The 287,044-nt window shown below is 39.0% G+C and overlaps 17 protein-coding genes, 1 long non-coding RNA gene and 1 other non-coding gene across 31 annotated transcripts; 13 read left to right on the top strand and 6 right to left on the bottom strand.

Moving 5' to 3' along the window:
- Positions 1-59,046: 59,046 nt before the first annotated feature.
- Positions 59,047-67,917, top strand: LOC108433586 (endoribonuclease ZC3H12A). Its single transcript, XM_017708252.2, has 6 exons — positions 59,047-59,201; positions 60,242-60,668; positions 62,190-62,329; positions 64,678-64,912; positions 65,093-65,199; positions 65,912-67,917. The coding sequence occupies exons 2-6, from the start codon at positions 60,319-60,321 to the stop codon at positions 66,895-66,897; spliced, it is 1,818 nt and encodes a 605-aa protein (XP_017563741.1). The 5' UTR covers positions 59,047-59,201; positions 60,242-60,318; the 3' UTR covers positions 66,898-67,917.
- Positions 67,918-71,336: 3,419 nt separating this feature from the next.
- Positions 71,337-76,366, bottom strand: LOC108433585 (centrosome-associated protein 350). The gene is made up of 8 exons (XM_017708251.2): positions 76,006-76,366; positions 75,353-75,456; positions 75,115-75,187; positions 74,037-74,218; positions 72,505-72,637; positions 72,229-72,376; positions 71,785-72,024; positions 71,337-71,611 (listed from the first exon to the last, which is right to left on the bottom strand). Exons 2-8 carry the CDS (start codon positions 75,425-75,427, stop codon positions 71,554-71,556), a joined length of 909 nt encoding a protein of 302 aa, XP_017563740.1. The 5' UTR covers positions 75,428-75,456; positions 76,006-76,366; the 3' UTR covers positions 71,337-71,553.
- A 10,607-nt stretch (positions 76,367-86,973) lies between these two features.
- LOC119263037 (salivary glue protein Sgs-3) lies at positions 86,974-91,226 on the top strand. The gene is made up of 8 exons (XM_037536696.1): positions 86,974-87,024; positions 88,609-88,878; positions 89,045-89,070; positions 89,167-89,265; positions 89,402-89,564; positions 89,753-89,826; positions 90,034-90,129; positions 90,923-91,226. Exons 1-8 carry the CDS (start codon positions 87,000-87,002, stop codon positions 91,178-91,180), a joined length of 1,011 nt encoding a protein of 336 aa, XP_037392593.1. The 5' UTR covers positions 86,974-86,999; the 3' UTR covers positions 91,181-91,226.
- Positions 91,227-94,650: 3,424 nt separating this feature from the next.
- On the top strand, positions 94,651-126,066 carry inpp5b (inositol polyphosphate-5-phosphatase B). Of its 5 annotated transcripts, none has more exons than XM_017708248.2 (24): positions 94,651-94,957; positions 95,909-95,988; positions 97,031-97,128; positions 97,597-97,626; positions 97,784-97,894; positions 99,729-99,851; positions 106,051-106,144; positions 107,169-107,219; positions 107,395-107,568; positions 110,405-110,506; positions 110,688-110,802; positions 112,616-112,732; positions 113,045-113,232; positions 113,340-113,451; positions 114,084-114,193; positions 114,843-114,978; positions 115,065-115,175; positions 117,354-117,519; positions 117,882-118,117; positions 118,644-118,754; positions 120,877-120,961; positions 122,075-122,202; positions 122,479-122,590; positions 125,637-126,066. In XM_017708248.2, the coding sequence occupies exons 1-24, from the start codon at positions 94,901-94,903 to the stop codon at positions 125,744-125,746; spliced, it is 2,757 nt and encodes a 918-aa protein (XP_017563737.1). In that variant the 5' UTR covers positions 94,651-94,900; the 3' UTR covers positions 125,747-126,066. The 5 variants fall into 5 exon arrangements, with proteins under 5 accessions (XP_017563737.1, XP_017563738.1, XP_037393137.1 ...); XM_037537240.1 differs by having other exon boundaries at positions 94,939-94,957; positions 95,905-95,988; XM_017708249.2 differs by lacking the exon at positions 107,169-107,219.
- Positions 126,067-126,255: 189 nt separating this feature from the next.
- mtf1 (metal-regulatory transcription factor 1) lies at positions 126,256-142,151 on the top strand. Its single transcript, XM_017708240.2, has 11 exons — positions 126,256-126,369; positions 127,862-128,381; positions 131,445-131,683; positions 133,009-133,140; positions 133,597-133,670; positions 134,024-134,157; positions 134,971-135,048; positions 136,118-136,220; positions 136,316-136,890; positions 137,970-138,027; positions 138,183-142,151. The coding sequence occupies exons 2-11, from the start codon at positions 127,914-127,916 to the stop codon at positions 138,644-138,646; spliced, it is 2,325 nt and encodes a 774-aa protein (XP_017563729.2). The 5' UTR covers positions 126,256-126,369; positions 127,862-127,913; the 3' UTR covers positions 138,647-142,151.
- Positions 142,152-142,170: 19 nt separating this feature from the next.
- On the bottom strand, positions 142,171-143,162 carry LOC108433583. The gene is made up of 4 exons (XR_001858301.2): positions 142,734-143,162; positions 142,600-142,646; positions 142,410-142,520; positions 142,171-142,317 (listed from the first exon to the last, which is right to left on the bottom strand). It is a non-coding gene; the product is annotated as an uncharacterized LOC108433583 (long non-coding RNA).
- On the top strand, positions 142,948-147,433 carry yrdc (yrdC N(6)-threonylcarbamoyltransferase domain containing). 2 transcript variants are annotated; one of them, XM_017708244.2, is made up of 7 exons: positions 142,948-143,023; positions 143,568-143,671; positions 145,606-145,801; positions 145,883-145,997; positions 146,107-146,226; positions 146,327-146,457; positions 146,753-147,433. In XM_017708244.2, exons 2-7 carry the CDS (start codon positions 143,599-143,601, stop codon positions 146,817-146,819), a joined length of 702 nt encoding a protein of 233 aa, XP_017563733.1. In that variant the 5' UTR covers positions 142,948-143,023; positions 143,568-143,598; the 3' UTR covers positions 146,820-147,433. The 2 variants fall into 2 exon arrangements, with proteins under 2 accessions (XP_017563733.1, XP_037392997.1); XM_037537100.1 differs by lacking the exon at positions 142,948-143,023 and having other exon boundaries at positions 143,436-143,671.
- A 1,245-nt stretch (positions 147,434-148,678) lies between these two features.
- Positions 148,679-158,366, bottom strand: LOC108433564 (glycoprotein endo-alpha-1,2-mannosidase-like protein). The gene is made up of 4 exons (XM_017708215.2): positions 157,156-158,366; positions 154,910-155,019; positions 150,110-150,186; positions 148,679-149,690 (listed from the first exon to the last, which is right to left on the bottom strand). Exons 1-4 carry the CDS (start codon positions 157,652-157,654, stop codon positions 149,054-149,056), a joined length of 1,323 nt encoding a protein of 440 aa, XP_017563704.2. The 5' UTR covers positions 157,655-158,366; the 3' UTR covers positions 148,679-149,053.
- A 13,415-nt stretch (positions 158,367-171,781) lies between these two features.
- Positions 171,782-180,966, top strand: si:ch1073-284b18.2 (protein lin-28 homolog A). Its single transcript, XM_017708214.2, has 4 exons — positions 171,782-171,791; positions 172,818-172,993; positions 177,713-177,897; positions 180,747-180,966. The coding sequence occupies exons 1-4, from the start codon at positions 171,782-171,784 to the stop codon at positions 180,964-180,966; spliced, it is 591 nt and encodes a 196-aa protein (XP_017563703.2).
- Positions 180,967-185,179: 4,213 nt separating this feature from the next.
- mecr (mitochondrial trans-2-enoyl-CoA reductase) lies at positions 185,180-188,738 on the top strand. Its single transcript, XM_017708238.2, has 10 exons — positions 185,180-185,442; positions 185,529-185,626; positions 186,398-186,529; positions 186,615-186,758; positions 187,074-187,176; positions 187,317-187,419; positions 187,574-187,647; positions 187,792-187,852; positions 187,945-188,017; positions 188,148-188,738. The coding sequence occupies exons 1-10, from the start codon at positions 185,273-185,275 to the stop codon at positions 188,309-188,311; spliced, it is 1,122 nt and encodes a 373-aa protein (XP_017563727.2). The 5' UTR covers positions 185,180-185,272; the 3' UTR covers positions 188,312-188,738.
- On the bottom strand, positions 188,489-193,037 carry smpdl3b (sphingomyelin phosphodiesterase acid like 3B). The gene is made up of 8 exons (XM_017708237.2): positions 192,553-193,037; positions 191,518-191,734; positions 190,881-190,978; positions 190,638-190,781; positions 190,316-190,485; positions 190,009-190,189; positions 189,709-189,842; positions 188,489-189,445 (listed from the first exon to the last, which is right to left on the bottom strand). Exons 1-8 carry the CDS (start codon positions 192,620-192,622, stop codon positions 189,083-189,085), a joined length of 1,377 nt encoding a protein of 458 aa, XP_017563726.2. The 5' UTR covers positions 192,623-193,037; the 3' UTR covers positions 188,489-189,082.
- Positions 193,038-194,188: 1,151 nt separating this feature from the next.
- On the top strand, positions 194,189-201,067 carry rpa2 (replication protein A2). Its single transcript, XM_017708239.2, has 9 exons — positions 194,189-194,346; positions 195,315-195,409; positions 195,667-195,768; positions 195,992-196,105; positions 196,279-196,353; positions 198,634-198,750; positions 199,068-199,202; positions 199,466-199,560; positions 200,590-201,067. The coding sequence occupies exons 1-9, from the start codon at positions 194,334-194,336 to the stop codon at positions 200,675-200,677; spliced, it is 834 nt and encodes a 277-aa protein (XP_017563728.1). The 5' UTR covers positions 194,189-194,333; the 3' UTR covers positions 200,678-201,067.
- Positions 200,835-215,896, bottom strand: themis2 (thymocyte selection associated family member 2). The gene is made up of 7 exons (XM_017708235.2): positions 215,759-215,896; positions 209,910-210,093; positions 206,644-206,784; positions 203,999-204,424; positions 202,695-203,893; positions 201,402-201,516; positions 200,835-201,285 (listed from the first exon to the last, which is right to left on the bottom strand). Exons 2-7 carry the CDS (start codon positions 210,013-210,015, stop codon positions 201,203-201,205), a joined length of 2,070 nt encoding a protein of 689 aa, XP_017563724.1. The 5' UTR covers positions 210,016-210,093; positions 215,759-215,896; the 3' UTR covers positions 200,835-201,202.
- ppp1r8b (protein phosphatase 1, regulatory subunit 8b) lies at positions 215,815-221,326 on the top strand. Its single transcript, XM_017708213.2, has 7 exons — positions 215,815-215,968; positions 217,385-217,445; positions 217,967-218,120; positions 219,651-219,865; positions 220,028-220,172; positions 220,280-220,344; positions 220,437-221,326. The coding sequence occupies exons 1-7, from the start codon at positions 215,880-215,882 to the stop codon at positions 220,782-220,784; spliced, it is 1,077 nt and encodes a 358-aa protein (XP_017563702.1). The 5' UTR covers positions 215,815-215,879; the 3' UTR covers positions 220,785-221,326.
- On the top strand, positions 217,565-217,726 carry LOC119263150. Its single transcript, XR_005130156.1, has one exon.
- A 400-nt stretch (positions 221,327-221,726) lies between the features above and the next one.
- Positions 221,727-230,520, bottom strand: LOC108433575 (cytochrome P450 4A25). The gene is made up of 12 exons (XM_017708233.2): positions 230,210-230,520; positions 229,357-229,501; positions 229,200-229,244; positions 228,770-228,897; positions 228,529-228,653; positions 228,290-228,444; positions 227,831-227,937; positions 227,259-227,449; positions 225,883-226,016; positions 224,097-224,161; positions 223,639-223,721; positions 221,727-222,467 (listed from the first exon to the last, which is right to left on the bottom strand). Exons 1-12 carry the CDS (start codon positions 230,408-230,410, stop codon positions 222,290-222,292), a joined length of 1,557 nt encoding a protein of 518 aa, XP_017563722.1. The 5' UTR covers positions 230,411-230,520; the 3' UTR covers positions 221,727-222,289.
- Positions 230,521-230,567: 47 nt separating this feature from the next.
- Positions 230,568-240,484, top strand: LOC108415057. Of its 8 annotated transcripts, none has more exons than XM_037537021.1 (10): positions 232,853-233,452; positions 235,357-235,364; positions 235,489-235,685; positions 235,873-235,975; positions 236,819-237,121; positions 237,201-237,473; positions 238,568-238,789; positions 238,940-239,074; positions 239,165-239,211; positions 239,327-240,484. In XM_037537021.1, exons 4-10 carry the CDS (start codon positions 235,885-235,887, stop codon positions 239,435-239,437), a joined length of 1,182 nt encoding a protein of 393 aa, XP_037392918.1. In that variant the 5' UTR covers positions 232,853-233,452; positions 235,357-235,364; positions 235,489-235,685; positions 235,873-235,884; the 3' UTR covers positions 239,438-240,484. The 8 variants fall into 8 exon arrangements, 6 of the variants coding, with proteins under 6 accessions (XP_037392919.1, XP_037392918.1, XP_037392917.1 ...); XM_037537020.1 differs by having other exon boundaries at positions 235,301-235,364; XM_037537022.1 differs by lacking the exons at positions 232,853-233,452; positions 235,357-235,364 and adding an exon at positions 230,568-232,032.
- A 5,428-nt stretch (positions 240,485-245,912) lies between these two features.
- Positions 245,913-247,663, top strand: med18 (mediator of RNA polymerase II transcription, subunit 18 homolog (yeast)). The gene is made up of 3 exons (XM_017688014.2): positions 245,913-246,013; positions 246,446-246,561; positions 246,662-247,663. The coding sequence occupies exons 2-3, from the start codon at positions 246,489-246,491 to the stop codon at positions 247,213-247,215; spliced, it is 627 nt and encodes a 208-aa protein (XP_017543503.1). The 5' UTR covers positions 245,913-246,013; positions 246,446-246,488; the 3' UTR covers positions 247,216-247,663.
- A 5,615-nt stretch (positions 247,664-253,278) lies between these two features.
- On the top strand, positions 253,279-285,000 carry foxo6a (forkhead box O6 a). Its single transcript, XM_037537247.1, has 2 exons — positions 253,279-254,532; positions 282,928-285,000. The coding sequence occupies exons 1-2, from the start codon at positions 254,131-254,133 to the stop codon at positions 284,491-284,493; spliced, it is 1,968 nt and encodes a 655-aa protein (XP_037393144.1). The 5' UTR covers positions 253,279-254,130; the 3' UTR covers positions 284,494-285,000.
- Positions 285,001-287,044: the final 2,044 nt, after the last annotated feature.

Raw genomic sequence — 287,044 nt, 5'->3', positions numbered from 1 at the left:
CAAAACTATATAAAAGCTGACTGAGTGGAAACGGACATACAAAAAAATCTATTTTCTCAGAAAATAATTGCTTGAAGTTGCTCAATTTTGAACAATTTTCCTTTCTTTACCTTTGAATGTGTCTGACCGCAATTATGACCGCAATTATCTGTGCAATGGGAGAGGAGGTGTGTCTATAGCTAACAGCTAGTACCAATCTTATAATTCAATTTCTTGTTTACAGTTTCAAAAGAAATGTACATTTCTAGAGAACTATCTACTTTCTTTTTTTTTTGCAAAGATAAACTGGAGCACTATATATGAGGGCATATGCTTGCAGTGTAGGTACAAATACAGATGTACACTGAACAAAACACAAAACAGAAAATGCATTTCATGGTTGTATAGTGCAGCACAAATCCTTCTGCATGTAAGGAAAGCCTGTTTATAGGATATTTGTTGGTCCAGATTGAGGCTTTCATTTGAAACTGCAGCAAGGGCCTTATTACATTATGAAACGTATGCATTTAGCATGCTCTCTTCTAGGAAACTCTGTATATGTATTGAATGGCTGTATTGATGTTTTAGCTATTACCTTTTAAATCTTTAAAGACATAGAGAAGAATCATTTGAAAAATGATTTTTTTCTTGTTTTTTTTTTTTCACTTGCTTTTTTAGTTCTTCTGTTTTATTTGTGATTTATCTGTTTGAATGGGGAAAAAAATTCTCCTTTTTTCCCTTTCTTTCTTGGTTGCCCTTGGTTGCCATCATGTGAGATTGTCCTTTCGCTGTGCATTTTAATAGGAGTGTTTTTTACCATAAGTGGTAGTAAATGGGCGTGTGAGTATGGTAATTCATCATCGTGCTCATGCCCTTGCCACATTCAGCTCAGGTGAAATTTATCAACCAACGAGACGATTTACACTCTGATGAGTGGTTTACATGGCACTGATAAATCCCATTTGAGATGGCTGTATGACGCTCTTTTGCGGTCACTTATATGCCACATTTCATCATACTTGATAAATGAGGCCTACTGAGTTGTAGAGCCACTGCTAAAGCCTCTAGTTTGTGACTATTGAATTTATGAAATGTATAGTCCATAATAGATGAGAGAAACTCAGTTACCTGTGCTGAAATGCTTTAAAGCTTGGGGATATATTTCTTGAGGAACGCTTCTTCAAACAGAGTGTAGCTTGGTGCAAAGAATTAGTTGCTCCAATTGAGCATCTTCTCTTGATTAAGTCACTTTCTTGTTTTCCCTTCCTCCTTCATCTCTCTGCTTCAGTGCCTTTCTCTGTTCACTCCTTTGCTTTTTTTTCCAGAGGCATGTCTTTAATTTATCACTCCTCCACAGTCTCTCTCTCAGTCTCCTTGATGGACTTAGCCGCTTCAAACTAGCGTTTGTCATTCAGAGGACAAGCCTGCTCTGTTACTTGGAGACTGTCTGCCCTCAGCATAGAAAGACAGAGATGGGGAAGGAAGAGAATGAGACTAAGAAAGAGAGAGGCTGAAAGGGAAGCTAAGTGTTATGGTTTCATTGCATCTGCAACTTTTCTCCAGATGTATTTTAGTAAGATATTCATAATGTATGCTTTCAGTTTATTTTCAGTGACCTTAAGAAGTGTTCAGTTATGGTCTCAAAGATGATGTTAGCTGTCAGGAAATTCATAACAGATATGAAAACAAAATAATGCCACTGAAAGTTTGAATTCGGTGCACAGTTTAATGTTTTCCCTGCTTCAGCAAACCCATTTTAATGTGGCTACAGCTCAATAAAGAGCTCACTCTGAAGGTTGTATCAGGTAGAGAAAAGATTATGCAGCTGTGTGGAGATCCAGACCCGGATTTGAGGAACTTTAACTTAACAAACATATTGAAGATGGAAAGACAGCAAGATAATATTCATTCATATGTAGATTGTCACACAAACAAAGGTACATTTCATATTAATCCCCTAAATGGCCCTTATGTTGGCCCACACATCAATTCCTTACTTTTATTAATATACAATACAGTTATTGAGTCATAAGTCCTAAAATAACTATTTAAATAATAATGATTGAAAAGTCACAAACACAAATACCACCACAGTTACACAAAGCTGAAATTGCGAAATTCCATTCCAGATTAAATTGACAGCAGTGGCATTCTGCCACCTGTACAATGAAAAATTAAAATAAAGAGCTGGTGCTGAAGAAGCTAACTTTAGCTTCGTTGAGGTTACCACAGTTTCTCCAGAGAATATGTAGAGAGAATTACCACTGTAATGTTTTCTGGGTTTCTCAAATGCTAGAAGATGCTCCTGAGCAAGTCCAGGATAAATGGGTTAAGATGGAGCATTTGGTTTAATATATAGTTTAGTATATTTCATACATTCTTAAACATTTTAATGTAAAAGAATGCTGTCATTTCCTGAACACAGAACAGCATAAAACATTGTTATATTTTAAGAGCTTTTGAACTCGAATAATAGAAGTTTAAAACAGTTCCACCTGTACATGCCAGTGAGCACAAATGGCCATTGAGCTACTCTGCTGACCAACCAGTCAGTACTTAGTAGTAGTAATATTAGCATCCTGCTGCCTAAAACCCATTTACTGTAAAAAAAAAAAAAAAAAAAAAAAAAAAAGAAAGTTAAAATAAAAATTAAATTAAATTAATGGGCAAGTCATTTGAAACTGTTTTAACTTTTTGTTTTAGCCATTTACCTTTGATCACCCCTATTTGTTGAGGACTTGCTCACTGGGCATTTTGGGCAATTTGGTCTTTTTTTTTTTGATATAATGGAAGAAATGTGAAGATGCCAGGATCCTCATAAACTGGTTTTGGTTTCTTCCAGGTGAATTAATTACTACTATAATCCAAAATCTTATATTAATTCAAAGTCCAACCCCTGCTAGAAAATAAAAGCTGTTGCTGTGGTTACGGTAACCATGCAGTCTTTGGTTAATGATGGTCAAGTCTCATATCTTTAGGTATATTGAGATTTTGATGTTTACAGTCAAGTTGCTGGCCCTTTTAAAATGCTGGCTTCAAAAGCAACAACAACAACAACAACAGCAACAAACAGATGGAAAATACAAAGGTGCAAGTGCACAGTTTTCTGCTTTTGGATCTGGATAATAATAATAATAATAATAATAAACTGGTGCTGTTTAGCTAAATATGATTATCATTTGTTGTATAAAGAATTTGAACAATATTAGATTGTCACTGTAATTATTTCATAGAGCATTTCTTAGGATTAGGTCTTTGTTATTGATTCTTGCAACAAAATAGACTTCAATATGCATTACATTCATGTAATTTTAAATGAGATCTGCATACAGAATGCCAATGCTACAGTAACTAAGTCTATAATGGTGTTGTCATATACTGATAAAAACTGATATTAATGCTTCCAGAACTGCCTTTCACAAAATTACCCTTTGAAACACCTCAGCTCCTGCCCTCACTAAGGTCTGTGCACACCAATGTCTCACAGTAACCTAAAGTCATAACATGATGACACGTTATATTTACTATATGATTAAAAAAATCAATGAAATCACCTTTCATCAAAAACCATTCAGGCGTCTTCTAATCATGTTTGTAGCCAACATTCTAGCAGTTCTAACCTCTGTAACTAAAATGCTGTAAACCAAGCTTCTCAAGCTCAATTTCACTCGGCTGCCACCCTCCTTACGCCTTTACAGCATGTTAATTAAATCAGATCTGCTCGCTAATTATTCTAATTGATAATATATAAGTTGATCATGTCACATTGCAGCCATGTAAATGCAAGACACTCATTTACTTCACAATCGTAATGTTCTCTCGTGTGTATTTAAGTGAGGGGCAGTGGCTGCCATCCCACTCAAAGGCATGAATGTGGAGGTCGTTCATTTATTTGCAGTTGTTATAATTGCATACATGATTTGTCTGTCCTAATCACCATAAGCTCAGTCAATTAAAGATAATTTAATTTCATCTAAGCAACTAATCAGGGAATTGGGGTCTGTGCAGTTTAAAATAAGAAAAAAAAGAAAGAAAGAGAAAGGAAGGCTCACACTGTAATTATTCCTGAAGTGTATTATCTTTCTCTCCTGTTTTTGGGGAAACACTGGAGAATGACTTTCAAGGGACCTCATACAATTAGCACTCAAGTTTGTTTAAAATATGCTGGAATCCACTCACACATTCAATTCAAAATAAGTTCAGACTCATGGGGTGGCCTATTTTGATCTTGAAGTCATTTTTCAGTTTAAATGTGTTGGTTGAACACACATACATATGTACACAGACCATCAAAGGTTTGACTTACGAGACTAAATGCAGCTCAACCATGATGCCATTTTCAAGTGACATGAAAGTTATTGGAAAAACGAGGTATGCTCAGCTTAATGTTTGTAACTTTGTTCATGATCCATAAGATTGCATGAAATTATTCTCTAGCACTTGATGAACTAATGAACTGCATAGTGGCAAGACTATATTGCTAAGATTAGCCTGATATCAATGAAAAGAATTTGCAATAAAAACTTGAAAGATTAAAAAGACTAAAAAAGCTAAATACAACAGACAGTGAATGAGCAAACACACAAACATGCACTGGCCAGTTGTATCTTTGAGTAAAGATTTTGAAGTTCAACTTCTAGATTTTAAGGCTCTAAATGACCTTGAGGCACCTGTTTACATCACAGAATGTCTGTCTTTATGCTGCAGCATATGATCTTAGATCTGCAGATACTGGCTCTCTGCAAATACCTACCATAAAAAAAATAAATAAATAACTCTTTCAGTTTTTTATTTTGCTTCTAAACTGTGAAATTTAATTCCACCTTTTATGACACAGTCATGCTCAGTGCACACCTTGAGAAAGTATTTGGGAACGTATCTGTCACGCTTGGCTCCATCCACTCCCCCATGTGCTTGTGTTGTGTTTTCTTCCCGGTAGTCCATGTGCTTTTTGTTTTGGTTTTCACAATCCTGCCCCCTTGTTTCGTGACTCCGCCCCTGATTGTTTACACCTGTTTCCCACCTGTCCCTCGTTATCCTGGTTTGTATTTAAACCCTGTGTTTGCCCCATGTGTTTGCCTGTCTTTGTTTGTAAGCCTGTTTGATCGTGCTCATTGATGTTTGTTGTTTGATGTGTTTGTTTTGCTTGTTCGGTTCAGCATTTTTCCATGTTCTTTGTCATGTCTGTCTCTCCTGCTCTCTGCATTGGCCATTTGAACCTGGACTGTTTTGACCCTGGATTTCCCGTAAATAAAAGTCGCTTATCTCATCGTATGCGTCCATGTTACAAAATCTCTTTAACTTAGTGTTTAATTAACATTTTACATCTCTTAGATATTTTGTTTTTTCCACTGTCTTTTATGATTTTAAACGAATACTCATATTTCTATTACTGTTAAGCTTTATAACTTACCTGTAAAGCTTTTTGAGCTGCCATCAGTATGAAAATTGTTCTGTAGGTAAAGAAACTATTATTATTACTATTAGTAATATTATCAATGTAACCCATAGAAAAAAGGGTCTGGGTACGAGTCAAGGGTGCCCGGCTTCCTTTCTTAGTGGAGTTTGCATTTCTCTCTGTGTGTGTGAATGTGCACACCTGTGTGTCTGCCCTGAGATGAACTGGCGACGTATACAGGGTGTTTTCTGCCTTCCTCACTGTGAACTCTGGGATATGTTCCAGCACCCCCCCCCCCCCACCCCCCCCCCCCCCCGCTGCTTTCAGTGCGATAGGTGGAAATACAACCATCAAATTTAGTATGGCATCCTAGTGTTAATGTGTAAAAAAAAAAAAGTTTGGTTGTAACCAGATAATTTAATTGACATATGACTTATTTGAACTGATCTGAATTATATGTCAAACTATTTTATTCACAGGCTTTTGATCACCTGGCCTTCATTCAGACTCACTATGTATAGATGTATATATAATATGTATATATGTATGTATAAATATATGTATATATAAACTTTGTGTCCCATCTTGGCCACCCCAGCTGTTTAAAACCACTGTTTAAAATGCAATCCTTGACATGTCAACTGCAACTCTTTTTACAAAGGATGTAGAGCATGAATTTGAATATGAGCTTGCTCCCAATGCTGGATCAAAACCATGTGCTCTGTGCTTTTTAGGTCAAGCCTCTGGACTAAGATCAGTTTTCTACTTCAGACTTCCTCTGAAGATGAACTTTCATTACATATCTCCCTCTTGTGATGCCCTAAGCTCTTTGATGTGTCAGGTGTTTGTTGATTCTTTGCTGCTAAAGGTTTGTTTTTGCTCAAAAAAGGTGCCTGATCTCTCTAGTCAAAACTGTCAGCTAAAAAAGAGAACAGAATCACACAGGCTCGAATTACTGTCACGCGAGTGTTTACAAATATACATTTTTACATGTCACTAAGTTTGAGGTAGCTTAGGGCGCTTACTGCTATCGCTATGAGTGATGTGTGTTGTTTGTATACATGGTAAGGAATGTAAGGTGAAGTATCCAAGCAAAGAAGCATGAAAAACTCATGATGGTCTTCCAAAAACTAGAAGAGAGGAATTCCTAGTGTGGTCAGAAGTGGCCTGAGCACAGAAATAATTAATAGTTGTTGAACTAAATTGAGAATATGTGGTTTGTGTAGTGTTCAGGGCTGAGATGTAACAAAATACTAGTAATAATAATAAAATAAAAAAAATAAAAAAATAATAATAATAGTAATAATCGTCATCATTTGTATTATTTAATATTATTATTTTAGTATTTAAGTGATTTATAGACAAGTGATAAAACATAGTTGTACAAGAAATCATTAGTATTTATTTAGAAGAAAATGAAACAGATCAAATTAGAAGAAAAATACCATGACACGTTAAAGATACATGTTTTAGGTGCTTCTTTTTCTGTGTTTTAAAGAGTATATTTGTCGAAGGCCACTATCGGCATGTCTTAGATCACGTGCCGGAACATAAACAGACAGACACTCTGTAATGTAAACAGGTGACAGGTCATTTTGAGTTTTAAAAACTAGTAGCAGAACTTTAAAATCTATCCTGAATGATACAGGGAGCCAGTGCATTTCTTTTAAAACAGGAGCAATATTATCCCTCTTCTTTTTCTTTTTTTTTTGTTAGGATGCGCACCGCCCCATTGTGAGGGATGTATAGTTTTCTTAGGAAGTCCAGTAAGAAGAGCATTACAGTGGTCAAGTCTGTTTGTAACAAAACGCTCTGAGATAAAAAGGCCAAACTTTAGTGATATTTCTTAGATGATAAAAAGCTATTTTTGTGATTGTGTTATTGTGTATAACTGGGTGTTGTAAGCATAGCTATGAAAATGTATACTATGCTTCCGAATGAAATCCAAATGTATACTATGTTTCCGAATGACACACACACACACACACACACACACACACACACACACACACACACACACACACATAAGGCATTGGAACACTATCCAAATAGAGTGTTCATAACACATGCATAAGCATTGAATAAAGCAATACATGAGTATTTGTGTTGAAAGTATCAAAAATGGCAATATATCAAGACCAAGACATTAAGTAGTCATTATCCCCTTGCTAGGCAAACAATATACTATAGTGTATACTACTAAAGTGCTATACTATTAAGCTGCCTAATATACTCTGTTACATGATTCTTTTTTGATGAGAGTGTTTTCTAAATGCCACCAATGTGTTGACCAGCATTTCTTGCCCAATCAAAAAGGTGAACTGGTATAAAAGTCAAGATAGGGCTAATTATGAACACTTGTGTAACAGACTGAGTGCTCAGTAGTAATTGTTGCACTGAGATTCAGAATTATCCTGTGTGGCTGCTTTAGGCGGTGTCACCTTTAACCTGCAGGAGCTCATTCCACACCACCTCTCATATAATGCCTCACCTTCAGCCTCATACGTGGGTGTGTGGGCAACACCACTGGGAAGGTGAACAAATAAGGAAGCCAGAATGGGCAAGTGAGTGTGGATGTTTTTGAGAGAGAGAAAGAGAGAAGAAACGTGAAGGAGAGAGAGAGAGAGAGAGAGAGAGAGAGAGAGAGAGAGAGAGAGAGATATGAAGATAGAGAGTCAGAAACAGAGAGGAAGAGAGGATCTCACTGTATGAGATAGGAGACAGGGCTAAGGGGGCACCAGCCTTTGGAGACCTCATTAACTGTTAAGCCTCCACCAGCAGATGCTGTCTGTTGTAGCAATTCCTGTCCGGCAGAGCAGAGGGAGAGGAAGAGGAGACCACGCTGGAGCTGACGGAAGGTCTGAGCTTAGCAAAGAGGGTGCAGGGTTGAGAGAGCACAGCTGCAACTGACTCAGATGGCCAGTTTAGGGAGATTAAAGTGCTCCACACAGGCCTGACCACCATCTTCCACTTACCAGTCCACTTGCACATGTTATTTCATTTGATTAATTTCTCTTAAAGCAATGGCTTTGAACTCTTTTTCAGGGAAAATGCTAATGAGAGGGCTTACACACTATTACCAAAATATCACATCAGGCCTGGACAGGTCAGTAAGTAGAACCTTGGCTCTTCCTGCACGCCATCAGCCAAAAAAAAAGAAAAAAAAGTGGCTTAGCAATAGCAAGGTGGCCCCTGATTCTGTATATGTCACAGTTGGATTTGAGCTGCTCTCATGAAAAGTATCTGGACTAGATAGCAGTGTGTTCAAGTATACTTCAGCATTGAAAGACACTAATTACACGTTAATGTTTCTGCTTGTCCTTGTTTCAAAAAGTTATTGTTCAAGAGGTTTTTAGGAACTGATAATTAATTGAAGATTAATTTTATATGCTGTATGTTCAACACTTGAACCAAACTTCAATAAAAAAATCAGTCTAGAGAATTTGCTGTCTTTTTATAAAAAAAACAGGATGCTGTTGGCTGGCAATTTTGGTTGGTGGACAATTATGTGTCCAGCAGTAACACTGAGGTGTTTAAAACTCCAGCAGCACTGCAGTGTCTGATTCACTCATAGCACCACAACACATATTAACATGTTACCACCACGTCATGTCACAGCAGTATTGAGAATGATCCACTATCCAGATAATACCTGCTCTGTAGTGGTCCTGTGGGGGTCCTGACCACTGAAGAACAAAGTGAAAGGGAGCTAACAGTATGCAGAGAAACAGACGGACCACAATCTGTAATTGTACAACTATGAAGTGCTTCTGTATGGTAAGTGGAACTGATAAAATGGACAATCAGTGTGGAAACAAGAAGGTGTACTTAATGAAGTGGCCAGTCAGTGTAGATATTACTTTAGTGTAGTTGGACTCGTGCTAAATTAATGGTCAGTACATTCCAACTGGCATTTTTTGTGTTTTGAACTAATTGTGAGGTACAAAGCAGTGCAATCTACATTGCACACATTTCACAGTCTACCCAGGTCTTAATTAGTCAGGCTGGGTGTGTGAAACCAAAAACACAGTAACTTCAGCCAATGCAAATAGGATCACACTCAGAAAAGTTCCAGAGTCTAAAGTTTTAATAATAATGCTGTTATTTATTCCTTTGCTAGGGCTCTTTTGTGCCAAAAAATGAAGATGAATTTAGAAAATAAGTGTGTTGATACTGATAAGGAGGATTTTCATTGTTCTAAGATTCTGCAAGGTAGGTTTGCCTTGGAATGTTGACTTGATGTGTAAGCCAAGAGAACAAAAAAACCTTTCATGCTCTTTGTGAGAAATAAGGAACTTTATTTTAAAAAAAAAAGCATAATTACAATTTTAACAGGTGTTGATGGTAAAAGAACAAATTATATTTTTTTGTTACATTAAATAAATACAGTGACAGTGTATAGAGTGCCAGGATGTCTGGTGTAGCCACATGGTGTGCTGTAAGATGTGAAGGTGCAATACTTTTATATAACAACAAACAAAATCAAGCTAAAATCAGGTCTTAATATATTTTTATTTCTACACCCAGCATAGCTGACAATTTTCTGGTAAAAGAATATTGTATTATATAAGGAACAACTGTTCATGTTTTCATTGTGTTCATAATTGTAATAACCAACATAGCTAAATGTTAAAAGGACATTCTGATGACTTCCATGGTTCAGAAATATACTCTTCCAAAGAGACTGAAAAGAAAGCCATTATCAAATGCAAGTTCACTTCAGTACTAGTGTAATAAAACTGCTGACCGGCCTAAACGACATATAGCCTTTACAATGAGTGAGCTGTAAGCTCATTCCAACACTTGTCTTGTCTGTTTCTTCCGTTACAAGGGCATGTCCTTCTATTGTTCTTTGATATAGGTAAATTAGTAGAGGAGTTTGTTACAAACTGGTAACGTGACGTTCTGCTGAGATTAAAAATGCAATCTCATTGTATCTAATATATTACATTGCGTTAATCTGAATGTAAAATGTCTTCCAAAGCAGGCTTTGTCATGCTGTCTTATTTGTGGGTATTTAACTGTTAAGACGGTCATAATGTTTTAAATTGTGGTTGTAAATATTTATAAGCTGTACTGAGTTGCTTTGATGGTTCCAGCTTAGGTATTCAGCCAGCTAATAAAGTGTACAGGAATCTGTCCCAGTGTGGTGCTTTAATAATTTGGATTAATATGACATGTTGACCTCACGACCCTAAGGGAGAAGCAGCTTAGAAGAATATGACTTTTTGCTTTTGGTCATTTACTGCATTTCCAGGGGATTTTACTACTGCTTAAATCAAGGGTACCTGAGTGCTCAGTCTGTACTTTTGCATTGAATTCTGTGAGTGTGTGTTTGGGTACAATAAAGTAGTGTGTCACTGTAAGGTAGTGGTCACCAACCCTGTTCCTAGAGATCTACCTTCCTGTAGCTCCAATCCTAAACCATCCCCACTTGATCTGTTTTCAGAAGTCCTTGATTAGCTGAATGAGGTGCTTTAAAAATGGGTTGGAGGTGAAACCTGGAGGAAGGTAGATTTACAGGAGGTGGGTCAGTGATCACTGCTGTAAGGTAACCAAATGGGTTCTGATTGAGCCAATAGTGTGGCATTATTATTGGGTTCTTTGTTTGTTTGTTTTTTAATATTCTCTGTAGGACACTACATGTTCTCCAAGGGCTTGTAACTTCCTGTATAGGAGGTGAGACATCTTGAGTACAGTATTTATGTACAAGAACCGTTTTAATAACTTTTTTTATTTCTGACCAGTACTTTGTATTTAGTTTTATTCCAAAATTATTGGAGGTAGTGTAGCTTCAGCCATGGGCACTCCAAACATAAGTAAAATTTGCCTGACAAAAAGGCTATTTGACTTGAATACGAAAGAATGCTGGAACACGAAACATAACCTTTAACCTAGCAAATTCAAGAACCTCAGAAGTGTGAATGTAGATGGAAATGTAAGACTTCATAATGGCAAGGTTTAAAACAAGGACAATACAACAAACTGAAACAAACAAGGCGCTAACAAGGAGGAGGAGCTAGTGAGAAAACATGGTTTGATGATACACATATGATACACAGGAGACACAAAGGGCAGCAGCAGAAGTCTCCAGAGCAGATCTGGTCCCATGACAGAGCTTCAGGGATGACAGGGACTTTGTAATGGTCATGCTTATTTATATATATATATACATATATATATATATATATATATATATATATATATATATATATATATATATATATATATATATATATATATATGTATATATATATCACTGCTGTTGGAACAAAAGCTAACTTTACAGGACAAGAAAAAATGTTTCTTTTCAAGTAATACATTTTGGCAGAGATCAGATCTAATGTATGAAAATTTGTCAAATTGACCAATAAGATCGGTTGGGGGGAGGGAGTTGGGGGTATTGTTATAAAAATTTCAACATTTTATGTGTTCTCTCCTTTTTTTATCACAGCATACATTCTCTTCAGGAGACTTGCTTTCAGTTTTTCAAAGAAATCTGCAGGAATAATTTTAACACCTCAAAAATGCAACCAAATTCAGTCTTAGAAGCTGGTTGAATTTCCATTTTCATTGATCCTAGTAATCCCAAACACATTTGGTGTGATTGAGGTCTGGAATCTGGGGTGGTCAGTCAATTGTTCTGAAAACACCAGCTAGCTGCTATTTTTTTTATTTGCATTTTTTCTTCATATTTGTCTGTTGCCTTTATCACAAAAACAGCTTCTAGAAAATTGCGCATCCTTTCAGACTTAGAGTGTTAAGTTTTCTTCTCACAGTGGAAGGATGGACAGAAACACCTGTGGATCTTTTCAGATCTGTAGCAACAGTGGAGCTTTATTTACTCCCCTCTCTCTCTCTCTCTCTCTCTCTCTCTCTCTCCCTTCTCTCTCTCCCTTCTCTCTCTCTCTCAGAGATGAAACCTTTAAGCTTTGCTTCTCTAAATGTGACAGTTTTGGAGGTCTATCAGGTTTTGCACAGTTATTAGGGGTCACAGTTTGTATACACTTTTTAATAAATTTTATAGCTCCAGTTTTGGACATTCCTGTCTTTCACTTATTTTCCTTTGAGTTTCCCTTCCTTATGTATGTGTTTTTTCTTTTCTTTAGAATTATCAATTTTCAAACTTATTCAGTCTTATATGTCTGAGCATTTGCTGGCTTCTTTAACCCTCTTTACTTTATTTACTTTTTCAATGGTGCTTTTGCAGTGTTATAGCAGCAAAGCAGACCACACAGCATGCATTGCGTACAGTGTGAATACATATGTTTTTAGCTTTAAAGCTAAGTGTGTTGTTATCTTTGAGAAACCTGGTTACCTGCTAGGCTACCTTTAGAAAGTAGCAAAAACATTATATACACACAAATACAAAACAGAAAACCTCTTCAGCTTCAGTTCTTATGGTTTCATACAGAATGCATTTGGTTTAGGAAAAAACAGACATCCCCCTGTACCTTTTCTCTACTTACTTCAATGTAGAATTCTTATTTTAAAATTATACCTCATGTGAAATACCGCCCACTTATAACATTTAGTATTCACTAGGTTTCTTGAAAATTGGTTTGAAGGAACAGTGAAAAAAACACCATGTGGTTTATGTGCCATAATTTTCCTAGTCCTCCTCCAGGCTGCACAATATGCGCTTCTCCTGTCTGACTCAGACAAGCAGTTTGGCCTTGGGTGCCAGTCATACACAGCGTAATCCTTGAGGATTAAGAGAGAGAGAGCCTCTTCACCATTTGATTGTATGGTATTAAAAATAGAATGCTTCACTGAACATGGGCCATAAACAAAACGCTCCTGTCCCCACTTCAGTAAAACAAACAAGAGTACACTCCTGCTCCAGGCTCCATGAAGAGAGAGAGCTCTCTCTACTGCTGCGGAACGTTCACAATGGCAAATGGAGAAGGCCCTGGGTGAATAATGCTAACAACATACTGAACGTACAGTACGCAGCATGAACCTTACCTGAAACCTGACAGTTTAGCATCCAATTTTGCTTTAGACTATAATTAGCATTTTTGTGTCTATAGAAGTTAATTACACTATTCCAAGTAGAGTTTTTATTATTGACACATAGTGAATGTCTCATATATCCTCTCTGTTTGCTGATTATCTTAAAATCTTAGAAAGAAACCTAAGATTAGATAATAGAATCTCCAAACAACCTAATAAACGCAGCCGTTTTTCTTGAGTCCTAGTGGAATCTTGAGCACAACAAATGAATTATTAGAGATATTACACTTATTTTCTCAAATGACAGAAGAAGACTCTTACCCAATTAGTGTGCACCACTATTTCATTATTTCACTCTTTAAACTTCTGTAAATTGACAAAGTTCTGTAGGCAATAGAATCTATTTAGCACTACTTGCATTCCTCATAATTCTACTCAACAGCCGTCAAACTACTGTATTTGATGTATTTTAGCATTTGTTTGTTGATAAAAGGAATTAACTCCTACCTAGGATGTGCGTGTCAGGTTTATTCGTCTTTTTCCAGCATGAGTGGCAGCACTGCCCCCCACCCCCACCTCCCACTCCCAAGCACATGCTCACCAGCTACACAGGAATCCGATAGTAGATTGATTGGGATCCCGAAAGAGCAGCAAAACAAGTGGGTTTCAAACGAAATAAAGAATCTGTTCTGAGAGCAGTCAGCTCCCTCAGATCCCATTTCACCAGGCATCAGCACAAACCTTAGACCATGTCAAGGTCAGCAGAGATGCCTCTACTTAAATTAATCATGAAAGGAGTCATCGCTAGACAACCTCAAATATGCTTCCACATCACAACTGTATGCACTTTTTGTGTCTTTCTCTCAACCTCCATCACCAAAACACATGCATTTGTATACACACATGCCTAACATTCATGTGAATTTTGCAGGGTTTCTGTTTTACTAGATTCATCTACATCTACCCTAGTGGAGCTAGTCTTGGTTTCATGGTTAAAAATTCCTCTCTGCTCAGTGTTTATTTATGAATGGTAAGAAGGCATGATCAGCTTGCTTGAGGTGAACTATAGATTCACAGTGCCGGAGCGCTGAAGATGGAATATTCTCACTTGATAACTCCTACATTTGGGCCATATTTCAAATCCCTTTCATATTCTCACGTTTGGCTGTGATCGCCCCAGTGTTGTTTGCTCTTTTCTGAAATTTGGGAGTGGCACAGCAAACACCTGGAGAAATGTTCAGAGCTGAAGCGCCCAGTACAGACAGAGCATGTAAGATGTTGCTGCTGCTGTTGCTCTTCTCATTAAAGTGAGCAGCCTCCTCTCAGCTTTCCCCTCTGAAGGGAGGCACTTAGAGAGGCAGGTACTCTTTGGTTTGTCCAACACTGTTAAAGAAGACAAGCTGATTGTGTGAAAAAAGACTCAGCAGTGGGCATTGTGCAGCTGGGAAAATGCTCTCCTGCAGTCTGTGCTGCCTTAACTGCAATTAAACTCCTCATTAAATACAACTCACACCCACGCGGGTCTCTCTCCACCACCGAGCTTTCAGCAGCCTTTAATGGGGTATTGCCACTTACCGAGTCAGTTACCCCCAAGGATAATGGCAGTGTCAAACATTCTTTGAGATCACATGAGTAATTTATGATGAAAAACACTAATAAAAGTGATGTACATCGTGTGGAGACTTAGTCATCATTAAAACTGTAAACATGTTAAATGTCTTTAAGCTGGGTTTTTGTTCATTTGGCACAACTCAAATGGAGCCGACTGCTACGGATGCCCCACTGTGACTTTTCGATGCGAGCATATGACTGACCTAATTAAATAGCCCATGCTTTTTGGGGTTGCTAGAAATTTGCTTATCATTGATCCGTCTCCCACCTCCCCTGTCGGAATCCAAAATCACAGCCTTCTATTGATCCAGGTTTGGCATGCGCAGCCTAGCAGCACTGTATTCTTTCACTCCAGTCATTAGGCATTGATCTAACTAAACTTTTCATTTTCCAGTCAGATGAATTCAGTAGGGTGGATAGCAGCCTTAATTCCTACTGTCAAAAGGGAGTTCACTTTTTCAGATATACAGCAAGAAGCCATGCATTTTTTGGTGCAATTAAACAATTCAGCCCTTGTAATCTTGAAATCGATAACTCATATGCTGCAAACCAAGCGTGCATCTTCTTTGTTTGATTTGTTTGTTTGTGTGGAAGACTTAAACAAGTCTTTACTGGGAGTCTGTCTTCCAAATGTCATTAACAGGGCAACTTAAGATGCATTCCAGTCAAAAACATGTTTATAAAACAAAAAGCAAAAAAAAAACATCTTTATAATTTTTCTAAATGTGGAATCAACTTCAAGGTAGAGCCTTTGTGGTTTTGATTTGCAAGCCCTTTGTTGTTGCGTCGAAGAAGAAAGAAAGAAAGAAAACAGTGCGTCTATTTTTGTATAGCGACAACTCTCTGCAGTCTTGCTGTAAGATGTTGAATTTACAAGACAAAGCCAGCCTGCACTGTGGAGGCATGCTGAGACTCTCTCTTGACAGATGGGTGAGAAATGAAGGATGGCAAGTCGAAAAGGAAAGCACAAAGCCCCTACAAGCTGAGGTAACACTTTGGACAAGATGTCCGCCACAAGAAGATGTAAGTCAGTCAGAACTCTGTCACTTATTGTCTTTGTTGAGGGAGTCTTTAGAGTCTGTTTTTCAGTGCCTGTTTGATGTGTTGTTTCCCTGGAACTCAGATGCACCATGTATTTCGCTTTTCACACCAAACCTGCAAAAATTAGGATAACTACTTTCATTCCAGTACATGGCTTTTGTGAGCTAAACTGAGCTAAATCCATTACCTCCATCTCCGTCATTATCAAAACACAAGGAAAAGCCACATAATCTTCTAAAATGACAGTTCTTGGTGCATAATTGTAAGAGTTGCAAATATATACCTTTCACTGATAAAGCATCTCCAGCATTACCTCTCCAGTGACCTTGATTACACTCTCTTAGTCGGTTTCATTTTAAAGTACTGTTTTATTCCAAGGTCTGTGAGCTTTGGCCAAGATACCGTAGCCTAAGGATTTGTTTCCATGTGGGTGCAGAAATTGATTTTTACACTTTGATCTCATATGAATCAACATCGCAATAGATTTTGGAGGGAAATTGAGTTTAATATTTAGACGATATCTTTAAGCTGTTATTAACATGTAGTATTACTATTTGTTAATGGGGTTATTCTGAGAAGGTCTGCACTCTGACAGAATTTAGTCTCTTTTGCTGCAGAACAAAGAGCAGCTGTTGTCACTGAGCATTTCATCATTTCTGACATTACTGTCTGAAACTCCAACTATTCCCATATGTATTTTGGGGAGATAGCCACCACCTGGACTCATTTCTGTTATGTCCTTTCCTGTTTATTCACATTTATTATCATTTTACTTCTCACAATGTAAAAAGGAGCCATAATGTTGCAACAGAGATTATACTGCATCAAGATATTTATCCTCACCAGCCCTGATTTATTCAGAGAACCATAACAGCCTCAGTTGCTCTACTGCTGTTTAACTTTTCTTTGTGCAGGCACGGTCCCTTGGTGTGAATAAGTAATACTGTTTTCCTCCCTCATTTCATCTTAGATAAATATGTAGCTATGCAAGAACCGAGAGGACTTGGGATAAGTTTGAGTCTTTAGAATTAATTTCATAATGATAGAATGTGGAATTGATCCATGTAGGACTATGAATTCTAGGAAAGTGATTTATGGTCCTCCAGAATTTTGCACATATGTGTGTATATGTATTTGTGTCTGTCATTGAGTGCCTGTGTCTGTGTGATTGAGTGTGTTTTCACCTCTAAGAACGTGTGTGTGTGTCTTTCTTTGTGCATGCACATGTTTCATTGTACAAACCTAAATTCCAAAAACATTGAGACAGCATATAAAATGCTAAAACATAGAAAAGTGATTAGTACATTTTGTTTGGCCTGTATTAAACTGAAAACACAATATCTTATTTTACTATTTGAACTTTGTTTTGTTTGTTTATATGTTTTTGTAAATATATGCTAATTCTAAATCAGATGTCCCAAAAAAATTGGGAGAGGAGCATGTGTTGAAATAAGTATTGGCAACCCATGTTGCTCCAACTTATGTATATATCTTTCATCTTTAATGATGTCTTCAAACTTGCAATTTTTGATATATGGCAAATTATTCCAGAGCCCATGCAGAGCTCTCTGAGGGATCAAAGGTCCTTGGCATTCAGCCGTGGTTTTCGACCCTGCCATTTATGCACAGAGATTTTTCAAGATATCCTGCATTTTTTATTATGTTATTATGCATAAACTTTGCAGTGGCTCATTGAGAAATGTTGTCCTTAAACTGTAGAATTATTTGGCATTTATAACTGCATCACATTGTGTCTTTTTTTTTTTTTTGCATTTCACACACTGTCTCAACTTTTTGGGAATTAAGGTTTGAATGTTATGTATGTCTTTGAATTTCTCTCTGTGTGTCTCTGGGCATATGTCTATTTGTCTGTCTCTCTCTCTCTCTAAGTGTATGTCTGCCTTTGTGAGTGTGTTTGCCTGTCTGTCTTTAAGTATGTGGTGTGTTTTCAGCCTGTCTGTCTCTAGGAATGTGTCTGTGTGTGCACGTTTCTTTGTCTGTGTGCCTGCCTGTCTGTGTTCATGCTGCATAAATGCTTGTGATTGAAAAGTCAGGCTTATTATGAAGCTTTCAAAATTGTAAATAACCACCGTTTTGTGAAATCTTGATTGTCAGTGCAGACAGATACTCTATAGACTGCTCAGTGTGTTTTATTGAATTGGAGAGCTGAGGAAATTCTTTGTTAAACCCCTCTGTTGGAAGGGTCATATAATTCCTTAGCCACGTACAAAGTCTTTTGGCATGGCAGAGCTAATGTGTTCTGTGGTGTGGCGGTTAATATTCATCCATTCTCTGGCTCCCAGGGGCAAGAGAGAGAGAGTAGTGTGTGGCTGGGACTCAAATACAGGGCTGTGTCTCAGTGTGCCTGCTGCTGCCTGAGCCTAATTAATGCCTCCTCCATCAGCACTGCTGGCACTCCCCCTCTGTCTGAGAGAACCTCTGGCATGGCAAATTAGGAAAATTTCCGTGCCTCTGCTAGTGTGATGGAGCAATGGAACAGCTTCTGCTCTCATCCACCGTGCAGACTTAGACGATGATGAGACCAAATCAATAGCATTGCCACATTCTCAGTTCCAGCCTATTCCAGCTCTGTGATCAATGATTTAAATACAAACTCTTCACATACTGCCAGAAACATGGTAGCAAACTTATACAGAAGTTAAGATAGTTCTATTCAGTTAAAAAGATGTGAATAACTATTGCTGTGACTCCAAAAAAATGAGGATTTCATGATAAATGGACCAATAGGAATGACCAACAATTGGAAAAATAGTTACATTAACATTCACTGCAGTAATGAACATTTTTCCCTCACCTATAAACATTTTTGTTACAACAGCGACAATAAATAGCCTGGAGTGCACACAGTCATTGTAAGAGATGAAACATGCATACAAATAATAGTAAGTAGCACAGTACCTTGTGTAAGTTATGGTGATTTCAACTGGTAGTCATATTCAAGTCCCGAAGGGCTACAACCCTGCAGAGATCAGGGCTTACCCTTTTCTAACACTCTGAATTCAATTAATTAGCTGAGTAGCTAAATTGGTCACTTTATATGAGCCCCCTCCTGTTTACACTGCTCACATATGACTGCTCAGCCGTCCACCCAGGCTGTCATATTGTAAAGTTTGCGGACGATACGGCAGTGGTTGGATGCATCACAAATAGTGATGAGTCTGGCTATAGGTGGAACACCTGGAAGTTGGTGCAGTGAGAACAATTTCTGCACCAACGTGAAGAAGACAAAGGAGATGATTGTGGATTTCAGAAGGGGTAACACCATCCCTCCCCTCCCCCTACATGTCAGCAGATCTGCAGTGGAAGTGGTCTCCAGCTATAGGTACTTGGGTGTACACCTAAGTAACAATCTTACCTGGAGTAATAACACTTCCAGCCTGATCAGGAAGGCACATCAGTGCCTCTACTTCATTCTCACTCACCTCATTCTACAGATGTGTGGTGGAGAGCGTTCTGTCCTCCAGCATCACCGTGTGGCACGGAAGCTGCTCTGTGGCAGAAAGGAAAGCTCTGCAGAGGGTGGTGAAGGCTGCACAGAGGACTTTTGGAGTCAGCCTTCCCACCACCATTGACATTTACACCTCCAGATGCAGGAAAACGGCCACTGGCATCATGAAGGACCCCACCCATCTTTATCTTATCTAAATGAACTGAGGCCAACTTGGTATATGGAATTTCCAAACGCACTGTCCCACATTGTCATTACATCAGGCTATAGCCTATTCCTAAAAGGCTTGCAGTCATCATTCTACCTATTCCAACACTTCTGTCCTATGGTGATACAAAACAATAGCAATCAATCCGAATGTTGGATTCACATATATCCAACTAACACTGGAGCACCCTTCACTATTAAGTAGGCATCTACATGTGCCCAGTGAAGATGATATAAGTTAAAAGCTTAAATTCAAACCCTAATATAAGACAATATGACTGAGATTAACTGTGAGACAGATAGCTGAGATATGCAATGACAAGAGGAGAAACATCACAGCAAACAGCGCTAAAGCAAACAGAGGGCTGTGAAAAGAAGGAGGAGCATGGTGGAGAGCATAATGATTTGACTGGCCATAATGCAGCACTCACAGAAAATAAATAATAAAAATTTGATTAATAAATATTATTTTCCCTTTCAATTGGGAAGGCTTGTGATCAATCAGGCCTACCCTTAGCTATGCTCTGATGGAAACGAAGCTGAAAAACACAGTCTGTTTTGTTTCACTGCAAAAAACTGGCATCTTGGGAAGTTAAACAAACTTAAATCTAGTGAATATTCCTAATATTTCTCATGTTATGACAGCTGTATCATAAGAATATTGACCTTATTTCTAGAGATTTTAAACTTGTTTTAATTCTATCAAGGTAAATTATCTTACCATATTGGCAGACAATTTTACTTATTTAAAAATGTGCTAGAAACAAGCACTGTCATCTGCCAATATAGTAAGTTCATATTAATAATGAAATTGCTTAAAACAAGTAAAATAAATAATTGATAAATAACTAGTATCTCTGTGTTTGTGCCATATTGGGTCAGTGTGTCATGGTGTCATATGGAAAAATTAGCAAAAGAGCTACACCGTGAAGCCTTTAAAATGATTTAAATTTTACTGGTGAACCAAAATGTACATCCTTTGCAAATTGCAGATAAAGCCATACTGAGTGGTTGCAGAGTCGATCAGTGTTCCCCATCCATCATATGGACTGAAATAGTAGATTATATCCATCTGCTGGAAGAGATGAGAGAAGCATTTCATACCAGGGATTTAGAGAAACCCTAGAGCTGGAGTTGCATTGCTTGTGATCAGCTGGGAGCTCAGCAAGCTGAAGTTGCATTAGGTTTTTAATCTGCTGACAGATTTTTTTCATGGGTCATCTTCTTGGTCAGCAAGAAAAAACTACCAACTGCTCTCAGTCTACAGATGGTCTTCTCTGAACGTTCTTAAGACTGGTTATGTTGTGCTGAATATGTGTATATGCTAGAGATAGTCTATCAGCCTAGTCCAGTGGATGTTAAGCTAGTCAATCATCTATATTAGATCAGCATGAACCTAGCCAATGACCATCAAAACCAGCTTTAAACATCCCTGTTAAGACCAGCTAAGATAAGACCAATATAATTGTTTAACTGGTAAAATTATAGTAATTTGAAATTAATACAAAAGGTAGCAGCTGATCATGTTACTAAAGGTGGACTATTAAGCTGAGGAGCACTGATATTAGACTGTGGACTCTCCCACCATTTTTGCCAAGTCCTGAGATTGCATGGACCAGTGACCAGGGTGCGATCTCACAGCAGGTTTTAATAGAGAGCCAGAGGCACTAAAATTGTTCCAAGACCTCCATGAACGCACTTCAGTCTCAGAGTTATCTGAGATTACTTTTGTAAGTGCATGTCTTTCTGTTTGTAATAATATAGATTTTCAGTTGAACTACACACAACTCAAAACAGGTTGTGATCAATCTCACATTTAACACTCTTTTTATTTATAATACAGTCCAAATTTCTTTATTCTTGAGTGTGGATTATCTAATTAAATCCCACACTAGCAATGAAAGCTCTTTACCTTTTATTGTTTATTTTCATCACAGGTGTTTGGAATATTAGAATAACAACAATCCACAACTGTAGTTTATTTTTATCTACTAACTAGGTATTACATTTTTAAGATAATATTTCAGTTTATTTTTATTAGTGCCATGGATGCTGTCTGGTAATAATATTAAAGCACAAGAATGAATAATGTCTTTAGATGAATTTGAAAAAAGAATTGTATTTGGTTTCCTGACACAATATGGACCATTACTTCCATTCATTTGCTCAGCAAGATGTAAAGCATGTAGTCAATACACTTAGTGAACATCTATATCAGTAGCATCTATATGATATGGCATAGTATGGTAGTACAATGCTCTAGTAATCAGTTTCTTTCTGCAGATGTGTGAAGTAGAGTTTTCTACATGGAGTCAATCAATAATACAAGAAATATGTTTAGAAATTATTCTTCAGCACGTTGAGAAAAGTGCTCAGTGATACATTTGGAAACACCCATCATATCCCTCTGGTTTAAAGTGTTTTGTGCACAGTAATTATTATTTGTGCATAATTAATTATGCTCTACTGTTTCATTTTGCTTCAAGGAAGGTCAATCACACTACAGTGGAAATAACACTGCAGGTTTGTCAGTTAATCACTTTACTTTTTAAGTTCAAACTTCTTGAGAAAGAAATAAGCAGTTCATTCGCTGAGGTACTTTAACAAGTCAATACTGCAGTTTACAAAAGGAAAAGATTTATTGTGGATCAACATAGTGTCACAAATTGTTTTGACATATGAAAAAGTAATAAATTAATTCATTAATAAGTTATATTAAATTACTGTGTATACTATTATGTTCAACACAATATGCTTTGATAATCCTCTCAGGGCAATTGCAAGACATAAAACGTTGATTCGGCAACACACAAAGAGTTAAACAAAGAGCCAGTCCACAAGATCCACTTCTGGAGGACGAAGGCTGAACCACATTTCCAAATATGCAAAACAAAGTAGCAAAATACACAGACCTAAAATGTACAATAAGCTAAAATAGTCCAATAGTCCACAGGAAAGAGAATATACACAACCAAATGTCAATACCACACTGTGGTTTATGAGGAGAATCACCTCAGGTCCATACATGGTACTCTTATGAAATGTAATGCAGCAAAGACACCAAAGATGTATGTATATGTTTATATATATATATATATATATATGTTTGTAGTTGTTCAAATGCAATTTGTAGGACATGGACAGTTTTATTTAAAATGGCATTTGCTGGCATAAGATGCCATTGAAACATTGCTGTTCATGATAAGAGGTCAGAGAAAGGATTTGTTTGACAACTATTTCGGAGCAAGTGTTTACTGTATGCTGAAGAGTAGTTCTTGTCCTTGACATTAAGAGAACAACTAAACCTACCTGTGTTTTCTCTCTGCAGTGAATACTTTACTTGAACTTTGCTACATGATACTGACATAATCCTGCCATAAACATGACATGGCAGATGTCATATGGTGCCCTAAGTTGTCATGACATTTTATGTCCAGAGCTATTACAATATTATGTGACCATTACCGTTAAAGGCCGTTACTTTTGTCATTATGTATGATGCCATTAAGGTTAACTGGAGTACACAGCAAAAAACAGCATGTGATACTTGAACAATGGAACATGAGAGAGAGTGTGTTAACACAAAAAAGCATCACCATGATGTTATTTGTGATAACACACAATCTTGTTCTATTGCTTTTACACAACAGTTAATAAATAAATAAAGTAAGAAATAAATACATTTGGCATTTAATATATTTTAATATTCGCAATTCCACCCAATTATAGTTCCTTAACAAGCAGCTTGTTGTTACATCAGAGTATCAAACGCCGCTCACTCGCTGCACAGTATGCTGTAACTTTTGAAGTACAGACTGAGCCATAAAACTCGGTACTCGGTATTGTGACTTTTTTGCTAGATCAGTATTAATGTTGTTTTTTTGTGCCAGCCAGGCTGTAAAGCATCTTACAGCCCATTTTGTTTAGCGAATGATATTCGATTCATGTCACAGTGGCCGACTGAAATGCTGCTCAGTGGTATTGACAACTTCAGAATTTAGTGTAGTCTCAGCTTCAGAATCTGACCAAATCAGCCGTAGGTCAAATGTGATCTTAAAAGCATCCATTTTTTGTTTGTGCACAAAGTAAGTGCACAAGTGAAAACGTTTCTAACATCTAAACCATCAGTGCCATTGATAAACTAGATAGGTCTGGTTCATCACCTTGAAATGTAGCAAAAAGCAAAGTTAGAATGGCAGTATCATCTGTAAACCTCTTTATGTGACGTTTATGATGAGAACTTAAAAAAATAAACAGCAGTAGAAAAGGAACAACACCTTGAGGTCCCCTGTTTATATATATTAGACCAGAAGGTTTGCCATTTACCATTACACTCTGTGACTGGCATGTAAAAAAAGTGCACAATCCATAGGATTAACTGATAATCTATATGGAAATTACAGTGCAGTTTGCTAGCTGGAGTGTGTGGCTGCAGAATGCTAAAGAATGAGGAGAAATCCAGAGCAATCTAGCAGGTGCTCCTTCCAGGTGTTTATGCATGTGTAAGAGGAACTGTTGGACATTGTCCAGAACAGAACGATGGGCTTTATTAATCCTCTCAAACACCTTCATTAGAGACTGATCGCCAATGGCAGCACGGACTGTTAGGGGACAGAAGAGAAAACTGCTAATATGCGCATAAGAGAATTTGACTGTTTGCCTCCTGCTGCCATAGCCTGCTGCTCCACTATTGCAGAAACATCAGTTTGCCATAGTTGCTAAAATGTGAGATTCAAGTGAGCTAATTTAAAGATTAACTCAGGTATCAAATTACGAAAGATGGTGACTGTGTGTCTGTGTGCAGGGACATAAAGAATGGATATAAACCAAAATTTTACCCCGTTTAAGCCATGGTGGTTTAAAAAACATATGATTAAAAAATACAGATTTTTTTGGACCATCAAAATATATCACACTACACTGTTAAAAAGCAAAGTCCAGATGCGTTGAGAGCAAATTACTCAGTGGGACAATTCATTCCCCTCTAAAAATTAAAGGAGAAATGCCACATATCCTAGAATTGGCATCAAATGTGATCATAAAACACTGCTACCTTGGCATTAGCAAATTTCTACAGTGGAAATTAATAATATGCTAGCAGGTAACTTGGCAAGGCTACTTATATAAAGCAAATATAAAGGTTTCTGCATTAAACATTTCTATGTTATGACATATTCAGCTGGTTGATTTTTAGGCTTTTACAGTCAAACAAAACAACAAAAATCTTGAAATGGCTGGAATAGCCTATGTGTTATTGTTACTGGTGGTGGTAGTGGAATAGGCCTCAAATCGTTAAAGGTGTTTAAAGTCCATTTTCTTAGTAGCAGCAAATTTGTGTAAAGGTTCTATGCTTATTTTTCCCATGAACAGAAAAGACTGAAAGAATGAGTGAAAATCACTGAAAAACACATTATTTTGTGTGCCACAGTGTGTTCCACCAGTGCTCTGAACTAGTTAAAAGAATGAAATGAAAGCCAGAAATAAATGATTGCTAGGGAAAAAAACTGAAACAAAAGCATAATAATCCTTAACTATTGTAGAATAGTGCAGTGACATTTCTGTTACCAGTTAAGTAATGCTATTGGTAATATAAAAGTAAAACTAGCTTATTCCCTCTAAACTCCCAAATGTCTTTGGCTCAACATAATATCTATCATTGTATAATTTACATGCACTGTAGAGTTTATGCTATCACAGCTTCTCCATCTCCATAATATCTTGTTTTGACCTTTTACATAGTTCATGGATGAAGAACCAAAGTAAATTGAGCTTACAATAAACAATTTCTCAACATAAAACCTCATTACGTTTAAGTCTGTTAGACAGACAACCAAGTCTATTTATTTTTGTGCTGCATTCACTCCCTCTGAGCCCTGGTGCCCACATGTGCCCTCTGTGCCAGAGGTTTAAGTGACCTGTGTTTTCTAAGGGCTTTTTGTAACCCAGGTAGAGTAAGAATTCAGCATCTGAAAATTTGCCTAGAATTGGTTGAGGTTGTTAAAGAGAAATTCCTCACTCACTCACTTTGGTTATACGGATCACCTCTAGGTCTCTTGCTATATTCATAACTGCCATGATCTCTTGCCAAGCAAAATGAAGTTTTGTCTGCTTGAATTTATATTCCATCTTGTTTGTATACATTATTTTCACTTTTCCCATGGTCTGTTTGACCTCTATGTTCATTTATTTGTTTGCAGACTCAGAATGCATGAAAAGTCCTGCTTGTCCTTGTTCAGAAAAGCATCCATGGCTTACTATGTGAGGATAATGCTTTCTTCATAGATTGCTATGAATGGGGAAATAAGGTCAACTTGGTGATCCAATGAGTAGCAAAGTCTAAGAAACAAGTACTGTATGTTACAGTCAAAGCATCCTTTCATGCCTTTATAGCTCTTTTAGTTTTCCATTTTGGCTTGATTAAAGTCAGGTTGTGGTCAGCCATCGCTGTGGGAGGTAACTGTACAGATATTGGGACCCCATGCAGGGTCTTTATACTATATTCAGTGGCAGTCTTTACATTTGCTTGAAGGTGAACATAAATCAGAAGTAAAAATGAATATGAATTTGTGTTGTAGTTGAATAAATTCTACTATCCACAAATATAGCTCATAGCTGTACAAGGATTGACTCTCTCTCTCTTTTTCTGTGTTTTAAAGCATGACCGCCAGCATGCCCAGGTGATAAATGGCCAAGAGTGAATAAAGTACACAGCAATAACCTCCAGGCAACCCCCAACACAACGAGGCATAAGACCACAGATTTATCATTCAATTGTCAGAGGATTTAATCAACTATGCCTTCCGCTGCATCTTTTGATTTATTTTAAAATGTATTACCAATGTTCTGAGTCAGCATTTGCTAGTGTCATTGTTTCTGTCTGGAGAAAAAGACAAAACAAATATTGTAAAAATATTTAAAAAAAAACTGTTTCCTCTCAATTGCTTGAATGAAAATATATTCCACCCAAAGAAAATAGCACACTTGCCATAAAATGTGTAACAACTACAGTTGTATGCAAAAGTTTGTATGCTCCTGGTCAAATTACATGTTTTGCTGACTTTGCTAAGAGAAAATACATTAATACATTCTGTTCAGGGAACAAATTTCTCTGCAAACTCTCGCAAGTTTAACAAAAAATATTCAAACAAAACATTATGCTATATATATACTATATATTTGCACTGGTCACATGTTTGTTTGTTTTTTTTATATGTTGAATTCAACAAATGAACAATATTTGGGCATGAAAATGCAGCAGTGTACTCTCTGTAGAACATAAATGTAAAATAAAGAACAGAAAATAAACAAAACATGTCATTTGAGCAGGGGCACGCAAACTTTTACATACGAGTGCATGAAAAATTCATCCATCTATCCAAACCAGCAATATATTTTCTTGCATCATTTGTCTTCTTAGCAACAAAAGCCAAAATAATGGAAATGTTACAAAATAAATGAGGACTATAAATCACATGGAGCTTCATGAAAGGGTGTTCCTGAGCCTCATACATTAAAACCCCACGTTAAAGCAATTCTGTTTCAACATTTATGTATGGATGCCAATGCCCCAAATCCACAAGGCACAAGTGATCACTGAATGAGTTGTCAGGCATCAAAATGAAGTAAGCCATGTATCATTGCCCTCTCTCAAACCCCACTGAAGACGTCATAGGAGAACTCCTGTGCACTAACTGAGACAATGTTTTCTATCAACATTAGCAAAACAACAAATGAAAAAAAGGTTATTAAAAAGGTTGACACAAGGAAAGCACACTCACATGTAACAGATCCTTAATGTGTTTTTGAAATAATAAATCATAAACTTAAAAAAATGCTAAACTGTACTATTTGCTGTGGAGCTCTACCTTGCATTAACCCTTTAACTGTTGTTACATCCTGAGGCTATTAGTCAGTAGTTACATGGAAAGCAATGCAAATTGGCTGAGATACTCTTAGATACATAGGAGTAAGGAATGGAAGCTGGAGGTTCCTGAACATTTAAGGGGTTAACATTATAAGTTACATTGTCCTCCTACTCATAAAAGTGGGTATGTTTCTTCTCCTTACAATTGTAATACAAGGATTGAAGAAGGGATTCATGAATTAACATGTAATTGCTTACCAATTACTGGCACCTGCTTTCAGGACAGGACAGGAGTACGCTGCCATTGTCACTGACAAGCCTCATAAACACTGAAGTGGCTCCTACCAATTGGATGCTTCTCCACTTCTCCCTGCCTGGTGCCGAAGAGTGGGTGGGCATGAGTGGGAGGCAGAAATCATGGGAAAAAAAACCAACTCCTGTAGGCTAAGAACACATCCACAGCCCATTGAGTGCTCTCTTTGCATGCTCAACACTCTTAATACAGTCGAGATAAACTACAGCCATGTTTCCACATTTTCAATAATTACAGAAGAGGGGTGACCCATGAATACAAGGGGTTTGTTCACCATTTGTTGCCATTTATTGTTGTGTGTTAATGACATGCAATGATAAGAATTGTTCCAGCACTGATTATAAGGGCTTTTCATGGGTTCCAATTTATATTTTCCAATGTTCTACTCCTTTGCATCCTACAATGCGCTTCTTTCAGGCATCCTTACTTAACGTGAAACAATTAAATGATCAAATGTTGATTGTGTCCACTCTTCAAAGGAACACTGTGGACTCTTATCAAGGTTTTCTTTTTCAGAAGTGTTTGAATTCTAAACAAAAAAAAAGTTTGTCATTTGAAGATTTGTTTAAATGTGTAAGAGAAAGAATAGAGAAACTTATTTATGATTTAGATTTATGACAGCACGCAGTTGAACATGTCTTATTGATATGACTCACAAAATGATATATTTTCTTCAACCATTAACTGTAAACCATTAACTGGCCAAAGTGTAATATAAACAAAGCTGCATTAATTTCATAGGTGAGTGATTACAACATATGCAAACCAAGTGTTTATAATGCACTAAGGGAGCTTAAAAATAAAAAACTAATTTTGGACCACAAACCTTTTGAGAACTGATTAAGTGTATTTAGTATTTATGTGTGCTTGACGTGGTTTAAAAGCTCTTTAGAACATTGAAGATGCAATATTGCATAGGTTTTAAATACCAAAACATAAACAGATGTGAATATAGTTGTTTATTTCCAGAAGTGTCTTTAAAACAGCTTTCAGCTGCCAAACCCTATATACATGGGACTATATACAAGAAATGTAAAGAGAAGATATGTACTGTTTTACCTTTTGAACTTTATTCTTGGTAAATATATGCTAATTTTGAAACTGTGAAACATCAACTTAAACAGGTGATGCAGATTATTATCAGTAAAAGTTCAAAAGCCAGAATCTGTCAGGGTAGGGGGAATGTTAGCGCCAATGGCATAACCTGCACATCTGTAAAGGCACCATTAATGCTAAGGAGTACATATGCATTGAAACACATGTGCCACTATATAGACGATGTCTCTTTCAGTGACATCCCTGCTTGTTTCAGCAAGACAGCAAGTCAAGCCACATTCAGCACGTATTACAACAGCATGACTTTGCAGTAAGACAGTGTAGGTTCTAGAGTGGCCTGTCTGCAGTTCAGACCTGTCTCCCATAAATAAAAAAAGTGATGCATTACAAAGCGCAAAATGAGTTAGCTGAAACATTAAAAATGTTGTTTTAATGCTGTATTTTTCCTTGCATTTGACCTACTATGCTGAATAGTACATTTGACCTGCTATGCTGAACTATGTTGAATGGGCCGATATCTCTCTTAATCATTCTCATAACTACACCTTACAGATTAGTTTCAAAGTAGTTATTGAATAATTTAAAATAGTAAATGGATAATAAAGCATAAGATTAATACCTGAAATGCCTAATACCTAGAGTTAATACCTGGTTAAGTCTGACCATTAAAAAAGGTCCACTAGAGACATACTGAAAAACTCAAATTGCTTGTAACTGGAGCTTACATAGTTACTGTGGCTGTATGTGGGTGTGAATATGTTTGGCAGTTTTACGCTGTGTTAATATGCTGTTCACTCTCACATAAGGTCTGAATGCCCTGGCGGCTGTGACCAGCCACTGAGCACAGCAGGGAAGACACTCTGCAGAGCCAGTGTGGGGTTGTTCTCTCGGGGTGAAATGTGCATATGGCTCCTCCTCTGAGGAGGAGTTCCTGTCCCCCCTCCCCCAAATCTGCCATGGCTCCAGAGCACTGGCAGCACCCAGTGTGAGAGCAGGGGGAAGGAGGCTGTTGATGGATGACAGGCTTGTGTTCTCCATGCTCAAAAAGCACAGTAGCATCCACGGGCCAGAGCAGCTGCATCCATGGAGACAAAAAGCATCAGGGCCATACACAGAAGCGTGCCAGCTGAGCTTTTTCAAAGTAAATCCAATATGTGAAATAAACATGAGGCTTAAAGTCTACAGCAGTGTGTTGAATAGCATTCCTTTCTGCATCATGAGTGCAGAATAGTGATGGATAGTGACGACAATCATGAGGATGTCACATCTTTTTCTCTGCCTTTTTTGTTTTACAGCGTAATGCGATCATTTTGGGGGGCATTTTACCATTCAGCAGGCAGCATAGTGTGCAGCAGAGCAGCATCAGGCTGTGGCCAATGGCGCATTACAGCCCTACGAGGGTCTGCTCTGCGGAGTTCCCTCAGCAGCTCAGGCTCGCTTGTGCTGCTCCCCCACAAACCTGGAAAGCAGCAATTTGCTCCATTTGAAAACACAAATGTGATATTATGAGACAGCATGCGTGAGTGTCAGAATGAATGACTTAAGTGTGCCAAAGTTCTTTTGATGTTGCGGGAAGAACATGAGTAGAGGAAGTTCTTCAGTGCACCGCTGAAGTGGGAGGAAGTTTCATATAATTGGATTTTGATGCTTCCTGTTGTCATGGCACCCAGATCCTGTCCTTTCATGTAAGGACATTTTTTCCATCAGATTTGAGGGAGGGGGGATGTGGAGAAATCAGAAATCTCATGCAAAAGGGAAATGATGTTCACAGAGGAACAGGCAGTAATAGGACAGCCAGCAATATTGATCGCGATAAATTAATGTGTTTGGGCTTTTGTCACAATGAGCCCAAGTAGCAGCTGTTGAAGTGGCCACAGATAGGTCTCACTGGCAGCAAATGAAATAAGACACAAGTGGCCTCAATTCAGCACCAAATGAGAAATCCTGAAGTCCATCTGCATCCTTCTGTTTGGTCATGTGAGATTTCATCTGTTTTTCATCTGTCTTCTGAGGGAGATCTGTCAATGTTGAACTTTTGATGCTCCTAAACATGGATATACTAAACTCATCATGCTGCTGATAAGGGCAATGCAGAAAGGATCACAATGCATCATTTGACATTACAGTATTTTCTTATTTGAAATTCAACTTTGTTTTTTTTTTTGCTACCACACTAAAATGGTTCTTTACACATTTGCATGATTCAAATATGTCATTCTGTTACACATTAACAAATGCCATAAGCATACACACCCATATGCCATAAGCGTGTTACAGCATGTATTATATGGTCAATGCATTGTCTTAGCAGATTATATTCACTTTCATAACAGTGTCATTTTACCATTACCCATAATTGTCATGACTTATGTCATAACGTTTGATGTCATTACAACTAACTAGAGTACACAAAAAAGCTTACTATTTATTCATTTTCTTATTTTAGTTATTTTGTTAAGTGAAATGTTGTCACTGTGATGGCAGATGTTTTTCTTGCTTCAAGTGTTTTTTTTTTTTGCTTGTTTTTTTTAAACAAGTCAAATTATCAGCCAGCATAATTAGAATATTACACTTCATAAAATTACTCAAAACAAATAAATGTCTAGAAATACATTAAAGGGCATGCATCATGGAAAACCAAATTTGTCTTGATTTTATCTTAAATTAATGCAGTATGTAAACATTATTAAAGTTACAGTCCATTTATGGAAACTAAACTGAAAAAAATAAAACTCCAGCAGCACTACTGTGTCTGATCCACTTGTACAAGCACAACACATACTAACACCCCACCAACACATCAGTGTCACTGCAGTGCTAAGAATGATCCACCATGCAAATAGTATCTGCTCTGTGGTGGTCCTGACCATTGAAGAACAGGGTAAAAAGGGACTAACAAAGTATGTGGAGAAACAGATGGACTATGGTCTGTAATCGTAGATCTACAAAGTGCACCTGCATGGTAAGTGGAGCTGATAAAATGAACATTGAGTGTAGAAACAAGTAGGTGGTTTTAATGTTACGGTTGATCAGTCTACATCTGCCGTTTTAGCCTACAGCTGTTTTGCTTTGCTCATTCATACTAAAATGATAAGACGTGTTAGAGCCTGAAATGCTTTTTGAATGAAGCATCAACCAGGGCCATCAATCAGAAGAGAATTTTAGTTAAATATATTAGTCTCAAAGACACAGTAACAAAATCAGTCTATTGACTTATAATGGATTAAGAAAAGTTGGAAATGGTCATGTATTATGACTGTTTTGGTCTCTAAACCCCCTCACAAATGTTTTAAATGGATCGCTGGGACAAAATATAAAACACAAGAAAAGTGTAGGATATGTGTCATTTAAATAATCTAAAATATAAATATAATATTAAATATAATATTCTTCACTCTCAAGAAATATTAAATATCAGCTATATTTCAGATGATTTCACTTGCCATATTTGCCTAGACAGAATCCTAAAATATGCCCCTACATGTGTTACATCAACACAGTTCTTCAAATGAAGCAAACTGAAAATCATCAATTGTGTTGGTGTATCATCCATCCATCCATCCAGCCATCCATCGTCATCCGCTTATCCAAGTCTGGGTCACGAGGGCAGCAGCCTAAGCAAAGAGGCCCAGGCCTCCTTCTCCCCCGCCACCTCCTTTAGCTCTTCCGGAGGGATACCAAGGTGTTCCCAAGACAGTTGAGAGATATAATACCTCCAACGTGTCCTGGGTCTTCCCTGGGGTCTCCTCCCCGTCAGACATGTGTGGAACACCTCCCTAGGGAGGCGTCCAGAGGCCGTCCTTACCAGATGCCCGAACCACCTCAACTGGCTTCTCTCAACTCTCCTGAATTGCCGAGCTTCTCACCCTATCTCTAAGGGAGAGTCAGGCGACCCTGCACAGAAAGCTCATTTCAGCCGCTTGTATCCGCGATCCCGTTCTTTTGGTCACTACCCAAAGCTTGTGACCATAGGTGAAAGTCGGAACGTAGATTGACCGGTAAATTGACAGCTTCGCCTTCTGGCTCAGCTCTCTCTTCACCATGACGGAGTGGTATAGGCTCCGCATTACGGCAGACGCCACACCAATCCACCTGTCAACCTCTCGCTCCATCCTTCCTTCACTCGTGAACAAAATCCCGACATATTTAAACTCCTCCACTTGGGGCAAGAATTCACTCCCAACCTGGACAGAGCATATACTTTATTCAGTTGGCCCATCACTTCATTCTGCAGCATCTACACTTCAATTGAGTCTCACCTCAGTAGAGCAGTCCTTTCATAACCTTCATCTCCGCCTTAATACTAATAAGACCAAATGCATTATCTTTAGTCGAAAAAAAGATGCTGCTAACCCCCCCAAGATCAGCTGTGCTAATGGCATTACTTTGGAATTTGTTCAATCTTACAAATATTTAGGCATCTGGTTGGACTCGTCTCTGTCTTTCTCCACACATATCAATAACCTCCAGAAGAAAGTCAAAGCTAGACTAGCTTTTCTTTTTCGTAATAAAGCCTCTTTTACTTATGCAGCCAAGCTTACTCTTGTTAAAATGACAATACTTCCAATTTTGGACTATGGTGACATCATCTATAAAATGGCATCATGCACTGTTCTTCGAAAACTAGACACACTTTATCATTCTGCCATCCGCTTTGCCACTAATGCACCTTTCAATACTCATCACTGTGATCTCTATAAACTGGTGGGCTTGCCTTCACTTCATACTCGGCGGCTCCATCATTGGTTTCACTTCATCTACAAGACGATCTTGGCCATAACACCACCATATCTGTCGTCTCTTCTTCACGTAGCCAATAATAAATATCGCACAAGGTCAAGTGAATACATCAAGCTCACCATTCCCAAAACTTGCAGTACCTTTGGCTGCAATTCCTTTCATTTTTCAGCAGCAAATGATTGGAATACTTTACAAACCACCCTTAAACTTGGAATTTTAACACCTCTTTCCACTTTCAAGCATACAATTAAACATACAATAGTAGACTGCTGCTCTTGTTAATAATCATGGATAAAAATAATGCACATACTCATACATACTCATTTTTCTCTATCCTTACTCCTGCTTTTTTCATATTTTTTGGTTTGTTTTATGTAAATCTGTATTTTTTTGTTTGTTTTGTTATGTTTTACTTTTGGTATGTATACTTGTTTTTGTATGTATCTGTTTTTATGTGCCGTGGACCTATTTTTATTGGGACCTTTTGGCCAGGTCATGTTTGTAAATGAGAACTGGTTCTCAAACATTTTACCTGGTAAAATAAAGGTTTAAAAAAAAAAAATTCCACCCTTTTTGGACTGGTGTATCATATTTTATTCAAATTAAAATTAAATTCAATACACCATTTTTAAGAGAATTAAACTAAAGCAAGCAACTATTTCATTGAGCAGCCTTGGTTTCTCATGAGAAGGCCTAAATGAGAGCTAGACCATTAAGCATTAAACCTTGATCTTCGTTAAGTGCTCTGGTGTGTGAAATTTCTTTACTGGTCCATGGTTTTGCTCCACCAGTTCAACCCTCCAGAGAGAGCAGCTGCTGTTGCTGCTCTGGTAACACTGCTGGCACAAGCCAGAGCAGGTAACAGGAGGCGTCTGGGATTAGTTCTCACCTACAGCAACCTAATCCTGAAAAATCCTTGCTGTGGCAAAGACCATTAGCTAATCATTTTCATTATTAATAAATACTTAAGTCATCTAATGTAGCAGTTTGTCAATAAGGCTGGTAATATTGAAGAATATTAAGAAGGATAGACAGCAGGATTAACAGTCAATCCTCTCAGCATAAACAAACTGAGCCACTGGCTGTGAATGAGTGTGAACTGTGATATCAGCACAGGCACGACTGAGCACAGTCCTGTCCACTCTCAGCTAAGCTCTCTATTTATGAGTTTTGACATACAAGAAGTGTCCCACTGCCAGCGTGTTTGTTTGTTTTCAAATATTTTCAGGCCAAAAATATTTTGGTAGGCCCTGTTTTGCTCCATACATAACCATATTAGGACCACATTTCATTTCTACATTTTTTTTCCATTTTTAAACCTCTTGTTACAGAGGTTAAGGCTTGGGTTAGATGTTGGGAGTGTTACAGTAGGTTTACACATTATCTGGATATATACAGTGGGGCAAAAAAGCATTTAGTCAGCCAATGATTGTGCAAGTTATCCTACTCAGAAAGATGAGAGAGGTCTGTAATTTTCATCATAGGTAAACTTCAACTATGAAAGACAATATGAGAAAAAAAATCCAGCAAATCACATTGTAGGATTTTTAAAGAATTTATTTGTAAATTATGGTGGAAAATAAGTATTTGGTCAATAAAAAAGTTCAACTCAATACTCTGTAACATAACCTTTGTTGGCAATGACAGAGGTCAAACGTTTCCGGCAAGTCTTCACCAGGTTTGCACACACTGTAGCTGGTATTTTGGCCCATTCCTCCTGCAGATCTCCTCTAGAGCAGTGATGTTTTGGGGCTGTCGCTTGGCAACACAGACTTTCAATTCCCTCCACAAATTTTCTACGGGGTTGAGGTCTGGAGACTGGCTAGGCCACTCCAGGACCTTGAAATTCTTGTTACGCAGCCACTCCTTCATTGCCCGAGTGGTGTGTTTGGGATCATTGTCATGCTGGAAGACCCAGCCACGTTCCATCTTCAATGCTCTCACTGATGGAAGGAGGTTTTAGCTTAAAATCTTACGATACAGGGCCCCGTTCATTCTTCACTTAACACGGATCAGTCGTCCTGTCCCTTTTGCAGAAAAACAACTACAAAGCATGATGTTTCCACCCCCATGCTTCACAGCATATATGATGTTCTTGGGATGCAACTCAGCATTCTTCTTCCTCCAAAAACGAGTTGAGTTTTTACCAAAAAGTTCTATTTTGATTTCATCTGACCACATGATATTCTCCCAATCCTCTTCTGGATCATCCATCTGCTCTCTGGCAAACTTCAGACAGGCCTGGACATGTACTGGCTTAAGCAGGGGGACACGCCTGACACTGCAGGATTTGAGTCCCTCTCGGGGTAGTGTGTTACTGAGGGTAGCCTTTGTTACTTTGGTCCCAGCTCTCTGCAGGTCATTCATCAGGTCCCTCCGTGTAGTTCTGGGATTTTTGCTCACCGTTCTCATGATCATTTTGACCCCACAGGATGAGATCTTGCGTGGACCCCAGATCGAGGGAGATTATCAATGGTCTTCTAGGTCTTCCATTTTCTTACAATTGCTCTCACAGTAGATTTATTCACACCAACCTGCTTGTCTATTGTAGATTCACTCTTCCCAGCCTGGTGCAGGTCTACAATTTTCTTCCTGGTGTCCTTCGACAGCTCTTTGGTCTTGGACATGGTTGAGTTTGGAGTCTGACTGTTTGAGGTAGTGGATAGGTGTCTTTTATACAGATAACAAGGTCAAACAGGTGCCATTAATACAGGTAATGAGTGGAGGACAGAAGAGCTTCTTAAAGAAGAAGTTACAGGTCTGTGAGAGCCAGAAATCTTGCTCGTTTGTGGGTGACCAAATAATTATTTTCCACCATAATTTACAAATAAATTCTTTAAAAATCCTACAATGTGATTTCCTGGATTTTTTTTCTCATATTGTCTCTCATAGTTGAAGTGTACCTATGATGAAAATTACAGACCTCTCTCATCTTTCTAAGTAGGAGAACTTGCACAATCAGTGGCTGACTAAATACTTTTTTACCCCACTGTATGTATATATAATGTATATAAAATACATTATGGAAAATAGGTATGACCCCACACCCTGACATGATATAAAACAAGTGTGTGTATGTTTATGTGTGTGTGTGTGTGTGTGTGTGTGTGTGTGTGTGTGTGTGTGTGTGTGTGTCATTGTAATGACTCACTCAGAAGTGCACTTTAATTGAAGGCTATCGACAAAGGAACTTCATATTTATGAACAGATTTTATTGCACTACAAAACATTTCACTGTAAAAAGAGTAAATTACTGTGTACTAATTGCAGTAATTTCATAGTATTTTCACAGTAATTTACATATTAACAGTAAATAAGAGAAAATATCAGTAAAAACAGATATTTTATACTGTGGTTACCAGGACCACAAGATGACCGTATTCAGCTGTATACTTACAATAAAAAGCTATAATTAAAATACAGCAATGTCCTGTACTTTATTAATTTTCTGTTAATTTACATAGGCACAAAATATGTAAAACTTGAAGAGTTTTTAAAACTCCAAAATATGAACTGATAGAATAAAAATATGTCAAATGTGTATTCACTTTAAAATGATGAACACAGTATTTTGTGAAATCCTGATAATAATCAATAGTGCAAAAGTACAATAGCGTTTTGTGAAGTAAACTCTGAATTCCTTGCACAATACAACTATACTTCACGTGCAAGCACATCACACATGCTTGTGGACAATAGTTTAGATTTTGTTGTTTTTAGAAACACGTCTTTAACATCACTATGACAATATATAAGTTTTATACAAACTGAATATTACTAGTTTTCTACAAAAAACAGCATATTCTGTGTCATTCATATGCCTGCACTGTGTTCTCAACACATCAAACACACTGAGTGTGGTTTGAGTAGGTTAAGAGAACTTTGGAATTGTATTCACAGAAAATATGTGGATGATTGTAGACTCTTAGTGTTAACAATATTAGCCTCATAGCTCCAGCACAAAACTAAAGAAGCTAAATTCGGACACCAAACATGTTTCAGATGAACAGCAACATTTGTGGTAATTGGAAAATTTAGCAAATTAGATTTTTGCCAAACTGTTTAGAATGCGGAGTAAATTAGTATATCTACAGCCATGCATATCTCTTTAATACAAATTGTACTTCTGTATAGTATTTTTTGTAGTATTTTTGTCAGTAGTAAATGAGCAGCCACAGTCTCATCTTGGTCTTGGCCTTATCTGGACTCATCTTGTCTCAGTCTGAAGGTTATGTGGCTTCTGTCTGAGGTAACAGGAAGCTGAGTTATTACAGCATATCAGCACAGACAAAACAAACAAAATAAAATGGCCCTTTCTCTGCTTCCGTGGATTTAAGCAATCAGATTGTCTTTTTCTGACTCATCTAATGAGAAGGCTGATTTGGTCGCTACTGAGTGCTGATTGTGAGGCTAAAGGGAGGAAAACTGAAAACCGTGTTCTGACTCAATTCGGCAGGTAAAGATAATCTATTTTCTATGTTCAGTCTTCAAGTGATGGAGTAAATTGTTGGCCTTCAAAGCACAAGGTTGTAGTTACTCATTTTCAGTTATCACACAGGCGAAGCCCAGTCCTACATATTCACTGCTGTATTTCATTTGTTTCGGTTATGCTTGCACTGAACTAGCTAACATTTAACATTTATAAACTAGCTAACATTTGCCAGAACAATTAACAAGTTCTATGCATATATACTGTTGTTTTGCAAATAATCCACAATATTTGTTATTTTTAAAATTACATTTGGTTAAATGTTTGTAATGTTGTATTGTAAGGCCACAGGTTGGAAAACACTGTTTTACATGTTTAAACTTCTTGTTCTTTTGTTGATGTTAATTAGTCCTAAAATTCAGCTCCTGAAGGCAGAATGACCAGAATGTCATTATTACTATGTTTTCATTTCCTAATATAGATGCATGTAGTTCAGTTAATGTTCATTTGACTTTAGCTGGTGATTCTGAATAAAGGTCAGAGAATGAAGGAACAGTGAATAAACTTACCACTGCATCCAGTTAAATAAAAAATGTTCAAAAAAATCTTAATCTGGTCTTTGTCTTCTCTCAGTCTCGGCCACTTCTGACTACTTAATGTCTTGGTCCTGATATATTGCCATTTTTGATACTTTCAATACAAATACTCATGTATTGCTTTATTCAATGCTTATGCATGTGTTATGAACACTCTATTTGGATAGTGTTCCAATGCCATATGTGTTTGTGTGTGTGTGTGTGTGTGTGTGTGTGTGTGTGTGTGTGTGTGTGTGAGTGTGTGTGTGTGTGTGTGTGTGTGTGTGATGGAGTGTGTGGGGTCAAACAGAAGACACTGTGTGTCATCCCATGTCAGTAGAGCCAATATCACTCTCAGAGCTCTGCGGCAATAAAGATGATGGTTTTAGAGGTTAGTTCACTGAGACAACAAACAAATCTGCTCCAACATGAAAGCATTCATCTAAGCCTGACTAATCTTTAAGGTAAGATGAAAAAGATGCTTTTTTCACAAATAGAGCTGTCAAAGAATGAGATCTTTGCTTTTTACTTGATGTTCTTTCTTAAAAATGTTTTTAAAAAGTTGGTGCTAAATTTGGAGTAAAAGCATCCAAATTTAGTAACAGGTCGCTGGGGTCAAGTACTCACCTTAGAGTTCACACAGAGTGACGTGTGCTAAAAGACTGAGCTTCCATAAAGCATGTACTAAACAAGATAAACACTTTTATTTAAAATACAGGGTGAGTCAAAAGTCACAGGACAGGTTTTATTTTATTTTGTTTTTTATTTTATTATCGACCATTATCTAGCATAAAAAATAAAATAAAACGGTGTCCTATGACTTTTGACTCACCCTGTACACAGAAACATAAACACAGTCTTCAACCGTATACACCATATTTTTAGTTCTGACTTTGGATGGCAAATATAAAAAGTGATAAATGTGTTTGCCAAAGTCTCATTCAGTTGAAAAATAGATCATGGATGTCATGAATAAGTGTTTTATACAGCACTGTTCAGCTTGTTCTGAGACATCACACCAACCTGCTGAAAATAACATATGCGTTGTTCCACAGGAAATGATAATATGTACTTCTAATTTGTCCCGTGATCATTTGGAAAGCAGAGCAGCCATGTTTGGCACTCCATTTCAGGCTGGAAAACAGCACGCCTCATCAGTGCTGAATTTCATCACTGAGCAGCCAGACACACTGAATCTGTGAGATCAAAACCCCCTTTGTGCTGTTTGGGGATATTTGAGGCAGAGATTATCTCTAACGTTGTCGGGTAAACCGAGAAGATGCGTATCTCCTGAAAGATACTGATGGAAGTTTAGACTGTGAGCACACTTCAAATGTCTAAATATGGCTTTGAATACTGATTTCCATGACTCACTCAGAAGTTTGGAAAGTCAAGTGGAAATATTGACTGTAGTGCAGGAGTCTGCTGCAGATTTGAAAAGGCGATAGAAGTCCATCAAGTAACCAGAGGGAAAGAGGATACACCAAAAAGGGCTGGATCTGTAAGGAAAAGGTGGTCCGAAGAGCGAGGAAGTGGAAATAAGTTCACAAAGTCTTCAAAAACTTGATAACATTGGGTGGGCAAGAATTCTCTCTTTCATTAACACATCTCAGTCTTTTCACTTTACTGGACGGGGACTGGAGATGTGAATGGGGAAAGTGAGAAGAGGAGGATCCAGGCTTGAGCAGCGGTGAGAAGAGCAGGGCATCAGTTGCCGTGGGAATATGGAGGAATTCTGAAAGATTGATGAGGAGAGGAGGCGGATGGTGGGTTTGCCAGTCTAGATAATTGGACTAATCCATCCAGCGGATCCCAGTGAAGCAGATCACTGCCTCCTCCAAGTCCAGCAACTTTTTCCTCCAACTCAACAACCTGTTACAGTAAATGGCACAACATCTCTGAAGACTTAAACAAGCATATGGTGGTCAATCTCGTTGGCTCAGGACCCTTCACCTCTCCTTTAACAGTTTGAAAATACTCTTAGCAGAAAGGGTTATATGTAGTACCAGAAAATATTCTGTGATGTCTGTAATAATAGTGAAACCCTTTTTGGTGCCGTATACAAAAACAAAAAAAAATCCCCCAAAGAATCATAAACAATAGATTTTCCATCATATAATAGAAAGATTTTACCATCCAAAAAGAAAATAATAATAATAATTATTATTATTATTATTATTATTATTATTATTATTAAACATTGTTGTTAAAATGAGTTTTCACATTTCTACTTATAACAATTGCTTTTCCTGGATAAAAAAAATAATAATAAAAATAAGAATCACTTAGTAAGAGTGTACACTCTTAGCAAAAAAGGTTCTATATAGTACCAAAAAAAATCTCTGACTTCTTACAATTGTAGAACACTTCTTGGTGATAAATATTTTTCTTAAAGGTTCTTTAAAGAACCACTTAACTGTGTATGTACATTATACTGGAATATGTGCAATACTTAGCAATGTGCAATATTTAGTGTACATACAATACAGCTGTAAATATCTCCATATTTATATCTTGTAAAAACATAGTTTTTTATTTTGTTTCTATATTTATTTCATATACATATATATACAAAACGCATAGAACTGTGCACAACCCCTCCCCATTCTATTCCGTGTCATTTGTTTACATTGTGTGTTTGCACTGAGATGGAGTTGCTCTTAATCTCATTGTACTGTGTATAGTGACAATAAAGGCATTCTATTCTATTCTATTCTATTCAAAGAAACATTTAACCTCTTAAATGGCCACTGGCAGGCCCAATGGTTTATAACACACACTTATAGATAGCTTTGCCAGTTTGCACTGAAGTCCCTGCACTTACTGAGTAATAAGCCTTAGTATGCAATAAGCCTGGGATTTTCAGGGGTGTTTTTACATTGTTAATCATTGTTTTTGCTACAGAACCTATGAAGAACTGCTTTTTAAAGGTGTAGTGTAGGCTATAGTTATTTATAGTTTTATATATGTGTGTCTATCTATCTATCTATCTATCTATCTATCTATCTATCTATCTATCTATCTATCTATCTGTCCCAGACTCTCTCTTAGTTCATTTACTACAACCCATTCATATGTAGTATTTGTATAGTGTTATGTATTTCCAGTATATTTTACATATATTTCTATATATATTCATGTATTACATTTTTGTATAGGCTTTCACACAAATACACACAAACACACTTTTTTCAAATACACACAAATATACAATTTCTTCCTTTGTCTAGCCCAGTCCTTACTGTGTTCTATCTATAAACATATTTCTGAACTCAGAGTGCCCCCTGCTGGTCTGGAGCATAGCAGCAGTGAACACGCGCCACTGCTGTGTGTGAAACCAGCCATGAAATCAGCCTGGCACTGGTCCTGGCACACTCAGCCAGCAGCCCTCTTATTTCCCCCAGCTCCATCTGAAGCCTCCAGGGGGATGAGCACTGGACAGCAGGCCCGACTGGGCAGCGTTTCCAAGGGGACCGGACACAAGCACACAACGCACTCCTCAAAGACGTTACACACTTTACCAGCACACACTCCTCTCTGCATTCCTGCAGTCAGAGACAGCACAAACCCCCTTGTCCTGATTCAGTGGTCCTGATGACCTTCATCATGTATTCCCTTTTACAGCACTGTTTTTCACATAAAACACATGCATGTATGTGCTGTTTCTGTGGCTTTTCACTCAACTCTGTTTCTGCTCCTTGCATCATCCCATGTATACTCCTTGTCCTCCCCCACAATTGTAGAAAGTTGTGGTAAATCTGTCGACAGCAGGCTTACTGCGTTATTTCGCTCATCTTCTTTTCTAATGTTTTTCTAAAGCATTTCTTTTACCAAGACACATCTTGAATGACTGACAATCCTGTAAAACTCTGCCTGACAAAAGAATTTATGGTAATATTTGCGACCCAGCACCTCATTTGTAACAATAATTTAGCACTAAAAAGAGCTCTTTTCATTGTTGAAACTCCAAACAATGAAGCATATTAAACTGTTTAGATTGGTAATTGTACTACACAAAGATAATGAATACAGTTAATAACATTGTTCACATGTAGTGTGCTTTGATTTAAATGACAATCAAAAAGTTTACATAAAAAAGGGTTTGGGTGTGTGGGCATGTATTTAGGCCTTTGTGTGACTGATTGTCTCCAAGGATGATGGAAGCATGGAAATGTTAGTACTATGGAACCATTTGTTCTGATGTCCACAATGGAAAATGTTTTATTTTATTTATTTTTCTCTTTGCAGCTTCCATTTGAAAGTAAAAGAGGAAAACAAAAAAATTATTTTGGTTCCTGAGGTAAAGGTCAGGGTGGGGTAATAGAAGCATGTAGCTACAGTAAAACCAGCATCAGAGGAAATACCAGTACCAGTATCTCCATTTTTGTTATTTTTATTCTTCTATACTATTTAAATATGGAAGTTGTCTTTACATTGTGTGGAAATTTAGATGAATGGTTTTGGTCTTCTATTGTAAAGTTGATATTTAGGAGATGTTCTTTGAACAATGACAATATATAATTGATCCTTTATTTCAGCACAGAACAGAAAAATAACATTTGGAACAGTGCACATTTTAACCACATCGGCGATATGCCCCAATGGCCTTTTCCAAAGGTCTCTCAGTTGCTGTTTTTCATGGAAACTAGCATCAGTGATCAAAACTAAGCATCTGGTCCATCCTATGTAGCTGTACAGAGCCAAATCACTCTGTGTAGTATATAATTCCATTTGGGATTTGTGAATTAAGACATTTTTGACAATAAACATTAATAATTCAATTTAATCCTGATCTCAGAATCTGAAATCATATTGAAAATATATGTTGATGTGTGTGTGCATGCTTATACTAATCCTTAGAATACAAACAGGGCATGATGTGTCACACTGCAGCATAAATCAGATCAAACGTGCTGAAAAATGTAAGTGCCAGGAAGAATGAAAGCATAAACCCCAATATTCCTGATAGAGGAGCATTCAATGATACATCCACGGACAGTGATACACCCTGCTGAAATTTGGAAATCAGTCAAAATAACCAAGAGCAGTTGCACTCAGACAGACCTAAGAGACGGTAACAGGCAGCAGCACCCTGCAGCGAGCTTTTGCTCGAAATGCATATTTAAGTATCACTAGTTTTAAATCCAGCAAACTACTGTGTGTTTGTGATGAAGTGGAATGATGGACGAGTTTAGAGATGGTCACTGAGGTTCCCATTTGCAGTCTGTTACCTAATTTGATTCATTACAGGTTGACTTTAATGAGAAGGACCTCTGCCTAACCCCTGGAGTGGACGGAGCCATAAAAAGCAGCCATAAAAAGTGATTAATGAAGATACAGTGATTAACAGTCAATTGCTGCAGTTTGTTAAACATTCTGGTAGAGGGAATAATTGCATCAGTTTTGGAATGTCACCTACAACACTTTCATCATTTACAGAGGGGACTGCTAAATGGTCTGAAGGTCATTGCAAAGATGGGAAATGGGGCTGTTTTGGGAAATGAAGAAATTGTGTACCCTATTTTAGCCTTGGCTTAGTGAGATGGATGGTATAATGCCAACACAGGCAAGATTTTAAAAGCACTGCTCCCAATTTTTAACACAGAGAGAGCATGTGAGAGAGAGAGAGAGAGGCAGAGAGAGACAGAGAGAGAGAGAGAGAGAGACAGAGAGGCTCTTAGCACTCTTCAATACGGTTCCACCCTAATTAGGCACACACTAAATACTGTGCAGAAAAAGTTGGTGGGTGGTTATTCAATCAGTATGCATGTTTGACATATAGTTAAGCTCTTGAGGCCTCTCAGCAGCAGCTGCTGAATAGGTTAAATGAAGATATGCCCATTTTTTATTTGTTACTGCACATTTTCATTTCCATTGATTTGTCAGTTAGGTCAGAGAGCCCTTCATTTGTATTAATGTATTCCACCATTACTCTCTGTTTTGAGAAGTCTCTGTCGGTGTAGAGGGTGCTCACCTACCACAAGGATTTAACTGGGTCATGGCAACAGCCCCCCAGGCCATGTTTTATATAACTCTTCATTTAGACTCAGTTTCAAAGCAGCAGTGATAGCAAAGTTCAATTTCACACAGGCCTATAAAAAGCATGTGTTGTTCCAAGCAATAATACTTGCTCAGACACCCACAGCCATTCAAACACAAGTTCGGAATGCATTTGGGGGAAAATTTGGGGAATCAGTTTGGGGGATAAATGTATAATGCTGTAGAGATAACAGGAGAAAAAAAGCAGTGCTTACAATCTCATGTTTTTCTCCACATACTGTATGTTGAACACATTATTTGCCTTACTGTTATGCTGTGTTTGCAACTGGAAAATATGCAACCTTGCTGTATCATAAAGAACACCAATAGAAGGGTCATATATTACGCATTGTCTTATCACATTTTGAGATGAAAAAAAAAATATCACAGGATAATTGCCAAACAAAATTATTCAGACCACAGGGAAATATGAATTATATGTGCGCTGTACTCATTTCACGCCTGATGGAGTACCACCTTTAACCAGGGAGGGGCTTGTATTCTCCACAGTTTTCGGGTGCCGCCATTCTAATAAAGCAATAACAGAAGCATTCTCCCTTTTAATTGGACATTGTTAGACTGACATATCAATCTCTCTGCTGAAATGCCTCTTTCATGTAAATTGTAATTGAAACATCCAGGGCTGTCATATGGGACAATAAGACTGCTTATGCATGGGAAATCCACACGTACCCCTGGAACCTCCATGCTTATTTATATTTCATTGCTATATCAATGTTTGCTCAATTAATCATTCACTCTCAAGATGCAGGCTGCTGTGATGCCCTAAGAGGTTGCCATCACAATGACTGTAGAAAAGTCCATCATCACATAACCATACCTGCTGAAAAAATACACAGCTTACTCAGTTTGAAAAAAAAAGCACTGTGAAAAAATCCCATATTTCAATTCATGATGAATTAGTTCATCTTCAGTAGTGATCTTTCTCTGAAAAGTGAGATGCGACAAACCATGTTTTCTCCCACGGAGACAAAAATATCTCTTTACAGAGTAAGAACGCCAGACTGTTCTTTGATCATCTAAAACAGTTGCCATTTGTAAGACATCCACTGGCACTAAATGGGGGGAGAACTGAGACATCACAAATAGTAGGTGGCAGACGAGAGATGTACGGCTGCATGTTTGCAGTAAGACGATAAGCGAGAGTCATTGTTTCTGTAGAGGCTCTTTAGATCAAGAGAGAGGAAAGCACACCCCGGAGTGAAGTTTAAGGCCCAATAAATCGAGAGAATTGCCAGGAAAAGGGGGAGCGACAGCACTCCCTTGGCGGCTGGAAGCGTTTTCATTAGCTGAGAGGTCTTCAGTACCAATAAATGATTTACAGCCAAACATAATGATGCGATTTTACCTGAAACTACACAGAGAATCCAGATAACACTGTGTGCTCTGAATCAATTATCAATCTTTTATTCTTTGTATCCTCATACTGCAGGAGAAAGGTTGTCATTTCTAAAGACTGTCATCAATCAAAAAGGTTATGCCTCTCTCTTTTCTCTCTCTCTCTCTCTCTCGCTCTCTCTCTCTCACACACACACACACACACACCCACACACACACACACTCCCCAACAGCATACACCAGCTCTTGCCTCTGTGGGGAGCTATAACAGTAATTTCATGTTCAGTGTCAGGGGAAGTCCCAGTGTATGTGTGATCTGAGACTTGGAGAGAGATTTTTCAGCAGTGCCCCTTATCACTCATATGTTCGAGCTGGGATGGCTGTGCTGGTTGCCAGTTTCTTGACCTAACAAAACCTCCCATCTCTGAAATGAAGAAAAACAATCTTGTCTTTAAAAGAACTTTCCTGCCTATGACGAGCATTTAATGTTACTTGTAATGTCATGCTGTAGTTAGTAGTGTAGCACGATATCTCAGTCTCACTGGTTTGACAGAATTCACAATTTAAGCCCAAACTATAAGCCCAAATTAATTTACATTACTTCAAATAATATTAAAATTAGTTAAGCATTTGTAAACAAATAAAGCTAAATGTACTTAAATTACCAAACACTGCACTTTTCATGTTAGAGTAACTGAATTTGACCTTTTAATTTAATTGTTTAATTCTTTTATGTTTTTAACTTTTAATTGACTTTTCTGAGTTAACCAAATATAACATCTCAATTTGCCTATATAATGTAACAGCTAATTGTGCAACTATTTCTAATTAAGTAAAATTGGTTTTCTTGACAAAAGCTGCTGGTTTAACCCTTACAGTGAGTGTGACTACTGTAGTACCCAGCCAGTATGACCAAACTCAGCAACAAGGAAAACGTTAACATACTTTCAGCCAATACAAAGCACACCAGCTAAGCAAAGCAGGAAAAAGTGTACATATAAGGGGAAAATATCCCAGAGGGAAAGACAACACATAGTAAATAAAACAATCAAAACATCAAGTATCTACCTTACAGCACTTGCAAAATTTTCATTCACCTTAAAGATACAGTGTGTGTATGTGTGTGTGTGTGTAATTGTTTAATAATGCTAATTAGACATTTATGTATGCTCTTAAAGGTCCCAACAGGGATTCTTTGGCTGATAGATGTGAGATGTGTGAGTGTGAAGAATATTTTCCACATAATGCAAAGGTTTTTCCTAGAACCTCGTGTTCAAGATAAGAAACATTTATGAACCAATATTGTGTCTACAAGGTTTTGTTATGATTGAGACATTATTCATTGTCAACATGTGCTCTATATAAACATATTTCTATAAACATGTTCTATCTTTTTCTTTATTAAGTAAATTGGAAATATTGTTTGGATGCTTCAATATTATCTGAACTAATTCCTCAACCTCTTATCACAACACCATGTTTCAGTCTGCATAACTGTAAGAAGTGATTCACATTAATACGAGAATTGTTTTTAATGTCAGGATATTAATACTGGCAACACAAAGCAGCTCCCCTCACTACCAATGAGAAATAGCAGCACTTCTGTTTCATGCTGACAGGAAGTAGAGGCTTAGAGAGCCCAAGGACTAATAGGGAAAAGCTGCAATGAGGTTGGCCAGGCCTGAGGGCCATCAGCACCTCCACTCCACCAGCATCTGGCACCACAGATACTGCATGTATATGGCTGGCATTCATGTAGCTGAGAAAACATTCCTGCAGGGAGCTGGCAGAATAGGCAAAGGTGAAGGGAATCAACATATGCAAGCATGCACAAAGTTCAGTCCAGTAATGTCATTATATTTCACCTGTTCTAAACTTTCTTTTACTCAGACAGGACTGGCTTTGCATTGTTGAAGTCACATTTATGTAAATGCCATACGACTTCTGTGCACAGATACTCAAGAACTTTACCCTTTTAGGCATTTTGATTTCTGATTTCCCAGAGGCCCACTTATGACATTTGTGGGCTTTTTTTGTATAAGCTATAGTTCAGTTTTACATGATCTTTTTCTCCATTAGATTTACACAGACTATTTTAGTTACTGTGTTTTTAAGACTGGTCCAAGCAAATCAATTTTGTTATGATTGGCTGCCCTGTATAGCGCCTCATTCAAAAAGCGGTCTAGGCTGAAACATTCTTTATAACTTCTTATAACTCAATGGACAGAGCTAAATATGTAAACAAGTTGGACCTTATGACATCACAGAAAAAACAGGTATTTTTTGAAACTTTAACAGCGTTTACATCCATCCATCCATCCATCTTCAAAGCCGCTTCTCCGTCAGGGTCGCGGCAGCGTTTACATACTATAATTAAATTATTTTTTTTCATGATCTAAGCCCTTTGGAGGGAATACAATTGTGCAACCATACTTACTCACCCTTACAATCCCTAGTTTGACATGTTACAATTTGATTATCATATGCACTTTTTTCTACTTGAATGCTCAAATATAAGGAAAATGGCATCATTCACAAGCTCTTTCACTCTCCACAAGAAAAAGTGCTGAATTACAGTTTAGTGCTGAAAGCTGAATGAGAAAATGTCAGCACTTTTGAAAGCTTTCATTTCAAGCCTGAACATGTCATGCCATTCCTGCTTAGGTGCTATATGATTCTTTTAAGTGTGAGATTTGCATATTCAGTGACTAGATGAGGTGCCAGACTAGTCTTTTCTCATGCTGTTCTCATCACTGTTTCCAGATGAAGGAGCGTGCCAGCTCCGGGTGAAACAACTGAGCTCAATGCTGCTAGTGTAGAAGAGCCTTGGCTCTCTCACAATGATCCCTAAAAAACAGAGAATATGAATCACTATACAGCTTCAAAAGAAGCAGCCGAGCAGCCGCTGTGTTCTTGCTCTGCGATAAACAGCACAGCATGAGGGACGTTCAGCCAGTTTTTCTCCACTTCTCTGATATCAGCCATAATGAACACCTTGGAGCGCTGCCTGCTCAACTAAGCATGGGCTGCTGTCATATAGAGATGATGTTTGGTGTATGTGTGTATGTTGGTGGCCACTGTGCTTAGGTGACATACAGAGAATACAAGCAGGCTGCTATGACCTCCAGTCCACATGGATAGGTTTGATTAATTAGAACTCAAGCTAGAGCCCTCACTGGCCACTGTTCATGCTGTGCCATACACCTGCTGAGGCTTAGGAAACATCTGCAAGGCAGTCACTTGGCCCAGAACACACCTAATGCCAACTGCAAAGCTGTCAGATCCAGTTTGGCTAAAGGGGTAGAGTGAGGGGTTTGCTTGTGTGTGGGTCAGTGTGAGCTATGGATTCATTCTTTTAAAATTTTGAATGTTAGGATATGGTATAGTGCCATCACAGCATGGATGTCAGTGTTATGCGATACAGGAGGCAAGGCAATGTTTTCTTGTCTCTTTTTTCCTTGATCATTCCATGAATATTTACATATTCTGTCATTAACTGGTCCCAGGATAACCTTCAGACTATTAATAAATATCCTCTCAAGTGATGTGACATTTGGTCAACTTGGAGGGCAGAGCCATTTTTCATCACTCTAATACACTGGTCCAATCTCATACTGGACTCTGCTGCCTCGCCCTCTCCACACAGTGTCACTCACAATAAGTACTGCTCTTCCATAGCACCCCTGATGCGTTTTTGCCTGAGCTCACTCACAACCTAGTTGATCAAGTGAACTTTTCTCATATCATAATCATAATCAGCCCCTAACAGTTGTTCTCTCAACATTGCACACGTCTTTTCCTTGTGGAAAAGCACCATTAAGTGGTTCATATATAAAATAAAACAGCATCTTTATTTTGATGTACATTATTCTATCTAAATTATGCATTTAAAATTACAGAAAAACAGCAGATAGAATGCAAAATGTGACAATATAACAAAACAGCTATATAGCATATTATTGGAGTCAAGCACATTAATGTAGAGATAGACAGCATAAGACCTAATGAACCCTGTTCAAAAACGCAATCAGTGGAGCATTTAAGGAATTTAATAATTATATTAAATATATGTAATATATCTGAATGGTCATAAAATTAGAATAATTAAAATAACGTATTAATAAATAAACTAATAAAGTAATTCATGCTCAGTGTAAATTATTGGTATATGAAATAGCATGCATTTTTGAAAAAACACTTTGGGGATATTCTCCAAAACTCTGTCTCTTTTATTTACAAATTCTGTCCACCTAACATTTAATTTTCTCATGTAGTTTTCTCATATAGATTTCAGAAATCTTATCTAAACTGTATTAGCACTTTGCTAAATGTTTGCTGGCATCAGAAACTCTTCATCGGAGAACATATGGTCAATCATTTTAAAGCACTGCCTAAATTATTACAGTATTAACTAATCGTCGCATATTGCTCAAAATAAATGATAAATGACAGGCTTTCAGTAGCTATTCTTTCTCTCATCAGATCCTTGAAACACATTTGGAAAGGACTCTAATCAGCCGACATAGCAATGTAAGTATCAGTATGGCAATCCACAACCTTTGCTTTGCTTGGAGTGAGACATGTTTAACTATACCTCTTCCTCTATAATCAGTGAAAGAAGTATTATTAACTTCCTTTGTGAAAAGTGTAAATTAGTTTCTTGCTTGATGGAGAAGATTATACAGTTAGAGTAGTGCATCCGGAAACTAGAAAAGAATATGGCTAGTAAGCAAGGCTTGGACTTACTGTTAGAAGCTCTGGGTGCTTCAGGGAAAGAAGACATCTGTTGAAAAAGCTCTGGTTATAGGTGGTTCTATTTTACAGCACATAAAACGAGCTTCATCTTTACAGGCACCAGTAGCAGTTGTATAACTCAGTTATCTAATCATTTCTTATTCATAAAGGCACTAATTATGTTTGTCTGTAGCAGCCAGAAATAACTAAAAATAACTTTCAAGAAATGTGTAAAGTAGCCCAGATGATTTCCAATGTTCGAATTGCTCTAGCTCCATCCCAGTTCGATGTGACAATGAAATCTACAGCAGCTTATGGTTGCTAAATTGCTGGTTGTCCAAGTGGTCCTCAGAAAACCAAGTGGACTTAGACAATCAGTTCTGACAATGGTTGTAGACCATTGGTTTTAAGGGTGAGCCTGGTCATTTGAGTCAGGACAGTATCCACCCCTTGCAGGAGAAGGCTGCTCTCATTTCTTGTAGCATAGCGTATAGTCTCTAAGACCTCATTTATACCTGGTCACTTCATGTAACTAGTATCTGGATAAGATACCCTGATAATATTTTAGCCACATGCATTTTCACTTGGTAGTCAAATGCATCTCTGGTTAGTTGGATTGAAATGCTGAGTGGCATTGAATGCGCTTATTACATGGCAAAAAATTACCAATTGTTTATCATTTCACAGATCAGTCTCAAAGCATTTTGTCCAATTCCTTGTGATAGGGACAAACAACTCTTGCCTGGCTACTTTTACTTTTGTTGTCCTTAGCTTTTGTATATTAGCTTCAGGCTTTTTACCATCTGTTGGCACTGCAGTCATGTTCTTTGGAAGCCGTTCTCTGAGAACTGTTTCGATATGTGTTTGAATCGTGCCTGGTTCCTGTAAGTCATCTGCAGTTTGTTTTTGCACAGTAGTGTCTGTCCATATCACTGCATTTCATTTCATGTTGGCCCCCCCATGTGGTTTATCCATGATTATCTTCCTCACAGACACAGATCATGTGCCCAGTTACGGGGAGGAGTTTCAGTTGTACTGGGAGGGGTTTGGTTGTTGATTGTGTCTTAAGATAATACTTTATAAGTCCCACAGTGGGGAAATTCTCAGTGCTATAGCAGCATAGGGACAGCAAGGCAGTCAAGAAAATAAAAGAAGTAACAAGTAATGTCTTGAAGAGACGGATGTCTTTACACTGCTATATTATGGCTCAAATGTGTCTCAGACCTGAAGTGGTCTGAGTGATTGGATTTGTATCTGTTTAAAATGCATCTTGGCTGTGTTTACATTTTTATGTGGCTTGGCCTGATCCAGATATAATCATGATACTCAAGATGCAGGAATTGACCAGGTGTAAACAGGGATAGCCAACTGTGTAGGACAGTCAGTTCACTGACAAACCACGATGAGGCAGCAAACATATTGGTGACACTGTTACAACTTGCATAGGAATCACATACTTGGAAAACGTCTGGATTTAAGTGTCATCATAGTACAAAGACAGCAGTAGTGAAATTTGCACACATCTCTTATTATTTTACCAAAGTTATTTTTTTCCTATGATATTTTTGCTGGTTCTACTTGATCTTGGTGCAGCATTTGATACAATACGCTACTGTGTCAAAAAACCTTTGTAGAAGTAACAAGAAAAGCTCTTTCCTGGTTCAGATCTTACATGACTGATTGCTATCAGTTTGTGATACAGTGGATCATGTGTTTGAACAGAAGTAGGTTCTCTATATGCTACCACGGGGTGCTGTTATCAGTAAACATAGCATAAGTTAAAGATAAAGTTCATAAGATAAAACATAAAAGATCTCAAATCAAACATCCTCCTTCTCAACTTGGGCAAAACAGAGGTTCTTCTTGGTCCAAAAGCTGCTAGAAACAAACTCTCTTGTTTAATGCTAAATATTAAACTAGAATGATATTACTGGAATTGCTTTAATTCATCTTTAAAATATTGACAAATTACAAAATGCACTGTCCCAATTGGATCAGAATCAGAATCAGAATCCTTTATTGTTCCCAGAGGGAAATTGCAGTTGTTACTGTTGCAACCATTTATGTAAAAGAATAAACACTTTAATAATTTAGAACAAAAGAGAAAGAGAATTTTGCAATATGTACATATTTCAGTTCTTATGAATATAGTAAAGTGGCGGTGACTGTGATAATAAATATTAAACATCTAGTATAAAGCAGTTCAAATTATTGCGCAATACTCAATACCTACCTGTACTGTTCATATGTGTAATTATAATAATTACGTGTGCAATAACTTAGAGAGGAACCACACTATGTGAATCACACACTGAGGGAGGAGTTATAGAGTTTGAAGGCCACAGGTAAGAATGTCTTCCTGTGCATTTCGGTAGAATGAGTCTTGCACTGAATGTGCTCTTGCGTCTCATCACCGTGACGTAGAGTGGGTAGGAGCCATTGTCCATAATGGCCTGCAGCTTAGACAGCGTCCTCCTCTCCAATGCTGCCGTCAGCGAGTCCAGCTCCACACCCACAACATCACCGGCCTTGCGGATCAGTTTGTTGAGTCTGTTGGCATCTGCCACCCTCAGCCTGCTTCCCTAGCATGCAACAGCAAAGAGGATAGCACTCACTACCACAGACTCATCGAAAATCCTGAGCATAGTTCAGCAGATGTTGAAGGACCTCAGGCACCTCAGAAAATAGAGAAGACTTTGGCCCTTCCTGTAGAGGGCGTCAGTGTTCTTAGCCCAGTCCAGTTTATTTTCAATATACGCACCCAGATATTTGTAATCCTCCACAGTGTCCACATTAACCACCCTGATGGACACAGGGGTCACCAGGGCCTTGTCCCTTCTCAGGTCCACCATCAGTTCCTTTGTCTTTGGCACATTGAGCTGCAGGTGGTTCCGCTCGCACCATGCGACGAAGTTCTTCACCGTCGCCTGTACTCTTCCTCATCTACCTTGCTGATACATCCAACTTTTGCAGAGTCATCAGAAAACTTCTGAAGGTGGCAAGTCTCTGTGCAGCAGCTGAAGTCCGTGGTGTAGAGGGTGAAGAGGAAAGGAGAGAAGACATTTCCTTGTGGAACTCCAAATGTTGCTGACCAGTCTGTCTGACACACAGTGCTGCAGGCGTACATACTGTGGTCTGCCAGTCAGGATGTGAAATAATATTAGATAAGGCTTGGATAAGCTTCTGCTAGTCCAGAATGCTGCAGCCAGAGTCCTCACAAGAACTAGAAAGTTTGACCACATAAGCCCAGTTTTAGTACAACTGACATAGAAAGCTCTAAATGGCCTCACCATTCAGTACCTGAACTTCTCATCATGCCTACTTAGGTCACATGTTGCTGGCTCACAACTGAAACCTAAAATTGTTTCAAAAATGTTACATCAGGGGGTAGAGCTTCTTCCTACAAAACTTACTTTGGAATAACCTTCCAGTCGGTGTTCAGGACTCACAGTTTTTAAGTCTAGGCTAAAAATTAGCATGTCTGTGTTACCTTCCAGTTCTCCATTTTAGTTAGGCTGTAATAGCTAGCCCTGCCCTGACTTACTGCTCCCCAAACATAATGAACTGCCTACGTGTTTCTTTACAGAGATGAACAAATGTCCATCCTGTGCATTCTGATGCCAGTGCTTAATCTGATTTGTTTGGGTGTACCTGCCTGCTCACATTCTAGACCAATCTGACCACCATGGAACTTCCTGCTGTCCAATGCTTTATACAAAGCCTCACCTGCCACACTCAGTCTCCTGATACTGAAGCCTGCACAGATGCAAAATATTTAATCATAGACATTGTTTCACCTGCCTCACAATGTACTGAGCCCTTCTCATATACATATTAATATCACAGTGATGGGATTCTCATAGTAGTCATTGATGTTCATGGATTTAACTCTCATTTTCATTGTGACACACACCTAATAGTGGTCACTGGTTTTCATTAGTACAGTAACTGATTTTTATAGATCTATTTCTCATTGTTACTTTGATAAGCCTCTAACAGTAGTCAACAGTTATCACTGGTAAATCTAAATTGTGTCCAATGGCAGGCTGGTTTGTCTTTTCCTTTTTTCTCTATATTTAATATTGTATACTAATTATAAAATCTTATTATGTGTTCATATTGCTCTTGTTTTGTTGTTGTTTTGCTTTCTGGTGTCAGCCAAAAAAGGATGGGTTCCCCTTTTAAATCTTGGTTCCTCTTAAAGTTTCTTCCTGTGGCTCTTATGGAGTTTTTCCTTGCCACTGTTGCCATTGGTTTGCTCACTGGGACTTGAACCTAGATCTTCTGTAAAGTTGCTTTATGACAACACCTATTGTAAAGCATTGTATAAATAAACATTGACGGGACTTGATAATTACCACTTGATAGGTCAAGGCCGTTCTCTCCAGCAGGTAGAAGCAGTGTTTTTTGTGCTGTTGTTTGGCTAATGTGACAGTCCTTTGACTCTGAGTTTGGAATCCCTTCCCCCTTACAGGCTTTTGATCTTTTGTGTAGATATCAATGAAAACTATTTGGGAAGATGCTCTTAGTTTCAAATGCCTCTAGCAAGCACCTTGTGTCCAACAAACACCTTTTAACATACATTTTGAGTGGTAGTCTATTGGCATTAACATAAAAATAACTTTAGCTAATTATCAAAAACATCTACCTTAGTAATGACACCAGTCCTTTTACACTGCAGAACCACTGTTCATGTAAATTGGCTGAACTGTGAATAAACTTACATAGTTAACATCATTTTGACAGACCCCTGCTCCATTATGGTATAAAATAATAATGAAATAAATAAAGAACCTAAAAATAGCACAAACATAACCAATATCTCAAAAGCTTGATGGGAAGCTGTTTCAGGTTTTCAAAGAACCTGTCTAAACTGCTCGGTCACACTTTAAATGTCACATTCATTTACTTTCATTCCACAAGCACAGTAGCTCCTAAAAAAAATCCATCCCAACTCTAAAATTGGTTCCTGCTAAACACTCGTTATCAGAGACAAACAGTGCAGAGAACTGTTTGAATTTTAATAGACAACCTGACCAAATTCAATGCTACTGTATTAGCAGTCATCAACAGGTGCTGTCATCATTGTCTGAATCCATTATTATCATGTCCTTTAATTGCAAAGCCACGAAACGTTTACTGTTTCCACACTGACACTACCCAAAACATGTGCTGTATTAACTCAGTTTATCCTGGTACCCCCACCAAAAAAAAAGAAAAGAAAAAGAAAAAAAGCAAAGTGAAACATGATTTAAATCATCAGAGCATGAACATATTTTCAACTGGGTTATGATGTATCTGCTTTCTCATTCATTACATAAGACCAAATACTTTCAGCTGAAGGGTGTGGATTTCCTACATTTCGCCACAGTACAGAAAAAATAACATATACAGTCTTACAAACAGAATGAGAGGTCTATAGCGTGACAAAATAAGTAAAAAAGGATGAAGATTAATGCAAGGGATGCGTTCATTTGAAAGTTCTGTCAGCGTTGGTTTGAATCATACTGTAGCATAATGAACAGAGCTGTCCTAACTGATCTCTTTTGAATTCAAACTGTGGCTAAATTGGAAACAATGAATCACTTTGACAGTGGCAGCACAAAGACAAACAGTTTGAGTTAAAAGGCTCTCATTTTTTACTTTTGGAAAAGTACACATGGACATGGGGAAGCGTAAATGCACTCTTCTGTGTACAAGAACACCCAAGAATGACATTTTAACAATGTAACATCTGACAACTTCTATAGTTGAGGCCATCTCCATTTAGATTTTACATTGCTTACATTGATCATCTTGCTAAACATGTTCCCAATCCAGACTGCTAGACAGAAGTAAAGACAATTAGATATGTTTTTTTTTACTTTGTGAACTTTGTAAAACCAACAGTAACTTTGACAAAAGAAATTTTACTGCAGATGAGTGAAAAGCAAAAGTTGTTACACTATATGTCAAAAATTATTCTTTCTGACTAATAAATTCAGCTACTTTTAGGTCCAACCATGAAGTAGGGGAACTGTGTTCTCTTAAGTGATGTAGCACTCTCCTTTAGAATGAGATGGAGTGGTGTTTGTGATCCAGATCTAATCATCCAACATCAGTAATGCTCTTGCGGTTAGATGCAATCAAATCCTCACAGCAATGTTCCAACATCTAAAGTCTTCTGATAAGAGAAGAGGCTGCTACTGCTGCAGAGGAGGACAGCCTCCCTAGTAACACCCTTGACTTCGGGGAAAAAATGGATGAGCAGGAGTCTACAAACTTTTGGACATATAGTGTATGTGGGACAGGTCACAGAAATATTATACTTAGAAGGTGACTGTTTCTACATGTCCCACTCAGCTTTCAAGAATCTCTCAGGGCCTGGAGTAGGGTTACCATGGTAGCTGAACATGGCAGAACTGGTGGGGGGGTCAGCGAGGGAACTCATCTCTGTTTGCTTTAGCTCATTGCCCTGCAGCAATATCAGTCCAAGAGACACCTGGGACCAACGACACTAGACCTCAGAGGGGGCAGTGGACTGGCAACCTGCACTGATTAGTTTCTCCAACATCCGGAACTTCACTCAGTACACGCCATTAACCTGGGACCCAGAGAGCAGGGCACATTAGCAACCTCACATGCAGCCTGTTCACCTCTGCAGAACAGCCGCACAACCAGGCCAATTACTGAGCACAAGGTGACGCCAACAGAAACTTAGTGGCTTAAAATGGGCAAACTGATCAGTTTCATCTGCAAAAACTTTTTTTTTTACAAATTGGCCACCATAGTCATCTACTGTATGATCAGAATCAGCCAATACTGGAGCAGGTTTCCCAACACCCAATGAGCAGTTATCCAATGTATTAAGTCTATTTTGTGTTGCAATTTTATCAAGTTAATGATGTGAGCCAGGTAACTGCACTCATGCTGTATTTGAATGCTGCTGCTACACTATACCAACATGCTGTTGTATAATTACACATGACGCACTGATCTAAATCGCCAGTTGCCTCTTACTTTCAATATAACAGTGAGTTACAGCTTAAAAAAAGGCTAATAAAAATCTAACAATAGCCTCTCTGACATAAATCTACCATCTATGTATTCCTGTAATTTATTTTATTTTACTTTTTAAAAACTAAATTATTTTTGGTAATATTTTTACCATCAAAACTGACCAGAAAATGCAATGTCAATAAATAAATAAATGGTAATAGATTGCTTTTAAGTATACTAGAACATCTCACATGCAAAGGAAATATATTTGCAAATGTATATATTTTTTAAATATGTCAGTATAGTTCTGAAATATACTTATATACATTCCTGATACACGATATATGTATACATTACAATGTGAAACCATTACACATATTTAGTTTACATATATGTGCATATTTATGTATAGGTGCAAATATATGCTGGCATACATTACACTGTTGTCAGACAAAAACCTTGTATCTCCAAAATGGTAACTTTACAGGATAAGAAAAAAAAACATACTCTACTTTTAATGTAAGTCATGTCTTTTTGGGTCATTTTTTGGGTACATTCATCATAAACTTCACACACAACGTAAACAACAACAGGTATTTTCAAATTATGTGAAAAACTGAAAAATGATAAGTTTTGTTTGTGAAGAAATATTTATACATTTATTTTTATTTCCTCTTTTTATTAGGCATTTTAGCCCTAATAAAATGTCTGTATATGAACATGGCTGAAAAGCAGCCTGAACATTTATTTGGCAAAGACTTTTGGCATCTCAGCCTTTTGTGTTAAGCAAACATCTCAAGCTAACGTTGGTTAAAAGCTAGCATTAGTTCATGTAAACAGGAATAAATTTTTGCTTCAAGCCAATGAGGTTTACTCTACTTTCAGGGTCAACATTTTTTCTGGAAAGGAAAAGTGTGTTTTAGACATCTAGATACAGAGTGACACCTTGTGGAGTGATATGTCAGAACAAACCTGCTTTTCTTACCAATGCTGAGTTTGAATTCAGAGCGTTTCATGATTTACTGTTCATTACTGTAATGCGGGTTCATTATTAACATGGATACAGTTACAATACGGCTCTTTCTCGTGCAGCCTAAACATGAGCTCTTTAGGGGCTCAGAAGATTTACTGGTTATTGTTAATCGTTACCATACGGCTGTGTGATCACCCTGACTTGAATGACAAGGAAACTCTCTGCTTTTGCTATATTTAGCCTTTTCTTCCACCTAGAGGTGTCAGGTAACACAGGTAAATCCCAGCCTCTTGCGTTAAACATGCCTTAACCAGGAAGCGGATGAGAGTGAATAAGCAAAGCTGCCAGAGGTGAGAGAGTCGTGAGTCCTGCCTTTGGATTTCTCTTGAAGACACTGTTGAACTTTAGCAGTACACAGTTTATAACACTAACCTTCAAGAAGCTCACGGAAAATGGTGGATTCCTCAACTCGACCACACGGTAGGGTTTACTTCAAATACCGCTTCGGCTTCTCCTCGCTTTAGGCGCTGATTCACTTTACCTCACACCTCACAGCGAAACCTTTTCCCTTTGTACACGTTCCTTCGTCGTAGTTCAACTTTTTTTCCGATCCTTATGCTAGGTTAACACACTTTAGCTAGCTCTGCTCTTCGTGCTGTAGGTTGAGATGATCCATACACCCACATTGTTTGTGATTGCCGTCTACGGTAGCAGGCCTGTGAATTCTGGAAAGTGGTTACCAGAAACCTGTACAATACGTGTTGATCATTTTTGGGTTGTTGCTTTGGAATTATCTTCACCAGTGGCAGTTGAATTATGCTGCCATATAGTACTTTTATCTGCGTTTTTTTGCAGGGGACATACACAAATCCCCTACATGCTATCCTGTTTGGATAGACAGGTCTCAGCTCTAGTCATTTACATTTACATTTACAGCATTTAGCAGACGCTCTTATCCAGAGCAACTTACAAGAAGTGCTTTGTCAATCTAGAGAAAGTATCTTTGCTAGTTACCAATAGCTTAGAGAAAAAGACAGTCCTGAGCTCAGATACTGCTAGGAACAAATGTCACTGCAGACACCAAGAGAAAAAGAAACAGAGTTGAACGCAGAACTCTGTGCCATTCAATGCAATTCAATAACAATAAGATACAATACAGAGTCCTGGAGTACCCATTGTCCTGGCCGTTTCTGTGCTTTCCCTGCTCCCAACACACCTGACGCATCTAATCAGCTAACTAACAAAAGCTTTCCGAGTTGTTAGAGCAGGGAAAACATTAAAATGTGCTGAGCAGGGTGTACTCCATGACCAGAGCTGGGATCCTGTCCCAGGACAGATAAAGATTACTGTGGAGGAGTCATTGATCAATCAATGTTTCAGAATGTCAGGCAGTTGCTTTGCTTTTAAAAGACCTACTAAAAGCATCATTGTCCCATTATATGTTATTTTCTCTCATTTTATTATTATTATTATTATTACTAACTTTGATTACCTTATATGCTCCTGCCTTTTCCTGACAGAAACACAAGCTAATGAAAACTGTTAGAATATGGAGTTGAAGTTGGAACTGTTTTGATGTGCCACTTCAGCTCACTCCATGTGGCACTACACAATGCATCATCCCACCATAGAGTACCAGATGAAACTGGAGTTCTTCCGTAAGCTGGGCTACTCTCTGCAGGAGGTGCAAGCAGCTCTGCAGAAGCTGGGCTTGGGAACAGACACAAACGCTGTGTTGGGAGAGCTGGTCCGTGTTGGAGCCAGGACCTCACCTACAGTCAGTCAGGACAGTGATGAGGGGTGCTCTAGCATGACCCAGTTGGGAGGAGGTTCTTCCAGGAAGAAGGAGAGTCATCAGGAACCTTGGCACTCAGCACAGGAGGACATGGCTGAACCGGACAATGACCTGAAACCCATTGTCATCGATGGAAGCAATGTGGCCATGAGGTGAGCTGACTAATGCATTTAACCATCAAGTATTTGAAAGTCAGCACTGACTTTGCAGGTATGACCTCAATCAATTATAATAGATTCTAGTAATAGTCAACAAAGTAAGCACTCATCTTTTGTCCAAGGTAAAATTGTAAGACTACTTTCAAATGTAAAAATAAATATAGTTCACTACTATAATCCACTACTATAAAAACACTCTCCAGTCACACTTATAATCACACACACACACATATACACATATATACTTATATATACTTACAATATATGTTTGAAAATAATTACATTTTTTTCTGTGAAACTTAAGATTTAATGATGGATAAAATCATTTCCTAAAGAATCATAAATAAATCATTCAGGTCAGAAAATTGTACCCTATGCTGTATTCTCATTCACTCATTCACTATTCACTACATAGCATTTACTAGTGAACTGGCAGAAGAATGACTGTAGTATCCATAAAATATTTATCATTGAGAATTCAAATACCTCTACAACATTGCCTCACTTTTTTTGTAATAGGCAGCGATTATGAATTTAACTCTACTGGCCTTCAAAATAGACAAATAAAAATACAAAAAATGTAGTGCTCACTGTGGATCATCCACATTCATATGTTTTTATCATGTGTTTTGTAATCCTATAGACCAATGTGAATTCTTTCACTATTCCTCATTTATCGTTTTACTGCCCTCTGTAGAATGACACTGTCTGAACCCAGTAGGAATATGACAGTGTTGCACAACTTTCAAACATAATTACTGTGAAACTCATTTTCATTAGGGGATCGCTTCTCATTTATGCATGTCTACTTTGAAATCTTATCTGTAATATGTAAATTATCTGGACATAATCTGTTTTTCTGCAACCATCTCTGATTCTTGTGATGTGTGATTATACACATGACAAACCAAGAAACAGTGGCGCTTATACATACAAATACATGTGAACAATGTATTCTTTTGACAAGTGGAAGAATAAGTAGTTCATCATTTTTACTTTGTAGCTAATGTCTGATTCTGATGCACTCAGACAGTGCATTATACCAATGCACCAGTGTGTTATATAAACCATTAAATCATTAAAGTTGTGTTCCTTCATATTTTACATCATGAGTAATGCGTTATTGATCTTTGGTGATCTTGTGTACACACGTGTGTGTGTGTGTGTGTGTATATATGTTTCATAGTTACTACTAGAAAATTCTTTAACACTGTTAAAGAACATTTTTTCGGTGAAATTTAAGATTTAATGATAGATAAAATCATTTCCTAAGGACACTGTTAAAGAACACTTATTGCATTCTCTACATTCCATGTTGTGTGGCGTTTAGGAGCTATGCAAATCGTGTCGTGTTCTAGCTTGCTTTCCAGAAAAGTGCTGCCAGACAACTGAATGGACACGTGTTTGGCAGCACACTGAAACAGTGAAATTAGCTTCATGCAAATATTTCCCTTGAATGCATTTCCCCCTCAAACACTCATCCACCTCTCTCTGTCTGTTCTCTCTGTCATTAAGTCATGGGAACAAGGAAACTTTTTCATGCCGTGGAATCCAGCTGGCAGTCAACTTCTTCCTTGAGAGAGGACATAGGAACATCACTGTGTTTGTGCCCTTGTGGCGAAAAGAGCAGCCCAGACCTGATGTCCCTATTTCAGGTAAAGACACACCCCTGTCCTGCTCAGAAATGTGACTCATCTTAGAACCATGTATCTGAATATGAAAGCCTTACACACCACGATGGAAAAACACAGACTTTTTTTTCCAAAATTGTTTTGGATAAGAAGGTTTGATAAGAAAGTAACAACAGCTATAGTAGAACAGTGCATGTGAATGTCTTCCAGTGATTTGTGCTGATATACAAAATGTGCCTAACATAGTTTTGATTCATCCATACTTATTCATTCACTGTATTTACTGCAAGCAAAAAGTTTACCACATTAGTACTTAAAGTCAGTCTGATTCATCCATTGGGTTGAGGCAAGATAATGTAAATAAAAGAAAGCAGAAAACATTTTTAACTTTTTCTAACACGTTTAGAGGGCAGTCATAAGTAATGTTTGTTTATTTGAACATGAGCTGTTTTATGTCCTCAGTTGGAAGGTACTAAGGATCAACAAGCAGCAGATAAGATAGCTTACCAACTGGTTTGGCCATTTTAGCCGTGTGCTTGAATACAACCGAATCTGTTAATCACAACTTTTTGTATGATAATTAATCACCAGCTAAAATCTTATGACTGTGACTGGCTTATTCAGGGCATCATATGTCTTAGTTTCACTGTGTTTTTAAAGGGCATATATGAAACACATAGCACTGTTTTTGGGTGGCTTTGGGCATGAATGCTTCATGAGACCAACCATTTCTGCAGTTATCTGCTCAGTGTTGTTATTCTGACAGCACTGTGGTTTGTCTGTAACGTTAAATGCTCAAAGCACATGTCAGCCTTTTAGCACATATTGGATACTCTGTTTTTGATTTATATAAACCTTTGGCCCAGATGTCATCTGTGTGTCTTTGGTTCAGGTGCCTTTTTTGGTTCTGTGTACAACACATTTATTTCCTTTCCAGAATTACTCTGATTTATCAGGAAGAATAAGCCTTCTTTGAGGCCACTCTGGGAATTCCCCACCAGGAAGTTCAAGAGCCTTTTTTTTCTGTGTCACTCTCAACCGGTTTCATTGTGAATCTTTAGTCGGCTTCCAGGCAAGAATTAGTTGAGGCTACTTCCTTGTTGTGCAGAATGTACTATGGTACCTCAGAGATGTTTACTGTTTGTCTTCATTTTAAATGGTCCATGTTTTATTGTGTAGATGACACATCCTGTCTGGAGTAAATAGAATAGCAACATTTATTGTTTTGTATTCTTTTGTCATGGTTGAGGAAAAAAGGAACTGTTTAGACAGGCATGTTGGTTAAACTGGCCCCTGGTAGATAAAACTGTCAAAGTTGTGTGCATGTAATTGACAAGTTGGAACCCTCAGAATGCTTTGTATATAGTGTATTTGATTAAGTGTTTCATTAGGGGAAGTTGGACTGCGTTTAAACAGGCAGTCAAATCAGATGTTCTTTTTTTTTTTTTTACCTACATACCTTATACTAATATAATCAAATGAATAGTCGTTTTGGTTTTGATTCAGTGATATAGTTGTCAAGAGGACAGTGACTTGGTAAAAAAAGACTTGTGCATTGGCTTTCTTTCCCAAGAAAGACAGTTGACTGATCACACAATGATTGATTTCCTAAATAGACACAATTTTCGAAAATTGACAGTTTTAGAAAAACTGAAGACGATGAAAACTAAATCTGGTTTGTGCATTACAGTTTACTTACAGCTTACTTTCAGACAGCTAATCTGATATGTGAAAGTAGTTTTAATGTTAACACCAAACAGCCAGGAAACGGTCAAGTTCATTCCTATTCTCTGATATGTGCACTGTACTAATTAAAGTTCAGTTGAATAGTCTGTAGGGTTGTCTGCATAGTGCCATCTGTGCAGCATCGACTAAGCCACACAACATTTGCCAAGTGTCATTGTGTATGTAATTTAGACAACTTTATTGGGGCTTCACATTAATAAACAATGAAAGCTACAAATGCTGCCTGCAAGCTAGCCATGAAACGGGTGCCAGAACTGGGCAAATGAAGTGATCCAAAGAAGTTTTTTCATAGTTCATATTACAGTATGTCAAATGTTCTTGTCACAACTTTTTGTTAAATTGCAGTGTTTTATTTTGTCCTATGGTCCTGGCTATTGTATAAAGCTCTGCATACTTCTGTCTTACTTTGCGTGTATGAAATAATTTTTAGTTGCCTTCTACCATCATTTTTCTTTAGATGCTATCATTATTCAAATTCTTGCAGCAAACATGCCAACAGGAAGCAAACACAACAAAACAACAGTGATATTATTCCCCTTATAAATATTGTGAATACAGAATAAGGCACTGAATTATAATTATTCAGTATAGCTGACAGCTGATCATATGTATATGTTTAATTCCAGATCAGCATATTCTAGGAGAGCTGGAGAGGAAGAAGATAGTTGTGTTCACTCCTTCACGGCGAGTAGGAGGCAAGCGTGTGGTCTGCTATGATGATCGCTTCATTGTTAAACTTGCTCATGAAGTGGATGGAATCATTGTGTCCAATGACACGTACCGCGATCTTCAGAGTGAACGGCCTGAATGGAAGCGCTGCATTGAGGAGCGGCTGCTCATGTACTCTTTTGTCAATGACAAGTATGTGTTACAGCTTCTTGAAACTGCTTTTGTTCTGATTTAGTATTGTTGGCCATTGAATTTAGTATTTTTTCTGTGGTTTGGTGTATTCATGTCCAACCATTCTGTGTCATCACCAGTGTTTGTTCCATATGATGATGATCATGAAATGTCTGAATGTTATTATTCTTCTTCTCACAGGTTCATGCCACCAGATGACCCGCTTGGTCGTCATGGCCCAAACTTAGATGATTTCCTCAGAAAGAAACCTCCATTACCAGATCCCAAACGCCAGCTCTGCCCTTATGGTACGCTTGTTTCTCCAATTCCTTTTGTTTTAAAGTCACAGACAGTAAAGCTGGTAGTACACTTCAAATGAAAATGCTATGTTGACATAAAATTACATCTTTTTGGCCAAATTGACAGTGACTTGAGAGTTTGTACAGTGTGGTGTGCACTACTTGCTCAGCCCACATTACTACATAATTTGTTCTGAGACCTCCTGCTGCAACATCCTAATCACTGTTTGTTTTGACCTCCCCCTGATTGAGTCCTCCACCCAATTGCAACAAAATAAGCTTATAGCCTTGTGAGACACACACTGAGTTTTTTTCAAGTATGCATAGGATGTTAGGTGATAATTCAGTTCCATTCAATTTTTTCATAATTTGAAATTTACTGCTGGCTTAAAAGTACTCATTCTTGGGTATTTTATAGCCAGGCATCAGCCTAGTTAGAATTACTAATAATTATTTTCCTATGTTATTTGATGATCCTCTAATATGTTTTGTATTTTAGTTATTAGTGTCTTATTGTATGGGTGCCTTGAGTGTCTTGAAATGTGCTTATAAATAACTTATTATTATTATTATTATTATTATTATTATTTATTGGTGGTGGTGGTGGAATTAATAGGAGTGTTAGAAATAATAGTGTTTGCAGCGGTAGTAGTAGAAGTAGTAATGGTGGTGGTAATGAGAGAATTTATGATCATTCAATTCTACATGCTTTTCTTTGCAGGAAAAAAATGCACATATGGAATCAAATGTAAGTTCTACCACCCTGAACGCACCAACCAGTCCCAGCGTTCTCTAGCAGATGAGCTGAGGGACAATGCTCGACTATCCAGTTCTGTCCATTCTTGTCCAGAGAATGGGCAAGGAGTAGAGGCTTCTCTCAGAGGGTCTTACCATTGTGAACCTGGCTCTTGCTTTCCTTCTCTGGAGCAGGAGCTGGAAAATAAGCTGACCCTGGACCCCAAGGGCTCTCTTCTCCAGAGCCAGTTCAGTGATGGCATGCTGCCTTACTATGATGACCTAAACTCTTGCAAGAACCATGCCTCTAACCCAGTTAGCCACACCCCCCTGAACTGGCATAATTTGCAGTGTCCATTCCTTCCTAACCCTTCTCTTTCTGGGTTTAGCTCAGACTCTGGTCTTGGCTCCTATGAAAGTCAGTTATCAGAGGTATCACGAGGCCTGGAAGACTCGCTCAGAGTCAGTTCCAGACACCCTGGACCTTCTTATGACCAGCAGGACTCTTCTCGTCCATGTAGTTCAGCTGGACAAGGAGGGCACCACCAATTTTGCCCTCTTGCCCAGGATCCAGCTAACTTCTTTGGCTATGTCACATCACCTTACCCAAGGCCCAGCCCTGTCCACCACTACAGCCTGCCCACCTATATCCAGCCAGACAGGCTCCAGCCCAGCCACCCATTGCAGAAGAGATGGTCTGATCAGGTTACCAGACCCACTATGAGCTTACCAAACCCTCTCCACACTGCTGGCCTCCATGGACCTGCTGAGATGTACGGAAGTAACCAGACTGCAGTCAGCCCTCAGACTGTCTCCTTCAAGGCTGAGCGAGAGGAAGTCAGGAAGAGACTGTATGCCATTTTCAACCCATATCATGTGGACAAAGTCATGGGAATGTTTCCAAAGCTGAAAGATGCCCAGCAACTCGCAGCGAAAATTGTCAAGCTCAAGTCCAAAGGAGACTTGTTGTAATTGTTCATGCCAGAAATTAAACAATTCCATGGACCATAGTGAATATAAATTTTTCTGAGATGAACATGAGTTCTGGCCTAAATATATGGATCGTCATTCTAGCAAATATTCTTTTAATGCTGTAGTAGTTCTCGTTGCATTTTTTTTTTTTTTTTTCTCCTGGACCAGACTTTGTTGTTAATTGTGCTCATCACATCACATGGTAAATGTGACTACTATGTATGACAAGTAAGTCAAGTTGTATATTTCCGTACTTTCTATATCATCCATGCTTGTTGATGCACATTGCATCTTTTGAATATTTCTAATATTCTGTATGCTATGGTACCATTGTCCTCAGAGGTCTGTTATTGCTGAGTGTATCTGTCTGTTGTTTAAATGACTTTGAAAATAATAACTACAGTAATAACTTTATGCAACCATTGTGTTTGTAGAGCAGTTGCAGTTTTAACACATGACACTGCTTCTTGTTATATGAAAATGTCATTAGGAACAAGCATCAAACACCAATGTTTTAATTCAGTAAATAAACACTAATGTTGTTCATTATTTTAATATTGACATGATGCTGTTAACATGTTTACAAGGTTGCAGGACATTGTATGGAGATTTATAGAGATTAATTCTTGACTGGACACTAAATATGAATTGACTTAGTGCCACATAAATAAGTGTCGACTTAGTGCCGAAACATATTGCTTATGCAAAGCTTAAAGTGAATATTTTGAATACACTGGTGGATCAGTAATGAAGCACTTTACTGCATCTTCACTCATTATGTGAATATGTCCTTGTGTACCCTTGTTTGTTTGTTTTTTTTCCTCATTTGAAAAAAAAAACATTTACTTGAAAATCATCTGTGCTGTGTGTTTTTTCAGCCAATGGTGAGCTATTATGATTTGGATGAATGTGAACAATGGAGAAGAGTTCTCAGTTTTGCAGCTGACTGTCATAGAATTGCAATGGAGATAATTTCTTTTACAGTTTGCTCTCTACATTAATAAAAGATTGAGAAATGCAGTGTTTAATGCTGGTGCTTCATGCATAAACTGACACATGTATTTGAGATTAGAGCATTGGTTTACAGCTGGTTAAAGGGAACTTCCACAGATTTTTCAAAAATTTTGTTTAATTTTTTGTTGAAATGTAAAAAAAAAATGGTTCAAATCAGTTTATGTGAAATGCTGTCTTGTAGAAAGACTTAATGACTTTATAATAGTGGTGATCGGAACCAGGGGCCTCATTTGTCAAAGCATTGAATTTGTTTGGATTTGTACATGAAAATTGGAAGCACTAGAAAATTGGTATTTATCAAACATGCATATGCACAGCTTTATGAATAAAATGTATGTACAGACACATTTCCATTCTAAAATTTTTGAACACTTAAAAAGAGTTTAAACATGCAATCAGGATTGCTGTTTATACTGAATTCATGCTACTTAGAAGTGCTCCATCATTAAAAAGATATGAAAAGTCAGTTCATATTAGTGCTAACTGAAATTGAAGAATTGAAATTTTCCAATTTTCCTATTTCAAATTTCATTACTGCATATAATTGTTAAAAGCTGCATTATGTAAGATTGTTTTGTTTAAACTGTAGTAGCATTACTGATTATGATGACTACATTATGAGTCATTAGAAAAAAGAACTGAAATAGCGCATATGTGATGCAAGGCACCTTTCAAAGCCTGAAATGCTCCTTGAACTAGTGTGTGTTTAAATGGTTAAAATCACACAGTATGTTGCTGGTGGGAATTTGCAGGGCAGAATGTTTAAAGTGACTGAAAACTTGGCGGCCCACAGCCACTGTGTTGGTAACACCCTCCTTCACTGCCAGCTTGAGTTGTTTGTTCATTAGTATGGCCTTGTACGCTAACTAGGCTTACGTCACATGGTATCAGGTGGTATCAGTGACTTTTTATGAGTACAAATGTGCGCCGTATGGGCTCGATGCCCAATGCCAATGTAGGGATTCATCCCTTTAAAATGAACAATTAATAATAATTACCATAGGCTTAGAAGACATGTGTTTTTTTAATATTCATTTATATTCATATATTTAGGCCAGAGCTTAATACCTTGAAACAATTTTGTGTTGAGCACACAATATGCAAATTATAAAATTTTAGATCAAGTATACTGTATGCAAATTCTGTACTTTTCTGTATGCATGTGTTTAGATTTTACGTCACATGGTGTCAGGTGGTATCGGATGTAAGTATTAGTAAATTTTTATAAGCATGACTAAATGAGCACAGTATTGGCCCGTTACCTGAAACTAGTATTGGTACCAATTCATCCCTAATAAGTAGCAATTAATATTTATGTTATTTACACACGTAGCAGAATGTGGATGTGAGGTGTTGTCCTTTGCAAGCATGCAATATGCAAATTTTACACCAAGTATAGTGTATGCAAATTCTGTACTTAACTTTATGCATGTGTCTAAACATGGTGTCAGGTGGTATTGGATGTTGGTATCAGTGAATTTTTATGAATATGACTAAATGAGCACAATATCGACTGGACACCTGAAACCGGTATTGGCATTAATGCATCCCTAAGAAGTAGCAATTAATATTCAACTTCAAGAAAATGTTCATAGCAGATGAAGTGGAATGTGACTTAGTGAGATATTTGCAACAACTTGGCCCCTTTCAACAGTTTTGCGTTGAGCTTACAGGCACACAATATGCAAATAATACAATTTTAGACCAAGTATACAGTATGCAAATTCTGTAGTTTGCCTTATTCTTGTGTAGATTTATGTCACATGATATTTTTATGTGTATGACTATGACTAAATGAGCACAGCATCGGCCAGGTATCTAAAATCAGTATCGGTGTCAATGCATCCCTAATAAGTAGCAATTCATTTTTAACTTCAAGAAAATATGAATACATGTAGTAGAATGTGGCTTAGTGAGATATTTGCAATAGCTTGACACCTTGCCACAGTTTTGTGTTGACCTTACAAGCACACAATATGCAAATTACATGATTTAAGTGCAAGTATACTGTATGCAAATTCTGCACTTTGCCTTATGCCTGTGTCTTGACTCATGCACACTGCTACACAGTAAAAATGCCACTGCTATCTCAAACTATGTTTGCTCTCACATTTTACCTCTAAGAGGCTTTTTAGTAGTTTTACTGAAGAAGCACAGTGATAGCAATATGGCATGAATAGTTGACCTTTTGTGACTGAATCAGTGTGTTTATAGTTCTTTGTTTTTCTTCATGCTTTCTTGAATACAACTTGCATGAATGTCACCGAATGTAAAAATGGTGGTATATTACATAAGCAAAGCGACCTTGCAACCTAAGTTAAACTGCTACTGCATGACAATTAGCATGATAATAGCACAGTGCTAGTGAACAGACCTTAGTTTCAACCTCTTTAAAAACAAAAAACATTCTTTGCATCATAACATGTTCCTGAAGCTTCTGAAACAGGAAGCAAGCTCCTGCAGTCAAGCATTAAAGTATGCACTGTGCATGTGTACCTGTTTGTTTCTTTCTCTCCCCCTCTGTGGAAATTACACAGGAAGTACACCTGAGCAGTTACAGGGAAATTCACTGGGGAAAGATTACAGCTTTCTGAGAAGGAAGTTTATAAATTTAAGCTGTCCACTCCCAGCAAAAAGGCATGCTCAGGAAAATGCAAAGCAGCTGCGATGTAAATGATCTACTCCCAATTTGTTTATCTCACTGTTCGTCACTGGAATGCACCCTTTTCCTTTTCTTTTTTTTTCAAGGCAGGTAGAGTAGGTTGACTGGTATGATTGAATTCATACAAGAAAAACGAATTCATACAAAAGAAAAAGGATTTTTTTTCATAAATGACTTTGTACAATACACATAATTAGTCTCTTACATAACAATATACGCCTCTTTCTTAGTAAAAGGCAAAGCTACAACTGTTTAGTAGCTCCCATTAGAAGATGTAGTTTTACCAGTCCTGCTGGTGCACACCAGTCTCAAACTTGTTTTTAAAAAATGAATTGTAATGGAGTCCCATCTCAGGGGTTTTTATTGGGCTCTGGGTCTCTCATCATTATCTTGTCAACTATGAGTAGCATGTTGGTTGGAACACTGCAGTTTTTATATACAGTTACACAGATAGAATTATGTTTAAAATCTGTGCATCATATCTGCATAACCTAAAGAAAATAATGTATCGTGGCAGCTAATATAAAATACTCACATTTCAAAAATGGACATGTACAATTAAGTACAATTATGAAACAAAATATATTTCACATTTACTCAGTAAATGTGTTTCTAAAGGCATTCACACAATAATGTTAATGAATGTTTCTAATGCAGTGTTTCAGCAAAGCTCAACATACAACTCCATTTCTTTCACTAGAAACAAAAAGAGATGAAAAAAAAACCTATGCATTTGAGCAATAACAGCTTTGTGAGTCTTGTATCACATTGGCTATGTCATGTTTTATTGATGTTATATGTGGTTTATTGACCAAACAGCAATTATTCAGTAGGCCTTTACTTACTAATCACATTTGAAGACAGGGCAGAATGCAGCAAACCCCAGTACTTTAAGACCAGAAAAAAAATGTAACATATACCAAGTTGGTATATATGTCCATAGGTTGTATTCTAACACCTCTGTGCTTTAATTGGTAAGTCTACTCCCAGGCCATTAGTAGCTTGCTGAATGCAACGAACACACCATGTCCAGGCTTGCTACAGAAAGAGAGCGAGAGAGAGGAAGAGGGAGAGAGAAAGGGATGAAAAAATAAACACCGGTGGAAGATTCTTTCCATTATTATATGTTTATCATATTTCTGGAGATAAACCACACTGATTATCTCAGACTCTTTTTGTCAGAGTTTTCCATGTGCAGCAAGAAGTTTTACCAGTCAAAGTAGAATTGGCCCTCATAGGTGCCTGTTTGCTGTCCATTCTCAGCCAACTCCAGCTCCACACCCAAGTGAATGTCCGGTGAGCCTTGCAGATGACCCAGGTAGCGTAGCGTTCCAGTGCTGATTCGACCAGAGGGCAGCAGAACTCGTACCCTGTGGCCAGTCTGTAAGTCCATTGGGGAATGGGGCACAAAGACACGGTGGGGGCCAGTCCCACTTCTCCATGAGCCGACACTGAAGAAAAAAAAAAAAAACAATTTAAGAAAAGGATGAGAGTAATGCACTCTAATATGTATTTTAGAATATAATGAATGTTTGTGAACAACCATAAGGCAATCTTTGAGTTATATCAGTTGGCCTTTGCTTACAGTTTTGTGGATTTGCTTGTAGTGGTAGGCTAGAGGCCTATACTAAGATATAGAGAGAAGTATGTTCTACCTAGTGCTGACAGACATGGCAGAGGTGGATCTGGAGTCGACAGCAGTGGAAAAGGTGGCCTGACTGCAGGTCAGACTGTTTGAGTAAACACCATCTTGCAGTAATCTCATATCCGGCCCTCTGAGCTGGTGAATTTGGTTCAAGCCACCTGATAGAAACCAGGAAGCAGCAGGAATCAAATGCTTCCTGTTAAGCCTATCGGCATGAGTGAGTGTTAAAACTTGCCCAAAGGATGTCATGTCACAGAAAATCATTTTGGAGGTTGAAATGACTTACTGGAATAGTCGTGTGCTTTCTCCTCAATATGCTGTCCATTCTCTAGGCCAGCCTCTGAGAAGACTTCACTCATTTCTTCAGAATCAGTGACTTTGTGCAAGGCACTCGACCTAACCACAATCTCAGAGTGCAGCTAAAAAGGACATTTACATGACAAATATCTCATCTTCAAAGCAAGGTGTGCACCAGTCTACTGTAAGTGTGTAATTGCTCAGAGAGTAATTAAGAACTAAACCTAGCCTTAGACTAAGCAGCAGTGCCAGTGGTGAATTACCAGTGTAAATCCTTTTTATTCTAATCTTAGGCTTAATCTGGCAGTGAGAAACTGGCCCATATACTTTGTTTATGTCTAACAAGGCGCAAAAGAACATTTAAAAGAAACTTTTTTTTGAGGAACACATATTTGGGGTTTACTAATATCTGCTTCTTTGTTCATTCAGGCTTAAAATTAGACCCTTCTGAATGGTTTATTAACTATGGATTAAGGTTTATACATTATGACTAGTATGTGTACAAAATGACAAGTCTGGTATGTGTAAATCACTAATTATTGCATTATTAGCTGTAATAATGCACAACAAGTAAGACATATCATAAGACATACAAGTATGAAATATCACCTAAATTCACATTATATTTGTGTATAATGGGAGCATTTGATGCCTACAGGTTCAATCATCAAGTTTTTTTTAAATTATTTATCTTTTTATTATTTTTTCTTTAGATTAGTTTAATATTTAAAAGTTGATAAGAACTCCATTAGTCACATATACTTCAAGATATGGTCCCTGTTCTAAAGTGTGGTTTTAGTCATTATCTGTTTAGAATATAGGATACAAACTGACTTACAAAAAAATTTAGTGCTTTTTAACTAATTAATCCTCTTCAAATAAATAACATTATAATAACCATTCCACCCTTTTTGGATTGTCAGTTATTTTGTTTTCTATTTAATTTTGTACAAACATTTGTATTGAAAAGCCAAACTGTGCTTTATTTATGTTTATTTATTTATGTTATGGTGACCCCTTAATTTTAAATACAGGGCATCAAACAATGCCATACCATACTAAGAAATGTCATAAATATTGTTTTTAATAGGAAAAGCTCATTCAGTGATGATTAAAACTCCACTAAAGAATATGGAACATGTTTTTATGTATTAGTGACTTAAGAAAGCCTTATAAGCTGTATATAGAATCAAATGCTGCCATAATATACTAATAAAATGTGAATTTAGATGGTAATTCATGCTGAATACATGCATGCATGCATAACAAGATAGTGTTTATTGTGCATTGTTATAACATTGTTATAATATTGTTATATATAAATCATTTAGGAGTATCTAATTTGCACTTTACTGAACAAAGACCAAGACCTTAATAAACCCCCAAAATGTATGCCTTAAAATAAAATGTTACCCATTTAAGGGCTCATTCAACACTGATGGACAGATACTCTGTGAGAATTATGTGGCAATATCATCTACACACAGCATTTCATTCCCTTCTGACCAAATGTCCACTAACCTGATCTCTCAGGTCATGCTGTCTTCTCTGCAGGTCTGTGAACCGCATCTCCCATGATGCTCTTTGACTGGTAATTTGAGCCTTCAGATCCTGAATCTCCCCCTCAGCCTTTAGTAACCTCTTGTGTAGAGCACTGCTGCGCTCGTGCTGAATCCTCACCTGCTTGTGCTGCTTCTCAGGTTCTGCAAGTAATGTGTTTTAAAAGGATGCTTTAGAAAGTGCAGTGTGGTACTTCAAGTGAGAAAAAAATTGTAGTGTAGCCATCCTGACACCTGCTGGGCAGGTAGTAGCAAAACATAATTTATACATTATGAAGTGACTGTAAGCTGTCACAACAAGTAATTTACTGTAACACCTTTTAATGGCATTACAAGAATATTTCTCTAATATATCTAATCATAATCATTCAATGTTTTATATTTGATAGTCATAACACAGTCAAATTACTAATAAATTATTAAGAAACTATAGCTAATGATTTGATTTCTACAATTGAATTGAATTATGGTTTGCTAGTGTAATTGTTCAAAATTTAAACAGTACCTTTTATTAATGTTCATTTAACTAATATGTACTTATTAAAAATCATTACTAAACTATTACATTATGATTAAGTTCATGTTTATTAGGTTCTGTTGTCACAAGAAAAAGTCTATATGAAATTATTCCACTCAAAAATGTTGGCCTTGTATCACATAGGGCAATTTAGACTCCGCCCTCCCAGGTCACAACACAACTGATTGGTTGAAATATATTAACGGAAACAGATATTCCACCAATTATTTTCAGTGAAAAGCTCATGATAATTAGGATCATTACATTATTGTGATACCAACTAAAATGACATTTTTGTTTTTGGGCATCATTTCACGCATAGGCATCTAAGACAATCATTTAAAATCAAAATATCCTTAAAAAAAAACTGAAAAAAGCCAAAATTGTACAAACTTTGGATTGGTAGTCTACATCTCTTACTGACATCTAGCTCATCTTTTACTGTGGATGTTTGCTGTGTGTTGTAAACACAAGCAAGGTTAATTAATCTTGCACTGTCACTAAGGGGACCTGTTACAATCACCTGCAATATGTGCCTCACTTGTAGATTCATGTGGTATCCATGGTGTAGATTTTATGGCACAGTAAGGGTTTACCTATAACACAAACCACATGGTCTGACATGTAGCGCACCACTAGAGTTATTTATGCCAAAAGGAATCAACAATGACTAAACAAACACAAAAACAACAGAAAAACAAGATGATAGAAGTTAAGGTATTAGAACTGATAATTAAACAAAGAAAGCTGGTTTGGCTCACCCAGAAATACCTCCAAGTGTATAGCAAGCCCTTCAGAGTCCAAACAATCGCTGACCATAGGACATATGCAACCATTTTGGGTCATTTTTATTGCCACATGATTGCTAGTGAGATGCAAAATCATTGTCAGAACAGAGATCAATCAACAACACTCTTAAAAGTAAAGGAACCAGTTTTGTCAATGAAATATGGAAGTGCGAGAAATCTACTTGGACAGGGATTAGCCTAGTCCTGGACTGTATATTCCTTTCAATGGAGAATCTCCATTAAGACTGCTGTGTAGTCCAGGACTAGGATTAATCCCTACTTAGGAAACTAACCCTTAAAGCTTAAAGAACCTCCACATAAGGTGGTGGCCAACTAAAGGTTTCCCATAGAACCATATAACCAAACCAAGAATCATTTAGGAATCTATCTTTTAAGAAAAAAAAAGGATTTCGCAAATATTCATAATTGACAGCAAGTGACAACATATCACATTACACACTTCAGTGGAATGAAAACAAGAACTAAATTCCTTTGTAGTATTTCCACCTTCTAAGTACAGCATTTCTAATCTCACTTAATTTAAGCATGTACACAGGTTTTACTCCGCCACAACAATCACACCTGTCTCAGGCCAAATCACTAAACCAGACACAATGAATAAATACCTTGATTGAAGAATGTTGTAACATATGGCTTAAGTCCTGGTGTTGTAAGCTTTTGAAGATTCCTACCAAGGACAGATAACTTTCTCCATTCAGCTTTTGGTCACACTGGTCTGCGCAGGACAACCTGTTGCTACGACTGAGGCTGCTGCTGACGAGACAAGCGTGACAGTAAATCCTATCTAATCTGCTTAACCACTGAGCTGCATGGTCCAGTTGTATCCAACCACACATACTAATTTTGGTCTCTGATCCTATTTATCCAAGTCTAAATAACTGTGCATTGTGAGGAAGTGAGGCCTTGTGCTGTACGTTAAATCCTCAATCCGCCACAAACTAGAATTAGACATGCATGTTACATAGAATCTCAGTGGAAAAGCAGCACAAAAGCAGTCAGAATACATGCATGAATGGTGATTTGTTAGACACAAAATACAGTGATGTCATGAGGCCAGTAATACAAAAGGTCTTCTCATTCAGAGGCTTGTGTTGTTCTGCAAAGTTGCCACGAGATGGCAGAAGCATTCCTTTCTAAATTCTCATAGCTGAAAAACAACATTATGGGTGACTATGCCTAATCTTCCATTAGTGCACTCATGTGGGTTCAGCATAAGTGTTTGTTGTTACTCATGGAAGATCTGCTGCTAATTCTGTGTCATAAAGCTAGAGAGTTTGATTTTTTTAAACTAATGAGCTCATATTTTTGTTTGTACTACTTCTAACATCACACATTCACAGCTTACGCTGTGATGTGCCCTGAATTGATGTAATTTCAGCTGTAATATTTGAAACAGCAGTAATTACGTGTCGAGCAAATACAAACAATACTTGCCTGAGTGATGTCAGCATTCATTTAAATTTGTGATGTGTTTGTCTAACACAATGGCAAATACCAGATGTAAGTCTATTGTTTGAACACACATATTGTTTGAGCCCCTAGTGAAACATGGTTTCACTAAAAAAGATTATTATTGTCATATTAGGTCCTCAAGTGAAACGTGAGTCCTCAGACAGCACTACTGGGTTTAACCGTAGAGTTTAAATGACGATGTGCTGTTTGCCATCAGCAGGGTAAAACAGACAATGGTCAACATTAGCAGAAAAATTTTACCATAGCATTCTTCTTCCAATGTGCTGTCATTTATTTTCTGTTTATTTTATATTCATTTACAGTTTATTTAATTGTTAATTGTATAAATACTTAAAAATGTCCAACTGGTCTTGGATTATCTGTGGTTACAAATAAATAAAAAATTAAGTATCCTGCTTGTACAGTGTTTCTGTGGTGTTCAGAATGGGCATGGTCTAACGTCATCTTACAAGTAAACACACTGAGCTGAGGGTTCTTTCTCAGGGGCTTCATTAAGCTCATACAGCCAAAGCCAGATGCTGTTGTTTCGTTGTATTGAATCTTCCAGGAGAAGCCCCAGAGAAACCCAGGAGAAACACAGAGCATGCCTCTTTCTCCACCCACTCTGTATTGTTTGCCTACAGGGACAGAGCAGGCCATAAACCATTCACTGTATTCAAATAATACCTTCATAGATAGGCATTTGTTCTCTTCGGTCACCTGTTTCATCTTGATCACAAGGCTCTGCTTTTCCTGTAATTCTGAATGAATAATATTCAGTCTGTGTTTATCTTATGTTCTGAGTGACAAATGGTGATCACTGTTCTTAAGTACATGATATATGCTTGCATAATATTGAAAATATATCTCAATAAGGTAACACTGTAGATCAATTGTAAGTACTTTTTTTAAAAAGCCTTTGTTTTTTACATTTCCTCTTAAGGCAATTGAGTGAATGGCCAAACGCCCAATACTTATGTGGAAGTGTACAGTATGTTGAGGTAAACCAGGTCTGGTGTGAAAATCATATTGAGAGATGGTAAGGTGTCCAGTACAGATAAACAGACATTAGCAGCTTAATGCTCAATGTTCAAGTATAGTGAGTTCCAGTTAAAGTACACATAACATACTGACCTTACATTCTGAGCATTTTTTCCAGATTTTTTTAGGTGGCAACAGATTCACAACCTTTTCATGAACGCTACACTATTCAGGTTTTGGGGAATTGGGGACCCCCCTGGTGGAAATATGTTATTGTATGCATGTTATTGTACTGTATGTAGAAGAACACTTTGTAACATTGTTTGTGCTTCAGGCCCTTTTCCAGAGCAGATTATTTTCATGATTTCAAGTTCAAAAGGATTCAAAGAGAACTCGGTCAAAACTTAGTGAAGGAGATGTCTTCTAAGGATCTGAGTGACTTGTCTGCTATTGTCATCATATCTTCTTCAGTATGTTTGTATGTAATGTTTTGAGATCTAAACATCAAGCTAGAGCTTTTTTGAGCCTGTGTGTGTAACATCAGTCAGTAAAGATGTATGACTTGGTCCAAAAACGTCCTTAAAATCTGACTTGATGCCTCTTAATGTAAATGATAATCTCAGGCTATACAGGGTGACTCTCAGCAGTGCATGCACATCATATTTTTTTTCTCCTGTCTCAGCAATGCTATATTGTTCAGTTTTTAAAAACTAACACAGTGAAGCTGTAAGTGATTTCAATTTGTTGATACACTTAAGTATTGTTTTGGACAATGGTGGATGAAGTACACAAATCCTGTACTTAAGTTAAAGTAGAGATACCCAAGGTAAAATATTACTTCAGTAAAATTAAAAGTTCCTCTCTTTAGACCTTCACTTGAGTAAAAGTACAAAAGTATTTGCCTTCAAATGTACTTAAGTATTGAAAGAAAAGGACTAAGCAATTAATTATGACTCTAATGTCCTATTACCATTTTTGTAACAAGACTTTAAGATTTTAAGGTAACAAGATAACAAGACTTTAAGATAACAAGATTTTAGGTGAAAATACTCTAGTCTCACTCTTGGTAAACCAGTCTTTTATTAGAATGTCATTAATTAGTCTGAACACTGAAGTCTATTAAAATGATCAAAAACACTGAAGGCAAACGATTTACATTAGGTAGAACTGAGTGGCTTTGAAATAACTTTTTTGTAAACAAGCAAAGTTTCGGTTTAAGATTTATTTGTTCTTAGTTACAAGTTTAAGTTTAATAAAAACGTAATTTAAACACAGGTTCACAAATGAGTTTTCATTTACTATATTGCATCTGCAGGTCTCTGTTCATAAACATAAACCAGCAAAAACAAATTTACTATAAAATGAAAGTGTCTGTATGAATTCAGAAAAAAGACACATGCCACTCACAACTGCATCTGTGTACATATTTTAATATTGTTGTCTATTTACAAAAAGTTAGGTTGCAGCCAGTGATTGCTTCCATCATTTATGTTGGAAAAGGCACTACCAAAATATTACGCTGTTGCATTGACGTTAAACTGTACGCTTGCTATGGGTTGGTATGTCCAACAGGTCCAACATGCTCAAAACAAAGTGCGCGCTGTGCCCTGATTGGTGCACTTACTTCACACTTATTTTGTTTTGCCATGTTATGTTTTGTGTGGTCTAGGGATCTTCAAAGCTAAGTCGTTGGAAGCGATATGCTCCTGGTAGGGTCTTCCAGGGTGAACAGGTCTGGAGTGAAGACCCAGACTAACACAATCCAAAGTTCCCCATGCATATCGTGTACAAAAAATCGTGTACCCTGCCCGGGAAAGGGTCACTGGGACCTACCCCTGGAGCCAGGCCTGGGGGTAGTGTTCCACGGCGAGTGCCTGGTGGCCAGGCAGCCCATGTAACCTGGCCGGGCTCAACCCGAAGAGACAACGTGGGGAGGCCATGTGGGCCCACCACCCGCAAGGCCCAGCATGGGGGAGCAGTGCAGTGCCATATTGGCAGTGGGAGATTGCGGGGAGGCCCTAGGTGGCCTAGGCCCCTGCAGCAGAAACTAGCTCTTGGTACATGGAATGTAACCTCACTGGGGGGGAAGGAGCCGGAACTTGTGCAGGAGGTTGAGAGGTACCAACTAGATATAGTTGGGCTCACCTCCACCCACAGAGTCTGCTCTGGAACCAAACTCCTGGATAGAGGTTGGTCTCTCTCCAACACAGGGTTGCACAGGGTGAGAGGCGCCGGGCGGGAGTGGGGATACTCACAAGTCCCCAGCTAGTGACCATGCAGTTGGAGTTTGTCCCGGTGGACGAGAGAGTTGCCTCAATGCGAATTAAAATCGCAGAGAGGAAAACTTTGACTGTTGTCTGTGCTTATGCACCAAACAACAGGTCAGAGTATTCAGCCTTCTTGGAGCAAGTGGTTCTGGTAAGGGTTCTGCCTACAGACTCCATAGTCCTACTGGGGGACTTCAATGCTCACATTGGCAATGACTGGGAGACCTGGAGAGGCTTGACTGGGAAGAATGGCCTGCCCGATCTAAACCCGAATGGTGAATTGTTATTGGACTTCTGTGCCAGGCATGGATTGTCCATAATGAACACCAAGTTCGAACACAAGGATGTTCATAAGTGTACATGGTACCAGAGCTCCTTGGGTCAAAGGTCAATGATCGACTTTGTTGTCATTTCATCTGACTTGGGACCATATGTTCTGGACACTAGGGTGAAGAGAGGTGCTGAGCTGTCAACTGATCACCATCTGGTGGTGAGTTGGATCAGATGGCAGGGAAGACTGATGGTCAGATCTGGTAGGCCCAAGCGAATAGTGAGGGTGTGGTGGGAACGAATGTCAGAGGCCCCTGTTCGGAATGATTTCAACTCCCACCTCCGGGAGAGCTTTTCTCATGTCCCGGAGGAGGTAGGGGACATGGAGTCTGAATGAACCCTGTTCAAAACCTCCATTGTGGAAGCTTCCAGGCGTAGCTGTGGCCAAAAGCTTGTGGGTGCCTGTCGGGGCGGTAACCCACGAACCTCCTGGTGGACATCGGTGGTGAGAGAGGCCGTCAAGCTGAAGAAAGAGGCCTTTAGGGACTGGTTGGCCCAAAAGACTCCCGATTCAGCTGATATGTACCGACAGGCTAAAAAGGTGGCAGCTGCAATGGTGGCAGAAGCAAAATCCAGGGCATGGGAGGAGTTTGGTGAGGCCTTGGAAAAAAACTTTTGTTCGGCCTCAAAGAGGATCTGGACAACTGTCAGGCGACTCAGGAGTGGTCAGGGTGGCTGCGCCCAAGCTGTATTCGGCAAGGGTGGAGAAACTCTGACTTCGAATAAGGATATTGTCGGTCGGTGGAAGGAGCACTTTGAGGAACTTCTTAATCCGGGAGATGTGCCTCCCTCACAGGAGTCAGGGCCAGAGGCTTCTGGGGTGTCAAGTTCCATTTCCATGGTGGAGGTCACTGAGGTAGTTGGTAAGCTCCTCAGTGGCAAGGCACTGGGGGTGAATGAGATTCGTCCAGAAATGCTTAAGGCTCTGGATATTGTGGGGCTGTCATGGCTAACACGCCTCTGCAATATTGCATGGACCTTGGGAACAGTACCCTTGGACTGGCAGACTGGGGTGGGGGTCCCTATTTTTAAAAAGGGGGCCGGAGTGTGTGTGCCAATTATCGGGGTATCACACTGCTCAGCCTCCCAGCAAAAGTCTATGCAAAGGTGCTGGAAAGGAGACTCCGACCGATAGTTGAACTTCAGATTGAGGAGGAACAATGTGGATTCCGTCCCGGCCATGGAACAATGAATCAGCTTTTCACCCTCTCACAGATTGTTGAGGGGGCATGGGAGTTTGCCAACTTATTACCGTGTTCCTCGAGATATCTTGTGGGAGGTCCTCTGGGAGTATGGGGTGCCGGGGCTACTACTCTGGGCTATCCAATCTCTGTACTCCCGGAGTGAGAGCTGTGTCGTATACTCGGCATTAAGTCAGACTCCTTCACTGTTAGCATTGGACTCCGCCAGGGTTGTGCTCTGTCTCCACTCTTGTTCGTGATATTCATGGACAGAGTGTCAGGGCGCAGCCGGGATCAGGAGGGCATTATGTGTGGAGGCCAGAGGGTGGCATCTCTGCTATTTGCAGATGATGTTGTTCTTTTGGCGGAATCACATGGATGCCTCCAGCGCTCGCTGGAGTGGTTTGCAGCTGAGTGTGAAGCGGTTGGTATGCGGATCAGCACCTCCAAGTCTGAGTCCATGATCTTGGCCCAGAAAAGGATGGCATGCCCACTCCAGGTAAGGGGATGGAGGAGTTTAAGTATCTTGGGGTCTTGTTCACGAGTGACGGGAAGAGGGCAGCAGTAATGCGGTTGAGTTGAGCCAAAAGGTGAAGCTCTCTGTTTACCAGTCGATCTACATCCCAACCCTCACCTATGGTCATGAGCTGTGGGTAATGACTGAAAGAATGAGATCGCGAATACAAGCGGCGGAAATGAGGTTTCTTCGTCGGGTGGCGGGCTACATGCTATGCGATAGAGTGAGGAGCTCGGTCCGGGAGGAGTTCAGAGTAGAGCCGCTACTCCTCCGCATTGAGAGGAGCCAGCTGAGGTGGTTCGGGCATCTGATCCGGATGCCGCCTGGAAGCCTCCCGGTGGGGGTGTTCCAGGCATGGCCTACCGGGACAAGACCCCAGTTGTCCTAGGGGTTGTCCTAGGACCCACTGGAGGGATTATGTCTCCAAGTTGGCCTGGGAGTGGCTTGGGGTCCCCGGGAATGAGCTGGAGGAAGTTGCGGGGGACAGGATCATCTGGGATTCTCTGCTCTCCCAACTGCTACCGCAACCCTGTCTGGCCTAGCGGTCAACGATGATGGATGGATGGATGCATGTTAGGTTTTTATACACACATGAGCCAAAAGGAACAACAGATTTTGCATAATGTAGAGGAGGAAAAAGTAAGATATTTTACTTTGAAATGTAGTAAATGTAAAAAGTCACCCAAAATGGAAATACTTGTACAGAACAGTAATGTACAGATACACAAAAAACTATTTAAGTACAGTAACCGATTACATTTACTTCATTACTGATCACCACTCGTTTTGGAAGATGTTATTAAAATTTAATCATTGTTCTTTCACTTAATGACATTACCAAGTAAAAAAAATGATGACCACAAGTAATTTGTTTTTCTGTGAGGACCAGTACTGCTGATTAGTCATCAAAACATGCAACCATGCATCACACACCACTAAACAAAGAAACTTTTAATTTAGCGGTTAATTTTTTCAGTTTGTCAGTAAATCAGAAAAGATGAGTCCGCTTTTTTTCCGAAGTCGTATAGTTTACCTTCAGTCAGAGGTACATAAAGGCATATGAATAAACATCTCTGAATTTGCCTAGGGCCATTGTACAGCTGATTTGATTTTGGTTTTAATGCAATCCAGTACCACAGAGATTATGGAAATGAGAGATATGGAGCAAACAATTGCAGGAGTACAGCATGTAAATTCATAACCAAATTTTTGGAAACAAAACATTTTCCACAGCGCTGGATTATTTGTTTTTGCTTTTGATATATGTCCCCCATTCCCCCCTTCAATTTATTTATATAATCTATATTCCTGACTGAGTAAGGTACTAAAATAAAGCCCAAAAAGAATGTACAGTTTCTCATAGTTTCTCAAGTTTTTCTTACAAAATCTCATCTTCATGGATGTGTTATACATTGTTCAGGACACAGAGCTTTCATGTTTGCCTTATCAAAGGTGAACCTAAAATGCAGAGAACCCTATAGAACTAGAAAAAGGTTATAAGCAATGTAGCAAATTAATTTTAGACAGTATTAAAACATGATAATTTGTCTTCCTTTTTGAATGGTGGGATTGCAAAACAAGTGCATACAACTGTTGTTTCACCAGCACTTGAGCTACAAATGCAACAACAGTTCCAATGACTGTACTGGCTCCATATATAAACATTATATTCACTCTTACTTTAATTTTACTCTTACACTCTGAACCAACCTGGTCTGCTTTTGCATCTCACAGCCTTACATAAATTAAGCCACTCATGTCCATATCCCTTTTTTCACCCTTGTTTGGCATGCCTCCATTACCCACTGCAAAATAATTTGCATTCTTCTGTAGACAAACTTCAGAGGAGCAGAATTGTCTTCATGATCCATAGCCTTCACAGTGCATAGTTTAGAAAAATGTTTTCCTGTTTGTGTCATTGAGTTCTGCAGCATTAAAATCTCACACTGCAAAATTATAATTTAAAAAGATTAATTTCACAGCATGCTTGCTAGGCCTCTCATACCTCTTTTTTCCTTTGATCAGAAACTACTCTAAGTTCAATCAGTAATCATAGTGGGCTCTGGATGTGAACTGTGATGCGAGATATGCATGGTAATGAGTTTCCAGAAAACACTATATATATATATATATATATATATATATATATATATATATATATATATATATACAACATAGTCCAAAGGAAAACATGCATGTTCATTTTTATTATTTTTACTCTTCTTTGGGATGATAGGACCATTAAACCACATAGACTAGTAGATGAGTTAGGCCCCAAGAGTAATGTGAACATATTTTAATTGAATATTAGAGACATAATTTTGATTTATTAAACACTATGTCACTTTTGTTTTAGTTGTACAACTTTGAAATTCTTGCTTTGCTTAAAAAATGACAAATTAAATAAAATAATACAATAATCTTGACCAACCATGTTATTTGAGGGTGGAGGGGGAGGCTGTTTGTTGTCCCTTCAGCTCCAGCTGACATGTGCTCTCCTCTTCAAGGCCTCACTGAGGTAGATTAAGTGCATATATTGGTACATTTTAAAGATGTTCTCAGTACAGTATGATTCTATTAAAAAAATTTAACATTTATACTGCAAAGTCATGAAAGAAGCACAGATAGAGCCATCAGAGTCAATTAGGATGATTACAATATTGTCCTGTCTAACAGTACAAAGTAATCCAGTAACACTAATAATATGGTAATTAGTCACACTAATCCAGTACTAGGATAATTTGCAATGTTAATCATATTTAAATGGTCCAGAAGCTCTTTAAAAAACATATCAAGAAGCCTTTTAATCACATGACGTGAATAGCTGCATGACAGTGGACTCACGTGGCTCATAATGGAAACATGTTTTAATTAAAGCATTTGTGATTTGGTCACTGTAGAACAGTGCTGTCTCTTCATCTGAGTGGGCCAGTTGCTCTAGCCATCCAAATTTTGTCCCTCCCCTCCCGGCAAGGCGTGCAATCAGGGTGGCAAGCTGCTCAAAGTTTCCACTAATTAGACCACCTCTGTTGTGGTGTCAGCAGGGAGACAGCAGCAGGATTGGAGAGAGGGCAGAGGAGAGAAGAGAGTGAGGAGAGAGAGAGAAGGGCATTGCGCCAGACGCTCTTCACTTCAGCTGCAGCTGTCATTCTCAGGCAAAACATCACTTTCCTTCATTCTGGATAAAAGTAAGTACAACTTTGCTGTATTCATTTTATTCATAGAAATTACAGTACTGTAACTTTGTGCTGTGTTGGATGTGAGTAAGTGCTTAGAGATTTCCATCTTGATGCTGCCAAATAGCTGCTAACAGGTGCTACAGTAGAAGTAGGAATAATCAACACACCAGACAATCTAAACTGATGATGAGAGACATATTTATTCTCAGTCAAATTGTTGAGGATCATACAATAAAATAATAAAATCACTCATCTTAAAAAGTCCACAGGGAGTTCAGCTTTTTATAATGAGATTTAACTGTATGTTGCATGTACAGTGCATTTGTCCATATACATTGTAATTATTTTCCATAATTTTACCATGTTTGCCTAAAAGGCAGTTGTGTGAAACTATATAAGTGAAGTGTTTTGTTCCAAAAGGCTGTATATCTGTTTGTAACAAATTTGAGTATAACACATTTTTGCAAAGAAAAGTAACTGATGTAAAAAGGAAAGCATATTTGTATTTTTCTAATTTTTTCTCTGATATTTCTTGTATGTATAAAGCTCACTGCCAACAACATATATATCATGAAAAGTTTTGAAAGTGGGCTGTAATGCACTTTGAAATGAAATCCTTCAATTACACCCTTTAATTGACCTTAAATATTCAATATATATTTTTCTCTTCCTTAACTGAAGCTAAATAATCATGAAATGCTGAATATGAACAAGATGCTTTTCAAATACGAAGCCGAGAGAGCGGCAGAGAGAGAAACAGAAAGACAGAGAGTGTATTTCAGAGGACCTGTTGATCGATGGTAGTTTCCAGTATAGTTTCCTGAAGGGGTTATGCATGTTCCTCTGGAGAGTAGGTGTAACGAGCTGTGCTTCGCACTTTTACCCAAGAGATTCTCTGAGAACAAACAAGTTGTTAATTGTGTGTGAGCAACAGGTCCCACTGAAAGCTAGCCATTATGGTAGCTATGGATATGAAATATCGTCCAGTAGCTTTCTGTGTATGAATTCATGATTTGTTGTATCAGATCTGCTTTTTAATTATTAATGACAACAGCATAGGTTGGATCCTAAGTCCCCAAACAAATACACCCATAGACTTGGGAGCACAGTTACTTTCATGTGTATTCAGAGCTCACTGAAGCTGCACGTTTTACTCAACCAACATGAGACCTGTTCATTGCAACAGTACATGGTGATACATGACCTTTAATAGCATCCCTCTTTGTAGACCAAAGGAACAACAAATAAGCATATTGTCATGCAACAGCAATAAAAAATACTGAAATCTAACTTTAACATTAACGTGGTGATGAAACTAGAAGAAAAATGAGAATTTTCAGAAGTCATTTTTCTATTGAGACTTGTGAAACAAGTTGCTTATTAATAAAAATGGAAAATTTTCTAGATGGATTGATGGATTGTGTTGCTTGTCTGTTTTGAATATGCAAAGGTGATGTGATTCCACTTTCACAGCAACCTTCTCCTGACACGGAGTTTATATTTACAGCCAATTGAAATGCTTTGTTTATTGTTTTCATTTTTTTCCTTTATATAATAACTAACAAAGATATGTGCAGTCACTGAGAGAGCAAATTTTAGAATGAACATGACAGTTTTCTGAACTAACTGTAATTTGGCTGTGTATTTGCAGACAGCCACAGAAAACATTACAGTCTACATCCAAAGAAAAGTATGGGCTCAAGCTCCTGCTCAAAAGGTAACCTTCTGAAACTGCTATTAACATCTATTACAAAAAAAAAAAACACAAAAGATGTTTACACAAAAGAATGCATATAAATTATTCCTTCTATTATATGTGTGTATAAAAATTCAGCAAGTATGAGTGACAGTGTGCTTTTATAAATTAAACAATAGGATATTTGATACATGGCAATTTTATGAGCTTATTCCTGAGGAGAATCCTGGGTTGGATTACATGTGACAGAACACATTCATAGCACTCTCTACTCTGGCAACATTTCACTATGAGAATGGTGGTTGTGAAGCAATAAATAAATTCAAACAATTAGTTCTCTTATAATACTTTATCAAAGGTTCTTCAGTATGTATAAATACATACACACACACACACACATATATGTGTGTATCTGTGTATATATATATATATATATATGTATATATATATATATGTATGTATGTCTATATATATATATATATATATATATATATATATTCCAGGCAAAATTCATTTAGTTAATAGTCACTCAAATTGACCACTAATTTGACATTTCTACACTTGCAAGAAAACAAATTTCCAAAACAAGATAAAAAAATTATTAAAGGATGTGGATCTGCAGTCCTAAATAAATAAATAAATAATTAAATACTCAGATTGTAAACATTTACAAGGTATTACATTGGTATGATCTGTTTAAGCCTAAGGCATCATCTTCATTAAATCCTAGGCTTATTATTCAGTAAATATAAGGACCTCAGTGCAAACTGGCTGAGCTATGCTTAGGTTATAGAAGTGTATAATAAAACTTTGGCCATTTAAGGGGTTATCACTTACCCCAAACTCTGAAAATCAGTGTATAACATTAAGCATTGTCACTATCTAAACACACATGTTCAGTGGTTAAGAAAACTTTTTGTGTTTTAATGAAAAAGATTATGATTTTAGGTGTGCCCAACTATTCAAAGCCGTGTTTTCTAGTCATGGCTGGTGTTTTTGAGTTATGCTCAAATAGAGCTAAAAATTTCACTAACAAAACAGTCACTACTGAAATGTTGGGTAACATTTCAGTGGTGTTTTTGTTGTTTTAATTGTTTCATACTGACAAAATGTAATGTTTAATTGTTTATTGTAATAAATTAAAGATAATTAAGGTATAGTGTCACTCAACACAAAAAATATTTTAGTCCAAATTCCAAGTCAGTTAAGTGTGAAAAAAGTATGTTTTGAATTTTGACTTTGAACCAATTTGGTAGAATGATTCAGATAGAATACTGTTTGCACAAACATCATTTAAAGCTTTTATTGTTGAGAGGTAGTACAAAATAAGGCTCCACTCTTTCTTCAGATCTGAAAAAATCATCAGTTTTTCTATCTATTCTTCCATTTTGAGGATATGTAGCTGTCAAGAAACTGTTACAGAAAAAAGAAAACAAGACAAAAGAAAATCTGGAAACTGCTGGTGGTCTTAGGACACTGGGCTGAAAACCCCAGAGCCCAGATCTCAATAACTTGTACTCGTACCTAACGGCCAGTTGAACCGAAATAAAATATAAAGAAGGAAGGCGCATATACATTTTGACCATCTCTTTCTTTTCCCAGCAGGCTTCCTACTTTTTCTATTATTGCAAATGAGTTTGCCCTCATGTGTAAGGGGAGAGACTTCCACGGTCTCCTCTGACCCAACATCTTCAGTCATGACAGAGATTAACACAGCAACTGATGTACCCACTTCTATAACCACACTCTCTACTCAGACTTCAACCTTCACTTCACCAAATACTGTTAGCACAATGTCCATGACCAACACAACCCTCAATGTCACCATGACCAACAATGTCACCATCACTACAAATGGGACAGCTCTAAGCACAGGTAATGGATTACAGAAAGGAAACAGTACAGTGGGAATCTGATTATTCACAAGTTTAAAACAAAGGTGTAAATGTATAAAAAACACTATTGGACAAAAGTATATAAAGATATAAAGTAAATAAATAAAGTTGATATTTACCCAATTAAATTTTCTTCTGGTTTGCAGATTCAAACAGTACAAACACGTCAAATGTGAGTATTAGCAACCTGTTGGCTTTGGGCCTGAACAATCAGCAGTATGTTCAGAAATGTGGGTGTTGATTTGGTTTTTCATCTGAATTTTCACAGCTTTATTGTCGAATTTTCACCTGTAACCATACAACATGCCACCATACATTCAAGAATACCAACGCCACCCTCTGCCCAGCAAGTGACAAATACTGTGAGGTATATGAATGTATCTGTATTTTAATTAAGTATTAACTTTTACACATTTATTATGACTTTCATGGCAATTTCATACTGTACCATAAACTGTGGATTTATTTTGAAATGTACTGACTAATATTCTTTGATGTTTAAGTTGAGGATATATGACACCATGAGATATTCGACGAACTGCGCTGCAAACTGCTCCACTTTCTGTACCAATGCATCTCAGATCAACTGCTCTGTTGACTGTTGTAGCTCGGAGACCTGCCTTTATGCTACCATCACTAACCTGCTGAACGTCACCATGATGTCAAGTACTGCTAATCCCACTTTTTTCTTGTTCTGCTCTTGCCAGGATGTTTCATAAATATGTATCTGATGTCACAGAGGTTTATTTTTGAATATTCCTTTAGTGCATGGTGGTTGTGTACTGAAGACCTGCTCTAAACTATCAACTATAAACTATAAACTATCAGTTCTTGTCTCTTTTTCCTTTAATCAGTGACTTCTACAACACAGTCCACCACCACTACTACTAAGGCTACCACAACTGTAACCACCACTGCTCCAACCAATGTAAGAATGAACAAAGAGTGGTTTAGCTCACTAGCTCACTAAAACAGGAAAAAGGACATTTTAATGTTTGAAGGAAGCATTATACTCAAAGTGATACGACTAAAATAAGGCTTAAAAGTATAGCAAGATGCTACAGAATACGGGTACTCATTCAATATATGGGCTACATTCACTACTTTTTTATGTTTGTATCTTTACTCTCAACAGGGCAAGAAGTGTCATAAGATCAGCTGCAACGGGGACACCTGCTATCAAGGCAATACAAATGTGGTGCTGTGTTCTCCTACCCAGAACTACTGTATGGTAAGAAATCACACTTCTATGTAAATTCTATTACAGTAGTAATGAAGAAAAGATTTGAGGTAACTAGAATGATAATTGGGGGTGGGGAACCGAGGGCATTGGTGAATTGCCTACTGTAGAACACCCATTAAACCTGGTAACTAGCTGAGTTGTATCAGGTTCTCTTGAATAGGAAAATCACCAAACAGGTATCTGTCCTTCCAGGATTTCCCTACCCCTGATCTACTGTGACATATTGCTTGCCAGCAGTGGGTAGTAGCAAGTCCCATTTATTCAGTTATATGCACTTAAAGGTCATATAGATGTATAAAAAGATTGTTCTTTTATTTAACTGACAAAAAACAGTCACAATTAATTTTACATGACTATCTCCAGCATCAATTTATCCCTTAGAATAAACAGACTGTTTTTTCCCCATATACTTAAGACTGAGACATTTAAATGAGCTCTGTTCTAATTTGCTGCCCAATATTGTGTCTCATTCAAAAAGTAACTCAGAGCTGAAATATACCTAAGAAGTTCAGTGTTCCAATTTAGTCTTTCAAATTTCATTCCATACTGTTATGTTGGTTCAACAACTGGATTGCTTTGCTGTTGCTCACACTTCTCATTTTGAACATAACAGAGAAGATTAGTGCCTAATAAACTTCTGTTCCTATGCTGCATATCTATAGTGGACTCGATACTCAAGTAGTTTTACTGACTGGATACTTTCTCATTCTATTTCTCATCCACTGTAGAAGTACAGCAACATTTACATATGAAAATCTACCCTGTTTTTTCCTTCTCTCAGCTAAAAAAGGCGACAAGTGGAACAGTGGTGACCTGGACAGGAGGATGCAGTGAGGACTGCAGCAAAGAGACTGCTTGCTCGTCTGCAACGTCTACCTGCTTCTTAGAGTGCTGTAATGCTACTACTACGGCCTCTTGCCTGAAGCTAACCGGTGCAGTGAACATGCCCAGCTCTGCCACCAGAGGGCTGTTCTCTCCAATGCTGCTAATGGCCTGTTCATTGTTCCTTTGGATAATAAGCATGGATAGTTCAGCATAACAGGCCTCATGTACCCAACAAACGTCAGCATCAGCTGTAGAACACTGCAGGAAGACTTTATAAAACTACGTATGCATGTATGTGTGTATGGATGTGTATGTGAGTATGTGTGCATTGAATAATGTGATTACATTAGCACAAAGTAACTACAACACACACACACACACACACACATATGGATGTGTGTGTATATACATCTATAACATATAACATATAGATCACCGTTGTCGGAACAAAACCTCATATCTCCAAAATGGCAAATACTTTACTTTTAATGTATGTCAATGGAACCAGACTTTTTTCCAAGTGATTTTAGGCCATTTCTGTTGGTCCATCCATTCATCCATTTTCTAAGCTGCTTCTCCCTCAGGGCCGAGGGTCTGTTGGTCCATTCATCATGAAATTTACACACAATATAAAGGCCAAAAGGCCAACAGGCAAAAAATGACTAAATATGATGTTTTGTCCCTGCAGCAGTGGTGTGTGTGTGTGTGTGTGTGTCTGTGGAAATTATGTATACATGTGAATCAAGTAAATTCAGTGCATCACTTTTTCTGTTTTTGTGAGTATGTGACATGTATGTAAGTGCATGTCAAATAAAGCTTGTTTGCACTCTGTCTATAGAAATCTATATAAAGAGAGAATATACAGAAAATGAGAAAATGCTATGATTTAACTACATACAGTTTAACATATATATTCCGTACATTAAGCTATAACCAGCGCAGCGTGAGCCATGGCCTAGCCTGGCAAATCTCCTCCTGTTACATACAGATACATGCTGAATGATTTAGTTTTCACATGCTTACTGTTTGACATGGCCATATTGCAGTGAAGCAGTGATGCTTGTTTTTGTAGCAAATGGTTTACTTCCATTTGAACTTCCTTTTTCATATCTTGTCTGCTGTTGTGGAGTTGTGGAGACAATTAGTTTCATGAAATCCTGGAGGACAGCCTTTCTTATTTTTTCAAAGGCAGACAATCAAAACCTAAAGAATAATCAGAAGACACCTGGCTTCCAATCAGGTGTTAATACCCATGCGCTCATATGGGTTATGGCTGCCTGACAGTATAGTGAAAATGGCATTTCTACGCAGGACTGACAACCAAACAAAAAGGGAACATGCACTTTAAAGCTATAATACTAGTCACATGTCATCAAAACAATATTTGAAACAAAGTCAAAGAATGTAGCAATGGATTTTTAGCTTAAACTCAAAAACCAAAAAGCTTTATTTTTGTGCATTTTCTGCACTGTAAGCTTGTACAAACAATGTCTACAGTTCATTGTACAAATTAAACAATCATTGATAACATTTGTACTTGTTTGTATGTTTAGTTTTATATGTGTATTTATGTTTATATAATGCTAAAACTCCTTTTTCCTACAGCATTATCACTGATTACTAAGTGTGTATATAGATGCATAGTGCCTAGGCTGTATGCTGCAATACATCATTCAGTCTTTACCAGTACCATTTATTGAGTACCTTTCACAATATTGTGTATGTACTCTAATTCTGTCAGAGCAGAAATATTTATTGTATTGTATCATTTCAGACAGGCTCAGTGGGCTCTTAAATGCAACACAATCAAACTTTTTGTCAATAAAAAATTCAACAAGTAACTCATTTATTTTCACTTATTTTTTTTAATAGAAAGTGCAATTGAATACTGCATTTAATTTGATTAAAGACAGGATAAAACTCTTTAAATGGGGCACTACTGTTATGCTGTAATATTATATTTGCTCCAAATGGTTTGCTAAAAACCTAAAAATCATGATACTTATTGTTAAATATCTTGTATAGGCTTAATGATCTTATATTTATCAGTATCTCACAAAAATAAATTTGGTATTTAATACATTTTGTTAAATGTTGATTACAGTGAGAGAAATGCCCTCACTATGGCGAATTCTAAACACTTTAGCATTCAGAAGGCTCTGCATGGCCATGAGGAGATTAGGGGATGTGGCCATGCAAGTGGTTTAAAAAGGTCAGTTTGTTATGACTACTGTTGTTTTATTCCCCGAGTTTAGTTTGTTTTTAATAAGAGTAATCGTCACCAAAGAAGGTGGGTTACAATGTGTTGGAAGTGTCTATCATTCACAGATGTTGGGTCCTCCCACATTACCCCGTCCTTGTCGTTTGTTACAGGTTAGGGCTGGCCTGGGCATTTCTTGCTGCTGTTGAAGTGCCTGCTCAAAATAAAAGAGCATTGCACATACGCGGAATGTTTTCTGTGTCTTGTACTACGCCTATGCTAAGGTGGTGTCAGGAGTGGGAGATGGAAAAAGTCGAAACAACAGGCAGATGGCGAAGAGGCCTTAGGCAGGGTGTACTGAGAGCTTCGCCTGCACCCTCCCTGATGGGTCCAGCCAGTCGAGAGCGAGGCAGCTGGGTGGGGAAGATGATGAAGTCAACAGGGCTTGGACTTCCTCATGCCGGCTGGGGCTGGCAAGGGTTGTGGTGGCTAGTGGCAGAGCTGTGGCAGAGAGTCAGGACGCCCTGGAAGTGTAGGCTTTATTCCCCATGAGAGAACCAGCCAGCATGGGAGAAGCTGAACACGTGGCATCAAAGCTGGTTCGTGGATCTCCAGGGGTGCACTGTTGGGTTGAGGGCACCATGGCTTTTTGTGAGTGAAGCCGCCAGCGTAATATGTAGCGGCAGTACTGGTGGATGCATTCTCAAAGGCGGCACAAATGAGCAGCACCTTCGCTAGCATCAGTGACACACTGGACAACAGAAAAAGCAAAAGGCGGCTGAGAGGAGTGTTGTTGCTGATGTCATTGCTCCCAGTAGCCCTTGACTTGATGTTGTGAGCTGTGAGAAGTTATGTATCCAACCCAGTAGGAGGATGCAGCACTCAGTCTCTCCACTCCAGCACACCGATGGAGAGGGTAGTCATGGAGCTGGTGGTCGAGTGCCCGCTAGATGACAGGGATGTGTGGCGACCACTACAGGCTCCGGTGCTTAGGGGGTGTGGCCATGCAAAGCGGCTCTCGGAGCATGGCAGACTCCTGGTTAAAGAGGTCTGTTTTTGTGACTGCTGTTGTCAATGGGTGGTTTAGCTTGTAGTTAATTAGAGTAGCTGTAACCGAGGAGGGTTAGTTACAGTGTGGACGTGTCTACCCTCCTGGCATGCCGTGTCCTCCCGCGTTACCCCTACGCTGGATTTTTATTTTTTGTAATTTTTTTTGCTACTGCTGAAGTGCTAAATAAATAAATAAATAAATAACACGCACATGCACACTCCTACCCCACGGAGCAACAAACACCCACCGATTAAGCATTGCATGTTTTCATCTACTCCTACGCTTCCACACTTTTTAAAAACCATCACAAATTCATTAAATAATAATTCATTATAAAACATTCATTAATTTACACATGACCCTGTGAGCAGGTCACAAATCAGTGCCATTAAAGGGAAAAACACTCCCAGTTTGCGTGACGTAGGCAGCCAGTGCCACGGAGGAGCACCCAGAGCACAGCTGGAAAATGGGAGTCGTGTTTGACTGCGGAGCGAGACTAAATGTAGCACGTTTTATTCTTGCCCTGCGCAGGCGGAATGTGTAAAGTTACTGAAGGCTTCGGAGATGAGAATGTGTCGTCTTCCCGTGGGTTTCTAGCCAAGTTTTGTTTCCTCTTCTTCTTGACACGCTAGTCACGTTAAGCTAAGTTAACTAACGGTCCCGTCTGGGAGTGCTCGCCCGAAATGGATCAGTCTGTGGCGATTCAAGAGACTTTGGACGACGGAGAAAACTGCCTCATAGTATCCTACTTCTAATGTAGTCGGTTATCTGCGGCATTGAAACTTACTTTCGTGCCGTATATTTCTCTGTGTCTGTCGTTAGCTAACTAGCTAACTGTTAACAACTCTTGAAGCGACTTCAGCAGAAATGTTCCACATCAGCAGCAACTCGCAGGCCGAGGACCTGACTGCCTCAGAGGTTAAAGAGGAACTCCACTGATTTTTTATTTATTTAATTACATAATTAAATGGTTTGTAAACAAAGTCATGCAATGTTTTGGTGTAAAATGCTCCGTTTTAGAGAAACTTGCCGAGTCAGTATTATTATTCACAGAGGTGGTGATAGGAGCCAGACGTATGAAGAGTTTAATGCCTCTGAAAGTTCCCACACAGATAGCTGTGTATTACATGGCCATGGTTTTGAACTGATGTCTGGTGTCTTACACATTGTAATATGACAGCTTTTGGTAAAGTTTTGGCTTCAAATGTATTTGAATCCATATATTGTAATCTGTCCATAGCAGATGGGTACATGCAGAGTGTTGTAAGGCAAAATAGTCCCAAAAAATTAATTGTTATTTTTTATTCACTATTTTATCTTTATTAACATCTTAACCTCAAGAGGCATGTGTAGATTCACTGGTCGTTTTGGATAGAAAATAAAATATATTTGCTATATTGGCTGTATTTGCGTTGAAGACATTGTTGCCCCTGGTTCCCATCTCCATCGCTGTAGAGGAATGTGAGCCTTTAAGTTTCTCGGGAATTAACATTTTCACATCAAGCCGCTGCCAAAGGCAGACAATGTCTTGCAAGATTTCTCCACATGAGGTCTCTCTTATACAACATTTAAAATAACATTTTAGTTCAGTGTCAGCATATAAGAGCTCGCTGACATCTAGAAATACTTTCTTCTGTAAGCACATTGCCATTATAAACGTGTAGACCTCTTTAACTGACTACCTTACACATGCTGTTCAGTGTCTCCTGCTGCTGGATAATGGGACTGAGAGCAGACTCTTGGGTCTGGTGGAGCATATCAAGGAACACGCGTAAGGCATTTACAGTTATAAACTGCACTTTCTCATTATGGGAAGTTAATAAGGAGTTTTAAAAGGCTTAAATGTTAATACCAGATGCATATGTAAATTATTGAATGTGGTACAAGCGAATGGCAAGTTATGACCCTGAAAAATATATGGCTGTGATGTATTGAGCATTGATTAAATAAGACCGTTGTTCTCTATTATTATGTCTTTAAAGATTAAGACCACATTTTAGGAGCCATGAATACAGAGATCTAGACAAAAGATTCACAGACTTTCTCACAGACAGTGTATTCTCCAGGGTCACAGTGCATCATAACAGGGGAGTAATTATACATTCAGCTAACAGGTTGATTTGATCTACAATACTGGGTGCAGTCTGGTTATTCCCATGATATTTGTATGAGCAACATTTGAATGATGCAAAATGATGACTGTTGCACACTTAACTAATGAGATCAGGGCAAGGCGGTGTGAGGTGAACATGCTGTAGTGCGATTGGTGCTGATTATTTGCAGACTTTGGCATTCAAACAGTGCCGTTACATTAGATTAATAAGTAATAGAAAATCCATCCTCCATGGTGCACAGTTTTGCACAGTGGGCTCACAATGTCATGATGAATTGTTACACCCCCATATGAAATAATGTGCTACATAACATCCAGAGCACCAGTTCTTTGATTTGTCTGACAATCATGTTTAGCTGCTCATTTATTCTTCATCTCTGCTTCTTGCCTGGGATGAATTAGGTAGACACACTGAGTGGTTATTTGTGAGTTTTCAGTGCATTATTTATAGGTTTATAGCTCAGTACCAACACTGATGTCAGTAATGCATCCCTTGTTTGGGATAAACATATGCTTTAGTATGCTTGTAATGAACTCCCCAGGTCTAGTTCATTTTAATGTTTGAAGAAGGGAGGCACACTACATCAGTATGATACAGACCATCACTGAAGCTCACAAGCATCGATGGCTTCTCCCATAATAAATACTTCTGGTGTTTAGTGTCCGCTAGATATAATGTATTCCCTCCTTTATGTTTCAGGTTATTCATGTTTATGCACAGAAGAATGGCAATCACTGGTAGTGATGTAACACTGCAAAAAATAATTCCCATTTCATACGACTTTTCTGTTGTTGAAGGTAAGCCAGACCAATATGTTAAAAGTTCTCTTATATGGTTGTTGGCTTTTTATTATCTTGTAATTTAGTAGTGTAGTTTCTTTTTTTTTTTTTGTAACTGAACAGCTTCTGTCTCTTATTATGTGAATATTTAACCATTTGAAATATTTTGGAAAATGTTAAAATGGGACAAAGTGTGCTTGGGTGGCTGTCAGTATACATGGGTCGGGAGGATTGCGGGTGGGGGGGGGGGTCACCTAAATGTGTGGGAAACACTGCATACATAGGGTCATGTGCAAGAGTTTGCACACCCCCGGTCAAATTGCATTTTCAAGTAAGCACATATCCTCTATACTTCTGCACACATTAATGGACAGTTACTGTTCATCCCCCCCCCCCCAAAAAAAAAACCAAAACAACGTTATAAAGTTATAGCACGTTTTTTTATAGCACAACACAGTCTAGTGTTTTGCTCTGTTTTCCTTCCAGTGTCCTCCCCAGAGGAGCTTGCTGTAGTTGGTGAGTACGTTATTGTATTTTAGAAAAAAAAAATGTTTTTATACATTGTGTTTTTTGAGGTTTTTTTTTTTTTTTGCTTTATTGGAACAAAACCCAAACCAGTCAGATCACTTCTAAAGGACATAACAGGTCATTGTATTTCTTTTTCCTATTTTAGGTGCAGACACTCGATTGAGGGTGACATTCCTAAATGAGGAGATAGAGTTCAAATTACCTTTTGGGTCCCACACACGTCTTTTCCTCAGTGAGGTCAACAGAGCATGGTGCGGTAAGCCTTCGACCTCTTCTGTTTATCAGTGATCAGTGTGTTTTATATGTCTCCTTGGATACACTGCTCAGCTTTTTAAGGTTAAACTATTCTCAGCTGCTTAGTAGAGCCAGCTGTGGTGTTTGCTAGACTTTGAGCAGTTATTTTTAAATCAAAATATATAATTTGCAAACCTTAATAGGCCTAATATTTACTTCACAGTTATATTCTTAACTTTGTTTAAGTTTAAATCTGTGGTGCCCAAAACAAATCCAGGAGGACCACATAATAAAGTGCATTGATTCTGCTGTGTAAAGATGCAGATTGACACATTTGACACATTTTGTATGTTTTTTACTGTTCTTTTTTTCTACACATACAAATGCACAACACTGAAAGATGGAGGAAATGTCCTCTTTCGTAGTCACCTATCTGTAAGGACGTGGTTGAAATATTAGTTTTGTATGTGGGCTACAATACATAAACTCATGTGTAGTGACATTTTGGTTAGTTACATTTTGGCTTGGTTAATATAGCTTTGTGGTCTCTTTATGAAACTGCAAGAGACTCAAAGAGAAAAGACCACTCACTCTCTCAGTGAACAGGCCTCTCAGAAGGAAGCCAAATGTGGCAATGATGTGCTAAGACCAAAAAGAAGAGAAGGAGTCAGACACTAAGTGGGGGGCGAGAGAATAAGGAATGAGGGGGTGAAGGTTGGTCAACTGAGTTGTCAAAATTAAGTTTCTTGTCTGTAATGGACATGGAGATGTTCTTTTTTACTTGTTTTGAGTTAGCTGATTGTTTACATTAAATGCTACACACATAGCAAGTTCTTTTTAGTCAAAGAGGATATCCTGTATTTTCTAATTAGTGCTTCGTAAGACTTGTAGGGGGTTTTGTGGTATGGTATGATAAATGTATAATTACAAACTCACAGTGACAGTAATGGAGAGTCTTGAGTGACTGTGCAGACATTTTTGTTGCCAGAAGGAATATGAAAAACTTGCAAGGTAAGTAGTAGCAATCAAGTTTGTGTTAGAGTCTTGTGGTTGAATTGAACCACCATCTTTCTAGAACAGGATGTCCATCTCTTGCTGTGTGGGAGAGAAGGCCTGAAAAAGAGAGTTTCTTTATGTGCTTAAATTTCTAACATCCGAATACTGAAAAAGAAACTGTGATGTTTACAAAAATGGATTTCTGATTGATTTCTCTTTCTTTCCTGAATTATTACTTGACGTGCTTGCTATAGTAGCAGTGTTTTTTTTTTTCCTTCTTACCCAGATGTGGCATTAATATTAACACCAGACAGTTCCTGTTCCAGGATTCTCATTTAAAGGAGCTATTTGTTTTATTTATCTTTAAAAACAACTTCTTGTCAATAAGCAGATAATTGATTTTGATGCATTAATTATTTGTCAGAGTCTGTGCATAGTTACAATGCTCATTTTGTGGCTATAAAATTAGGTTGGAATAATAATTATCTATATATTATATATATACATAGATAAGTCAGATTGTGTTGAGTTTAGGTGCATGTTTGAAATCAGGAAACATTTTTTGAAAATCAGTTTTTTTTTTTGTGACTAAAAACCTTTAGACTTCAGTACTCTCATGATATTGCCTTTAAGTTCTCATTTTAGAAAAGTGGAATGCAGCTGTATGCTTGTTTAGTTGAACTGGCCCTTTATGATCATATGTCCTCCAATTGAAATGATAATTTCTTTCCAAAAGCTCAAGCAAAGGGTGTAACAATGTCACTGCTAGTAAATCCTTGTTTTGAATTTAAAATCTGAATGCAAGTCCCCTTTGATTTGCCCTTTGATTGCTTTTTTTTCTATTTCCACTTTGTTTTTAGATGTCTGTGAGCAGTACCCAAAGTCTCCAAAGTTTGACTGGCTTACCAAATACCAGAAAAGTGCCAAAGAGCCTGGATCATTACCTTCCATTGCTGCATCAACTGGCAAGATTGCAAAAAGAGGCAAGTGTTTTCCCTTTCCTGAAAATAATCTTTTAATGCTTACAAATTAGATTTTATAGAAAACTAAATTGTCTGTATCTTCAAGTAATCCACCAACACATTTTTGAACTGTTGCTTAAATATGGCTAAAATTATAACTGTCAAATACAACCCAGATTCCAAAAAAGTTGGGATGCTGTGTAAAATGTAAATAAATGTAAATAAAAACAGAAGGCAATGATTTGCAAATCTCATAGACCCATATTTTATTCACAGTAGAACATAAAACACATATCACATGTTAAAAGTGAGACATTTTACCATTTACCATCCTACCATAGTGTGCATACTTTACTCCATTTGACTGAGTAGAATGTGAGGGATAAACTAGGGTTCAGCAGTGACTGCCTAACAGGGATATGATAATGTCTGCAGAGAAACATTGCGATGTGGGTCGAGGCATGGTGGGGGTTGACTTTGCAGCTTGCACATGATGGCCACTCCTACATCCTGGAAATCTAAAGCTGTACAGAGATCACAGAGTTAGTCTTGTGTCGTCCATTTGCTAGAAGAATGATAAAGAAAGGTGTGTTAAAAGCACATGCATTTGTTTATTCTTGGCTGATTTCTAGGGCTGTTGCTTCAAGCCCAAACCTTACAAAAAAAGACCACGTATCACAGTTTGTTTCAGAAATTTTTCAATAAATAGTGGTGAGTGTGGCATCACAATGTTGAGCCAGCATCGTCTGTCAGACTGACGATGGACACTGATGTTATTTCCTGGCTGAACCCTAGCATACGTGTGCATTTTTAAATTTAAACTGTCTTTGTAAAATAAACTGTAGAGAGACCATTTTGTCCTACTGTGTATATACTGTTATTGCACGTTGTTGTTAGCTGAGCTGCAGTAGCTCAGTTTCTCAGTGTTTCTGCTTGGAACTCGTATGTGCAGCATGTTGCTTTGAAACAGCTTTATTCAAAATTGTTAATTCTAAGTTGGTATTTTATTATGGGATCGGACTCTGTATCCGCAAGTACTAAAGAACATTTACTCGTACTTGACTTCTTGATGGATCCCTATTGTGAAGATATGTTCTCATGGGGCTGGAGATCAAATAACTTCCAGTAGCAGGGTGAATAGGGTGCTAGGAACACTGACATTTAACATTCTGACCTCACTAATTAATTCCTCATTAATTTCTGATCAGATTCCTTCTACTTTCAAATCTGCCTACCTTAGAACCTATGAATGTTGAGAACTATTGACACAATAAGCAGTTTTTGGGGGTTTTTTTTGTTTGTTTTTTTTTTTTTTTTGCGGTTCTGGTGCATCATCTATCTTCCCATCTTAAGGGGAACAATCTTGAAATCTTGACACCACAATCTAGAAACAAACCAGGGAAATCAACAGAAACTGCTCTCTTGTCACTCACTAAACCTCTCCATCTGCGTGTCTTCAGTCCTCATCCTCTTTGACTTGTCAGCTGCCTTTGACACCATGAACTGCAAGATACTTACTTGAACAGTTTCAACAGAAGTGCTCTTGTTGTTACTTTTACAGTCAGTCCTAATAGGTAACTTTGAATGGTTCTTACTCTGTATTGCATAGCCTCACTACTGGGGTTCCCCAGGAGTCCTTGTACATCAATGCTGATGAAACAAAGCTATACTTCCTGGTTTTACAATCCACCTCAGACATCTCACAAGATATGTGACTGACTTTCTCTTAATGCGTGAAGTTGAATTTGGACAAGACAAAACAAGTCTCAGGACTTCACTATTGCAATTTCCTCTTTCTTAGCCTTCCATCATTTGCCATTTCTCTTTTATAGAGCATTCAGAATGCTGTAGTCTGTGTAGTCAATAGTTCTCTCATGTCACGCCTCTGCTGAGTACATAGTTCTTTGAGCAATGCCGTAGAAGAATCACTCATGATTGTCTAAAGGGTCAGTTTTGTAAATGACATGTCTAAGTGTGAAGAACCTTTTCAGGGTTTAAAGAACCTTCATATAATGTAAAGGTTCTTTAGGGGTTCTTCCTTAAACATTCACATTATGTGGAGGTTATTTAAACTTTAAAAAGACTTTAAAACACTTGCACTCAGTTGTACTTCATTTCTGAATCACTGTGTCATTTCTCTCCTTTGAGAACTTCAGTATGTACACTTGTATTTCTTTATTTAACTAGATGTGTTATGGCTCTTGTCTCTCATGTTACATATTATTGCAGTATCTGTTAGTAATGTGCATTGCTTTAGCTTCTACTGTCTACACGTTTTGTAAGTCGCTCTGAAACAGTGTGTCTGTTAATTGACTAAACATATTTGAATGTAAATTTACATACAGGATTACAATGCTGTAATATGCAGTACCACGTAACCTGTAGATCTATGCTTTCATCTTTAAACATCTGTATTATTGTTGCACACAGAAGACTGGTTGGCATGATGATGCACCTGTTGACTTAACCGTACTTATGATAGAGACTAGTATTTATTGGTGATAAGTACAAAAGTGCTTATGTGGCAACATGCATATTTTGAGTGTTTTTTTTTTTTTGTTTGTTTTTTTTCAGCTTTAATAAAATAAAAAAAGGAGAGATGTGTGGAGAACAGTGAAAGGAGGGCAAGGACTTGAAGACAGAAAAGAGAAGTGTGAAAGAATAGAGTTGCAGAAAATTTAAGAGTTGAAGGAGTTTTTAGAAGTTGGATTTGAAGTGTCAAGTTAAAATTAAGAACAAGCCATAAAGCTGTAAGTTCTTAATTCTACATAATTATTTTAATGTAGGAAATGCAATAGATTTGTCACATTTACTGGTTTATTAAATATCTATGAATTTATAAACATTTATGAATATTCAAGGTATATTCAAACAGGCACTTCTCAAGAAAAAGACAATCAAGTGGGATTCCCCCAGTAAAATCTGTGCGTGTCCACTTCTGACTATAGTGACTCAGCAGATAACTGGATCAGCATGATTGCTCAAAGGAAGCTGTGTAAAGCAGACTGTAGCTAAGTGACATAAGACATTTTTATTTGCTGTGTTGATGTCAGAGGTGTGGTATGTCTCTCCACTTTGTTAACTGATAACACTGTCCTGAGGTAGTGACAGAGTGAAAATTACTTGGCATATTTGGTTTTAATTTGCGTTATGGTAACGGTTTTAGTGTTTCCTGGCGGCCTCAATAAAATGCAGTTCTGTTTCTTCACTGGCTGACTGTCTTATGAAAGAAAATGATGGTATTTCCTTCACCATTTGCTCAACCTCCTGTAAGGAACCAGACCGGTATGTCTGCATACCACTTTGCACTGCTGTGTCAAGTCTCTCTACTGCTCAGAATGAGCAATGGCCTGCACTTTTCACTCAAGGCTGATCTCAGTGGCCTTGGTATAAAAAAATCAGTGCATGAACCATCTAAACTTTGAGCAAAGCTGTTTGGAACTTCAATCCATAAAAGAAGATTGGTGGATAAAAGCAGATAATATGAATGCTGTTTAGCAGTTTCAGTATCTGATTGTCTGCTTCAATTGTGTGTGTGAAGTAACACTATGATTTTTCAGCTTTTCTAACAATGAGTATTTTTGAAAGCTAGAGTGTTTGACATTGTCTGGTCAGATGTAGTTGTACAGTATTTAGATGTGTATGTCATGTGTGCATCATTTGTTGTAAACCAAATAGTTTATCGAAAAATCATGTTTACACAGTTTTTCCCTTTACCACAGACGTAGTTGATTGGCCAAAGCAGTTTTTGTGTCTGAAGTTGCTTCTTTGGTTTTGAAGTGGTGCTATGAGTCTAATATATTGGAGGCAAAAAGCCTACATGTCTACATTTTGGTTGGTCAGCATGAAAAATGTAACCACCTGTTCTAAATTGAGATTTCCTAGCTTGAGCACTAGAAAACCCCCACCCAGTAGTGTATCTAGAACATAAAAGTAAATTTTGAATGGATTTGGATAGTTGGGGGAGGGTTGTCTGAAATTTGTTTTGCTCGCAGTCAAATTCTTCAAGTCAATTCTTTAACAAAGCAAAACATTGGATGACCATTGGAGGGTGGTGCTGTATTAGTAATGCTAGCAAACACCACAGATGTGTTCAGTAGCCTCTGGATCAGTCGGAATGTGTTGATGCGTTTGTGTAGCGTGCTGGGTATTATAGTGAGAGGTGTGGATGAAAACACAACTACAAAATCATACCGAAAATAACATTAAATGCTACCTTTAGGTTGGAATGTCCCTTAAAGGGGAGAGTTTTGTAAATGCAGTTTCTCAGCGAACCGTTTCTTTAAGGTGGTTATCATTTTGAAAAGTACTGCTCAGACTATAGATAAAGCTAAAGTGCCTTTCTAAAATTCGAGTTTATCGGAGTTTTGAAGAAAACATCAGGTCTGGTGGGAAACGGCTGGCTGCCGATCGACTGATCTGCTGCTCGATTGCGCGGGTCTGTGCACTTTGCTCGTGTCAGCGGTGAAGGAGAGCCGTGCCGCCTGTCAGTGGGTGGTGCGGCAGCTCATGGTCACACAGCCTGCGGCTCTCTGGATTTATTCTCTCCACAATGCCAGCGGGGTTTGAAGGAAATGTCTGATGCTGGAGGATTAATTGGTGAGGATTATATGTGTTATATATGTTGATAAATGTTTTGCAGCCTCGTTTTATGAGGTTATCTAGCGAGTTGGTCGTGTTGCCTGTTTGTGCTAAATTTAGCGTGAACTGTCGTTACGTCCGAGTGAAGTCCGAGAAACTCTTCTTTGTAACAGAAGATTAGCCTCGTTGCTACAGTAGAGCTAACTTACAGTCGGAGCCCACCGAGCTCTAGCTTTCTTGCAAGCTAGCTGACCCAGGTAGCTAATTAAATACACCGCGGATTTACAGACTTGGCAAACTTACTTGGATATAAATAAATGCGTCGGTTTAGCAGGGAGGAGCTTGAAGAGCGCAAACTGTAGCTGTAGTTAATGTACTAGCTAATGTGTGTTGCAACATTCCAGGAAAAGCCTGACCGTGTGTTCGCCTCAACGGTTGACTGACAGTTAAACCCCTGTTAAGCAGCTAGGTTACATAGTAAGGTATGAATAGTTGTGTTAGTTTTTGTTTAATCCCCTTCAAATTGTTCAGATCCACTGTGAGGGTAATGTTATGGCCGTGGGTGCTTGCTACTGTTTTTGTTTGTTTCCCCTGAACCTTTGAGCCTCGCTAAATTATGTGTAGAATCTGTTTGCGAGGCGTTACACATGGTAATAGTGTGTCATTGTCCTGCGTTGTCCTGGCTTGTTTTGAAGTGTTTTCCAAGCTCAGACGTACACTGGAGTCTGCACTGTAACGCCTCTTTTTCTGTGGTCAGTGCGGAGTAGACCGGTTTGGTTGTTGAAAGTGCTGGTTCAGTGTCACGGTAGCATAATCTCAAACATACTCGCAGCATAATCTCAAAAATGTCGCACTCTTGTTACATGGATACTAGTGTGATGTTGATTCCCAACTTGATTGGTTATTGAGCAGGCTTTATTTTGAGTTATTTACCTCATAAATGTTTTTGATGTTGGTTATTGAGCAGGCTTTATTTTGAGTTATTTACCTCATAAATGTTTTTGATGTAGGTCATTCTCTAGCATGTTTATGGCTTCCTGGAAGTGTCTCTGCTTTCCTGGGCAATGTAATGTTTTCCATTCCCATTTCCAAAAATGCTGTTGGAATTACCAAAAAACAAAGCTCTGCTCACAATGAGTGCCATTCTTACATTTTTAATACATACATATGTGTGTGTGTGTGTGTGTGTGTGTGTGTGTGTGTATGCATATATGTATGTATGTATGTATATGTATATTTAATTAGGCCATTATGCTAAACACTCTTTTTAAGATTGGCTGCCAAGTCTACATATCTTGCATTATGGACATTTTCAACCAAGTAAATGTAGTGCAGGCACTGAAAACATTATCATTGAGCTTGCTAACCATAACGTTGCTTGATATTAAAGAAGAAGATTCAGCATTTTCTTACAGTTTGGATCAGTGGTATGTGTTGTCAGTCTGAGCTCAACAAGGTTTTCTGTTCCCAGCCTCAAGCTCCTAGACATTATGCCAGCCCCATTTAAGTGTTGCTGCTGAGTACTCATTAGCCTACCTGTCACCTTAATATGCAGATGACATAATGTTGGGTAGACCAAATGCTGTGTCTGATCTACAGTCAGGGTTTTTCTTTGAGTTGTTTCCTCTCCTTCTTACAGAGAGATCCCATTCTGCCGACACCAGAGGACACAAAGAGGACAAACATACAAATTCCAGCACAGACAAGGCCAGAGGAGAGGGTGCTCATGAGAAGTGGGTGAAGTCAAACATGTCCCAATTATGTTGTTGTTCATTATGTTGTTGCATGATATTCAGATTTTGTTTGTACAGACAGTGATGTTTAAATCATATTCACTAATTGGCATGTGTTATAATTATAACACATAATTATAATATATTATCTAACTTTTCATGCACTAGTAGCCAGAAAAGGGAGACTAGAAAGCATTCAGAGACACCCAGGAGCGAGAGTTTAGTTCAGTTCTTGACATCTAAACGAAAACCGCAAATGTCTGTTTAAAGTCAAGGCTACTAAAACCGCACATCGGAAAGGGCTTTTTGAGCAACTGTAGCCCAAAAAATCTTGTGATCTATGATGCAGATCACAACTTAGCAGGTCTGAATGGAAACAAGAAGTAGGCAAACATAAAATTAATCTGTGGTCAGATGAGCTAACTTTGCTCAGCTGAATGAGCTTTACCTGAGCTCATCGTTGCTGAAAAGGCTGCTCCACCCTTCAGCATGCCACAATACTATCTCATATTGTGTAGCCCTAGATCAAATGTCTGATATTTGCACAGTGATTGTTTTTAAAGTGCCTGTAGTGCAGAGCTCATGATTTCTCAAAATTTTGATGGTATCACAGAGTTTTAAGACTAAAATTTTATTACAAGGATTTTACTACAATGTGACTCTTATGACCTATGTAAAATCCGAAAGGGCTTTTTCTTTAGCAGCAAAGAAACCTCTAAAATGTGCAGTGAAGATGTACTTAAAGATAAATAAAATAGACCTTTAGCTTCTTGAAATGATTCACATCAAACATGCACTTTTATTTAAATGAAATGAGCCTTCCTTTTGACATTACCATCTTCATAGTAAAGGCATCCAGGGCCCTATATTTTTACTCATTGTATTTAGTCTAGAGCGACTAATTGTGTGATTGTTGATTTGTTTAGCTCCAGAAGCTGCAATATAAGTTGAATTTTCTTGAGTGTTTGTAAAATATACCTAAAATGTATCCAGTTGAGCATATGATTTCTTCTGTTGGGCGAAGGAAGGAGAGTCTTATCTGGCCTACACCCTGGATTGATAACCGTGAAACTAGGTATTGACTCATAGATCTGACAAGTCCGTGACTTGTTCTACAGCCATATACACTTTTGCTTGTTATCTCTGTCTGAGTGAAACTGGTAGGATATTATTTTTTTGTTGGTCATATTTTTTTGGAAGAAAAAAAATTAGAATTGGTGTTAATGTAAGCATATTTTCAAAATTTGCAGCAGCCAGGAGAGGGTGAAAGGTGAGGGGAGGAATGAGCTGGTTCGCTTGTCCACACACACAGTATCTAATAAAGCCCAGATGCTTACCATGCCCCAGTTTGGTCTGCGAGACACCCTCATCAAGTGTGAACTTCTCAAGAATGAGGATGCTTACACATATATCGAGAACTTTAGGTAAGACATTCTTGTGCTTTGGTGCACAGTTGACATTTTCTTTAGGTTATTGGTGGTAATTTGAATTTCCTCAGAATGATTTGAAATGTAAATGCAGAATGAGGCACAAAGAAGACCTAAACTGAAAAAGGTACTTAGTATAAAAAAAAAAAGTATCTGGAAAAAAATGAAGAATATTTGAGCCTCAACTGAGTATCTTAGTTTCTTTTTGTATGATCAAATAACTTAATTGTGTTTATTATTCTATTTTTCATGCAATTCATCTGCCATACACAACCAGGGCTTAGTAGTTGGCTACACTGCCCCCTTTAGGATGATTTTCTCACAAGTGAAACTAGTTTTTGCAGACATACATGCAAAAAATACACAAAGAGAAAAAAGAAAAGTTTACCTTGTATTTAAAATAATCTTTTTATCAGTATTGCTGATTGTGCACCTCTCATCAGGCCAGAGAGTTTATATACACTGCTCAAAAAAATAAAGAGAACACTCAAATAACACATCCTAGATCTGAATGAATGAAATATTCTCATTGAATACTTTGTTCTGTACAAAGTTGAATGTGCTGACAACAAAATCACACAAAAATCATCAATGGAAATCAAATTTATTAACCAATGGAGGCCTGGATTTGGAGTCACACACAAAATTAAAGTGGAAAAACACTACAGGCTGATCCAACTTTGATGTAATGTCCTTAAAATAAGTCAAAATGAGGCTCAGTATTGTGTGTGGCCTCCACGTGCCTGTATGACCTCCCTACAACGCCTGGGCATGCTCCTGATGAGGTGGCGGATGGTCTCCTGAGCGATCTCCTCCCAGACCTGGACTAAAGCATCCGCCAACTCCTGGACAGTCTGTGGTGCAACGTGGCATTGGTGGATGGAGCGAGACATGATATCCCAGATGTGCTCAATCGGATTCAGGTCTGGGGAACGGGCGGGCCAGTCCATAGCTTCAATGCCTTCATCTTGCAGGAACTGCTGACACACTCCAGCCACATGAGGTCTAGCATTGTCCTGAATTAGGAGGAACCCAGGGCCAACTGCACCAGCATATGGTCTCACAAGGGGTCTGAGGATCTCATCTCGGTACCTAATGGCAGTCAGGCTACCTCTGGCGAGCACATGGAGGGCTGTGCGGCCCTCCAAAGAAATGCCACCCCACATCATTACTGACCCACTGCCAAACCATGCTGAAGGATGTTGCAGGCAGCAGATCGCTCTCCACGGCGTCTCCACACTCTGTCACGTCTGCTCAGTGTGAACCTGCTTTCATCTGTGAAGAGCACAGGGCGCCAGTGGCGAATTTCCCAATCCTGGTGTTCTCTGGCAAATGCCAAGCGTCCTGCACGGTGCTGGGCTGTGAGCACAACCCACATCTGTGGACGTCGGGCCGTCATACCATCCTCATGGAGTCGGTTTCTAACCGTTTGTGCAGACACATGCACATTTGTGGCCTGCTGGAGGTCATTTTGCAGGGCTCTGGCAGTGCTCCTCCTGTTCCTCCTTGCACAAAGGCGGAGGTAGCGGTCCTGCTGCTGGGTTGTTGCCCTCTTACGGCCTCCTCCACGTCTCCTGGTGTACTGGCCTGTCTCCTGGTAGCACCTCCAGCCTCTGGACACTATGCTGACAGACACAGCAAACCTTCTTGCCACAGCTCGCATTGATGTGCCATCCTGGATGAGCTGCACTACCTGAGCCACTTGTGTGGGTTGTAGAGTCCGTCTCATGCTACCACGAGTGTGAAAGCACCACCAACATTCAAAAGTGACCAAAACATCAGCCAGAAAGCAGAAAGGTACTGAGAAGTGGTCTGTGGTCCCCACCTGCAGAACCACTCCTTTATTGAGTGTGTCTTGCTAATTGCCAATAAATTCCACCTGTTGTCTATTCCATTTGCACAACAGCATGTGAAACTGATTGTCAATCAGTGTTGCCTTCTAAGTGGACAGTTTGATTTCACAGAAGTTTGATTTACTAGGAGTTATATTGTGTTGTTTAAGTGTTCCCTTTATTTTTTTGAGCAGTGTATGTATGCAGGTAGTTCCACCTTTTTCAAAATTTCTGCATAAGGAAATCATTAAGAGGTTAACAAAGTCTTTCAGAGTAGTTTGATGTGAAATGCTTTGTTCTAGCGAAACCTACCAAATTTGCCACTAAAATAGTTTGTCACACAATGTTGTGGACTAAAGCATTTTTTAAAATGCGTTCCAAGCAGAGAGGTACATGCAAGGCGCTGTAAAGCAAAATAAATTTATTTTCTGGCTTATAGCTGATTTATCACATTATGTAAAAAAATCACTGAAGACGTTTGGGTTCACTGGTCATTTTAGGCATAGATAAAAAGCTATATTTGTGTTGATGTTACTGCAATCAACCTTATCGTGACTGTAAAGAAATCCAAGGCAGTGAATTTCCCTACATTTAACCATTTTACATCACACTGATCTGAATGACTTTGTTTGCAACTCTTTCATTGAATTTTGCAGAATATTTGAAAAATCCTTGAAATTCCCTTTACTAACAGCTTCAGTCATGTAATGTAAGGATTACTGCAGTTTCTGTACATTCTAGGTCACTCTTTCACAAACAGGACGCACATTTCAGCTAGAGTTCATGTTGGTGTAAATCAACATTTCAACTGCTTTTCCAGACTGAGAATTGGAATTAAGGTCTGGTGATTTTGCTAGTCAGTCAGACTTTTACAGTGTTTTATCATTTGTGTTGCACCAGTCACATACAGACCTTGTAGGCGTCATCCCTGGAATATGTAAATGTCTGTGTTGATCTGCTTATGTATGTACTTAGAGCTTTAATTTTTGCTTTTTTCTCAGTTTTTTCCTGGGCACATACAATGTAAATGGGCAGACACCGAAGGAGAGTCTTCGTTCATGGCTGGGCTGCACGCCTCAGCCCCCTGATCTCTACTGCATAGGGTAGGGCTTGCACAAGCTGCTGTTTTTAGTTCTTCTGCACCTTTTGCTGCGGGTTGTTGAATGTCTCAACATAGACAAAACAAGAAATCCTTCTGAGAAAGATAAGAACCTAGCGTACATGCCCTATAACAAAGATATGGGCTTCTTTCATAAGAGTAAAATATTTACATTTTCTCATTAGATTCCAAGAGCTGGACCTGAGTAAAGAGGTATTTTTCTTTAATGACACACCCAAGGAGCAGGAATGGATGAAGGCTGTGTCTGAGGGACTCCACTCTGATGCCAAGTATGCCTTAGTAAGGGCTTCCTCTCGTCTTACTGTAACTTTGACATTTTATGTTAACACACATGTTCTGGATGCAGTGGATAAAAATTGAGCTTTACTTTTTTTTCATAGTAGAAAATCAGATTTTTGCAGTAGATACAGTCAATATAGAATCATTGTGTTAAGCCATAATTTATGACTGTGCACTTGTCACAAAGCACCGGTTGATTAAAAAAAAAAAAAAAAAATTTACCCAACTTCCCTTAAATGGCATGTTGTAAGGTTTTGTTAATGTCACAGTTTAGCAAATCCACTTCAGTAACATTTTCTGCCTCAATTAGTCAATGAATTTAAAATGTTATTTTCGAATACCTTCAGCATTGAAAGTCATGAGTAGGGCTCAATAAGACATGGTTATGGCATCTTTTTTAAAATTCAGAGTAGAGCTGGGTGATATGGCAAAAAATGTTATAACGATAAACAAAATTCAATTGCTGTTTTAAACTATCCTTTATGGTCAGAACATGACAAACACTTACCAAACAGTGGAACATTTCACAAATCTGTCATGGGACAGTGGGATGAAATTTCTTTTTTACCAGCTGGAAAAGCCCTTTTTTGTAGTAGTAGTAGTAGTAGTAGTAGTAGTAGTAGTAGTAGTAGTAGTAGTCTTAATTTAAGAAGGACAACTGATTAATTTTAGCTGGTGACGAATGCTTGGCCATCCCGTAACAATTGCTAAACAACTGGCCAACAACAGTGATAAACTGTTTAGTTTCTCAACAACGTAAACTTGGTAGGAACAGCGAACATTTACTGGCTCAGTACGTTAGTGATGGATTACACAGCCACCTAGCCAGCCTCACTCCTACATACGGTATGTCAGAGCATATCACAGTATTCAAACACCAGCTAGTGATGTCTGAATTTCTCTCATCAGTAGTAGTGTTAGAGGGGTGTATCAAACACCAGACAAACAGAGTCCTCCTTTTAGCTATTTCTAAACCGAAAGCAGTGCTTTGGTGTCATGTTTGAGCTACAGTAGCATTAATTGCTGTGTTGTGTGAGTGACTGAGTACTGCTTCAAGTTAGTCAGGTGCTAAAAACAGCTAGCCTGGAAAGATAGTCCTCTTTCACTTTCCAATGCCCCACAGCTTCTTCAATTTCGTTTTCATTTAAATCAGCGCTGTAACTTGCATGAACTCACTTCATTTTTTCACTTTCGTTGCTCGGGAATGCACTAATACTAAAATATGACGGTTTGGAGCTGTAACACAGCTTTGTAGATGTGATATAACGCTACTAAAACTTGTTATGATGTGTGGAAAGAGTAGAGTTCAAAGTAAGACAGTACAGTTACACCACTTATCTTGTCACTTGCACTTGGTCACAGAACAGATTGCTGGTTGCTCCACTCAAATGGAATGTATAACTCCATATTTCAGACGTTGCTAAAGTATATTTAGCGACTCATTTTATTCATCGCCCACCTCTCTAATCATGTCGACAAACTTGGAAGTGCGCCATCTCCTGGCGACAGGAGAGTAGTGTCACTTTCCTTGCAGTAGAAAATGCCACCAGGGCCGTCGCTGAATGTGGAAATGTGAGTGGTCTATTGTATTATAAATTTATCTAACCTTTTTTTTTCTTATCGCTCTATTGAGGAAAGGTTATATTGCTGTCTTACTTATCATTATCGTTTTATCGCCCAGCCCTAATTCAGAGTCAAATCTAGATTTAATGTGTTGCATTCTTCATCTGTTATTTTGTGCTGCACAGCATTGTGGTTGGTGTAGGAGGCTGTGTGAGAGAGCAGCTGTTAAGCCTTTTGCTGTGTGTGGTAGGTGAAGCTGGTCCGGCTGGTGGGGATTATGCTACTTTTTTATGTGAAGAAGGAGCACGCTGAGCACATCTCTGATATGGAGGCAGAAACTGTAGGAACAGGCATCATGGGAAGAATGGTGAGATCATGTGGGCATGCCATTCGCTCTCAACAGTATGTGAGCTTACTCCAATACGGAAGCTTCTGACGTATATTGAACTTGGCATTACTTCATTGCTGTTGTTAAAGAAGGTATCCATCCTGATTACTACTCAGAAAGTCCCTGATGGCTTGGTTGTTTTTCCATTTATTTTATTGTTTAGAAGACCTTCAGTTTTAGTCCTGGAGGACTTGTAGCACTACACTGTGTAGTGTAGTTTACATCAACTAGCTTTTATTGTTTCACTTATGACGAATGTTTCAGTTGACCCCTGTTAATCCTGTTAACCAGGGTAATAAAGGTGCGGTAGCAGTTCGCTTCCGATTCCACAATTCGGACGTCTGTGTAGTGAACGCACATCTGGCAGCTCATGTAGAGGAGTATGAGAGACGGAACCAGGACTACAGAGACATCTGTAGCAGAATGCTCTTCAGGCAACTAGACCCAACACTTTCACCTCTTACCATCATGAAGCATAGGTAATGTTTTTCCCTCAAACATGATTCAGCCTAAAGCGATAAATAAGCAAACACATTGCTCGTATGAAAATTTTTAGCTGCTACTGACTTTACCATTTTGTCTGCAGCATTGTCCTGTGGCTTGGTGATTTAAATTATAGAATAAGTGACTTGGAAGTTGATCATGTGAAGGACCTTATAATGAAAAAGGATTTTGAAACGCTACACAATCATGATCAGGTGAGGCTTTAGATGACTAGAATTTTTGTATCCTGAAAAAGGGATGTGCTTATACTTTTTTGTGCTGTATTAATAATAATAATAATAATAATAATAATAATGTTGTTGTTGTTGTTAATAATAATAATAATATTATTATTATTATTATTATTATTATTAAGTTGAACTTATATAGCGCCTTTACACAAAACCCAAGGTCGCTTTACAAAATGCATATCACATTACACAAGGCCCGAGGAAGATGCAGGAGAAAAATGAAGGAGAAAAAGATGAGATTTCAATAAAGATTTGAAGTGAGAAAGAGAAGAGGTAGAGCGAAGAGAGAGAGGAAGAGTTCCAGAGCAAGGGGGCCGCAACACTGAAGGAACGACCACCCATAGAGCTGAGCCTGAACCTAGGGACCACTAGAAGGCCTGCTTCCGAAGACCTGAGGTTACGAGTGGGCTTGTAGGGTATTAGAAGGTCGAGTAAGTATGCAGGAGCCAGGCCATGAAGTGCCTTGAATGTGAGAAGTAGAATTTTATAGTGAATACGTAAAGTAAAGGGCAGCCAATGAAGTCTCTGAAGAACAGGAGTAATGTGCTAATGTGTGTTGCATTGTGTTCATCTAGATCTGTTTTTTTTTTTTTTAGTTAAAGAGGCAAATGGATGAAGAAGCTGTGTTTGTAGACTTCTTGGAGGGAGAGATTGAATTCCAACCAACGTACAAGTATGACATGGGTTCAGACAAGTGGGACACCAGGTCAGAATTCGCCTTCTAATAATGTTGTCACTCTGTTCTGTGTTAATGGTATTCAGCATTCATGAGAGTCAACAAATATTTTCTTCTTGCCTGCAATTGGAATCAGCAGTTTTATTCTTATTTTGGCCAAAAAAAAAAATTATTTGACAAATATTTTGGTAACAAAAAAAAATTACCAAAATAATGTTAGCCACTCAAGTACTTATGTGGTTCATTTGAATGCTGAGTATGCATGTCTGTGGTTGTTTTGGCCTACCAACCAGCCATCCATGTTTTATATTAGTGCAATATTATTATTAGTATTAGTATTATTATTACTATTAGCATGCAAAGTGTGAGCTTTGAATAAATAGCAAAAAAGGCATAATTCACCAATATCTTCCTAAGTATTTTTCTTAAATGTGTTCTTGAGAATGGTCCTAAGAAAAAGGTCTGATTTATGATGTATTCTTAAACTGCAGAATTGTTAGCACTTTTTAGAATTTTTTGTTATTTTCATGTGCACAGATTGTTCATCCCTCAGAACAAATAAGAAAATATTGGTGAATGTCAGAATATTTATGAAAATTGCGTAAGTGAGGAACATAGGCTAATAAAAACTCTGCCTAGTATAAATGTTTTGTTTATGCTTGTGTGTTTGTGTGTGCAGTGAAAAGTGTCGTGTTCCAGCCTGGTGTGATCGCATCCTTTGGAAAGGGAAGAACATTACTCAGCGGCATTACAGGAGTCACATGACCCTGAGAACCAGTGACCACAAGCCTGTCAGTTCTCTTCTGGAGATAGGGGTGAGAAAGCCAGCGGTGCTTGATTGTGTCTTCTCTGAACTCTGTGGGTTATGGCTTTGCTTATCATTACCCACTGTTCTTTCTAGATCAAAGTGGTGAATGAGGAGTCTTATAAAAGAACATTGGAAGATATAGTGCGATCTTTGGACAAGCTAGAAAATGAATGCATTCCATCAGTGTGTCTGTCGAAGAGTGAGGTGAGTGTAAATATAAGTCTCCAACAGTGACCATAAGTAAATAAATGAAGTCAGTTATTCAAAGTCCTCAGCCTGAAGAACCCCTGCTATGTGCGTTTTAGTGTTAACCCTGCTTGAACACACCCAACTCAAGAAAGAAATATTTTATTGGCTGATAAGTTGAATCAGGTATGCTAGAGCATAGAAAAACATTAAAATATGCAGGCAATTCTTGTAGGCCTGGTTGATACCTTTTAAATACTTGGCACAATATTTTCTTTTTCTTTTTTTTTTCTTTTTTTTAATTTACTAGAAAAAGATATTTTCAAAGCAGTGTTCATGTACTATACATCCTTAAACAAACAAGGTGTCATTACAATGAAGTTTTCATAGCTCAGCTAACCACTGGCAAACTTTTACTCAGTAAATCATGTGCAGCAGAGACAGTGGAGAATTTACTCTACCATAGCCTTTCAAAGGCCCCTTTATAACTGTGTTGTAACAGTTATAAAAGTAAAAGTACATAAAACATTGTATGTACTCGGGATACATTGATACCATTATTCAGACTGTCCCAAGTACAAGAACATATTTTTAGTACTTGCCGATACTGTGTCTAATACCAAAACAAACTATCTACTTAATATTAAGTAATTATTAGTGTAAATTAGTGCAGTGTACCTTATTATTTAAATCATTAAACTCTAGCGGATTAAAAATGAAGTGCATTAGATAGCTATGTAACATTACCTACCTTGGATTAGCATTGCAATTGAGAGCCATATCAGAGAGCATGTCTGTGCATCTTAAGTAAAGTACGTTCTGATGTTCCTCACCGGTCTCTTACAACATCAGTCTCTAGCACAGTGACAGTAGGAATCACATCCGAAGCTAAAGCAGCCGAGGAGCTCACTTGTGGAGGTTTACAGCTGAAGTATTTTGTTTGGCTGGTTGAGCTGTAGTTAAATGTCCTCTAAAGCCAGACATACACTGTGCAGTTTAAGAAACCATGTTATTTGGGGACATGCACTGTAAGTTTGAATGGTTTCTTATGTACAGAGAAAGTCTACAATTTATGTATTCACACTGCACTGAACTACTCTATCCACGCTATGTGAAACACAGCCTCCACAGACAACCATGAATAATTTCAAATCCCAGAGCAATCCCACTGAAACACTGCAGCTGGGCCAACCAGATTGATTACTGAAATGTACACAATAGGATTACATATATATTAGATCATAGTTATTTACATGTAATTAGTTACATAGTAATTATACTGAATAGAGTTAATGAAAAAACCCTTAAAAAAATAGCAAGTTGTGCTGAAAGACCATATTTAGCAACAGTTTTTGGCATGCCATGCTGGCTCTGAACAGCAGTGTACAGTGCAGGAGAGACGAGGACAGTCTTTTTAAGCATCCTCTTAAAAATGAAAACTTCTTGGTCAACTCTTGTCAGTGAACGGGGGAGTGAGCAGGGTTTTTTATATGCCACTCAAAACCACTTTATGCAAAAGCTTGTGCTAAAACTCCACCACATTGGCTTTATTGCCTTTTATTGTAGTCTGAATAATTTTCCTGTAACTCTGGTAGCAAGCTAGCCAGCATGCTGTCATTCATTTTGTGCAGTAAGTGCTGTTGCAAACATGCAGGGAAATTTGTTTGTGCTGTACTTGGATTTCAAACTGATATTTTCTTAAATTGTGAGAGTCTGATTTTATGCAGTGATGTTTACTCTGAATTCCCCAAGGTAATGGCAATGCTAATGACACAGTACATTCACAAATAGTGCCAAAAGAGAACTGTCGAAACTTTGTGAAGGCTATGACTTTCGAGAATGCTAGTGAATTTACTGCTATTGTCAATGTCTTCATCAGTGTTATGTTGATTTTGCATTTGCTGAGCCTTATTTTTTTATACTGCACTTGTGACATTAATATCTGAAGACATATAAAGTGGTCAGAAAAAGTCCTGCCACCTCTGGCTTTTAGATTACTTTTGAAGGCTTTACAGAGTGACTGGGAGCAGTACACAAGCTTGCTTTTTTCCTCCTAACTCATAATGCTGCTACTTTTAATTGCAGCAAAAAAAATCATAGTACAGCTTTAGTGAATCCAGCATCTACCTGATTGTTTGTTAGCTGTTCATGCCATTTATTCTGATCAGTGTGAGCTTTTCTTAAATTTCTCTTCAGTTTCACTTCAAGGATGTGAAGTTTATGCAACATCGAGCCGAGACTCTGACCCTTCACAATGATGGCCAGGTGCCGTGCAAGTTTGAGTTTATCAAGAAGCTGGATGAGCCAGCTTACTGCAAGCCTTGGCTCACTGCCAACCCATCCAGGGGCTTTCTTGCCCAAGGTAAACACTGCAACTCAGTGTCACAGCTCAGTTGTGCTTGTATTTAAGCTTTTCCTGAAAGCCTCAGTGTGCAATTTCAAACACTCATTAGAAATTATATGAAGTGCAAATCATTTGAGAGATTTAGTATAGGGCTTCATGGCTTCCCATAAAATATGAATTCAGCTCATTGAATCATTAGTTTAAAATATTTACAGAGCAGGCCCTACCGTAACATCTTGTGTAGATGAGGATAGGCTGAATATTGCTTTAGGAATGTGTTGTATGTACTAATGCTACAGAATCATCAAACGTATTGTAATCACTTGGGTATATATAGAGTGATGTGCAGTAGGAATTTATTGCTTCTGTTCTGTCTCTAGGAGATAGTGTGGACATTGACTTGGAACTGTTTGTGAACCGCTCCACGGCTCCAGAGTTGAACTCGGGCCAACAGCAGCTTGAGGACATTTTGATTCTGCACCTAGAGAGGGGAAAGGACTTCTTCATCTCGATCTCTGGCTCCTACCTGTCAAGCTGCTTTGGTTCTTCCATTCATACCCTCTGCCAGCTGAAGGAGCCCATTCAGGATATGCCCCTAGAGACCATACGTGAACTAGTGAGTACAAGTCATTTTTTTAAGCAGTCATATAAATTCGGCCCCCACCACTCCTCCCACATGCAAAATTGCATCGTTTCTCAGCGTGAGGCTTTTACTTTCAATTTGGGTCTTTTTTCCAGTTGCAAAAATAATGAAATAAAAAAATAAAGAGCAAATGGTCACCTGCTTTGAAGGAACATGGTATTGCTAAGAAAGTTCACAATTCACAAGATTTGTTACTGGGTACTGGTCTAAATAGGCCTTCATAGTTGTGCTAGTAGGGATGTTGTTCTCTGGCACACTGTGCTCAAAGTAGAAAGTCTATTAGCATTGCAAAACAGTAGGGTACCATCTAATTTGCACCAGAATTTTTGTTTGCCATTGTGTGGTAGTAAGCATGGGTTATTTTGGCTCACACCCCTGTGAATGTAGCACTCATACCCTGTATGTTTCTTGTCTAGGTATATATGTATATAAGGTTCATCAGTGTGCTCATGTTTATATAATATTGGAGTTCTTTGTCTCCTTTTACTTTCTATGAAAGAGTCTGATGGCAACCAGTGAGACGAATAGCCCAGATACTGAGAAGGCTTTAGACATTCCAAAAGAATTATGGATGATGGTGGATCATCTGTACCGCAATGCCAGCAAACAGGTCAGAATGATAACCCCTGTTCTGTTTCTTCTTTTTTTTTTTTTTTTTTAAAATAAATTGTCTTTTTTGTTTTTGTGTGTGTTTTCTCTATTGCATATCACTTTCCAGTACACTGCAGTACACTGTGTACACAATTATTAGGCAAGTCTTATTTTTGAGGATTAGTTTTATTAATGACCAACTACAGTGCTCTCAGTTAATCCAAAATGTTAATAAACCTCAAACATGAATGTTTAAGAAAGTAAAAGTGAGGTTTTGGCTTTCTAAGGAGAATGAATATATGTGCACAATTATTGGGCAACTATTATTGCGCAGAATTATTACGCAGTTAAATGAAAAACACACATTATCCCATCTCACTTTTTTATTTTCATCTGTTCAAGTGAGAATAAACAAACAACTCAAAACTTTCCAATAAACATTTCTGACATATTAAAAAAATCAGTGACCAATATAGCCACCCTTCTGTATAGCCACAATATAGCCATTGTTTTCCTTCACTGTGAATCTCCCATTTAAGAATTGCCTACAAGTTCTCAGTTGGGATCAGGTCAGGTGATGAAGGGGGCCATGTCATAAGTTTTTCATCTTTAACGCCTTTACTGACAAGCCATGCAGAGGAGTACTTGGATGCATGTGATGGAGCAAAGTCCTGCATAAAAATCATTGTCCTTTTGAGAGATGCAGACTTCTTCCTGTACCACTGCTTAAAGAAAGTGTCTTCTAAAAACTGGCTGTAGGCTTGGAAGTTGATTTTGAGCCCATCTTCAACACGCAAAGGTCCAACCAGCTTATCTTTAATAATACCAGCCCATACCAGTACCCCACCTCCACCTTGCTGGCGTCTGACTCGAAGTGGAGCTCTGTGCCCGTTACTGATCCAGCCACGGGCCCATCCTTCTGGTCCGTCAAGAGTCACTCTCATTTCATCAGTCCATAAAACATTTGAAAAATCTGTCTTCAGATATTTCTTGGACCAGTCTAGACGCTTCAGCTTATGTGTCTTGTTCAGTGGTGGTCAGGTTTTAGCCTTCCTTACCTTGGCCATGTCTCTGAGCGCTGAACATCTTGTACTTCTTGGTACTCCAGGTAGGTTGCAGTTCTGTAATATGACAGAACTGGAAGATAATGGGTTCCTGGTAGATTCATGCTTGATTCTTCTCAAATCCTTGGCAGTTAATTTGCATCTTTTTTTCTCAACACGTTTCTTGTGACCCTGTTGACTATTTGCAACAAAACTTTTGATGGTTCTGTGATCACTCCCCAATATCTTAGCAATTTCAAGAGTGCTGCATCCCTCTGAGAGACTTTTGGTCATTTTTTACTTTTCAGAGTCAGTTCAATCTCTTTTTTTGGCCCATTTTGCCTAAAGAAAAAAGCTGCCTAATAATTATGCACACATTGATATAGGGTGTTGACCTCCTTAGGCCACACCCTCCGTCATTACACAGATACACATCACCTGCTATGCTTAAATCCATTAAGCAATCAAGTTTATCCAGCTTGGAGTTAGAAAATATGCCTAAAAATAATATTATGGTCAAAATACTCACTTGCCTAATAATTGTGCACACAGTGTAGTTCTAAAGCCCTGAAACTGGACCACCCTTATTATTGACCACTCATTGATGTTTTGTACCAGTGTGATGCTAGAACTAAAGAAATCTGAAGTCTTGAAATTAAAAATTGTGTTTCTATTTCAAGAAGACACCTTTCAGCAGCCAGGTCTTGGTAATGAGTTTAAGGCTTTCAGGAATTGTTGAGGCACCAAGCTAGCAAATTTTAGTATAGCCCACAGTACAGTACTCTTAATTTTGAGGCCAAATCAAAATCCTGAAGAACATTAGCCTGCTATTTAATCATTGCGCTATTAATAAAAGCAGTTGTTTAAATCTTGCTGTTTTTCTTTTGTAAGAAAATCTCAGGCCTGTGCAATGAGATTGTCATAAGGGATTGTATAGAAGCTATGGTGGCAATTTTTAGTACAACTCACAGTACAGTGCTCTTAAATATGAGGCCAAATCAAAGTTTTAAACCCCATTAGTGTGCTCACTCAGTAAATTATTCGTTAAAGCAGGTCTTGTTTAAAATCATGCTGTCATGATTCATGTGTCTACTGCAGGAAGACCTCTTTCAGCAGCCAGGCCTACGCAGTGAATTCGAGGAGATCAGGGATTGTTTGGACACAGGCATGCCTGACACCCTGCGTATCCTTTCACTCTTTTGTGTTGTATTGCTTGTAATGGATTGTGTGTTAAAGCATTGTTCTGTGTTTTGTGCAGTGGTGGCTGAAGTACACAAATCATGAGCTTAAATTGAAGTAAAGACACCCAAGGTAACATATTAATCCAGTAAAAGTAGAAGTCCTCCCTTTAGACCTCCACTTGACTAAAAATACAACAGTATTTACCTTCAAATGTACTGAAGTATCAAAAGTAAAAGTACTAAAAGATGAATTATGACTAATGTCCTATTAACATTTCTGTAACAAGACTCTTGCTTTATTCACACATTTTAGGTGAAAATACTCCAGTATCACTCTTGGTAAACCAGTCTTTTTAATAGAATGTCATTAATTACTCTGTCACTGAAGTCTATTAAAATTATCATAAGCACAAAACACTGAAGGCAAACAATTTCCATTAGGTAGAACATAGTGGCTCAGAAATAACTTTTTAACAAGCACAAGTTTCCCTTTAAGATATATTTACAACTTAGTTACAAGTTTGTTTAATAAAAAATTAAACACAGGCTCACAAATGAGTTTTCTTTTACTATATTGCATCTGTAGGTCTCTATTCATAAAAATAAATTATTTAAAGAAATTCTATAAAATGGAATACTGTTTGTATAAATTCAGAAAAAAGACATATACCAGTCACAACTGCATCTATGTACATATTTCTATATTGTTGTCTATTTACACAAAGTTAGGTTAGTTCCTTTATGCTGCTGCACTGATGTTGAACCATTATACTTGGACTGGGTTAGTGTGTCTAACAGGTCAAAACAAGATCAAAACAAAGTGCATACTGTGCCCTGATTAGTGTTCTTGCTTCACATTTCTTTGGCTTTGACATGTTACGTTTTTATACACACAAAAGCAAAAAGGAATGACAGATTTCGCATAATGTAGAGGAGTAAAAGGTAAGATACTTGACTCAGAAATGTAATGGAGTGAAAGTAAAAAGTCGCCCAAAATGAAAATACTTTTAGTACAGACACATGAAAAAAACTATGAAGTACACTAACAAATTACATTTACTTAGTTGCTGTCCACCACTGGTTTTGGGTACATCCTTGACTAAGTTGCCTACTAGCTGGAAGTAACCACTCAGTGGCTGAGGCTCTACTTCTCTTCCTTGATGCCCTCCCTGAACCAGTGATCCCGTTTTCATTTTACCAGCAGTGCCTGGAGTGCTACTTCACCAGCGGCCAGTGTAAAATGGTTTGTGCCTTTGAAGTTGTAATTGTTGTCACAGACTGTTCTTCGTGTGGATATTTTTGTTGTTATAACTGCAGCTTATAATGCAGATAGGTGTCCAAGTATTTCTGGAAGCAATTCTATATAGCAGTTTAGTTGTTGATATGAGATTATGTGCACCAGAATAGTGTAGTAAATGTGGAACTAAGTGATATGTTTAGGCTATTAACATAATGTACTAATAACCTAATATCAATAATGTTTTAATGTTAATCTTTTTTTTTTTTTTTACTTCTGCAGATTATATCTATGCTACCTCAGTGCCACAAAAATGTTTTTAACTATGTAACGGCATTTCTCCGAGAGTTGTTGAAGAACTCTGCACACAACCGCCTGGACGTCAATATTTTAGGTAGGTCTTGAAGAGACTTTCACTTCTAGTTTTTTTTTTGTATATTCTTAGACACTTGGATTTTGTAAACACATACATTTGTTTGACAAAAGCAGAACTTGAAAGCGTCTTCTTGATGAAGGCGCAATTCCTCTTTTCTGTTTGGTTATGCCGTCTGACTAGAAAATTGAAATTCTGTAAATAAGCTGTTTTAATATGACTCATAAGTAGCATACAGTACTATCTGTTTCATCTGCACCACTGACAAGTATGTTTGTGTGCATAAAGAAACAATTTAACTTTAGAACAAAGCTATGAAACACTGTTGTGGATTCCTTACAATTTTCTGAATCTGGGGCCGTTATAAACAAAATGGTTTAATGACAAAACCAGGTAAAAAAAATTAGTTGAGTTGATTTTAAAGGTGAGACTCACCCCTTCAATATGAAAAGAAAACCTAGTAATAAAAATCTACTCCGAGCTCTCGGTTCAGGTCTGAAGGGAAATGGAAACTGAAAGTGTAAAATGTATTCCAATTGTAGTGTTGAAAATACATAAAAATGATATATCTAGAAATAAAGAACAGAAAAATTTAACTGACTGCAACCACTACTGAAGTTCTTCACCATTATTTCCTAGCGATGAGTATGTCAATACAAAAAATACTAATCATTAGTCAAAGCTTCCCTGTATGAATGAAATTAAACTGAAGACAGAAGTAAGAGATATCAAAAAGTAAGTAAGTAAGAGATAACTAGCATTTATACAAAAGAGTAGTAAGCACATATAAATTATTTTTCGACTCTGAATGACACTCGGCGTAAGCGGCATCCTCACTTGTCTGGTCAGTGTAGAGGAACTGAGACTAACTTAAAAGTGACCAACAGATATCAGGTTAGCTAACTAGTTTAGCTAATTCATGAAGTCTATGAAATGTCCCTATAAATCGAAACTTATTTATTATATATATTTTTTTTGCTATGGACTGATTGAACGGCAACCAGCCATTCACAATAAAGCAGTGTGGGACGAACCAGACCAAAAGCATTGCATGAAGTCAGTGGGAGTTTGAGAGAGTTTATTAAATTGACTAGCAGATTTGTCTTGACAAAAAGGTAAGAACATGTAAAAATGGACTAACTAAAGAACATAAAACTGAAATATGAAAGGTTACATATGATAAGGAATCTTGAAGGATTTGAGGCAGCATAATTTATGTAAAAATAACAGCAACAGTATAAAAATCCTGTCGAAAATACTATTGAGTCCAGAAAAAACATGCTAGTAGAAGTAGCTACTATTATAGCATTCATCAGCTAGTGGATATACTAAGTACTACTAAGTACTATTATTACTAAGTAATAATATCAGTGTTTAGATCTAAGGATAATATACAATCCAGCAGTGAAGCAGCAATCATTATTAAAGAAATGCACTATTTTGCCAGAAATATTTGCTTGTCTGCCTTCACACGCAAATGAACTTGATTGACATCCCATTCTTAATCCATAAGGTTTAATATTCTGTCGTCCCACCCTTTGCAGCTAGAACAGCTTCAACTCTTCTGGGAAGGCTTTCCACACGGTTTAGGAGTGTTTGTGGGAATTTTTTACCATTCTTCCAGAAGCACATGTGTGAGGTCAGACACTGATGTTAGACGAGAATGCCTGGCTCGCAGTCTCCGCTCTAATTCATCCCAAAGGTGTTCTGTCGGGTTGAGGGCAGGACTCTGTGCAAGCCAGTCAAGTTCTTCCACACCAAACTCGCTCATCCATGTCTTTATGGACCTTGCTTTGTGCACTGGTGTGCAGTCATGTTGGAACAGGAAGATCCCCAAACTATTCCCACAAAGTTGGGAGCAAGAAATTGTCCAAAATCTCTTGGTCTGCTGAAGCATTAAGAGTTCCTTTCACTGGAACTAAGGGGCCGAGCCCAACTCCTGAAAAACAACCCCACACCGTAATCCCCACTCTACCAAACTTTACACTTGGCACAATGCAGTCAAACAAGTACTGTTCTCCTGGCAACCGCTAAACCCAGACTCGTCTGTTGGGTTGCCAGACAGAGAAGCGTAATTCATCACTTCAGAAAACACGTCTCCACTTCTCTGGAGTCCAGTGGCGGCACTTTACACCATTGCATTAGACACATTGCTGTTGGTGATGTAAGGTTTGCTCAGGCATGAAACCCTTGCATGAAGCTCTCTATGCACTGTTCTTGAGCTAATCTGAAGGCCACATGAAGTTTGGAGGTCTGTAGCAATTGACTCTGCAGAAAGTTGGTGACCTCTGTGCACTATGCGCCTCAACACTCTGTCATTTTACGTGGTCTACCACTTCTTGGCTGAGTTGCTGTCATTCCCAATCGCTTCCACTTCATAATACGACTGAAAGTTGACTGGAATATTTAGTAGCCAGGAAATTTCACGACTGTGAAATGTCATGTACGTTTCATGTCATGTACACACGGTACGATAGATAAACATGAATATGCAGCTTAGGACATTTAGATGAGACTCTGTATTAGCAAGAGTGAAAAAATTAGTTTGCAGAGTGACACATCTGTTGTCTACCTCACACCATGTGGGGTCCAAGCCTGGTGCAGAATCCAAGGTCAAAAGTCACTTTCATTTGCAGTCATTTCATTTAAGCTGCATTCTGTTTTAATAGTCATGTGTGCTTTGTGGTGTGGTGTTTTAACATTTCAAACGTTAAATGTTACGCAGAGAGATGGTGAGTTGATCCCTAGCGTTTCCTTTCCCCATCACTTGGCACAATGCTGAACAATACAGTACTGCAAAACTGAGTAGTACAGTACAGTACTGAATTAAATACACTACAGTAGTGAAACAAACTGAATACTATTGAACCTTAAAATGTGCATCATTCCACTGTTTCTTGTGGACATTTAATTTTATATCTTGGGAAAAATCTTGTAAGTCTGCTGATTAATAAGTCTGCAAAACCTGTTCTAGGGAGAAATTCACAGTGTATTTGTTTTATATTTCATAAATGTCATTGTGTAAAAATAAATGTTGTGCTAAATGCTGTTTCTCTCTTGCTTACAGCCACAGTATTTGCTGCCTTATTGATAAGGTCCCCCACAAAGCAAGACATTATGGAGAAGAGGAAAACACAAGAGTTTTTCCAGCATTTTCTGGTCCAGGAAACCCACTAACATAGATCACTGTCAACTTCATGTCTTATTTTACTGCAGTATTTGCTTAACGAAATTAGTAATAATTGGTTCATGCATCTAGTGTTTTTTTTTTTAGTTTTTTTTTAATATAAATCATCACATTTGTGCTGAACAGCTGCCATATTTTTAATTCTAAACCTTTTTAAATAGCAGATGAAACAGCATATTATTGGAAGGCAGCAGAAACACTGACTTTTGTCGCTCTACTGTAAAGGAAAATATGTATAATTTAAAGATCAGTTGTATTTGTATTTTAAAGTTTGTAAATACAAAACATTTTTAGAATAAAATATATAATCCTGGAAACTAAACCTGCTGTTCTTGTCACTTAGTGCTGGCATTTTCATTGTGTGTGTGTGTGTGTGTTGTGTTATTATTATTGTTATTATCATTATTATTATTATTATTGTTTTGTTTATTTTAAAAATACTGTGAAGATGTGCCAGCAGCTCGGCGCATTTACTTGTTCGCTTCCCAGCACGCTTCAGGAAGAGGAACTGGAATTGGCCGTTGTTGTTCAATCATGGTAGCGCTGGGGAGGGGAAGGGAGGAAAGTGCCAGTAAGCAGAATTATACAAGCACTGGGCGGCTACTTAACACAGGTAACTTCATTTAGCGGTTTAACGTCGGGGGCACGGTGGTGTAATATTGTATTATGTACTGGTATTTTTAATGGTTGTCTTGCTCTCGCAGCCCCATGAGTTCACTGTGTCCATCCGTCTGTGCTACAGCCCGTCACTCAGCTGGCTAGCTCAACTGAAGCAGCACAATTTTAGAGTTGCTTAGCTAACCTCCTATCGCGCTGACTTTAAAATGATTCTCGTGTTTAATTTCCTGTTATCTCGGGGCGTTTTAGTGACGATTGCCTCGTCCTTCTGAAAACTTGACGTGTCATATGTCCACTGTTATCGTACATGTGATTAAATAATATTAATTTAGCCAAAGCTCTCACTGCACTGTCAAAAAACAAGCTAGCTATCTGGCTAATACAGTCCTAATTCTGAATGAGCCTGACTGCTAGCCTGTCTGCTTAGCTTGCTGTCGCTTAAGCTATCATTTCTCGTCGAAGGTTTCTCTTAACAGTTGCTTGATGAAACACAAAATACTGAGTGGCTGTCATATTTTGTCACCGTGTTTAAGCGACGGCTCAGCGTCTTATTTCTAGACTTTTTGCACGTTTGCTTCTGTAATATCGCACACTGTGGGAAGACAGCAGCGTCTCACACAGTTAGCTGTGTTACCCGTCTTTAGCTGGAGCTAACCTAGCTGAGCTAACCAGCTGCCTGGAGACCGACTTTGGTTTGCCAGCGTGACTGAACAGTTGCGGCTGTTCTCTGACAAGCATACAACTTGCTATGAAGTATTAACGTTTAAACAACCTCTTTAAACTTTTTTCGGAATAGTTGACGGCCGTAGCACCTCCATCTTTGAGGGCAGTTTTGTATAACTCTAAGTTAAATCCGTAACGCTAAGTTGGTGATAAATGTCACGTCGTTGTCAATGTCCGGACGAGCTGAGAAACTTCCAGAATCCACTGGACGCGGCTCGGACACGGCTGTCCACAAGTGCCCAGACCTTGTGAAAGTTGTTGCTTTGCTGTCACTTATACTGGATGAAATGGTCGTAAAGCGTTAGTTGTCCATCTACGGAGTGAATTGTAAAACATAACTGAATAAATAAAACGTTATTCCTAAAACAGGAGACTTCATTCGGTATTCATACGTTTATGCTTACACTGAGGAAATACTGCATATTTCTTTAACTGTTCAGTTCAACTGTAGTTAACATACTGAGATGTCCAGTGTGTCCTGCAGCTGGTTTCCAATTTCGCGAACACCTTCACCCTGTTTGTTGTGGAACAGTTTGTTGCTGCTCAACAATAACGGGCCGAGATATTTTCTCTGCATTGTCCCAGTTTCATATAAAAATAACAAGTGTGGTGTTAATCTTGAGTAGCGTCTGAGCCTTTTCCCCCCTCTTTACAGGCAATACGTACTGGCAAGTTTCTTGCCAACAATATTTGACAGTTCCCAAAGACAGGTCTCTTTGTTCACTTCTGACCCTCCTGTGAACCTCTGTCTGTCTTTGTTTTAGGGAACGCAAGTACGTGGACAGGCGCATAGGACTGAGTGGCGCTATTGGGATCATGGGCGAGAATGGCCCTCTCACTGAGACAGCCATGTTCTTTGACGAAGATGAAGAAGAGGTCGACAAGCTTGGCCGAGATGAGGATGACGAGGACAAAATGGCTGATTCGGACAAAGAGGGCGACCTGATACCTGAACCCTCTTCCTCCTCAGGAAGGGTGTATGACCGCACCACGGTTCTCATAGAGCAGGACCCTATCCGTCTGGATGAGGAGGGAGAGGAGGATGGCCACTGTGGGCCAGATGATGATGGCATGGCGTTTCTGGCCGATGGGGATGGAGACGAGGATGGGTCCCTGGCCTTCATGGCTGACCCAGACGGCATGTCACAGGGCTACGTGCATCACACCATCTCTCCGGACCAGATCCAGTTCATCATTAACCCTGGTTCCACCCCCATGCCCCGTAACATTGAAGGAGCCACGCTCACTCTGCACTCAGAATGCCCCGAGACCAAGCAGAGAGAGGTAAGGCCGTCAGTTTGGCAGACTACAAGAATTATGCAAAATATGTTTTTGAAGATGTTGAAGTTGTGGTACACTGACTCAGAAATGAAATAACTGGACATGAGTGCTGAAGAGAGGGAGTCTTAAAAACAAAAGAAGGGAAAATTATATAGGAAATATTTTTGTTGTAAGTCATCAGTACTTGAAAATCAGCCAGTCAATCTGAAAAATGTTCTGCTTCCACAGCTGCCTTTTATTTTATGGTTTATAAAGACTAAGGGTATGAATAGTTCACTGAACAAATCAAGCAGGCATAGGTTAATCACTACATTTCTGCTGGGTCTTAGAAAACATTTAACATTTGGTATTCTGTTGTTTTACTTTGTCTAATACTTATTCCTGTGTTATGATATATCAGCTATCATAATGGAAGTTTTGAGTGAGAAACATTTGTTTGCTGGGAGAACATCATTCCCCCTGGGCCCCTGTTTCCACGTGGTTGCATATGATAGATTTTTATCCTTACTCCTCTTGCTCTCACAGCTTGTGGTGCAATTAAACCTTTTGTCTTTGAGTCAGCGAAAATATAAAGAAGCAAAATTGCAGCTCTGTCTAGGTCTTTTTTATTAGCTACTTCTTCCTTAACAGGACCCTTTCCATTTTGAAAAAGCTCTAGCTTAATGTTTTTAGTGGTATGATAATAATCTGTCGTTTCTCTGCCTAATCATGGCTTGGCCCGGCCCTCTTGTCTTGTGGTCAACAAAAGTAATCTCTTCTTGTAATGTGATCAAAGCTTATTCTAGTCTTTGCCTGTAATATACTGGGATGAAAGACTGAAAGATTAGCATGCTTTCAAAAAATAAAAGGATGCCAAGATTTTTGCATAGGCAGGGGTAAAGAATAATAATGGTGATGTTGGTGATTATGATAAAGTAAGTAGTTAGGTCAGTGTGGTACTCACATGGTGTTCACTGTAAGAATTTTGCTAGAAGAGCATACCTTAAAGTGTATGCTTTGGGTCTCAAAGCTAACTATTATGTTGAGATTTTAGCGTATCTAATGCTATAAATGTTGCCAGGACACATCTTTATTTGCATTACAGGTACATGCAAATGAAATGCTGCATTGTGTAATGCAGCCCAGTTTTGCTCGGCCTGTCACTGTGTGGGAGGAGATGGGGTAGTGAGGTGCAACCTATTTAGAAACAAAACAAAGGTTGATACAGACAGGTTAAAACATAAAGCTGCTTTCTGAATCTCTGAAGATTGTAAGTGTTCACAGCTACAGGATTTAATTTACCAAGAAAAAAGGAGCTAAGAACACTATCTTGAGGCTATTTGAGTTATGTCTTGTAGAGAAATCTGTTTGAAGGAGCCAGTGATTGTTGACAAAATGAACTATACTTTGAGGCTTTGATTGCTTTATCTTCATTGTAAACAGTGGGGTTCTTAAGTCCTGTGGTCATGATGAAAGACATTTGCATGGAAATCAAGATGTCGCGCATAGTTTTAACTTTAACAGGAGGATACTTTGTCCTTCAAGATTTCAGTAGAAATTTTTATATGTTTTATTGTCTTCAGTGAAGGAGGTTAGCCAGGTCAGTGTAACTGTCTTTGAATGACTCTATCAGAGCAGTGTTTGGGGGCAGATGAAGATCTAAAAATAACCACCATGCTGTGTGCTTTTGTTCTCCATTTTTCATAGAGAGCTCATGGCCTGGTGTATGACACACATATACAGTTATCCCATCAAACAAGAGGATTTTCTCCATTCAAATACAAAAGGGGATTATGAAAAGTTTCTGAAAAGCTCTCTTTTTCCCACCCTTTATTGCATACTTAATAGCAGTGTAGCTTGGTGTGTGTTTGTGTGTGTGAGAAGATGGCTTTATCTAGCAACCCTGAAAGCTTTTACTGGGAGAGAGAGTCTGCTTTCTGAATGCTGAGCGTAGCAGGACGAGTGGGGCAGTGCAAAAGTGAGGCCATTTGCCACCTACTTGGCAGAGATCATGTGTGCATTCTGTTCCCCTTTAGTGACTACCTTATAGTAAAGGCACACGCAATTGTAAAAGCTTTGTTTTGTTTGGCTTCACATAATTTTCTCACTGCAGCCCAGTACCAATACCAGTGTGGCATAAACCAAAAAATAGTATAAAGCGCTGAAAGTTGGTGTATTTATTGACATGACAGATCACAAACTTATCAAGAAGTTCTGACAATAAGATAATAATTTGAGAAAACAAATATTTTGATATTTTATTATGTGTGTGTGTGTAAATTGAAGACATTTTGGTCATGTAAAAACTGCATTTACAGAAGATCAATTTCATGCTAATTAACAAATATGTAACACTGTGACAGAAAAAGCTGCTGAATGTTTAACTTTTTGAAATGGCTAAATTCTATACAGAAATTAATCATCTAAAAATACTCGTGACTAATGTTAATAGTGTAATACTGATGGCTTTCAAAGATTTTTGTAAAAGTAGTGTTGGCTTAATCTCACAAATCACTTACAGTGCAAACTGCACGTCGCAGGAAGTAATTTGGTTTGTCATTTAACTGGAATGAAGTGAAAGCGAGTGGTTACTGTCGTACCACCTTAGAATCAACATCAGCATGTTTTCTTTGCCAGTAGTCAAAGGAAACATTGTGCTTCCATGGAAAACTGGAAAATTAGAGTTGTATGTGATGTTAATGTTGTATGTGACTTTTTTTTTTTTTAATCATTCATTAAAAAAAATGCTTCCAGACGTTACTTCTTTCAACGAACCTTCAACAAAAACTTCTTTTTCATTCTCTGCTCACATAGCTATGGCACTGTAATCGAATTACAGCCCTCTTTAGTTACTCGACTCTAGTTTAGACATCACTTTAAAAATGTAAATGATAAAAGGACATTTGTAGACATTTTTTGGATGTCAAAATATCAAAAATGTTGGATAATTGTTTCAGCCTTACGACATTACACATAACATGTAATGTACAACAGCAAAGCAGAAGTCTACGTTTGGAAAACAAGCATGCTCATTGGCTCACATCAGCACACGAAAACATTCCTTAATGGTATCTGTGTGTCTTACAGGTAAAGAGGTATCAGTGCATGTTTGAAGGCTGCACGCGCACCTACAGCACGGCAGGAAACCTGCGGACTCATCAGAAAACGCACCGTGGTGAATACACCTTTGTGTGCAACCAGCAGGGCTGTGGCAAAGCCTTCCTCACTTCCTACAGCCTAAAGATCCATGTTCGAGTCCACACTAAAGAGAAGCCCTTCGAGTGTGACGTGCAGGGCTGTGAAAAGGCCTTCAACACGCTCTACAGGTGAGGCACGCTTCACGCCAGCTGCTGTTGGAGTAGGTCTACTTTAGTTGAAGATTCTCAGAGACGTTGCTTTGCAACTAACCAAAGAATAAACTATTAGTTTTACTGTTTAAAGTTTTTTCTTTCTTCAAAGTTACAATGATTTTCAACAAATGTATGGTGTGCCTTTAGTCCTTTGGAGCATACATGAGCATGGAGCATACATGAAAAGCTTCTTTTTTTGAACACCTATGCAAACCCATTGTATTTTGAATAAATTAGCTGTTGTTAAGCTCACATTTTATCCAGTTTGATTTGTTTAGAGTCTTTTAAAATAATCAATGCATTCTACCATTCCAGTTTATGCAGGCATCATTTTGTGCTTATTATCCATTGAGCAGTAGTTCAAGTGTCCTTCCACTGTTCCCTAGATAGATGATTTGCTGTGCAACAGCTGTGTGTCAAGGCTGTACATACTCCAATTAGACAGGACAGAAGAAATGACTCTCATTCTGGTGACCTCATACTGTCAGAGAGGCTCCTCATATGACATGGAGCTGAAAGCCACAGCCAGGGCTGGTGGGAGATGTGCCACCATCGACTCTGTTGGACTCTACACTGCAGCACGCTATTCTCCATTAATCTCATTGCTGTTGCCCCAGCCCAATCCTGTGTGCCCTGTCCTCTCCCTTCAAGGGATAGCCAGTAATGCAAAGCTCTGTCTTCGGAAACTTTTACCTGGTTGATCTGCCCAAAATAAGCCGAGTGACAGAACTACAAATGTATGTGTTGTAGATCATGATCATGCCTTAAAGTGCATATATCAAGAAACACATACATATTATAGATGTTCACTGAAAATGATATAAAATTTGCAGTGTGTTGTATTGCTTTATGCCTAAAAAGCTGACATTTGACTTTTTAATGCATGTGTTAATGTGGTAGAGGTGTTAATGTGGTACAGTGCATAACAGAACTATGAGCTCATTAGCTGGAGCATCCTCATACTAATTCATGGAGATGTTTCATATTGGAACACTGCACATGAAAAAGGGCCCTGGTTTATTAGAGGAACATTTTAATGTTGTAAAATAGACTTAAGTAAGGGTTCTTAAGAACTTTACATAATTAAGAAAATCTATTGCCTTACATCTGTAAATGAATTTTTATAATATAAATCATATTTTATGTCGGACATACAATAAAGAATGAATTATTTAGATGTTATCTTCATCTTCGTCATTTGGGATCATATGATCAATAAGTATTTATTTTTCAACTATTTAAGCATTTAATTTTGATATTTAAATTTTTAAAAACTAAATTTTAAAATTCTCTTGTCTCAGGCTGAAAGCACATCAGCGACTTCACACGGGGAAGACGTTTAACTGTGAATCAGAAGGATGCACAAAGTACTTTACCACACTAAGTGATTTGAGGAAGCACATTCGTACTCACACCGGGGAGAAGCCATTTCGGTGAGTTCCTTTATTTCTTTGGATTTACAGACTGGGGATCCGAGGAAGCTCTTTGAAGAGATTGACACTTCGCTCCTCTGCTGTTTGTAATTGGCTCATATCGATTTTCTTAGTTCCTTCATTGTAGTCTATTCTCTTACAACATGTCACTTACATGTTGTAAGTAAACATAGGCACATGTGTTTCTTTCCTTGACTGCTTAAGCACATTATACTAGCTGATTCTGATTCTCCTTTTCTCTCTACTTTTCCTGTACTTTCTCCCTTTATACTATATTTATTGTCTTTTGCCTTTTTACTCTCTTTAGAAAGAGAATCTTTACCTATAGTGAAATTTAAATATTTACTCATTTTTGTGTACCAGTTTGATGTTTATCTTAAGAAATGTGTTTTCTTCATCGTGTATACAACCAGTCAGCTGTGTTCCAGGAATCTTACATTTTCATCTTTTCTTCAGGTGTGATCATGATGGCTGTGGTAAGGCGTTCGCTGCTAGTCACCATCTGAAAACACATGTGCGGACACACACTGGTAAGATAGGGTTTTATCACATGCTCTTGCACTGCAAGAAGATGGAGCTACTAAGCAAATAATCAGTTTATTATTTTTTTTTTTTTAATGTATTTTTTTTTTTTTATTATTATTTATTTACCATCAGTTTGTGGCCTGTCAGCTTGTTACAGTCCTAAAATGAAGCAAAGTGTAATGTGTTATGTAGAGCATAAATGTAGAAAAATAGACTGATATGTTCACTGGTTCCCTATAATACATGCTAACACAGTAAACAATAAAAGTCTTTTTTAGTTGCATGAATGTTCATAAAAATAATGAATGTTTAATAAGTTCAGTGCCTTATATTATCTTTGTCCCTTATTTCTGACCAGGAGAGAAGCCTTTTTTCTGCCCTAGTGATGGCTGTGAGAAGACATTCAGTTCACAGTACAGTCTGAAGAGTCACATTCGGGGTCATGATAAAGGCCCACCACACACAGTTAACCTCAGCCATCCTCTGTCAGAGGTAAGTGACTTTTCTGTTCTCTTTCCTGTCTTTTAGGGATGATCTATATAATTAAAAGTCTTCAGTTAGGATTTTTAGTTTGTCTCAATCTGATGACCCTATTGTTTCAGAAGCTTGGCAACGAAAACTACATATTCCATTGCGCTGCCCTTGACACATTTTGAAACCGTTTTGGAGGGGGAAAAGTGAATATGGTGAATAAAAACTCAAAGTAATTGTCAGCCGTGCACATAGTGAAAGTACAGTTTGAGTAATTTGTAAAGTGATGGTATGCAAACATTATGGCATCCCTGGACAAGTGATGTTTTATTTATATATTTATTTATTTTTATTTTTTAATATGTACAAATTCACTACAGAACACACACTTCTGTACATTTCGTGCACATTTATTGGTCATTTGCTGAATTTTTCGTACTATCAGGAAAAAAATGTGGCATGTGCAATAGTTACTTCATGTTTTATGTTTTGTTTCTTCCACAATATCCAACACAGAAAATAAATATAAATATCCAGAAAATAAATATAAACTACCCCCTAACATTAGCAGCCTTATTTAAGTCTCTTCTATGTAGAGGATATGACTTCGTTTCACTTAGAAAATCAACACAACTTGTAATTTGATCAGAGGTAATCAAACTTATGCATACAACTGTGTGTTTGTGTATATTGCAATAAATATATCAAATCAAAGGCTGCTTCATTTTTGGATAAATATATGCATATGATGAAAAGTTTGCTGTTCCTATGTTGAATGTATCAACAGCAGTACTGGTGTGTTTCATGGATTAACTCTTTTGTTGTTAATTACAGGATGCGAATCACTCACTGTGCCTCAGTGATTTGAGCCTCATTTCCACAGATTCTGAGCTAAGGGAGAATGTCAACAATGTGAGTCATTGTAATTTATGGTACATTGTTCGTTTATAACGTAAAGACTTCAAATGAACATCGAGCAAAATAGAAGAAAAAAAGGCTCTTGGGAGTTGAGCATTTTATCAGTCATGTTGGTAAGAGCAAACAGTATAAAGCCATTTGTAATGTGGTTGAAAAATATATTTGCAAATAACTATGTCCCTCTTTTAGGGATTAACAGATCAAAATATTAGATAAATGTACTCTAGTCTTACATCTTAGAAAATATGTGAAGTTATATATAATAAATAGAACATGTGATTTTTATGTCATTGCATTAGCTTAACCATTTCCAAACATCTCTTTGAGGAAGCCCAGTATTTACAGTATCAGATTCAGCTATTCAATCCTTAATTACATGAAATTTGGTTTGCTGTTGATAAAATTTAACAGATTCATGCAATGCAATGACTGGAGTGCAGCGAGAAGTCAAACCAGTGACCTTGCTCCACATGTATTGCAAGGTCACTGTATTCTTTTAACTGAGATAATAACCTTTTTAAAACAAAACTCTTGTGCACATTTAATGTACATGTGTTTATTTGTATTAGTTCTATTATATTGCGTTTTAACTGACCAAAACAAATATGTAATGCCAAGATGAATAGTTTTAAATACTTTTATGGCTGCCTAAGACCTTGTACAGTACTACATATACATATAATTAAAAAGTATTCTCAAACTCTGGTCATTTAAATTACTTAAGACAAGCTGCTTGCTCCAGACAGCAGCATCTCTCCCAGAAACCTTTGCTTTGTGTGAACTTTTAAGTTTACCAAAATGTGTTTTGTTTATGCTGAATACCTGATTCTATTTCCCTTGGTGCTTTGTAAAATGTAAGATTTAGTCAAGGCAGATGTGCACAAATTTTGGCCATAATGTCATTGAACTGCACATTTTGTTGTTCTCCATTACTTAACACTCCTTATAATAAAAAGATTGACTTATCTATGAAAGCTGGAAGAGTAATGTTCTTTCAGTATGATAGTGTTTGATGGTGTTTATTTTCATATCATAAGTGTCACCAGTTCATTTCCCTGTTCAGTCACAGAGCTTGGAACTGAATAACGTCACTCCTGCGAGGATATTTGAGCTGATGTTCCAGAGCCCTGAAAACAGTGTCAGTCAAGATGATGCACATCCCTCCGGCAAGTACCACCCATGACTTGGTGAATAAAGTATGTTTTGCACAGCTTCCATGCGTGGCAACACTCAATCTCACCTAATTTTTCTGCACCTCCAGATAACCTAGTGGAGGCTTTTGGCTTGGAGACACCACCACAGCCAGCTGTGGCAGACACATCTGCTCTGCTTTCATACTCTCAGCTGCCTTCATCCTCCTCTTCTACTAACTCTCTCAACACCCCGGTCCTAGAGAACTCCGCTCAGGCTGGCGCATCCTCCTCTCAGGCAGGCTCTGCCAGCAACTCCACGCATACTCCTCCACAGTCGGCCACCTTTCCCTCGGTTCTCCATACCTCACTACAGACACCAGAAGTGCCCGCTCCCCCTGTACCCGGTGTTACCCAACACTTTGCGCCTGTTATGCCCCCAGCCACGGCTAACTCCCTGCTGACCTCCGCCTCTTCTGTGGTCAGCATCCCCAATCCTGCTTCAGCGACGGCCATCACCACAGCGGCAGCGGCAGGTGTAACGCAAACAGTGCCTTTAGCAGGCAACGCCAGCCTGGCACCCACATCTACCATCACCATTGCCCCCACGCAGGGTCTCCTGCAGCCCAGCCTCGTCATGTCTGACCAGAACCTGCAGTGGATCCTCAGCAGTGCTGCCAATGCACAGCAGAACCCTGAACAGCAGGTCAGATCCCACATATTATACAAAACACTCTTTCAACTTCATACCTCGAGTTGCAGTATATGTCTTATTTGAGTTTTTGGAGCATGCATAACCTACAGGCCCAAAAAGCTCTGCGGAAAAGAAGTGGGCTAGTTTATTTTTGTTTAATATGTAGAACTTTACCACTGCTGAAAAAAACCTGTGCAGTAATGCATGATATGTCCTAGTTCAGAAAGATGTACTGCTTGCACTTGTCACCTTTCAGTTTTAGCCTTTGTCATTTTGCCCTGTTGAATGACGAATGTGCCAATTTTGTGAAGCGTGTACATTTAATTAGCTTTTAGTTTTAGGAAGGGAAGTGGTGGGGATAATTCAGCAGAGAATCCCTCTATTCCCCCAAACACAGCACAGCAGAAGTTCATAGTCATTCAGCTAAGCCAATGATATTTAATTTATCATTTCTGAGCCACTCAGAGCTAAGATAATGTTAACAAAATGTGAAAGGTGAAGTTGATTTCATTTTCACGTATATGACTTCTTTCTCCAATTTACATAAGTGGTGATTGTCAAGTCCAAGCATAATGTGCCATTATGGAGCCAATAGAACACAAATGAGCAAAATTCTTAGTATGACTTTCATTTATAATAGATGAGGGATCTGAAAATAAAGATGGCTGCCAAAATTTGTACACTGTGGCCTTTTGACTTTAGTATGGTAAATAATTGTTAACAACCTGGTCAAAATGTCTAGAATACAGTGAAATTTTAGACATGACATTGCATAGTTGCTCAATGGCCTAAATAATTCAACAGTAAATACCCCCTTTAATTTAGACTCTGTTGCAGAAAGCATCAGAATTTTCATGTTTAAAAAAAAAAAAACTCCAGGGAACAATTCCATCAGACCCCACTGGAGAAGATTGGTTTCTGAATGTCATGTTTTTAGTTTTAATGTCGTGCAGTGGCAGTTTTCATATGTCTAAAAGATGAGCAGTGCACTGGCATAAGGAATATAAAAATGGGAACTGAAAGTTTCAGTCATGATAAATGAACTGCTTTGCTCATGTGTTCTATATACTTTTTTTTTTTTTTTAACTTAGGGCCCAAAAGTGGAAAAGGTCTTCTTTACAACAGCCATACCTGTAGGTGGACATTCAGGTATGATCTTTTTTTTAATCTTTGCATAGTATTATTACATTATGCTAAAAACTATTTGCATAGTTTGTCTTCGGTATGTGATGATGAAAATGTGTGCTTGAGATAGGCTGAAAGCCTCACTGTATGTGACAAGTGAGTTATTTGTTCTGCTTTAGGGAACCCTGTGCAGCAGATAGGCCTTAGTCTCCCAGTCATTATAATTAAGCAGGAGGAAGCTTGCCAGTGTCACTGTGCCTGCAGAGACTCAGCTAAAGAAAGGAGCTCCAGCCACAGTGCTGCCTCCTCACAGCAGGAGCCTACAGACACCTCTCCTCCTCCTCCTCCTCCTCCACCACCACCACCCCCACCACCATCACCACCACCTCCAGAAACATCACAGTGCTGTTCCTCCAAGATGAACCCTACTCTTCCCCAGGCACAGATCCAGCCTGGAAATCCCTCTGCCTCGACTCAGACATTCCACAGTGAGGCTATAACTTCCAACACTCCCACAGACAGCCTGGCCAATGTGGATGTGGTAGACCTCCTCAGTCCTGAAACCACAGCCAAGATTGAGGCTCTACTCATGGTCGCTGATGACTTCTCCATTGGTGAAGGTAGCAGTGATGCCACTACCTAAAGAAAGTTAAGGATCACCACTTCTCTCCCTGATTTGAGTTTTAACTATCTCTTTATACCTTATGCAGTTTTGATCTGATGCATAAGAACATGCTCTATAAACCAGGGGATCAGACTTCTCAGAGTAAGAATCTATCTAGGATCAGCTTGGCTCTTGCATATTCTTTTAGATCAAACATTGGGAGTTAATCCTAGATGCTTAATACATGTGAGCCTTCAGCTAGGATTTTAGTCACGGTGCATTCTGATTAATTTCAGTATGTGCTTTGTGCATACTCTGACAATGAAATTTCCCCACTGAAAACAATACATTTGTAGGTAGTCATTTGTTTGGAGTTATTTCACCTTTTGCACTGTATCACAACAGTCCTTCCTGGCACCCTTATGATGTGTTAATGGTCTGTTCAGATCACCTTAACAATCCTAATGACCTGGCAGTCAAATGGCCGATATCAGGGAAAGTGAGATGCGACTAAACAAACATGGACCGTAAAACATGCAAAGCATAGTAAAACAGACATGTACTAACTCAGCTTTTACAAAAAAGCAATATTGTAAATCTTAAATATTCAAAAGAATAAAACATTTTGTCAGTGTGAATCAGACTATTTAGTACTGAGCAGAGTAGGAGGTTTTAAAAGGTACAGGACTTAAAGCACTGAGGGCTTTTGAACAGAACAAAATATTATAGACCTTAACCAAGCTTAATGAGATTTGTCAGCCACTCACACTAAAGTGAAAATTTTAGGTTGTGAAAGTGTGAGCAAACTTAATTGGCATATGCAGCACTTTGAATGGAAAAATTAAGTCCTTTTGGTTAATAGTCATTCAAGCCCAGCACATGCTGTAAGTTATGAATAGTATATTATTTTACGTAATTTATTAGAAAAGACTACAGTAGCCCAAGAAATGTGATGCTAATGTAATCTTGAAGCAGTTTCTGTCAGCAGAAAGAAATGACAAATTGCTTGCCTTTAAAATGTAACTGATAGGTATGTTTGGTTGGCTGCCTGTAACTAGTATTTAATTTTTTATGTATTAATTTATTGAAATACTTAATTTCTCTTATTAGATCAATGCAGTACACATTTTCCATAACCTAGTCTTTTTTCACCTAAACATGGTGGACCAATATATTTTCTTTTTCTTTGTATATTTTCAGTGGAGTCAAATTGTATAACATTATACTTTTCTTGCCTTTGGGGTACACGTCAGGCGTGTTAATGGTTTTGGAGTTACCCAGCCTGTCCCTGCTTTTATTGTTACTGAGTTGATTTGAGCCTTTATTTTTCTTTTTCTTTTTTCTTTAGACCCATGTAAGTCTCACTGTTGTGGCTTGCTCAGGGATATAGAAAATCAAAGCGGAGGTATACATGTCTGTGCTGTCCCTGAAATGACATAAAAATGAACATCAGTACTGTAGAAGTGTGGTCTCTTGCATCAAACCTGCCTGTGCATCAACCAAGCCAAGGTTTAGAAAACATAACTGGTTAACTTGCCTGCACCCATAAGCCCCACCACCATGTTTATACACCACTGCTGTACGGAGACGTTTTAAGGAATGGATTATAATGTAAATATAATGTAGTACATTTGAAATTAGAAGTGTTTAAGCCCTTAGATTGTATTTGTATTTTTGTATAGAACTATGGGGGGCGATCACACTTTGGGTTTGAAATGGAGGACATGACCACTGCACTGCCCTTTTTCTTTGCAACCCATTTGTCAGCAAATTGCAATGCAGTATTCTTTTTTTTTTTCCTTTTTTAGACCTTAGTCTACATGTGTTGTGCACTATGACATGCAAGAGTTTACTGTAATCTCCCCAGTATCACCTGCAGAACAAAACAGCCTTACAGTTTTGAGGTGGAGTGCTTCATTTTCATTGAAGGTTTTTCCATGTTTGAGTCACCACAAAACTTCATGGTCCTCACTAACATTTGATGAAATGCTTATTATAACATGACATACAGGAAGAGTAAATTGCAGATTTTTTTCTGCTTTTCTAGCCAGTGCCAAGAAATGTTATTTTTTCATAGAAAAAAAGTCACATTGGTCGTAATGCTAGTTCTGATATGTCTGCCCATTCTCACGTTTGCAGTCTGTTATTGTTAAGCTACAGTTCACAGTGTGTATGTTGAACACATTTGGGCGCATTCTAGGTAAACTAATTAAGATTTCTGTAGTACACTGAAAATCCACAGCTGTTGACACCAGCTAAACATTCTGCATGTTGTGCCATGTCCATTGCCTTTTTAGGAAAGATGTGGTATTTGGGGAAAAATTACTTAAGACAAGCTGCTTGCTCCAGACAGCAGCATCTCTCCCAGAAACCTTTGCTTTGTGTGAACTCTGTTTACAAAAAATGTGTTTTGTTTATGCTGAATACCCCATTCTGTTTCCCTTGGTGCTTTGTAAAATGCAGGATTTAGTCAAGGCAGATGCGCACTAATTTTGGCCATAATATCAGTTTATAGAATGATCTATGCAAAAAGAAAACTCCCCCCCCCCCCCCCCCCCCACATATTTCAGACCACAACACTCAATCTTTAGCTCCCTTTGTGAACCCTTTGCTTCAGTATTTAGTCACTGTTATGCAAGTTACCACTTGTTCAAAGAAACTGATTAAGAGTCTAATTGCAATGAATATTCAGCATGGACTACAAAAGGTAGTTTCTAAAGGAGGCTTAAAGTAGACAGTCACTAGTTGTTATTTTTATGGTTTAGTTTTGTTGATTTAATAATGACTGACTGTGTTGTATTTTATTATGCAGATGGGCATTGTAATCTTTTAATATTTGTCTTTCCGCAAATGGTGTGTGGTACCCCAGACATCACTATTAATGCATGTCAACCAACAAGCAGATCTCAAGTTTCTAAGTTGACATAATTCTGTTGTAAGAATTGTCACTGAGTTTTTTGGATTAAGTTTACCTTTTGGTTTAAGATTAGTTTGTACATACAATATCACTTTTCCACAATAGAGTGCAATGAAATGATGAATCACAAAAATAGCTTGTCATTTATCCTAAATTGTGATTTAACTGCATTTGTGAGATCAGTTTAAGAAGTTGTCTCAGATGAGTATGAATTGGTCCTTCTGGGCTGCATTTAAAATAAACTGCTGAGTTTATCTTTCATTTGTCAAGTCAACCAACTGAATCATCCACTGGTTCTTCCTTTTTTTTTTTTTTAATAAATAAGTCCAGCTTTCTCAGACAGATAACTCAGTGGGACATTTATTCAGAAGTTCTCGCTGAAGCAGAACACAGTAGCATGCTATGGGTTGTGCAAATCAGAGCAAAAGTGCAAAGGGTTATCAGATGGGGAAATGCTTCCAAAAGAGTGCTTTTGATACCCAAAGTGTGAGGACAAAATATAAAGGATCTGTATTTTTAAGGAATGTATAATGTGAATTCTCATATGCTTGTTTTGTATAAAGTATTATGTATTATGGCAAAGTAATAACTTTTTGAATTGAATTAAGCAATATAATATCAGCGAAATCAGACCGACTCGTCTCCATTATTTGTATTGGTTGTTTTACGGCTTTAGTTTTATTAGTTGCTCGTGTACAGCTGTAAAGCTTTTTAAGAGCTTAAATATTCTGAAAATTAAGAAGTTTACTCATTTATTCTGTTCTTGAGGTGCTGCATCACGAACGCCTTTTTCCTGTAAAGAACACAGTGTTGAGTCAATATATGCAGTTACATTCTGTCTGATGGCACAAAGTTCAGTTTTAAACCAGGAGCAGCCTAACATACCTGGACAATTTTCTGAATTACTATCAGATCATTCAGGACCATGTCACATAAGGCAATCTTGTCTTCCATCACAGCCACGGTTGCACCCAGAGCTTCAACATCCTGTTGGCACTGAAAAGACGCAGAGTTGATCCAATATATCTGGGTGATCAGGATGTGTGGATGCAAAAGAATAAAAAATAAAATTAACCTGATTTTCAGGAGGCTCTGTCAGCCCATCGAAGCCTTTTGGTTTATCTGTAGCAAATAGTAAATATGTGCAAATCAATATTAGGACTTATATAAAATATACGTGTATGTTTAAAAACACCCCGTGTTTCTGACCTGCCTGCGATGCCATCACTCAGTGTAGCTGCGACCTGCTGCTGAGCTTTGTTAACCGAGTTAATGAGCAACACATGGTGCTGCCTGTATTTCACTGATTGGCGCCAGATTTGTGTAGAGTAGCCTGAACCAGTACTCAGGTAAAAGTGTTCTTACTTTGGTGAAATACCTTCCAGAAAACAGCTCGAGCAGAAGTACAACACAGGGCTAAAAATACTAAAGCACTTCAACTGCAGCGGAACCACTTAGCTTAGGACATCCAGGACCAGTCAGCAAAGGAACTTTATTCAGTGAGAGATGTGACCTAATGTAATGAAATTGTAACTGAGTGAAATAGTTAAATTCCTCAAGAATATGTAAAAAAAAAAATTAGTATAAACGGTCGTGCGCTCCTCTGCTCTCTCGAGATAAAACAGCTCCAAGTCAACGTGACCGCTTGTGTTGCTGGCCAGTTTGTACATATTTCATCATCAGTAAGATGGTGTGAAGCCAGGTACTGTGCGCAACTCTGTCGTTGCGTTTATGTTCAAATATTTATCGTAAAATATTTATCTGTACACCGAGAACATACATCGGCATTATATATTTCAATTACATTATATAATAGTTACACTCTAATAATCACAAATCAACATCCATTTTATAGCATTTAACGTCCTGAACTGGGTGGAGATGAGACTTTTAGTTTGGATTTTTTTCGACTTGCTGGACAAAACTTCACGTGTCTGGTTTCCAGGCGGAACCATGCTGTACGTTGACTGAGCGGTGCGGTTCTATGAGTCTGATCGCGGTTGTTCGTACATTAACCTTCGCTTCACGCTTCTGTACTGACAGCACCGTGGGAGTCAGAGCTGTGTGTAAAGAGATGAAGACCACCGTGCTGCGTTTAATCCCGCAGCCTTCAAACGGGCCTATTTCACAGCCGGCAGACAGACAAGGTGCGTTCAGCTAAACTATCCTTCAGCTTGCTAGGTTAGCTATCATAGCAGTTTAGACCAGCGAGGGAGAGAAACACAAAGAAAGCAGAAATCTCTGCTTTATAGGTCCGTGTACATTACTCCGGCAGTTAGGATGAACTTCATGTATTTGGCTTACGTTGAATCTCACTTGGCTCCCTGCCCCCTAAGTAGTGCACTGTGTGGCTAGGCTATAACAAATTCTACACCTAAATATAGCTTTAGGTTATATGTTCAGTGTAAAGCTATTCATATTCATCTGCAAGACTCCTTATCCAATATTTAGCGTACTATTTCGGTGTAGAAGCCATAGTTTCATTACCTATGCAGTAGAGTATTTAGGGAGTAGGGAGCGAATTGAGATTCAGCCGTAGTTTCTAAGACAGCTGTCATTAGTACCGGTGGGCGGATTAATACTGGAGTATCGTTCGGTTACTTTAGATCCTGCCGTTTAGTTTTTTTTTTTGGAATCGATTCTCATATAAAAAGCTCCATTTAATTTTTTTAAGCAGCTCACTGGATGTATACAGATTTCTCAAACTTAATGTGTCATTGATGATTAAAAGGGAATATGCTGATTAGAGAAAATGTTGGTTGGTTGATTGAATTTGTCAAATGAATGTGTGAGATAGAAACTATATTTCCTTCCACACTTTATACACACACAAGCTTCGGCTGGCTGAATCTTAAATGGCTCTGTACTTCTTATATAGTGCCCTGTGTGCGTTATGACAGTCTGGCTTCTAAACCCAAATAGTGCACTATTTGTCCAGTAAGTAATGTGTCTGAAGCCCAGATGATGTCTGTCTATCTATCTGTCTATCTATCCATCCATCCATCCATCCATTAGACACATGCACTGTTTGGGGGCAGGAGCCATTATTTTAACTCCTAGGTAGCGCACAATGTAGGGAACAGGGAGTCGTTTATAATTCAGGCTGCTGTATAATTGGGAATTATACGGTGTTTGTTTCACTGTGTTACACAGTTCATTTATGTGCCACTGAATCGTAGCTAACAAAGGCTGTGATGTGCACATTTACTGGTTTTCACTGTAGAAAAACAAAGAATCCCCCTTTTGCATGTTCAAGAAAGAGTAAAGGTGTCAGACTGCTTTAGGATGATATTAGTGTTCAGGGGTGAAAAATACTGGTGTTATTTTGAAGCTTTGTCGTTAGCTCAAGTATTATTGAAATTGAACACTTGTAGTTTTACTCAGTTACATTTCTAATAATAAAAACAGACTTTTTACTCCTTATTTCTTCCTTCTTATTTCATTTAGATCTGATTAGAGCTGATTACAAATCTCACAGGCCGAGAGTTTTTTTCTCTTACCATTTAGTTGACTTTTTGTTGACTTCATTTTGATGTTTTTATCAAGATATCCAGTGAAATTTAAAATATAAAAAGGGGCTCACAATTATGGCAATTTGTGTCCGTGCAAGAAATAGTTCCACTGCACCACCACTATTACCATACACCACCAAACAAATAAACCTGAATTCATTTGTTAAAACAGGTACTTTTTACTTTTATAGATTGGGGCTTCACTTTAAATTGAAAAAAAAACTATACTTGACTTTTTCCACCTTGTTATTGGCATTACTTGGTATAGAATTTGAATAATGTAGTGGTATTGCTCATCCCAAGTAGTCATCAGGTCTGCTTGAGTTTACCATCTCAAATTACATTAGTTGTGTTACTTGAGTTATTACAGTATCAGCCAGGATTGTCTTTTGTGTAGTAAAATATTCTGCTTGACTATTTCCTTTATCTGCTGTATTTTGTAAATATAAGTATTTATGTTTGTGTAAGTAACTAGGTCCTGCTTCTCTGGCATGCTGTGAAGTGCATGTGCATCATTATATGAGCTATCCTTGTTATAAAGGGTTTTTCTCTTTCTCTCTTAAATACAGACAGAGGACAAATTCTAAACTCAACAGTGACGGCTTTGAAAGATGGACAAGTTGTGGCTGTTCCTACTGACACAATATATGGTGTGGCCTGCCTGGCTCAGAATTCAGAAGCAATCAAGAAGGTTTATGATATCAAAGGGAGAAATGGCAATAAGCCTTTGGCCATTTGTGTCGGGGAAATCCAAGATATATATAAGTGAGTTTTCTACCATTTCATAACACCATCATGTAATATCGAAGCTGGTGCTACATCATGAACACACATTTTTGTCCACAGGTATTGCAGAGTGGTTGTAAAAGAAGAGCTGCTTGAAGATCTTCTTCCTGGTCCAGTAACTCTAGTACTTGAAAGGTCTGAGGCACTGAACATAGACCTCAATCCATTCACTAAGGTGAAAATCGGACTTAATTATACTAGTTTTATAACAGCTGCCAAGCAATGTGTAATCTGTTTCCTTGAAGTATCTCTTACATGTGTCTTTGTGTCATACTGACTTCTAGCTTGTAGGAGTCCGCATCCCTGACCACCCCTTCATGAGACACTTGTGTCAGATGTGTGGTGAGCCACTTGCTCTAACTAGCGCTAATGTTAGTACACAAGCGAGCACTGTTGCTGTTCACGTGAGTACTGAAGTTATAGATATTTGTAATCTTGTCATATAGCAAGAGAAATACACATGGTATGCTTTATTGACTTTTCTCTTATGTGCTGTGAAACTAGGAGTTTGAGGATCTGTGGCCAAAACTGGCTGTTGTTGTGGATGGTGGCCCAATTGGAGACCAAAGTCGTCTGGGCTCTACAGTCATAGACCTCTCTGTACCCGGCAGATATCGTATCATTAGACCTGGCTGGTGAGTATCATCCCCAAAAGATATCAGTAAACACTGGAGTAAATTTCAGTAATATAAAACAAGTTTGTTACACATACATGTACAACATCTGAAAAAGCTGAACAAAATCTGAAAAAGCTGAAAAAAAAAATGAGACTATGGATATGTCTAGAATGATGATATGAGCTTTAGATGATTTCTAAATATCTGAGAAAGCTATAAAACATTGCGAATGACCATTCTTAATATGATTTAATGTTAATAATATGTGATGGTTTTTGGTTGTTTAGAAACTCTTTGTCTCTTTTTCTCACAGTGCTTATTCAGCTACTGTTGCCATACTCGAGAACAAATATGGATTATTGGAGGATTCTGTTAGTTAATGAGTTTATAGCTCACTACTCCCTTCCAGCTAAAGCATTCAGTTTGACAGGCCAGCTGGATTCTAAATAATTGGACTAAAACGCTAATGGAAAGTAACCACGGATATCTCAGCACATGGGATTGTGCTGTTCCATGAGAATATTTGTTTTAGATCTGGGTATATCATCATGTGGTTGTGGGACTATCAGACAACGTCTTTTTATACCTCTTACAGTAAATAAACCTTGGGAGTCATATGATGTAGAATGCTTTAGACACAGAACATTTAACATTGGAAATGAACAATCTTGGCAGTTCAGTGCTTTGTCTAATAATGGAAAGTGCTCTATTTTTCATATTCGTTTTCGTGTCTTCTTTTTTATTTATATTTATTTGAAATTGTGATATACTGTATTCTGCAGGAGAGCTGTTTTATTTGGAGAATGGACTTAATGTTGATAGTGCAATTACTGATGTACTAATTTGCATTGAGGACCAAAAATATTTTCTTTCATATGAATACGCACAGCAAACATTTAAGATGGTTCTTCAGTATTGCAATATCAGTGCCCTTTCACCTAGATGAATGTATGTAAATAAATGCAAAATAAAAAGTGGCTTTTATTCAAATTTACATTGTACTCTTATTATTTTCTTTCTAATTATGTGGTGGTTATGTGGGTTTTTTTTTGTTGTTGTTTTTTTGGATATTTCATTTGCTAGATGAAAATAACTGGCTTATAACTTGAATCTCTTCCCCAGATGGGCTAATTTTTACAACGTCTGACAGTTGGTGATTGTTCCCCGCAGGTACACTTAGGTGGAGTTAATGTAATTTCAGAAAGAATGCCTTTAATTCGTTATCTGGATGAACAGGTTCACTTAGGTGGTGTTGTGTTTGTTGAGAAAATAGTGTTGGGAGGTGCACCGAAAAAGTGCCTTTAATGAATTTTAAAGTGCAAGCCATAATGTGAGTAGTTTCTTCCAGGTCTTTCCATAATTTCCATTATGTGGTTAGTATAGTGTAGTGAGTAACACCTCTGCCCTCCATGCTGCAGACTGGGGTTTGATTCCCTGCCTAGGCAAGCACTGTACATCAGTAAAGGTCTTTTGACACTTCTAGTCTCCTAACACTGCCTTCACCTAACTCTGTGAAATGATCAAACTAAGTCATTCTGGATAAGAGCACCTGCCAAATGCTGTAAATGTAAATGCCTATAGTGCAGCTTTAACAATACGTTATGTAAGTTATGGGGATTTGGAGACCTCACTGATGGAAATGTGTAACTATGCAGTGTGCAGAAGAGCATTTTGAATATTCTGATGAAGCTGATGATTTATGAATGTGTTAAAAGAATTCTGAAAGAGACCTCACAACTTTGTGAAGGATGAGTCTTCTGAGGATGTAATGGTATTATCTACTATTGTCATCATATCTTCATCAGTGTAATATTAATTTTGAATTTGAGACCTAAAGAGTGAGCCGGTCCTTATTTTGAGAGTGTGTATGATGCTGGCTCTTTTAAATTATTATTTCAGGTTTTACAGGGTGACTCACCGCAGCATATGGATATTTTAGTGTTTTGTTGTCTACTTCTGACTGAGTAATGCAAAATTTCAATTTTAACAGAATAAATCTTACGTAGTGGAGCTTTACTGTACTTTGCTCTATAAGAGTATAATCTAACTTGCTAAAATGTAAACATACTTACCTCACTGATGTTTTAGCTTCTTAGACAGCAAATACATTTATACTGAGCACTATTTAATTAACATTGAAAAATTGTTTAATTTTGTTAGATCCAATAAGGTTTAGTTTAATTATTTATTCATGCATTCTGCAGGAAAGTTGTACCTTTGAACTTTGAAATTTCTGAAAGGAAATCAATCCATTATTTTAATGGAGGGGAGTCAATATCTGCACAGTTACATTAAGTACAGCATCATGTAAAATCTGGAGAAAGACCTATGTCATTGAAAGATCTCCTGGCCTCCAAGACACTGCGTCTTTCCTTAGTGTACTGAAGTGAGTCTCTGTCCATGCATTTTATGTAACATATGATTATTTCAAAAGATGAGGAGGAGGAGGTCTGGTCACTCAACAGACTTTTTTGAAGACATCTGTTGTAGCACATACTCCATTTAAAAAGTCCTTGAGTTTGGAGTCGGACTGCTCATTTAATAACCTAATCTCTCAAACAAACGAAAGCACACCCCCCACAGTTCCGTGAGCAGCCTCAAACGAATGCACCCTTTACATAAGCCATTGTTCTTTCTCTCTACTGAACTGTTCAACCCATCTTCTAGTCAGCTCTAAATAGAGATCAGGTTCATGAGGCTGGTAGTCCAAGTACAAACGCGTGACAGTCTTTTTAGGAACTGCTCTCTCAATCTGCGTGCCCTCGTGCCACTCATTGAAAGAGGTTATGGTGACGATCTCCGGCCGCACATTCAGTGCCGCCTGTAGGGCGGTTTCATAATATCGACCGTTCACCCTGTTGCGAGTGTTGTGGTTGTTCCAGGGCCGGATGCTGGTGTCGATGTAACCAGGCCCCACGCTAGGCACAAACAACAGATTGTTGCCATCACAAAAGGTCTTGATGCCCTTCCAGTTTTGATGCGAGGAGCCATAGGAGAAGCCATTGGATGCAAAGTAAGTATACATCCCATCAAAACCCCCTGCAAGGATGTCATTTTTGTGCCGCTCTTCAACGATGAGGGCAATGAAGATCCCATCGTAAGGGGTCCCACGCAGACTGTGCGAGCCCGTGGAAGTCAGCATCTCCGCCCAGGCCTCTGGAGGTGTGAGGTATGAGTCGTAGATGTAAAAAAGAGGCAGTGCTTTTCCATTACTGGTGGTGAAGCGGTAAAAAGCCCCATGATCGCCATACCTGAATGCACATGAAAGAAAGCTTTTAATTTTTTACAACCTTCTTCTCCACATAACAGCAAAAAAGTAGAAGGCCAACAATGTGCAGCTGCATATTTATGAGAGCTGCAGTTGTGCCACAGCTTGGAAAGAAGCATTAGTGGAGAATTCCTACATCTCTCTAAATGTTTTAGAGCATCTGATCTGACACAGGTTTCACTTATCGCAGGGACTCGCACAAGAGTAAAGCATGAAGATATTTCCTGGACTGCGGTTTCGCTGCAAAGTGTATGCAAACTGTAGATAGGTAGATGTCAACAGTTTACTGTGTATAACATCAGACCTCTCTTTGTGTACCATTTCTGCATCAGGAACGACCAGGGCTATGACAAGCAAGGTAGCTGTACCAGTTGGGGTGTCGGGTTAGAATTTCAGACCAACCTGTCAGTGAGGTATTTGATGTTTTCATGAACACTATGGTCAGTTCTTCCTTTGTAGGGCTGGATATGGAACGCCACCTAGAAAGGTACAAAGCAAACCATGTCAAGCTTTTACCCTATTTTCCATCTTCCTCTGATTTACCGTTCAGTACATATTAATGTACCTTCCTTTTTTCCTTTCACTCAAGCTACATAAAAAGTTTCTAACACAGATAACTGCATTCTTGAGCCTGTCCTTGGTGGATTCAGTCACCTCTTAATGGAATGAGCTAAAAAGAATTTCACTCACCAAAACAAAAAATGGCTGAAAATAATGACTGTAAAACATTCAGAGCTTTGCAAGCCGCATTAAAGAATTCTTCCTGCCTTCTGATGTTGTATAGAAAGTGAGCGAGGCAGATTGTGTCCTAGCTGACCATTATCTCTTTCAAACCTCAACTGTGCTTGAAAGCTTTCTTTGCCATTGGCAGCAACAGCAACAGCAACACAACCTACTTTCACAGGTGTCCTATTAGCCATGTTTGGCTTGAGTTATTGAGTGCACTGCATGCTGTATGAAAAAAATTAATTGCATCAGTTCATTCCTTAACTTGAGGAATGAGATGAGGAAAATGGCAGAATTTCATCTGTATTATTCTGTTTACACAGTTATGTTTTCTTTGCTAAATGTTTTCAATATAAGGGATTTCTCAGCTGTAGCCTATAGGATTGAAGCAACTGTTCTTCATGAGAACTTTCATTTAAGATAAACTGGCTCTGTGTTTGCAGCTGTAATTGTGTTATTGTAGATTTGGACTATAGCCCCATCAGACCTTTTGTCATTGATGAGAGTGCCTCACCCACTGCAATAGGATCAGCAGAACACTTTAAATTACATGTCATCAGTGTGAGAGACTTGTTCATAGGGTCGATGCTAGGATGGGAGCGTGAGGCAAAATGGCTCTGTGAAGCATTGAGTGTAGCCATTAGAGAGATGGATGTCAACACCTCACAGCACGCTAACACAATCAGCATAATATCAGTGTAGTGAAGGCATGTTGCCTCTGACAGCCTCCTAATTCAATTACTCTCAGAAGCCCATCTTGGCTGTGTTTGTCCTCTGTCTGCCAAAACGATTCTATCTAAATTGGCCATATTAGGATTAATAATAGGTTTTAGATAAGATATTGGACAGAAGCTAAACTAAAGAATGTCTCAGTGCACTGAAGAGAGCAGCCATCTGAATGTTTATTATGTATCTACTGCATTGTATCAGTACAAGGCATTTATTTTAGTTTTAATGCATTCGAGGCTAATGCAGTTAGATGTTATGGGGCTGTGCTGAAGAAGGAATATTGAGCCCTAATTTACAGTAACTGGTGCATTACAGCTCTCTTCATAAGATGCAGCCTCATGTCACACTGACACTGAGATAGAAAGGCTCTAATGGATGGAAAAGGCACAAGCCACTTTATGGAAGCACAAGCATTTTCCGTCTGACACTTTGAATAAATGAGTGCAGATCAGAGTGGGGTGGAGTGGGGTCAGATGCATTTGGGTGCTTTTATATTTATGTAGGTAGTGGCAAATAAGTACATAGTAATGGGTTTTGATGTAAAACCCACCATAATCATATCCCGACCTTTTTTCCCCCTCAACATTGAAGCCAAAGTCCTCATGGAGGATATATTCCAGGCAGGAAAGGAATAGTTTGTTCAGATTTTTTCCTCAGGTAATTAAGTACATTTCTGCTCACTGAGATATATCCATCTTTTTGCTGAGGGTAGCCTTTGCTGAGGTTAGTGAAGCAGCTGCTTTTGTTCAGGAAAAGCTAGCATCACTTCCACTCTGATAATTGAAGCGACTGAACGATCCAGCTCTTGTTCCAGTAAGAAAAGCTAATGCTGAGTACTAGACAGAGCACGACAGTTCTGTTTAAATACAGCATGCGAGATTACAGACACTGTCACCCAAAGGTAAGAGCATTGTTAGATGTGGCAAGGCTATTGCAGAGCTGTCCTCATAAAATACATGCCTTGAGCTATGAAGAAAAATGTGAATTGCATCCCATTTTATTCTGATGTTTTACTGAAGCATGATGAATAATTCTACTATTCAAACAAGATAACTGAAGTAGACAAACTAGCTTGATTTACATTAGTATATATATCAACGCTGTAAGGTTGACCTCCGATAACATGGCCCTGTTGTGGCGCTCATGTTTGGAACGGTAAATAACTAAATTGTGAGTTGAGCATTATGGCATCGTTCACCCACCCCAAAACCCCTCTGCGACATGCCCTAGTTACTGGCTGGAACGCTTTGAACCCCTCTGGGCCTGAAATGTTCAGGGAGGCAAAGTAAATCATGGGTGCAACAACACGTGCACACGCGCAAGGTCACATTGTGAACCATTTTACTGGCGTCCATAAGCGCTTCAGAACTGTTTCAAATGAGTTTTCTCTATTAGAAGTGTCATTGAACTCAGTTATGGATTTAAGCATGGTGTCACTCATCAGGGGCCATTCTCAGGCTATGTATATTTGATTGCACAACAGCCACTTTTGAAAATGATTCCAAATATTCTTACTTTGCAAAACACAGTAGATGTAGTAAATGTAAAATATTACATGTAAACATATTAGGTTTGCAGCTGAGCTGTGCACTTATGTTATCATGCTGTAAGTCAAAACCTTTTGTAATGTCCAGTAGTCAGAGATCACCTTTCATTAAAAAAATATATAAATAAAAAGCAGAAAACATATGAACTTCATTCCAAAATGTTACATATCCATTTGTAACTATTCTGGAAATAAGAATAAGAGCTCATATATATTGGAAAACACATTTTTATTTCTCTAAAAAGCCTACTCCCAACATATACCATGAAAAAAAATCCTTTCTTTTCTGGAGACTTGCTTTTTCAACGATAGCCAGTGAACTTCTTTCTAACACCACCTTTTTTCTATTCTGTCTATTTTCTTGTAATGGCTTCTTGATAGCCTCACATCCTTTCAGACTCATAGTGCTGAGTTGTCCTCTCCCAGTGAAAGGGATAGACAGAAAAAGCTATGGATTTTCTTCAGATCTAAAGCAATAACAGAGCTTGATTTTTTTCTCTCTCTCACACAAAGACTTTCTAATTGTTATTCAAAAATATCTTCTGGAAAATGAATAACTTGTATCTCATGGCCATTTTGGAAATTAAATGAATGAAGGATGATTTTTTGCATAGTTGAATCAACAAAGGAATCACACGCACTCTTTCTGTTCTTCTAGATGCGAACGAGATGTGTCATTTCTTACCCCTAAGTTTAAAACAGTGCAGGTAAGAATACAACATCTCTGTGACAGTCATAGTACATAAAAATTACATGGGCCAAATGGGTTGTTTGGAGCGATGCTATGAAAAAACAACCTTTGGCTGTGAGTGATCCAGCATGTTTCAGCCAAGTCTCTGTCTGCCACATCTGTAAGTGACCTAAACAGTCACTAAACACAAACAATAATTTTGATGCCTTTCTTGTACTTAGTAAAAGAACATGAATCCAATTAATCCAATTTATAATGGAAGCCAATTGGCTGTGTATTTTGAGTCAACAGGTTTTTCATTTCTTTTAAGTACAGGCAAAAGTGTATACATTAATACCCATGGTAAGTGACCATATACTACAAATGCAACAGAGGTTAGGCTGAAAAATACTTTTGAGTACTCCATCAAAGAGCCATACATTGAAAGTTTCCTCAGAAATCCAAGTGCTTTTTGTAACATCATTTCAAGTATCCTTTTAGTACCTTTGTTTTTGAGAGTGGATGTGTCTCACATCTTGAGTTGAACTTAACTATGAATTTTCATCAAGGTCTGCTGCACTGCATTCACCACTGAACTACAGCCAAGGCTCATAAAATAACTTAATGTATGAATCAAATAACTTTTCCATAAAATAGAAAGGTTGGCTTCACAATGAAAGGCCTTTGTGCAGAATGCATGCAGGTATTGTGCCGCAACGCATCTTAACAAGCCAACCGGGCATGCTGAAATGCGGTGTGCATTATTAATGGGGCACAGCTGGGGAGGGCTGCCCTTACACGCCTTTCTGTCGTCATGGTCATACACACACACGCCCCACTCAGTCCAACTGCTCAGCCCCAGCACACACTTGCACACCACTGCTGCACAGCTGTTTAAACACACTAACAACTGCCCTGGGGTTTCTCTTCTTTGCTAACATGATCATACACTCAACTACAACATCAGAAGAGCTGCCGACTAACACGCTTACAGTCCTTACAGTGCTACAGACAGAGAACTGTAGGCAGCTGCCTTCGTTTGTATGTTCATACATGCTCAATTTGAAGATTTCAGTGAACATGTGAACACTGAGTTCAGTGTGAATACTTGAATGTGCCTGGGCCAAATAACATCTGCTTTCTCTTAGGGCCTCTAGTCCATCCGCTCCGTACCTTAATGAGAAGTTCTGATGTTACATGGATTGGATTACGAAGCAGTGTAATCCAACCCATGGATTATGGAGGGTAAAAGTTTGATGAGGACTTTTGTAAAGTAGCAGAAGGGAAACACTAGCTCCTGAATTCTCTCAGATGCTCAGTCTAAATAATTATCAGTCAAGTGCTTCCTGCTATATTTTCTCCCTTAGTTTCACTGAAGGAGTGCACTATTAGAGTCCACCCCAGTTCACCTCAGCTCATATACACACTCCAGGCCATATGTCACTAGTAAGAATATATGAAGTTGTCAGTCTTCAGTAGCAGTTTCTTGATCCTGAAGAAGTCTTGCTGATGCAGGATGACACATGCTTACCTTTAAACCATGCCGGATGGCTGCATCCAGGATTGATGGTACCAGGTCTTCAGTGGGCTCTCCATGGTCATCAGCCAAGCCCGGAGGATACCACGACAGCACCAGCACACCTTCACTCACACAGGAAAGAGCACTTACAGCACTGGACATTATAAGGTTGATATACACATTGAACATCTCCTCGGATCTTTTATTTGAATTAATCTGAGAAATTCTCTTGTGCACTGCAATCAGATCTAACATTTGTAAGTGTTCTTTGGAGCAATGCCACAGAAAAACCACTTGTGACTCGCCAAAGAGCCTTTCAATGTGTAGTTCTTTAAAAAACTACTACTCGACTGAAAGCCTTGTTCTATGGCATCACTCCAAAGAACTCTTTTTGGCGCCTATATTTTTAGGAGTGTAGGAGTTTCTCTAGTACTGGCATGAGATAGGAGTAGATTGTTGGAGATCTTGCAGCCTCATCCAAAACTTCCTTATAATACTTTGCTCAGCTTCTTTAACAAAATTTTTAGTATCCATAAGATGTGTGTTGCCAGTGACACACTACCCACAGGCCCCATTAATTAAAGACAAGGCACCTGACCACAGTCCTGGCCAAGCAGGCTGTTCTCAGGTTCTCATTGTGTGGTTAGAGATCACTCTGTCAGTGTGGTGCAATTTGCTTGCTTCAAAAGGCTCTAATATTTAACAAAGAGTGCTTATTTGTGCTTTTAAATATTTGTAGATATTTAGATTATTTACATTTTGGTGGCGTAAAGAGAGAACACTGTATGATCCTCAATATATATCAGACTATGGTTGAAACCAACCGTTCCACAAATATAGTGCTTTGTATTGTATTGTATTACTAGACCTGGAGCTGTCCGCCTACTCGGTGCTGAATCTTCACATAAACTCTAATCTTATAATTCAGTTATAAGGAGTTCAGGCATGTGGGGAAACAATATTGATTTTGTTGGAATTTTAAGACTTGCTATTCAGTAACAACTACAGATTATCACCACTACAGCTATTATATTGTGCTACTGTTACAATCATTACTACTACTACTGCTGAGTGATATTGATACAATTCAATATCATATTTTCCGAAAATATTATGGTATAAGATAATGTTTGTTTTAACATTTATAAAGTTGATGGAAACTTACTATTCATTTAATGTTTACAGATTTAACCATTATTTCTAAATATTTTGAAATACCCAGTGTATTGCATTCATTATAGTTAACTGCTAGGGTCTGAATATCACAGCTAAAGTGCACTAAGTATAATTAAAGAGTTTTATTAGAGGTCTTTTCAATTTATATTTATCCATTTGTAAATTATGTTTTTATAGTATAGCTACAGAATAGTGGGCAGTGGGTAGTGCTGCCACCTCACAAGAAGGACCTTGATTCGATTCCCTGGCCGTGTGACCAGGGTCCTTTCTATGCAGAGTTTGCGTGTTCTCCCTGTGACTGTGTGGGTTTTCTACCACAGTCCAAAGACATGCAGCCAGACAACCTGGAGATACTAAATTGCCCCTACGTTTGAATGTGTTTGTCTGTGTGTCTGCCCTGTGATGAACTGGGTGGCTGTCCAGGGTGTTTCCCGCCTTTCACACAATAACCGCTGGGATAGGCTCAAGCACCCCTTGCGACCCAGGAAGATTAAGCAGCTTTAATAATGTGTGTGTATGTGTGTGATTGTGTGTGTGTGTGTGTGTGTGTGTGTGTGTGTGTGTGTGTGTGTGTGTGAAACCTGCTCCCAGTAACATATGCATAACTACAATGTATTTTACAATAAAACCCTTCAATTTAAAAACTAAAAACAAGCTACTCGGCAAAAAGGTCACCGTGGGAATTATACCAGGGATTTAATGCTCATTCTTTTCCAAACATATTGCTAACAATATCAAATATATTGCCTTTAAAATATACTCAAAATAAAAAGCAACATTGCAGTATGTCAATATCACAGTATACTGGTGGACGATTTATCACCCAACACTAACTACTATGAAAGGAATATGTATGTTTTGTAATTATGAAAGTATGTGACTTTACCCACTAACCTGTCCAGCATCTTATATACACACTCCTATAACTTAAGAAGAAAACAGTTTACATTGTTTTCCATGCAATTACTAAATAATAAGCACTAGAATGTAGTAGGCCTGGGGTTTTAAGGGCTTAAGATGATTTGGATTTAAAGGAGCTCCATGTTCATATGGGACAGTACTGAGTGCACCTTAAACTGTACCTGCACCCGCTGCTCCAATTTGTTCCATGTGCGACTCCAGCACCTCGGGGTCCCTCGAGCTGTATGGCCCCAGTTCAGGATAGAAACTGGACGCGATGTCCTCCGGGGGCATGTGCCTTCCTCTCGGATAACTGGCGGCAATTTTGGGGTCCCAGTGTGGCACCAGGATGTGGTCCCAATGCAAATATCTCTCGTCCATCTGCGGGTTTCCGTACCACATGTAGTAAAATATGTGGACATCGTAGGACATGCCTTTGTCCGGACTAGAGTTTGAGGCCACTAGCTTGGGGTTGCGTGCCTGGGCAGGTGAGGGCTGGACGTCGCTGGACACGGAGCGCCGGTCAACTTTCTCCCCAATCACTGGCATCACGTCTGCGCCTGGAGCCAGAGCCGAGAACCCGTCAGTGGGCTTCAGAGTCCTTAAACCCATCAGAGTGGCGAGCACGAAGAGCGTGAAGAGGAAAAGAGCCACACAAGCTCTCCTGCGCAGTCGAGCCATTGCCTGAAAAGTCCGTTCTTGCCACAAGATGTGAGGAAAGGAAGAGCCAACCAGAATGTGCAGCTTACAAGATCATCTAGAATAACTGTGCCGCTATGTGCCTCACACAGATGCCCACATCAACCTCACAAAGTACCAAACTTGTTCTCCCAGAACTGAACGCACTTTAACAGCGTCACTTATGCTGACACAGCAATGCCGGACACAGGAGACCTCTCACATTATTGCAGATTATACTGTATCACTGCACTGTCGCTGGTCCACACTGCGCAAACGTGTTCTCTCCGCATACAGTTCATTCAGGTACATTGTTTACTGCCAATAGTTTAAACTACAGTCGACATAGACTCAACTCCAGATCGGTATTGCTCTCCGTGGATTCATCAGATTATCCCACTTTTATACGCACATGAAAATATAGCAACGGAAGGTCGCTGTACACGAAACATCTGAGCTTGTGTTAGAGCGTGCTAGCCAGGGCTGTTATCCCTCCGCACTTTATTCCTCAATCCGTTTAAGCCTGCAGTCCAAGGACGCCTGCTGGTGCTGTATGGAGGAGACCACGCGGTTGTTTCGGTCTCTGGTGGTCTGGCTGTTGATGCAGAGTGCTGTGAAGTGGCAGTGTTGCAGGAAACTGCAGCACGGAGGAAGAACAGCGGAGGATCAGATATGTCACCGTCGCACCACCTTCTTCGTGGTCTCTCTCTCTCTCTCTCTCTCTCTCTCTCTCTCTCTCTCTCTCTCTCTCTCTCTCTCTCTCTCTCTCGTCTTAACTTCCGAGGCGACGCTGATGTGTTTTCCTCTGTTCTGTGGGGTGGACAGTGTATAAATTTGCATGCTCATTTGCATGCTGTTTTCTGATTGGTTGTTACGCAAAAGAATACTGTTGAGAAATACATTGAGGTCATTATCAAGTCAGTCTTTATCAGAAAGACTAAAACAACGCCTGACAGTTTCAAATCAGAGGCTGCGGTAAGACTGAATGAGCCAAGTGAGCCTTAGGCCGCACATACCATGTCTGTGGTTTGAGACAGGGTTTCTCAACCTGTGGGCCACAGACAGCCAGTGGGCCGTAAAGCAGCTTCTAGTGGTCTGCGGACCTGTCCTCAGGGGGAGGCAGTAGTTCGTAGTGGGCCGGTTAAGTCATAAAAAAGATTCACTTAGGCCTAATAATTTAAAAACCAAAGAATCAGTCCTTTCCAAAATATAGCCAGTGTGAATATTTTTAGAGACATATAAATAAAAACGTCAGTTTTATTCACAGTCGCAGACTAATGAAACATCATCGGTCTGATATATTCTACCCGGTCTGAATGCTGGTCTCGGTCTGATTCCAAACAAACCCTGTTCATTTTACTGCTAGTGGGATGCATTTCATGATGAAATGAGGGAATTCATCAGTACCTTCTTCTAGCAGCACGTCAACACTGTACTGTGGGCTAGAAAAGGTTGATAACCTTCTTAAATCTGGTTTAAGAAGACCAGCCGTGTGAGAGATTAAGGGGCAGAGGGTAAAAGGGTAAAAGTGGTGTTTTTAATATGTTGCACTCCAGCTCATCTTTGGCAGAACTGGTCTTTATGGTCTAACTAACTCCTGATGAGCAGTCTGAGGCTGGAAGGGCCCATTAAAAAAGGGCTAGTCACTGTAAACCGCCCTGTACTGTGGGCCCCAGTTTGACTGCTGCCCCTGTCCCACGCAACTGTTCACATAGCAAAATGCTAATTTGACCTTTTCCACCCTGCACACACAAGGACAGACTCTCCTCTGATTTGACAGTTCACAAAATAGACAGCAGCACAGTTAGGTGGCTTAGTGCAATACAGTTCAGTTTTCCAAATCATCCTCACAAATATTCCCTACTCCCTGTTCAAGACTTGAAAACAGGTTTAGTTGAATGTGCAAAACATGTACATCAGAGGTAAGATTGGAAACTCAGTCTAGTTATAAATTCTGCTCTAATTCAGACTTGGTTAAATGGTAAAACTTTTCTGGGAGCTACATACTGCTTATGTAAACCAGTAACAACATATCATTGGCCTATTTGGATGTACATTGTTAAAAATAGAAGTGCCGAATAGGGTTCTTGGGAGGGTTACCACTGAAGAACCAATTTTGGTTCTATTAGGAAACCTTTCCACTGAGTTTTTCTTTCTTAAAGGAACTATTAAACTAAAAGCTTCTTTAAGGAGCCAAGAGTGGCTTTTCATAAAGCATTTCTCCAAATAACCTTTTTGCACTTACTCTTAATTCTGTTTTAAAGAGTGTACATTCCAATAGGATCCAACATTCAAGTTTTGTGTCTTTTATTACTGGACAATTCAAGCAGCTGTTGCCACTGCTGTCATTCTCCTTAAGATTATGCTATGTTGGAAATTTCAGCTGAAGCTCTTCTCATACTCACTTGAGCAGATGAAGGAGAAGCCTCCAGGGTCTGTCATCTCGATTCAGCATCCTCATCAGGGCCTGCAAAATTTGTTCGCCTGATCAGCAGGAGAAGTGTCAAGGGTCGCACTAGGACACGGGAACTGGTCAAGCATGTAACAAGTGTAAAGTGTAACCTTTAACCATAGAGTGCTTGGAAAGAAACTGATGAGGAATAGACTTACATGTCACAGATGAAGTCTTCCATTAATTACATTCCAGTTTTCTTAGAGGACAGAGCAGCTATATGAGAGAATGAAGGTCAGTGGTACAACTGATCTGAGTGCTGAATATCTTAACATACAGTGCCTTTCAAATTTATTCAACCCCTTGAAAGTCATCAGATTAGTCTGGATTGCAAATGATGCTTACACTGATTGTTCTAGGCAATTTTACCTCTTAATGTAAATTTTCAATCATTATGTGTGACCTTTAAAAATAAATAAATAAATAAAAACCAAAAAGTGCAGCTGGCATAAGTATTCAACCCCTACTGACTTTTACTTGATAGAACAACTTATTGCTGCAATACCAGCTGTACGTCCTTCTGGGGAGGTTTCTACCGGCTTTGCCAACTGTTTGGGAGAGATATTTACCAATACTTATCAATTCTTCATGGCAGATTTGCTCCAGGTTGTTCACGTTGGTTGAATGACGCTTGTGGACCACAATTTTAAAATAGTGTCACAGATTCTCTAATGGATTGAGTGGACTGTTTGCTTTGGCATTGTGCTTGGGATCATTATCCTGCTGAAAGGAGAAGTTCCTCTCAAGCTGTTTTTAAGCAGACTGAAGCAGGTCGTCTTGCAGTATATATATTTTGTGCCTTCCAAACACTTGTATATTATTTTGTAGCTTTCTCTTAACTAGTGCATGTCAATAACTTTATCTTTCTTTCCTTAGAATGCTCTCTGGTCTTTATTTTCACAGTTTTCATTCAGATTCACAGCCTGACCAAAGGTATACAAATTAAGGAGGCCTTTTATCCTGAAAAAGTGAACTTTTTTAATGATGCACAGTTTGCAGCCTATTGTGAGCCAATTGTGTCCTTGGTAGGGCAGTGTCTTTCATCTGCATAAACTTGACTTCCACAACATAGGGGTTGAATACTTATGGAAACTGCATTTTTCAATGAGTAATATTTGTCTTACATAAAACAATTTCACTTAAATTTATCAATTTTGAAGGCCAGTCTGTTACAGTAAAACATGACATAGCTCAAGAGAGCAAAGTGCCGTTTTTGATTTGTAAGGCTAATGTCTTTTAAGGGGGTCAGATACTTTTGCTAAATGAACTACACAGGTGAGCAGTAACTAGTTACATTTATTCAGTTACATGTACTCAAGTAACATTTTGATAGAAATGTACTTTGTTTGTGAGAAGCCACACCACTGACTTTTAGGGTTTATCAAGAGTGAATGAGAAAGAGAAGAGCAGATTTAGTTTCTGTCCTGACTGAGGACGAGTGGACTAAGACATTTCATTGCACTTCTAGAAGTTACTAGCAACACTGGAAAAAATATTATTGTGCTTGAGTCATTAGTTTACAGAATTAACAATACTGATTCAATCACCATGCCAGTTCAGCTCTATGTAGCATTGCCTGTATGTTTATCTCATCACTGGAAGACTTGATATCATAACATGAAGCATGGTTCACTATTTCACTCCAGAATGCTTCTGAGTTTGTCATATGCTTTGTTATTGCACATTAGGGAAAATAAAGAAAGAAAAATAAGCCTGCAAATTAGACTGAGGAGGTAGTTACTGCATCTGAAGTGGTGCTTAAGGTTTCTTCAAAGCTCTGTTTAACCTTTAGGTTAATGAATACTCCATCCTTGGTAAAAGTCTATTGCATATGGAAGGTTTTTGTTAATTTTAGTAGTGTTGGTCCTTTTACAGTATAGACATAGTCAGCTGTCTCCAGTGCAGTCTAAAATAAGGTGCAAACCGGTGACAAATTATAGGAAAATCCTGAATAATTCAGTGTAGAAACATAACACATGCAGATGCTTCAAACAGATGTACTGCATGATATAATTACGTTATCTTCATGCTAATGGGGTCTGTGGCAAAAGTGCTGAGCAGGCCCAGCTGACCTTGGATCAAGACGACAAAGGGAAAAATAAGGACAAACAGAATAACTGTTACCTAGGTAACTGTGAACATAGGACATGATCAGACTGTCAGCAGTAACAGTCCATCCACAACTACATAGAGAGGGATATTACAGTAGGGCTGCAGTGCACAAATCCCTCATTATGAAGATAAATGCACATTTGAGAGTTCAGTAGTGCAGAAACCACTAACACTAGCCTGTAAATATGTGAAGTAAGTGATATAGTTGAGTTATCCTTCACTATATTCTCCAGTGGGTGAGCACATGTTCAGCGTACACCAAGAGAATAGTACAGACCTGATTGCACCCTTACAGTAAAGGGGTGAGGAGGTTCTATTATGGTAGGGGCAGTGTTTAAATCAACCTCTCTCCTTAGAGAGAAAGGGCACTACAAAGTTATTCCTTTATGCTATGATGAACCATTGCTTTCCTGATATGGGTGGTATTTTCGATGGTGTCAAAGCTCCCAACCACAGGGGTCAATGAATGATTTGATGAGTGTGAAAATGATGTAAATCATATGTGAGGCGTGTGCAATCATCAGATCTCAACCCACCTGAACACCTGTGGGAGATTCTGGACTGACATTTTAAACAGGTGTTGCGCCACCATCATCAAAACACCTACAGAGAGAGTCTTTTGGAAGAATGTTGTTCTTTACCTTCAGTACTGTTCAAGAGATTTGTAGAACATATGCCAAAGTGATTTGAAGCTGTTCTGTCAGCTCAAGGTGGCGCAACACCTTACTAAAACACTTTATGCTTGTTTTTATATTGTATGTCACCCACCTGTATATAACACTGGTGAATGGAGTGTGTGTAAACAAGCTGGTGCCAGCTTGTTTACATCACACACAAAACTTGTCCTTCAAGCATTCAGGTTAATTTTAAAAAACACTTGCATTTTCATTTTCACAAATACGTTTTACCTTTCTAAGCTTATAAAAAGTGTAAACATCTCACATTTTAATCTTGCAGCATATTTCATTAGTTTTATTTTAAATACACCCTCATTGTGGAATAAAGGTACAGCACTATAGAATTAAAAACATTCTTCCATATACAGTTTACACTTTAATTAATAACCTAAAATTTTTTTCTACACTTTGTTTCAACCCCAAACTGTGGTTTGTAAGATAGACAGCAATTTTCATGCAGTGCAGAAAATAATATGACCACTAGAGTGCAGTGCTCAATGAAAAATTGATACTTAACTCATACTAACGCTCATGGTAAAGCTGCATGTTTGTACTAAAAACATTTAGCTCTTTTTTGCTCTAAATGCTGTGAACCAAGAATCATAACAAACATGTCAACACCCAATGCTGTACACACTTTTCCACACTGGCAAAAAAATGTGAAAACTCTCCCTCCCAGAATTCACACTTGCGGTTTTCTGTGTGTTCAGATCCTGGTGAGACTTCATGTAATGCACTGTAAAAAGTATTTTGTTAGTTCAACCTAAAAAGAAATACTTTATGTGGAAACAAGCAATTTAACTACTTTTATTCAACTAAAACATGCCTTTGATCCAAAGAATCATTAATTCAAAGTATTTCTTTAAACTGAATAAAACTAATGTGATTTCTTGTTACCACATGAAGTATCTTTTTAGATTGAACTGACAAGCCATTTTTTACAGTAAATGCACTAAACACTAAATGCATCTTTTTCTCTAAGTATTTGTCTTGTCACTGTGGTGGTACCCTCAAAGGTACATTTCAGGACCTTTAGTCAGGGAACATAACTGTACCATAACCCACTGAAATGATATTTTCTAAGTTGTATTGACTCCATGCACCCACATATGGACCTTAAAACCACTGTAGCACCTTTGAGGATACATTTACGTTGTTTGTACCTCGATGAATGAAAAATGCACCTGCGCAGAACCTTTATTACTAGCAGAGTAAAGTCCACACTTACAGTTTGTGTTTTGCTTAAGTGTACACTCATATGACAAAGTGTGCAAGACCTTGTTCAGATCATGTGCTGAATCGTGTCTTGCCTTTGTGGAGCAACTACTCATGGATGTTCTCACATCTCAAAAACAATGTAGAATGTCACCAACGTTAAGCTATTGAACTGCGGGATATATATAGGGAAAAAGCCCATTTAAGAACAAGGTCCATTATTGATTGAAAGGTTATTGTGGATACACTGACTGCAAAATTATGTTTTATATATAGCCATTTAGTGGTGTTATTATGATGATCATTGTTGTTTTTCTGAGTTGTAGTCTTAGTGGGATGGCATCAGTAATAGCAATAACTATTTAGACAAAACAATAGCATTCAAAACAACTAGACATTTAAGGCTAATGTCAGACAGCCAGTCTTCTGCTTACATTCAGCACAGAATTCCTATTGAAAATCTAACTAAATAACATTTTGCGGCAGCTTTGTAAAGGGGGCTTTGCCCAAAATGTTTAGTTTTACTCTTTCACCTCAAAAGAAAAAAAATGAAGTTCCAAATATACTGCTCTCTGCACCAGTATGTACTTGGCTACTGTTGACAACCTAATACAAATGCATAGATTACTATTGTCCAAGGACACAAAAAATAAAATAATAAAAAAAACAGACCCCAGACACAAGATAATAAATATCAAGAATTCAGTGGATCCAGGTGAATTTTTAATTTTTTACTGAATTAATTAGATAACAACAGACAGCAGTTCAGTAAAATGGGTTAAGATTAGATTTGGCCCTACTGTTTGATCAGGAGAAAAAAAATCTTACCCTTTGGGGGGCTTCTTCTTCCTTCATGTTACCCTACTTAATTCATTACTGATTTGATGTGACAGTGGCAAAGGTGTGTTTAGTGTGCATTTAGTTTTGTTCTGCACACTATGTTTTTGCATGGTTGGGAATGGGGCACACTTGGAGACTGGAAGGCACATGGACAGTCTTTAGGACAGTCAAGGTGTGGACTTGGTCCCAGGCCCCATCTACCTTCCCACAAAGACCTGACACATATCTGCTCACTGAAGGTCTGAATGAGTGGTTGTGCACTTTTGCTTAATATGTCACATTAGCTTTTAATTCAGTAAATCTCAAACCACAAATGTGGACTTTAGTGCAGGCCACCCATCTCACTGATCACCATCGTAATTGGAAAATGATTCTAAACATGTTGTAGCTCACTGAAAACCAACACCATATTACTAAACTGTTGTTCAGCATTTGTGTCGCTCTCTTTGTGTGTGTGTGTGTGTGTGTGTGTGTGTGTGTGTGTGTGTGTGTGTGTGTGTGTTTGGGATCGTTGGAGCTTATTGACTGGGTTCTGCCTTGTTGCATCACCTTGGAAACAATGACTTGATCAATTGGCATGCAGATTTAACATTGATTGTTTGCCTGAGTTTGGAGGGGGAAGGGCAGTGGCTGCTTTCCTGCTTTACCTGTAGTTCAACATAAAATTCAAACAAGTAGCTTTCCTTAGATACACTGCTCTGTCTAAATCTCTACTGACTGAATTTGTAAACAGTGATAGTATCCAATGTAAAGTGTTCAAATCATATAAAAAATTATGGTCTGGACACTTAAAATATGTGTTTTGATAAATCCTTGACTCAGAAATACACTCTGATATGATGTAGGCTTAACCACTCAGTTTACTGACTTTATTCTGTAAATGCCTTTAGCAAATGTCTTTTAAACTCTTACTATCATGAGACACATACAATATAATCATATTTAGACAATATAAATTAATTTAGATAGATTTTTAAAGACTACTTAGAAAAACACCTTTAATACAAAAAAGTTTTGTGGTCATTAGACATTCCTTAATTTAGTGCTTTACACACACACTCCAACACGTCATATCCTATGATATTTGTGAACACATAGAGAGAGACATGAGACTATTCTACCATGTGAAATATCTCCAGGTATCAAGTCTATTACACTGTAAAATGATTCAGTATTTTAACTTAAAAAAGGAACACAGTTGCCTTAAACTTTGGAGTTCGTTGAACTTCTAACAGTAAGTTAACAGAACAATAATCTGTGTTTTACATTCTTTTAACTTACATTTTGAACTTGAATTAACTTTATTAACTGAATTTTAAGGAAACTTGGTTACTTACTATTTTAAGTTAAAAGACACTGAATCATTTTTACAGTGAGCTTCCTTTACTGAAGTGTTCTTTCCTCTCAGGTTTGCACTGGGAGAAGGTCATTGCCAATGTTTGCTTTTGCTCAGGAGGTATGTTTATCTTTATTTCTTCATTTTAGTCACTTCAAATGCTGCCTGGTTTTAAAATGTCTTACAAACTTTTCATGATGCCTTCACACTGCAGTGAAAAGTATTTTTTCTGAATGTCCACCTCTGTCAATACCAAATGAGCCTGGCCTTTTGTTTGTTTGTTTTTGCACCTTACACCACATTCTCTTACTGTGAAGCCCTGATGGTGACATACTGTATAAATAAGAATAATGCGGGGCTTAGTAAGGTGTGGGAATGAGATCACAGCTTTCTAAGTTGTGGCCATGCATTAGGATCCCGTTCCCTTGCTTTACTAAGTCGTGGCCAGACTTAATCATCTCATTCCCATGCCTTACTAAGTCGTGGCCACACATTATTTTTATTGTCACCAGCGGGGCTAATAAGAGGAATATTAATACATTTTTAGAGCTTTACATTTTTGAGTGGAAAATGAAATAGAAAAGGCCTGGACTCAAGATGAGGTGTTTGGAGTCAATACAACATTAAAAGTTTACATTAATAAAAGATAAGATAAGATAAGATAAGATAAGATAAGATAATCTTTTATTAGTCCCACAGCGGGGAAATTCACAGTATTACAGCAGCAGCAGAGTAACAGGAGGAAGGCACTCAGTAATAGAAATGGGAAACAGTATAAACATTATCAACATTATAAATAATAAAAATTAAAGCTGAATCTCTAGACTATTTACAGGAAAATAAGGATAATAATAAAATAAAATAAAATAAGAGTTGCATAGTAATCTGTATTGCACTTAGGAACATAGGAACATATTGCACAATGAAGAATGTTCGCATTCTGTATGTGTGTATATTGCATGTTTGTATGGTCTACTGGGAGCAGTGCTGGTTGAACAGTCTCACAGCAGGAGGAAGGAAGGACCTGCGATAGCGCTCCTTCACACACTTGGGGTGAAGGAGGCGGTCACTGAAGGAACTGCCCAGTGCTGCCAGAGTCTCATGCATGGGGTGGGAGTAGTTCTCCAGCATGAATGCTTCCTCCTTTCTCCCACCTCTTGCACTGGGTCTAGAGGAGTCCCTAGGACCGAGCCGGCCCTCCTGATCAGTTTGTCTAAAAGGGACTTAGCATGGCAATTTATACATATATATATATATATATATATATATATATATATATATATAGAGAGAGAGAGAGAGAGAGAGAGAGAGTTTACAACTACTGTGTGGTCCATAGTCCATGGTCCGTAGTCCATAGTCCATAGTCCAAAGAACTACAGGTTAATTATGTTTGTTTCATCAACATTTTAAACTTTTTCCTTAAAAACAAAAAACCGTATTTTTATATAAAAAATACGACGTTCATTTTTCACCACAGAACCTCAAGGACTATGATGAGATTTTGAGCCAAAACTAGAACAGAGTGTGAAAACGACCCGATTCACACGTCCACACCAGCTCAGTCTCTAATTCAGGGCTTCATTGATAATAACCCTGCGTCTTTTTTTCGTGTCTGAAAACGGAACAAACCCCTCCGGATTCCAGGGTGTAAATGTGCTTCCACCCTTCACTTTTAACGCTGTGCTTCATCACACACTCACTGCAGAAGATCAGGTGGTCTCGTGTATATCTGTCCTGCAGCCCCAACTTTGGTAACCTGGGGTCAGCAGGGCTAACAGTCACTGTTTGCCTCCCGCAGTGTTGGAGAGGAGCTGGTCTGAGGACAGAAAGTGGTCTCCTCTTTTCCGCTCACGCGATTTCCACACGTGATCAAGTTTTCGTTTTTAATTTAGAAATTAACTTTAATCGACCCTAATTAATAACGTGTACGGGTTGAAGGAGACGGACGGTTACACGCTGCTCAGAAAGCTGACTCAGCATGAGATGAGCTCGCGGACGGACAGCGCTATTGTTCCCTTCCCTTCGCATTTGCTTTGGCTGATGGCCTTTCAGACGTCAGCCTCGTGTGTGATGGTATGAGAACCGGAGCGTGTTTTAACCCAGCAGAGGGAACTGCAGCCGCTCTGACTGCGAGGGTCCCTCAGTGTCCACGCTGAAGAACAGAAAAAAAAACAAACAACAAACAAACAAGCAAGACAGGACGGCCGGGCTTCCTGTTGAGCTTATTTTGTGTGTTTGTTTAATGTGGTTGTTTATTTATTTATTCGTTTATTTCTATGTTTTCTTCGTCTGCAGATAAAGTTCTGAAGTGTAAAGTTAACACTGTACTTTCTTTTGCTCGTGTTGTAGCGTCAGTGGCGAAGAAGACGCGGGAAACATTTCGCGCCATGACATTATAATCATAAATAACAATGTTATGCGCACTAATTGTCAGGATTTCACGATATGTATCACTGATCGTTCACTGTCAACATGTGAAATTAATTTTCTTTACAAACACAGCAAATACTGTGAGGCTGAGCAGTACCGCGCAGCACTATGGGATACGACAGTTAATTAAAATAGAAGCACTTTGTATTTAAATTAAAATAAAATTTAAAAAAGTATTTCTGCTCCGCTGATTCAGATACATTCACACTGATTGATCTTTTTTTAATACTGGAATGCGGGAATTTTTGATGACAAAAAAATCTTATTGTTTATTAATTTTGCCAGACGTCATAAGCAAGAACATGTCTATAAAGTGTGTATTCGCATTTTGAAACATATTTTGAAACAGAAATCACAGTGCACAACATGCAAATTAAATTCATCCTATGAAACTCGTTATTTACATATTTCCCAGTCATTCAAAATTAAAAGTCGTTTTTTAAATATGTAAAAAAAACATATTGCTGTAAATTACCGGAGGCTGAGATGTATTACGTTTACTGTTGTTATGTAAAAATACAGGAGGTTACTGTATTTTAAATACAGATTATTACTGTTTGTGTTGATTTTTTAGCTCGTGCAGTCGTTCTGTTTCCCAAATAGCCCCAATAAATTATACACAATAATGTGCACATAGAGAATCTGTGCGTTACAGCAGCGACGGCGCCAGACTGAAATGTTTCAAGGCGTTTCTGAGTCTGAAAACTCTGAAGGAGCTCTACTGGCGGTGGACAGGAGTGTGTGTTCGTTTACAGGTACCAGACCCTCTGAGCAGAGGGCGGGGTCACATCCCAGCGGAAGAATCCCGCCACAAAAACATCCCAGCGTCCTTCTGCGCTTTCATAGCATTTTCTACGAGCGAGAGTCTGAACTTCTCATTAATGAGCTACTGCAAACCTATAGGACTGAACTGAGGGGCACGTTTCTCCAACTTCTATACAACAAACCGTCCGCTCATCTTTAATGTGCCTCTTCTTGTTCACCCCTCCATAGTTTACATGCCTGGGAAGCTCACATAGTACTTGTGCGTCTTTTGTCAGAAAGGAGCCCAAAGACAGAACTAGAGCTACAATCACAGTGCAGGGCCTAGTCTACTGTTAGAGTCTTTACTGTTACAGCACTGCAGGAATAATGAATGCGTGTAATATAGATTATAACAATGTATTACCTAGCACTACAGATCGTATTCCTACAGTCATTTTTCTAAGGGTATAATTATGTCTCTGAAGGGAAGACTTTCCCTTTGCACACCTACATACAGAAAAACTTACCTTTCAGGGCACACACGCTGTCATGGGGTGCATCTTCTTCTTTAGGGAACACCTTGACTCTAAAACAGTCGGACTCAATGCGTTTTATTTTATTATTCTAGTTAAACACAGTTAAGTTGTGAAATGATATAAACTGTCCCATTACAAGTTCGGAAAAACGGTATGAAACTGGGGCAGTACCCCTTTTGCGCTGGGGTGGTTCCCTCAAAGGTACATCTCAGTAGCATTTATGCATAATTGTACCATAATCCTTCCTTTTGAATCCATAACGTTGATATTGAAGTTGTATTGGCTTCACACACCCCGTCTCATCCGCAGGCTTTTATTTTATGCTTCTGTTTTGAAATATCAGGTTATGAAGAGATATAAGTATGTACTTTTCCCACTAGAGAAAAGCTTATTTAAGGTCCACAATTGAACCTCAAAACCACTGCTGTACCGTTGAGGGTATATTTACACTGTTTGTACCCTGATGAACAAAAACCTACACAGAACCTTTATTTTTAGCAGAGTACCCCTAGGAAAGTGAATGCATGGTGTGTTTTAAAACTCGTTTAAGGTTGGACTAGACCTTTGATGGGACGTTTACATTGATTGTGCTATGGGGGAATTACATTTATCTGGATAGTACCTTTTTTTCTGACTGTGTGATCCGTCGTTTATGATCAAAAACAGGGGGTACAAACACAGCACACACAGTCCTGTTGCTGTACTGTTGGCGCTCTCAGCAGCTCTGCGCACTGCGACAGCAGCAGAATTACATGACTGATCACCTCCAGGTCATTGATCGGTTTCTGTAACACTCAGTCAATAATTTAACCCCCCAGATTCAGTCAAAACATCGCAGCATATGTACATATTCACAGTATTTAGAGACAAACAGCCTTAGCGAGGCTAACGGTTGGACAGATGTTCACTCCGAGTTTATTCATTCGCACAATTCACTCCTCAAAATAACCATCTTTGCATCTGCATTCAGTTCAAGCATTATATCTGGGGGGGGAAATACATACATTCTTTGTGTTCACGGTGGTAAGAAATGTATTGCAATGGGCGACGCAATAAAACAGTCAATAAAAGAAAAGGTGAATCATTTTAAACCGGTTTGTTCAATACAATGTGAAGGGAAGTGGCGTGTGATGGTTGTGATTAAAGTAAATTACAGAATAAGCTCGTTTAAACAGAGAGCAGGAGCATTTCTGGGCTCTTAAAAATATCCCTGCACATACAAAACATTACACGTAAATAATGGTTTCGTTCCTAAACTCATTTTAGACCGCTTTAACATGTTTTATTTTTATGATATATATTGTCGGTAGTGAGATTTACACATACAACAAACACCCATGCTGATTAATAACATTCATTAGACAAATACAAATGTAACCTTATTAAAGCTTTTCCGAAATTCCGATTTTTTTTGATAAAGCTACGTGATAAACTAACGTCACTACATCTTCGGGATGGTGGTATCAGGGAGGGGGTCCCACATGTGGTGGGTGCCTGAGAGAGAGGGAGAGAGGGGTGGTGGGGGGTTGGGGGTTCATTCCCCTGCGGAATGTGCTGTTTACAGGGAGCGCAGAGGAAGGGGCCAATCACGTGGACTTGACCCGAAACACACACACGTGGGGGGTCGGAGATGCAGAGCGGCAGCTCAGAGTGACCACAGACCCTCAGAGGAATCACCTGGAGAGCACAGGCACACGAGCTTTGCGAGGCAGCCCCCAAACCGTGCTGCAGTGCGAGGACCCCGGAGAGAAAAGCAGCTACACCTCCAGCTCAGAGCGGAGAAGAGCCATGGCAGAGGGTAAGTGTTCTGAAGGAGGTGGTGGGGGGTGTTAAGATGGGGAGGAGGGTCACAGAGGTAGCCTTTCTCAAGGTGTTAGTCCGTGGGGGGAGGATGGCTGGGGGGGTGGTTGTGGCAGGTTTTAAGGTTCCTTCTCCAAATCTTTCCCTCTGACCCTCCCACTTTTTACTGCTGGGGTCGAATAGCGTCGAGCCTCCCTTTGTTTTCTTCAGGATCGGGTCTGAGAGTGAGTGTGTAGAAGGGCCACGTTTGGTCAAGAGAGGATTCGCGCAAAATCACAGGCTTTTGTTTCGCTGAAGATGGGCTCCATTTCACACCAGGACTTTCAAGGTGAAGTAGCAAAAAAGATCATAATGTGAGTCATGCGTCCACCTTTGATTAGCTTAAAGGGGGAAACGTGTGAAGGCAGGGGCCAAAAAGCCCTAGTTCAGGGTTGGAGAGCGAGTTTGCTCTGAAGAGCAACAATGTGCGATTTAACGACCCGAAACATTTGCGGTATTATAGTACTTGAATGTGAAGTTACCTCAATGCAAGCGATGTTTAACGTCCAAAACCTGCCCCCCGACTGTGTGGCGGCTCGTGATCAGTGTAACTCAACGGATGAAGCTGTTTTTCCTTTCTACGGTTAAAACCCTCGGAACTATTGGGAAAACTTTGCCGTCGCAATACATCGAAATTACACTTAGATTTGATTAAAATCGATCTTTTTTGATTGTTCAATCAGTAAAATTTGAGCTCAAACAGGATTGATAATCCCTCATATGTTGGGTCCAGGCCTCCACTTTTACAAACAGCTCATGTTTCCTTAACCTTTTTCAGTCATAAACAATTTGTTCTATATAGATTTACTGGACAGATCATTCCTTAGACCTTCACAGAGGAATATATACCATTTGTTGGGCTAATGGTTGTGCTGTTTTTTGATTGTTGGCAATGGACTCAATGGGCTCGTGATGAACTGTAGTAGACTGGGTGTTCTTACTTTGCCATGGACAGACTTGTTAAAAGCTCCCGCCTGTTTTCCAGGAGGCTGCACGAAAACAGAGGAGGAGGAGGAACAGAGCACCGAGGAAGACTCACAGTCCTACCATGGCACTGGTATATGCAAGTGGTTCAATGTGCGGATGGGGTTTGGGTTCCTCTCCATGAACACCCGGGAGGGCGAGCCTCTGGATGCTCCCGTCGATGTGTTTGTCCATCAGGTGTGTTTCCACCTAAAACTCACACTTCTCAACCACACGTTTCAGCTCCATACTTCACATTTTCTTCCATATTTTCATTTTTAGGCTTTTAGGTGTGTATTTCCCATCTAATTAGACAGCACTGATAGTTGGAATGATTAGGAGAGTGTGACAAGATGAAATGAGGCCAGAGAAACCAGCTTGTCCTGGAATGGCAAACCCATAGTAATGCAGTGGGGTGGCTATCTTTTCTTTCCCATTTCCCATGTGAGCGTGAGACTCCACTGTCTTCACCTCTGAGAAAATACAATGGTTTGGTTTCATGTTTAGTGTACCTTTTCATCCTGGCCTCATCTGTCCAGGTTCCAGTAATAAAGTCATTGAGGACTATCTGTGGTCTTTACAAGGCCCATCCCCCTGCCCCTGGTGCTACAATATGCTAATTGCTAATAGACAGCAAGGAGACAGTGGTTTTATTTCTATCAATCCCTCTAAGATCCCCTGATGTGAAGCCATTTTTCCTTAGAGAGCCAACATGACTGCTGAAGGCATTGATTTACTAAACATCTGAAGTATTTGCAATTTGAAAAACATCTACTTTTCTGTAGTCTACATAATCGGTATATGTGTTTTTAGGGTTCTAACAAGACAATACTCTCACATTAGAAAGAAAGACTTAAAGCCTCCAGAGGCAGAGAAGGCACACTACTTGTTTAGTGTTTGTGTTTATTGTATTAATTGTTTTTGCATTTTTAAGGTTAATAATACTGGAAAAATAAGTACCTAAACATGTAGTTGTGAAGAATATTTGCTGAAAAAATTCTGAAAAGTGCATTTGGTCATAATTTTCAAAAGAAAGCTTCATAATTTTATAAATTTATTATTGCGAGAATGCAAAAACAATTGTGTTGTGCATCAAATAAAAGATTAAAGAGTACTGGAAAACATCTAAAGCACAGAAAAAAGCATCTTAAGTACCATAAATATGTACTCAGTTACTCTCTACCACTGACTGGAGGTCACTTGCTTTGGTGGCAAGTCCAATGCTCTGGTCATCACCAGCAAAAGGGTGGTCCGCATGCAGGACCTGCGGGAGCCGTAGTAGCAGGCCTCAGCCCTAAATTAGGGAGCCGCATGTCAGAGAACATTCACTGCTGGGGTCTGCTGGCCTTTGTGCAGGCGGACAAAGGAAGACGCATCCTAATAAAGCGCTCCCCTCGGCCGTGACCAACCCCCGCTTTATCTGAGGAGCCATCCCTCCCATTGTCCTCCAAGCTTCTCATCTTCTGATGTCTTCCTCTACTTCCCCTCCTGTTTCTCAAAGTGTCTGTTTGTGCAGACCACACAACCCATGCAGACCGAGATGCATTATTACACTCTTTACAAAAGTGCTTTGAATGTTTCTCCATATTCCCTCAAAACCTTTTCAAGTTGACGTGCCCTGTCATTTTCAAGGTTCCTCATAGTTTTTCTTTTACATGTTTCACAAAGTCAAAAGGAAAAGACAAAAGTTATTAGTGATCCTATATCCCATTAAACAAGTTTAAACAAGACACTTGATAGACAGGTCTGTGCTGATCATTCAAAGAGCATAACAAGTGAATTTGAAGGCTAAAGATTGATCTGAGCATGGTGTTAAATCTAAGACGTGGACTTCTTTTTGTCGTTAGCTAGTTATGTAAGTTCTTACGGACTAAGAGGAAGTAACAATGTAGTTAGCTAATGGTAAAAGTGCACTTTTAAAAATAAATTTTCTGGTTCTTGTCTTGGCTGAACAGTTCTAAGTTTTCTTACAGTTCTGAAACCTTTAATTGATTTAGAACCTTAACATTATGTGAGCATTCTTCAGACTTTCAGAAGATTCTTCAGAATCTTATTTGCAAAAGCAAGTCCTTAAAGAACCGTCCACTGAAAGGTTCTTAAAGGACTCAAAAGTGGTTCTCTTTTTTGTACCTTTATTGTTGAGAGTGTAGTGTCTTGAGGTGTCAGACAGTCCATGAAAGAAAAAGAGCTTAACAAAGAGGACTGATTTGGGACTTTTCACAAAGTTTGATGATTGTGAGAATTGCTGCCCTATTTAGATGTAATCGTTTTTTTCTGTTGGCCATGAGAAGAGGATAATGGATTGATATCTTTGCTAATTCCCAGTGTTTCTAAATATACTCCAAATACTTCCAATGTGACAGGGATTTTTAATAACTGGGTGTTTTTAAGACATTTTAAAGGACTCAATATCCTAATTTTTTTTTATTTTATTCTCAGAGGTCCACTTCTGATATTTATGTGGTTAAAGCAGCAGAATCAAAGCTCATTTTACATGACCATTTTCCAACCACTTTCATTATATTGAAGCAGGCTGTTTTTGTTACTGTGTCTTTAAGATTTATATATGAAATTGATCTTTGTTCTGAATGGCTACCCTCATTTGGACTGAGTAGGGAACAGTACATTTTGAAAAAACGTTTTAACATACTACATTAAACTCATTAACAAAAACAAGGAAATGAATCTTTAATGTAATGGACATTGAGGCTTTTACCTAGAGAACTATAACTCCTAATAGTGTGGGTTCCCTGGACAAAGCTATGGCTTTGGACTTGAGGCTTTAGTAAAAATCTTTACTTGGTATAGAACCTTTACATCTTGTAGAGAGTCTTCTCCTAATCTAAGTAGCCATCAATTGACATGTTCTGTAGGTAACCTAAAGTGGTTCTTCTGTAATTTAACAGCTGTATGAAAACACAGTAATAACGGGGATGTGTTGGAGAGAGTGTGAGGGCTAGGATTTGGAACTGCTCTGGAAATATTCTTTGATGATTTCATACAGGTGCTTTTAATGGAAGTGTACACATACTGAAACAACTGCTGCAATGTTTTACCTGAAGAGCTCAGAAAAGTATACATCCACATTTTGTGACTTGTGGCAAGGGCGGGAAGTGAGGCTTTGTTGGTAGTGGTGGTGGTGGGGGTTGTAGGATCACTTGTATTAGGGGAAATGGGTTAACGGTCACTGTGACTGACACACAATGGATCCTCTTGAAAAGGGGACACTGCATGTGCCTAAATATTGTTGCGAAAAACCAACTAGGCTACCCTATCTTGCTTGAGACAGCTTATTATTCACTAAAACCAGTGTAGCTATATTTTGTTGACTGTTGTGTCCTTGATGGCACTCTTGACAAAGATATAAATCATATAGACCTGACTATGTTCACGTCAAAATCACAGATATACAGGAGGCAATTGATGCTGGGTCGGTGTGAGTAACTTTGGCTCTACATTTAGCTGGAATCTTTAATGTCTTTTACAGGGACTTGTGTTTCAATAAGACACTTTTATATGGAATACACATTCTTGTCCAAACACGTAGAGCCAGTTTCAGCACAGATAAGCAAGTTCCATGACTCTTGGTCAGTGTTGTAACCAGGCCAGTCATGCTTCAATCTGCTATGGACACTGGACACATTACAGATGAGCACTTAAGACTAGGAAAGATAGAGACTTGAATGATTATGTCCTTTAGTTTGTTTACTAAAATGATGATGTCTACAGCTATGGGAGGAATTTCTTTCTTCAGTTAAAGTGCTGACTTGACCCATGGCACACAACAGCTATAAAACATCTCATTGTCCCGAGTTCCTATTGAGTGTATCATTGCTGTTGATACTTTGACCAGCTGACATATTCAGCAAGCAGTAAGCGGTTTTTAGTAGTAATATGTGAAGAGTTTCAGCCCAAAATGCTTATTTGGAATATGACAAGTTTTGGAAAAGAATAACAGCTGGCATGTTATTGTTAGTCTAAAACATGAATAGTATTAGTCATAATATCACATTCATATGCCCATCATATACACACACATACATACATACATATATATATATATATATATATATATATATATATATATATATATATATATATATATATATGTATGTGTGTGTGTGTGTGTGTGTGTGTGTGTGTGTATATATACTCATATACACAAATATATATATCTATGTGTGTGTTCATATATATATATGTATATATATATATATATATATATATGTATGTATTTATATATAAACTCATGTGGTATGAGGCATGTCTTCTAGCTCACCTCAATGTCTCAGCATGCTTTCATGCCGAACAACCATTTGAGGAATGTCCATGGACCCCCACCCCAAGCAAGGCATCCAGTGTGTTGGTCAGTGTGTCAGTGAGTTAGGAATTAAGGGATTGGTGTGTGGTTTTGGGGGAGGGTATGTGCACATGAGACAGAGAGAGAGAGTTTACAACTGCTGTGTGGAATGCATACCTTAGACTGCATGAAAAAAAGGACATTGGGTTTAAACATGCCCTCCACCATCTTCTGTCTTTCTAACCATGCTCCCTCAGGGGTCTTTGGAGCAATATCCTGACTTCAGATCTTTGGATTTCAAAACTCACATTACAGCAGAAATCAGCACTGCTATTTCTTTCAGCCTGAGAACTGATGCACACTGGAGCCACCATGTATGCAAATAAATAAAAGCAAACTATGAAGTGCGCATAAATCCTTAAAAATGGAAAGGGGGGATTCAAGAAGTGTCCTAAGTGTGTTGAAGCATCAATAGTAGAGCTTTATAAAAGTGATCGCTGCAGAAGTACAACACAACCTCAATTTTGCTTTTCTGCTCTTTCAGTCTGAGTGAAACATTTGTATAGACTAAATATTATTTTGCATCATCATGAATAATTTTGTTCCTTTGCTCTCAGAGTAAGCTGCACATGGAGGGTTTTCGGAGTCTGAAGGAAGGCGAAGCTGTAGAGTTCACCTTCAAGAAGTCCTCCAAGGGTCTGGAATCTGTGCGAGTGACGGGGCCTGGAGGAGTCCAGTGTGTGGGCAGCGAGAAGAGACCTAAAGGCAAAAGCACCCAAAAAAGGCGCTCTAAAGGAGACAGGTGAGCAGACTTAAAGCATGTTAGAAGAGGTTATAGAATTTTGATTCTGAGCGACCACAGGGCTCTGTTATAATTGTGAGTTCTGGAACCAAAACAAAAAGTACCTAAAATGTTTTCTTAAACTGGTTTCCATTTTATGTGCCAAAACTTTGTGCAAACTGACAAACTCATGAAGAATTATATCACATCCCTCATGATATGATAGTGTGTCTATGGACAGGTTTTTATTGCACTATAGGTAGGGAGCCTAGCCTTTAATTTTATGCATAATGCGGTTTGGTCAATTCTGTGCCCCCACTCACCCCATCCCCACCTCTGGTCATGGTTAGGGTCGCACAGACTGGCTTGACATGTGACCTGGATCAATAACTGTTTAAAATTGCTGGCCACTAGTGCATTTATACTCAATAGATATGCCCAAATGTCCATCCCCCATCTCTGTGGCTGGCCTTTAGAGATTAGGGCATAGAAACTGCTTTGTATTTGAGAGCAGCCTCTGTTTAGAAATGGACTGTTATGGGTTTGTGATTATAGTGATAATTTTATAAAAATTCTGTATAGGTAGGTAGCTGATTTACAGCTATAGGAGATTCATAACCAAGAAGATAAGACACAGCAAGAAAGAAAGAAAGAAAGAAAGAAACAATTCATTCAGTCATAGCTGTATATACATAATGCCACTGTGGGAACAAAACCTATTATCTCCATAAAAGGTAACTTCACAGAAGAAGAAAACGTCATTTTGGACTATTTGTTCATTTGTCTTTAAATCACACACTGTAAAGTACAGCTGTCATTTTCAAATTATGTTTTAAAAAAAGAAAGAAAAATGTCAAAAATACAGCTACAATGTTTTGTTCACACTGCAACAATATTCGTTTTGCTTAGCGATGAAAGTCATTCATTCTTTTCTAAATTAGTGTGCTGTCTTATCGTGTTTAGATGACATGATGGCTACTGGTGCGGACATCTCTTAGTTATCAATACTGATAGATGTTAGAAGTGTATCAGGTGGCCTGCTGGTCAGTCAGTTTTGGTTACAGTGAAGGACAAAGTGTTGACAGAGTTCGAATGGGAATACGTTACAGCCTCAAAGAGTCTCAAGAGGCCTGTGTTCGATACAACAGCCCCGATGCTGGCCCTTTAAGAGGTGGCGCAGCTGCCTAACATGATTATTCTTCTAAATTGCAAATTCTGCATTTTACCTGGCTGTGTTGTTCAAGCTGAATTGTTTGATATTAGTGACTTTGTTTGTGATAATTCTGTACAATGTTTTAAGTTAGAGAGGTGAGAGATGTTGTCATCAGTGAGAAATAGGTTCAGTGAGTATACATAAAAAGAAATATATGCTAGGACATGCTAAGAAATAGAAACCAAGGAGAGTTCTTTTGGTTTTCCCTGTCTTCTTTCTCTGTTTTCTTCTCCTGCTCTCTGTATCTGTCTGTGCAATGAGCTGCTATCCAAGCTCTAGGAAGCAGAGAGAGAGAGAGAGAGAGAGAGAGAGAGAGAGAGAGAGAGAGAGAGAGAGAGAGAGAGAGAGAGAGAGAGAGAGAGAGAGAGAGAGAGAGAGAGAGAGAGAGAGAGAGAGAGAGAGAGAGAGAGAGAGAGAGAGAATACAGCGACTCATATAATTGATAACAGATGTAGGTGCCCGAGAGGGATCAAGGGTCATTGTTGCCATGGAAACTGCATATGCTTAGGTTTTGGGGAGGGGTTTCGGGGGTTAAAGTAGCAAGAGGTCATAGTTCGTAGGTCGACACTGCAGCTTTTTGTGACAAAGGGCTCCATAGCCTTTCTCCACGCGCTCTCTGTGATTGATCCACGCCCCAAGCTGCTGTGATGGTGAACGCATGTGGACACCGCCCCTGTTCAGCCCCTATAAACCACCAGCAGCAGCTTCAGAGCCCCTCAGTGTCCCCACATGACCTCATCTGCATGGACATCACTGTGGCAGTGACAGCATCTGCCCACCACTCATCTGTCGTTCAAATCTTAAATATTTCAGTGGCAACCCTCTCCCTGTCTTTAGCATGGCTACAGATCGATACATTTTGTTAGGCTGGATTTACCAGCTGTAATTTACTATATAATAAATTATTTGTGGCTTTAAGGTGAAGCAGCTGGGAAATCTACAGGTATCATTATTGTGATAAATTATATCATAACGTTTTTCTGAGCATATCATCGACATCATCAGTACTTCTAGAAGAGTGATCAAAGGCATGATTCATTACAAAGAGAGCATAATTAGTTCTGTTTAATTGGATTTAGTGCAGTACAGGATGTAAAATGGTGAATTCAAATTATTTGTACTATGCTTTGGATGGTATTTTTTTATTGCGGTGCTACTGGTTCTTTCTTCAGGAATGTCATATAGTAACATCGTGTATTGCAACAATTTGTTAAAGTATTGTGATAACACATTTTGCCATATTGCCCATTTTGCATTAATCACTGGATTCAAGTCCAAATTACAATAACATCTAAAGCTAAAATTAGGCTTCATTCCTCTATACAATAAAGGTCACAGCAGATTTAAGTTAAACTGATAATGCAAGATGTCATCCTTTTATCTCAGTCCATTCTTATCTGCAAAGGACTGATGTAGTTTCAAGTTTGCATTCCAACAAAGCCGTATCACACATTATCAGTTGTTGAAGACCGAGACCAATTTCCTGAACAGCAGGAATCAGGTGTGCACATGCTTGGTTGGAATGAAAACCTGCATCCTCTGCAGATAAGATTGCACACCCCTGATTCATCTGCATGGGACAGTAGAAGGATATTAGCCTCTTCCAGTGTGCTGCTGTAGCTTCATTTAGGATTCATTCGTGATCTCTGTTTCTCAGGTGTTACAATTGCGGAGGCTTGGATCACCATGCAAAAGAGTGCAAGTTGCCTCCTCAGCCGAAAAAGTGCCATTTCTGCCAGAGCGTTGCACACATGGTTGCCAACTGCCCAATCAAAGCACAGCAGTCTTCATCCGGCTCTCAGGGAAAGCCTTCACCTCTGAAGGGGGAAGAAGAAGATCAGAGCCATTTCCCCGTACCCAGCGAAACCACCGACTGAGACAGGAGTGCACACAAAGGAGCGCGGGATGTAGCTCACAAGCCAATCATACCGTTATACTGGGAAGACGAATATATGTTGCTATCAATGCTGCTCTTAGAACTACCTCAGGTATATAGGAGAGAAACAGAAGAATGTATCACTTTTTGTCTTTAATGGTGTAACACTCAGGAATAGTTCTGCTTTGTACTCAGGAATTTTGACAATGTATTTATTGTAGGCTTTTGTCTAAAAGAAATGACTGATTATTCACTACTCAACTATATCTATTATTTTTACGTAATTTTCTATATGTGTCATTTATAACAAGAAGTAAATTCCTGGTTGTTACATCTCGATGTCCGACAATGGCAGAGGCTGTGGAGACACTCCTCTGTGAAGAATGTTCCTCTATGTTTTTCAGGGAGTTTTAGGGTGAGGGGGGTTTTTAGAGTGAAATTGGGGTGGGGTTTTTGCAATCGACTGACCTGATCACCTGGGGCCAAATGAATGTTAATCCATGGCTCTGCTCTGCCAGCCAATGGTTCTTGTGTCATTTATCCCTGTTAATTTATAGATTATGTTTTCTCTGTTCAGTGGACAAAAGATGTGCGATTTCTTTAAAAAAAAGACAATTTTAAGGATTAATCAGAACGAGTGTTCATTTTAGAATACAGTTTACATTCAAAATGTGTGAATTGATGTTAACCACTATGTAACCACAGCTGTGCATCTGTGTTCTTGTGTGCTATAGCCTAATTGCCTTTTCTGTTGACAGTTGATTTGTCATTCACAGTGTTATTATAGGAATCGCTTCTTCCCTTGATGAAGTCCTTGACTAGACACTGCCTCCATTCCCCAGTTGCCAGGCTTCTTTAAGAAGAGGAGATGCATGTAGACCTAGCAAACTTGACAGCCTTTTACTCCCGTTTAACAGGAGAAGCTGGCAGACCTTCTTACACATTTTATACATACTGTATATGTAGACCTAATATGAAACCCTTTTTAAAATCACTAGTATTTATTTATAGCCATTCCAGCAGCTTCTTTTCAAAGTCCCTTGCCTTTGCATTCTTTCAATAATATACCTCGTCTCTCCACATTTGTCTTAAGATTCTCAGGAAAAAAAAACAAAGCTTGCCATTTCTGTAGATGAGCCTCATCAACATGCTTAACTGCAACAGCAGTGGCACAGGGCAATGTGTCTGTATTATTAACATGAAAGCTTTTTTTAAATCACTAGTATTTATTTGTAGCCATTACTACAAGACCTTTCCTTTTGCAATCTATTAATTATATACCTTATCTCCTTGCATTTTATTTATGATTTGATAATCAATTGCTATTTGTTATGATTTAGAATTATATTATAGGTTTTGCTATGCACACTTTTTTGGGCAAATGAGCATTAGGAAATGTATCTATGCCAAATCAGTGCAATGTTAACTCTGCATCAATCATGCTGCAGATTAATTTTGCCTTCTTATGGTCTTCCTACATCTCATTTTACTGTTTCTGTTTGATGTTTTTCAGGACAGCATGTTTGTGTTCTGTTATTACTGATTAATCTGTATACAAGTGAACTACAGCAAGGTTTACCATCGATGAAGCATGAATCTGAAAATCTCAGGGAACACTTCAGATTATCATGCTGGTTAGATACTTTCAGGGAGAAATAAAGTGATTTATGCTGAGAAAATAGAACAAATTCAGTACCACATTAGTATTATTATAACAGAATAAACAAGCATTAATGTTTTTGGTTTTGTGATTTTTGTGAATTTCATATTCCATTGTACTTTTTGGTTTTAGTCCCAGGACATTTGCAAAGAATAACTATATAAATAAAAATGTGATATGCCAACTAAATAATCATGATCATATTTACAGAACTATTTTTATTTTACCAGCAAGCTATTTTAATGTAGAAATGTAATTATATGAAATCAGAACACCCATTTAAAGGCAAACAGCCTGAGAAAACATATTGAGCAGATGTTTTTGAAATTTACACTCAGCAAGCACTTTATTAGGAATACTTCCATGTTTCTACACTTACTGTCCATTTTATCAGCACTTTGTTGAATTCAGAATCATTGCCAACTGTGTTTGCACACAGAGGAATTAGACCTCCATATTTAACCCATCCATGCAATGAAACACCCACATACACGCACACTCTAGGGGGCAGTGAGCATACACTTGTCCAGAACAGTGGGTAGCCCTATCCACATTGCCCAGGGAGCAGTTGCCTCGCTCAAGCGCACGTCAGTTACCCACTGTCAGCCGAGGGGATTGAACCAGCGACCTTCCGGTCACAAGGCTGGTTCCCTAACCTCCAGCCCACGACTGCCCCCTGTAGGCTGTAGTTCTACAACTACAGATTGTAGCCCCTCTGTTTCTCTGCATACTAAGTTAGCAACCTTTACCCTAGTTAGGACCCCCACAAGACCACCACAAAGCAGGTATTATTAGGGTGGTGGATCATTCTCAGCAATGCACTGATGACGCTGATGTCATGGTGGTGGTGTATTAGTGTATGTTGCCCTGGTATGAGTGGATTTTTAAACACTGTGTCCACCTACTGTCCATTCTATTAGACCTTGTTGTTCCACCTTGCAGATGTAAAGTTGAAGACAGTAGCTCGTCTGTTGCTGCACAGTTTGTAGGATCTCGTCAGCAAATACCTGTTGTTTTTAGGAAGAGGATTTATCCTTTGGGTGGAATCTACACTACCTTTATCATTTAATAATGTGAAACAGCTATGGATTTCAACAGCTTTATCAGTTTTACTTATGATCACAAAATGCAACACAATTTAGTTTTTAGGCCTTTTAAATGACTGCTAATAGTAGCTAACCTAATTACTTCACATTTAGTAACATTATATATACATTGTTTCATTCAACATTGTATTACAAACACTGAAGTATATTAAACAATTTATTTCATACATTTTCAAATATATTTGATAGGTGTTGTCTAAAATGATTGCTACATTTATGTTTTTGTTCATTTTTATAGTTCAAAGTAGGGTAAATCCTACTGTGTCTTAAACCAAACTGACAGTCTGTGTGACCGTAAAAAGATCTGGATGTGGTTTGAGCTGTTGAGAGATGTTTTGAGGATGTATTTGTGGAAATGATTTGAGTGAATATTGGCTTCTGGTGTTTATTATTTTTGCTTCGTTGCTCTAGTGCTAAACAAAAGATGCAAAATTAGAACAAGCATACCTTAGCTGAATAACTACACCTGGGGATAAGTGAAAAATTGTGCACATTTTTTTGTTTGTTTTTTTGCCAGACTATTACTTTAACTTTTTTCTTGAATACTAATTTCAATAACACTGTGTGTTACTTATGTTGACTGGTTGTGGAAATTTTTTGTCTCAACATGCAAAAACAGACAGCATTAAGGCTTTGAAAACAATTTATCAAGCAAAGCTCTAGACTCACCCTTCCTGCAGTGCATGCCTCATAGTGACTTCTAAATTAGAGATTAAAACACACTTAACTTCACTTCAGCAATATCAGTACAATAGAGGACTCAATGTGCCCATACAGGGACATACTGAGCAGGTTTCGTCACTCCATCTACAACAACTAGGAACACAAATACATTTGGGGTGTGATGCTGCTTTACATGCTGGATATATGAATCATGATGAATGAGCACTGTGTTTTTTAACCTGAAAATTTTGAGATAAATTTGAAGTGTAAAACAGAAATATTTCAGAAGAATATAAAACTAGGTATTTGAAATCAAAAATGCTTACAGCTACAGGAATAGAGAATAGCAAGACAGACAGGATAAAATGACCATAACACCAATAGAAATAAAATGCTTTTGATTAAAATTACATATGTCATTATATATGCCCTGCAAGCACCAACACAACATAGACACAGTATGTTTATATTATATTTTATTATATTTTATTATATTACCTGAGCTATTCCTTGTGGTTTTTAGTGAGATAACTGACTGTCACATTATTAAATGATAAAGGTAATGTAGATTCCACCCAAAGGATAAATCCTCTTCCTAAAAACGACAGTTATTTCTTGCACAACACGGCGATATAGCATTTTATACACTTGAACAAGCTTTATATTCTGGGTGTTTTTAGATGCTGAACATGGCGTGAGAAAAAAAAATCTACGTCTATTCGCAGAAATAAGACTCGACCCGCGACAGTTACTAGAGACTTTACGGTAATTTGAGACCGAAAATGGCCGCTTCCTATACAGTGCGTTATGGACAGTTTATCGGCTAAGTCCAGAGTATAGACTTCACAAATGATATAAATACTGCAGCCTGCTTTAAGATGGGCGTTCTCCGTGTGGTACAGATTGTGTCCAGGGTCCTGGTGGCTCATCCAGTGTGGAGTAGACCGGCTCCGTGTGTCTCTTATCGCAGTTTCTCCGCGAAGCCGTTGGCCGGAGAGAGCACTGCGCTCGTGTACACAACACACGGGGAGCCTTCACAAGTCATTAAGTAAGCACGGCGTAGTTCAGCTTCATAAGCACTCGGCCAGCTCCAAACATCTCACATCAATGCTGATACCTTTTGTGGTTGAACAGGTTAGGGACCCTGCAGCTCCCTTCTCTGGGAGACAAAAGCGCCCTTGTGAAAATGCTTGCTGCTCCCATCAACCCCTCGGATATAAACATGATCCAAGGCAAGCAGACTCGTCTTTTTCTTCCTGATTTCTGCTCTTTGTACTCGTTTGCAGGTTCTTTAAAGTTCAAATGTGGGTTTTTGCACACTCCTAGGTCTCATTTTCCAACAGATTTATTCAAAGAGCCACTCATAGGAAGCTGCTTCTCTGCTGAAAAACGGCACAGACTCACAAGCATTTCATGCTGTACTGTGCTGGTGTTTGCTAGTTCATGACGGTCCAGTGCTGCTCTGATTCTGGTTTAACTGGTCACCCCAGCCAGCCACCCAAGCATGGCATGCTGGTTGACCAGCATACAAGCGTGAAAAAACACAGTATATGCTGATTTTCGTGGTGACCTGCCATGCTGGTCTGTGCTGTTTTTTTTTCTAGCAGGGTTTAGAGAACTGAAAGTGGTTATTGTTCCAAAGAACCCTTTTTGACAATTCATTTGTCAGAGTATAAGTTAAGTCAGAGATTCCTGTATGATTGCTTAGAGACCATCTTTTGCTTCTCTTGTGGTGGTGATTCCTTTGCCATACATGCTACAAACCACAATCATCAAACAAATTAGAGATGTAACCTTAGGTAACCTGGACTGTGTTACAGACAATGTTTAGTCTTATCATGTCTCCTATAAAAGAAGCATGCTAAGCCAAGAAGGGCAGCTGCATGTGACAGGATGCTGAGTGATTCCGATACCATCTCTGAGCTTCTATTTAAAGTGGCTTTGTGTCACTGACAGCTATAATGTAAAACATTGCTATTTACAGTGTATGTTCACTTGAATAGGCACCTACGCAATACTGCCCGATCTTCCAGCGGTGGGTGGCAATGAAGGAGTGGGCCAGGTTATAGAAGTGGGTAGCAAGGTAAAAACTGTCAAAGTGGGCGACTGGGTGATTCCAAGGGATGCTGGTCTAGGTGAGTTACTATGCCTTACTGTAGCCGCACAGAACTTATGTTCAACATGCTGATTTTGTAAACATGTTCCAAATGTTTTGTGCAGGTACATGGCAGACGTTGGTGGTTTTGAGTGCCGATGATTTGGTGACACTGCCCAGTGACATCCCTCTTCTTTCAGCAGCCACCCTGGGAGTCAACCCTTGCACTGCACTCAGAATGCTCTCTGACTTTGAGGAACTAAAGCCAGGTTATTTCATCTTTTGTCTAGGTGGAAGGTTCAGTATAGTGTTGGCTCCATACTAAATCCAGGGTTGCCACCTCAGGCCTGTAAAATAGTGACCCAACTGACTTTTCATTAGAAATAAAAAAATGGCACCATATAACTATTTTCAGATTCTAGAACATTTTGTGTCCTGGAATGGAATTTGGAATAGACAACCGAAATCCAGGATGGACCAAGAGAATCATGCATGGATGGGAACCCTGACTAAAATAGAGTATTGTCACTATATATTGACTGTGAGTATGTTTCACATACAGCTGTGATCGTGTGTGATTTCAGGAGACACCGTAATTCAAAATGCAGCTAACAGTGGAGTTGGACAGGCTGTGATCCAGATAGCTGCAGCAAAGGGTGTTCATACTATCAACGTAGTTAGAGACAGGTAGAACTTGTCCTTCCCTGCACCAACTAATGGCAGATGAACAAAATTAAATTGCAACTTGTCTTAAACATTAAAGTTTTGCAGGTAAAAAAGTCTATAAATAAAGTGTAAATTAATATAAGTTTACTGTGCTCTTCTAGGCCAGACCTGTCACAGCTGACTGACAGACTAAAAGTGATGGGGGCCACTCATGTGATCAAAGAGGAGACCCTCAGAAGGCCAGAAATGAAGGAACTTTTTAAGGCTGGTTTACTAAAAGAAGCACCAGAATATTTTAATGTTCTTTAGTAGTGATGAACAACACTACAGTATGTCAGGTGTTGAAATAAATAAAATACAAGTATAAAAACTGGATTAGGGCTGCAGCATAATGGTGCTCACTGTTTATCTCATGCAGTTTTATCCTCGACCTAAGCTGGCTCTGAATGGAGTGGGAGGAAAAAGTGCCACAGAGTTGCTGCGTCATTTACAGTAAGTTAATTGCTGTCAAAGCTACAAAAGGGCTTGTGGACATATGCACTGTTGTTTATTATTGCACTGATAAGTGTTTATTCAGGTAAAACTTGAAAAGAGAACAGTTTTGCTAATACGCTTTCAACATTTACTCCTCTGTAGAAGTGGAGGCACTATGGTGACATATGGAGGAATGGCCAAGCAGCCAATCACAGTGCCTGTGGTGAGCTTCAAGTAGCTAAATTGCATTTTGGGCATGTTTGTGTACACTATGGTTGTTTTTTAATTTGTGGTTAACATCTTTTTTCCCCTCAGAGTGCCCTAATCTTCAAGGATGTGAAAGTACGAGGCTTTTGGGTCACTCAGTGGAAAAGGAACCACGGGCATAGTAAGTATAAAAGCCCACATAGAGAATGTACTCCATCATCCTTCTATGTCTGGGAAACAAAGATCTATGATGTGACTTCATGTGGCAGCAGGTTTTTGGTTTAAAATGGTGTCTCTTCTGTTCTTCTCAGATGACAAGGCCTTGTGTAGCATGCTGGATGAGCTTTGCACCCTAATCCGTGCTGGAAAATTGTCACCCCCAGCTTGCACTGAAGTCAGCATAAAGGACTTCCACAAAGCTCTGGACAATGCCATGAAGCCATACATTTCTACCAAACAGGTTTTGGTCATGTGATTCCATTGAAAATCATATATGTGGTAATGTGATAAATTATTTATAAAAAAAAGGAGGGACAGAGAGTGATATTTGTCACAGTACAGTCACTTTAAACAAAAAAGTGCCGTAGCTTTGTTTCTGACATCAAAGTCCAGTAAGTGTTATCAATTTGAGTAATAAGCCTAAGACCCCTACTTGTTCTTTGAACCTTCAGAAACTTTATTTAACATCAACATGCAGCACCAGGTTTATGAACTGCTCAGAGACAGGATAAAAGTTTGAGTCATTGTTTTATGATGGCTGTCCATAGATAAATGATGTAATTCATAATAACAATATTCTTGTCTGTTTTATCACAACACTAAAGAAGAGGCAGTCATGATAATGGGTTTAAAAAATGTTTGGTCATAAAACTTAAAACGTCATTATTGTGTTTGGGATTTTTTTAACACCATAAAACGGACAGCAGAAATATTCTTATACTTATATATTATAGTGGATATTGTATAAACACTACGGCTAATAAGAGAATGGAAAAAGTTCAGCCCACACAGAAAACCATGCAAATCAAAAGCTGTTTGACCATATATCAATTTTAGGACCAAGCTTGTTAAATATTAATGAGCTCTCACTTTCTGGTATCTTTACCTTCATCTCTTGATGATTTAAAGTAAAGTAATAACTCACATTGAAGAAACTTGAAAAGGGATACAATGAGAGCAGTTTTGCAGAAGTACTTGAGTGAAGTGCAGGCTTTGTGGATGTGACAGTGGAAGCACTTTAGAAATATTAGTAGCTGGTCCACATGCCTAAAGCTGCTGCTAGAGCCACAGTCAGCAGCGCGGGGGCAGCAGAGGATCCCCCCTCCTTTACCACACAGTGTTCATAGTCCTCAAAGTCCACCTCTCGTATAGCACACACGTGATCAATACGGCAGTCTGCATCACATACTGTCAGGTCATAATTCACTGAGTTGAACTCATAGTACTTCTGCAGGTAACAGGTTTCTCCAGCTAGCCGTTCCAAAACACGATGCATGGAGGCTGGAGAGGCATCTGGCACTCTGAATGCTTCAGTCAGACGATACTCCTTCTCCCAACGTGCACGCGCAATGTTTGCATGTGTCAGATTCAAGTAGTAGGTCACCATGTCCTAGATGATAATGATAGAGATTTGCTTTGTCATTTTCAATAGAACATGGCATTAATATCTGAAGAAAAAAGTCCAACAGTTTGCATATCATTGCTGCCCAAAAAAAAAATTATGTAAAGAAATTTACATGTATGGAGAAGTTGTGTTGGACCATTTCTATTAGTGTATCCATCATAAAATTTTTCACATAATGTAAACAGAACAGCTGCTGTATTCAAATGAATAAAAATCAGAATGCTTCAAGGTGTTTCAGCCTGTTGTACCTTAACTAAAAGTGTTTTGTCATCGTATTCAAACACTCGAATGCCAGGGTTATTTGCCCCGTCCTCTACTCCAGGCAGTGTTGTTTTCCAAGGTGTAACTCCTGGAGTCAGGAACATGGCGCTAATTGGAACTCCTGTGAAAATACTTTGCTTTAGTTTTTGTGGTAAAAAAAATAAAATAAATACAGGCAGTTTAAAAGCAGGTTTGATTTCCATTGAAATTCCCAGTGCATTAAACCAGCTAGCGTTATGTTTAACCATGATAGCCACTAAACTTGTTGGCTATTAATGATGACACACCTGATGTATCGTAGAACATTCGAAAGCTGTCAGTGTGGTGATGACCAAAGAACTGTCCGATTATTATATCATGGTACTTCTGTATAAGCTCCAAGTAGTTTTTATTGAACTCAGGCCGAAACCATGGCTTATGCCGCTTCTTCTCAAAGAAGCCAGGGGGAATGTGGCCCACAATGTATACCTAATTAAGAGAGACATCCAGTTATATGAGAATAGCAGAAGCATATTTCATATACCTTAGAAACCAAGATAAATGTACACATCATGGGGAGTGTGGGGAGAATTAGAAAAGAAACAAAAATATAACCTTTTCCTTGTTTTTGGTTGCTTCAGAGAGCACTTGATCTGCCCATTTAAACTGGTCTGCTGGATCTTTGAGGTTTTCTGTGACACTGTTCTGGTCATAATACAGATTAGTATTGAGAACCAGAACTCTGAGACCAGTTTGATTTAGCAGTTTCTCTGTGTAATATCCACCTGGAAATGAAAGATGAAATGAACACAAATACTGATGAGAGTAATATCTTAACTGAAGATCAGATCTATGTCCAATTATTTTGAGTGGCAAAAACATTGGACAATTTTCTGAATTTGTTGCTGCTCAGAGTGGTGGACAGCTTCTCTTTTACCTCTTTTAAAGGTATCTCTTGACGCAGGATCCAACCAGTCTTCCCATAGTTTTTGTATTTGTTCATACATGTTGTTTTGCTGAGGTGGCAGCTGGCTCTTTGGATGGTAGTCATGATTGCCCAGAGCTGAGTAGACCTTAGTGTCTGAAAACAACAAAAGCAAGCTTTTAAAAACATGAAGGTCCATAGTACCAGGTTATCATTTTTCCTCTGTTTTTAAGTCTTGCTTTTGGCAGCACATACTCGGAAACAGCACTTTTATGATGTGGGTGAGGTTTCCAATTATTCTCAGGACCGCTTCTTCTCCCAGATCCTCATTGGGCACATGAGGTGTATCATCTCTGTAGAACATGATTTAAATATTTTGCATAAAAATTCAAATAAAACATTTTATTTGTTGTAAAATTATCAATATAGATTAAAATAACAAATGCTTTTAGAATTTTACAGTAAATCTTGGAACAGTGTTTGTAATGTATGGAACAGTGTTTCTAAACCCAGTCCTTGGGACCTACCAGACAGTTCTATGTTTTTGCTCTAACCTAATGTGTTGAGATCTGGGACAGAGCATAAATGTGTCAAATAAATGTTTATTTATAAAGTGCTATTTACAACGAGTGTTGTCACAAAGCAGCTTTACAGAAAAATCCAAGTCCAATCCTCCATGACAAGCCACTGGCAACAGTGGCAAGGAAAAGCTCCTAAGAGTAAGAGGAAGAAACCTTGAGAGTAACCAAGACTCAAAAGGGGAACCCATTCTCCGGTGGTTGACACCGGATAACAAAACAACACAAGAGGAATAAATGTGGAACTGTCAGGCCAAGAACTGGTATAGAATTCTACATTTAAGATGATACTTGGAAAGAAAGGCAATAAATACCCTGTCCAAATGATGAAGTCTGGATCAGGCAGGATATCCCTCATGGCATGCACTGATGAATTAATGAGGTCCCACGGTGAATCACAAAGATAGTCTCCAAATTGACCTGCATCTGGGGTTGGGCGGTTTCCACTCGAGCCACAAACTGATGCCGAGTTTCCATTTCCTAGACTGTAGGTTGGATCCCAGTGGAGGTCTGTGATGTGCCAGAAGCTGCCTGATATGAACAAACATAAAACATGGATCAATCTTTAAACAGTTGGTACTGATATCACTTTTGTGCATCATGTATATATTGGCTTATCCCTACTGCCCATGTTCACATGTTTGTCAAAACCTGGAAGTATGATAATATCAGAATCAAATCAATATTAGGCAGATAACTGTTTGTGTAAAAACAATCTTTGGCATCAGACATATGTTTAGATTTGACTATTATTTCAGACCAATACTTATTGTACAGAAGAGGAGAATGTTTAGGCTATGCAGGACTACTATTCTGAAATGCATTTGTAACCATACCATTGTTTTTGGCAGCACATACTAGGAAAAAGTAATGTTCTAGTTTTCTCTAATGATGGTCCAGGTAGATTATCGTCCACATTTCTACATTTTATTTAAATGCTTATGTATCAGAGTCAGCATTGGCAAATGTGTGCAAGCAAAATATCCAATATAGGCATCTATACAAAATTTCCATATTCCTCAATGCAGGGGACCTACAAGAATGTTCACTGCTTAAAATATACATGATTTGGCTTTGCGTTCATGTTCACATTGCTTTCTACAGTCTGCCCCATGCTGCCCTCCTGCCCCCGCCCCATGTCCTCTTTGTTGAAAACCAAAATGTGGTTATCCTACTTAAAAGCAAATTCTTAATTGTATCTTTAAATATTTTAGATATTCATTTTACAATGTTATCCTTAACATTAACTTTCAGTTATACTCCCTACAGTTATTAGTCCTCATTCTTATACTTCTAAACAAGTCTTTACAATCTTTACAGTGTTTCAGACACACAGTTTACAGACTCACCTGTCAATACTTTGCCTTGGCCACACACAGTTAAAATGTTGAGAAAAAGAACTTTCCTGATGAAGTCCATATTGAGACACCAAGCTGTAGTCAAGACAGTCACTCTGGGTCTGTGGATTAACTGTTATCCAACTGGAAAGGCATGCAGTTGTCAGCTGATGGTAAAATGAATGATAAGATAGGCCAACTGGAGCCAGCGGAAAGATTGAGATAAATATCTCACCACTGCCAGCGTACATATCAGAATGATGATTCCTAGTCAGTGAACACTGTTAATAAAGAAGAGTTTAAAGACTAAGAAACTCAAGGGCTTTGCGTCAGTCCCCCAACCCAAAAGTAGCCACAGAATAACTTTTTGGTATCACTGGTCAAAAGCTACAATAGTCCCATTCATTTAACAGCCTGACGGAAAATAAGATGAGGACTTTGGCCACGCTCTGGAAGTCTGAAGTGACTAGCTGCTATGAGTTGTCTATGGTTATTTTTGGCTGTTTTGCCTGCCTAGAGCTAAACACATGTTGTTTGAAACTTTGGGTACACACATTGAATAAATGAATTAAAATGGCTTTATATAATAACACATTAATTAATAAATCAAAGGAAAATTCCTGTTATCATATTCTCTAATCTGATAAAAGGCAGGTTAAGGTCCATAGTCCATTCTCAGTCAGCTACATCCCACTGACAGTTTGATGCGGTTTCTGCTTTATCTATTGATTCTTTAGGGGTATTTCATATTGGTTAGGTTATGTGTTAATCAGCAGTCAGTCTACATCACACAAAATCCATAGCCTTAACACAACATTCAGTAGGTTGTTACCCACTGTCTTAAAAATACAGCCATGTTGTAATCTATTACACATCGCACATGTGTACACATTGTTTATACCTTCCTGCCTTGATCTACAGTGCTGTGTCTTCATATATGCTGGTAAACCATTGTTGAAGTCATAGTTTTAGGATTTATTCCATAGTCAAAATCTTTACTGTGGCATAACTTTGCATTAAAATGAAAATGAATTTGTTTTTGAACCACCCTGGCATTCACTATTAACACCAACTTAAATATTTGTGTGTAGTTTTAGGGCAGTGATGTCTGCTGAACTTTGTGACCAGTTCATTTTCAGAAAGCAAGAAGAAGAAGAATAGGAATAAACTCGCATTCTATTGTAACGTTTGTTTAGTGCCTGTAGAGGGAGCTGTGGCCATGTGACAGTAGCCCTTATTTAAAAGCCGTGGGCCACTAAGCCTATTAAACAGGTCACAGCAGAGCACTCATGGTCCAGTGTCTGACAGGAAGATGACTTCCTTCCTGTATGCGTCCAAAACCACAACAGACCGCACACGCTACACTATACTAACGGTGTATACTAACGCCAGTAGTGATAGTGATGCCGGTCATGGCAGTGAACTGTTTTGAAAAGTTTTTGGCATAACCAGAATTCAAAATTAATATTATGATGTCCATTATCAGTCCAGTTCACAGAATATTTAAAATCATTTTTAACACTGGATTTGGATTAAGGATTGAGTAGCAGTTTGCTAACAAGATGAAAGAATGATTTGTAACTATTTTAGTCAGAAGTTGCAACACGTTTGTACCAATAAAGTTTTTAAGGCTGGATTTCGCGGGAATATTTTGTGACGCATGCGCGCGGGACGTGAGTTTGTGCGCGCGGAGTCCGACTGAACAACAACAGCAGAGCTGCGAGCTGTTTCTGTGTTAGTGCTGCTTTTCTGTCCCAAATCTCCCACAAATATCACCTCCCCAGAGTCCGAACATGTGGAACCAAGGTAGGCAGCTGTACTCACTCAGCCTTCAGCGTCAACGTCCTTTTCACTGCACCGAGTCTGGTAACAGCTACTCGGTTAGCAGCCACCAGTGCTGGTTGAACAGCTAGCTATAATGAGGTGTGAGTTACTGGAGTTTGTTCAGGTTTAAGTCGCTGAAACCTTGCTGAGTGATAATACCAGGTTTAACCTCGCTAGCTGTGCTTTCCGTGGGCTTTTACTCTCTGGCTAGCTAAAGCTAGCTAGTTAACGTTATCTGACTACAACGTTAGCGGTTATGCAGACCGGCGATGTTATTATATTATGAGTTCACTTCCCTACAGATGACTAACTTAACCTACATATGTGAGCTACACATTTCCCGTTTGCAGCAGCTCTTCCATTCATTCAGACTAAAGGACAGAAACATACAGCTGATTTGCTGCACCGTAGCTACTTGGCCAGCCATGCCGAGATTGCCGTATCCTCGCTGCGTGTAGGTCACTCTATCAGAGAGACAGACTCGGCTGTGCCTGCACTTTGCCAGTTAAATTTAAGGGCCTGCCAGGCTGCCCCTGTGCGTATTATTATAACTTAATTTGAGATTTGTATGTTAGTATTTAGAGACTGTATAATAGCATTTAGATGTTGGACGAAGGCTAGATTTCACAGAAATGTAATAAATCTACTGAATTTGACTTGAGAAAGCACAAAGTGATAACCTGTAAATGTTTACTTTAAACTGTGTAAGTAAACTTGTCTGTTCAGTTTTCTTGAAAGTTGGCAAGGTAACTAGCAAGTAAATGTCCATGGTTTGGCATTCATGTACTCAGTTTCTAATTCAGAGGCATGATTTAGTTGGACTCATACTGCCCCATATTCATATTTGGTGATGTGGCAAGGTGCAAGATGTACTGTTTGAAGGCTACAGTTTAGCTGGGGGTAAAATGTTTTTTTTATTTATTTATTTTTCCCTCACTCTCTGCTCTTAGGATCGTATGGAGAGGCCAGCATGGGTGGTGGATACACACAGTCGCCAGGGGGATTTGGCTCACCTGCTGCCTCTCAAGGAGGAGACAAAAAAGGGGTCAGTCTTTTTTTTTTTTGTTTGTTTGTTTGTTGTCTGAAGACTAGACCCAACACTGTAGTTTACTGACTGTAATTGTTTAAGATGAGTGTTTATATATATATGTATATGTATATGTATATATATATATATATATATATATATATATATATATATATATATATATGTATATATATGTGTATATATATGTATGTGTTGTCAATTTGAGTAAACATACCTTTTATCATTTTGTTTGTTTGTTGCTGTTTTTGTTATAGAGGACTCGCGCACAGCAGATAGTTCCCTGCACAGTGTCACAGCTCATGTCTGCAGCCCAGGCAGAGGATGTATTCAGAGTAGGCGATGTTGAGGTTGCTCAGGTGCGTTGGTCAAGAAACGGTCAGATTCTCATGTGCTTAAATTGTCTTTGTAACAGTGAAGTGTCTTGCAGATAGTTACTTTTCATGTACAGTAAATATTTTTGAATGTTAAGTTTTCTAAGGGCACATTTTTAACTGGAGAGATGTTTGCTTTTTGTTAATATGGGCAGTTCTGTGTTTTTCTAAAGGGGAAGGATTTTTGTAACGATTGCTCTTTCTCTAGGTCACTGTTGTTGGGATCATCAGAAGCACAGATAAATCCATGACTAACATCCAGTACAAAGTGGATGACATGACGGGGGCACCCATGGATGTGAAGCAGTGGGTTGACACAGAGGTAGGGATAAAGAGGTGTTTAGATGGCTTATAGCATTTTTTTTCTTGTAAATATCTTTTAAATGGAATGTTTTTTTAATAAATGTCAGTTGTTGAACTGTAGATGACGTAAAATCAATTGTAAATAAATTATAACTGTGTTTACATTTGCTGGTGAAACGTCCTCATTCTTAGGATCCCAGTGTGGACAGCTCAGTCATCCCTCCTAACACATATGTCAAGGTCTCTGGCAACCTACGATCTTTTCAGGTCAGGATGTATGTTTCATCTGTCACTTATATTAAAGCACTATTTGAAGTCCTAGTCAGAATATGTAGAAATCATGCCACAGTGATATCTAAATGCAAAAAATGTCATGCACTGGGAGAAGTTCATCATACGCTTGATCTTGTTTTGCATGTTGTAGTGGTTACCCTGCTTTGATGCACCCAGTTTACCTCAGGAAGGACTTGTTAGTAAACTAACTAGTTTAATAGTTGCATCAGATAAGTTAGGTGCAGGAGAAATGTGTAAAGCAGTGATGCATTAAGACCAGGTTTGTACACTACTGACCTGCGACCTCTGGCAAAAATTATGGAATCACCACACTTGGAGGATGTTCAACCAACTTTTTTCTTCACAGCCAATAAACAGATAAACAGATCATGATATTAATCTATTTATGTTTAACATCTGGACATTCTGGGTCTGTGTAACATACATTAAACAAGCAAAGCTAAACTTTTTAAATTAATGACTTGTCTTTTAAGATCAGGCAAAGGAAAATATGGTATCACCCAGTGTTGAGGAAAAATTTATGGAATTATTAACAACAAAAAAGCATATTCAGTACTTTGCTTTTATAAGGCATAGGCTTCATTATTCAGAAATGATGAGCGACATCAAGCTGGTTTCAACTTTCTTGAATAGCAACTGAAAGATCAGCTTTGCAAGGATGGAGCCTTCTCATTCACCTTTTTTAAAAACTTCCGCCATAAATTTTCATCTGATTGAGATCCGGACTGTTGGCTGTTTCATTGAATTCATATGCCTTTCCTGATGAAAAGCTTTAACTGTTTTTGCTCTGTGGCAAGAAAAATTACCATCACCAAGCCTATTTTGTGTAGATGGAATAAGTAGTGTCCAAAATTTCAGTGTACACCTATGTATTGACTGTTGAGGTAATGATTGTCACCTCCGCTGGTCCTTTACTTGACACCCATATCATAATTGAGTGGGAAAATGTGATTGCTTTCTTCAGGCACTCATCTTTATATGCTTCATTAGAACAGTACCAGACAAAAGTTCAGCATCATCTCCTTGGCCAATGCAGATTTGTGATTCATTGCTGAATATCACCTTCCTTCAGTCATCCACACTCCATGATTGCTTCTCTGTAGCCCTCTGCAACCTTGTTTCTTCTGTTTTTTTTCTGTAAAGCAGGTTTTTTTGGTTTTTCTTTTATGTAAATCACATTTCATTCAGCCCATTTCTTACAGTTCTGTCACAAACATTGACTCCTGTTTTCACCCATTTGTTTTTCATTTGCTCAATTGGAAATCAAGGCATGTTGCTTTTAGTTTGGCATCCTGCTGCTTTAACATCTTGCTTGGTCTACCCATACGTTTTTCTTTTATAACCTTCCCATTTTGTTTAATGATGCACCAAATTCTAGACACAGCCAACTGAGAACACCATCGTTTTCCACGCTCTCTATTATATTTTCTTTTTACTGGAGTCATGTTTTCTTTTGGTTATCCAGCTTGTTAAAAGCTTTCCCTTGTAACTGTAGAATGATTAGCATGTTTAGACTTGTGCTAGTAATTGTTTTACAAATGACAGGGGGGGGCATTTTTTTCCCTCAACATTGATTCCATTATTTTTTCCTCTACTTGATCTCAGAAAAAATATATGCCATTAATTTAAATAATTTTATTTAATTTGTTTGAGGTATGTTTCGCAAAGCCATGATGTTAAACTATTAAACAAAAAAGGTTTTGATTTGTTTCCATAATTTGTTAAAGTTAAAAAAAATGCTGGATGTGTTTGTAAATGTGGTGATTACGTCATTTTTCTAGGGGTTGTAATAGATGTTTACATTTTTATTTTTGAATCGTGGCTAACAGATAATGGAGACCTAAAGCCACTAGGTTAAATTAAAGTTGTGCAAACTGCATGCCTAAATAGTGCCTCAGACTGTGTTGAGTAATCCCATTTTACAAAGTACATTGTTTTATTAGAACTACTTCTTTGTGTTTTAGTATTTTTCTGTAGGTAATGGCATGTCTTTTCAGCGTCATAAACATGAGCAAGTGTGTGAGATTTTAGTAGTGTACTGAATAAAATTAAATTAGCAAACTTGAAACACTAAACATGTCTTGGCTGATTGCCATTTGAAGTGGCTATTAGTGTACAACAATACACGCTTTTAATCAAGCAGATTCATTCAGATGACTTTGTCTTTTTAATGCATTACATTTTTCAGGGATGCAGTTTTGTAGTTTAAGAAAAGCCATCGTCCTGAAATTTGAAATTGAATTTGTCTCATAGAATAACAGGTCCTTGGTGGCATTCAGTGTTCGGCCTTTAGAAGACATGAATGAGATCACTTCACATATGCTGGAAGTGGTGCAGGCTCATATGCTGCTCAGCAAACCACAGGCCATGGTGAGAAATTCTCCACACCCTCACAAACCCATAGAGCTTCCTGTGCTGTGCTGAGCTGACCAATAGGCTGTTGTATACGTTTGCGATGTCTGTGCTTATTATTAACTGTAGTGTTAATGGCTTTATTGTTTACAGTGAACATACTTCACATACTTCATACATGCTTTACATTAAACATGCTGTATGAATGGGACAGAATGAGTGGATCAGTTAACAGTTGGCCAGATGTCCTGTCTTGACAAACTCACAGAGCCACAGCCCATTGAACAAGGTTGGTTTAGAATTACTTCTGTTTTTTTGTTTTCTTCTTTTCCCAGGCAGGGGGAGGAGGAGGAATGAACAGTAGCATCATGCCCATGTCCCGCCCTGGCATGGGTAGTATGGGCATGACTGGTGGCTATTCTGGTGCTAATGCTATGGTCAATAATGGACTGAGCCCTAATCAAAACCAGGTGAAAACTTGTTTGATTTGTAATATGAATGCTTAAGCATCAAAGCACATTATTAGCAGAGTAGAAAAATCTTGTTTTACTGACAAACTCAGCTTAAGTGAGTGATTGTTTAGAAGGAAGTTATTGGTGACAGGATAATGTTGAAATCTAGTGTATTTCCCATTGTTAAGGAAAACAGCTGTCTGGCATCACACTGCAGAAAATATGGTGAAAAGAATGGCTAAAATTACAGCTGTTGCATGATTGTACTCTCTGCTGTGCAGGTTTTATCTCTGATAAAGAGCTGCCCAGAGCCTCAGGGCATCAGCATACAGGAGCTGAAGCAGAGACTAAGTGGCGTGAGCATGACTGTTATCAGGTACCTGTGTTTTCTATGGAGACCAAATTTGCAACCATCAACATGTACACACTGTTAGGATCATCTAAGGAAAAGTATTTGGCATTGTAATCCCATGTTGAATTGATGGAACTTGACAAGCACTGGTATAGTTGTTTCTATTGCTGCAATCTCTGTAGTTCAGATAGATAGAGTGGTGCTACTGGAGTTCCTCTTAAAGTACTTCCTCTTTTGGTTTTTAGAAGAAAGCAAGATTTTCAGAACTAGCTGTGGGACGTTTGCCTATGTGACATTTTTGTGGTACGATAACTAAGTGAAAGAACATCACTGTTTTACTGGTATCATGGTGTTAAGCAATGTATTTATAGTACTTTAAAGGAGCAGATATTTAGGTGATTTCTGAGCTACAGCAGTAAAATCATTTTTTTTTGGGTGGATGTGGTGGGATGGTTGCAGATAAGTGTCTCATTTTGTACTTTTGTTATCATAGTTTTGAGAGTGATTCACCCCCTCCAAAAAAAAAAGTGACGAGTGTGACCACTCTGACTAGCTCATACAGTTGTGTGGTATAGTACTGCTCACAGCACTGCTGTCATTATAAAAGGCCTGTATAATGGTATTGCTTAAATAAGGTAACTTCATTTACTTGAATGATTAGTGAATGTTGTAGTATTAATAATAATATCATCATCATCATCATCATCATCATCATAGTGATATATTATTATAGCGATATGATGCTGAAATCAAAGTAGCTTGGTTGAATAAATGTAACTTTATAAAATCACAAGTCTTTAAAAAAGCGACCAACACACCAAAATTCTGTAGTTTGCGAATACAGACCCTATTGTTCATTTTTATAGCTCACAGAAGGTCATACTGTGGCCTGAGCCACATCAACAAGTCTGCACGACCTTAATAAAGACCTGAACATGAAAGGTGTTTTTGTTGGGAAAAAAATTGTGTAAATCTGATTTTTGGCCAAATTATTCCTTGAAAGTACTGAGTTTTTCACTTGAGCGAGATTTTCACTTTCCATTTTATATACAGACAGGTTGTGGACTTTCTCAGCAACGAAGGACACATTTTCTCTACTATCGACGAGGACCACTTCAGATCAACGGATCAAGAGGCTTAATGGCCGTCTGACACCTTTGATTGCAAAAGACGTGTTGCAGCATACCATCTTTGTGTGCTCCCTAGTTATACAAACAGATGTCCTTTACACATACTAAGCACATTGTATTTACTGCAAACGCTCAGAAAATGGTGAAGTCAGGAAGTGGCGAGTTCACTTTTAGCAGAGCTACATTTAATGTGAATGCAGGCATGTTAACTGTTCATAATGTTTGTTTAAAAAGGACTGAGCATTTACAAACTTGATAAACAATTTTAATATAAAAGTACACAATATCTGCCCTTTTTCTGTTTAAAATAAATGGCTTTGTAATAGTCTTTGTTTTCATCTCTGGAGTTTACTGCCTCTTAATTTTTGCGACTTGCTAATAAAATTAAAAATGGAACCTTTTATGAGCCTTGTAAGATTAAATATTTGCCAGAATAACATTGTCTCTCTCGTGCAGCTCAATATTCAAATATGGTGATTTAAGAAAAAAAACAAAACAAAAAAAAAAACATTTTGCTACCTCTTCCCAGATCTCATCTAGTAAAACATGATGCTGTCAGGAACTTGTATCACATCATCCACAGTTTCGTAGTCATGATCGCTGCCTGAGGATGTTCTTTCTGTTGGGGGGAAAAGAGGTACAGAAATGTTTATTCAAAAGCAAAATATCTCTTTTTATGCTTTTTATGGATAATGGCAATAGAGTATTAAAACATTTTAACAGTTGAGAGCAGACCTGTGTGGCGCTGCTTTTTCTGCTGTTTCCTTGGGGTCTGCACATATGTATTTGCTGTAGTCAAATTCTCCGAGACAGACTTTCTAGGTATCACTGGAGGAGGTTCTTCTGTAGACTGATTTGCATAAAGACAGGAAATGTACACAGTTTGCAAGTTGGTGACTTATTAAACTATTATATGTGAAGGGGATTTTTTGGTCTTTAGAAAGTAACAATAATAACTCCGGTTAAGGCCGCAACACACTGTTCACCGTAAATGTTATTTTGAAAGCATTAAAATTTGCACACTGAGTCGGTGAGGCATGATTTCAATTACAAACCTCATCTGTGTTAAAACTGGCCTGCTTCTGTGATGAATATCACCACATGGGCTCAGGAACACTTGACAAATTGTTGTCAGTAAACTGTGTTGCTGCATGCAAACAAGCTACATGCAAATTAAGAATATACTATGGACAGCAGAAGCCATTTGTCAAGGTTGCTGACCTCTCTGGGCTCAAGCTCCTTTAAATGTACTATACAGTGGAAAATGGATTGTAGGGTGACAAGTCAATCTTGCAGACTGTTTATAGAAATAATGGACATTGTGTTCTCAAGGCCAAAGAAGATAAGGACCATCAAGTTTGCTACCACTGTATTTCAAAAGCCAAGGTATGTCATGGGATGGGGGTGTATTAGAGTCCATTTTATGGGTAACTTGTAAATTTGTCAGGGCTCCAATAACATGAAGATGTATACATATTTTTTGAGCAAATTATGCTGCAATCTAGACCACTGGGCCTCATTCACCATCCATTCTTAAAAAGAAATTGTTTCTTAAAGTTCATAGTTTTCACAGAGATTCTAACGTTGACGAATGTTTTCTTATTTGGGATTTGTTCTTGGCTAAAAACAAAATTCACACACTTAAGAGCACAAAGGTGTAAAGAATTCTGTGGTTTAATCATGAATCTGATGTGGACTTTGACCATTTCTCAAGAAAATATTTAGGAAAAAACCTAGAAAGATAGTGATGAGGCCCATTGTTCCCAACCCTGATTCTGCTTTAAAGCTGGATCAATTAACAGAGGAAAAAACACGCACACACACACACACACACACACACACACACACACACACACACACACACACATATATATATATATATATATATATATATATATATAAAAACACATATAAAGATCATGTGGTAAAACGTTTTACTGTTTTCAGTTTAATTTAGTTCAACCAGTTTTCTGTTTTTATTAGTATTTCACATACATTAATGCTTACAAATGTAAATTTAATGCTTACTTCAAGTGGTGGTGGAGGTGGTGGATTACGCTTGCAGTGGGCGGGCTTTGTGTGGTCCAGAGACAGACTGTCCAGTTTTTCAGGGAGATTGCTACTTTTTTTCTTTGCAGTACGAGATTTAGGCTTATCACGCGTTTTCTGGGATTCTGAGGATGATGGCTTGCGCTTTGGAGGACGTGGAGGAGGAGCCATATCTGTCTGTGTAAGCCTGTGATATTCATGATAGAAATGGTCTGTTACCTCAGACACAGTCTCTGGGTGAAGCTCAGGGGTCTGGCCTTCAGCCCAGGGTAAGGGATCTGAGATGAAGCAGAGAGACATTTGCAACCAACGGGTTGGCAATGCAAAGCACCGCTCTGGACTGTCAGGCAGGCTAGCAAGCACTGTGGTCTCTTCTAGAGCCTCTTCCAGTACCACTGCTGTTAACCCTACCAGTGGGTCTTTTTCCAGATCTTTATCACAACTTACTACTTTTACTTCAAGAGGCAAGGAAAAGTTCTTTACTAGATCAGCTAAGCAATACTTCTTCTTGTCGGGAAGCTTCTCTACAAAGTGGGCCTGAGTAAACAGAGGCAGGCAGATCTCTTCACTTTCTTCCTGATTCTCATCCATTTCATCATCGTCCTCATCCTCCTCTATGATCCTTCTGCAGATCAAGCTTTCCAGCTTCTGTTCAGGTCCCGAGTCACCTCCTGACATCTCCACTGTCTGTAACTTCAAAACCTCCAGCTGTTCATCAACACTAAGAGCAGGCACCCCTTCCTCTTCCACTGCCTCACAGTGTCTTGTCACCCTTACTTTCAAACCAGGACAGCGAGAGAATGCTACATACAACTCGTACACTGAGCTAAACTCCCTTGGTCTTCTCCGCATTTGGCCACCATAGTCATGTGAAATCAGGAAGTATTGTTGGGCTTTCCTCCCCCTTGGGGTGCATGCTAACACCATTGCTGTATTGTCCCTCTTGTGTAACACAAGGTGCTTGCCTTTTTTCAGCTCTGTGAACCAACTGCAGCAAAAGAACCGGTTGGCCTCGGGAGCTTCCAGAATCTCTGCCATGGTAGGAAAGGTCGTTTTTGGCTGAGTGGCTATCTCAGCCAACAATAGTGGAGTAACAAATGTTAAATCTTTACATTGTTCAGTAACATCAATAACATCGACTTCCAAGCTGGAGGGGAACTTCACTATGTTCTTCCTCACTGTGAAAACAACAAAAATGTCCATGCATTAAATGGTAAATGTTATTGCACACACAGAGTAATGATTAAAGAAGCTATTAGGTGAGACAGACTGATAATACGCACTGTGCATGATGCCTTGGATTTGATAGATCGGCACAAAAAGCAATGGACCACCACATTTCTTTGACTTTATTTTGCGGAAGCGTCTCCTACACAGCCTGTCTGACATCATAATCTCCTGCAGAGAGTAGCCACGATCATTCTCGCACTCATAGAACTCTCCATGGTAGGAGAAGGGAATAAGCATATCTGCAAATACTCCCTGCTGCCCCATTAGCTGACAGCGGGCACGTCTCTCTTCATTTTCGGTGACCTCCACAGACAGCAAGGTTATCTCTTTTCCAGCTGGCACCGTGAGGTTGTCTATGATCAGCTCGTTTCTACTGATGAAGGTGAAGGAGCCGCAGGCATCCACACCAACAGGTTGCAGGCCTACCAGTTCCTCTATTGTACTGTAGGGTAGGTCTTCAGGAACCAGCTTGAACAGACCTATTCACAGCCATGATAGCATTAACAGTGTAAATTCAAAATCACATTCAAAATTCAAAGAACATCTGTTGCTGTTCACAGTTTGTCAGCCACCCTCTACCACATCCTTCAATGGGCTGCCACAGGACCACCACTGACTGTAGTGGCATGTTACTGGGTGATGCACTGGTGTGAGCTTGGCTTTTAAACATGCTTTATTAGACATATCTGTCCATACAGGTGTACATTAGCTTATCTTTTTCAATGCACAGTTTGGACAGACTGGTAGTCTGTCTGCAGAACTTTAAGGTGGACATTTTTGGTTGGCAGACTATTTCAGTAACGATGTGATGTGTAAACATGCCAGCAACACTGCTGGGCCTGACATCCTTGTGCTAGCACAATGCACACTAACATACTACTACAATGTTGGTGTACTACAAAATTGGTTAGTGCATGTACATTTTTATTGTATGTATTACTGGAAATTAATCAAAGGAGCCAGGAGTTCTAACACAGAATGATAAACAAATTAGATAAAGTTTTTGCGATTTGCAAAAAGTATGAAGTGCTACAAAATATGTTGGCCCTATTCTATATTTTTTTTTTATTTGAATATTTGTCACAATTGTTTCAGATTTTCAAACAAAATGTAATACAAGACAAAGACATGCACAAAGTCTTTAAATAACCACTTCATTTGTCGAAGGAAAAAAGTTATCCCACACCAACTAAAAAGTAATTACCCCTTGGTAATTTAAAGTAATTATCCCTTCAATCAACCAACTGACTCAATTTAGTTGATAACTGGGGTTAATTAAACTAGACACATGCAGGCTTGATTACTGCCAACGCTGTTGATTCTAAACATCACCTCAAAGAACCTTTCCAGTATTATTAAGTAGGCTAAAAGGTGTCAATTTAGTCTGAAAAGGGTTACAAAGGTATTTCTAAAGCTCTGAGACTCCAGTGAACTACACTGAGAGCCATTACTTTTGAAATGGAGAAAAAATGGAACAGTGCTGAATCAGGGCTCGCCCACCAAAATTCCAAAAATGAGCACAGCAATGACTCATCCAGGAAGTAAAAAAAAAAACCCAGATGAACATTTGAGGAACTGCTGGACTTCAGATTCCACCATTATAAAGAGACTCTATGGGAGAAGGGCAAGATGAAAAACACTCTTAACTGAGAGGAGCATAAAGCTTCATATTTGCCAGAAAATGTCCTGATGGAATAATGTTCTCGGAACTGACGTCAAAAGTTGAAAGTGCAACAGTAAGAGTGGAAATTGGAAAGTAAGACAGGGTCTCATTACATCTGGTGTAAGCATGATGATGGTAGTGTGATTATGTGAAGATGCTTTGCAGCTTCAGAGCCTGAACGACTTGCAATAATTGATGGAACCATGAATTCTGATATCTACCACAACATCCTGCAGGAGAAGGTCCAGTCATCAGTCCATAATCTAAAGCTCAAAAGAAATTGGGTTCTGCAGCAGGACAACAATCCAATGCACAATAGCAAGCCCACTTTTGAATGTCTTAAAAGAAACAAAATCCAGGTTTTGGAGTTGCCTAGTCAAAGTCCTGACTTGAACCCCACAGAGGTGCTGTCACAGCACCTTAAATGGGCAGTTCTTGCTCAAAAGCCCTCTAATACAACCAAATTAAAGCAATTCTGTAATGAGTGGTACAAAGTTCCTCCAAAGTGATGTGAAAGACTGATCTCCAGTTATAAAATCATTTGGTTGCAGATTTCACATACCGTAGGTGTTTTTCTTCAATAAATGAAATTATCATTGAAATGATAAGAACTTTGTGGTTTTTTTTTTTATGTTTCCTCATGTCTGAGGATCTGCAAACATTTAGTGTGACAAATATGCAAAAATAAAGTAGATCAGAGGGGGCTAAATACTTTTTAACAGCACCGTAAATCAGTATCCCTTTAAATATTTACACATTTTTCATTATTTTACCATTTAAATATTTATGGCCTTTTAACTTTGGAAGCCACCGTTCTGCATCACTACACTTGAAAGCTGAGATATGACTCATCACATACAAACTAAAATGCTCTTTTCATTCTAGGAAATAAAGAACTTACTGTCAGTGTTCTCTATTTTCAAAGGTCTTTTTTTCAAAGGAAATGACCTTTTTGTATCAAATAGTGTTGTAAACATCATAAGACCCCAATAAATGTGTTTTGTCTGTGTGTTCTTTCACTACGCCAGTACACACCTGAATGCTCTAGAGGCAGTTCGAATGTAGTGTTGTTGCCAATGTCCTCACAGCAGACGGACAGGAGCTCCAACCCAGTGACCTTCACCAAGTCTCCAGTAGACAGGCAAACCTCGCTCCCCGACAGCTCATACACTGAGCCTGATAACAATAAGGGTGTCAATGCATTCTTTCACACAGTGGAGATGTAGCAAATCTTTGACTAGAAAAAACAAGGTGTTAACCGTATGACGTCTCCAGTGAGCACTGTTTAAAAAAGACTGAAATCATAATAAATTACCCTCACAGTGGGAGCTTCCACTGTAAATCTGTGGTAGCATTTATGAAGTCAACTGTAGCTGATGCCTCTAATACTGTCTCTTGTAGTGTCCTTACAGTGTTCACTGACTGAGGTTAATTAAAGATTAAATAATTTTGGAAATTTGCTTTAATGTTTATTTAATGTCCTAGGGAAATACAGACTTTAAACCATTTTGTTAATTTCAAATATTATGTGTCATTAACAGTCTTTCACACAGTCTTTCTGTGCGCGGTAATCAAGAAAATGCGTGGTAGACTAGCTGGTATAATGCTGTGATCATGAACACCTGTTCTTTTTGCAGTGAAAGGGTCAGTAATCTTAAATCATTACCCACTAAAGGCCAAACAATGGAGCACTGTGCAAAAATCAGAGATTTATTTATTTTCCTGTTAAAATGGCCATTAAAGACAAATTATTCATTTTCTGGAGATTTTTGTGGAAATTAGATATAAGATAACCCACTTGCATAAGGGAGTAAGGGAGGTGAAAATCAAAGGAAAATAAGTGAAAAAAGGGAAAGTTTCCAAATTAGAGTCATTAAAAGAAGAAGAGTAAATGAGATTCCTAATGACCATGCATTAAAACTGTCACCAGCAGAAAAACAACGAGCTTTCATTATTGAGACACAGGAGAAAATCAAGCTCCATTCTTGATTTAAATCTAAAAATATATTTTTTTTCTGTCTGATAGGATGTGCAGCAGTCAGGAAGCTGGTACTGAGAACAAAAAATGGCAATGGACTGGCCGCCTCAAAGTCCTGACCTCAACATCACTGAATGAGTTTGGGATTGTTTGGATCATCAGAAGCTGAAAATGCAGCCTACAAGATATAGCCAACAAGACTGGACTTTGGAGCTGTAAAAATATCCCTGTAGATGTCTTTGAAAAACTGAAAGCAAGGCTCATGTAAAGAACAGAAAGTGTAATAAAGGCATTACTTACCGAAAATAATAATAATAACAACAAAAAAAATTATATATATATATGTCTGTGTATATTCTGTGTGTTTTTCTGTTAAAGATGTTTTTGGCTTTTGTCCCTGACCCTCAGAAATAATTAACTTCAGAATGGCCCTTCTGCCTTTAGCACAGCACTGCATATTGCCAATTAATCAACAGCCAGTTAAAGTTTAGCCAATAGTAAATTTTACCAAATGAAAGAGCCTAGTCATGCACAACCAGCTCATAGAGCTCATAGCTCATAGATTCATAATAAAATACAACACATCACAGGGTGATGGTGGTCCTGGAGGCCCACTGTCCTGCACTTTGTTTTCCCTACTTCTAAACACCCAAATATTCAGCTCCTCAACAGCCCATTATTCAGTTAAAGTGGTGTTAGGCCCTCTTCACACATAGCCAATTGCCCCTGCATGGCTACCGCTCTCAGACACAGGCTGTTCATACTTACAGCTGCACTGCGGCACTGAGCAGCAAGAAAGCTACACCAACACCCTTTTACAGATGCAAAATTGATCTAATCAATCACTCTACTCAATAAGAACATCATTTGTAAAAGATTGGGTATGTTTATTTGTCCTCAAGAGCATTTTGACTTGTGACTGGGCCCAGGATATTTGTGTGCAGCACAGGATGTATAATGCTTTCCTTTGATGATGTTCATGAATGAAACTAAATTAAAGAATGTATTCAGGTCTCTGGACGTGCATGTGTGTGTGCCTGTGTTACAGCTCTGTGTGAAACAGGCCTTAAAGCAAGAGCAAACACAAAGTAAGAGCAGTAAAATTTGCACGGAAGAGAGCTGCCAGGACGAGAGCTGAGAAACACTTGTGTAGAGAATATTGAGAGAAAACACACAAAATGAGACTTTTAAACAGATAACTGAAAGGGTACATTTCAGCCCAACCCTCTTCCAACACACTCACCATCCCGCAGAGCTGGTTTATTAGCCTAACCTATGCAGAGGAATTCCTGTCAAATTGAAAAGCACTCCCTAAAGTGGAAAAACGTGAAATATCATTGCTTACATACACATTACTTTTCTGAAACGCTGAATTTGTGGCAGAATTAAAAATAATCTGCGTTGAAATGTAGGAACTATGACTACACTTCTTTTCCACAGCGCAGTACTTAAAACAATTTTAAATCCAAGAAACAGATCTTTTACTTTTCATTTTGACCTGTTTTCTTCAGGTTACTGTTTAAATGCAGCATTTCATTTTCAAATGCAAATCCTCATGTACTGTTTTTCAGTAAGGAGTTCAAGCGATGTGAAAACAATGTAATAGGGAGTTTGTTTTTCATTTTGTCATGTTTCATGTATTCTGCATGTCTCTATGGAAATTCATGCGTGCACTGAATTTCACGTTGTTACGCTGTGGTGATAGCTTTTCAATTTGGCACCAATTCCTCTCTATACTAACTCACTAGAAGATATGGGCTGAAACTAGTCACTGTTTTTTTTCACTCTGTTACATTTACTCAAGTGAAATATTAATGGATTTCTCCTTCCTTGAGTATTTTTCAACTTCTGCTGATGAGGACATTTATGAAGAAATTAGTGTATTTTTTACTTAGTTCCATTTTAATCATAAACACGTAGTTACTCATTTCTGTTTTCTCTTTATTTTCGTTCTGTTTTCTTGGTGACAGCATCTACAGCCCTTCTGAGGTTGGTCACGTCTCTGGTTTTGGAGCTTTAGCATTTTATTTAAGATCAAAAAGAAAAGAAACGCTTAAGATCTGTTATTCAGTACTTAATCACTTCTGGACCAGCGACGTTTAAACATCTGTTTTAAGCTGCTCTGTGGAAAGATATTCTTGCGCTGACGTGAATCTTTATTTTACCAGAGAAACACCTGAGTGCGTTTAGTCTCGTCTGCACGCCTACAAAGTGTTGATGAGCACCTGAATGCTGGCACCAGGAGTGTCCGGTGAAACACTAAGCCGAGCTCTACTAGGCGCTGAAAGTCAGGGCGACGGTCTTGTCGCTGATGGCCGCTTACCTTGAAAGTAAACTCCGGAGCAGACCTGCAGGATCCGAGGTAAAGATGACCGGTCCAGACTGCTGATGTATTCCCGCAGGTCCAGCACCACCCCGGGGTCACCCATATCTCAGCAAGTGTACAAATGCACGCGTATGTCGCAGAAATCAGTAGAAAGTCCAAGCCGCCTCGCCTGTTTCCGCTTCTGGATGAGAAAAAAAGCTCCGCCTGAGAACTTCCTACTGAAGCAAGTTCATTTACCGCTGCTTGCACAAGTTAGTCTGCAGAACAGCGGCAGCTCATTGCGGCCAGCGACCCATCAAAGCCGTTTTTTTCGTCAAACTTTGGTGTGTGGCGTGTTGCTGAAGTACTCAACCTCCTTCAAAGTTATCAGTATTTTGTTGGAACTTGCAGTTTTCCAGAAGCAAAGATTTGAGGGAGGTGCAGAGCTGAGTGGCTGAAAGTGTATAAAGAGTGTATGAAGCTGTATAAAGAGCTCTGCGTTAAACTGGCCCACAGGTGGGTGCAAGGAAGCAATTATTCAAGAAAAGTTTGCCACAAACCAGGTAAATGAAATACATTTAATAAATGAAAAAAAAACAAAAACAATAGCAAGCAAACAGAAGTTTATAGAAGATCAAAACACTCCGACCACTGGTGGCCCTATCACTTTTAAAAATGAAGAATATTAAGAATATTTTAAGACGGTTGTGTATTTCATCTGTCTATTACAGTTTAGAACTTTAAGTAACCCCAAAATAGGCCTCCCTTACTTCTGCAAATCTGCTAACCTCCTTCAAGCTAAAGTTTTTAAAAGGCATACTGGTCCATAATTTTGTGCTTACAACAAAAAAGCCCTTTTGTCTTCAATTTCATCTGAGACCATGGAGCACTTATTAGAGAATCTTAAAACTCTAGAGGGGAAGAGGAGGTCCGGCTGTCAAACATTTGGGCAGAATCATGAATAACAGTAACATTTCTGCATGAGTTTTTACATTAACTGTTTTTACATTAACCTTCATGTTAATGTTTTTACATTAATGTTAAGATGTGGGAAATGTTTTGTTGTCACATAAGACCAAGATAGAATTTGTGGTCAGTTGATATGAAAATGTACATCCTCTACAAAAAAGTATGATGGAGGCAGGGTCATACATTTCAGGAAGCACAGAGAGAAAATACATAGAAATACTTACACACAGCCTGCTAGGAAACAAAGCTTGAGACCAAGTTTATCTCTCACTAACACTATGATCCCAAGCAGAAGGCCAAAGCAGCATTGGAATGGCTCAAAAGCACAACAGTGAATCCTGCTGTGGCCCAGTCAAAACTTTTACCTTAATTCCACTGAGAATTTGTAGCAGTGTTGGAAAATTGCAGTCTAAAAGCACCATCCAAGCAATGTGAACAACCCTCATAAATGTGCCATGACAAACTGGGAAAAGTTCACCCCTGAACTGCACGCACCCACACACACGCATGCACGCACGTACGCATGCACGCACACGCACACACACACACACATTTTCTAAGCCGCTTCTCCCTCAGGGTTGAGGGGGTGCTGGTGCCTATAGCCTGAACTATGAGTTACAAATTAATAAATGTGGGGCTTTTTTAAAACAATATTTGCAATATTGATTGCAGGAATATGCATATCAGAAAATGTTGATAACTGTCGAGGGGAGTTAAACTTCCACTATGCACTGTATCTGTTTGTGTCATCCATCATGTTCCTATCAAACTCCTGGCATCCAGTATTTTTCACAAATTCGGCATATCTTTAATAAACTTACTGGAAATTTGGATCTTTTTGTTTTAATCCTGAACATTGTTCATTGTTCAGCAGATGCTCTAATCCAGAGCGACAGGCAGGCATCATTTGCTGTGTACTTGGATAACTTTTTCAATACACTAGTGCAAAGTTCATGATAGTTCATAGGATACAGCCTGGAGCACTGGAGGGAAGCCTACTTCACTTCCAGCACACTCATCATCCTGCAGAGCTGATTTATAACGCTAATCCCAACCTAAAGAACAACCAGTGGTGGGTAGAGACCAGTTATTCACCCTGTTACATTTAGTCAGGTAAAGTTTTGGATTTGTACTTTCCTAAGTAGTTTAAAACTTTCACTATAATGATATTCATGGAGAAGAGAAATAATTGTGCTTTTTACTCAGTTTCATTTCAATTATACACATTTAGTTACTAATTTCTGTTTTATGTTTATTTTATTTTGTTCACTTGTTGACAGCATCTACAGCCCTTTTGAGGTTGGTGACACTTCTGCTTGTGGAGTTTTGGCATTTTATTTTAGACCAAAATGATCCCCAAAAAAGAAGAAATGCTTAAGTTCTATTTCTCAGATTTCTTTAGTGGTGATAGGAAAATGACCAACTCAGATTCCTTTACAGTGGTGATAGGAAAATGACCAACTCAGATTCCTTTACAGTGGTGATGATAGGAAAATGACCAACTCAGATTCCTTTATAGTGGTGATGATAGGAAAATGACCAACTCAGATTCCTTTATAGTGGTGATGATAGGAAAATGACCAACTCAGATTCCTTCATAGTGGTGATAGGAAAATGACCAACTCAGATTCATTTATAGTGGTGATTATTGGAAAATGACCAACTCAGATTCCTTTATAGTGGTGATGATAGGAAAATGACCAACTCAGATTCCTTTACAGTGGTGATGATAGGAAAATGACCAACTCAGATTCCTTTATAGTGGTGATGATAGGAAAATGACCAACTCAGATTCCTTTACAGTGGTGATAGGAAAATGACCAACTCAGATTCCTTCATAGTGGTGATAGGAAAATGACCAACTCAGATTCCTTTATAGTGGTGATGATAGGAAAATGACCAACTCAGATTCCTTTATAGTGGTGATGATAGGAAAATGACCAACTCAGATTCCTTCATAGTGGTGATAGGAAAATGACCAACTCAGATTCCTTTATAGTGGTGATTATTGGAAAATGACCAACTCAGATTCCTTTATAGTGGTGATGATAGGAAAATGACCAACTCAGATTCCTTTACAGTGGTGATGATAGGAAAATGACCAACTCAGATTCCTTTATAGTGGTGATGATAGGAAAATGACCAACTCAGATTCCTTTACAGTGGTGATAGGAAAATTACCAACTCAGATTCCTTCATAGTGGTGATAGGAAAATGACCAACTCAGATTCATTTACAGTGGTGATAGGAAAATGACCAACTCAGATTCCTTTACAGTGGTGATAGGAAAATGACCAACTCAGATTCCTTTATAGTGGTGATAGGAAAATGACCAACTCAGATTCTTTTATAGTGGTGATGATAAGAAAATGACCAACTCAGATTCCTTTATAGTGGTGATGATAGGAAAATGACCAACTCAGATTCCTTTACAGTGGTGATAGGAAAATGACCAACTCAGATTCCTTTATAGTGGTGATAGGAAAATGACCAACTCAGATTCTTTTATAGTGGTGATGATAGGAAAATGACCAACTCAGATTCCTTTACAGTGGTGATGATAGGAAAATGACCAACTCAGATTCCTTTATAGTGGTGATGATAGGAAAATGACCAACTCAGATTCCTTTATAGTGGTGATGATAGGAAAATGACCAACTCAGATTCCTTTATAGTGGTGATGATAGGAAAATGACCAACTCAGATTCCTTCATAGTGGTGATAGGAAAATGACCAACTCAGATTCCTTTACAGTGATGATGATAGGAAAATGACCAACTCAGATTCCTTTATAGTGGTCATGATAGGAAAATGACCAACTCAGATTCCTTCATAGTGGTGATGATAGGAAAATGACCAACTCAGATTCCTTTATAGTGGTGATCATTGGAAAATGACCAACTCAGATTCCTTTATAGTGGTGATCATTGGAAAATGACCAACTCAGATTCCTTCAGAGTGGTGATAGGAAAATGACCAACTCAGATTCCTTTATAGTGGTGATCATTGGAAAATGACCAACTCAGATTCCTTTATAGTGGTGATCATTGGAAAATGACCAACTCAGATTCCTTCAGAGTGGTGATAGGAAAATGACCAACTCAGATTCCTTCAGAGTGGTGATAGGAAAATGACCAACTCAGATTCCTTCATAGTGGTGATCATTGGAAAATGACCAACTCAGATTCCCTTACAGTGGTGATAGGAACCAGGAACTGCAATGTCTGCAACACAAATATGTCTTCTGACTTTTATATGCACAGTCGATGTCAGTAAAAGGTCAAAACCTTCTTAAAACTACTGCAAAACAACATCTCAAATATCATGTGGTTTGTCTGTAACCATATCATATAATAAGTTCATGTGATGTAGCTATTAGCTTTTACCACTGTGAATAATTCTGACTTGGTAAGTTTCTCCAGGACAGCGCATTAAAGAACAGTCCACTCTGAATGGTCCTTTTTATATCTGTATGATGTCATTATGCAACAATTTTGAAAAAAAAAGTGGAATTCATCTTTTTTCTTTTGATTTCTTTTGACAGAATATTAGAAAACCAGTTTACAAAACATGACAGTAATATTTCTTACTGATTTGACAGTAACAGTGAAAATCAAACTTGTAAAAGAAAACAAAATGCATGATAACTGCCTCAGCTTTTGAACGGCACTGTGATCACACGTCAGACCATCCGGCCTCGCCTCGGTGGATGGCGGCTTCCCCATTTGAGTCTTGGTTCCTCTCAGTTCTTCTTCCTCATGCTTTTCCCTAAACTGTTTCTCACCCTTGTCAAGCTCATTTCCCGTCAATGAGACATGCAACTGCTGCAAACTCTGCATGTACACTATAAATTATTTGATTGTTTAAAAATACGCTAATACTTATGTAAACACATTTCTTTATGTCCTTCACCACGTGTGAAACAGAGCAGAAACTTGTGACTATGGACCCTGAGTGCACATATAGACACAACAATCAGCCATAACATCTCTGTTTCTACACTTGTTGTCCACATTATCAGCTCCAGTTACTATATAGGTGCACTTTGTAATTCTACAATTACAGACTGTAGTCCATCTGTTTCTCTCAATATTTACATTTACGGCATTTGGCTGACGCTCTTATGCAGAGCGACTTACAATTTGATGATTTTACACAAGTAGGCGAAGGTAGTGTTAGGAATCTTGCCCAAGGACTTATTGGTATAGTGTAGGGTGCTTACCCAGGTGGGGGACTGAACCCCAGTCTACAGAGTAGAAGGCAGAGGTGTTAACCATTACACTACACTACATCAATACAAGTTAGTCCCCTTTCACCCTGTTCTTCAATGGTCAGGACCACCTCAGAGCAGTTATTTTTAGGGTGGCGGATCATTCTTAGCACTGTAGTGACACTGATGTGACGATGGTGTATTAGTTTGTGTTGTGCTGGTACGAGTGGATCAGACCCAGCAGTGCTGCTCCACTCACTGTTCACTCTGTTAGACACTCCTACCAGGCTGGTAAAGTGAGAGACAATAGCACATCTGTTGCTGCACAGTTTGTGGTGGTCATGTGGCGATCCAGTGGTCACAGGACACTGTTGGCTGGATATTTTTGAGTGGTGGACTATTCTCAGTCCAGAAGTGACAGTGAGGTGTTTAAAAACTCCAGCAGCACTGCTGTGTCTGATCCACTCATACAACACTCATTAACATGCCGCCATCACATGATTATTATTATTATTATTATTTAATACACATTTTTACAGCTTCATTCACATAACTTCAGGACAATGACAACATAATTCACTGCAATGGGTAAGTAAGTAAATTCATTGAATAAAAAAAATACAATAAATAAAGGAATTCAATAAAAAAAAATCATCATCATCATCATAAAAAAATTAAAACCACTTACTGCTGCATTACTGTGGGGCTGGACTCAGCCAGTGCTGCAGGTGGCGCTGTGTGATGGCTGATTGAGTGAGTGAGCAGCAGTAGAAGAGCGGGGGCCGAGTTTCTCGGTGTTGTGTAGTTTAATGAATGAAGAATGTAGTTCTCGTTACAGCGCGATGGCAAAACCTAACGTTACACCTGCAAATGCTCCAAAATTCGACTGTCCCTCGTGGTAAGAACTTTACGGTTCTGTGTCCGCGGGCTTGCGTTCGGTAACTCGAGCCCGCAGCGACCGGTTTGGTGGAGTTGTGTGGAGCTTCATTAGCATATTTATCGAAAAGGCTGCTTTAGCATGTGAGCTCATTAGCTGATTAGCTACTCAGCCGGTCAGTAAATCGATCTTAAAGCCGTTACCCATTCAGGGGTTAGTGCTGTGTTTAGAAGGCGTAACGTTACTTTTATTTCCCGTATTGCAAACGCGACTTTTCCTGATCCGAGTGATTTTATCACCGTAGAAATGAGGCTGACTGCAAGGTCTGTTTGCTAAGTCAGCTAACTGGGATCATTTTGTTCTGCCTAACGTGTGAATCTGTAAAGAAACGAATCTGCAGCCGATATACGAGGATGAAGCTGGTTTCTTATTCGCAGGTTATATAAACTGTAACGGATCATTCGATGTATGAATAAACTCCATTTCACCGCTATTTTAACGTAACGTGTCACAGCAGCAAAGAGCAAGGGCTGCGTTTGGAAAGCCACTTCTTTTCTGCAAGATGACCGGCGTTCAGTTAAAGGAGCAATCCCACCTTTCGTCCCTCTTGCATAATTAAAGGTTTAATGTAAAGGTTTGGATGTAAACAAAGTCTTTCAGAGTGAAATGATGTAGCTAAGACAAGACATTGACCTAAATGTATTTTTTTAGTCCATTCATGGCACAAATGTACATGCAGGGCGTTATAAGGCAAAATAGTGGCCAATGAAAACTTTTTCAGCATTAATACTGTTTAGCCATTATGAGCATTGCATTTTAAAAAATCAGAGATTTGAATATTATATAAAATGGCTATATTTGAGTTGTAGGCATTGTACCTGCTGGTTCCAGTTACAACCATGAAAAAAATCAGATTCTGTACGTTTCAGACTCTGAATGACTTTGTTTACACCCCGACTACTGAGATATAAAGAAATGTGGAAATATTGGTGGAATCTACCTGATACATGATACTCAGTGATATGTTACTCTCTACATTAAAGCATTTGTAATACACTCTGTTTCTGAATGATTCAAGCTAACCTTTGTATTATCCATATTTTAGTACCATTTAAATGCTAGAATAACATCTTTATTAAAAAAGATAAAATATAAACTATAAAAGAAACTGAACTCTAAAAGATGAGTTTTCTAGAAACAGCTAGATGTGGTCAAGTAGTCAGAACATCCTGAATTCAGCAGTAAAACCCCTAATGACTTTTGGGAGTCTAAATATGTGTGATTCATGTGATTTATTTATTTATTTATAATAATCAGTGTTCATCAGTGTTAGTGTGTGATTCCCTTTGGCTAAGGCATCTAAGCTACACCATTAATATTGTGTTTCTTTACAGTTTTCTTTGTAGTACTTCACAGTTTTTTGTTTGTTGCTTTTAGGGCAGGGAAGCCTCCACCAGGACTACATTTGGATGTGGTGAAAGGAGACAAGCTCGTTGAGGTGGGTGATTTTATTGGACTTATCACAAGAATAAATTAATCTGCACATGCTTTTCATGGAAGCGTTTATTGTATGGCTTCTGTATATTGTTGCAGTTTCTCAAAGGGAATAACAGAGAAATGCACTAGATACTAACCTGACTGTCTGCTGCCCAGTCCTTTTTTGTGCTGGTGCACATCCATGGCTGTTGGGTCCAGAATGGTGCTATAGAGACAGGCCCTGAGATTTAAGCTCTGAGTGCGAAGTCATTCTCTCAGGAGTTATGACTCGGGGATACATCACATGTGCGAGTGCAAGTGTGCTTTCTTTAATTGGACGGTTTATTTTATGTCTAGTCAACAATGTCTCAGAAGCCATTGAATATTGGAAGTCTGTAAGAAACAAATAGCTTTTTATGGAGTTTTATTACATCATCCGTATGTTACTAAATATACTAAACTTACTATATTACATATTTATTATCATATTCCATCTATTATGCACATAAACCTACTGCCTAGTGACATGCTCTGTCTCTGCAGAAACTGATTATTGATGAAAAGAAGTATTACTTGTTTGGGAGGAACCCAGACCTCTGTGATTTCACCATTGATCACCAGTCATGTTCTCGAGTCCACGCTGCCCTTGTCTACCATAAACACTTAAAGAGGCTTTTCCTCATCGACCTCAACAGCAGTAAGTCATTCAAGGTTAAAGGAGCAAGAGAGACAGTGCTATGAAAACATATTTGCTCTCTCCAGATTTCTTGCACTTTTGCATATTTGTCACTTATTTTTTTTGTTTTTATTTTTTTCACATTTTGAAACAAAATAAAATAAGACAAAGACAACCTGAGTACACGCAAAGTACAGTTTTTAAATGATCAGGAAAAAGTTATCCAATACCAACCCCTCCTGTGTGAAATAATTACTGCCCCCTTAGTCAACCTTTTAGCCAGATTTAATTGATAATTGGGGTCAGTTAAACTAGATATACCCAGGTTTAATTATTGCCAGCCCTGTTGAATCTTGACGTCCCTTAAATAGAACCTTTCCAGCAATGTGAAGAAAGCTAATAGGTGTTAACAAGAAGCCACGCTCAAAATAAATTCCAGATAAAATGAGACAGTATTATCCTAAAAAAAAAAAAAATAAATTACTTGTATTTAATGATCTGAGACTCCAGCAAACATCAGTAATAGCTGTTTTCTCCAAATGGAGAAAACTGGAATGGTGCTAAATCATCCAAGAAGTGGATGGCATACCAAGATGCCTCCAAAAGCACAGCAACGACTTACCTGGGAAGTCACAAAACAATCCAGATGAACATCTGAAGAACTGGAGGCCTCAGATATGCCTCCAAACTGTCTGCGTTAAAGCATTTCTGCTAGGAACAGTTGGCCGAAAGCAATGTGAAAGACTGTTCTCCAGTTATAGGAAGCGTTTGATTGTGCTTTTTGCTCTTAAAGGTCGTGCAACCAGTTAAGTTAGGTTTAGGGGCCAGTTTCTTTTACACACAGGCAATGTACAGTGGACATAAAAAGTCTACACACCCCTGTTCAAATGCCAGGTTTTTGTGATGTTAAAAAATGACAGCAAGACAAATCATTTCACAAATTTTTCCACCTTTAATGTGACCTATAACCTGTACAATGCAATTGAAAAACAAACAGAAACCTTTCAGGGAGGTGAAGTAAAAATAAACAACTGAGATAATGTGGTTGCATAAGTGTGCACACCCTTTTATAACTGAGTATTAGTTTAAGGGTGTGCATATTTATGCAGCCAGGTTATTTTAAGTTTTTTATTTTATATTTTTCCAATGTAAAGGTTTCTGTTTGTTTTTCAATTGCATTGTACAGGTTATAGGTCACATTAAAGGTGGAAAAATTTGTGAAATGATTTGTCTTGCTGTCATTTTTTTACATCACAAAAACCTGGCATTTGAACAGGGGTGTGTAGACTTTTTATATCCACTGTAGGTGTTGCTTAACTTTTTTTATTTAATAGATTAAATCAATAGTTTTTTTAATTGTGGTTGTGTTTTCTCTTGTTTTTGTCTTATATTGCATTTTATTTGATGAACGAAACAGAATGACAAATACACAAATGTAGTGAAAATCAGGAGCAAATACTTTTTTACTCAACTGGACATTAAAACATGGCATATCTTACTAGCAGTGTAATAGGAGCTAGTGCTATGAGTCTTTGTGTACACCCCCGACAGCACATGGCACCTTCCTTGGACACATTCGCCTGGAACCCCACAAGCCACAGCAGGTTCCTATTGATTCCACTATGTCTTTTGGTGCCTCCACACGTGTCTACACCATACGTGAAAAACCTCAGAGCCAGGCTAATGTGGGAGCAGGGGATAAGGGTGGAGACGATGAGGAACTGAAGGGACTGCTGGGTCTTCCTGAAGAGGAGACTGAGTTGGAGGTGTGTGAATCCTGAAATATTTTGTTTTTCCACCTTTTTATTTTAACATGTTTTTGTTTTGTCCTTGTTCAAATGGTTTGCATCAGTGTGCCCATTAATAGCATTCCAGCTTAAGAAAACTCTGTGTTTTCTTGTCTTCTGTACTTTTATGGAACGTTGAAGAACCTGACCGAGTTCAACACAGCACACAACAAACGCATCTCTGTTCTGACCATAGAGGAGGGCAATCTGGATATTCAGAGACCCAAAAGGAGAAGGAAAAGTTCTAGAGTGAGCTTTAGTGAAGAAGAGGAGATCATCAACCCAGGTAAGCTTAACTACCCCATGCCACTATTAACACATTCTCTTATTTCTACACTTACAAAATGTTTTGTTTGTGGAAAAAAACACTATATTCTTGTTTGACCCTTACAGAGGATGTTGACCCCTCTGTTGGTCGCTTCAGGAACATGGTACAGACTGCTGTGGTTCCAATGAAGGTAGCTTTTTGTTACAACTTATATTGCTTGTTTGTGTTTCATGTGCTAATTATTAGAAACCCACTGTGAGCCTTTTTCATTTTCACTGACAGAAGAAGAAAGTAGAGAGTAGTAACGTTTTAGGAATAGACGACTCTACCATGCGACACTCACACGGTTTCGCCTTGAGAGGAGGGCTGTATGGAGATCTTCCACCCACTAGCCATGAGGCTCATCCCACAGGTGCATCTGGTGGAACCACCCTCCTTGGAGGACTCCCACTCCCAAACCCTGCCCCAGAGGTGAACTTGGCCCCAGAGCCTCCTCTGCCCCCTGTTACCCTGAATCCCACACCTGTAACAGGCCCCTATGTTCCAGAGGGCCTGAGCGAGCCCCGCAAGAAGAAATATGCCAAAGAGGCATGGCCTGGCAAAAAGCCCACACCATCTTTACTTCTCTAGCTGTGGAACGAACGAACATTATGGATGTGTTGTGATTTTTACATATTTTTCTTCAGCATCAGTGAGTTACAAGACATTCCAGTAAAGATTATTTTGACTCTGGATAAATTAAGCTTAACCTAAATATTCAGATTTCCATTAGTGGAATCTAGGACCTGAGCTAAAATTGGGTTTAAATTTGGTGTCACCACACAAAATAACTTGTTCAGAATAACAACAGTTGCTAGTGATTTTATGCAAGCGCATCACAAATGTGTATTTCAGGAAAAAAAGGTAGTCATGTTGCAGAGTATAAAGCAGAAATTGTTTGTTGCTTGTGATGCTTTACATCGGTCACTAGATGGCAGTAGATGTATGTGATTGAGTCGATTATACTTGGATTCTTTACAGTACATTTCCCTCCCCCTGAACACGTTTTAAAAAATACTTTTATAAGAGCTTTGACAGAAATGTTCCTTTTTGTATCCAGATGTTTTCTTTTGATCTGTCTTTTGCTTTTGTATTATCAAATACACTGACAATAAACCTGAAAGTACGTTTTATTTTTGGTGCCCCTTTTTGTCTCATGTTATTTATGATGTAGTTTACCAAAGCAAATGTTTATAGCCACGTATCAAACAGGAGAATGTTGCCCTTTTTGCAACTGACATATGTCCTCTATCTTCTGTTTAACAACTTTGGCCTCTGAACGACTGAACAGTTAACCAGAGGCCCGTAGGACAGGCGTTTGGGACAAGATCTTATATTCTATTAATGATTGACTCTTTCGCCCCCTCAGGCACTTATGTTGTGTTGTTTATGCTCCATACTAAATACATGGATTTGTGAAGGTTTTGTCCATTATACCAAGAATGGTTTAACAAGATTTTAAAGTTCTGCAAAGGAATAAACAAAAAATAAATGAGATGGTTAACATCGTGCTCTGGAAAAAAGTACAGCAAGTACATAGAGGAAACATTTTATTATCAAACTGCTGGGTCAGTTCATTTACACCATAATCCAACACAGGCAAGTACTTATGTAATGCTTAATGACAACAACCAGACTTAATATCCTTATAAATCATGCTCAAGAAAAGGATCAAATTATGAGCAAATTATTATTTACTTTTTTAAGAAAAAACTTCTGCTTTTGTGAATGTCTTATGTACTCACGTACTCTAACATTAGTACATAGAGGGGGAAAGAAGTTATTAATGTTCATTGCATTTAAAAAATGCAGTTATGGATGTATAACACAGTTATACACATACATATACACATTTCTTCACAGTTTAAAATGAACAATTTTAAGAATCAAACCTGTTATTAAAGTTAATTTAATATTTAACACATTTAGCAGTGACAATGCTACTTGTTGCTGTTGTATTGCAACACCAGATGCATGGTAATTAATAGTAAAGAAAGCCCATACTATGTGTCAGGCTTTTTATTAGTAAATTTAGAGCTAATACTGGTTTTACTAATTTCTGATTGGGATTTTATGATAATTAGGATTTTATCTTTCTAAGGCTCATTTTCAACAAATCTGATCTTAATGTTAACTCCATTAATAGATCTAAGCACTAATCGAGGGATCATCTTTGGGGTATGATCTGGGTCCTTGATGAGAATGTACTTCTTCAGTGTCAGGGCCACCACCACTTTCATCTCATTCATAGCAAAGTTCTGTCCGATGCAGTTCCTACATTAAATGCAAGAGGTAATATGAATTAAGAATGTAAATACAGGAGGAGTAAATACTACGTAATCAATTGCACTGAAGGCTTTCTTGCAATCATGTACTTATCATCAGTAAATTAAGTCAAATATTTGATGCTTGTTTTATTGCAACATACAGTACAGCACAAAAGTCAGAGACCACCCATCATTTATTCATTTTTAGTCAAAATGGCCATTACGTACATTGTTCAGGAGATATTAAAGATAGTACACTTGTGCATGGAATTTTAAAAATCGAAGAAAAAATTGGAAAAATTCTTTTCCAAATCTGGAGTTTAAAAATGATAAGATTATAATTAAGATATAAAGTAAATGGGACTCCTAACAACCATGCATGACCTGGTAGACCACCAAAACTGTCACTATAAGATAAACAGCGCTTAAAGCTTCCATCTTTGAGAGAAAGAAGAAAATCAAGCTCCACTCTTGCTGGTGTTTCTGTCCATCCTTCCAGTTTAACAACTCAACACTATGTCTGAGACAATGTGAAGTGTTTTCTGAGAAGAAGAAAAAATTGGCGCTGTTGTTCTCAGAGCAATGAACTGACCGCCCCAGAGTCCAGACCTCAACACGCAACCAACTTCTGAAACTAAACTTTGCAAATGTAAAAAAGAAATTGCAAAAACTGAAACCAAGCCTCCTGAAAGTTGAGGAAGCTGAGAAAAGCAAAGGATAGACCAACTAAATCCTGAAAAAACTGAAATTGCATTTAGTTGTTGGGGCTTCTGTGTATTTTTTAAGTATGTGCTTTCTGCTTTTTGTATTTTTGTACTTGTACTTATTCACCATTTCATTGGAAATTAAATAAATGAAGCAGAGGTTTCTGACTCCTTCGCAGTACTATAATTATTGATATTTTTACCATAGAGCACAATACTGACTATCATGTAGTAAACAGCTAGAGAAGCATTCTCTTTAGGGTAATTCCAGTTCAGACAGTTGTGCAACCATCAGGTGTGTTATATGTTGCTACACAGAGAGCTGCAGCCTGCTTGTATGGTGCTAAACGCAGGCACAAAGGCTTCAAAGTCCATTCAGACAAAACAAGTAATATTTTTTCTGGTGAGGCTTAAGTCAAACTGTCCGCCTCTTTACCAGTGGCTGCTTTACATGGTATTAATTTAGATACAAACCTTGATCCAGCAGAGAAGGGAACAAAAGCATGAGGTGATCTCTTAGCTGTGTTCTCTGGCAGAAATCTTAATGGGTCGAACACCTAAGGATATAACATAACACTACTTAGTACTAAGTGGTAAACAATTAACCCTTTACACCCTAATGTGTTTCAGTAACAACATGGAAAACAAAGCAAACTGTCTTATTTAGCAATAAGTAATAGCTATAGTAATTTAGTAATAACTATATTACTTAAGAATAACTGAGTTTTTCTTCAGTTATAGGAGAGACGAATAGTTTGGAAAGAATAACAATAAAATAGTTTAGCTATGAGGGTTATTCATGGCAAGCACTAAACCAATAGTTAGTGCTTAAGCCACATTTCATTTCTAGAAGCAAAAACCATCAGGCAGTAATGGTCATGAGTCTCAGCATTCTAATAAAAATGCTAGAGTTGTAAATAATACGTTCACACATTTGGATTCTCCCAGACGGTGGCATTACGGTGGATTCCATACACACTGGTCCCAACAATACAACCTATGGAAAAAAAAACAGAGCAGACCAGATTTTTAGCTTAGCGTATACCCCGGTGAAGATGACATTTTTAACTAGTTTCTGCTTTCTTCTCAAACATTTTTGAATAGTTCCAAAAAACAAGCTGGTTAATGTTTCAACAGAATTCCTCAGAGACAAAGGTCATATTAAAATAAACAGTAACAGTGCCCTAAAGATAAAGACTAAATAATAAAAGTCAGTCGGACTACAAGACAAGGTAACACATAACAAGAAGCAGCAATATAAAACACATCAGATATCTTAAAGTATTCGTTATTTCATATATAGTCATATGCAAAGGTTTGGGCACCACTGGTCAAACAAAATTATGTTTTGTTGACTTTCTAAATGAAAACAAGTTAAATAGAAAATATACACTAAAATTTGAAGAAAAATTATGTTTTGTTTCCTGTACAGGATGTTATATGGAGAAAAGCATGTCGACACCCATTCAAATCGGCCATTTCAGCTTTTTCAAACACCACCACTGCGAAAATATGCATGAAACTATGCTCACAGCCATCTCCATGGACAAATGCTGGCATCACAACAGGTTTTATCCAAGAGCTCAGTGACTTTCAACATGGCTCTTTCAGATGATACCACCTTTTCAAATAGTCAGTTTGTTTAACTTTTCTGGACTGATAAGTGATGCTTCATATTTGACAGACAAATTTAGGTTTGGCTGATACCAGGATAACACTACTTGCCTAAATGTATACTTGCCTGAAGCGTTTGGTGGAGGAGGAATAGTGGTCTGGGCTGTTTTTTTTTCAGTGTTTGGGCTGGGATGCTGTGTTGCATCACCTCTTCTTTTAACAACACACTGTGAGTGTTTGGGAACTGAGGAGTCCGACTGCTGTAGTTTTGAAAGTTAAATGTTTTCCCGTTCTTGTTTGATATAGGATTTCAGTTGCTCAACAGTTTCGGGTATCCTTTGTCGTATTTTTCATTTTATAATGTGCCTAATGTTTTCAGTGGTGACAGGTCTGAATTGCAGACAGGTGAGTTTAGCACCTGGACTCTTTTAATACAAAGCCATACAACTGTAATAAATGCAGAATGTGGTATGACATTGTCTTGCTGAAATAAGCAAGGCCTTCCCTGAAAAAGACGTCATCTGGGTGGCAGCATATGTTGCCAAAACATGTATATATCGTTCAGCATTAATGGTGTCTTCACAAATGTGCACAGATCACCCATTCCATGTGCACTAATGCCCCTCTATACCATCATGAATTCTGGCTTTTGAACTGTGCACTGATAACAAGCTGAGTGGTCTTTAGCCTGAAAGACACAGTGTTCATAACTTCCAAAAACAATTTCAAATTTTGATTCGTTGGACCACAGGGCACATTTCCACTTCCCCTCTGTCCACCTTTTGTGAGTTCAGGCCTATAGAGATTGACAGCATTTCTGGATCCTGTTAATATATGTTTTCTTTTTTGCATTTTAGAGTTTTAACTTGCGCTTGCGGATTTTTTCAAAAACATACATTTTTTCAAAAAACAATAAAATTTCAGTTTCAACATTTGATGTGTTGTCTTATGCGTTGAACTATTTTTAATATAGGGTGTAAATGGTTTGTACATTATAGCATTTTTTTTTATTTACATTTTGCACAGTGTCCGAGTCTTTTTAGGAATGGAGTTTTAACTGTAACATTTTTAAAAAATCACTTTAACTGAGGAGAGAAGCTTTACCGTCAGGCACTGTTCTTCCATCAAAAAACGTCATGGGTTTGGTCACTTTCCGTGCCATTCCTGGTACAGGCGGATAGAGACGCAGGGACTCCTTAATGCACATCGTGGTGTATGGTACTTTATTGACGTCCTCCCTGAAATAAGGCTGGAAAGTTAGAGACTCAAAGAGGTCCATAGATAGGAATTCAGGCAAAAGAGCTATCACCACTTACAGCTTATTTCTTATGGATTCTCTTTACTGCAGGGTCACATGAATGTAAACCCCATGGATTTTCACATTTTCTTGAAAAGTTTCACTAAATGCTGGCATACTGCTAAATGTCATCACAGCCAACATGGGGCTCAGCTACTTATATGGGTTGCACCACCATCATTATTAACCTGTACGTCCCCCTTAAATTAAAGCCTGCAGACACATGCTTGAATGTGTTCAAGAGTAAAATACTTAAAGGGGAAATCCAGATCTGCATAATTAAATCTTTATGTAAATAAAGTTTTTTAGCATCTCATGTGAAATCGTGTATTGTACAGAAACTTACAAAGTCATATTTCTTTCATATGTAATGTTGATAATGGTAAAATATAGTTGTAAATCTGAAACATGTTGTCTTTAGGTACTTTTTTTCCTTAAATATACATCCTGTATGTACCTCTTCACCATTAATGAATTCATATTGGTATTGGCAGACATTTGTTATGAGCATTGGACAGATGTTCAATTTTGACTGATGTTTCAAACTGATATTAGATGACATTTATTGTACTCTAGAAGAGCAGAATGTTTGGTTGATGCTGGGCTACCGTGCTAAAATGGCTATATTTTACTGCAGATTTTTCCTGTAATGCTTATTGACGTACATGTGGTGCCCATTTCTACATTTTATAAATATTTCTGAATCAGCAATGATATGTTCATGAAAAATATCAGATATCGGGATCTGCCCATAATTCTCATATTGGTGCATCCCTAATTTCAGGTAGCATATTTCTGTAAGGTAGCATTTAGAGGCATTAAACACTTTTGGCATCTGGTTCCTGTGACCAGCAATGTGAACAGATTCTGAATCAGATTTCTCTAGATATGCCATCAAACAAATCTGAAAGAACTTTTTACATCTTAATGTCGGAATTATGCAGAAATTTTGAAAAAACGGTGGAATTCCCCTTTAAGAGTGGAAAGCAGGGTAAGACTGACAGGTAAGTAATAGGTTCCCAACACATTCAATGGGGACTTCCCATGTATCGTTAGAGGACTGTGTTAGGATCTACTGCTCTATGTAAACTGAATGATGTATAATTACAAGCCTTTTGCTTCTAATACCTTATAGTCTGTAACATGTAATTAATAATACAGCAATATTACAGAAGATATGTACCAGTCTATACTGTCCTTTCCCTTTAGCACCTGCTGGATCTCTTTTCTACACTTTTCCTGGTGCTCAGGGTTGTTGGCCAAAATGTACAGGATCCATGCAAGGCCACTAGCTGTAGTGTCGTGTCCCTCAAACATAAAAGTGTCCACCTCTGCTCGAATGTCTTCATCCGACAAGCCCTGCTGCTGCTCATCCTGCAAAGCAGAACATAAGGCTCTACATAAGGCAGGTGTGTCTGTTTCTTCATTGTATTTATGTAGTTTAACAGGAATAATGGGAAATGTTTAACTTTGTTCTTTTATAATTCAAGTTTAAGATTTTTGGTGATATCTGAAGGCATTTACTTACTAGTAAGGATTAGGCTGGATTTTTCTCCCAATGATAAATTACTTAAAACTTTGATGCTCTATACTACCTGTAGCTGCATAAAAATTAGACAAAAAAAAGAAAAAAAGACAGCAGAAACCTCAAAGGTTGGGCTTCAAATGGATATTAATTTGATAAATTGGCTTTTCTATGGATGCTTTTTCTATAGGTGACTTTTTAACATTATTAATAACAATGATGGAACATACTCGAGCACAAAGAAGAATATCCAGAAAGTCTAAATTTCTCTTCTTCTGAGAAAATTGCTGCTCCTTTTCATTAGTTAAAGCTTCTTTCCTCTTTCTTATGACTTCCTCTACAAAAGAAAAGATGAGATACTTATGTTAGGTTGATTGTAAACTGATATTAAGATGGTATTTGTCCATAGAATATAAACATTTAGTATTTCCCTGTAGCTATGTGAGTTTTAGGCAAGCACTCGCAAACTTATAAAAGTGGCAAAAACATTACAAGACATGCCAGAAGTAATATCTTTTTCCTTGATTAATTTACTGATCAGGTACTGAATCAGGTACAGTTTCTCACTTGCCAGTGTAAAATCAAGCTGATTTTATTGCCACTTTTATTCGGCTTCTCCAAAGGTACCTTCCATTTTGGAGAGTGCCATATGTGTGAAATTGTCTGAGATCAAAAGCATTCAGTCATACCTGTATGGTTGTGCGCAATTTTGCATGCCCTCCTATATCTGTAGCCATGTGGACTGAGATGAAAGATGATATCACTGTGATACGGAAGCATTCGGAACCGGATGTTTATCAGGTCACATAGCTCATACACTGCCTGTATATATTTGTTGGACCCACTAAAAGGAAAATGGAGAAATTATTGTTTTTAAAATTAAAGTATGATGTAAAATTGAGGGGCTTTTGTTTTTCTTTTAACCCACCTCTCTGTTTGACAGTTGCTGTGGCAGCTAAAGGCACATTTCAATATGCTATCCAGTGTCATAAGGCTAACATGCTGAAAAAGTTCAAAGGACTCCTCTGTTTTTGCATAGGCTTCCCACTTGTCCTAAGAGAGAGAGGTAGAGTTTTATAAACTCACAGATGTTGCAAAATTCAAGCCTAGAGATGGTAAACTTGTTACAGATTAACTGACTGCAGTAAAAGTATGAAATATTAACTCACCAACATGACTTTGGCAGAATCTGCCATTAGTTTCACATAAGGCTTCAAGATATCATAATGGAAGCCAGGTGTGAGGAGTCTTCTGTGGCGAAACCATCTTTGTCCCGCAGACACAAGCAAACCTTCTCCTGCAAAGACAATGCAGCATATGGATCAACTAAAGATAAGAGATTTTTATTCCTGATCATTTACAACAGGGGGTGTTCACTGCCGGTCTTGGAGAGCTGGTGTTCAGCAGTTTGGTGCTCAACTTGACATTTTACAGGTAAGCTGAACCAGGACTGTTTGAGCAGGAAAATCACCAAACCTGTGCTGGACACTAGTTCTCCAGGACTTGGAGAGAATACTCATGATTTACAACAAAACAGCTTGAGACATCATCTTTGTGAGGATATATCTTCAGTCTCCTTCATTTATTATTTGAGGTTACCAATCCACGGTGTGAGAAATCTGTATCCAAAGTCATCCTTCGGTTCTGTGAAATAATAAAGCAAAGCATAGGATCTACATAAGCAATAAATTCATCAAATGGCAAAAAAAATCTAAATGAAAGCAACCATCTGACAGATGGCCAAACAGATTTGCACCTGTTGATGACAGAATGGTCTTCACATAAGCTGGATGATGGATATTTAAAATGGCAAGGGTGGGGCCAAACCACAAGGGGAAGGCATAGGGATACCTTTCTCCCCATGTGGTTATCTTCTCCAGATCAGTTCCATCCTGCAGAAACTGTAACACAAAACAATCTTGCACAAATGTTTTTGATACTAAAGGCAGTAGTGTGTGAACCAGTGGCTCCAAACAACCCTAGTGCATTCTTAAGACTACATCATGCCTCTTCAACAATGCCCAAGTCATGTGTCCAATCTATCACTATACAATATGCTTCTATTGCAGCCTATCCATTTAACTGCTAGCTATAACTTAATAAACCCAAATAGATTTAGGGTCAGATATGCAAGCGGTTTGTCATGCTCTCTGCACATGTTTTCTGCACTAACATGCAAGTGAACAGAGCAACAAAGTTGCTTCTTACATTGACATATCTATGCTTAATAATCAAGGTGCCAGAAGGCTGGTTCCTTACAGAACCTGCCAAGAAGCTTTTCTGCAAGTTTCCAGACAGTGCAAAAGTTCTGTGGCCAGTTAAAGGTTTCCCAAAAGAACCGTGTATCAAAGTCAACAACCATTTAACTAGGAGCCTTCATATAAGAGTGTAGCGCACAGTTTTGAGCTGCCCTGATCTCTATAGACCTCTATGTAATCAGTCATCAAACTTTTATATCCGTATGACTTTATCTAATATTATTACAGTTTGGATTTTGATTGCTATCATAATTTAACACCTTTCTAGATATAAACTCTGCACGCTGTGCAGGCCCATGTGCTTCTCTTTATCGCTTAAGTGAAAATCAGGCCAAGTGGTGTGAAACTTACGTCGTTGACGTTTCCAAACAGCCAGTGTGCAGGTGGTCCTGGAAACTGTTCGAATTCACGTATCAACCTCTTTCTTTTTAGAGCCACTCTTGTCAGTGTCATCGCAATATAGATTATACAAACGAACCCAAAAACGTGATAGAAGCAGAACGGCTCGAGGTATCTTTTCGTTACACCCTCCAAATAATCGGAAACCTCCATGACTCGTTGTTTCAGCGTCGAGTGGTTGCCAAGATCTGTGAATGTGAAGGGAATAGGGGAGAGACAAAACAGAGAGAGAGAAGGGGGGGGGGGGGTACTGCGAGAGAGAGATAGAGAGAGAGGGGTGGGGGGGGGGGCAGGCAGAGAGAGAGGGACTGAATGGGAGAGAACAGGAGTGAGAAGAAGAACTGAATGGGCAGGAACAGGAGGGAGAGAGAGAGAGGAAGGGAGGTAATGGGAGAGAGACAAAATTACGGAGCCCCGGAGGGGACGGAGGTAAAAAAAGTGAGTGAATGTTTTGCCGTTTGTACGCACGTTTTCTCTTATTCGTGGTCACGATTTCTTAAATCGCTCCCTCACTTTTTAAATCGTGCGCACGTTTTTTTTACCTTCGTGTTGACGATTTTCTAATTCGTTCTCTCGTTCTCTTTTAACTGGTCATAATTTATTTGTAACTGAATGCACGTTTGTATTTTGGTAAATGCTCCCTCAGACTGTCTGACGGGTTTTGGTGGGTTAGACTGATGAGATGAACGAGATGCTCATCAGGTCTGATTTTGATTTGGGGGGTTTGAGGAAACTGCAGCAAACGGCCCACGGTGTTTCTGCTCCCGGTCAATGGCGGTGTAAGAGACCATCACACAATTACAAGAAAAATGATGAGCGTTAACATCCTCACATTAATAATATATCTACATCTAATACATAGATCTATTAAGGTCTCTCGCCAGTTGACCTCGGCCCACATGATCGGTTCTGTGTGTGTTTAATTTGAGTTGGTTTAAACGTCGACGCTGATTATTTCTTCGTGTAATTGTGCGATGATCTCTAACACCGCAGCTTGTCGATGGAGCAAAAGCAGCGCTAAGTGGCTGCGCTGCGTCTGTATGTCTGTTATATTTGATCATTAGAACGTGCAGTTTAGATGGTGGTTGTAGTTTATTGTCTTCCTTCATTTCACCACCAAACTGAAGCTGCACTGATGAATCTGAGTGCCGTTTGCTGTGAAGAGGTCCTGCAGTTCCCCATAACCCCCAAATCAGAATCTGACCTGTTGAGCATTTCTGTGCATTACCTTCGCCATCTAACTCATCAGAATCCGTCAGACTGCGCCGGAGAGCTGTTAGTTACTCCTGCACCGGACAAATAACACCACCTGTATCTACGACACTGAAAAAAAAAATAAACACCGTGCGTTACGTTAAAAATGAAACATGACAAGAAAACGAGACAAGTTAGAAAATCGTGATCACGAATAAACAAAAACGTACCCACGAAGGAAAGAAGACGTGTGCATGTTTAAAAGAAAACGAGATAACGATTTAAGAAATCGTGATCACGAATAAAAGAACACGTGCGTACGACCTACAAAACGTTCGCTCCATTTAATGATTTGTTTGTTTTTTTACCTCCGTGGCTCCGCACAAAATAGAGAGAGGGAGAGAGAAACTGAGAAAGAGCAAACCTCAGCTGGAGCTCAATGACCAAGCAAATGTCTCCAAGTAGTACATGGAATTGTCCGTGGGGGAAGTGTAGGGGGACAAAAGGTGAGCTGCCACTGGAGCTTTTTAGCCCACTCAAGTAACAGCAGAGGGATCTGAGAGAGCTTACACCGTGCACAGGTATTTAAAGACCGTGCTAAAAAGCTGGCTTCTCAGTTTTCTTTGAGAATGCTTCTGTCTTGTATGTGCCAGCTCGCCTTTTGTGCCTTCAGAAAAACCTCAGTTGCCTCAGTTGCTTCTGAAAAGAAACTAAGGTTGGGACAAAGAAAAGGTTTGATCCTCGTGGAATTATCTGGATTTTTTTATGTGTTGCACATAAAAGGCCCATATGATGGCATGTAAACATTATCCCAAATAGATCAGAGCTGCAAGACTGGTTTGAATAGTTTTTGTCATGTCACGAAAGTACGTTGCCATCCTGTATAAATAACATCCGCTGGTGACATCCTGTATAAATAAAAATAAGGCATGACATGACTTAGAAAGGTGTGAGAACTAGGTCGTGGCCACACCTTATTAACGTGTGGGAACGAGATCCTAATGTGTGGCCATGACTTAGTAAGCCATGATCTTGTTCCCACACCTTACTAAGTCATGGGCACCCATTAGGATCTCCTTCCCATGCGTTAATAAGGCGTGGCCACGCCTTATTTTTTATTCATACAGGATGTCACCAGCGGGGCTCCGCACGAAAGCCAATATGTTGTGGTGAGTTTTACACCCCATTACCAGCCCTGATGCATATACTAGAGACTGGTAGTGTAACCGTTTGATGGATGAACATTTAAGTCATGTAAAGAGTTACTTACCTGAATTACCTGAATTTGATATGTGTCCTTTAGGGGATGCCTGTCTCACAGACAAAAGGGCCCGGGGAGGTGGGGGTGTGTGTGGGGGGGGGGGGGGGGGGGGGGGGGTGGGGGGGGTGTATGTATTAGTTATGTACCCCGGGGCTGGATTTGGTGTAGGCTGGTGGAGTTCCAAATACAAAGCAAGATAAATCTAGGATATGGGCCCTTCAAAATGTTATCCATCATAACAGTAAATAAAAAAACAGCCTTGTGTAACAAATAGCATGCAAACAATTTTGCAGTGACGTATCATTAGGACCAAAAGGATGAATAATGAAGATCATGCCAAAATTATATGAATGTCTAGGATAATGTGGCCAGATTTCTGAGTTAGATTGTTTTTCTGCATGGACTTACCTTTTTGCTACTTTGTAATCCGGTACTCTGCATGCTCAGTATTTCTCATTTTGATAGTTTATTTTGAAAATCTCTTTAAAAGGCCTGCTCTAGGCTACTTTTAATGATCAAATAAAAGTATGCTGAACATAGAATCAGCAGAAATTGCACTGGACCATGTCATCAGCATTTTATTTTCTGTTCATTTTCTGTTTATTTTCTGTTCATTTTATTTTCAGTTTCTTTGAAGTGTTCAGAAGGCTCCATCAAACGTGAAAACAGTTGTCTCATATCACGTCCCAACTGAGAAAATCCTGCAGCCTTTGTCAATGTCACGTGTGTGGTGACTCACAGTATGTAAAACTTGAGAGCTGTTATTTGGTTTTCAGCTGCTTAAATACAAAGGCGCTCATGTTTTCATTTCACTCTAAATGAGTCAACAGATGGAAAAAAAAAACATCACAGCATAGTTAACCCTTTACATTGCCAGGACCTGTCAGCAGCATATTGGATAAATGGTATGTAGGATATAATTAGTCTGCCAATTTGAAGTTTACTGTTTATGATGTACAGCAGGCTAAAATAATTATTGTTGCCACCCTCCTATTTCTCCATTTCACCCTCAGTGGAAACTGAGGTGGCGTTTGACAGAAAAGGTTTAAGTGGGCTGTATGTAGTCACTGCTTGTGGAGCAATCATTCTTCAGCTCATACAACCAAACAAGAATGAAAGACAGTTCATGAAAAAAACATGGACCTTGAGAGTACACAGGAATTTCAAATGTAAGCCTTTTTTGTGATTCACATTGAGTGATAGGTCGGTCTACTGATTGATCTTTGTATCAAAGTTAAACTGATGGTAACAGTGACTGCAGACGCCTACACTGTGTCTATGCATTCAGCGAATTTGAAAATAGTCATTTGTGCCATAAGAAGGGCATGTAAATGATGTATTAGTTTACTGTACTGTACTGAACACTGCAGGTTTTACTATTGTTACATTTTGTATTCTTCTTTTTATCACTATTATTATTATTATTATTATTATTATTATTATTATTATTATTATACTAAATAAGAATGTGACTAAATGGCTGCCCTTGTTGATATTTGAAATTGTAACTGGCTCTTGTTAAAACTGTACACTCATTCACAAGCCACTGTACATAAAAGCATCTGCCAAATGAATAAATGTAAAAGTACTGTACATATAATAAGTGGCCTAACTACTGGAAAGACCAAAGCATTATTTTCAGTACACTTTGGCCTTCAGAAGCGTAGAGCGTATGCTTATATTTATTACAATCACATTTGCTGTGTTATAGAGTCAGAGGAATACAGCACAACAATAAAACACCTCAGCAATGTGTCTGAATGCTGAGTGATGTAATCTCTCCTTCCTGAAATATTTTACAGATCTCATTCTCTAAAATATTAACACCTTATACTTATAAAGTTTGTGTTCCATACTCTGCACTGAGGGCAACATCACTTCTGATAAAAGATTCAGCAAATTAAAATAATAAATCTATGAATAAAAAAGGATCTGCATATTAATCTGTAGATATTTATTTGAGAAGATGTAAAAAATAATAACAATAATAATTAAAATTATATTAGCACAATATTAATAATGATATTTTACAGAGCACCTTTCATGCAGTTCAACATGCTATATGAACAAGTGAAAAAATTCTAAAAGATTCTATAAAGATCATCAAAAAGTAAAATAATGAAAAAAAAAGAAAATCTAAAACATTCGTTGAAGTAAACAGAGAGGATTGCATAAAAAAAGATATAGCACTCCATTTGCACAGTAGAGGCATAAAAATGTGATGTGATCCATTCGAGAAGACATTTCACTAAATATAAAATGACATGAATTACATTCTATGGCATTTAGTTTAGTGTTTAAATGTTGTGGTTTGTAGCTTTTTATTTGTATTTCTTTCTCTTTCATGTTTTACTTTTGCACTGTGAAAAAAAACAGTGTTTTAGTTTTAAAGACCTTTCAAACTTTATTTTGACTTTGGCTGTTCGGTCAAAAATATATTTAACTTTGCTTAGCCTGCTTCTCATATCACTTAGTGTAGTTCCTTAAAGAGCTGTAAAATATAATAACAATATTTTTCTCACTTTATGATATTTATGTTTTATATTAAAAAATGAAAGTAGAAAAGTGATTCTGCGTGTTTCTAAAAGTCTTCAGGCGTCCTGTCAACAGCTCATTTATTGATGATCTCCCTGGCCAATTTCAGCAGCAGCCGTAAGCAAATATTCAGTGTATTCTAACCCTCTTATTGATGAATTATGCACACTCAAAAGCTGAAGTCCTTATGAGGGGACATTTATAACTGACTTTGCATCACTGTTTTTTCTACAACTTGCAGGTGGTTAGTAAGTCACACCAAATGTGAGCTTCTAACTGCACGCGAGCCGCGTCTCACTCTGTGGTTGTTAAGCATGGTACTACACCAACAAACATTTGTCACATATGGGTGTTTGAAGTGGAAGTCTGCATTGTCTACACTGAGCTGACCTTTGAGTAAGAAAGCGTTCAGAAGTGCACTCACAGTCACTGCAAAAAGTAAGACCAACTGTCTTTTTACGTTATACGGCATAAATGTGATTTAATCAACTATGTTTAGCCTGTTAGAGAGTGGTCCTTTTATTTTGTATTCTAAACCCTAAAGTAACATATTCTAATAGTTCTGATTCTGATTATTTTTTGTTTGCCTGCTTTGTCTGTTTCTTTGCTTTGACTTTGATGTCAGGTGTGTTTGCATATGAAGCAGATTGCTTTCAACATGAGGAGAGTCCTCTGCATTATCTTACTCCTGCCTGCTATTAAAACATATTCACCTAATTCCGTACTTGGTAAGTACAATTCGCTTATTTTTTGTGATATATGGGTAGACAGATGGGAAAAAAGTAATAGATTAATATCCATTGTTGCAACATTTGTATATTTGAATTCAATCACGTATGTACTAGAGCCTTTTTTGGTCAGCAAAAATGAAATATTTTGAGCCAACGTGAAGGTGACGAAGCTATAATCTTCAAATAAACAAAGACAATGATTCCTGTTAAAAGGGATCTTAAGTAGATCAGGTAGGTAATATAGATTATATAGAATTTGCTAGGCTCACTGCAGTAAGCATTTATAAAGTTTGCTTTTAAAGACCAAAGACTTTTTTTTACTTTTAGATATTTCATACATTATTGCATCTTACATTATTTCATTCTACTAACAAAACTATGGGTTAACAACTTTATTTGCCTATGTCAGCTTATCCACTTACAACAAAGCAAAAATTTTAAAACTAGCTAGTTCTAATTACAAGTATAGATCACAGATATAGATAAACGAGATGTACATATGATTGGACGGTCTGCAATAATTGCTTTTGAATGTAGAATAGAACAAATGTAAAAAGTCAAGTACTTATACTACATTCATATTGAATTTGGCTGAAAATTGTCCTTTTTGTAAAATTATTAATAATATTATGAAATAACCACCAGTAACAATTTATTTGGATAGTCCACTTTAGATGTTTAATTAGATGTAAGTGACATTCAGCTAAATATCTACTAAATTACTAAAATTCTACTAAAATAATAATTTTTTATGACAGAAAAATACTTTTTTCCTACCATTTTCTTCAAGAAATCATAGATTTTTTTTATTGTCTGTTCTTTTTCTGAATTGTCACATAGCCTCTGTCCAGTTTGTGCCAGCAGGAAGCACAGTTAAGATACCGTGTGATGGTTATGGTGATCACACCACTGGTAGGTGGTTGTACAGGAGAAAAAACGAGAACTTTCAGACTATTGCTCGTGAAAGTAAAGGCCTGGTTTTAACGAACAAGACAATGTTGTCCAGGAAAAAGATTCTGAAGAATTTTCATTTAGAAATCAGCGCATTCACTGAACTGGATGAAGGGATATATGCTTGTCAAGTCTGCACACACACAAGTGGATGTACTGATGGTGAACAGATCTCCTTATTACTTCGGTATGGTGAGTGAAAATCAGTTCAAATGGACAAATGAAAAATGAATGCTTCAGACAACACTATTAACTCTCTTTCTATTTGCAGAAACATCTTCTACATCATCAAGGACACATTTTATCATTGAAGGTGGCAGACTGAATTATAGTTGTCTGTGTAATCTCACTCTGAAGGTTGGCTGGACATTTCAGGCACATGGAGAAAATGCTGTCACTAATTTAAACAGTGAATCAACAGATAAAACTTTACTGATCATTCCAGATGTTCGGCCATCTCATGCAGGCAAGTACAGCTGTTGGAGAGAAACGGTGACTGGAAAACGGCATACAGTTTATGCGGTGACTCTGTGCGTATTTACAGGTGAGTACAATCAGCATTAGTTTTACTAAGGACTCAATCTTAAATATCACAGAAAGTAGCCTAGATTAATAATGGGTTGATATAAATGCAATTAGTTTAAGTATTAATTGCTTTATGAAAGATGTCTAGGATAATATGTTGGTGTTGTTGCATAGACAATTTAACAGTTAATAAGCTTTAATAAAATAAATAATTAATGTATTTTCTGAAATAGTCAAAATTACTTATGTGTAGCAAAACGCCAAGATATAATAAGGCTGTTTTTCATATCATCAGAAAACAACAGCAATAGTGAAACTTCTCTCAATCAAATTAGCACATTCCAATAATGTATGGACAAAATATTGAATACTTTATACCATTTGTACTTATTAGTATCACCATATACTCACTATAAGCTTAAATTAGTAAATGCAAATTTACTGGCTTGGAAGTTCAATGATCTATACTTTTGCAGCAAGTTTGAGAACTATAAACGGTTTCTTTTGCAGCACTCTGCTTTTTCAAGTTCTGGTTAGTCTTTAGGTTAGGTTAACTTAAATCAAACACCCAAGCCCAGTGCAGCTGAAACAACTTCTTCATTATTTAAATGGACTGTTTAATACAGCAACAAACAAAGAGCTCAGATAAGACAAAAGTGGCTTCATGCATCAGAAGCTGCTCACAGGCTGGTATTTTCCACCTGATAGCATTTGTGACTCCAGGCTTATAACTTATAAACCTGAGCACAAAACACCACCATGGTGAAATTAACAAAAACATGTCAAATGCAGGATGATGATGATGATGATGATGATGATGATGATGATGGAGAATGAAGGTTGCATGATGAAGAGATATGTGTATGGCTAAAAATGTCTAATGGAAGATGATATAATCAAGTGACTTTGTATATGATGATCCAGTTGTCTGTACAGCTGAATATCAGTCTATATGGAATTGTAAAATATGTTTTTATAGGTGTGACACAGATATAGGTTCTTTATAAAGCCAACTGTAACAGTATAAACAAACATTTATCAGACTCAATACAATACATGTGCAATTATAACTTAAAGTATAACTATAAAGCATAATTTTAACCATATTGACAGTTACAGCAGTGGAGTTGACTGATTCTCCTCAAAACTGCAACCTGTACTGTGATGTGGATGTCAATGCAATGGGAAATCCAGTCACTGTGGTGGCAGATAAGTGGAATATCTCAATTACTGGGATCATGAAGAAGCCAAAGAGTTCTGTGATCTGCAGGCTACACAGTAGAGGTGTAGAGACAGACAGATTGCATCTTGCTGATGAAAGCACCACTCAATCAGGTGAATATTCTTGAAGTTAGTAAATGCTTTATAGACATTTGCACAATTACATGTAATCAAAATACCTGATGCTGCTAAAACCCTGAATATTTCTAACTATCTGAACGAATCTTGTCTAGATATGTAAAATTGTGTTGCATTGCATTTCAGATGCCACTGCATTCATTACTGCAGGCAGCAACACTTCACAAGCAGTTACATTAATCATCACATGCACTGCAGCTCCTCTCATCATTGTAGCTCTTGGCATAATTTTGTGTGTTTTGAGGCGGCAAGTGAATACAGGTGAGAAAAAAATCATTTGAAGCATGAATTAGTTTTCGTTTGTGTTTATCTTTAATTTTGCATGACTGAATCTTTTTCACTGTTGTACAGGCAGAAACTCTACCAGAGGTGGTCAAACCATGACCAAGAGCTCAGGGGTAAGTGTATTATAAAAAAGGGTTTTTGTATGCAAAAGTATAACAAGTGTGATTGTTTCATCATTTCTAAGCTGTAAACAAAAATATCTTTTTTTTTTTGGTTCCAACTCTCCAGGATGAAGATGAGACTCAGGTGGTTTATTCTATGCTGGATGTTGGCAGACATCAACAGCAGAATGTCATCACATCTGATAATGAGTGTGTGTACAGCCAAATTAAAGTGTAGGAAGAACAGTGGGTCATCTTGCCTGAAGTGAACACAGTCATGGAATGCTGAAACATGCAGACACTGCTGCTCTCACTGGGCATAGGTGATGAAAATAGCAAACTGTGGTCTCCCTAATGAAAGCACATGATTTTCAAGCTCATGTGTGGCCTGTGATCACACAATGAAAATAATATTGTTGAATAATTGAAAGTGATAAAAACACACTGATGAAATTTATTTTGTCCACTCATATTTAAACCAGTACATTTTATTTAAACATTTATAAAACATCTTTCCTTAGCGTCAAATTTGAGCAAATAAGACAAATGTGATTAACCATGAAAACACAAATCAGTGTGATTAATCACATTTAATTATTCTAACCGTTTGACAGTCCTACTTTTTTGGGATCATATTTAAGATCCATTTAAGAGATTCTGGGAGTAGTAACATTCTGATTAATGCATTTGATTCAATCAATTTGATTTAAACTTCATCACTTTATTATTTCTTTTTGCTTATAGTAATAGTTTAAAAATGGTTTCACTCATGAATTTCAGCTAGTGAACATGCATGCATTTTTCTAGTATCCAGCTTGTGTGAAGTCAAGGCCAGTTATACGTCAGTGTCATTGTTCTTCTGACACAGTCCTGTCACTGAGCACCTCACCTCACTCTTAGACTGTGCCAGTATTACTCATATCATAGCCTGCCCTGGCTTCAAACCTGCTACTTCTACTGTGACAAACCATAATAGCTGTAATCATGATTTATTTTTGCAAAAGCAAAGAAAAAAAAAAGCATAACTTAAGTTGTAGAATGTCTGCAGTGTGCAACGTACCCATTTACGTGAAATGTGATGAGAATGTAAAGTACTTAATGGTTAGAATAGATACTGAAACTCCTATCAAATAAAAAAGTTTTTGTTCTGCCGCTAAACTGCTCAGAGACTCAAGTCTTATGTACAGTATCCATCTAGAAATCACTGTCTTTAGAGTATCACTAATTAAGCAGTCTTTCATGGAAAGGAAACATGCACTCAATAAACGGCCAAACTAAACTAGTTTATCCTTTGTTTGTATTGCATTTGTTGATTGCATTTGTTAAAAGCATTCTGCCCTGTGGTCAGTAACAGGTCACTCACCAAAGAGGCCAATAAAGGCTAACACCACTTACACAATGGCAGCTATAGAGTAGGTGAAGCTGAAAATGTGCATTTTCATTGTGTAGTGTCAGCCTATGCAGGATTATAGGTGTACATATTACATATGCAACCATAAATAAATGTTGAGAGTAATATCAAGCTTATGTAATTAATCACAACGCCTTCAGTCATGACACTGCACACGATGGGTTATTTTACAGTGTGGAGAGGACTGATATTATTCACATGTTCCACACCTTGCACTTAGCAGCGCACTTCAAAGAGGCTCTAAGCATGAGGCTCTATGCATGAGAACATTGTGCTGACAATTTCACTTCTACACTGATGTTGAAAATGGAAGCAAAAACCTCTTATTCATTTTATTTTTACTTATATAACTACATTATGTTATTTGGGTATTTTCCCCTTTGAACCATGTACTGTTTTTTGATATGCTTATGGCACATTTGTTAGCCAAGGTGTGACTGTAAGCATTTGAGATGATGTAGTCACTTTTCCCCCCTTATTGTTTTTGACCCTCGCTCTGTATAACCACGCATTAGTCACATGAGGGGGCATGGAAAAAAAAGTTCAGCCAAGCATCATAACACAAATTACAATTGGAAAGTTTTCAAAATTCAGTAAAGCTAACATACAATGCTCTTTGATGATGCTAATTGGACCTCTGCAGTGAAATGTTGTGTGTTTATTATTCAAACCTAAAATTATGTCAATGTTTATATCCAGTTAGTTGATAAGTTTCATTAAAATTTTTAATGTCCTTTGGGCAATTTATTTAACTTATCTCATAATCAGCCTTTTTATCAGTGTGTATTTTTAAAATAATAAACATTGCTGTGTTTATTGAAAAGGGCTACAACATTGACTGTTTTGGCAAGGGCTGCTTTTGATAGGCAAATGTTGCCACCTAGGGCCCCCATAAGCCAAGGGGCCCATGGGAATATTGTAGCCCTCTGCTACTGGCTGGCACCTGGTGCCTGAGACGTTGGCTATGAAGATGACCACAGGCAAAGACTTATGGTATGCGGGCAGCCTCATAAAAAAGGACTATTTAAGTTGGTGATGTTGTTAGTTTAACTTTAGTTTAATGTTGTGTATACATGTTATTAATGTTATTTAGTTACAGGGGATTTGGGTTGTGTGTGTGAGGGGTGAAGTGCATGGCTAAAGGTGACCTCCCCTGCGAGTTTGGTATTCTGTTTGTGCACCTTTCCATTGTGTTCAATAAGGAATACTTGTAGTAGATCTTAACTACTCCTTTGTCTTTTCTGCTGATGCTACAATAAAAGTTATATATACTATGCAACTGTTTAACAATCAATCATGAAATATTGTAGTGTGTTCATGAAATGTTTTCTATGTTGGTTGGTTAGTAAGTTAGTTCCTCAGCATTTAAAGACCACTGTTGTCGTGCAACATTCTAAGCTCAATTTAGCTACGGCCAGAATTAATGGAGTTTTCTAAAAAGCGCCTCTATCTATATACGCCTCTATATTAACACCCTGTGTTAAATAAAAATGTTCTGAATACGTTTTGTCCTGTGTAAATATTTCTCCCAAATATCACTGGATCCCTGGACTTATGTAGTTGTTAAAGAATTTTACTAACAATAATGCTCCCTGTGAGCTGAAGTCAAGCCAAGTCAAGTCAAGTCAGCTTTATTGTCAATACTACAATATGTACAGGGCATACAGACTATTGAAATTGCGTTACTCTCAGACTCCATATGGCGTTATGTTATGTAAGCTACTTAATAATAATACTTAATAATGTAAGCAACCCCATGGTGTTATGTAAGCTACTGCACATCAATTTGATGTCTCTAAGCTGCACAAAACTAAGGCAGTTTCTGACAAGTTGTGCTACCTTATCGAAATGTCCTACTAAGCACTGTACTTATCCAAATCAACTTATCACTTATTTTTCTTCTAATGTTTCCTGTTCCACCTTAAATGGTGCAGCTGTTGTGATTAGCTATCAAAAACATTTGCAAACTAGACAAAACAATACTGACCTGTTTGTTGTCAAGCTGTCGAGCAGACACAGGGCAACCTGCTCGTATCATGCTTTCTATCTCTCGTTAAAGCTCAACTTCTATTTCACCAGCTTCTTGTTCAAATTTTCTTGTTCTAGCTTAAATGCCAATGCAGTACAGAATGTAACTACTGCACCATTTAAGGTGGAATAGACAGATTCAAACAAAACACTGGTGAATATCCTGAGAAAAAGTCCTCAGAAAAGTTAAGAGCATTAAAATAATAATTAGGATATTATTATTAAATTAGCCTGAGTGCAGGTGAGTTTGTAGAGCTTTTTAAAATCAAAATACAGAACAGAAAGATCTCTTATGTGAGTACCAGATGAAGAACAGAAAACAAACGACTGTGGACACGCAGAGACGTGGCTCTCGCATAGGGGTGACATGCCCCACTGCAGTGCAAGATTCACTGAAAGAGAGACTTTACTGTAAATAAGTTATTGTTGCGGATGTTACTAGTGCAGCTATATTTTATGTTTCGTTCCGTGCTGGGTTCAGGTAATTGGTGTGGTCTGTGTATCTGCTGTCACGATTGGCCCCTCCCAGTCCTCCATGTGCTTTTGTTTTGGTTTTGGTCGTGTCCATGTGGTTTTCTTTTGCTTCCTTCCCAGTCCTGCCCCCTTGTTTCCAGACCCTGCCCTTGATTGTTTTACATTTGCATTTATAACATTTAGCAGATGCTCTTATCCAGAGCGACTTACAAGAAGTGCTTTGTCTATCTAGAGAAAGTATCTTTGCTAGTTACCAATAGGTTAGAGAAAAAGACAGTCCTGAGCTCAGATACTGCTAGAAACAAAAGTCACTGGAGATAGTTAGTTAGTTTACTTCTGCATTATCTGTGCCAAAATTATGTCACTATATTTTCACTGGAGATACCCAGAAAAAAGGAACAGAATGAAGTGACCCGATGTAAATGAAGTGACCCGATGTATACAGGGATACAGGGTCTATGATTGAGAGAAGCTTCTTTGGTGTGATTATTTTGGGTTTTAAGAGGGGAAATCAAATATAGTTGTCCAAGTGCAACGGAGAAATGCAAAAAGAGGGAGGAAAGGTTTGTTGCTGTGCTCCCAGAGCTAATTTAGTTTTTCAGTCAGAGCAGATAGAGAGTGCTGCACAGCCTCAGCAAGCTGTACATAGTGCTGGACTTAATGTTAGTAAAGACAGCTGCAGTGCTGGGATAATTACTAATTACTTCTCTTAAAACGTAATTGGGATTATATTATTACTGCAAATGATTTTATTACACATTAGTTTACTTCTGCATTATCTGTGCCACTATTATAATTATGTCACTATATTGTCACTGGAGATACCCAGAAAAAAAAACAGAGTTGAACACAGAACTCTGTACCATACAATGCAATACAATACAATAAACTACAATTCGCAGTGCATTCAACAATAAAGCAAACTACAATACACAGTGCAATACAATAACTTATACTATATAAGTGCAGCACAATATATTGCAAACTATACTTAATTCAATGCTCATTTAAGTGCTGTGTAAAGAGATGTGTCTTCAGTCTGCGTTTGAAGACAGCAAGAGACTCTGCTGTTCGGACAGCCAGTGGGAGTTCATTCCACCACTTGGGTGCCAGTACAGAGAACATTCTCGACGATTTCACCTGTTACCCTCTTGTGAACCACCTGTGTCTCATTACCTGTCCCTGGATTTAAGCCCTCTGTTTTCCCTAGTCTCTCGCTGGTCTTTGTTTGAATTGTTTGTTGTTTGTTATTCTGGCTTCCGTTGTTTGTTGTTCCTGTGTTCCTTTGTGTGATGTCCGTCCCTCCTTTTCTTCATGTTGGCTCTGTGACCCTGGATTGTTTTGACCCTGAGTTTGGATTTGCCCATAATAAATCTTGCTTCTCTTCGCACATGCATCTGCCTCATCATCGCTCCACAGTGTTACATCTGCTATGAATGGTTGGACATGACCTGCTTGCTATCTTGATTATTTCAGGAGCAGCAATTTGCTATTTGATTAATTTTGTGTGATTCCTGTGCCTGATGCAATTGTGTAAAGACAGACAGGTATGAAATAGGCAAATAAGTGATAAAGACTGTTTACACCTGGTTACTTTATGTGTTTTAAGTATCAGGATTATATCTGGATAAGGCCAAGCCACATAAAAATGCAAGTGTAAACGCACCCAAGACACTTCTAAAACATGTGTTTGACCAAGTGTAAATGCATGTGGCTCACATGAAGTGACCCGATGTATACAGGGTCTATGATTGAGAGAAGCTTCTTTGGTGTGATTATTTTGGGTTTTAAGAGGGGAAATCAAATATAGTTGTCCAAGTGCAACGGAGAAATGCAAAAAGAGGGAGGAAAGCAAAAGGTTTGTTGCTGTGCTCCCAGAGCTAATTTAGTTTTTCAGTCAGAGCAGATCGAGAGTGCTGCACAGCCTCAGCAAGCTGTACATAGTGCTGGCCTTAATGTTAGTAAAGACAGCTGCAGTGCTGGGATAATTACTAATTACTTCTCTTAAAACGTAATGGGATTATATTATTACTGCAAGTGATTTCATTACACATTAGTTTACTTCTGCATTATCTGTGCCAAAATTCACCATATTGGCAGATCAGTTTTAAGCATATTTAAAGAAGCAAAATGGTCCCTCGATGTAGTGAGATAGTTTCACTAAATAAAATTACTTGAGTTAAATGTCTAGACACAAACTATTATTTTATAATGTTCTTGGATCAGTCTGCAAATGATATATCTGCAAGATTCAAGATGATTTCACTTATTATGATATATATATTTTTTGTAGTGTAGACAGCAACTAAAAAACGTGCATGCAGGGGGTCCCATTCCTGTCGTTTAACAAGAGCCCCAGAATCACTAAGCCTGCCCTGTTGACCAGACTGTTCCTCAAAAAACTGCTGGGTGTTCAGAGCAAGTTGGTAGAGAACGAACACTTAGCACCATCTGTATGTCAGAACTCCTCAGGCATCACTTATCTCTCATGAGCCAGAGCACAATATCATCTAAAAGCACAAATTCATCAACATTTTTACGTAATTAGTTAACGAGAAAGAGGTTTCAAAAGAGAGGGAAAGTATCAGAAGAGTCTGTGTTAATTTGCTAATATAATGATCGTTTAATAATTCGATACATCTGCACTTCACTTGCCAGTGTCTCCCTTAAAATCACTTATTAAATGTTAAACGCTTTTTAACAACTTTACATTGGTTTTACAAAAGTTTCAGTAAAACCTTAATAAATTGGAATAAAACACAGGTACAGAGCATTGTTCGAGTTGAATTTCAAAGGGCCTGGCAACCCGGACGCTGACTGAGCATGCGCATTAACAGCTGCTACAGAATGAAAGAGCTAGCAGCTTAGCCGACTGAGGAGCAGATAAGCCGAGTAGAGTCGGTGAGTTATCGAAGTAGTTAACTACGAGTTTATAGACTTCTACACAGTCTTCCGTCTCTTTGTTATGTATTCAACGTGGCGTTTTGTAGTGTTGCCATGTAAGAGTTAGTCGCTCACTTGTTTTGTTTATTTACTTGTTGGAAAGTCAGCGAGAGTCTCGTTGCGGCCTTGTCTTCCACGAACACGGTGTTTTCAGCCTCTGTGGTGCAGACTGGTCCATACAGACACAAACAACGCCTTTATAAAATCTGTGTTTAAAATAGTTTAGAGTTTACCTTTGCTCGTCACTTTGTAGAATAATATTAACCAGCTTGCTTCTAGTCGTAAATATCAGGCTAGCTGACTTAAACTACAGGCAGCCTGTGGTAGCTAAGGCTTCATTTAGAGCAACGTTATTCTCATATTTACTGTTGTGTCTCACTTTTCACACAGTTTTTGTAGTTAAGTTACAGTATTGTTTTTCCACTGGCGAGCAATGGAAGCTCCACCAGTCACCGTCATGCCCGTTACGGGGGGCACGATAAACATGATGGAGTATTTGCTGCAAGGTAAATTATTTACTTATTAATCTGCGTGAAAATATATAAGCTAGCTTAATTACTGTATTATATGTTTAGAAACAGTAATACTCTGCACTTCTTGCCACAGGCAGTGTACTGGACCAGTCCTTGGACAGTCTCCTCCATCGTCTGAGAGGTCTGTGTGACAACATGGAACCGGAGAGCTTTGCTGACCATGAACTAGTCTACCTTCTCAAAGGTCAGCAGGGAAACCCGTTTATCCTCCGAGCTAGGCGCTCACTTGCTCATCCCACCGCTCCCTGGCACCTGCGATACCTTGGCCAGCCGGAGGTGGGAGACAAGAGTCGCCATGCCTTGGTACGGAACTGTGTGGATGTTGCTGCATCTCACAGCCTTCCAGACTTCCTTAATGAAATGGGCTTTCGAATGGACCATGAGTTTGTGGCCAAAGGGCATATTTTCCGCAAAGGTGCACTCAAAATGGTTGTGAGTAAACTGTCCCGGGTGCTTGTGCCTGGCAACACAGACAACACTGAACCGTTGTCTCTATCCTACCTAGTGGAACTTAGTGTGTTAGCACCAGCGGGACAGGACACAGTGTCTGAGGACATGCGCAGCTTTGCAGAGCAGCTCAAGCCCCTCGTACACTTGGAGAAGATTGACCCCAAAAGGCTCATGTAGGTGCTAAGAGCCATTATGACTGAATCCATCTAAACCAGTTTTAATCAGAGCTAGATGGTATGCAGACCTCTTGCAGTTTGCACATAGATAAATCCCAAATTGCCAAACCTGATGATGTCTTCACATCTTTGGTAGGTAATCATAGTAATAGAAACTGTGATTCCCCACCCAAACTGGAAGCTCTGAATTATTTGGAAGAAAGAAATGAGATCACTGGAAAATGTCATACTGTATGAGCAGATTTCAATTAATATTTCTTTTGCAATGTAATAATTTACCCAGTTTGTCAAACTGGAACACACTTTTTGATAACACTTCATTTTCTGTAGATGAACTGTAAACTGATGCTGATATATAATCGTGCCATTTAGTCTTGGCAGTAGTTACAAGCGGATGTAAGAGTATTTGGAAATATTGCTTATTTTCTAAATAAATGGTTCTTGCCTCAGTTTCCTATGCATCAATTCAGTAGGTGAAGTTGCAGTTCTGTGAAATGCAATTATGCTTTCTGTTTAGTTCTAATTGTCTGATTTGACTGGGAAGCAGTTGGATTTCTACAGTTTTGTACATTAGTATTGTGCCGCTTCTGTATTTCAGGTTTGCTGCACTAGGTGGCTCTCTTACTCTGTTTCAAGGTTTAGCTGCTCCAGTTGTAGGGTGGCATTCTCTTGCCGACCTCATATGAGAGATGCAGTTGCTATGGCAATAATTAGGTGCGAGATCTCCACCCCCTCACCCCCACCACCACTAGCTCTAATTAGCTTTCTCAATTGCTTAATGATACATGGACCTGTGAAAGCTCTCCTTTCTTCCCTGTCAGAAAAGTGCAGATATTTTTTTTTCCTATCTGCTCTCATCTCCACTATTAACTCATGAGAGCTGACACCAGAGATGGCAGCTAGAGATGAGGCCATTACTCTTCCAGTGCTCCAACTGTGATCCCACTATTTAAAATGTATGAGAGAATTTACCATTAATTTTTGTTTTAGGACATACACAGTCATTTGAATGGAGATAGAAATTACTTGAGTGTTCATTTTTGCATGAGATGAAGTGGTTGGGTGTTGTGGTATTGCTTCCCATCATGAGAATGAAAACACTGTTTGTGAAGCTTGTCTATGTACAGAATGTTTAAATGCTGTAAGAGCCATGTATTCTAAATTTATATGATAATTTTAAGGGGGGGGGTTCTGCTGGATTTTTAAGTGTATTGCTGGTTGGTGTTTTCCTGTAAAATGACCATAAGATATCACTCCTCTTGGGGCAAATGAAAGATACAGATAGTCTTGCTGATGCACGGTTATAGCTAATTTCTAAATTAAATGTGTAGGTCATTAAAACGGACCAAAAACAAGGAAACGATATACCCTGACTTGGATTATTAAAAAAATAAAATAAAATAAAATAAAATAATAATAATAATAAATTTAAAGGTGCAGGGGTTTTTAAGTGTTCTTTTATTTTTATTTTTCATTCTTCCCTCCTTCATTCCTTCCTTCCATTTTTTTTATTATTATTATTTAATAAGAATTATTTAATTATTATTCATTAATTCTTTCTTACAGTGGAAACGTGCCCAATCCTTGACAACGTTCCCTGGACATAAGAGCTATATATCCACAAACATACTGTGTATGCCTTTAAACCTAGTTCTAGATGTAATGCCTGTTGTCTTTAACTGAAAGGTAATACTGCATTCCTTCTTGTTGTAACAGTGAATTTTATGTTAGTAGTCTAGTCCATTTTTCCCTCTATGCCTCCGTGACCTTATCACTTTAATTTGAAGTGTACTGCACATGGACCACGTATTAAGTTGTCCTGACTGCTGCTATGACAGAGCTCAGGCTTAGTTGGGCGGATCCCTCTGGAGAGCATGTTTCCTGATGCCATGTGTTTGTCCTTTATTCTAATGTCAGATTAAAAATGAATCTTATAGCTGGATTCTCAAAAGTAATGCTTGACTCTTGCACCACTGGACAGAAGACAGTATTGCTCCATATTCCTCTCTCCCTTAGGGCTTCCTCCTTGTGCTAGTGTTTCATTTGTGAATTGGATTAGAGGTGTGTGTCAGATCACATTAGTTGAAACTCTTTGTGTCTTCTGTGTAGGAAAGAGAGCTGTTACCTGTACTCTTGGCTGTCTTAATTGAGGCCCTCAGGCCTGCCTTTGACAGCCTTGCATCTCCGAACATTCTGTGCATTTTCGGGAGAAATCAGCACCAAGATCTTTGGCATGATAAGATGACTGTTGCCAGAGGCAGGACGTATTAAAGACATACCAGTCTGGGCCAATGCCACAAAAGGGTGAAATCAGGTCTCACCTATTCTCTGGAACATTCCTGATATCTCACACAATGCCTTCGTCATTGCCATTTACCATTGGGATGGACCTCATTAAGAATGAAGATATTGATGATCTATTGGGGGTTGTTGGTCCCATCACTAGAGTGAAAGTGTGTAATTAATTGCCTGTTGGTTAGGTACACCTATCTTGTAATTAGTTATCAGACACTTTATCCGGTACAGATACCATATAAATGCCTTGTGTATGATTGACATGGTAGATATCGGATGAGCTACAGTCAATAATTGCATACCTACAAATATGTATGTGGATGCACCTGACAGAGTGGTAGGAGAATCTCATGAACTGATAGCTCTGTGTAGAGAGACTTTGTGACATTGCATATAGGTAGGTCTAATTAAAAGTTGATGCAGTTTAATCGTTTTTGTGTGAAATATCTTAATAATCAGGCTTCAATGAAATTACACAGTCCATTTTTGTCTCTGAGCACAAACCAGAACACTCCTCTCGCTGGTGAGTTATTGGCTGTAGTGATCTGTTGAGTTTGACACAGTGTTCTGGGATCAGCACCCATAGCCAACCCTCCTGCCTCTGGAATGTCTGGTATGGAGTGTGTGAAGCACCCTGCCTAGTGCTGCTCAGATGCTCACATACACTTGCCATAACCTCTGCTAAGATTGCACCATGCCCACCTTCTGAACCCCAGCCTCTTGGCTTTAGCGGAGTGTCTTTCATTTTGCAGTTTTTTTTTTTGTTTTGTTTTAGTTTTTTTCTATTTTGTTTCTAAAGATTCCAACTCAGAACTCTATTTCGGATTGCTGGACTCTTGTCCCTGTTTCTAATGAGCCTTTGATTTCCTTGTGTTAATAGCTGTTCTGTGTGTCCCTTAACCATTTCTGATCAGCAGCACTGAAGCCCTGTGTTTTCCCTTTTTCATAAGATGTCCTGTGTAGACTGTGGTGCTGAATTTTGGTACCCAAATACCAGGAGACTGTTTGTGAAATACCAGGTTTGTTGCACATGACTCATCAGAACACCTCATATGTGCACTATGTTTAGCTTCTGCAATAACACAATTGTAATTCTACAATAAATGGCACCACACATGTTGAAGTTCAAGTGGGTGTATTGTGTAACATCTGAGTGTGCCCAACTAGTGGGTGTGCTGGGTGGAGACAGGGCAAAGAATTCATGCTTGTATATGGACGTGTTTTGCGGATTTGGATTGTGGTAACTTATGTCACTCCTGGAATGTCTAAGTGCATTGTGCTTTTTGTCAGCCTTATCCTCAAAAGACATCCCATGAAGGAATCTTTCATTGTATCTCAGTGAAAGGCATCATTTAAAATAGTCAAGGCTACAAAATCATGAATCATGTCTGAAAAAAGAATATTAAGGTTTGTAAATAAAAGGTTAGTTTTCTCCCATCACAAAGTGTTTTTTCAGTGGAGACACAGGTGAAATGTAGAGGAGACACTAAATGCACCCACTGGGCATTCATGCCCGCAGTGCTCTGTGCAAACAGTGAGAGCTGTGTTGAGCCGAGCTGCCAAACGGGACAGCCGTCAGTGGAGCGTTCAGGCAGGTTTAGCTAACTGCAGTCATTGAACCAGCTAGCACATCGTGAAGGGGTTGGGGTGACTTTATTTTGCAATGTTAAGTTTACATTTTGTGTAATTGGTCTGAAAGACTAATAAAGATCTTATAATATTACATAAGTGGTAATAAAGTGGTTCCAAAGGCTTTGACTGATTATTTTTTTTGTAAACCTGGCTTGTTTGTAATTTAACATTAGCCAGGTAGCCAACATGCGTGAGCTACTATTAGCAATGGTTTGCTTACAACTTTACAGTGAGAAAATGTACTGAAGGAAACAGGAATGACTCAAGCTCTTGACTGGTGTCGCTTGTCTTGACTATCACTGAACACTGTAGTATTTTTATTTTTCTGTCCTAAAGATGGTGATATATTGATGCTGAATGTCAGTGTGTTCAGCTGTACGTTATCAGGAGCATTAATGGCATTCTGTTCATTGTGCCATAGTATTTGGTATCCTGTCAAATACCTGTATTTTCTGATCAATTAAAATAATCTCATTTAACTAATTGCTACTTCCCTAGAGGACATCAACATTGGTCAGTTTCTAAACACAGAGCCACTCTTGGCTGGATATTTGTGGGTGAGGTATGGTTCTCAACCTACCAGTGGTGCCCACAACCTTTTATGTGATTGCTGTATTAAGAACGGTATACCACCCAAATAAAATCTCAACAGTGTCCTTTAATCCAAAACTGGCCAATGATGAATGGGCAAGTTAAATACAATTATTGAAGCGTTTAAAGGAGCATTCCAGCCTAAAACTAGAGTTTACCTCAGCAGGAAGCAAGTAAGCATATTTAGAACAGATTGTTTAATTTATTTTAGCTGGAATGTCCAAGTAAAATGTATAACCATTAGTTTTGTTCATTTGCTTGGATTAGTTAAATATCACTACTTTTTGATGTATATGAAGGATAAAAAGCTGAGTTAGGCCTGTGAGTTGTCAAGAGACCTTTCACCATTGAGAAGTAAGTAGCGTGCGTGATCCGTGGAGTTGCCTGGCAGTCACTGACAACAGTGAAATTACAGTCTCTGTATCTGAACACAGGGCACGCTGGGCTTGTTGAGCGCACCCTGAGCACGCAGGAATGGAGAGTGAAATGGTGTGTCAAGGTTGGTTTGCCCCTCGAAAGGAAACCTGTTTCAGTGTGTACAGCTCTGCAGCACTGACAGCGTTGTCTCGGTTCGTCCAGAGGAGGCGCCATGGCGCAGAACGCATGCGGATTCCCCGCTGTAAAGCGCTGTGAGACCCTCCACAGGAACCATGCTTTCAGCACACGGTGTATCAGCAGTGACTGATGTTCAATAAGGTCCTTTGTTTCATTAGGGACGGGTCGCTGAATTGCGTCATCCTGAACGTCTCAAAACGTAGAGTGGAATAATTAATTATATTTTAGGACACTGTGGAGAGCTGAGCTGAGGAAGTCTGATACACTGTATGCTCATCCAACATAAAGTATTAGTAGGGAGTTTGTTCCCTGTTTGCTGCAGTACGTCTCTTCTGGGAAGGCTTTACACAAGCTACTAGAGCATTGTTGTGAGGATTCGGTTGCATTCAGCCACAGTGTTAGGTCAGGTACTGATGTTGGATGGTCAGTTCTGGATCACAAACACCACTCCAGCTCAGCCCAAAAGTATTGTGTGGAACTCCATCACTCCAGAAGACGCAGCTTCACTGCTTCATAACTCGGTGCTGGTGGCTTTATAGCCCTTTAGGTACTGGGCATGATGTGTTGCTCATGTGCAGCTGCTCCAGAGCATCCTCTTCTTTTGGCAATGCTTTTCTATGCTTTTCAAAGGCTTTTCTATGGCTGTGCGCAAGTGTATTTGGTGCACATTTAAGTAGCTGAATTGACTAATTGAAAGGGGTGTCTGGAAATCTTTGGAGAATATTCTAGGGCATCAGAAAGGTAGTGTTTCCCAGAACTTGATGGTTCAAAGCTTTGGGCACTTCGCTCAGTCTCGAGACTGGAGTAGCTTACTCTGAAGTCTTCGCACAGGAGACACAAGTGTTCTGGTATACAGTCATGAGGATCATGACCGAAATCACTGTTAAACGCCTGGTTTCTGTCCAGTGCTCATTTCCCACACGCAGGCGAGCAGCACCGGTGGAAAGATCTCTGTTGTTGAGAGCGAAAGCGGCTGGGTAGACGTTCTCCATCGCAGCAGAGCCACAGCATGTCCTCATTGAGCACGAGCTGAAGTGAATCCCTTTCTCGTCTCGGACCAATCACGTGCGAGCTGCGTTTCTCTAGCCCGCGTCATCACGTTACAACCGGCGAGAGGGCCGAGCGTAGCGGAGCATGAAAAAGGAGCTCAGCGAGAGAGAGAGAGGAGCCGGGCATGCTGCAGGTGGAGATGGATCAAATACACTATACTCCGTGAGAAAGGTGTGAAGGACGCGATAGGGGCGGATTTCTCTTGACTCCAGCTGCTGAAGCGGTCACCATACATCAGCAGGCTGGCAATGACCGAGTGACTGTGTGCTCTGCTCTCCAGACTTCAAGCTTCTTTTTCTTCTAAAGAGGGATTTCGCGCCGTTTTCATGGACGTATAACACGCTTCAGTGAGGAGTTTTTTCACCACTTTTGCCGTTTTCCATTGCGACGATGGGAGTTTTCCGAGCGCAGGCAGTGCACGGCATGCTGGGTTGTTGAGATATCATCTGTTGCTGCAGCCGGCTTAATCAAAAGCGCGATCAGTCAAAAGCCCGCTTCATTTGGACCCAGCATGTTTGGGGGATGTCTTTAACGTTTCCAAAAGCGCGTTTAATCTGAGCAGAGATGGATTGTCCAACATTGTGTCATTGGAGGCAGCGATCGTTTTTCCACGTTGGATGGTGAAGACCGTCAGCTGTGCGTGTTCAGCATGATCTGCTGCACTCCTCCTGCCTAAAAGCACACAGAGCTCGGTCAGGTAAGGCTTTTTTTTCTTCTGAGAGCACCTCCACCATCACCTCCCGGAATCACGCCGACTTCTCGCCCAGCACGCCCCTTTCTTATCGAAGCGCAGATGATGATGATGGAGGACGACGAGCTGGAGGCGCATCAGGTTGACGCTGACACGGACCTGGAGCCCCAGAGCCGGCCTCGCTCCTGCACATGGCCGCTGCCCCGTCCAGACGCCTTCCCCGAAGGAGCGGAGCTGCTGGTCAAGGCGGAACCGGACAGCGCGTCTTCTTGCCGCGAAGCGCTGCCCTGTGCGCCCGGCCTGGACGTGGCCGGACAGCTGCGCAAAGCCAAGTCGTCCCGGCGTAACGCGTGGGGCAACCTGTCCTACGCGGACCTGATCACACGTGCCATCGAGAGCACGCCTGAAAAAAGACTCACCCTGTCTCAGATCTACGACTGGATGGTTCGCTACGTCCCTTATTTCAAGGATAAAGGAGACAGCAACAGCTCGGCCGGCTGGAAGGTAGTGCGCACGTGCACACATGCTTCACTTTAATCTTTGAGCGACTTGGCTTATAAGCGCATGAATTGGTTTTACAATGCAATCCGCATCTATTCTTATACTCCTTTTGCGGTATTTGAAGGCTTGGGTTTGGATTTGTCCTGCACGGGCATTATATATGGTGCTGCATTCGATAGCCATCATTGCAGCCCATTAGTCCACTGACAGGATAATATCTTTTATTGACACCTCAGGCATGATAATATGTCGAGGGAAGTTTAGAAATGGGATGTGTCCACATTATTGGCCAAAATTAAAGAAGTGAATTTATTTTTGTAATACAGTGAACAAGAATGATTCAGGGAGAGCTTAAAACAGTAGTTTGTCAGTGTGTTTGAGACTGGCTAGAGTAAGCTTAAACTAAGGATGAATGAGTTTTCTGACTGTTTAGAGGGGCTACAGTGGACCAGTCTTTTCTACAGATCTAATTCCACAACTACAACTCAGCTGACATTGTTCAAATCTTTTATAGATCACCCCCCATCCCATTTGCAGACATCACTATAGACTACTGCTCATTTGTTAATTGTAAATCACATGTTCTCTACAGCACATTGTGTGGTTCACTTGTTTCAGAGGTCCTAAAGGGCCTTCAATCTATCAAATAATAATAGTATTTAATAATTATTATTATGCCCAATGAATTATATGAAAAAATCAGAATTAAGTTCCAGTCCATGATGTTTCTCTTTTGTTTCCTGTATCCCCAAATGAGTAGTGAAATTAAGCCTATGCCTCCTTTAATGTTATTGTGTACAACATTAACACATAACTCTCTCTCTCTCTCTCTCTTTCTCTCTCTCTCTCTCTCTCTCTCTCTATATATATATATATATATATATATATATATATATATATATATATATATATATATATATATATGTGTGTGTGTGTGTGTGTGCTTTGTGGTATTATACACAATAAAACATAAAAAATGGCACAGTTTTAAATTTTCATTTCTCCTTTCACACCTGTTGAAGCACATCACACTGCCATCTGGATTATCCCTATAGTCCACTTCCTTAGGGTTTTTATAAGTGTTTTGCCTGTTCTTGGTTGCTTTTTACAAAATTGTACTTGATACGATATTGCAGGGTCTCTTTTATTTATTACGAATTATCACATAAACTGTTCCTGATCTCATCTTTACATTAAGAACTGACTCACTAGATCTCCTGAATACTCCACATGTCTGGCCCACACTCTTGTGCTTTATCCCTAGGGTGGGCCAGGATCACACACATATGGACTTGCTCTGTCTTGCAGCTGTTCAGCCTTTAGGATTTCTGAAAATGAATGTTTGGTGGAAAGCTTGAAGAGTTCTGCTGTCAGGGCACTGTTTTGGGTTGTTATGTGTAGACATATTTAGCTGTTCCGTTACTGAGTAAGAGACGGTGATACGAGGCCAGACTTACACACTGTCTCTTTTTACTCAATGTCAGTATTGTTTGTTAGACTATTCTGAAAATGTCCACTGATGGGAGACAAATGCACATTGAAGACCCCACCATGACCACAGCACTGCGGCTCACCACTTTGTGGGCTGTGTAAAGAAGGGCAGAGCATAAAAACAAGCCCATAAGTGCTCAATAGAGCCTCAGTTTCCCCAGGCCTAGTCACTTGGACCTGACGTAAGGCCGCCTCATTTAAGCAAGCACTGCTGAGGTGTGTCTACAGGTGTCTGAGCTCCATTATCCCTTCACTGTGACAAGATACTGTGCTGCTCAACCACAGGATGGCTCCCATATCTTTAGCGCAAGTGTCCCAGTTCAGGCTTACGTAAGGGCAAATTAAGGGGTTTGACACGAGCACTTCTAGTCTAGTAGTGCAGCAGCTATTTTCAGAGCCTGTCCAGACACAGCCTTAACCCAGGTAATGAAGGTGATTAGGCATGCTTTTAAAAGCACGCTCATGCTCGGTTATAGCTCTGACCCCATTTCCGACAGACACAATATAAACACAATGTAAAACCCTGCCGTCTCAAAAACATATGCATACAGTCATATAGGCTGCAGACAGCAGAAGTCATTCAAACCGATAGTCCTTAAAGAAGATAATTTATAAGAGGTTCTAGGCATTTGAATATTGTACTTTAGTGTGGTTTCAGTTGAGTAAGGTCTCAGGACATGTCAATGGTCTTGAGTGACACCCCCCTACCCCCCCTGCAAGGCTTGCTGGATGAATAGCTTGTTGGTGACTCAACAGTGGTTATCTGTCTTGCTTAATAACTAGCAAATTAGTCCTTGGACTCCCTCTATTGCCAGTCAGGTTTGGTTAGCACTGGGGATGGTTGTGTGAGAGGCAGCAAGGATTTATTGTTTATTTACATTATTATAAATGAAACAACTGAATAACAAAATTAAGTACAGTTTGGTTTTGAGGGGGTCATAAGTTCACAGAGGAATGCTAAAAAAAAGCAGCCTGTAAATAGCAGCACAGTAATCTCTTCTGAGAGCAGATAGTCTATTAAGCTTCTGGATTATTCTATTAGATGGAGTGAGCGCTCCCGCAGTCTTAGACAGCGGCAGTAAGTAGTAAGTAGCTATTAATACCTATTTGTTTCTAAGAACTGTGAAAACCCAGAGCATTGGACAGTGTTAATAAATAAAACACATTTATATATAAAAGTAATAGCAGCTTCCTGTGTAGTATATGGAAAAAGCAAAATTAAATATGAAATTAATAACATTTTGGGAAATACACCCGGTTTAAGAGATTTCTTTGGACATATGTCCTTCTGCATCATATATGTTTTAATGTTTCAGTGTAACTACGTTAGCAGTAAATGCTTTCATCGGTAATAGTAATACTCACATATGAACCCACTATGCTAAGTTTAGGATAGCTAGTTCTTTTCATGCTGTTGTCTCTCAGTTTGAGCTAGTTTACTAAAATACACCATCTTGTCATTATGGACATTCAGTAACATTAGCAAACTTTTGAATACATTTAGGTTTTTCATTACAGAAGCAAAAAAAGGAGCTGAAATAGGAGTTTTTGCCTCTTAAAGTCGTAAAGTAGCTAGCTATCGGAACCTTCTGTAGTATTACAAACTAATGTCAAGAAAACAATGCCCTAAGTAACTATGTGTTCTGTAATAATAGAATAATATAAATGGTTTCTATAGATTCATATTGTCTAAGCTAGCTACAATTTTTACACTTCCAGATGAATATTTCTTTATTTACTGTTACACTTACAACCTTTATCTTTTAGCTTAAATTGTTCTTTGTTTCATTTTCTCTTCTCTGCTTCTGATAGATTTTTGTTTTTTTTTTCCCCCTGCTTCAGTCCTATAACCCGTCTGCACTGTATTGTACTCTCGCTGCACTTCTCATCATGTCATTGGCTGCCACTGAAGCCTTTTTGATCTAAATTAGTTGTGCGAGCTCAAGAAAACAGTACACTGAGTGAACAACTTGACTGCAGTTGGGAAAGGCTAATCTTTTATATATAACTGTTTTGCAGGCCGCCCCCTGGTGGGCGGCCTGCAAAACAGAATTGGCCTGCAAAAAATTGACCTATCCATGTTCTTCCCACAAATAAGTACTTTCAAAGCCATGGTTGCAAGTTTGGAAAAGCTTTTGCAAAAATTTAGGTGAACCATATTTCATTTTGTATGTGTTTGAAAGATCACACTGTTAAAACAGATTGGCTGCAGTATTTTTGTCATTCAATCAGGGTTACATCTAATTGATGGAAGTTTATTGGAATCAGCTGTTTTAACATGGCTAGCTAGCTAACAGTTTACACCAAGATAATATAGACATTATGCCAACAGCATTTTCTGGCTGTATTGTTCGTATGTACTCACATTTTTTTACAGTTCTTTAAGCTTCTCCAGCTTTGCAGTAGTAAATATGAAATGGTATATGTCTGTGTAGAGTATGGAGAGGTCTTTTCATATTGTTTTTTTTTTTCTTTTGTTTTATTGGCACCAGGAAATGAAGTCCTGGTCTTTTTTCTTCACATTTACTCCAGTTAATTTTAAAAGGCTACAGTAGATGTACATAATATATGTGCTATATTAGGTTGTTAAAATTACAATTATTTATTTTATTTTAGGATGGAAGATGAGCAGTCAAATCAGATGATGACTTTGCTGTAGTGGGCAATATGCTCATTCCTTTTTCACATATCTGAAATTGTTTCCTTATGACTATACTATTGTGGCTCTATGTGGATCTTAAAGAGTGAAGGGTGGGTGTGTTTGTGTGTGTGGGAGGGAGAGCGAGTGAGAGATGGAGTGCGTGAGTGTGTGACCGCTGGTGCTCTGATGCCAGGGGATTGCGAGGCAGGTCAGAGCGGGTGCCAGGCAGTCAGTCAGACGCTCTAATCTGAAGTGACGAGAGCGTTATTTATAACGTGTCTTTAGGTAAGAGCACAGGCCAGCAGGGCAAAGGGTCAGCCGCCTGCCACTGCATACAGGCCACCGGAATGAGAGTGAGAAAGACAGAGAGGGAAAGAGAGAAAGTCAAAGAGAGGGAAGAGCTGAAAGGGAACACAGGCATGGAACAAGAGAGACAAATACAATGTGGTCCTGGAAGCCTTAAATCTTATGGAACACAGTTTAAAAAATGCTAAATATTCACAATTTGACATACAGAGCTATGCCACTGTTGTTTAGGCAGATGTTTTTACTGTTTCTGTATGCCACATCCTGACGTTCTTGGATTCAAGGTGTAGCACTTTAAAAACTCTTTATAAGAGTCCTTGTGAATGGGCTCATTTGGCAGTCTGAAGTGGTTACATGTCTGTGTGCGTGTGTGTGTGTGTGAGTGAATCTCTGAGCACTAGAAAGAGCTCTTTTAAGGACAGGAGATAGGAAGTCACCCAAAGCCTTGTCTGATTCATATTTTATCATTACTAGTGAGGGCTTGTGAGCTTGGAAAGTGAGGCAACGCAGTGAGAAACACAAATACCTTTTCTGCTGAGTGTAAGTACATACATTGTGACACCACTGGGTCTCAACTCTGCGCCAGTTCCTTCCCTCATGCCTTTTGCCTGGACTGTTTGTGCCTTTCACTGGACCATATATCCAGCGTGAGCTTTACTGCTTTAGATTTCACATCTTCTGTATAATCTAGCTCAGCTGGGGCTTTGGGAAGGGGTCTGGAGGTTAAGAACCTTGCTCAAGGAGTAACAGCATTGGACTGTCCATGCCACTGGTCACACACCACATGGCTTCACATTTCCTCCTCCCTTGCTTTTAAAGCCACACTTCCTCCACAGATTACACAGGATGTTGCTTAGCCATGATTATTGCAACACTGCTCCAGCCAGAGGTGGAATCTGCTCAAATCAAATTCTGACAGAAATCCTTGTTCTTTACGGTGATAGATTTGCCTGATATTTGACTTGCTCATTTATAATTGATCTGACTGATTTGACTAGGTCTGTCCTCATCAGGACATTATCATTCACATTTTTGCCCTTTGTTTTATCTTTTATGTCTTTTGTGTTAAGTTGGAGCAAAAATGTGCATCATCTGGAGGGTACTGAGGACTGTTCTCAGAGTTTGTTCTTGCTTACCTAAGAGTTTATCTCTGTCTGAAGTTGATTTCAAAGTCTTGATGTGTCAATTATAACTTTTACTCTTAAATGCTTGTCCACCTGGTGGAGATTGACTGAGTGAGAATTTGAGGGAACAAATCTTTCTGCAAAAGTTGTGAAGAAAAATGATTTGCAAAGCACAAATTCCTGTAGAATGCAGGAGAGGCCAGTTTTTGTCTTCTGCTGCTAGCTTGGCGCCTCATGCCACTACATGAATCAGTTGCAGAGGTGGAATGTTTTGCTGCTTCCTCCTTCATTCTTGCATAGATCCCATAGCACATCTTTCCTTCTCTGATTCTGTGACCACCTCCCCCCCCAAAAAAGACATGCCTACACTGGAGTCTCAGTCTTTGCCACTGATCATGTCCCTATAGAACAGTCTGATCTAGATTTATGTCATCTTTTGCTCTTGTTTTCTCATAGACCAGACTGTTTTTTTTTTTTTTTTCTTCTGACTTTCTGAAGCTTGACTCACACATTGGCTCAAAGCCACCATGTGTCATGGTGTTTTGGTGTGTGTCCTTAGCTTTGGTGCTCTTTTTCTGGCTCTTTTGATGGGACTTGGTGTTCCAGGAGTTTATGAGCGCATAGTGGGAGGAGTAGTAGATGTCCATGCCAAGGCTACAGAGCATCCATGCTAACAGCAAGAGGGAGAAGCTGCGATGGAGCAGAAATACAAAGTAGTCTAAACCAGCGTTGGGAGAGGGTGCTGATGGTGGAATAGGTGTTGTTGTCTTTGCAGCATATGAAGTGTTATAATGTGTGAGAAGTTCAATTACTCCTTTGTGTGTAAATTCCAAGAGACCAACAAATAAAAGAATGTGGTGGAGCAAGCCAACCAGATGGTTGTAAGCAGGCCCTTGAGGTGTGCAGGACCCGCAGACCCATAAGTGTAGGCCTTGGGTGCAGCTTGCCTCTCAGTGCTTAACGCTATTTTTCCAAAGCTGTGCCTGTGTCCTCTGCTCACACACAGACGGGCTTTTGTTTATACAGATCACTCGAGCGGGATGTGCAGTCACAGAAGGGACAGGGAGGAAATTCCGTGGCGGTTCAGAGCGGTTTGGAGAGATCGGCCCAAAGTTATCCAGACCATCAATCAGAGCACCATGATTTAAAATGCTTGAATAAGCCTGATTTCATAAGAGGTGGCCATGTCCTTGAAATAGATCTTTCTTAACCTTCTGACCATCAGTAAACCGGGCCCTCTAAAAAGTCTCTACAGGCAGGCATCATAAAGGCGCTCAGGAAATGTATTCAACTGGACCATCACCAAGGACAGACTGTTCTGCCTCTGAAGGTCTTGAAAATTATGCTCCACTCAATAAAGGCTTTATATACTCCTCAGAATATTTTCAGACTGCTGGGTGCTACTTTTAAATTTTGTGAATCACCGCATTTTTGTGAAATTTGTGTACATGAATCTACACAAAATGGAGCGAGTGCTTTTTCTAAGGAGCCATGAAAAATTGCACGTGAAAGACAAATAAGAGGGCTATAAAGGCAGCAGCCTACATGAAGGATGTGTGGTACTGGGTTTGTCTTTCCATTGTAGTGTATAATTTTTTAAACACAAGGTCACACTGCATGTATTTCATTCTGATTGTATGTGGAGTTGACAGTTGTTTGTAAGAGTCTCTGTGGATCACTGACATGAGTTTGGTTGTTGCTCATTCTTAGCTCTTTCATTGTTGGCACATGCTTTTGTCTTCAACATTGGCCAAAAATGGTCTCTGATTTGTTTATGCCCTTCTATTCAGTGGGTCCTGAAGGTTTCTTTTTGTGTGCTTATGTACATGCTTGTGCACTTGTATTCTGCAGATCTTGAGGGTTTTGTGTTTTGTGTGTGTGTGTGTGTGTATGTGTGTGTGTGTGTGTGTGTTTGTGAGTCCATTGGTTGTGCTAATGCGCATGCCTATGTGTTTGTGAGACAGAGGCACGGTGTGTGTGTGTGTGTGTGTGTGTGTGTGTTGATGGGCTCAGTGGGAGACTGGGTCCTGGGGGAATAACTCTCGTTAATAATTCAGACGAGGCTCATTATCAAGGCAGTGCAGATTTCTCCCTGATTTCACCTTAATTGCAGGCAGCCTGCTCCACTCAGGCAGTCTGTAGTCACGCTGTGCTCCCTCTCCCCCCCCCCCCCCCTCCCACTTTTTCTCTCTCTGTCTATCTCTCTCTCCCACTTTTTCTCTCTCTATATCTCTCTCTCCTATTTATATACACATATGCAGTTCAATCCATAAGTAATTGGACAGCTTGACAGTCTTTGTGGCTTTGGCCTGAACTCGAGCACAATGCACTGAAACATATAATGACTTTGAGGGTAAAGTGCAAGGTATTTACATGTACATTGGGTGAACCAAATAAAATCATTTTATGCATGGACCCTGATTTCAGGAGACCATGAGTAATGGGACAATGACATACTTCCTATATTTACAACCTGTTTTTGAAATCACAAGATGCCAGGTGTCTTCCCTGTCACTGTCTATAATAAAGTCTTTTTGTTGGTTATTTTTCCTCCAGTCTTGTCCTCAGTAAGCCCTGAAAAACATTGATTTAGTAGTGTGTGTCCTTGTCTTGGTACCCGGTGAGTTTTGAGAAATTTGGTTATATCTAAGCTGTTTTGATGCTCCTGTACAACTCAGAATTTACTGTAATGCTTACATCACATTATTAATAAAGGCAAGTAAGCCAAATAGTTTTATTGACAGTTCTGCATGTGCATTTTACTAATCTTCACACCCTCTTCACATCTTATCTGTCCATAACACTTTGCTCCAGAACTATATGGGCATTTCAAATACCTTTTAGCTAACTATAACACTGTGGACTTTCTGTTCTTGGTACGTCCCAGAGATTTGTTTCTTGTAGAAAGACCTTTACACATCCTTGTGTACATGCTAGAGAGTGATTTCTTGATCTGTGGAGTATTTTTTTTCTTCATGTTTGAAAGTATTCTTCCATCATCCTCAATTTTTCTGTTCTTTAGTTTACCAGACTTTTTGGCATGGCTGATCTCACTGATGCATTCTTGTTCTTAACAGTGTTCCAAACTGCTGATATTGAACTAGTGTTTGGGATTTTTTTTAGACTCACAGTGACTGTCCAATTACTTATCGTCCCTGAAATGGGGTTTATGTAAATGTGATTCCTATGTGGTTCACTCAGTCTTGATATACATATCATTAACATTCTGTGCTTTATTTTATAATGTGTTGTTAGAATGAGTTAGAGAACCGAGACAGCAACTGTGTTCATATCTAATTACTTACAGCATTGTATGTTAATCCCTGGCATGTTCTCATGCATATGTCACAATATAGTTCACGTGGAAACCATAGAAAACTGCCTTTGCACCATGGAGAATGCTCCCTCCAGCATGGCGCTCCCTGTCTCACAGCTCAGGCCTGCACATGTAACATGCAGTATATTTCTGAATATCTGTCATAAGTTTGTGTTTCAATTTGAGTATTTGAAGTAATCACAGCTTGTTTCTGGACTTGTCTCCCTGCAGAGATGAAATGATGAAATGACTCCATTCTTCTTTTCCCAAGCTCCCACAAGATGCTAATCAGTCCAACAACTCACGTGAGCTTGTGCAATTACATGCCATGAAAATCCATAATCTTTTTTCCTCCACTGCATTCTTCTGCCTCAGACATTGTGCAACTGCCACTAAATGCCACCGCTAAACCCAAGGGCATTCCAAGTTTAATCATAATGGTTGGGATTGTACCATAAGTCAGATTCCACACAGCAGAAAATGATTGTGCTTCCCTCTGTGCGTCACCAATTAGGTTCTGGCTAATTATCACCATGATAATGCTTGCATGAACTCTAGTATGTCAGTGAAAGAATGTGGAAATCCAAGAATTGGGGAGCAGATCGTAGCAGCTCAACAGCACGCTTTCAGGAGCGTGCTGAGATATGTGTGGATTGATTCAGATGCAGAAACACAGCTTTCGCTCGTAGGCTGCTGGTGAGTGCTGATTGATGGCTGGTAATGTGTCTTGTGAGGGGCCTGAGGTGATGTATGCCTCGGAGAGTGCTGTATCTCATGCTGCTCTCCATTCTCTCGTGCCAGCTGACACACACTGACAGGCTTGGGAGGGCTATGCAGACTCTAGGGTTATGTGAGGTGCAGCTCTGGGCCTGTATTCATACAGAAATCCCAGAGCACAAGTGCCTATCCAGGGTCAGTTTTAACTGTGCTTCTGCTGGCTTCAGTCATCATATGCTCTAACAGCCTAACTGACCCAGAAGCAGTGCTTGTGCTGAGACCCTGGGCTGCAGGTGCAGGAGTGGGAGAGGAATATGAAGTGTGACATCTCAATGTCAGGCTCTAGAGTAGAGAAGAGGCCAAGGGAGGACATTTTGGCTAGGGTTCTTATTAGAACTGCTTCAACTCATACTATACTGTACCTTACTATATCTTCATCTCATTCTTGAGTGGGAGATATGAATTTAGTATTTTGGAGGACAAATAGAAATAAAGGTATAGGAGAATTCCTGGCTGATCCTAGACTGTTATGGCTCAGATACTTCTGTCTTTTATAAAATTTGATGCACTTATTAATTGAGATAGCTTGACTTCAATACTGATTACTGAACAATACTTTTTTTTTTGCCAATATCTTCTTTTAAATTCCAAACTGAAAGTTTTATTGACCACAATGGAACAGTAGTAACACATGCACAGAATATGATTTAGACAGCAAATCTGAAGTCCATCAGTTTAGATTTTGGAGCATGCCTGATTTTTTTTTTTTTTTTCTACTGACCACTTAGATGTTGAAATTTGGTATTGAATGTCGTGAATGACATTAGTAGTATTAATGTCATTAGATGGGTTCTATAAAAATATTTAATTTTAACACCAAGCCCTACTCCTGTCCTTAACAAAAACTAATATATGTGCTTTCTCTCATGGTGTATAGATACAAAGACCTTACATCTTAGGAAAATGCTAACTGCCCTTCATGTCTTTGAACAATACAATTGGTTGAAATGTACATGGAAAGCATGCCATTACATGAAAGTACATTAAATTTAAGAACATTTGTTCTTCATCTCGCCGCGGCCCTGACGGAGAGGCGGCTTAGAAAATGGATGGATGGATGGATGTTCTTCATCTTACAAAGGTCTGAGAGGTGAGGTTAAAGGTTATGCTATGACACTAATAATTGGATGAAAACCCAAAACTAGATTCTGGTGCTGAATTGTCTTTTTCACAACCTGTTCTCTCTTCTGGCTGAGCCAAGCATTGACTGAACATTCAGATTTCTATCATGGTTGCTCATCATAGTAGGCAGTAAAAAATGTGTCCAAATGCTGAATATAAAAAAAAAATCCAAAAACATCTATACTAAGATGTGCTATTTTGATGACTAGCATTCCCTAAAATGTCCTTGTCCTTAAATGAGTTCCAAATCTTATTTCCTAAGCTAGTTATTATCAGTATTTTGTGGGTTACTTTGTTGCGCAGATGTGCTTGAGGAGCAATATTTAGCTAGACTGTGGTTTGAGGATGTGGCATGTGGTCAGTATTTAGTAAGGGCTTTGAATGAATATGATAGGAGTCAATGTGGGAATGAGGCAACTTTTGGCAGAGGAGGTGTAATACAATGGAATTACCTGGATTTCAGTATTTTGCAGGGTTTGGCACATTAAGGCTTTAATGGGGTCACTATGTTGCAGGAGCATGTTGCTCAGACAGTAGATCAGTCTGGACCAGGGTGACGGCAGAGGTGCTGGGGGAGATGGCGGTGACTCGGATGGGTGAGATGTGGCAATCCTAAGTGGATTTGTGTGTCAACTTGATTAAAGTAGGTCAGGACTAGAGCCCGTGTGTTTAGTATTCTACCCATGCGAACGCTGAACTCCGCGCCGGCAGATAGCCCCACATAAACCTAGCCTGTCTGTCTCTACCTCTATTCATCTCCCTGCTCCCTCTTCTCCCTCTCTTTCTCCTGCTTGCAATTCTCTTGTGCTTTTTCTCCCCCCTCACACTTCTTTTCAGGCTCCAAATATGCCTCTCTCTCTTTCACTCCCTCACCCTCTCTTGTTCAGCATTCACCTTGCTATGTCTGCACACTTGGAGAATCTATAAATCCCTGACTCATCCATCTTTCTCTCTCTCTTTCTCGCTTGCTCTCTTTCTCTGTCTCGCGTTCTCTCCATCATTGCGTGCTGCTTGGTGCACTAGCTCTCTCAACCCCTGCACCTTGTAGTGCTGCTACTGTCTCACTGTGCTAACACCTCTCTTCATGAGTGACGTTTACGGACAGCAACACTCAGTTTGGCGTGTTTATGGCTCCTGACAAGGAGTGTGGAGTCTTCCACTCTCTTCCTCTCTGTCTGTCTGTCTCTCTCTCTCTCTTTCTTTCTGTACCCCAGAGACTTGCTCTAGTTGATGTCTTGATCTGGGGTGTTGGTGGCACGGGCAGAGCAGTGTGTGACAGTGAGCAGCAGTGTATGCTGCAGGCTGAGGGAAGTTGGCTGATCTCTGCTGCTGTCCTGTGGCTCTCTGAGCTTGACAAAAGGTCAGAGCTGGTGGCCATCTCTGCTGCTTGGCCTCCATCTCCACTCTGCCTAGAGGGGACTATGGTATCAGAGCAGGGTACTGGCTTGGGCGGCTGACTGATCCCACCAAATTTTTAGTTGTTGTTGTGAGAGAGGAGAATTGTGGAGAAAAAGAAGGAGAGTCTAAAAATGTCCAAATGCCCTTTCTAATTAGTCAATCTAGCTTAATGTGCACCCATTCTTTGGATGCTCTGGAGCACCTGCACGCGAGCCTATGGTCACCATTTGCCAAGCCAAACATCAGAAAGAGGTGTAAAACTCCACAACATTGGACAATAGAGCTGTGAAAGTCTTTTTTGCATTAGACCATTAGCTAGGTTTCCACCCCATCACATCATGCTACCAACAACATCTTTGGAGCTCTTGTGGCTCAGTGCAATCAAGTCATTACAGCAATGCTCCAACATCTACTTTAAAACCTTCCCTGAAGTGTAGAGGCAGGGATAAACGCCTTATTCATTCAACAAACAAAAAACATTGGATGAGCAGGTATCCACCAACTGTTGGGCTCAAAATATATGAAAAAGGTAGAAAAAGAGGCAGGGAGGAATATGGAGAAGGAGGACTGAAGACTCCTCAGCTACTCTCTACACTTCACATCAAGTGTGTGTCCATTAGTGCACTCCCACTCTACGCACACACTCTCACATCTGTAGAGTTGCTCACATGCAATACACCCCCCCCCTCGCCCTTTGACTGATACATGCTTGGCCACATTGTTCAGCTCCGGACTAAATAAATAATTAGATGAATGCAGTAGCAGCTTCTGAAAAAAGGCCTTCTCGATTAAGCGCAAAATGGGTGACTGGGGTGAAGTGGTTGGGTCTAGGGGGAAGCGAAGGTATTTTGGGAATGAACGCTCTCCATTACGCAAGGAAGACCGCGACCCAAAAAGGGCAGCATGCAGTTGCCCAATGTTAATTTGTTTCCCTCCCCTCAGCAATCAGCTTAGTGAAGTCATTCTCCAAGGCTTGCAACTGATTTAGAGAGAAAGGCCAAGTGGAGGTGGGAGGGGAGTAAAAGAAAATAAAACAAAAAAAACTTCAGAAAAGAGGAATTAGGAGGGAGTACATTTGGAATGGGCTTGAAATGGTGAACTTGTTTATCTAATGGCATGCTTTGATTGATTATGTGTATGTGCCCGTGTGTGTGAGTGTGTGTGTGTGATGTGTGCATGTGTGTGTGAGAGGGAGGCAGTTGTAATGGCGTATGGCATGGGGGGGGCATGGGGGCAGGAAGTGGGTCAGGGCTGGTGTTATGTGGGTGGGATCTGGTGCATGTTTGGACAGTTATAGGCTGAGAGGTCAGTAGGGCCTTGAATTAACTCTTCATGTGTGTGGATTTGCCAGGAAACAGGCAGATGAGACAATGAAGCAATGCCCATCATTGCTCTTGTGTTGCTGTTGCACCTGTTAGGTCCCATGGTGCTGTGAAAATGAATCTGGCTAGTTATTTTATTTTCTTTCTTCTTTTTTTTTTTGATCTCTGATCATCTGAGCCCTCAAATCTGTTTTTAAACACTATTTTCTTACACTGCTTAAACAATGCTGTCTCCCAAGTTGTATTACTGGGGAATTGTGAGATAAAAACTACACAGTACTAGGTAATTATTTTGGGTAACATAATGGTAAGGTTCCAAGACAGTTTAATTAAATTAAATTGCTTATCAGATATTAACTGACCAAGTGTGTGATACAAACTACAAAGTACTGTATAATTATTTTGTGTAAAATAATAGTAAGTAGTCAGTAATCAGTTAAAATAAACTACACTGAAATACCGAACAGGTTCTAGCTGTTAAACAGATACTTGCAATATATTTTTGCTGTAATGCTTAAAGAGGAAAGTAAGTAGAGGGGGTCTTAGTCATATACACTGTGTGCTATTCAGAAGTCATATTTTCAAAACGGTTAACACACAATGCTAAACAGAGACTTGCTGACCAAAGTAACATTTTTTTTTTCAGAAAAGTCAAACTTCCGTAGAACACTAAACACAAATTAAAAGCAGAAATTCCTTCAATCACTCAAAATACACTGACCAAACCCCTCACAAAAAACAGGTTTCAGTCTCACAGGTTTAAGCCTTAATTAGTGCTATATGTCAAGGCTTTACTATCTGTTAATACTGTACTTCAGTTACATTTAGAAAAAAGATTTTATCTGAATATTCAGAAATGAAAATATCATTTGGTGGAGGGCAACAAACCCTATGCCTGAGTATACATCAGTCAAGGGTTAGACTGTATCAAAGGGGCACAAAGAAAGCCTTACATACAGAAATGTTTGGTGAAAGTCAGACAAACAAATTATAAACCAGATCATCAGTCATGATCCTGTCTATGATAGGTTGGACCTTTCTTCCACGTTCTGTCAACACACTGTAGTAAGTCTTTACAAACCTCAATAAGTAAGTGCAACAGTAGCCTAATCTATTATACATCCTTATATAGTATGGTACAGTTTAAATTCTGTCTGGTAGAATCCATTGTCTGGATGTTTCATCTCAGTTGGTATGTCTATCATTGTGTAAATCAGTTTTATGTAATGACAGTCCTACCTCTATCTCATTTGATATACACTTGTCTAAACTCTTTTATCGATGATTACATCAGCGACTGATGATAACTGATTTCTGAGTTAGCAGAAACTTTTATTTTTTGCATGGTATCTGTGTTCATTGTCCTGTAAAAGTGTGTGAAAATGATTAAAAGCAATGAGAATGCGGTAATATATTTGCAAAAGGACAATTCTGCTTTGTTAATAATGTCACAATGAAGAGTAAGTTGACCCAGAAACTGTAACGCCTAGAACATAAGGGACTTACCTTGTAACCTCAGCATACAGAGTTATTTTCTTTGAATGAGATTGGTAAATACCTTGTTTGGTTAATGACTGTGCTCTGTCCCCCAGACTGGTTTGATTGAATTTGACCACTGTGTAATGGTCAGTTTAGGCCGTTCTATATTCACTTTCCAGATTGCTGATGTAAGGCAATGTTACCATTATGTTTGTAAATGTCAGATATGTTGATTTTGGTATTTAGCATAGACTCATGCAGCATGGCCAGCATGTGGAAGAGGAAACGGATCAGAGATGTTGGTTTAGAAATGATGAAGAGGTGAGGGTGAGAAAGGTTGCTCAGTTGTATGTATATCTTCACAGCACCACATGTCTGCGAGAAGAACAGAGCATGTGTAGAGAAAGGAAGAGGGGAAAAAAGGGAAACATAAGAGAGATAAAGACAAGAAGGAAAAGACTTGCAAGAAGCTGTGATTTGGTGCAGGCTGGAGATGACAATATATGAAGGATAAAGGGATGAAGAGAGAGAGGTGGTGGAATCGGAAGAAAAAATGGGAGGAGGAGAGAGCGATGATTGCGTGACTGAGAGGAAAGTGCACTGCTGTGTGTGTAATGCTCTCAAGACGGATATTAAGAAGAGCTGGCCTCCTCTCCAAGCTTGCTCCTCTCTCTCTCTCTCTCTCTCTCTCTCTCTCTCTCTCTCTCTCCCTCTCTCCCTCTCTCCCTCTCTCTCCCTCTCTCCCTCTCTCTCTCTCTCTCCCTCTCCCTCTCCCTCTCTCTCTGCACTAATGATCCTCACGCCCTGCCACACGGCCAGGCTGAGTGATGCCCACTGACAGTACCACTCAGGCAGAAACATTGCAGCCCCCGCCCAGGAGACGTCACACATACACACACGCACACACAGGTTTGTTTTTTATAATGTTTGAATGGCATCACCCAAAAATAATGTGTGTGTGTGTATATATTTATATCAGTCAGAAAAAAAACCTCAAAAAATCTAACTTTATAGAAGAAAGAAAAACATTCTTCATTTTTATTTTAAATTATTGTAGCAAGATTTTATTCCAAATGATTTTGGACCATTTCAATTGGTCTGTTCATCAAGAAATGTTCAAGATATGTCAGAAAAATAACCAGTTACAAAATTGGAGATATACATTTTGCTCTGAAAGACACAATATATTACTACTTATATGTAATAAGAATTTTCTATGTCTAAGCCAAAACATAACCTTGATCTCAATAACCAAAAAAATTGTTTTCCCCTTTAAGTTTTAAACAATGAAACATGCAACCATTGCAAGTTATCCCTGTCTTTCTCTGTTCTGCTTTGAACTAAGAGGTTGAACCCCCAAAGCCAAGAATTTGTCACAGGACTTTTTCACAGGAATCAGAAGGTAGAGTTGTGAAATTTATTGATTATAAAGAAAGGAGGTGGGGCTTCAGGCATGGCCGTTCTCACAAATTTGTCACTTTATAACTACATTAAATGTAATACACCTAGATTTAGTCCCATATATCATCTTATAAATATGTTATAAGTGCTTTATAATTGTTCCACATTTCATAAATGTTTGTTTACATGGCATCAGTATTTGCAGATATCTACATGAAAATTGTAAATTGGCAGGAGCCCACAATTCTAAAAACATTCCTACTTTTAACTGTACATATACCTGGACTCCTGGATACCTGAATTGTGTGCAAATATTTTGTGTCTCTCTCTGTTCACTGATGCCCAGTAGTATTGATAATCAGCTGTCATGTTTATTAATGCATGTTGCGTTTTTATCCAAAGAGTGCTAAAGATCATGGCCCCCACCTGTTCCCTCTCTGTTGCTCTGCTGAACTGCCTTCCTTGCACTAATCCTCAGTTGAGGAGGTGAGCAGAAGGTTAGGATTTAGGTCATGGCAGTCCACTCCTCCAGAGAAAGGGTGATTGTGTGTGTGTGTGTGTGTGTGTGTGTGTGTGTGTGTGTGTTGATGACGCAGTGGGCCCTGCGTCCGTACGCCACTCTCTCCTAATCCTGCCTCGGCCTGTATGCTAATGGAGAGACGTTGGAAAGATGGAATAACCCACATTCCCATGCTTCTGTCATTAATCCAGAGCCATCCATCCTCAACACATGGCCGAGCTCTACTGCTGCCCTCATCGGCACAGTTCAGGACCATATGGGTCTGAGGCCTCCTATATGCATGGCTCAGTTACCTTCTGGGAAATAGGGAGGGTGTTATTCCTGATTGAGTTTCTTTTAGGCTTTCTGTACAGTGCCATCTGCCATACTGTATCACACATGCTACAGTGAACGTCACATACCAAAAATCATATGCAGTATACAAACTTGAACCCTCCAAATGTAAGCCTTATAAGAGAAACAAAAAAAATCTTAATTTGAATGTACCTTAATGTAAAAATATTTTATTACTAGTACATTTGGAGTCTATTCTTTATGTAATGTTCATATCATGTAAATGGCAGTGGATTGAATCAATTAATCAATCAATTAGGCAATGAATGATTGAATAATGAAATGAAATGATTGTTTTTTTCCTTACTATTTTATCATTGGTTTTCCTAATTTTTGGTTTAATTAGAAAAATTTTGGCCATGTGACTAACATGAATACTACTTTTAAAATGCCAAAAAAGGTTAGTAGGAGCCACCCTGTGGAATAATTACTTTTGGTTCCTTAAAGAACATTTTGAGAAAGAAGGAAAAACAGAGAATGGTTTTCTAAACATTTTTGTAAGTGAGATGTGTAAAGAAACTTTTTTCAAATTTAAAGACCCCTCGTGTAATGTAAAGTTTCTGTACTGATTAAAGCTTGTTACCTAGAGCAGTTTATCCAAGCCATGAATGACCTTGAATCATTTTAAGAGAGTGGCAGTAAACAGAGATGGTTCAGTCATTAAATTTCCTCACTACTAAATATTCCACAGTCAATTGTCAGTGGTATTATAACAAAGTGGAAGTGATTGGGAACAACAGCAACTCAGCCATGAAGTAGTGGACCACGTAAAATGACAGAGCAGGGTCAGCAGATGCTGAGGCATATAGTGCATAGAGGTCGCCAAATTTCTGCAGAGTCAATCGCTACAGACCTCCAAACTTCGTGTGGCCTTCAGATTAGCTCAAGAATAGTGCATAGAGAGCTTCATGGAATGGGTTTCCATGGCTGAGCAGCTGCATCCAAGCCTTACATCACCAAGTGCAATGCAGTGGTGTAAAGCACCAACACTTGTCTCTAGAGCAGTGGAGACGTGTTCTCTGGAGTAATGAATCACACTTCTCCGTCTGGCAATCTAGTGGACAAGTCTGGGTTTGGCGGTTGCCAGGAGAACGGTACCTGTCTGACTGCACTGTGCCAAGTGTAAAGTTTGGTGGAGGGGAATTATGGTGTGGGGTTGTTTTTCAGTAGTTGGTCTCAGCCCCTTACTTCCACTGAAAGGAACTCTTAATGCTTCAGCAGACCAAGAGATTTTGTGAAAGAACTTGACTGGCCTGCACAGAGTCCTGACCTCAACCCAATAGAACACCTTTGGCATGAATTAGAGTGGAGACTGTGAGCCAGGCCTTCTTGTCCAACATCAGTATCTGACCTCACAAATGTGCTTCTGTAAGACTGGTCAAAAATTCCCATAAACACACTCCTAAACCTTGTGAAAAGCCTTCCCAGAAGAGTTGAAGCAGTTATTGTTGCAAAGGGTGGGTCGACTTCATATTAAACCCTATGGATTAAGAATGCGATGTCACTCAAGTTCATATGCGTGTGAAGGCAGACAAGCGAATACTTTTGGAAACAGTGTAAACTGATGAAGTCCATGAAGTACTGTAAAGCATATACATTTTAGCCAGATAGAGTGGACATAAATAGAGCGCTCTTTCTTGAATCCCAAGAAACTCTGGATCACCTTAATAAGATCTACAATCAAACAGCACACCTTTGATAGGTAAGCTAATTAGTGTCTGCTGCAAAGTGAAGAAGTGGAGACTATTTTTAACTGTTGTTTTCACTGTATTCATTGCCTTTCTTTTTCCAGTAATTAAAGAGTTGTTTCAAGGACAGTTTATGAACTCCATGTAATGTGTTCACAACTTTCTTACTCTGTATTCCAGTTGTGATAAGCCACAAAGATAACTTGCTCCCAGGAAGTAAAGGCATTTTTACATATTTTCTTGCTTCTTCTGTTATCAGAACAGAGCATTGCACATTTAAAAAAAATACCTTCTTACTGATGTTAGCACTGTGTTCAGGAAATGTGTGAAAATAACAGATGTACATTCAGATGCCCCTCTGCCCATATCCACTGTGGTTACTGTGATGCCAGCAGTCAAAACTTTTTCAGAACCAACACTTTGCACTGTTTGAAAACTCCCAGCTTTACAGTGTTTGAACATTTAATGACAAATTGAAAGGTCCAAAATTATTCAGAATAAAATCTTGCTACATTAACATAGATCACAGCCATAAAATTCACTATCCTCAATCCTCCTGGATTGTAGTGTGTGGTTGTTTGGGTTTATGAGAGGGGCAGGAGATGAAGGGTCAGGGGAGGAGATGAGTCAGTCTATAGCGTTCTTGTACACTGATAGGACTTGGGCTGCTCTTATTAAGTTTTCAGGAGATTGTAAAAGGTCAGAACATGCCCCAACATCCATCTCCCACCCTCTGAGAACACCTCCCAAATCTTCTTTACCTCCCCATCAGGCACTCCTGTGGGGCCATTAGCCATTCACGCTTGCTCTCATTAGAGGCTGAGTTTTACTTAAGCCATTGGACTCAGCAGTCTGTGGCCGCAACATGTTTTAATATTTTAGTAGCTCCCGTCGAGGAGCTGAGAGCCAGTTGCCCCTTTTGGAGTGTAAAGCTTCTCTCTCTCTCTCTCTCTCTCTCTCTCTCTCTCTCTCTCTCTCTCTCTCTCTCTCTCTCTCTCTCTCTCTCTCTCTCTCTCTCTCTCTCTCTCTCTCTCTCTCTCTCTTTTCTTTTCTATATTCCACCTCCTTTTTCTATCACAGACAGCCCCCTTTTTACTGCTCCCACACTCTTTTGCCCCTCTTTCCCTTTTCTTGCTCCCTCACTCACTTTCCTCTCTTGTGTACTCCCACCACTAGACCCTAACTCAAAGTGACTTAATTGGGCTCTTTTTGTTTCGGAAAATGGCTAAGGGGGTGGGGTGGTGGTCCTCTTCATTTTCCTGCTCTCTTCCCTAACTCTAACTGTATAAAGGGAGAGTAATCTCTCTCACTCTCTCTCTCTCCATCTCTACTTTTATACCTATCTTCCAGCTAATCCTCCTGATAGCTGGCTGGATGAAATCTGAGATTTGATCAAAGCACTTAGACTTAACAGCCAGGCCTAGCATTGTAATCACAAGCTGATTAGACCTTGCTTATTGAATTTTTGAGAATGTGAGAACATCAGTGAGACAAAAATGTTAAATTGACGGGGGCATTGTATTAGAAGTGCAGAGTAAATTGACAACTGCCTGCGATCAGTGTATAAGCCGTATATAAGTGTATAAGAGCGAGATATTTTAGATTATTAATTCATTCTTTCTTCTGATAGTCATTTTTTATGTGGAGAAAGAGGATTTCCAACATCTTGAGCAGTGTCACATCACATTTCAGTTTAACTGGGTTTTATTTGTGCTAAGCTTTTACAGTGTCATTGTCATAGAGCACTTAGAGAAATCCTGTCTCTAAGGCATGAGGAACAGGGATGCAGAGAACAACAAGAGTTATGCTCTGAATACTGCTGAGCTGAGAGAGGATCAACTCAGGCTGCTTCTCAGCAGCATCAATGTGTAGACTGAGGACATGACGCATGCTGGTGAGTGGAAGAAATGCCGAGAATATTCCACATTTCTAATTAAAACATGTCTGTGGTAATGACAGGATGACAGAAGTTAGGTTTTTGATAGCCTCACTTTAATTGCCTTATTATAACAACTTCCATACATATTGAATTAATAAATAAAATATATTTTTAACTTTCTATGTATTATAGAACTAAAAACAAGTAAAATATAGTCAGTTCATAGGTATTTGGACACTGATACAATATTTGTAATTTTGCCTCTGTAAATTACTACAATGGCCTTGAAATTAAGTCATCAAGATATAATTGAAGTGTAGACTTTCAGCCTTAATTCAAGAGGTTAAACAAAATATTACATTAACCGTTTAGGAATTAAAACCTTTTTTACATAGTCCCTCCATTATCCATTATCACAGGATCAAAAGTAATTGCACAAACTAACATACTCATAAGTACATGGATGATTTTTAATACTTGGTTGCAAATCCTTTGCAGTCAATGAAGTCTGAAACCCATGGACATCTCCAAATGCTTAGTTTAATCCCTTGAGATGCTTTGGTAGGCCTTTACTGCAGCCACCTTCTGCTTTCAGTTTTGTCTTCAGTAAGTGAAAAGCATGCTCAGTTGGGCTGAGGTCAGGTCACTGACTCAGCTGTTTAAGAACATTTAATTCAGATCTTGAGTTACTTTCACAGTGTGTTTTGGGTCATTATCCGTCTGTACTGTGTCCTGTCTGTTTTGCAGCATTTATTTTTTGCAGCATGAATCTGAACAGAAATCTAAGCAGCCATACATGCCTATGCATTAACACTACCTCCACCATGTTTGACAGATGATGCTTCATCTTTCCAAAGAATCTTGTCCTAGAACTGGGCAGGCTTTTTTTTAGATGTTCTCTAGCAAGTCAAATCTGACCTTTCTGTTTTTGAATGTTACTAATGGCCTGCATCCTGAGGTAAACCCTCTATATTTACATTCATGCAGGAGACTGTTGATTGTAGACTTTCACAATGATAAACCAGTGATCTCTAGAATGTCCTTGACTTGACTACATGTTGTAAAGGTTTTTTTTTCTTCACGGAAAGAATTCTGCGATCATCTACTTTACTTTTTTCTGTGGTCCTCCAGGCTTTTTGGTGTTGCTGAGCATTACCATTCCCAGTGCATTCCTTCCAGTACATTCTAAATTATTGACTTGGCCACTTCTAAAGTTTCTGCTATCTCTCTGATAGGTTTGTTTAGTTTTTTTCAGCCTAGTGACGTCCCCATTCACATCCTTTTGGGCCGCATATTAAGATGCAATTTTTTTGTTCAACCCCTTGAACTAAACTTGAGTCACATCCTAACTGCTTCATTTCAAATCTGTTGTGTTGGTGTAATTTTGTAATTTTGCCTACAGCAAAATTATTGTGTAGTATCACTGTCCAAATTCTTATTCGCCGGACTGTAGCTAGTACAGATGAAGCTGTGCATTATTCTGCTGAAATACTGTATGGGCTGGAATGTTCCTGTATTCTTCAGAATGTTGTCACAGATTGAGATTTCATCATGTAGTTTCGTAATCTATATACTCTTTCTTTCATTCTCTCTCTCCTCTACTTCAGTAAACTCCCCCAGTCTACCCCCCCCCCCCCCCCAACTTCCCCATGTCACTCCCTTGGGGAGGGATCGTTGGCTGGGAGAGAACAGGTTGCTATGGCAACAAGAGCCCTCCCTTTCCCATGGGTCTCCTTAGCAACTGGTCGCTTGGTACTGCTGTTCTGAGAGTGCCCAGTGTGCCAGGCATTTGTGTGTGTGTGTTGCATGACTTAGTCATGGCGTACATGTGTGGGCATGCCTGTGTGTGCTGCTCCTCCAGTGTTCTGCGCTCAAGTGATTTATGGGGTTTGAACTTTGAACTGAGCTAGCGCTCTCTGACCGTAGAGAAGGGCCCATAGATTTATCTAGTTAGCTGTGTATAAGTATAGAGTGAGCATTTCATATGTTTGCTATGTATGAGTAAAAGGGGGCAGGCTCATACGCCTGATTGCAACAATGTTACCCCCAGCTCTGAAACTGAAACAATTAAAGCAATGATTGTATGAATTTTGCATGCTGAACACACGCCTCGCGAATGAGTTTCCTGCTCGGGTGAAATTAAATTAAACCCTGAGAATGATCTGTATTAAAGTCTGATCAGAGGTGTGTGCTGACCTTTAGAATGTGGGAAATGAGATTCTTATTACTATGAATGAGATTATGGTGAGAGAGAAGGAAAAAAATCCCTGGCTGCATTTGTTTCATTGTTGCTTGTCCATCTTTTTTTGTGTATGGCAGATGGATTTTGCAATATAATCAAATCCACTTCACACTGCCTGTGGGCTATGAAATAGACCAACTTTCTTTCTCTCTCTCTCTCTTCTTACACACACACACTCACAGATACAGCCTTCCCTTATAAAAAAACCCCACAGTAAAGGCCTGTTCAAAAACGTGCATGACTTAAAGTATATGGCAAGCACTGTGGAAAATGTGAGTCGAGTTCGCAAAGAAGGTGCTGAGTGGGTGTGTGTGTGTGGTTGGAGCAATCAGGAGCTCCCACAGGTGTACCACTCCTGCACCTGTTGTGTGAATGCTCCCTGGGGGGTGGAGGGAAGGGCTGTAGTGATCTGGCAGGCCAGCGTCGGAAAAGCTGTCCCCATGCCGCACTGGTGACGTGCTCCCAGCAGCTTTTGAGTGGGCTGGAAGATGTGAGGATCCCAGGCCGCTCCCTGCCCCATTCTGCACAGAAGGCAGTGGCCACTCTTGGGCTGGGTGGTGGATTTTCCGATCCCCTGTCCGGCGCTCAGATGCTCGGCTAATCTGGCATCGCTATTTTTATCTCCTTGGCCCACACGAGCCCGCTTCCACACCCAGCCACCCGCCATCCGCCCAGCCTGCAGGAAGCACAGCCTGGGCGCTGCAATTAGCACACAGCCAGGCAGGAATCACCCACCAACCCCATTATACTCTCAGCAGAGTGGCTTAGTTTCTGGCCACAGATCCATAGAGAACACATGAGCAGCTCTTTCTTATTTTAATGCTGTAGCACCCCACCAGGGAATAACATGGGTTATATGTTGCTGCCTGATGATTTACTTTATTCAAATGCATACATCATTGCTGCATTAATAAAATGTTACATCAACATAGTTATTGCCAAAAATAAGTAAACTATAAGACAAAAATGTGTTGATGTAGTATGTTTTATTCATGTGGAAATCATGTACATATTTGTATCAAGTAAATCCAGCACATTGCTATTTTCTTGGTGTATCTCAAAAAATAATTAGATGACTGTAGGTCCCACTTTTTTGGATGGCCCCTTTATAGGTTATCTACAGATGTTCAAATTATTAAAAAAGTATATGGTAAAAATCAACTGAATCTCAACCAGACTAAAGTTAGGTTTAGGGCCAAGCATAAAGTGTTTTTACGTTAGTTTTGAATTGAGGTTACAGTTATGGTTAGGATTTGGTTATGGTTAGGGAAATTGGGGTGAATTGAATCAATATTTAATTACTTTTTCAATGATTACTTTGCATGTATCTGCAATGGGCTATCCAAATAAAGGATCATCCAAGATTATTTTCTTTACATCTATCAACTTAAGTAAATCTCACTTTTCTCTTGATTACGATTGTGGTTTGCATTGACATTTTGCCCATCTGTTATGTTATAGCCTTCATAACTGAAAAGAGACTGCTGTTATTGTGCTAACTGCATGTGCAAGAATCTGTATTTTTGTCCTTTAAGCAGTACCTCTTGCCAGAACCCCCCTCCCTGTGAGAACTGTGTGAACACACCTACCCCCAGTTTCCATTAATCTGCGCGCCTCTGCATTCTTTATTTCCCTTCAAAGGGACAAGCCCAGCCGTGACATCAATCACAGGATGCGAATATTTATCCGCTGCTAATTTCCATCAATAGCCTGGAGACAGGCTTAGCTGACAAAACTCATTCCCGTGCCGAACAAAACCTCTTGCATCGAGTTGCTCCCCACTCCCCACCTCTGCCTGTTAAAAGAAAACGTTTCACAATAAATGCAGTTAACGCTACTGTCACCCCATCCCCCCCAAACACACACACACTTGGTGCTTATCAAATTAATGTGGTGTATAAAGAGATACTCATTGACGATATATAATGGCTGCTGACTGCCTGGAATGGCTTAATAATGATGGGTTGAGTATTGCTGGTCTTGTGTGGCAGATGCTTCTCTGTGTGGCATGCTGCAGCATTCGTCTTTTCTGTAGTAAAGTTATTTGAATTGGGTGAGTGGTCTCTTCTCTTTGTTCTACGGTTCTGTCTCGCTCTAATCAGGCAGTTTTTTCTGTAGTGATTATGCACCCGGCAAGTTGGGCCTAAATAGTTTGACCTGTTTCCTCTGCTCTCTTGAGAGCAGCCTCTTGAGTTAGCTGTGGGGGGTAGTTTTCTTTGGGAGGGGTGGGCGTATTTGTGGAAGTGAACTCCATTGTGTTGTTTAGATGGTTCTCACAGTTGAGCCTCCACATGCACCCCCATATTCCTATCCCTTCCCCCAGCCAGACAGCCAGCTGCCCCCCATGCCAGTCTGTAGAGCCCACGCTCAACCAGGGCTTCTGGGACACCACGCCTCCCCCAAGAGCCAACAGCAGAATGCCCGCCTGAGAGTGATGGCAGAGGGGCAATTGGCTCACAGCCAAGCTTGTGCACTGGGCAGTGTCACAGAGCTTACGCAGAGCTTCACGCTGTCTGTCAGAGTAGATGGGGCCATCACTTGAAGAGCCATCTTGGCTTTGGTTGAGCGCAAGCAAGGGGCAGTGAAGACAGAGTTTTCCTTTAAATAATAAGCAGTCTGTATTCTTAGTGATGATGTCATCTGCTGACTATATGGTGTTGATCTAAAGCTCCCAAAAAAGGTCTCAATGTTGAATTACACTCTCTGAATTTAAGATGAAACCAGGTAGGCGTAAGGCTTGGAATCGAGTAGGAATAGGGGGCACAAAATAGCTGAAAATAGGGACAAGAAAAAAATATGGTGAAATGAATTCTCTATTGTGATAATATGTACAAAGCAAGGCTGCTTAAAACAGGAAGTCTGGGCCCTCTGGCTCCAAACATATGCATGCTCTTGGAAAAGTCCATTCAGTGCCAAGGCCACCTGTGTATTGGAAAAAAAAGCACAAATTTGTCAGACTGGGGGGTTAGTAGGTCTTAAGCTCTTAATCTTGGGACAAAGAAGACTTGGGTGAGGAGGCGTGGAGGTAGAAGCTGGATCCTTAACCGAACTAGCGGGCTGCAGTCCCTAACGAGAGCTGAGTTCAAAACTTTGACAGAAGGGCCACTGGGATGTGGAACTCTCCTCCGTTGAACAGGAGCTCTCCTCCAGTCTCTTTGTTTCCTGCTCACTTGATTGTGTTGTCAGGTCTTGGTGTAAGCAGAGTGGTGTGTTCTGTGTGTGTGTGCATGTAGTTAATTAAAAGTGTCTGGAAATGTTTTAGTGGTGGGAAAGGAGGGGAGCCTGATTTTACGGCATTTGACACAGGCTCTGAGCTCTGTTCTAATAGGAGCAGGCAATGTCGTTGCTAGTTAGCTTAGCCTCCAGCTGCTCCCTATGGGATGAGAATGGGGGTGTAGGGAGTTATGGAAGCCCTTCGACAGAGACTGAGTGATGTTTTTGATTCAGCTTCTGCTATACCCACTAAAATTGATTAATAAGATATAGTAAATATAGTAAATTAAATGGCGAATTGCTTTCCTTCTGAATTGTTTTGCTAACCAGTTTAGAACAACACAGGATCATTAATTTGACTTCATTACAGGTGCTTCCCCGCAATGTGCTGTTGTCACAAAGGTAGTGGGACATGCACAAACTCAATCCCTGCCCTAACAATGGGATCCACCCGGCTGGGAGTGCCCATGAATCAACTAGGATTAGCCTTGGATTGTCTGGGATTATATGGAATGGAGCAGGGATTAGTGCTGATTGCCAGTTTCTGGGGGTGTGAGGGGCATAGGCAGTCCATATTTCCCCTGACTCATCCTCTGATTCAGGTCCGTTCAGACAAGCACATATGGAGAAAATAGCACTGAGAATTAGAAGATTGTAGAGCAAGAATAACAGAAAGGTGAATGGTGTTATTGCCCAGGTGTCATGTCTGAGAAGTATACCAGTTTCGGTTCATAAACTAGTCCTATGGCAAAGACAATTTTGATGGAGAAATGGGTATGACAGATCCTAACGCAGACACTGACATGGAATGTCAGTTTACAGTAGAAGACATACAAATATGAGAATGTTACCAGCATAGTATAGACAGAATCTTAGGTTGTGATCTGTTGTTGTATAGGAAGTACATATTTTATTGAGTCTCATGAGGCTGGTTTTCTGAGCATCCCCAGCAAGTCGAACCCCAGGCCTAGTGGCTTGATGAAAGGCTGTGGGGAGTTCAGCTGCAGCTTCAAAAAGCAGCTCTCCCCTCCTCCTCCTGCTTTATTTTGCCTTCACGTTTACCCTGTTGCCATGGTTACTCCCCTCACATTGGAGGTGCTACCTTGAGGAGCCATTCTTCGATCACCTGACTGGAGATGCTGACAGTTTTTGTGTTTTCATTCAACATCTTAATAGTTGTACATTCTGCATAAGCATATATCTGCTATAAGGCTTGTGACTTTTGATGACACATGGGAACCTAGTGGGCATAACAGGTTTTTAATATTTTCATCTTATTATTATCCCGTAGACAGAAGCAACCACTTTTTCACAAAGTCACTTATCTTTTAATATACCAATATTAATATGTATTTGAGCAGGCTGAATGAAATTAGTAATTCCTAAAGTGAAAGAATGATGGATTGAGTATGCTCCTCTGAAATTGAGTGACCAAGAGATAAAATGAACAATAATGTTAGTATCTTCATCTTTTTCATTTGATTTGACTCTGAATACAAAAGTAATGAAATACAGTATAGTCATGCAAGAGTAAAGGGAAAACGAGGCTCTCTAGGGCGAGTAGAGGTTAGGAGGGAAAACAGAGGGTGAGACATGGAATATAGAACGACTGTGAGTGGGAGGCAGATTCGTCTGACTCCATTATCTGCGCTTACCCCTGGCTCAATCACTCGATACGTTTCCTCTCTCAGAATGGGAGAGAAGGCTGGCGAGAGGCCAGGCTGGCACAGGCTTCAAACACAGCTCAAGCCAAGCACATTGAACCAGGGATTAGCCGACATCCACACCAGGCTGAAGGAGGGATCCCCCAGCCTCAAAAAAAAAAAAAAAAGAGCAAGATTTTTAGCCCGTGCCAGCCTTCTCTCATATCAGTCCGAATGCCAAGTTGCAAAAATCTTTCCATCTTCAATGTTTGTGATGTGCATGATGAATTTGAACTTATTTTTTAGCCTTTGATGTCAAAAATTTTGGTGGGCATCATGTATGCATTGCATGTCAGCCAGTCAAAACCAGTTATTCTAGAAGAAAATCTCCAAAGATTGCTTGTGCCTCGCTGCTCCTTTGAAAATAAATCAGAAATTTGGGTAAATCATCTTATAAGTTGTTAACATTCTGCCCTCTCTTTTCTTTTTCTGTTCATCTACAGAACTCCATACGCCACAATCTATCACTCCACACCCGCTTCATCCGTGTGCAGAATGAAGGTACGGGGAAGAGCTCCTGGTGGATGCTGAACCCTGAAGGAGGCAAGGCAGGGAAAGCACCCCGGCGACGGGCTGTCTCTATGGACAACAGCACCAAGTACCTGAAAAGCAAAGGCCGGGTGAACCGCAAGAAAATGGTTGGAAGAGCAGGATTGGGCTCAGTGGCCCGGGTGGCATTCCATGGCTCCCCAGAGCAGACCAGCCCAACAGGGAAGTCTGGGACAGGAGCAACAAGTGTCGGGGAAGAGTTTGAGACATGGACAGACCTCCACTCTCGGGCCAGCTCGGCGGCTTCCACACTTAGTGGACGTCTGTCACCTATTATGGCAGAAGGGGAGCTGGAGAACCCAGAGGAGGGGCGACTGTCCTGCTCCACATCACCACGGCTCTACCCTAGTCCCTCCAGCACCCGCTCCCCAGCGGCACACTGCCCTCCCGTGGAGCTGCCACAGCTAGCAGATCTCACTGGGGCCATCAGCCTGGAAGAAGGGTACCATCACCACCAGCCACCACGCCACAAGCACCCTGCCTACCACTACAGCAGTGGGTCAAAGGCCCAGGGATCCTACTGCAGCCCTATTTATGGTCAAACGGGTGTGGGCATGCTGCGCCATCATTCGCCCTTGCAGACCATCCAGGAGAACAAGGCCTCCAGCTTCTCTGGCAACTTGCAGACCTACTCAGGCACAAATGCCTTGCAGAGTCTACTTACTGGAGGCCCACAGTACTGTACAAAAGACTTGATGCTTGGCCAGGAGCATGAGGCCATGATGGTTCCTCCCAGTAATGGAACACACAGCCACCACCATGGCCACAACAACCATAATGGCACACACAATCACAATCCTGCTCATAGCCACAATGGTACCCACAGTCACAACCAGCCACACATCTCTGCTTCAACTGCAGCAGCCAATCCTGCTCATAGCATGAGTCATAGCCTGGGCCAGAACCATCGGCCTCATGGCCCTGCCGCCCATAGCCGACCTACCGCTGGCCACATGCAACCCTACAACCAGAAAGCTCCATACCTGTACAGTCCTCCAGCTCATGCACACCTCCCTGCTTCCACCACACTGCCCCCAAACCCTGCAGGCATGCAGGGTGTCCCTCAAGACTCCTGCCATTTGGCCACTGCCCCACACCCTCGCCACAACACTTTTCCAGGCCCACACCAGCAAGCCATGGCCGATGGGCCATACCATCAAGCTCAGGGCATGGGGGGAGGAGGTAGTGGTTACCAAGGCTACCACCACCCCCATCACCCTTACCCCCACGAGCGGCTGCCAGCAGACCTGGATGTGGACGTTTTCCATGGCAGTCTGGACTGTGACGTGGAGTCTGTCCTCCTCCATGACATCATGGACTCAGGAGAGGAGATGGACTTTAACTTTGATTGCTCCCTGGCACAGGGCATGGGCATCGGGATGGGTATGGGCATGGGTGTAAGCATGGGGCTTGCAGGCCCACAGCAGAACCACAGCAACCAGAGCTGGGTGCCTGGCTGAAAGCCCTACACCTGCCCTGTCATGAACATTCTCAGAGACCAAACTTTCTGCAGCCCTCCTTAGAGGGGAGATGCACTGTGCTTGATTCACACATTCCTCAAATAAAGGACAAGAATCCAGAAGACATTCCTTAGTTTCACTTTCTGAGTTTCTGTCTTACTCAGCCTGCTCATCTATCTGTGTGCTGTTCTGAAATGCGTGTCCACCTTTTATCCAGTACACACATCTGTTGCACCCCGCTTAATGTCAACCCACTTTGCTCTTGCTGACAGAACGTGATGACAATCTCGACTGTGTTGCCCAACATTGCCTTTTTCTCCAGTCAAAACTAAACTCTTGAGCACTTTAACTGCGTAAAACAAATCCGTATCTCCGTATCTCACTCTCACAATGGGGAGCTGGCTCCCGGGCGGCAGGAGCTGTAGCTGGCATGTTGTTTGCTGCACAAGTGGGAAAATCTCACACCCTTAGGGGGTCTGTATGCAAAAAAAAAAAAAAAAAGAAACAGATTTCTCTGTTCAGAGAGGAGTTTCAGAGGTTGTTTAGTTCTCAGAGGTAGTTCAGCTTGCTTATTGACAGAGTAGCCATCACTACTTTTATTTTCATTAATCAAATCCAACATTGTTTGAGATCTAGGCATTTGTCCTGTTTGTTTAACATTTGCTTATCAGAAACTGATTTTGATTGCATAACTTATGATAACTGATAACCATTATTTTTTTCAATAATCTAATTTTAAAGCTCAGTAAGCTAATTTGTGACCTAGTTGCTTATTTTTAACAATCTGAGTCTGTCTGATAGCTTTGGGAAGTAAAGATAAGCAGGAAATTTCCTTGTTTTCTTTTTCTCTGTCTGTGTTAGAGCTCACCTCTTCTCCAACGCAATAGCTTCAGCTCCCCTGCCAGCCCAGACCAGCCCATCATCCTTCACTGGCCCATTAACGGTGGCTTGATTGAAATTCAGTGTCTTGTTTTTAATCTCCGAAGTGATGCTGCAGTGATGCATCATTATTGCAGATTGAATACAGACCCCCCCCAACTAGGCCTCTCCTCCCTCTCTCACATAATGTGTTGAGTGATGGGCATGATTAACACAGTCATCCCGCACTCAGGGAGTTAGTAGCATTGTCCGTCTGTCCAGAATAGGACATGCAAGCACGCAGAAAATATAATGTGACAAAAGAGCAAGGCTTTAGTTTCCCATTCTTTTAAGCTAAAACTGTTTTTATTCTACATGACCGTTTGGTCTCTCCTCTGTGTGGCTGAATTGGGAAGTGTTGTGTTGTGTAGTATCGACATGTCTTCTTCCCTTTCATGGTTTCTTTTTGAGGTGCTACATGTCAGGCATACATTTGACCAGGTGTGATTTTTTTTTTTTTTTTTTTTTTTTTAAGGATCAAGTCTGTAATCAGAGACCATGAAGACATCTGTCAAGATTTTGTTCTAGTTTCTTTATCTCCTTTCCTCTGTTTGTTATGGGAAAAAAAGGCAAACAAAGTTGAAAAGGGCTTGAACAGGGAATGGTTTGTTATAGTGGCTAGATCAGTGAACCCTTGCCTCTTCCATGCCTTCTCTCATCCTAGCTGTGTGCGTGTATGTGTGTGGTCTCTATAGCTACAGCCGCACACTCCCCCTGAGCCCCTGTCCCTCTCCCCCTTAAGCACGGCTCTGCTCCATAAAGCAGGCGGGAGGGAAATGGGGCGCGTCATTATGGCAAAAGGTCAAGGATAGCTCACTCCATCAAAACTCTCACTCAGATAAACGCTACTCAGCCGGACCAGGTTTTGTAATGCTAATCTGTGACGCAGTGGGAGATCCCACATATAATTTTTGATGTCATTATTTAATATTTGTCCTAGTCTTCTGATATGTCAGACTACACACTGCGTCCCCTGCTTTGCCTGTTAACCACAGCCCTGTGTGACTTCCATCACTGCAGTACCTGCCATTCTGACTGACTCATCGGACGTAGTGCTTAAAAGAAGAGGAGTCAATGCTGATATCAGACTAGTAAGCTCTAATATTAAATATTTAATATATAACAAACAGCTTATAATGTTATTGTATGGAAGCGAGGACTGACTTATGTGTGTCCCAACTCCCTCCTTCCTCTTGTGTGATCACTCTTTCTTTACTGTTCCATGACCTTTTATTTTGTACAAAAATCTATATATTGAGAATATTGTATTATAGTTTTTAAGATGGAAAAAAGAATATCACTTTCATTGTTTCTTTTTTTAAGAGAATGTATCTCATCATTTGGTGACTGATAAATAAATGAAAAGAAAATGCTAACCATTCTGTACATGCCTGGTATGCGATTTATATTTTAATGTTACATTGCATAATGTCAGTTTATATCCAGTTTTGCTGTTTATATGTGGAAGATCATGGAAGATATTAGGAACAGCTTTGTAGCTTAGTTGCTCAGAGCACTGAACAATGCCATCGAATGACAGTGATTATTGCAATATATTAATAAAAATTCAGGAGTTGTTTTTATATTATTTGTAATGGTATTACATTCAAGTGATTCTAGGACCCAGGTGTAG

The sequence above is a fragment of the Pygocentrus nattereri genome, chromosome 3 (genome assembly GCF_015220715.1).
Source record: "Pygocentrus nattereri isolate fPygNat1 chromosome 3, fPygNat1.pri, whole genome shotgun sequence".
Classification (NCBI taxonomy): domain Eukaryota; kingdom Metazoa; phylum Chordata; class Actinopteri; order Characiformes; family Serrasalmidae; genus Pygocentrus; species Pygocentrus nattereri.
The sequence above is the reverse complement of the archived record's forward strand: the minus strand, read 5'-3'. Positions and strand labels throughout refer to the sequence as shown.

Excerpts from the sequence above, each read along its gene's own strand:
- mecr (XM_017708238.2), top strand. The coding sequence starts at position 185,273 with ATGGGCGTTCTCCGTGTGGTACAGATTGTGTCCAGGGTCCTGGTGGCT. Across the intron at positions 185,443-185,528 it reads GAGCCTTCACAAGTCATTAA|GTTAGGGACCCTGCAGCTCC; the intron begins GTAAGCACGGCG and ends GTGGTTGAACAG. Across the intron at positions 188,018-188,147 it reads GAAAAGGAACCACGGGCATA|ATGACAAGGCCTTGTGTAGC; the intron begins GTAAGTATAAAA and ends TGTTCTTCTCAG.
- LOC108415057 (XM_037537022.1), top strand. The coding sequence starts at position 235,885 with ATGAAGCAGATTGCTTTCAACATGAGGAGAGTCCTCTGCATTATCTTA. Across the intron at positions 239,075-239,164 it reads GAGGCGGCAAGTGAATACAG|GCAGAAACTCTACCAGAGGT; the intron begins GTGAGAAAAAAA and ends ACTGTTGTACAG. Across the intron at positions 239,212-239,326 it reads CCATGACCAAGAGCTCAGGG|GATGAAGATGAGACTCAGGT; the intron begins GTAAGTGTATTA and ends CCAACTCTCCAG.
- med18 (XM_017688014.2), top strand. The coding sequence starts at position 246,489 with ATGGAAGCTCCACCAGTCACCGTCATGCCCGTTACGGGGGGCACGATA. Across the intron at positions 246,562-246,661 it reads GATGGAGTATTTGCTGCAAG|GCAGTGTACTGGACCAGTCC; the intron begins GTAAATTATTTA and ends TTCTTGCCACAG.
- LOC119263037 (XM_037536696.1), top strand. The coding sequence starts at position 87,000 with ATGGGCTCAAGCTCCTGCTCAAAAG. Across the intron at positions 87,025-88,608 it reads CTCAAGCTCCTGCTCAAAAG|GCTTCCTACTTTTTCTATTA; the intron begins GTAACCTTCTGA and ends TTTTCCCAGCAG. Across the intron at positions 90,130-90,922 it reads CTACCCAGAACTACTGTATG|CTAAAAAAGGCGACAAGTGG; the intron begins GTAAGAAATCAC and ends TCCTTCTCTCAG.
- ppp1r8b (XM_017708213.2), top strand. The coding sequence starts at position 215,880 with ATGAATGAAGAATGTAGTTCTCGTTACAGCGCGATGGCAAAACCTAAC. Across the intron at positions 215,969-217,384 it reads AAATTCGACTGTCCCTCGTG|GGCAGGGAAGCCTCCACCAG; the intron begins GTAAGAACTTTA and ends TGTTGCTTTTAG. Across the intron at positions 219,866-220,027 it reads AAGAGGAGACTGAGTTGGAG|AACCTGACCGAGTTCAACAC; the intron begins GTGTGTGAATCC and ends GGAACGTTGAAG.
- LOC108433564 (XM_017708215.2), bottom strand. The coding sequence starts at position 157,654 with ATGGCTCGACTGCGCAGGAGAGCTTGTGTGGCTCTTTTCCTCTTCACG. Across the intron at positions 155,020-157,155 it reads AATTGGAGCAGCGGGTGCAG|GTGTGCTGGTGCTGTCGTGG; the intron begins GTACAGTTTAAG and ends GTGTGAGTGAAG. Across the intron at positions 149,691-150,109 it reads ATCAAATACCTCACTGACAG|GTATGGCGATCATGGGGCTT; the intron begins GTTGGTCTGAAA and ends ATGTGCATTCAG.
- si:ch1073-284b18.2 (XM_017708214.2), top strand. Across the intron at positions 172,994-177,712 it reads TCGATGTGTTTGTCCATCAG|AGTAAGCTGCACATGGAGGG; the intron begins GTGTGTTTCCAC and ends CTTTGCTCTCAG. Across the intron at positions 177,898-180,746 it reads AGGCGCTCTAAAGGAGACAG|GTGTTACAATTGCGGAGGCT; the intron begins GTGAGCAGACTT and ends TCTGTTTCTCAG.
- LOC108433575 (XM_017708233.2), bottom strand. The coding sequence starts at position 230,410 with ATGGAGGTTTCCGATTATTTGGAGGGTGTAACGAAAAGATACCTCGAG. Across the intron at positions 227,450-227,830 it reads ATATTCTTCTTTGTGCTCGA|GATGAGCAGCAGCAGGGCTT; the intron begins GTATGTTCCATC and ends TCTGCTTTGCAG. Across the intron at positions 226,017-227,258 it reads GGAAAGGACAGTATAGACTG|GGAGGACGTCAATAAAGTAC; the intron begins GTACATATCTTC and ends GCCTTATTTCAG.
- smpdl3b (XM_017708237.2), bottom strand. The coding sequence starts at position 192,622 with ATGGACTTCATCAGGAAAGTTCTTTTTCTCAACATTTTAACTGTGTGT. Across the intron at positions 190,979-191,517 it reads GACTTCATCATTTGGACAGG|AGATGATACACCTCATGTGC; the intron begins GTATTTATTGCC and ends CATGTTCTACAG. Across the intron at positions 189,446-189,708 it reads ACAAAACACTTTTAGTTAAG|GACATGGTGACCTACTACTT; the intron begins GTACAACAGGCT and ends ATTATCATCTAG.
- rpa2 (XM_017708239.2), top strand. Across the intron at positions 195,769-195,991 it reads GCGATGTTGAGGTTGCTCAG|GTCACTGTTGTTGGGATCAT; the intron begins GTGCGTTGGTCA and ends CTCTTTCTCTAG. Across the intron at positions 199,561-200,589 it reads GTGAGCATGACTGTTATCAG|ACAGGTTGTGGACTTTCTCA; the intron begins GTACCTGTGTTT and ends TTTTATATACAG.
- mtf1 (XM_017708240.2), top strand. The coding sequence starts at position 127,914 with ATGGGCGAGAATGGCCCTCTCACTGAGACAGCCATGTTCTTTGACGAA. Across the intron at positions 134,158-134,970 it reads TCAGCCATCCTCTGTCAGAG|GATGCGAATCACTCACTGTG; the intron begins GTAAGTGACTTT and ends TGTTAATTACAG. Across the intron at positions 136,891-137,969 it reads AGCAGAACCCTGAACAGCAG|GGCCCAAAAGTGGAAAAGGT; the intron begins GTCAGATCCCAC and ends TTTTTAACTTAG.
- LOC108433585 (XM_017708251.2), bottom strand. The coding sequence starts at position 75,427 with ATGGTTGCATATGTCCTATGGTCAGCGATTGTTTGGACTCTGAAGGGC. Across the intron at positions 72,377-72,504 it reads GAAAGCACACGACTATTCCA|GTGGCTTGAACCAAATTCAC; the intron begins GTAAGTCATTTC and ends GGTTTCTATCAG. Across the intron at positions 71,612-71,784 it reads GGCCAATTCTACTTTGACTG|CAAGCCTGGACATGGTGTGT; the intron begins GTAAAACTTCTT and ends CTCTTTCTGTAG.
- yrdc (XM_037537100.1), top strand. The coding sequence starts at position 143,509 with ATGAGTCTGATCGCGGTTGTTCGTACATTAACCTTCGCTTCACGCTTC. Across the intron at positions 143,672-145,605 it reads ACAGCCGGCAGACAGACAAG|ACAGAGGACAAATTCTAAAC; the intron begins GTGCGTTCAGCT and ends TCTTAAATACAG. Across the intron at positions 145,802-145,882 it reads GAAATCCAAGATATATATAA|GTATTGCAGAGTGGTTGTAA; the intron begins GTGAGTTTTCTA and ends TTTTGTCCACAG.
- foxo6a (XM_037537247.1), top strand. The coding sequence starts at position 254,131 with ATGATGATGATGGAGGACGACGAGCTGGAGGCGCATCAGGTTGACGCT. Across the intron at positions 254,533-282,927 it reads ACAGCTCGGCCGGCTGGAAG|AACTCCATACGCCACAATCT; the intron begins GTAGTGCGCACG and ends GTTCATCTACAG.
- LOC108433586 (XM_017708252.2), top strand. The coding sequence starts at position 60,319 with ATGTGGCACTACACAATGCATCATCCCACCATAGAGTACCAGATGAAA. Across the intron at positions 64,913-65,092 it reads TACTCTTTTGTCAATGACAA|GTTCATGCCACCAGATGACC; the intron begins GTATGTGTTACA and ends TTCTTCTCACAG. Across the intron at positions 65,200-65,911 it reads ACGCCAGCTCTGCCCTTATG|GAAAAAAATGCACATATGGA; the intron begins GTACGCTTGTTT and ends TTTTCTTTGCAG.
- inpp5b (XM_017708248.2), top strand. The coding sequence starts at position 94,901 with ATGGATCAGTCTGTGGCGATTCAAGAGACTTTGGACGACGGAGAAAAC. Across the intron at positions 99,852-106,050 it reads TGGCAAGATTGCAAAAAGAG|AGAGATCCCATTCTGCCGAC; the intron begins GCAAGTGTTTTC and ends TCCTTCTTACAG. Across the intron at positions 118,755-120,876 it reads ACCGCAATGCCAGCAAACAG|GAAGACCTCTTTCAGCAGCC; the intron begins GTCAGAATGATA and ends TGTCTACTGCAG.
- themis2 (XM_017708235.2), bottom strand. The coding sequence starts at position 210,015 with ATGGGTGACCCCGGGGTGGTGCTGGACCTGCGGGAATACATCAGCAGT. Across the intron at positions 206,785-209,909 it reads CTCCGGAGTTTACTTTCAAG|GCTCAGTGTATGAGCTGTCG; the intron begins GTAAGCGGCCAT and ends TATTGTTATCAG. Across the intron at positions 203,894-203,998 it reads AATCCAAGGCATCATGCACA|TGAGGAAGAACATAGTGAAG; the intron begins GTGCGTATTATC and ends TTGTTTTCACAG.